Genomic DNA, 288,358 nt, shown 5'->3' with positions numbered 1-288,358 from the left:
ATATTGTAAATTGGCATTATAGGGTCATGATTAAGAAACTGAATTCTGAATGTTGAAACACCAGTTTCATATCTCTAGTCCAATACTCAGCGGTGGCATAACCTGAGGCAACGTTGTTGCTATTTCTTAATTTCCAAGCCCTTACTGTTTTCACGTGCAAGTTGGGAGCAATAATAGTATATTATTAATATTAATATTTGCACATTTACCTCCTGATGTTTTGAGATTTTAAATGAGATAATGCATATAAAACAGGACAGTACCTGGCACAGAGAAAGTCAATTGTAACTATTTATTTCCATTTTTGTGGTAGTGATGGATATAAAAGTTGATGTTTTATACAGCATGTATTTGCCTTTGTTTTCTGTACAGTTCTGCCAAGCAGATAACCTTAAACAGGAAATATTTCAATTATTCTCAATCCAGCACACACAAAAATTAACATTAATAACAAATTACATGTTTATAATAAGAATTATAAAGATCCAAAGGAGAAAAATATCATGGATTTTAACGTTAGAAATAGAGTTGGAGAAAAAGCTAATATCTTTATTTTATCTAAATTTTTATTTAGAAAGGATATTCATAACAGTTTTTTTGTTTTGTTTTGTTTTGTTGTTTTTTTTTGTGATGCCTTTGCATGAAGTACAGGTTAAGGAGCTCAGGTGCTTAGAAATTTTAGATACACAAGGCTACAAGAAGCTCTGAGCATAATTAAGGTAGAACCTGCTCAGTGAAGCACGTAATGAGAAAAGAAAAAAAGATTTTGCGGTTACAACTCGTGTATGACTTCTTTTCTTACTTTCTGTGTGTAGTGCATTAACATCTCATCACTTGCCTGTCTCTCACAAAGTCAGAGAAAGCGATAGATCCCACAGTGAACATCAGAGATAAACTTTATAAAAACTGCTCAATCGAACTACGCTTTAAAAAAAAATTTTCCTGTCCCGATGTCTTAATGGTCCTGGTGATTTACTTCCCAAGATGTCCACTTCATATTGTTTTTGCTGGGTGATCGGAATAGAGAACCCTTTCACTGTTGTTTGCTTCAGTTGAGTTGAGATGGAATGGTTCCAGTTGTGTAAACAGCTCTTGGTGATCTTCCAGCCTTCTTTCCAGTGCCCCATGGAGATGCAGTTGATTAAGCAGGGCACGGTGTGGGCAGGTGCTACACACAATCCCCTCACAGTTCTACCATCCCCTTGTGGGTTTTAAGTCTGATTCTACTCCTGGTTTTTTCATGAGTTCAGACAACTAATCATAATTTACTCTGAGGTGATTTGGGTCATGTACACAAATTGCAGATAAAATTAAGTTAATAGAGTCCTTTTATTGTGTGCTTGGCCAAAGCCAGTTCTCCTGAGAGGAAAGACTAATTGACTAGTCATCTCATGCATTATATGCTCAGATAGAGGGGCCTGAAGATAAGAGCAGTAGAATAACTAACAGTATCCAATTACACAGAGGATCAGGCTCTCCTTCTGCCTGAAATTTATCAACTGCAGCAGTTTTTATATCTGATGGAATTGTCTTTATTTCTTTGTTTTTCAATGGGAGGACACTGGAGATAAAAATGAAGAGGGTTTCCATGTCAGAAGTATTTCCCATGTCACTTACACTTTGAGATTTTCATTCATGAATAACTGCTTATATAAATTTTATAGAGTAACCACATCTTCTAAAGATATCTATACATGTACTTTTAAGAAAAGAACATTTCAAAATTTAATCAATATTTGATAGACTATTTTGAAGAAACTAATTACTAATCTATTTTAAATCTATCCATATATTGGAGAAAATGTGTTAATATGTGTGATATGAATAGTATTATGAACATGACTAACAACAAAAGAGCAGTCAAAATTATTTGGGGAACTTATTAATATTAACTAAACAATTTCACATATATTTAACACATTGTAGAATACAGGGTTAGAAAAACCTAAATATATACGTTTTTTGGTCACTATATTTATGAATTTCATCCCATTTCTTTCCTTTGCTAGAACTATTATATTTTCTTAGTTTATTTTGTTTACTTTTCTGCCATGCTGTAATTATATTTTTTAAAGGAAATATGAAATCATAAAGTACAGTAAAATGAATATCGTGGAATTTACTGCATAAGTATGTATGGTCTAGGAGATATTTTAGTATACTCACATTGAAAGTAGAGTTCTAACGCCTGCTTTTTGTGAGGATGGGAGTACTTCATTCTCTGGTTACACATTAAAATTATTTAGAGAAATGACCAAACTTCCACTTCAGATCAACTAGTCAATTTCTAAAGAATGAGTTCCAGATAAGATTATATTTAAAAACTCTTTAAATTTTTTAAATGTACAGGCAGATTTGAGACCCATAGCTCTTTGGAAATTAAGACATGTTTACTACATGCTAGACATGGTATTAGGCATACTTCAAATTTTGCTTTATTTACCTTTATGGCTATCACACACACAAAAAAAATTAATCAAGTTTAAGTTCTCAAAATTTAATTTTATGATTGCTTTATAAAAATCTTTCAAAACAAGATACTTTTGACTCATGAACTTCAGTAACATAAAGATTTTTGTAAAAAAATATGTATGTTGTAAACTGTAAGATAGAGAAAACTACTTAAAAAAATATAAGACTTTATTTGTATTTGTGTGCATGGCCACAAGACTTATTGTAAGACAAATTTATTATACATGCCACTCAGGTCAAGAAATAGAAATCTGTCATCCACATCCAAAGTTTTTATTACTATAGAAAAAAAAAATTTTGTTTAAATGAGATTTACATGTCCAAAATTTACATTAAATTTTCTTACTTTTAAAAGTTGTATTTGAAGAAATTTATCTTAATTTCTTTTGGATGAATTGTGCAATTCTCTCAATAATTTTACAAGACAGAATTATTTAGAAAAGAGTTATGGACTATGATAATTTTAAAAGACAAAGAAGCATTTACCTTTCTCTTCTTTCACACAATATTCAGATTAGACCTACTGTTATAATTCATTAAGTAATCTTCTACAATTATACAATAGCTAAGGCCATACTTGGCTATTCATTGTTAATATATCAAATATTGAATTAAAATTTTAAAGTGTATTAGGTTTCCCCAACAATATTGTAATACATAGCAATTTAAAGATGGTATCTTTATTCTTTTTTTAATGTGATACGTACATCTTTTCTACAAAGATAATAAAAAAGTCATGTAAATTTTTCCTATATCCATAAAATAAGTATAATTTGATTGTATTTTTTGTTTATATATTAGATATAATGTTATTACTAGCATAAAGAAAATTAATTTTAACTAAGATTGCTTACAGATATATAAAACACTATTATATATTCTAATAGCACTCTTATATAATACATATTATAAATACTATATATTGCAAAATACATATTATATATTAAATATGATATACAGAATAGAAAATATATTCTCAGAACACACATGTGTATATATGTTGTATGTGTCTGTGTATATATATGTGTGTGTGTATTAGTTTTAAAATTGGGTTTTTAAATCAATTGGTAAGTACACAAATAAACTTCAGACACGAGTGTGTTTATAAGTGAATACAATCACATTACTTTAAACCTTCCTCTTACTACCGCGGCCTGTTCAAGTTGTTTAGCCTTATTAAAATGCCAGACTTAGCTTTTCTTTTTTCCTACTCTTAAATGAGGTAATTTCTGTGTGTTGGGAGTGAATCAGGACCTTTGGATACTGTTGACAAAATTCTCTATTTTCCCCACCCTAATAAAAGATTTATATTTCCTTTTCATTTTACGGCTAGAATTTGGAGCACAGAACAAGAGAAAATGTCAGATTTTCCATTGTCTATAATTCTCTTGACCAGGAGCAGAAGGGAATATTGTCAAATAGTTTTTTGTTTTTTTTTTTAAAGAAAGGGGGTCAATTTGTCTTAGACGTTTTCTTAGAAATTCAGAGTTAGAATTTCAGTCCTGTATAAATATCCCATACAGATCCTGAACTCCAGCTCCAGCCTTTCTCTAGGACATATTATAGGAGTTTTCACATGGAACGTGTGACAAGTCTTTTTTAGGAAGTTATTTCAACACAAATCTTTCTGAATTTATAAGACAAAAGTAAGACTTTATTGTCGCTTCTGGGAGAACTAGAGGAGTAGATTTTGCCAATGGTAATTTCCTATCACTTGTGTTAGATGATATATTTCTTTGGGGAGTCAAGTTATTCTCTATTTCTGAATAAATCAGCACAATGTAAGTGACTAATAGAAATAATACACTATCATTTAGAAACCTGGCTCTATAATAAGTTTCTATGGATTTCAGTACCTATCATTTAGGTTATAAAAGTGTTTTAGCATTAAATATATACTTCATTTCCTCATGAGGGAATAGTGACAAAAGAGTGTATTATGCGAACAGAACATGGAATTTTTGATAGGCTGTACTTTTTCTTCATTATTTCTGTTCGGTCTCAGCAATAGCAATGAGCTTTTTAAATAAAAACCTTGACTTCAATGGGTTTGGCTATGGAGAATAAAGTAAATATCAAGGGTGTCTTCTGGCAATCAAATAAAACACTCCAGTAAAATAATCACTTTTTCATTTCCCCATTATAAAAATATCTGACTGTCTGTAGATATTTTTATACCCATCAGAGACCAATTTCTATTTTAAAAAAGCTTTTAGTGCTTTAAAAACTATTTCCATTCAGTTCTTAAGAGTATTTGGGGTTGACAGGAGATGGTATGTAGAATTGACCTTTGAAAGGGATCAGTTTTCTTTTTAACAACCCAGGAACCTTTAACAATAACAACAACAACAACAACAACAAAACATGTTATTCAGTATTTTTTACAGCCCAGCACATGCTTGAATGACCCTTGACCAAACAAACTATTAGAATTGACATAGCAAGGAAAACATATTTTTAAAAAGAGGCTGTTATCAATAAGCAAATAATTTTGATTTAAAGAAAATATATTCTGAATAGTAAGAGTTTCTATGAAACAAACAATAGTTGTGTCTTCCTGCATGGAAAAAAACAAACGAAACAAAAAAAGAAACTTACTGTTTTGTTTGGTTCAGGACTTTTTCTACTTACTTGTTTATACATCCATAGAAATCTAGAAATAAAGTAAATCTTATAAGATCATGTTAATAAACCATCAGTTTGTAGTCCTAAGTCAAAAAGAAATAATAATGCATTTTTCAATATTTTGAAAATAAAATTGATATGAATTGCAGGAGTTGAAAAATAAATGTAAACATATACATACACAATATATACACAACACACACACACACACACACACACACACACACACACACATATATGTATAGGGGTACCAAAAGGAAAAGAGAGACAGCAAGGATTTGAAAACCTATTTGAAGAAATAATGACAGAAAACTTCCTTTGCCTGGTGAAGGAAATAGACATACAAGCCTAGAAAGCACAGTGTGTCCCAAACAAGACGAACCCAAAGAGGCCCACACCAAGACACATCATAATTAAAATGCCACAGCTTAAAGACAAACAAAGAATTTTAAAAGCAGCAAGTGAAAAGCAGATAGTTTCCTACAAGGGAGCTCCCACAAGACTGTCAGCTGATTTCTCAACAGATACTTTGCAGGCAAGAAGGGATTGGCACAAATTATTTAAAATGGTGAAAAGTAAGGACCTACAACTAAGCTTACTCTACCCAGCAAAGCTATCATTAAGAATCAAAGGACAGATAAAGAACTTCCCAGAAAGATAAAAGCTATTAAGAAAAGAGTTAATCAATACCAAACCAGTATTACAAGGAATCTTAGAGGGACTTATTTAAAATGAATATATATATATATATATATATATATATATATATATATATGAATAATAAATTGGTAATAACTACATACCTATCAACAATTACTTTAAATGTACATGGATTAAATGCTCCAATCAAAAGATAGGGTGAATGGATAAAAAAGGAAGACCCTTACATACAAAAGACTCCCTTCAGATTGAAAGACACACACAGACTGAAAGTAAAGCGATGGAAAAGATATTTAATGAAAAGGGAAATTAAAAAAAAAAAAAAAAGAAAAAGCTGGGTTAACAATTAGATATTCATAAGCACAGGATAGATAAATAGATAAATGATAGAAAGAAATAATAAAAGAAAGGAAGGAAGGAAGGAAGGAAGGAAGGAAGGAAGGAAGGAAGGAAGGAAGGAAGGAAGGAAGGAAGGAGAAAGAAAAAAAGATAGATGATAGACAGGTAGAACCTTGATTTAAACCTTGCAACTTCCACTGAACTTTACTCAAAAGGGATCGTAGATTTAAATGTAAAACTATAAAATGTCAAGAATAAAGCATAGGAGAAAATCTTTGGAACCTAAAGGTTTGATGGAGAGTTCTTAGACATGACAGAATGAAAAAAAAAAATGTTTAAAGAAATTGGTTAATAGAAAACCATCAAAAACAAAACTTACACTCTGAAAATTCTATTAAGAGAGTGAAAAGACTGGTTACACACTGGGAGAAAAAAATCTTCAAACCAGATATTTGACAAAAGACTCACATCTAGAATATACAAAGAACAGTCGAAATTCAACATTAAAAGAAGCAAACCTCCATTTGGAGAATGAACAAAAGATATGAGGAGACATTTCACCAACTAAACACACACACACACACACACACACACACAAATATATCAAATATATGACACATGAATAGGAAAAGATATCAAACATCACTGACCACAAGAAAGACACAAATTAAAGCCATGAAGCAGTATCACTACATACTTATTAGAATAGATAAAATGAAAAATTAGCAACAATTCCAAATGCTAGTGAGGACCTGGGGAAACCTGATTTCTCATATGTTGCTAGTGAGAATGTAAAATGATACAGTTATACTGGAAAATAGTTTGACAGTGTCCTTAACTAAATATACACTAACCACATGATCCAGCAATTGTCTTCCTGAGCATTGATCCCAGAGAAACGAAAACTTACGTTCACAAAGAAACCTGTACGGGATTGCTCATAGCAGCTTTATTTTCAGTTCTTTTTTTGTTTTGTTTTGTTTTTCAGCTTTATTGACGTATAACTGACAAATAAAATTATAAGATATTTTAAGTATAAAACAGCTTTATTTGTAATAGTTAAAAACTAGAAACAACTCAGATGTCTTTCAACAGGGAAATTGTTAACCATTGTGGTACATCCATACCATGGAATTCTATTCAGCAATGAAAAGGCTAAATATTGTATACACAACAACTCAGATGGATATCAAGGGTGTAATGCTGAGTGACCAAAATGTCACAATTTACTCCATTATGTAACATTCTTGAAATGACAAAACAATAGAAATAGAAAACTGATTAGTAGTTGATAAAGATTACAGATGGTGGAAAGATTGAAGCGTAATTATAAAGGGATAGTTCAAAGAAGTTCTTTGTAGTGATGCGATATTTATGTATCTTGATTGTGATGGCCAGCTACACATGTGATAGAATGACTTAGAACTATACACATATATTGTACCAATGTCAAGTCCTGGTTTTGATACTGTATTATAATCACGTAAGATGGAAACATGGAGACACTATGTTTTGTACATTTGTTCCATTTGGTTTCTTTTGATTAGATGCAGAGTAAATGAATGCATTTTCTGCTTGAATACTAGAAGAAAAGAAGAGGAAGAACAGACAAGGAGAAAGAACAGAAGAAAAGAGGGTGAGAAAAAGAAGGAGAAACCACCAAAATAATAAAGGATAAACATGAAGCCTATAAAAAATAGCTTTATCAGGGATGAGATTATAATAACATATTTGAAACATTTGAGCGCTTGAAGTTCAGCATATCACGAAGGCTTACGTACTATAAATATAAGCAAATTTTGCAACTCTTTCTGTCTTCCATACATCTAATTTAAAAATATACAAGTTATTAGCAACTCACTGCCCTGTGAGCTAAGTGTAAGCATTCATGTTTTTAAATAACCTTTTTTTCCAGAACAAAGATTCCTTTTCTAGTGAGTGTAATTTTTCTTCAACTTGTTCAAATGACTAACAGTATTATGTAGTAAATAACTGCTGCCCAAATAGTTGCTACAAAATAAATGCATAAATTAATCTAAAATATGCAGTGTCAACTCTAGCTTGCGATTTAGCAGCACATTATGTTGGGACATCTTTATTTTGTTTAGGCTTCTTTTGTTTTCAGGATGAACTGTAACTAACTTCTGGAAGAATGATTAAGAATTGTACTTTATCATAATGTACAGCATAGGGAATATAGTCAATAATATTACGATATCATGGTGCAGTGTCCGATGGTTGCTTAACTTATCATGGTGATTACTTCTTTAGGTATATAAATGTTGAATAATGATAGTTTACCCTTGAAACTAATTTAATATTGCATGTTAGCTTATATTTTAATAAAACTCTTAGAAAATAAAGAAAATTTAGATATCAGTGTCATTTGAGGTCATGGTAAAATTATCTTTGTTGTCATATTGTTACTTCTCAGTTCTTTCTCTGCAAGTTGAATAATTATTTCTATACAATTATATCATAGATCTGTGGATGATACTATCCTAGCATTGATTTAATATTTTACATTAAACCATATCTGAACTATTACTGCCTTATAACTGAGGTGCACCTTACAAGTAATTCTACAATATTAAAAGCCTACAAAAATCAGTTACTATATGTCATTTTTATGAGGGTGAACCACTGAAGAAATTTCTTCCCGTAAGCTAACTACAATTTATATTTACTTATTGGATAAGATTCTTTCCCTAGATATCTTACTTTGCAATGTTAAAATTGTTATTCATCATCTAAGAAAATATTTTATTGTAGGTTGACTGAGCTCTGTGCTTGGATATGGTGGTGAGTGACCTTTTCTATGAGCCTTTGTAACTAAGGAAAAAAATAACTGAGTATATAATCAGTCCCATTAGACCCTCATTTCCAAATTAGCCTTCTGGAACTCTAACTTCTGCTTAGAGATTTTAAAATTTCAGTTTGATAATTTTGGCTGACATTCTATATGAGTTTTACAAAAGAAATGCATAGTTCTAAATGCCTTCTTTGGAGACCACCAAGCTAGAGTTTGCTTACAACTTAGTCCCAATAGAAGTAAATAACTCTGTGTTAAGATTTGTAGTTTCTTTTGGAGCTCACAGCTCTCATATGTTTCTGGTTTATGTAACCACCCATGTCATTAGAAATAGTAAAACAGAAGGTTAAAATACCCAGAAGTGATGAGAATTATAGTCATAATAGAATCATGATATTTTTAGGAACATGTCAAAATTCAAATGGCAAATGCAGAATTTTAATAAGGTAAACCTCACTGAGTGGTACTATGACTATCACAGCAAATCAGACTCTTTTCAAAATGTTTACATTAACTTTTCATTGCTATCAAATTTTGTATTGCTATCTAAAATTTTGCATTAAATTTGGAAATGTATTCTGTTCTACATTTCACAGTAGATTTGTCTGCATAAATGGAAACAGTAGGTGGATAGAGAGTAGTGAGTTTATTTCTTTGATACTTTCTTGTTTCTGCCTGTGGTTTAGCTTATTTGAAACCCATCAAATATCACATATACAATTAGATCTGACAAACATCTCTCCTTCTTTCCTACAGGAAGATTATTTCTGTCCTTGCTAATGTGTCACTTTAATCATCACTAGAGCAAGAGAATTTTGAATAATTTCCTTTTTTCTTGGGGGGGTTCTCTGTTGCGGGTAAAAATTACTGTATGAAATATTTAGTAAGAGATATTAGAATCACCTTTGTATTTCAAATAAATATTTAAGAAAAGATTTTCCTCTCGTAAATCTAAAAATGACTAGTTTAATTTATTCCTATATTATATTATTTATTTAAGAATTTGCAGCTTGAATAAGGACTCAAAATCCATCCCAAATTTTATACATTGACAAAAACCAATACTCTAAAATAGTCTTTGACCCTTTGAATAGGAAGAGACATATGGGATCACTTAATGCAAACCTCTGAATTTTCAAGCAAATAAATTCATTCCCAGACAGGTTAGATGATTTTAAACGGCTTGCATAAAGTGATAGTGAGATATGGAAGAGGGAAACCTAGAATCCAGGTCTCAGGACTCCATTCCAGTGTTTCCACTTTACCATGTTACTTCGGATAATTGTACTAAATTTGAAATGCAGGTAATACTTGACCGATACAAGGCATAAAGGATATGCTGTGACTCCTTTCCTCCTTCAACTACGTCCAACATGTAACAGTGACATAAACTCCCTAGTAGTACTTGATACTATCTTAGCCCTGACATTACATTAATTTATGGTATAGAGTCCCAGAGTTACAGTGTCATTCTCTCTAATCTCAGTATTATCACAGCACCTTGTACAACTATCCCATTTCTCATCTAATGGTAGAAATCATGGGCCAAAGTTTTCTATGGTTTTGGAAATGAGAGCTCAAAGATAGACTTCTCTCACTTGCTTTTTAGATACAGTCGAATAATTTTACAACATTGCAGTCGCCCTACTTTTATAAAATGCAACTCCATTTCATTTCTACCACACCACACCTTTTTAAAATGACTACTGAAGTAAATACCTATTTAGAGTATGGAAAATAGAATAGATAACATTTTTACCAAGGTTTACCACAAAACTTTTTAAAAGCTGCCTAAGATCACTGCAAGTATCTAATTGCAGATTGCTATTTCCCAGCAACAGTTAATGGGTACCTGTTTAGACAGGAGCAGGGCATAATTATTTGTCCCCTGAGGACAATGTGAAAAGAGCCTGGATAGATCTATTAAGGCTGTCACCAGATTTGTGCAACACATTTGATTAATGGGAAGAAAGGTTGCTGGTTATTGGTAGAACAATGGGAAAACAAAGGAGTGTAGGTTGAGCTTTAACTTATGGTTGGCAACAAGGGTTCTTGTTTTAAGACCACTACGCACCTCCAATACAAAGATACTGCCATTCTTTGCTACCCTATTTCTTTTCACTACTATAATTTTCAGCCATTGAAGACTGACTTTAAAAGGACTTATGCATAAGCAGAATTATTTCCTCACGTTAAATCTGAAGAAGAAAATGGTGTTTAAATACAAAATAACAAAGAAATAAATATGACATTTATACAAGTAAGTGTCTTTAGTACAAAATATTTTTATATTTTTAGGTGATATTATAGTTGACTTTGTACTAGAAAATAACAGAGCTGTGTTTGGGTTTCTCATTATCAATGATTTCGAGCTATAATACATGCTAACCTAAAAGTAGGAATTGGAGACAGACATTAGCAAGTCATGTAAACTTAGCCATTTCTGTGTAACATACATCACATTTCATACCTTTAGAGCTTATGGAGAGGGATTGGTCTCCCTTTGACAGAGTTACTTGCTTTCATGAATTCTCAATTCACTCAGTCAAATAATGTTTATACATGACTTACAAAAGCCAAGTACTGTGCCAAGAAAGTAACAACTCTGTATTTCTAGTCTTAACTTTTGTCCTGATCTTCAATTGAAAAATGTCAAGACATTTACTTTTTAATACCCTATTACCCTCCTTCCTAATTGCTGGTTTTTGTAATGATGCTACCCTTACCTTACTTCTAGCCACCCAGACTTAACTTTTAAGTCTTCTGTAATTTTTGGCCGTCTTTCTTCCACCATAGTCACTCAGTCGGAAAGTGCCATTGTTTTTCCCCTCAAAATAATTCTGTTCCATTAGGATGACCATACTCTAGACTTCATTTCTAGACCTCCTCATTGACCTCCTTATCGCTATTCTCATCTTGTTTGGTTTATCTTATACACTACAGCCGAATGAGTCTTCTTCAGGCACTCTGGAATCATGTTTCGCACAAATAAATTCAATAATTTCATAATACCTACAATTTTTCTTTGCTTGGAGAAAAACAATTTTGATAGCTTCACATGAATTCCTCAAAAAAAAATTTTAGACTGGCATCCAACATTCTCCCTATTTTGGCTCCAGTCCTATCTCATCAAGTATAACTTACGTTACTCCCCTAAGCAAACCTTTGGATCCACCTATATAATCAACCTTCAGAATTGTAACCTTGCCAGCCACCATACTGATTTTGGATGCCTGGATTTGTTCCTTTGTTTTGGAAAGTTTTCAACTCTTTTCCAACTATGTACATCTGACCTACCTTGTAGTGTCTATTTATAGGCTTATGACAATTATGTCATTATTAAAAGGGCTGTTTGTGTTCACACCCACACACTCCAGTCAGGGGAATCTAAGGTAGGCTGAAGTGACAAAAGATCCACAAAAGTAAAATATCTTTGAAAGGTGAAGCTTCATTCTATCTCATGCTGCATGTCCAGAGCAGAATGGCTGGGAGTTTGAATCTGTTTCTTTTGTTCTTAGTGACAGTTAGGCTGATAGAGTCTCAGTCCTCTGCTATGTGGCAGTGGGGAGGGGATATAGAAAATAGGAAACTGCTTTTAAAGTCTTACACTCTTCATGTAGCCATGCCTGACTTCAGAGGGTGCAGGGAAATAAATCCTACCATGACTTTGGAACTAGGAAAACTGAAAATTTTGACAACAACACTAGTGAATATAATATGCCTTAACCCAGAGGGCTCCATCTTGACCACGGAAATAATTATATCTGTTTTAAAGGGTTGTTTTGAATTTTAAATGCAGTTATACATTATACAAAGTGCTTGGTAAGAGTCTGGCACCATGTATTGTTAAATGAATGTTAGCTATATTTAGTTTCTGTGAAGCCTTCTTACAAAATTTAACCCAGTGGCTATCTTGGCCTGTTTCCCCCCCAGAGAACACAAGTTAACAGAATGAGTTTGGTACAGGTAGTTTATTTGGGGAAATGATCCCAGAGAACGAGAGTAAAGAAGTAGGAGATGGGAAATGAAAGGAGAAAAGCAATCAAATCAAAGGTGTGTTGGCAAGCTTGTCACCATGTTGGCAATGGAGGCTGAGTCCCACAGGGTCCTAAGAATCACCCACTTCAGGGACAGAAGAGGAGAGCTTTCATCCACAGGCTTTCCTGCTCCACTGAGCAAGGATTTCCTCATGGGGAATTAAGTCCTTTACACTTTCAGGTTCATGTATGTGACGTGACCAGTGGGATCTCACAGACCTGATCAAAGAAGCTACAGAATAGAAAGCAAAAGATGCAGAAAGCAGCTGAGGGAGCAAGTATGGGAAAAGGGGAATGGGCAGAGACTGAGAAAATTGGAGATGGAGCAGTAGAGGCCTCCAATACACTTGGACAACTTATATTGGTCGTATCCTAAAATGTAGTTTCATTTTTCAGATTTATAATCATGTTAATCAAGCTTATAGAGACTGTTTATAATACAAAACAGCAGTTTTATTCATTATAATAAAAAATTAAATTGTCATGTTGTAGGGGACATTTGCTCTCTTTGGCTACACTCACTTTCATCCTGGTTTTGGTTAAAGCAACTCAATTTTCCTTTGGAGAATGAGACCCCCTAAAAAGTTATTTGGATGAGACAGAGCCAAACCATTGTTCCATAACTGGACACATGGCCCAAGACAGACAAAGGTGTTTTCAACCCTGGGAGTTTTTTCCTGAAACTATCAGGAAAGATGTGCTAGCTGGCAGGATGTAAGCTGCTGCTGTCGTAGGACATTTTTGCAACCACAAGGGGAAAGCTGCCTGAGACGGAGCCAATACAGATAAAAGCAGAGTGTAGGTGTAGAGAGATCAAGTCCCAGGTCCTGACGACTTCTTTTGGGCGATCTCCTTCACCCAGATTTACAGCTACTCGACCTGCCTCAATGTTTTTGCTTCCATGAATCCATTAATTCCTTTTCTCCTTGAGCCAATTTCAATTACATGTCATTCATTTGTAGCAGAAGGCATTCTGGCTAGCCGTCCAGCATGCTTGCCTCATCAGACCAGTGTACTTTTCTGTCATGCTGCATGGAAAGCCAAATTAAAATAAAAATAATCCTGATGATTCTGGAATCAGAATAATGGGAATCAGCTGTGTGAGTCCCATGTGTAAGGACACCTGGCTTGACGCATCCCTCTCTACCGGTCATGTCTTTGATCTGGACACCCTACACTTGGGGCAATGCTCCTTCAGACATTACGAATTTCTGTCCCCTCAGGGTTTATTTTCCTTGTTTATGGCTAACTGCCTCTTTTTGTATCCCCATACTGTATCTTCGAAAAAGAGAATCTTTAGGATTAACTAAATACATTCATGCAAACCCTGACTCCTCAAAGATATTGATTAGAGTTTAGAGATTAGTTTGTTTACTATTTCAGATGTCTAACCACATGAATGTTATGTGGATTTTTATTTATTTATTTATTTTTTTAAGATTAACAATCAGCAGACCATCTTCTTTCCCTTATCTCCAGTTTATCTTTTTGGACTAGAGACTTTGTAGTCAGGTAGATCTGGGTTAAAACCTTGGAACTGTCCCTGGAATCTCTGGAAGGACGCTTAAGCTTCAGTTTCCCAGTCATAAAATGGGAATACAATGATATCTTAGGACATTTCCTTTTAGGTGCCTGAAAATTAAAATGCATACATGTAAAATTGCTTTCAAAGAGGCTGAAATACAGTAAACAATCAGAAAATGCTATTTCTGTAATTATTATTACTAGGAATTCCTTTAATGTGTCCCTATATTGAAAACTCCCTAAGTGGACCAAGATTTGATTTTAGTTTTTTCCTGAGGGGATAAAGATTCAAATACTTAAGAAGGGTTATTTGAACCAATACTTTATAATCATTTAAAATTATTCTATCTTTGAATCATTAATATTTTCTGAATTAACTCAGGTAAGTACAATAAGTGGGTGTTAGTAAATTCACACCTAAATTTAATATGTAAGTCTTAAATTGGAGAAGGTGCTTTCGAAAATGGAAATAATCTATGCATTAAAATGTATTATCATAAACTTGGTGCTATTGTTGACTGAGAAATTTGCATCGAATCAAATGGAAATATAAAGAAACATCAGGGTTATAATGATTATCGCTTAGCAGCTATCCTTAATAGCTGGGGATAAAGTGAGATGTTCAAAGTACCAGGAAGAAAAGGGACATGCTAGTGTTTTGGGAAGGGACACTCCACAGGAAGTAGTGACATTACTTAATGTAACACCATAGAAGTATGAAGAAATCAGCACCTGAGAAGAAAAAATTATGACATTTTATCAAGATAATTACAGAAATTTTCCTTTGTCAAAAGTAATTTCAAAAAATTCACAAACAATGTGTGAAGCAAAGGACTCCTATTTTGTCTAACAGGAGAGTACTTGCAGCTAGGATGTGACGAAGAAGATGATAGTAAATAGGAGGCAAAGAATCAGTGATCAAAATCTTCACACCGCTTCACTCATCAGAAGCGAGATAAAGGACTTTAGAAAATGTTAGAAAATGAGCAATTTGCCAAGTCTGTGGAATGTTCGTTTTCATATACCACTAAATACTTACTGTTTTCATCTATTTGGGCTGCTATAGTGAAATACCATATGCTGGGTTGCTTATAAACAAAAAACATTTATTTCTAAACGCTGTGGAAGCTGGGAAATTTAAGATCAAGGTGCAGGCAGATTCGGCATCTGCTAAAGGCCTCCTTCCTGGTTCACTGATGACCATCTTTTTAGCTTTGTTCTCACATGCCAGAGACAGCTACGGAGCTCTCTGGGGCCTCTTTTATGAGGGCACTATTCCCATTTATGAGGGCTCTGCCTTCCTGACCAAATCATCACCCAAAGGCCCCACCTCCAAATACCATCGCTTTAGGAGTTAAGTTTCAACGTATATGAATTTGAGAGTGGGAGGAGACACGTATTCAGTCTATAGAACTTATTTTATGGTTGCTATATATTTTCCCTAAGGTATACTTCTTTTCTGATTATCTCAGGTAAGAGAAAAAAAAGAAGAAAAAAAAAAGATTTGTTAGCCTTGCCTGTCTTGTATTTCAAATAGTTCTGAAAAATTGACAAGGATAAATGAAAATGAATTATAAAGGATTCTTTGGTTGGAAGTAACAGAAACTAATTCAGGCTAACTTAAGTCACTCAAGACTTTACTGGAGTGTAAACAGGCTGAACAAGAGGCTTCCTAAACATCAAAACCATGGAAGCTCTCGTGATTTAAAAGCCTATGTCATCAGGCCACCACCCTCTGAACAAATCTTCTCCAGTGTTTTCTTTTCCTGAGTCACTCTGCTCAAGAATCAAATTCCAAAGAGTCTAATTGACTTTGCTTTAGACATATAACAAACTTGTGGCCAGGAAAAAGGAGAGTGTTTTGCTTCATAATCTCAAGACTGGATCTAACTAAGATGAAAAAGTTTGAACATGAATACTGGATAGACAAAAAACAAAAAAACAAACAAACCCTGAGAGAAGCTGACTATAGCCGTTAAGAGCATTTTAGCCATTTACCCAGAAAACTCAGAAAATAGATGATTGATCCTGGTGCTACATTTTTAATTGTTTTATGTGAAAATTAAAATCTCTCAAATTGTTCTTACTATTTCTCTAGACATATATATATATATATATATATATATATATATATATATATATATATGTCTAGAGAAATAGTATATATATATATATATATATATATATATATATATATATATATGGAAAAAGTATTCAAAGAACAATATCGATGTACCCATTTGTAAAATAAAAAGTCCATTTTAAAATGAACATTCATAACTTTTAATAAAACACAGCAAGCGTCACTCTGAGTTTTAACTGTCAAGTCTGTGAGATGAGAGTTTGGAACTAAATAATCTTCAACTCCTACATTCCTTAATTTTATGAAGATAAAGACCCACTGCAAGTCAGTGTCAAATATAAAAATATTTTTCAGAGATGTTTAGAAACTGAAATTCACCCTCTGATACTTTGGGTTGTGATCCAGAGTGGCTTGATTAGGGAAATAGGTCAGGATGTGGAATGTCCTCCCTGAAATTAGGAGTAACTCCCTGATGTACATCCTGTGTTCTGATCAACTGAGTAGCCTGCTGACTTCATAAGGTCAAAATTGTGAACTTTCTGGAGTAAGTACAGTTAGATATCTTGAAATTAGTGAATATAAAAATGATCGAAGTTATCTGATCTTAGCTATTGTTTACCCCTTGCTGGAGATTCCCATTCCTTACTTTAAAAAAAATATGAATGAAAAATATGAATAACATGGACATACATGAAATTAAAATATAGACATTAACAACAGGTAGCTTCTTATTATATTTCCCAGCAGATATTAAACAAGCAAGCATTTTTGATAGGAACATTTTCCCACGCATGTTTGCATGATGTCAGGTCCTATAAGTGAAAATACAATAGGGAATTTAATGCATGATAATTATGGTTTAATAGAGGAAGTCTTTAGTTTCTATGAGTCTAATCCTTTTAAGGAAGACGAAATTTCCAACTAAACTACAGTGATTTTAAAAAATAAATTCACAATAGGAATACACTTTTTAATACAATTAATAAAATTTTAAGTATCATTTTATTGGTATTATTGGGTGACATTCTTACCAGAAGTCTAATACTAATTTCCTTGGCCTGTATAGTTTGAAGTTTACAAACTTTCCAAAGCACAATAGGGACCACAGGGAAGGAAAGTGTGAAGGAAGAGGGAGAGGCAAAGTGAAAGGTCAAGTAGAGAGAAGAAAAAATAAAAGCATATAATTTAAAAGTCGGTGATTCATTGTACTTAATTCTATCTTCTCTATTGTATTCAAAGCAAATGAATACATTTTTAAATTAGCTATTTATAGTTTGTAATGAAATAATGCAGAATGTGTTAAACTATACAATGAGTAAATACTATCCAATCACCATGGAGGTGTTTTAATCAATCAATGTTATTATTCATTTATTATTGGGTACGTTCAATTTGACACTGTTATTCAACACTGCATTAGTCAATTCTTTCTTAAATTTGCAGTCTACTTACTATGCTTATGTATTTTTTTACTTGCTTAATCATTTTTTATTGTTATACAGGTGCAATAACCACCTCATAACTTTGGGAAAATAGGGAAGAAAAAGAAGTTGAAATTCATCACTATAGTGTCTTGTGATACTATAATAGTTTACTTCCCTCTGACTTGTTCTCAGCATGTATGTGTAGCTCATAATTTAACATGTGAATTTTTTGGAATGGTACTCTCTCACTTAATAGTATGTAAAAACATTTTCATGTCATAAAAATAGAAATAAGGCCCATAATATTTAGTGGTAATATAATATTCTGTCATGTATCAGACCTCACAAACTTCATTTAGCCACCACAAATTTTTAATTTTATAAAGCCAATTTCCATTTTCTTTGTATAAAAATTAATATTGTAGTGAAAGATACATCAGTATTTTTCCCATAATTCCTCAGGATAGATACAACACTTTTGGATCCACTTGGTAAAGAACATGAATATTTTTATATCTCTTGCTTCACATTAGCAAATGGCTTTCTGAAAAGCCTGTGGGATTACCCCCCACCAACAATATGGAAATGCATTTTCCTTTGACAATCCAATCAATGAAACAGTTGATACTTCACAGTTGTTTTAGTGAGCATTGCTTCGGATATTTCTGAGGAACACTTCACTCCCCATATTTTCACTATTTGTTACTAATCGTTTGCTCTTTTTTGTGTACCATGGTTTTATGATTACTCCCATTTATTCATGGAGTCCTTTGGCTGATTTGGGGGCACTTAAAGATTCACGAACGAGGCAAACAATTGTCTCAAATCATTAGTTGACTATCTCAATGATATTCTCAGTCTCTATCAATATTCATATAGATTTATGTTGTCATAAATATGCAGTGGAGGGTACAAATGATAATTCCATTTCAATTGCAATCATTGGACATCAATAATTATATAAAAATGTGGACCACATATGTGAGTATAGTTCTTTACATTTGGTCTCATATTTTAATTTATATCAAATAAAGAAAGTTTCACACAACTGGAACATGAGGTAGGCAGAAGAGTGTGCATATGTTGTGGTATTTAACTTCAAAGGAGACAGATTTGTAAGAGGAAACATGGGGTCTGTCAGTGATAAAGTTCAGGATCTTCAGTAGGCAACAGGGACACTACTGATTGTCTGACAATGAGGACAACGGGTTCCACTCCCCTTTAAGAGACACAGAAGTGTGCTGTTGTAGCTAGGGGGTGCAGGTTACATTGTGGCGTTGTTCAGGAAAGGGTGTGTTAGGTGGCAAGTTATCTGAAGGAAAATGTAACATTTAGTCATCACTCACTCTAAGTTGTTATTTTATTAACATAGCATGCAACAACTTGTTTTAACAATGTGTTTTTAATGGTGTCATACAGTCTCTGCTGGCATGTCATTCTGTACCCAAAAAATACAGAAGGATCTTATATTGCTAAAGGTGAATCATGAGTATTTAGTTGTAAAATAATTTCAGGTATGCAAGGTGTGGCCCTGAGTTGATCCCATCCCCTGAAAGTCTTAGCTTACCCCCTCTCACATTATGTATATCTGAGAAAAATCTGTTTATGCACTCTTAGTTATGGATTATCTTGCTTCATTTAATATTATAACATTTAGGTTTACCTCTGCTCATTAATTGCATTGGCTACTGTATCCATCCAGGATACCCAGACACAAATTATTTCAATAAAGTTTCCTAGAATAGTTATAGAAGTTCTTTGGGGATTTTCACATTAGAAAACAGTTTAATATCCTTTCCTTCTAGCATTATAAAACGATATAATTAAAGAGCCTAAACAAATTCTGACCTAATGTTGAACTTAATGAAGAAACATGTCTAGAAACACACCTAACAAAATATTCTAAAGTCTAACTAGATAATGCCTTGTAACTAGTTTACACACACACACACACACACACACACACACACACACACACACAAACTACTGTTGTTACTAGTAATTTTAAAATATTTCCATTTGCGTATGAAGAACTTTAAAATATTTTCATTCAACTACTGGAAAATATAAATCATTTTTATGGCATGAGAATTATACCTTTTCCTATTTTATCCTCTTGATATTCTTTTTTCTCTATATTTTGTTTTATGGTTGAATATTTGACCCTGTTTATCTTTTCTGTGTTTTAAAAATTAAGCAGTTAATTGATCTAATTATCCATAAACTATAAGCCTTTTATAAGTATTAAACGGATAGAAACGTAAATCATCCAAGTGGTTTGACTAGAAGAATCTTCCAAATTTCTCTGTGTCTAGCATCCCTCCCTGAAAGTGAAACTCCCACTATTGATTGAAACAGTGTCACAATTAAAAGCCTATTTTTAAAATGCATATACCTTTAAGTTGGATCAATTTTTAAGACATTAAGGTAACAGTTTATCAAAGACTAATTCTACAACTCATTTCACAAAACCCTGAAGGACTGAGGAAAATACTTTTAATTGGAAAGATATGAAGAAAGCATCACAGGACTCCATATCATGCTAAGAGACACTCATGAGCTGAAGGTATTTGGAGAGTTGAAGTCAGCAAGTGGTCACTGATCACAGTGGTGCAGAGAGGGGTGATGCAAAGATAAAGTGGGAGCAAGAAAATGTCTGCTTCTTTCATTGTTTTCTAAGTTATCTATGCATGTTTATTATTCCACTCATCTCTTCAGCTTTACTATAATCCTGCAGGTAGTCTGAAGAGGTGTCTTCATACAGTAAATGTAAAATGCTATTATTCATGAATAAAGAGGGCACCAGTAAATCCTCAGAAAGAACGTTTGAATTTGTAGGTAGAAGTATGTTGTCTTTGCACTTAATGGCATGTATTACCCATGGTCAACTGGATTTAAAGTTATACTTATGGCTGAAGAATATTTTTTAATGTAAATGTATTGAATAGTTTTTATAGCAAGTAAACATCTCACTGTTAATCAATATCGAATTTCATAAAGATTTGTTCTATAACAGAAGGAAATTTTTGATTAACAGATCTCTTCTCTCTCATTGATGACTCTAATATGTTGCTATGTTTTGACAAACATTTGAATGCCCATGATTATTGTTATTTGGTATATCTAAACAATGAACAGGCTTGCTATGTGCTTTGAAGAGCTTATATAGAAGAGAAGACATACAGGTAATCAAAAGATTTCAGGTACAATTCAGTAAATATTGCAATGCATAGGATGACATGGAAGTATAGAGAAGTCTTTCAGGAAGATGAGATACTTAATTAGGAGTAAAGCAGGCAAAGAATGGGAGTGGTAGGGAAGCCACATGTGGACTAAAAAGAGTTTCAGGAAGAGACAGAATAAAAAGGACAATCACATAAACATAATGATGGATAATTAGTGGCAGTTCAGTAATACCGAAATATAAAAGTTGAACAGGGGTACTTAGGGTAGATGAATCTGAATTCAGTGGCTAAATCACGAAGGTATTACTCTCTTTCCCCCGAAACAAGACCTACCCAGGCAATCAACTCTAATGCATCTTTTAGAGCAAACATTAATATGTGACCTGCTCTTATATTACATAAGACCCAGGCTTATATTATAGTAAAATAAGACCAGGTCTTATATTAATTTTTGCTCCAAAAGACACATTAGAGTTGATTGTCCAGTTAGGTCTTTTTTTCGGGGAAACACAGTATATGTCATATCAACATAATCAAGTACTAGCAATAGTTATGAACAACATGGTCTTATTTACATTTTATATATGACACTTTGGGATAGTGTGAGAAATGAACTTGGGGAAGTATTTGCAGGGAAAAGAACGGAAGTTAGGAAACCAGAGAAGTGAAATCATCCACAGGAGAAAGATAAGGGGCCTGAACTAAGCAAGCAGTATTAGGGATAGAGAGTAAAGAGACAGATTTATAAAATATGTGTAGTATGAGTATGATTCAAAGAACCCAGTAACCAATTGGATGGCAACAGATGAGAGAGTTGAAGGAATCCACAGTGATTGCTGAACTATTTTTGCAATTGGATGGTGAAAATACCATCCATAGCAGGGGATACTGGACTAGGCATGACATATTGCATGTCAACTTCAAATACAGATAATATAAGGCAGTGGATTTTGTGAGTCTGGAATTTAGGGTTCCTAAGTATTAATAGCTGCTTCTCTCTTCCATCATTAAGAATTATAAGCCTTTTTCTGAGCTGGTCCTCGTCAACATTTTCCTGGCTGCCCTTCTTCTTATGGTTTTGTGGTTGCACTGTAATGTCTGTGAGGACAGAAAATGTCTCATTCATGTGTCTTCCAACAATTAGCACAATTTTATGTTCTTTTTGGTACTCAAAAAAGGTATTAAATCACTCCTTTCATTTGCTAGACATTGAGGTTACCAAGATGGAAAACAGACACAGTCACTGCCCTCAAAATGGCACACAGCATCACTGTACAAACAAGCAAACACATAATTATGGCTCTTGATACCTGTGATGTTGGATGGGGCTACAAAAACAGGGAAGAAGTAGCCATTGAATTGGTTTTGCAGTGGGTAGGGGTGGGAGGGGACTTTTGAGATGAGTTTATCAGCCAAGGACCAATAGGGCTGCCACTTCCACTGCAAAATGTAAAGCCTGAATGAGTAAGCTAGTTCATTCCTCCATACAGTATAGTGACTCAAAGAAGACAGAAGCATATTATTTTTCTCCCCACATTAGCAGCTACTGCTGGCACTATGGCCCAATTCCACAGCATCAGATGTGCGCTCCAATTCCTTTAAATTTTGCTCCCCAATCCTCTAGGTCTTGCCCTACTCAGCATGGGCAAAGCATACTCACTAGCACCTTGCCCCTATACTGACCCAAACAGAAAGTAGGGCAGACAATTTTGTTTTACAAGGTATTACACTGAAAGTGTACACACAAATTCTGCTCATAACCCCTACACAAATTTATTCTCAAGACTAAAATAAGATAGAAGAGAGGCAGAAAAACAAGTTTCTAGCTAGGCTGCCGTGCTTCTGAAGAATCATGGGAGTTTTATTATTAAAAAAATAAAGGGAGAATTGATAACGGGGAGTTATATTACCTTGTCTGCCATAATCACTTAATCCCATTATCATCATACCCAACAGAGCAATTATTATCAGGTATCATATCTCATCCATGATCCCAAATTGTTCATCCTATTCTCTGACCTAGTAATTTTATTCTTGTAGTTCAGTTTCACTAGTACTTCCCACAACTGCAGGTTTTCAGATTATCCATGACCTTGAGCTCACCTTTTTATTTTCACTAACCATTAGCTTCCTCTTCTCTTTTCTTTGTCCAGCTTAGAATTCTGTGATCTGTTTAATATAATCACAACATTGAAAATAATCTTAGTGTTCTTATGCTCTTCTAATTGTATCATAATAATATAACAAAAATCCAACTGCTCCTGAACTCAATTATCCACCTCCTCTGAGCCTCCATGTTAGCTTTTAAATGTTTCTAGAGGAAAACAAAAATAGACACTGAGATGATTGACTTCACTTTAAATTCATGATCATAAATGACATGCAAGTAAACAATACCAGCAAGAGACCACCCATATTCTCTTTGTAAGCGTTTACATTCCCATGCTCCAAGGTGAATAGGTTATACTGCTCCCCTCAAACCTCTTGCACCTTCAGGGACATCGCCACGAACAATTTCAAGGGCTTCATTCACAATTAAAATGATTTCTCCAACCTGGAACATTCTGCTTCCTCATGCAACCTCGTGACTGATGGCCTCATACTTCAAAGAGAAATTCCTTCATCTTTTCTATCACACGTGAACCTGTTGCTTTTTCCAAGAAAAAACATCCCTTCATCTATCAAAGGAAAGTCCAGACCATGTATTTTTACTCTAGAATCCATCCCCTGGAAACTTCTCAAGAGATGTGTGAAAATACTTCCTATAATCTTTAAATCCATCCTTTCTAATGAGCTATTACAATTGGCATATTCTGTCAGCTCTAGTACATACTATCTTCCTTTCCATCTGTATCATCCTCTAGATAGTGCTCACTTTTCTTGCTCCCCTTCTCAAAAAAAAAAAAAAAAAATCCCTTAAAAATTGTTTATGTATCTTGATTCACATAACAACCTCTTTAACACATGCAACAACTTTTCATCTGTTCTTTCACACAACCCAGTTTAGCTTCAATCTCTATAACTCAACTGCAGTCTCAGCCTCGAATGACCTCTGTACCATACTGACAAATTCAAAAGACATTATTTGGTTTCCATCCCACTTGATTCTTGGGGATATATAACAGTTTGGCCTTTTGCTCTTTCTAGAAATTATCCTTTCCTCTCATATCACGCTCTTCAGATTTGCCTCCAACGCCCCAGGATGCTTATTTGCTGGCTTCCTCTCCTTTTCTTAAATTACACGTATTGGAGTTCCTCAAAGTGCAGTCATGACCTCCTCCCATGTCTATTTACATTCTCTACCTGGGAGATGATTCTATTCCCGTAGCTTTAAATCATAGCTACATGCTGGTAACTTACAATTTTATTTCTCTAATGAAGACCTCACTTGAGAGATCCAAATTTACATAGCTAACTGTCCCTTTGATACTTTGAAGTTGGGTACCTTAAGGGAAATTCACAGTGAAATTATCCAAAACAAAACTCTTGATTAGACCTCAATCTGATTCTTCCCTGGTCTTCCTTAACTTAGTAAATGGTGTTATAGACCACCTATTTACAGTATCCCCAAAACGGAGAGCTGTTTTTGATTTATTGTTTCTTTTACAACCATGTACCTACCTCCTCTTTTATTCCCATGTTTATGGCATTATAAGGAGTTTTAGCATCTACCTTCATAACAAATTTTGTATCTATATATTTCTATCTTTGCTGCCACAAATTGAGCTCCAGTCATTTCCATCTCTTGCTTAGATTATCTTTAATTACTTTCAAACTGATTTCTTATTTCTGTTTTCTAGCCTCCCATTCATTCCACATAAAGCATTTAGAATATCCACTAACAATATAAATCAGATCATACTGTCCCTATGAACCTCCATTGGCTTCCATAATGCACTTGGAGAAAATGCCAATTCCCTATTATGAACCACACAGTTTGTGTGATGTATCTTAGCTTTCTTACAACCCCATCCCATGCCCCTCCTTCTCAGTTACTGCACCCAAACACACTAGCCTACCATCAGTTCCTAGCAGTAGGTAGAGGCCCTCCTTCATCAGGGCTTATGTGCTGCTGTTCTCTCTACATTTCTGTCTGCCTAGATGGTTTGTCCCTAAATTATTCATGACTATCTTTTTCTTACCATATAGTTATAAGCTCAATTAACAGGAAGCTCTTCCCTGACCATCCTATCAAATATAGACCATCAGATGCCCAGATATTCTCTCACAGGATGCAGTAACTTTCCTTTCAAGCACTGTATGAAACTATATAATTATATGATTGTTTTACCTCTGTTATTTGTTCTGTCTTCCACATTACAGTGTAAGCACCATGAATTTGATGTTTTTCTACTCTCTGCTATCTATTTTGTTCTATCTTGATAGTCCCAGAGTGAGAACCATCATTGGCACAGAGTTTCAGTAAGTATCGAATGAATGTATTTTTATAAATAAGAGTTCACTAAGTGTAGAAAGGGAACAAAGTTCACATTGTAAAAGTAAGCAGTTGTGGAAAGAACACCAAATATCCTAAGAACTGCAGGCAGTTTGGTATGTCTGTAGTGAATATTGGGTACAAATCAATGAAGGGCAAAAAGTCAAATCATTAGGAACAAAGCACATCATGCTAAATATTTGAAATAGTTTCTTCTAGTTAGTGACATTGGCTTTTATTTTCAGCTAGTTAACTTTAGAAGCAATGTCAAAGATGGAAAGGGAAAATGGGCCACAGACAGGAAGAACAGTTAAGGTATCATTACTATATTTCCAATACAATAAGAAAGGGTGAGAAACTAAACTAGGGGAGGAGCAGTTGGGCTACAGAGAATGTGACATTTCATGTAACAGGTAATAAAGAGAAAAGGCAGGATTTTGTGACCATTTGGTATGAGAGAGGAGAAAGCAGAAGACTCAAAGATGATTATCAGTTGTCTGATATTGGTGACTGGTGGTGTCACTAGTATAAGTAGGGAATATAATGGGAGTAGATTTCATGGCAAAGTTTCATTTATGTATAAGATGCTATTTCCAAAGTTAACACAGTCTGATTTACTTGGATATCTAGGCCAAGTAAACAAACGTGATGTGTGAACTGAACTTCCTTCAGGCTTCATATTACTATGCTCTGACTCTTGTTCTGTGACCTGTGTTTAAAGTAGCAAGGAAAGAAAGGATCATTTTGCAGATTCTGACAAACTGGATGTAATCTTGGGTAAACATTGGAAACTACATTCCTTTATCTTGCTTTTCTCATCTTACTTTTTTTTTCTCAAAATATTTTTTAAAAAAGTATCCTACTAAGCCATGAAAGACACGAAGGAAACAAATGCATACAACTAAGTGAAAGAAGCCCTGAAAAGGCTTACACGTTATGATTCCAACTTTCTGGAAAATGCAGCACTTTGGAGACAGGAAAATAACCAGTAGGTGCCAAGAGTTAGGTGGGAGAAAGGAATGAATAGGCAGAGCACAGAGGATTTTGGGGGACAGTGAATCTATTTTGTATGGTACTATAATGCTGGATACATGTCATTATGTATTTGTCAAATCCATAAAATATACTCCACCAAGAGTGAGTGTAATATAAGCTATGGACTTTGGTTAATAATGAATGTCAGTGTAGATTCATCAATTGTAACAAATGCACAACTCTGATCCCAGGTGTTGATAGTCAGAAAAGTTGTGCATGTGTAGGGCACAGAGGATATTTGGGGACTCTACTTTCTGCTCAGTTTTGTTGTGAACCTAAAACTGCTCTAGAAAATAAAGTTCATTAATTTAAAAAAAATAATGCTTATGCCCGCTCAAGCTTTAATTAGATGATGCATTTCTTAGAAGGTATGTATTTTGTATTAAACAGTAAAAGAGTTGGTGAGACACTCAGCCATACTTGAAAACTGCTTTCCTAGCCATCTTTTAGCTTTTCACATCTTAGGTGAAGCTATAACCACAAAGGAGGTGGGGGGAAATATAATGCAAATTGCTTTTGGCTCCAACTACCAATGTACAACTCCTATAACCTCAGCCACAACACAATACTACTAAACCTAGGTAGCCTCAAATCAAAACAACTTCCATTTCCACTCTATGCTTAAGCCCAAGCTGCAGGATCTTTCCCCTTCTCTGCGATGGAAGCCTACATCAGCCTTTGCGTCACCCATAGGTACATGAGACAGCATTACATCATTAAATCACAAGTCACGAAACCTTAGAAATTACTTTTGCCTCTGGCTTTATAGTCAATTACAAAAGTTATATAAAAAACTTATCATAACGCCAAGAGAGAGTTAACTAAGTTCAGTAGGCCTTGAAACCAAATGAATGAATCTATTTTTTCTTTATATAATACCTTGGAGAATTCAATTTTTATTTAACTTACTGAAGCCTTTTTTTTTTTTTTTGTTTCTGGGTGTCATTTCAGAGAAAAACTTTTCTTAGGAAGAGACGAGCATCTTGACTCTTAAGGACCTAATAGGGAAAATTATATTTTTGATTGCAGTTTCTGTCAGTTATGAAGTTGTTTCTGGATTCTCCCTAAAATCACAGATTAACACATGTTCACTCATATAAGCACATTTAATAATTTTAAATATAGAAAACTGGTAAATTTGCAAATACTTTTCAAAGTCCTCTTAAAGGTATGATGTTTTCAAGGGACAGGGTTGAGGGTGGTTGAAGCAGGAATTTAGAAGAGGCATATTACTAACACCTTACATTAGTGTAGTTTATTTGTTAAAATTAATGGGTCCCTATTGGTGCATTATTATTAACTAAAGGCCATACATTATTCAGATTACCTTGGTTTTTACGTAATATCCTTTTTTATTCCAAGATCCCATCCATGATACCACATTACTTTTAATCCTCACGTCTCCTTAGGTTCCTCTTGGCTGTGACAGTTTCTCCGAGTTTCCTCATTTTTGATGACCTTGACAATTATGAAGGTTATTAGCCAGATATTTTGCAGAGTGTGCTAGTTGATATTTGCCTGATGTACTGATGTATTTCTCATGATTATGTTGGGGTTATGAGTTTTGAGGAGGAAGATCACCGAGGTAAAGTGTCATTCTCATTACATCATTCAGTAGGTTTTTTGTTGTTGTTGCTTTTTTTTTAAGAAAATATTGTTTTAGTCATCCCTTTAAAGTGCTATCTCTACCACTTAAAGCTTGTCATTAAAACTTTGTTTAAATTAAAATTGTTTGGGGTGACAATGGTTAGTAACGTTACAATAGATTTCAAGTATACCGTTCTGTAATGCATCATCTATATATCACGACGTGCATTCACCCAGAGTCAGTTCTTCCACCCCCACGTATTTGATCCCCTTTACCCTCTTCTACTATGCCCCTGCCCCCTTATCCTCTGGTAACCACTGGACTATTATCTGTGTCTATGAGTTTTTGTTTCTTTATTTGTTTGTCTTACTTTTTGTTGCTGTCCGTTTTATGTCCCACAGGTCAGTGAAGTCATGTGGTTCTCAACTTTTTCTGTTCAGTAGGCTTTTAAGATTTATCCAAGTTGAAAACATGTAGCTCTCCAGTTCATATATATTTAACTTTTATTATATTTGTATATCAATATTCCAAAATGTATTTATTGTACCATTGATGGATAGTGAGATTATTTCCAGTGTTTCAAAATTGCAAACAATGCTTCAATATCTCTGTGTACAATTGTGAATCTCCCAACAAATATGTGTAAAAATCCGATTTGCTGGATCATAAAGTATATGCACTGTTATCTGTGCTACCTTTTCCTTCAGAGTGATTGTATAAATTTATGCTCTGAAAAACAATCATATGTAAGGACATCCTCTAATCTCCATACTTAGCATCATTTGGTTTTGTAAGGTTTTAAAATTATTAGCATGTTAATGGATGTGTCTGCTTAGGAGTGAAATTCCAGGGCACAGGGAATGCTAATCTTCAAATTTACCAGGAATTATCAGATTGTTTCCCATAGTGATTGTAATAATACACTTGCCCATTTTTATTTTATTAGCATTTCCACATATTCTTACCAAACTTGGTATTTTCAGACTTAATTTGCACTAACTGGCAGAGCCATATCTACTAAGACATATCTCCTTGTGGTTTTAATTTTTATTTCCATAATTACTAATGAGGTTTTAATATATCTTCATGTACTTGTGTGTCATTTATTTTTCACCAATAAGGAGATCTTTACATTTTGCAATGGTACATTTACATTATCCATTGAAGAAAATGGTTCACATTTTCCAGTGAGAAAAACTAAAGGACACGAAGTTCCTGGAGGCCCCTTTAAAGCTTTTGTAAAATTACGAGGAAAATTTTCACAGCTCTGTTAAGTGAAATATTTCCAAATGCATTCCTGCTCTTACTTGTTGAACGTTACAACTCATCTGAACGAAGTGCAATTCAAAGTGCCTTGACTAATCTTAACTTTGCTATGTTTAAAATATACTATTGGAGAAGCTTTCCCCACACTGATACCACAAATTAGAAATGTGAAGAAGGCTCCTACATAAAGTTTTGATGACTGAAACCAAAATGGCATAGCACAAATAAATGTTATTTATAACATAAATAAAGTTCACACTGAATCTTTCACATTATTGTGGGAACAAATAATGAATATATTGATTAATATCTACTCCAATTTTACTAGGTTTATCCATATTTTCTACATCTTAGATTTTTGTGTCATTTCTATTATGTTACCAACTCTAGTTTCCAGAAGATTTACTTTATCTTTCATTCTTCCAATCTTACCTAATTGTTTCAAATTATGATATAGCCAAAGGCACGGTAACAAGTCTATACAGTATATACATGTTTTGTTATTCTGTGAGAAATGCTTTAATTATAACTTTGGGGAAAAGAAATCTTTCTAAGGGAAGACATAATAAAAATAATCTATAGCTTTTAAAATAATATTTCTGTTTTGCTCATTTATCTCATAAAAGTAAAACATTATATAGAAGAAAGATAATTACTCATGTTAAATCAGTTCATCATTTTTTAGTTCTAGTTTGTTTAAAGATTAACTGTGTCCTAAGTAAAACAAATGTTTAAGCTTTATGAGTGTACTGAAGATGGGAAACCGAAGGTTACAGTAATTTCAACTTGATTTAATGTGAAGCAAATACAAGCAATGAGGGATTTCTACCAGTAGTAAGAAAATATTTTTTTTTTTTTTTTAAAGTCAGGGATTATAGTTGATTAAAGCTTTTAGGATATTTTCTTTCTTGGTGCTATTTCTTGAAAAAAGGCATACAGCTATCTGATATTGACAACATAATGTTATGCTTGAAGCCTACAACTAAATTTCCATTTGTTCTTCCTCAATCACTATTGTGTAAGGGGTCCTTCCTCCCTCCCTCCCTCCCTCCCTCTCTCCCTCCCTCCCTCCCTCCATTCCTCCCTCTCACCCTCCCTTCCTCTCTTTCTCTTTCTCTCTCTCTCTTTCTTTCTTATTGTATATCACAATGTAGGCACTGAATCTCTATTCTTGCCTCAGCAGATCTACGTGTTCCTTAGTCATTCTCATTCTATGTTATCCAGTGATCCTCTTTTTGACTTCATACCATTCCGTAATACAAACTTGCGCTTCTGAATCATAATGACTTTGTGTCACCGTTTTATATTTTTTCCAAAGTTCACACTTTAGGTTCAGAGTCTCCATCTGACACATATACATTTTCAACATACTTGTAAATTATAAATTGCTGCTACCATTCTCAAAAAGGAAGGTTTTTCTCTCAGTGCTTCACTTGAGTAACACAATAGATTGTATGGATCACCCAGGATTTCTCCTGGGGAAAAAAATAATAATAATTTAGGTTTGAATTTTACCTGAAATGTATTCCTCCTCTCCCATCATTGTATGTTACTTCCTATTTCAGATTGCCAAATAATATCTCCCTGGACTATTCCAACCTAGAGTTTTGACATTTATTTTATAGCCATCCACACGTGGCTTGCACCAAAGTAAAGAATGTTTTTATAAACATAAACAGATAAACATAAAATTATCACAAAGAATGGAAAAAAATATGCATTAAGAATATTTGATAATTAAACAAGTGATCTACTACTTTAAGCTTATCCTACCCTTATAACTTATTGATTGCTTCCTGAAAGCAATACTTATACACAACATTAGTGTTATGACTATGCTTACAATTTCTGACAATCAAGTTCGCGAACTCAGAAAAGCGCTACAAACCTAACTGCTGAATATCACTAGGGTCTCCTTCAAAGTACTCCCCTTGAGAAGCAATGCACGGACACCGGCGCTTAGTCAACACTTCAAAGCAATTTTGGAACTCGTTTACTGGAATGGCCATTAGTGCTGTCATCTTTTTACCCTTCATGTCCTGAATATCATAAAAATATCTTCCTTTCAATATTTCCTTTATCTCTGGGTAAAGAAATAAGTCATTGGGGGCCAGATCAGGTGAGTAGGGAGTGTATTCCCATGCAGTTATTTGTTTAATGGCTAAAAACTCCCTTAGAGACAGTGCTGTGAGAGATGGTGCATTGTTGTGATGCAAGAGACATGAATTGTGGCAAAAAGTTCAGGTCGTCTAACTTTTTCATGCAGCTATTTCAGCACTTACAAATAGTCAACTAGGTTAACTGTTTGTCCAGTTGGTACAAATTCGTAATGAAAATCCCTCTGATAGCAAAAAAATTTAGCAACATCATTGCAATAAGTTCACAAACTTAATTGCCAGACTTTGTATTGCCAGTATGAGATTGCAAAGATGTGAGTTACAAAATAAGAACTGAAATGGCAAAGCCTTCAGTGGAGGATACATTCACGATAAAGCCATTTCATACTATTTCAAAAAAATGCATTCCTGAAAAAAGCTACAAATCAAGTACTAAAAACATTCTAGACTTATGTTGCATTTGGAAGACTCTATTTTTAGTTAGTTTTTTAGAAAAGGATTACAAAATCCATTAACTATGAGTTCATGTAAAACTGGTGACATTTGAATAATGCCAGTGGATTGTACCAATTTCCATTTCCTGGTTGAATCTTGTAGTAGAGTATTGCAAAATGTTACCATGGTGGAAAACTGGATGAAGAATGGACTAGATTTCTCTGTATTATTTTTTGCAACTGCACGTAAATATAAAATTATCTGGAAATAAAAAGCCATTAACTTACCTCCTTCTTTAGACCCAATTTTCAATTATATACCTCTAGTATTTTGTGCCTGTTCTTTATCTTGAGTACTTTACTCAAAATTTGTAAGTTGACTGGTTTAAGTCAAATTAAATGCAATTGATTGTCACAGGTTTACTTTTAAAAAAATACCTAATTATCTTCATTTTATCTCATTATATTGATTTAATAATACTGTTTTTAACACGAGTGACATTTTTATTTTTCTATATTCGGTTCATTTTGTGAGAACTCAAAAGAAAGCACTAAAAATTTAAATATTTAAATCATTAAATCAACCAATCAAGTGGTCTGATAGAGATGATGACACTGTCAAAAGGAGTTCTTTTATTTCAGAACTCATCACTGGGAAATAACTTGAAATTTTACAAATCTGCTCAGAACAGTCTGAATTTGGTATATGAAAGTCAGTGAGAGGTGTTAATGTGCCATTGCAAAACCGTGGGGTTTGGGAAGCCACAGATGAAAATACGGGGCAAATACTGTGTAATGGCATAAAGTCTAAAAAGGGGTTGGACCTTACAAAATCTTCATTGTACAAAAGAAACTCATAATCCAAGAAGTTCTTAATAAGGATAAATTGTTTTAATGTTTAGAGATTAAAGAAATTAAAATGTCCCTATACCAAAATGCCAATATTTAACCACCCACCTGTCCCATTTCCCTTACCTGCTACGTGCCACTCTTCTCACACTGGCTTCCTTATCTGCAACAGCACTACTTGTTACTCACGGAGAAAACAGATGTCCCACATAAAATGTTCCCTACATAGTCATCATTTCCATCTTGTGGCACACTATTAAAAGTGCCTCTCATTATCTAAGCTAATTCCTCTACTTGTGCTTCAAAATTATGAACTCAAATTCTTCTGAAAATTTTTCTATTAATGTTATTTTCTCTTTCACCCATGTCATCTATCTAACCCTCTCAATTGATTCCTCATCCTCAGCTGATGTCTGTACAGATCTCTTCCATAAAAACAAACAAACAAACAAACAAACAAACAAACACTTTCTTTGACCATATATCCTCTTATAAACATTACCTTCTTTTGCTTTCTGAGAAATAGCCATAAAATCGCAATGCTTTAGGCATATGGTAAAATTCGCAGACTTACAGTCTTTTTTAATAGTGTCCACTCATTAGTTATTTAGATTTGCTTTCAGAAAAAAAAAATGAAATTTTAAGTGATGAATAAGACAGGAACACTCCGTCTTTCATTTATGAAATACCTTATCCTAACACGTTTAGTAGGATACTCAAATTCTGCTGTCAAGAATAATTTTCATACACCCAAAGAACTCACAACAATAAGTAAAAGTGAAAAAGAAGTTTTATATATATATATATATATATATATATATATAATTATATATATGCATATAATTATATACATAAAATATATTAATCACATATAAAATATATATGATTAATCTATATATATATATATATATATATATATATATATATTTATATATGTGTGTATATATATATATATATATATATATATATATATATATATATATATATGATTTTTTCTCAATTGGAACTGAATTTCCATGATCCCAGACAGGCAATTATTTTTTTTCCTTTTCTAGAGAAGGAAAAATAATGCTGTCTGCCACCATTATTCATTTCCTCCTCCTTCGTATGCTCATTGGTGGTACCAAGCAGCAGATAGACCCAAGCAGTTACGGTCTATCTGTCTAAGACCTTGCTTAGGTTAATGACGTACACACCTATGTCAGCTCCTGTCAAGCTCAGCTCATTCCCGGAGCTGAGAGATTTCTTAGGAATCAGTGTTTATCTGAGACCCCAAGGCTGCAGGTCAGCACTGGTCAGGGAGCCTCTGCTCAAAGATCTCTGATAGAGAACCAGGCAGCGGCACCAAGGGACACGTCCCCTTCCCCTTATTTTTCAGACTTTGTTTTGCCAAGCTGTACATTCTAAAAAAGAGAATTAAAGTGAATACTATTTACCTCATAAGTTCTTAGAACTGTCAAAATCATTTCTTAAAAGGAACTATTATATATTTTTTAACATGATTTCTCTGAAAATAAAGTTCACATTGCATATGTATGTCTCTCTACACATTATTAAGAAAAAAACGTTTTTAAGTTGATTAGCTTTTCAAGCATTTTTCTAACCTTTTCTTAATCTTTTGTAGGCTGAAGCCACATAGATGCAGCCCTCAATCAACTGCTCACATGTTTGCCAGTGACCAATCCCAGTGCCTGGTCATTAGCAATAGGATCACTGATCTCTGTACAATCTCTTATCTCCCAGTGGTTCCTACTTCCCAGTATCTGCCTTTTATGCCTCAGCAGCCCTGAAGGAAAGCATTCTGGTGAGCAGTATGAAATGAACCTACTCTGGTTCATCTCAGGAAAGGTTTGGGCTTATATCTCTTTGTGCTTATCCAACACTTTACCAAAGTTTCCAGATTTCTCTGCTTTATCACAATCTTGAGGATATTCCCAGGACCATTACAGATAAAAGTTAGCTACGAAATTTTACATCTTGGCAGTCGGCCCTTCAGGGTTCTCTCAGCAACCGCATCCACCTTACTTCTAGAAGCCTGACAAATTTCAATTGCAGCTTTTAATTTTTTCCTGAAGCATTTAATAAAGTTGTAGATGGCACTTCCCTTTACCTCTAAAAACTTCAGCTTGTAATATCTAAGAACAACATTCTCTTACATTTACTAATGGACAATTGTCAAATTAAGGAAATAGAACATTGATAAAATAATATCATCTAAACTACTTTCTTCATTCAGTTTTTTGACAGATGTCCCAATAATATCATTTATGACATTTTCCCCTGAACTGACCCAGTTCAGTCTTTTACATTGCCTTCAGTTGCTATATCATTTTAGTCTCCTTGAATCTGGAAGAGGTCTGCAACCTTTCTTGGCCTTTCACAACCACAATTTGTGAAGTACAGGCCTGCTGTTTTGTAGAAGTTTTTATCACTGTTTTCTTTATTTTTATTGATGATATCTCTTTCTCTACATGAGCCATAAGCACTGGTAAAACTACTCCCACACCCCATCTAAAATGATTATAAATATCATTCCCTTCTTTCCTTTTCACATCAATATCAATAACTGAATAAAATTTGTGAGGGTGGAGGTTGCACAGGGTGGGGAGGACCACTCTCCCTAGGTAAACACAATGTGGAAGCCGGATTTAATCTAGTTTCAGAGCATTTATCTAATAACCCTCTGGACTGTGCATTTGTACCTGATTGTCCAACTTAATCACACATGTACACACTTTCTTGTTGCCTCCTGGTAATAATTTAGAAGTGATGCAACTTCAGTGACACGAGTTTCCTATGTTAACAGAACTGAATCATGGCCCACATGTGGGAGGATATCGTCCCATGTTACCCAAGCATAGATGCCAAGCTTTTCCTACCCACACTGCCATCACTCTTCTAGGCGTAAAGTCCATCATCTTTTGTTAGAAGTTCTTATAAATTCCCTGAGATGTTAGAATGACAGGACAATTCAGGTCAGGGTCAGCCAAGTGTTGGAGCATGGGAGGTTGTTCTGCTGGATGATGTAATAGTGCTTTGAAATCATGAGCTCACACCCAGCAACAATTAGTCTTGCAGAGGTTACAGGCAATGCAGGTATGGGCCTGGCTTCTCTGTGATTTCTCTGGTATTAAAGTGTGAGGGACAATATCTGATGCCAACCTGTTCTTTGCAATGCCCACTGCACCCCTCTTTTGTCTCTAGCACTCCTCCCTTGAGGTCATGTTCCCATTTCTCCTTTTCTTTCCTGTCCTAGCCCAAGTAATCTCCAATTATCTCCGAGGCACTAGGTGGAGTGAATTAATCTTCTTCATTTTCTTTATAGTGTGACTTTTTACAAACTTTATTTCCTGCTTTCTTCTATATTTCCTTTTGATAACACAGAATCTTATTTTTTAAGAAAAAGAGTAATTTTCTTTATTTCTTCTGCCACTTTTCCCTCAGCTAATGTGAAGGCCCTGATAGATTTGAAAAAAAAAGATCATCTGTGATAAAATAAGGAAAGAAAAAGGGCAAAGACTGAAATCTCAATATCTTATCTTGGTACATAAGAAACTCAGTAAAAATTGATACCAGAGGAATTTATTGCTGGTTTTAATGGGGGGGGGGGGGTGAAAAAAGCTGAATGATGATTTGGAGATAGTAACTCTTAGATATTTAGGGAACTTACAGTATTATTATTTTTAAACGGACTATCTACTTCAGATATATTAATGATTAATTTGGATTTGCAGAGGTTGAGTTCTTAATACTCATAATATACCAAGATGGATAATCCTAGCAGCCATTTTGAGATGTTTCTGGAGTTTAGGAGAGATGTTGGCTTGGAAATATGTTTGGAAAAAAATCTATACAAAGGTGATAATGATAGACAATGGAGTAAATATTTTAACACAGTAAGCAGGTTGGAGAGGAAAGAAGAAAGAGCCAAGGATAGGAGCTTCGGAGTATCTACATTTAGGGCAGGGAAAGCAAAAAAAAAAAAAAAGCCTTTGAAGACACAAATGAAAAGAGGTACAGTGAGAGAATGAGAAAAGATTTATAAGAATAACAACCAATATATCAAGGAAGGAGCACTCCTAAAAGAGGACAAGGTGTAAAATATAACAGGAACTGAGCTCAAAGTGTTTGAGGGCTGGGACCAACGCACATTATGAGAGGGAAACTGGTGTTCTTGTTCAGTTTGTGGCAATGCACAACAGGAGATGAAAAGAAAGCTGAGTGGAGAGGAGAAAATTCAAGAGGCAAATAGAGATTACTCCTTTGTGCCCTTTGACATTGAGAGGAAGGACAGTGGTTTAATGACTACATGAGGAAGTAGAAGGTTTGAGGAAAGCATTTTGATGTATGGTCCAATTAAACATGGTACATAAGCAGTGAGCAAACAGCCAAGGTGGAGAAGTCTGAACACCATGGAAGGAGTGTGTTCATTAATGAATTAAATTCAAACTAAATGAGCAAGGGGGGACTCATCACATTAATAACACTTTAATCTTAACAGGAAAAACTAGAAAAAATAGACATTGAAGAGAAGAACAGAGATATTAAAACATTTCACATTGGATGACCTCAATTTCTGCAGTGCAGGAAATGAGATATGTTGTCTGCTTTAGCAAGGGTAGGGCATATTTATGGAAGATAAAATGACCTGAAACATTGTTCGTAATTCAATCAATGATCAACATTGAGGACCCTTGAAGGATTGATTCATGCATGCAATGGACCCAAAGAGCTGCCCGAAATTAACAACACAAAAAATACAGTGTAGAGATACCCAAGGTTTTCATTTTGGTAAAGTGTGATGAAAATAAGGGATTCTTAAGATTCAAGCAATGCCACTGTTGAAATAGCTGATCATAATAGAGGCATGTGCTCCTGTAAGGGCTCTAAAAAGCTTAGTGAAAGAGAAGCTGCATGAGACACAGAGGAGCCACATAAGAGAATGGAAGGAGTGAGCAATATGGAAAGAAAGAAGGCATTGATAAGATGAAGAGATACAGACGGATAGTCAAAGCTCTTTTGCTGTGCAATGACCTGGAAGTGATGGTGGGAAGAGCAATATATATTGACTGGATATCGATAATGACCTACAGAAACAGAAGATAGTTTGGTTTTTTCATTCAAGATAATTAGGCCTTATTTGAAACAGTAATGAGAAGTTATTTTTTGTTTGTTTGTTTTGTTTTGTTTTAAGGAGATGCATACTGGAGATTGCTTACATTTAAAATCAGGTTCAAAGGATGGGGTAGAAAGTTAAGTAGTTGTCTGGCAAAGTAGGTAGTTGGAAAAAAAATGATGAATAAGAATAAGGGATTTAGAAATGGGCTGGATAAGGCATATTAATGAAGTAGAAGGGAAAATTCTAAATATGTTAAATATGTAAAACTTTGTAATTGGAAGAGTTCATATATTTAATCATGTTCAGTGTTCCATTTGAAATGCTAGTAGGATAAAACAGGACTACAAAATTTTACTGACTTCATTTTGATTTTTTTCATCAGAATATTAAAAATATACTCATATTAAAGTTAAACACATATTACTAAACAATATTATGTACATTTAGAGTTTAGCAAGACTTTTATTAAAAATAATTATTTTATTAAAAATAATGACCATTTTTTTGGATAAGATCCAATGGGGTAGATCCTATTCTTATTGAATATTCTTGTTGAATGTGGAAAATATTTTATATGATTTTATTCAAAATATTGTTATTTGGAGGGCATTTTAAAAACTAGCAATGAATTAAGTATATTTAATAATGCAGTTTAAGTATCTTTGAAGTGTTTTGCATACTCTGAGAGTGAAGTGGCAAAATCTTTCTAAGACAAATGGATTATCTCATAACTAATGTGTTTTTTAAAAGACTGTTTTCTTCTGAAGGCTAAGATTATATGCGATTTCAAGATTTCTGAAATATAGTGATACATACTTTCTTTTTATTAAACATAGAACAGTTCTATTCTACAACTGAACATATCCTCTTTCTTATAGTGAATAATTCTTGGATAAGAGAAGAAATAAATATAATGGAAGGAAGAAATGCAGTTTTCAAATAAAAGTTGAGGTTTTATTTTACTGAGGAAGTAAATTGAAATGAAAAACTTTGAAAGAAGTCCAGGGATTCCTCTTTTTTACTTTATGGAAAACTTCAGAACATATTGTGACCAATATGCTGTGTTAGGTAAGGCTTTGTGTAAACTGGACAACCCAGTTGCCTCTTGGATTAGCAACATTGTAAACAAATAGGTCACAAGACACTGACTAGGGTTAATTTGTTGTTTGCCTCTTAACCTAGAGCAACGAGTTGCAAAGTAGGCATATGACTTCTCTCTTTATCCTTCTCATAATTCTCCCATCTCCACTTTCATTACAAAAAATAAAACAAAAAACGGAAACATGAAAATGGCAGTTTTTCACGTGGCAAATAATAAGAAAAATAGAAAAGGCAAAAATGAAAAATCAGAAGAATAAAGAATCACTAGACCCTTTTGTAAAACAATTTTCCGAAACACGTGGATGATCAAAGAAAGAATAGACTAAAGAAACTGCATGGAGAAAAAACAAAATTTCAACTCGGCATCTTGGAAGGCATCAGCACAGGTTATCTAATGATATTTCCAGATCTTACATTGGAACTAAATATTAGACTACTGTATACCAAAAGATTTTTATCAAGTCATACATGTCTCTCCATAGATAGAGATAGATAGATACATAGATAGATCGATTGATTGATTTCTAGTTTGTTCCATTTTTCAATCAAAATACTGCTTAGTTGACGACAAACACCTGATCAAGAAATTCAAATAAAGTCATCATTCAGAAAATTGATATTTAGTGTAGAACAATCGCTGAATGATTATTTCTTTCTTTCCCTCTTTTTTATCTGGATATGTTGAAATTATTTAGCTACAACTTTGTAGTATGCAGGATTTGTATTGACTTTTCATGGGCAAATATTTGACAAAAAAAAAAAAAAAAAAGAAAAGAAATCCCAAAATATTAATCAGCATGACAAACATATAGAAAACTCAAAGGCACCTAAGAAAGTAGTCACAGTTTTGTGTGAAAATACATGTTGCTGTCCTACATCAAATTTATAAAAATTATAGCACAATATTGTGCCCATGATCAGTTTTATACATTATAATAACAGATACTAGAAAATAATGTTTTCCTGTGTCTCTGTGACAAGTTGATTAGTATGAAAACTAATGAGGAAGACAAGAACAATTTTTTAATTTATAAATTATTTGATTTGTGTATTTATTGTCAATGTTAATCTTTGTTTTTAATGTGATTTGACTTGGAGAAATACATTATTGATTACAAGCAAATAAGAGATTTTTGAATTATTGTGCAAAAAATTTGAGAGAAATTGCACTTTCAAGTGAGGTCTTAATTTAAAAATTTCTTTACAGCAAAATGGTAAATGGAACTTTAATTTATGAAACCCATCATGTATTTGTTTTCTACTAAAAGAATACACAGGTTTTATCTGGAGGCTTTACATTATATATATTCATATATAGTACATATGTTTCAAGTTAAATGTCATAGAGACAATATTTCAAAGATAGTTATGTGGATATTTTTATTGTGTTCAAACATTTTCAGCCCTAAACCTTGTAGTTCATAGACAAAAACGTTTTCAATTGTAAAGAAATATTTTCCAGCAGGATGAATACGTCGCAATAAAAGATATAAATACACAGGATAAAAAGAGTTGATTCACTCGATATCATTTTTCACAAATATAAAATGTAGAAAAGTATCCCAATTATTGTTTTTATGATTCTATTTGATTTTTATTTGAAAGAGCACAAAGGTCATTGTGTTTAATGCACATGCCTTATAAGGAACCACAAGGTTTTTTCATTTGCCATCAGTTATCCACTGATGTCTAGATAAATCTTTACAGTACCATAAATTTCCACAATGTAAACTCAGTAAAAGGCTACATGGCATGTACTTTGAAAACATCTGCCCCTGCCACTTATATTTCTATACCAAAAAGGAGATCATGTTTAACCTTCACTTTAAACAATACTAATTAATTTGATGCAAATCCTTGGTTTAGGATACAGAGTTTTCTTGGATATGAACAACAGCAACAACAACAAAAAAATCAGTACTTCGGGCTTTCAATGTTGAAATTGGAAAACTTCCTTTCCCTTCATTGTAACCATGTCATCAAAGCAAATTATGAGTTCAGATCCTTTTTTGATACCACAACTACCACAAAACCTGCAAAGAGTCTATTTGGGGTCCTCCCACAACCATAAAAATTAAAGACATATTTGCTATCATTTATGCTTTAATTCTACATCTAAGTGAAGAGAGGTCACCAAGTATACAATAAGCGTATCATTTAATAAGAATGAAAATTAGTTTTCTATAATTATGGATACTGAGTTGTCTCTGGGTTGAAGCTAAAAAAAAACCCTCCAAGTTATTACAATTTTCACCTGTGACATGAAGTTGCCATTTTGACTTGTGAAACCTAAAAGAAAAGGATGGAATGGCTATACCTAGGTTTTTTAAACTGAACTCTAGAGCTTACTTTAAAAAAAAAGAAAAAAAAATTTTTATAGTTAGTATATTGTCATATAAATTCAAGCTGGCAAAGAACATTTACAGCAGAGAGAGTGAATAAAACATATGAAACACGTGGAATTTTAAATTTTAAATTTCAGACAATACTGTAGAGATATGTATTGATATTGCATTGGTAGAAAACTACAGGAATTTAATGGGGAGGGGCTAAACAAGAATTATGACAATTTAATGATAAATTGGTGAAAGAGAAACCATAGATGTAATTTAAGAAAAATTTCTATTGTTTTTAAATCAAAATCAGTACAATGTGGAAGCTTTATAGTCCTATTGTACAGTTTTATATTTGTATTGTATTTGTATAGTATAGTAAGTAAAACTTTCAAGGCAATATAGTTAGTGCCTTTTTAAAGATATTATATTTACAGTGTGAAATCATAAAATCAATTTTTGCTTGTTTAAAAATGTATACTAACATCAAAGGTTTAAAATATGACAATGCAACATGCTTAAGAAAATTCAAGGCACAAACTAGAGTGAGAAATACATTTTGATGTAGCATAACTATATTGATTGCTGGTGTTTGTGCCTTTAGTAGCACTTCCGTTTTTTACAATTTTGTAATTCACAATGCAGATGATAATTTCACAGTTATAAATTTCAGACAAAGTCAAAATAAAATTATTTAAAAAATGTAAATATTAAAATGTGTTTAATAATAGGTGTGTGTGTATTAAATTATATAAGCCATTGAATATAGTAGGCTTTGTAGTACTCGACTTCTACTCCCTTCTACTTACTGGTTCTACAAGTTATAGAAAATCTTTTAAAAAATTATTCAAAAGAGAATACTCAAGTAAACGTAAGTTAAAAATTAAAGGTGAGTATAACCTAGAGAGCAAAATGTGTTCCACTTAATCCTCCTTCTTTTCAGAGTCTCCTTCTAAGATGTATATTATATTTACATATATTTCCTTGCATAGCTTTAGTATTGCAAGGAGAACTATTACAAACAACCATGTTGTTTGTAGTAAAAGTATAGATTAGCCATATTTCTGTATTAGTACTTATAGATCTTCTAAATTCTTCTGAACGGCTACTTATTATTTCCCTAACTGATACATTAAAATTTACATCATCGTTCACTTAGAAATGGATCTTTCATTTGTTTTCAGTTTTTCTTTTATGGCTTTAATGCTGAAATGAAAATCCTGGAACACACATATCATTGTAACTTATTAGAGTATATTAATAGGATAAAGTTTTAGAAATAAAATAGTTGACTTAAAAATAAACTTGATTAGTGACATCTGCAATTTAGATTTATTCAATTCATGGTCTGAAAGTTTATGCCATTGATAGATTTTTGAAATAATCACAACTGAAAGAGAAAATACCTAGTTCCTATCAATATTGATGTTATAGACTGAATGTTTGTATCCTCTTCCAAAATTTGTATATCTTAGACCCAAACTCCAGGCTGGCTGTATTTGGAGATGGGGCCTCTAAGGCAGTAATTAGGGTTAAACAAGGTCATATGGATGAGGTCTATTCCTATAGGGTTGGTGTCCTTATAAGAGGAGACACCGGAGAACTAGCTCACTCTCTCTCTCCTCATACACACATCGAGAAAAGGCCATAATGAGGACACAGTGAGAAGGCAGCTGCCTACAAGCCAGGAAGAGTGGCTTTACTAGAAACCAACAACGCTGACACCTTAATCTCAGACTTAGTCTAGCTTCCTGAACTGTGAAAAAATAGATTTCAGTTGTTTAAGCCACCCAGTCTGTGTGTATTATTCTGGCAGCTCAAGCAGCCTAAGGCAATTGATATCACAATTTTTCTGTCGATTAGGTAGAATAAATACCTAAATAAAAATTGCTGATAGTCATCCAGAAAAACTTTTAAACTTTCAGTCTTGATAGATATAACTAGTTAATAGCCAATTCAATGGATTTTTTTAAAAGTAAAGCTATAAATATACACATAACAAAGACATAAAGGGTAGAAAACAGATTCATATTTCAGGAAATGTAATTCACAACATATGTTTCATTTTTTTCTTAGAACACATTTGTCTTTAGAAAAATTCTCATATTCAAAGTAAAACTGTTTATAAAAACTAAGAAATGAGGAACTTTTCAAAATATGAAAATAAAACCATTGTATAAAGGAAGAATTATTAAATATATATGTGTCTATAATCAATCACCATTTCATCGAATGTCTATTCATAAGCAACTTACTATTTCAGCATCTGTATGGGATAGAAGTCATTGCTTACATAACATCTAACATTTTAGAAGTAAATTTCATGTATCTATTCATGATATACTTACTCTTCTACCTACCCAAAATTAAAAGTCATACACAATGAGCAAGATGAGAGAATGATTATCATTGATACTCTACAGATTCGGAAACTCAGGCTCAGAGAAGTTACGAAATGAATCCAAGATCTCAAAACCAATGAGTTAATAGCACAAAGATACGAATCAAGATTTCATGAGTATCACAGCTTCTGTCCTTTCACACGCAATTCACTCTTTTCTTCATACACCTTCCAATATGTTTTGAACAAACTCTAACGAGCATCCATTCTACATTAGCACTGTGTGAGAAAATGCATGAGGGAAAACCACATGGTGCAAGATCAGAGAAGCAAATGGATAGTGTATGCAGGGTAATACATGCTCTGATAGAGCAGGCCCAGGGAATCTGGAAATAGGCTGCAGACTCAGTCTGGAGAATGTCAATGAAAGATCCCAGAGAGGGTGGTGCTTGGACTAGCATTAAAAGAAGTCTTGAAAATTACCCAGATCGACAAGGGAATGAGCATTCTAAGACAATCCTTGTCAGACTTCAATTTCTAGTAACATGAAAGATGGAGGCTTGTTTACTGCTCCAAGGCCCTCTCCATGAGGCTATACATATACAAATTAATATGTGTGTACATTAATTACAGTGATATACTTGCATTTATATTCATTCCTATATCTATAATCATATTGATATTTACACATATTACATATTTGCTTTTAAATTCATTTCTATATCTATAGTTTTTGAAATTCTTGAGTTCATATACCACTTCCAATTACATCACATAGGGCTCACTATAGCTTTCTCCATTTCCATAATTGTAACTTCTTTGAGAGTAGGGAAGCTGGGTCCAATTAGTATCCTTACTTTATTAACATATTTGATTCACCTCTATACTAACCTGTCATCATTACCATAGCCACCAATCCCTGCATGGACACCATGCTCACAAACTCTTACACTAGGATAAATACCATCTTAATCCCATTGAGTTTCTAAAATCCCACACTGATTCACCTCACATATTGACATCTTCCCACCTTAGTCGGGCTCAGAAACATCCACAGGGATGCTCTCAGCTCTAATTGGGCTGTGATGTTCCCGAGCAGGATGCGTCATTCCCTCCACAGGAAAGACTCATTCTGGTTTGGCTCTTAACATCCCTCACCAGGCTATGCCTACAGGTGAGCTGATACCTTACGTACAGTGCTCTGCTGCACCTAAAGGCCATAGGGCTGAATTGTTCTGGAAGAAAAAGAGGAAGAGGAAGGAAAAAGGAGAAAAAGGGAAGAGGAAAAGTCACAAATAACAAATCACAGCTTGCTCATTTCCCACTGGAAAATCAAGAGCAGCAATTCTTAAAAAGGAAATGCCACAGATTCTGTGGTTTGAAAAGCTTAGCCAATATATAATTTTGTATTTGGAATAGGAAACAAATATATTGTTTCATAATACAAACTACTCAAAATGAGGCTGAACAAAAATCTTCTTGGATAAGGACAGGATCTAGTGGTGAGGATGAAAAGAAGTGAGATGTTTGTATTTATCAAAATGAATAATGGGTTTAAACATACTGCCATTAAGGAGAGACATCTTGGCTTTTAGGGACGATATGGTAGTCCCCCCTTATGCCACATTTCAAGACCCCGTGGATGCCTGAAACCTCAGATAATACTGAAAAAAAATACACACACACACACACACAAACATACACACACACATTCGCATACCGGTGTTGCCAAAAAATATGTACACGACTTTTATCGGTATGTAGAGTATTACAATTATTTTTTGAATTTTTATTGGAGAATATTAGGGAACAGTGTGCCCCTCCAGAACACATCAGCTCCAAGTCAAGTCACTGTTCTTCAATCTAGTTTGGAGGGTGCAGCCCAGCTCCAAGACGAGTCGCTATCCTCAATCTAGTTGCCTAGTTGAGGGGTGCACAGCCCACCATCCCATGTGGGAATCGAACCAGCAACCTTGTTGTGCTCCAACCAACTGAGCCATCCGGCTGCCCACCTGTAGCTCAGCTGCAGCTTGTTGTCTTCAATCTAGTTGTGGAGGACACAGCTCACTGGCCCATCTGGGAATCGAACCGGCAACCCTGTTGTTAAGAGCTCATGCTCTAACCAACTGAGCCAACCAGCCGCCCCTTGAGTTTTACAATGTTAATACAGTTTTTTCCTTTCTTAAAATGTGTATACATTTTTGGCACCATCTGTGTATGTGTGCCACACACACATATACATATATATGTTATGCATATACATATATACACATATATACATATACATACATATACATATATACATATATATATATATATATATATATATATATATATATATATATATAATGTTTTTTTTCCTATACATATATACCTATGATAAAGTTTGATTTATAAATTAGGCACAGTGAGAGATTAACAATAATCAATAATAAAATAGAACAATAATAACAATATAATAGTTATGTAACTGTAGTCTCTCTCCCTTTCTCTCTCTCTCTCTTTCTGTCCCAAAATATCTAATTGTACTGTACTCACCATTCTTCTTGTGATGATGTCAGATGCTACAAAGCCAAAGTGACCAGATAAAGTGAGGTGAATGATGAAGGCATTGTGACACAGACTTAGGCTACCATTGAACTGCTGATGATACTTAACAAGCATTTCACAGCTTCTCTTTGGAATATCTGAATTGCCAGCATCACTACACTTGCACTTTGGGGCCGTTATTAAGTAAAATAAGGGTTACTTGAACATAGCTCTGTCAGATGATTGGATAACCAAGATGGCTGTCAAGTGACTAATGGGGTGGGGAGGGTATGCAGCATGGAGACACTGGACAAAGGGATGATTCAAGCTACCTGGGAGACAGCACGAGATTTCATCACAATATTCAGAATGGCACACAATTTAAAACCTATGAATTGTTTATGTTTGGAATTTTCTATTTAGTATTTTCAGACTGCATTTGACTTTGGGTAACTGAAACCTTAGATAAGGGGGGAACTATTGTACCTGTTTAACTGGCTTTATTCAACTCAATATTTATTAGCATTGTAGGGTGAAAGATAGTTAGATGACCTTTAAATAATTCAACACCAGGAAATCCTGAATTCCCTTAAATTCTTACTCATTTTATATATTTATATATAATGGTTTAAAATCATTATATATGATTAAAATCTATATGTGTAATTTTAATATCATTATCTATATAAACTTTGTATCATTATAGATGTTTAGTATCATTATATGTAATGTTTAATATATATATTATGTTTAATATAAAACTTACTTTACAATAAATGTATTACAGCACTTACACAAAAATTTATGAATGGCTAATTAGAAAATCATTGTCTTGTTATTGTTTTCTTATTTTCTCAAATGTGTTTAAAATATTCAAATAAATCAGAAATGACCAGAGTGTAAAGCTTTAGTGCCTTCATTATTAAAATAGATGTTATTTTAGAGTAGCATAGTGTGGGGGTTTACTCCACATACTAGTTATAACATCCTTCCTCTTTTTGCACATGGCTATTACCACATGTAAAAAAAACAAAAGTACAACAAAAAGGCCACACGATAATGTTCTACTCAAATTAAGAAATAATTGGGGAAAAATATCTCTAGGAGCTACAATGTCTTTTGAACAACCAATTTCAATAATTTACCTAAAGGAAATCAGAACATATACACACTTTTAGCTAAAGCAATAAAGATACTATGCTACAAATAGTTAAAACAACAAAAGACACCTGATGTTCAACAATACAGGATTGGATGAATAATTATTTTATAGCCATAAAATGGGATATTATGTCATTTGAAAAACAATTTGAGGTAGATATTGATTGGGGAATAATTGTTTATATGCTTTTGAGTGAAAACCTGGTATATACCAGTATACATGAGCATAACTTCATATTAAAAATAAATTAACATTTACATGCATATATATATATATATATGTATATGTACATGTATATATAAATATATAATGTATATGTAATGGTGCACATGCACATAAACAAAGCTCTGATTGGGTATAGATGAAATAGAAGGAAATACCATTATGTACTTGAAGTTACCACTGGTTTTATTTTTATTTTTTGTTGTTTTCCCCTCAAATCATTCTTGTTTGTTTGATTGTTTGTTTATTTTTTGTCATTCCTTCAACAAATATTTAGTCTCTCTCCTTCTAGGCTCAAAGAGAAAATTTAATTTCTTTCCTTTAAATATTGTATACAAATACCCTAATATTCTTTCTAGCTGAGTTCACATGTCTTATCTCTTCTATTTATAATTACCTAAAATATATCCTGGAAGACCACAAATTATATCCTGAGTGATTAAAATTAAATAGCACAAAGCAAATCTTTGTAATATTACTTTTAAAAATAAGAAAATTTAGGGAACTAATAAAAGAAGAAACTTTATCTCTGAGCATATATAAAAATTCTTTGTCCAAGACATTGTGGCTATATTAGCTTGAGCTGTGGGTGCACAGTAGATGATTTAGAAAATCAATACCTCCCTTAAAACCTAAAAAGTAAAATTTCTATATCCCGATGTCCAGCATTAAAAATAAAAATCCAATTAGTAGAAAAATGTTATTCCACCAAGACTGTTCCAGTTGAAACACTGTGAACTAGACTGACACCATCTATTTCTTCACTACTTTCTGTGATCAAGTAGATTAATGTGAGATATTAATGTAATAATTACAAATTAAGAGAATGATTGCAAACTACAGGAAAATAGTTTTTCATTTTAATGTTTCTTGTAAGAACAAAGAATTTCAAAACTAGCAGCTACTGTATTATTTAATTTCTATAAATTGGTTTAAGTGTTTGTGTTATAAATAGTAACACATTTTTGAGAGGCGTTACAGATGCTGGAATAACTTACAAGCCATGGAGTGTGACTTCATGAAAAGCAACTATATCCTCTTTATGTTCGATTCAGAGTATTAAGTGGCCTAAACAGCCCAAGATAATATTGATATTGTTTACAGTCTTATTGTGCTCTAAATTTGGAAAACAGTTAATAAATATCAGTGGATATTTAAAGAATTATTTCTTTTAGTGTATATTATATTCCTTTGAATTTTTACTAAAATATACATTCTCCTGAATCACTACTTTTGGATTATGATAAGACCAACATTGCTATGACTTCTCTACTTCATGGACTATAACCACAAAATTTTCTGTTAGGGTGTTTTGTATCTCTCTAACATAAACCCAGGAAGTTTATTTGTGAAACGTTATCCTCCCTCCAAGAGTAATATTAGGATGCCATCCTGTTGTGCTATTCTCTGTAATGCAGCTCAACCACTGTAAGCTTTTACAACTTACCTTCCATCTAAATAGGATACAAGGGCTTTTCCGACTTCCCTTTTCTATCACCTAGGATAGTTTGACTTATGCAGATTCAGGTACAAATGCAGGTATTGCTGCTGCAACTAGTGATGATGACCAAGTCTCCCCCTCTGCAACACTGCATATGCAAAGTGGAGATGAGTCGGTCCAGTTCCATTGCTGCTACGATGTTAAAAAGTATTGCTTTGTCTTGTGCACCTGAAACTAATAAAATAAAATAAAATAAAATAAATTGTTTGAAATACAAAAAAAAAAAAAAGGAGACAGATGCCTTAGGGTCATTTGCCCTTCGAATTATAAAAACACAGACACTCTTGTTCTACATTTATTGGTTGGAGGGATCTTTTTTATTATGCTGTGGTTGAAAATGTGAATTTGTGCATTTAGTAAGATGTGAGTGAGTCTGTACGAGAACCAGTCAAATAAAACAGTAGTCTGTGGTATAATGAGGGGGGCTGTCATATTAATTGCTAGTTATAGGTAGACACTGATTACTGTTAACATAAAATAACAAATTTCATTTCATTCATGTTCTTGTTATACTGAAACAAAAACCAAAGCAAGCAGAACTATTTTAGAAAATTTATATTATAAGGTCCAAAGCCCAAATAAGAGCCTAAAATCTATCGTGTGTATGTTAGGAGACAATTTAAGGGATAATTCAGTTGTAGAAAGCAAAGTCAAAACTCAAAAATATTGAAGCACTTTACTTATGCAGTCTTGTAGTAGAGATGGCTGTCAATTGAAATCTGTGTTCTTTCATGTACCGTATAGCGTTATCCCTGGACCGTACCGTCCAGCCCTTTTAACCTAGAAGAGGATATGGATAGTTTGCCCTAATGAACACAAGCAGGAATGACGTGTGCTATTTATGGGCCAAACATTTAAGAAGTGCATGTCATCTCCACTTCTTTTGTTTCCTCCTACCAGCTGGATGCACAGAACTCCAGGCTTTAGGGATAAAGGAGCCACAAGAATGAAGCCTGTTTCTCCAAATGTCCCCATGGAATAAAGTTGCCCACAGACAAGGAACAACTGCATCAGACTTATTGGTATATGGATGACAATTAATTGTATTAAGGAATGGGAATTTGGGTATTATTTAAGAAATTATCATTACTTTAATAATACAGCTCTCTAAAATATTCAAATAATGATTTTGGGCAGGGGAAAAGGTGCAGTACAAAAAAAGTAGGAGAAGGGTAGGCTTAGATGCAATTGGGTTGTTGTTAATGTGTGAACTGAATGATACGTATTAAACAACGATATAGCTAATACAGGACTAGTGGTTAAAATATGCATATTCTGGTTCCACATCTATTACTGTTAATTTAGTCAACTTTGTGGTTACTTTATGCAACTTTTCTGGACCGTTTTCCTTACTTGCAAAACAAAAAATTCCACAAGATGAACTCTGTCACTACTTTCAGCTATAACATAGGGGAACATATTTCCCCTAATACAAGAAGTGATGTATTTTAAATTACACAGAAAACTAGTATTCAACCAAGAAGAATTGTGCCATAAAGAACACAGACTGGGAATCACTTACCAGGATGACAGGGTTTGCTCTACTTCTAGATGGCTGCAGGTATTTAGAAAAGTTATTTAAATTTTCTGGACTTCAGTTCTCTCACTTATAAAGTAAAAATAAAAGTAAAATTATCTCTGGATTTCTTTTAAGCTCTAATAGCAATTCTATAAACAGTCTAATTTGCATGATTTTTATGGAAATGCAAAGCAATAGCACTAGTGTGCTTCTGTTAAGTAAAGGACATAGCTTTCTTTTTCAAGTGCTATCAAAAAGTTAGGCAAAAATCTGTTGACCCATAAATAATTTTTAAGTGACCTCGACATTTCCCCAGCCCTTTCCTTACCTATCACTGTAGTATAAGGAAACTCTCCTTGAACAGAATGGCAGAGGCAGCAGAAGTGCAAATTTATAGTTAGCTCCTAGCCCGTAGACCACATTCCTCATAGATGATGTACCCCCCGTGCAGGCACTCCCCTGGACTGTGCAATGCCGTCCTTTCTGAGGGCAGAGCAGAGGGTTGCTTAATTCCATGAGTAGTCAAGGGTAGGAAGATGGACATTTTCTCAAATCAAGCTTTGAAAGCATCCATGAATTCTGTCCCTATCTTTATAACAGCTCTGATCTTCCATATACAGAAAAGTAAATCACCTGAATTCATCTTTAAAAAGGTCAGTGGAAAAGGAAAAAAAAAAGAAAATGGCAGGTTAGTTTAACCTTTAACCATTAGTAAGCACACAGATGTTTGTGTGTGTGTGTGTGTGTGTGTGTGTGTGTGTGTGCATATGAGAGAGACATTTTATTAATACATGCATTGCACTAGAAAAGTTACTTTCTACCTATCTCCAAACACCCACCTTAGGAAATATTTTTCCATTAAATAAATTTAAAATTTAAATACAAAATTCCAATTTTATCTTTAGCTACTTAGAAAAGAGCTTTGTTTAAATATAATGTCAACTCGATGTCAAAAGTATAAACACAAGGAAACATTTAGCTTTTTTAGGGGGAGAAAGTGGTAGAAAAATAAATTTGAGAGATACTTTTCTTTTTAGTTTTAAGGGTATGTATTCTACAAACTAGAATACATATTAGGATAATTGGACTAGTAAAGTACACATTGTAAGAACGGAGAGTTAAATTTGATTGGGTATACTAAACCTCACTGAAACCTTTAGCAGTTTTATTATCTGCAATGATTATTATGTTTGCCTCTATCGCTTGCCTTCAGAAAAAAAAAAAAAAAAATTGCTTCATGGCCATTAACCTACCTGTAATAAATTCGAGTGGCATAAAATAATCTAGGTTGAAACTCTATAATTAAAGGATGTGGCTTTTATAAAAGGAGGATTTGACACTTAGTCAATGTTATTAATTCTTTACTTTTCTGTGCTTTTTATAACATCGATTGCTAAGTTTATTTTCATATAGCTTTTTCCTCCTGCTTGCTCCTAAAGATACCCATAACATTATTTGACATTTTGCATGACACATCTTATTTGTCCATATGTGTTTGTAAATATGTTTCACAGGAGTGACCATGATATGAGAAATCGAGCTATTTCATTCTCAGCTATCTGTTTCATATCCACGTATATTTGAAGAGCATTAAGCTGATAAATTTCATTGGTGACCACCAAACAAGAGCATCTTAACAATCATCGCAGATACCATGACGTAGGGTGCAAGGACACAGAGTTTGGTCCCAGACAAAACAATATTCAAATCCTGGTCAGTATGTGAACTTCTGCCCATGATCTATCTTCTCAAGGTTTCATTTTCTCAGCTCTAAAGTGAGGGTATGTTAGAGTCTTGACCTTTAAAGTGATGCAGCTTCTACTTCAAACAATGGAATGTTATCTGAATTTTCATTTTACCTCCTTTTGCATTTTAGTTTTCATTTTAATCATATTTTTTTCTGAGTTGATTTTTACTCATGTTTTCCTCTTTCCATAACATGGACATCAACTGTCCAGAATGAAATTGCCTGGTTGAACAATGGACAGTTTAGATAGGGATTCATCATTCCTTCTCTTATTGCTCAATGGGATCCGTGATAATTTTGTCTGTAACTCTGCTTGGGTCATGATATTAGAGTGCAGTTCTGCTTGAAATAATCTGAGGCCAAGGCTCTCTGGAGTCCTCCACTGCTTTCCTACCTGACCCCCTGATATATATGAATGATGCAGTTTGTTGCTCTGACTTCTTCACTATTCTAACCCAGTTCTCTGTTGAATTATTTGTCCTACAGTTTGTGCACCATGATTCTCTATAATTGAGTCCTAGTCCCACTGACCTGAACCAACTGATTGTATCATGGGTTTAAGTGATCACTCTGTTTGGATTAAAGAATCAGAGAGTTCTTTTCATTCTCTGTCAACACCATTTCAAAAGATGTCTTTCAACTTTTGTCTGTTCATCAGGCAAAAGTGAAACACTACTTTTAAAATCTGTAGTTTTCTTTAGATGTTACACAAGTCCATGTATGTCTATTATCTTTTTAATTCCTTTTACCAATAAGATGATGCAGATAAGGCAGATGTTACTGTTATCCTAATTTTATACACAAGAAAGCTAAAACCCAGAGAGGTTAAATGGGTTGTCCAAAGTTACACAGTATACAAAGTACAGAACTGAGATATAATCTTAGACTCTTTGATTCAGAAATCATTATGTTTTTCCATAATCATATGACTGATTTAAACCATTCATAAAGTGTGAATCACAATGAAGGAAGACAGTGAACCAATAAACATTTTTTGTTTGTTTGTTTCTCTTTAGGGAAATGAATGTGGCCAAAAATAGCAATGATAGATTGAACATAAATTTATAAATAGAACTTTGCCTACAGAGAAAAAAAGAAACGGATCCTGAAAGTCTGTCATCCACATGTATTTTTTTAATTGAGGTGTTTCTAGGCTGACTTGTTGATACAGCCCAGAAACCAAAATGTCACTAAAAGAGTGAATTGTTAGGTACATAGTCACAATGCATGGTGTGCAGATCTGATTTAGAACATCTAAGATATATTAGCATTTGTTAATTAAAGAATATAACACTTGGATCTTGAGGTCCAAGATAGAGAATTAGGTAAATGCTATGCCTGCTGCCTCCCAGGGTCACTCCAAAATTACAAATAAATTATAGAACAGTCAACCTCTAGAATCATCTGCACTGGGCTTTGGTACAAGACCTGAAAGTGCATTAAGTTTGTGAAAACCACCGGCCATACCTCCTGACTCCCTGGGACCCTGCTTTACCCGGCTAGGGCTGCATTGCCAAGGGCACTTTCAACATCTATCTGCTCAATGATCCTGGCCCATGCACCTAAGGAGGCTCTTTCAACAGCTGAGCCTTACTGGCAGCTGGCAGGTGGCAATAGGCCTAGGGGGCCCTGGACCTTTTGCTAAGGTGCTGTAGGCCCACTACTGGTGGTAGCCGGCCTCGTTTCACAATGAGGCCAACCACACATATCTCTAGGTCCAGCACAGGAAGCAGCTTTGTGGCTCTTACCAGGTAGCCCCAGGCTGGTCACAGGCAAGGCTGAAATTGGCCTGCATGGGAGGCTCTCCTAAGAGACACCAGAAACAGCACATTCATAGGCCAGCTTCAGAACACAACAGAGCACCACCTGGTTAGTCCCAAAAGAGGAACACCCAAAGGGTGTTCTCAACAAGCACAAAAGACCATGGGGGTGAATCCCCTCTGAGGGGTCAGCACCCACACAGCAGCTCATACACCACACCGTGGGTGTAGCCAATGCTCACAGTCAGTCAGTCAGCCTGGGAGGCAATGCCACACCCTGATACGCCCAAAGTAATCAAGGCTCAACTACAACAGAACACTCACAAGACACTCAAGGGAAATCCTGAAACACATGCACAGGAGACCAAGGAGATTGCGCCATTGGGCCACACAGGACACCTACTACATAAAACTACCCGGCAAAGACTGAGAGACATAGGAGAGTTACCTAATACATAGAAGCAATCACAGAAAAGCAGGTATAATGAGGAAACAAAGAAACATGTCCCAAAGAAAAGAACAGGAGAAACCTCCAAAAATAGAACTAAATGAAACAGTGGCAACCAACCTACCAGAGACAGTTTAAAACACTGGTTATAAGAATGCTTAAAGAACTCAGTGAGAATTTCAACAAAGAGATAGCAAGTGTAAAGAAGGACAGAAACCATAAAAAAGAACCAGTCAGAAATAAAGAATACGATAACTGAAATGAAGATTAGTACAATAGAAGGAATCAACAACAGATTAGGTGAAGCAGAGGATCAAATCAGTGAATTAGATGACAAGGTAGCAGAAAATACCCAATCAGAACAACAAAAAGAAAAAGAATTAAAAAACAAACAAACAGATAGTTTAAGGGCCTATTGGTACAGCCACTGTGAAAAACGGTATGGAATTTCCGCAAAAAATTAAAAATAGAACCACCTTCTGACCCAGCAATACCACTCCTGGGTATTTATCCCCAAAAAATCCAAAACACTAATTTGAAAAAATATATACACACCTGTGTTTACTGCAGTGCTATTCATAATAGCCAAAATAAGGAAATAACTGAAATATCCATCAAAAGATGATTGGATAAACAAACTGTGGTACATTTATACAATGGAGTATTATTCGATCATAAAAAAGAATGAAACCTTACCATTGATAACAACATGGATAGACCTAGAGGATATTATGCTAAGTGAAATAACTCAGACTGAGAAAGACAAATACCATATGATCTCGTTTATTTGTGGAATCTAAAGAACAGAATACACAAACAAATCAGAAATAGAGTCATAGACTTGAGAACGAACTAATGAATGCTAGATGGGAGGAGGGCTTAGGGGATGGATGAAAAAGATGAAAGGATTAGAACACACTATTCTGTAGTTATAAAATAGTCATAGAGCTGTGAAGTGCAGTATGGGGAACATAGTCAATAATGTTGTAAAACTGTTTATGGTGTCAGATGGGTGCTGGACTTGACAGGAGGTAACTTCATATTTTGTATGGATGCCTGGCCATTGCACTGTACACCTGAAACTAACATAAAATAATGCCAAATGTCAACTAAAATTAAAAATAAACACATATGGTCATAGGATGGAAAGTACAGCATAGGGAATATAATCAGTGGTATTAAAATAACTGTATGATGTCAGATGGGTAATAAACTTGAGGTTATCATTTTGTGATGGGTGTAAATGTCTAATCATCAAGTTGTTTTAAAACTAATAATAAATAAATAAATAAATAATAAATAAACAAATACAATTAATTAGAAAAAAGAATATTATGCCTGAAAGAAGACGATAACACAAAGTAAATTTAAAAAAACAAAAGTACTGACTTTTTATTATAAAAGAAGAAAACAAATATATTGGGTAGGTGGTTACTGATAATTCATTAATTATGTATCAGTAACATACTTAAGCCTTTTTTATTTGAAATTTCTTATTGACAAAATTGGAATAATATTAATGAAAAAATTCCTATGAGCCAATTGTGGGTGACTTTAAGTGTGGTTTTATTTTTGTATAAATAATTTAACACTCAAAGTACTTTGCAGTAACTTGTATTTACTTTTCTTTCACAAATTTCCTTTGACATGATTAGACCATATTGCTAGGCATAATACTTTGCATGCAAAATTATAGAATTATTCAACTATCTCATCAGTATCACTCTCTCTCTAAGGATAAGCACATAATTTGGTGATACGCACATCAATGTAAGACTTCTACAGTCTGGAACAGCTTTCCTGTGAGTGCACGGCTGTGTGTGGGTGCATGTGTTACGATTCCGTACACTTCTATTAGGAATCTCATTTAAAAATAGATAGTTTAATCTAATTATCTGACTACTTTAACTAGATATAGTGAATCTATGAAATAAGTTTAACTCACACATAATTACTATATGATAGAGAATAACTATAGAATTGGTAATGTATGGCTGAGCAAACCCAAATGTCCTCCATCCTACATTCATGTACTATTAACTTTTACCAGGTATCAATTAAGTAATTGAACTACAAAAATGAATAAAATATGACCAGTGTCCACTCTGAACTCTAATTCATTGAGGGCATTATTAGAGAAGCCAACATAACCATTTCTGCTATTCAGTTATGGGAACCTCTTCATACCCCAAAGGACTCCTAGATTTTTCATTTTCTTTTATTCTTTTTCTTTTTTTCTTTTCTCTCTGCCTCCAGAGAACAATGTTCATTCCTTTTCTCTGGCAGCTGCCACTCCAAACTCTTTCCCCGAGGCTCCTCCAGCACCCAAGCCTGGGTATACAGAGAGTGTGGCCTTCCTAAGCCGCACACCCCTTGCTTGCTACCACCTGATACGAACATGCCCATATTCTATATAACAGTTCTAAAATTAACTGTGATTAAGAAGCAGCAAGGAGATTTTACAAAGTAAGTGCATAGATAATTCTAGAACCTATATCTTCTACTTCTCAATTTCAAATGTGTTTCAGAATCACTTGGGAAGTACACTAAAAGCACATGTTATGAGGTCCACCCAGGAACTATTGTATCAAATCAATTTTAATTGGGACCTTAAAATTCCCATATTTCAAACAAGCCCACTGAGTGATAAAAATTTCTTTAAAATCTCGTAATATAGTCCTGAATTTCAAATGGTAAACACAATTCTAGGACACTGGTCTCCAAAGTAGGTAAACAATCCTGCTTTGTTCATGATACATATACAATACCCCAACTTTTATGTATATTAATTTTTATCTAAAAAAACTCAACAAAGTATTTCCTGTTAAAGTTCAGATTGAAGATTATACTAAGAATACAAACACAAATGAAATACAGAGGAAAAAAAAAGAGGCAGAGCTGACATATCTTCCCCAAGCATAAACTTTTGAACTATGCATCGTGAAGTAAAATCAATGAGGATCTCATCAGATATGCCAAAAATATCATATGAAAATATCCAAAAATTTCAAGACTATTTGAAATATGGAGTCACATCAAAGATAGTTAATGGTATTCTTTAATAAAAAAGCAAAAATACTTTTTACTCTGAAATATTGTTTAATGATTTTCTTCCTAATTCCTAGTCTATGTATGAATGTTTTATAATGTGAATGCTTTAGTACCATAGTCAATGTACATCATTTATAAATAAATAAATATACATGTGTTGAGATAATTCCCATAATTTTTCCTCAAAGAGATGTATAGTCAGAAAAGTCTAGAGACTGAGTCTAGAAACCTCTTCTTTTATCCAATTAAAGGACACATTTCTTCACAGAACCTCCACTTTTTATGCAGGAAACTCAATCAAAGAAGAACAATTAAATGCCCTTTTATTTCAAATGAGCGATTTGTGTTTCTTTGGGACTCCTACCCAGGTGGCACTGTTTGGGCACTGAGCCATGCCCTGAAATGACTTCCTCTTTTCTACACAAATCTGTAAATGGCAAAATAATTATCTAACTAATGATTATTATTAAACCATACAATGCTATGAGTGCTACAATCGATGGCTAAAAATGGTGAGACCATAGAACACCAGTAGTAAATGATAATAGTCATTTCACAACGGCTTTATGGCAAGCACTGTACTAAAAGTTCATTAAAAGCAGTTAATATTTCCACGTACTCACTTAAAGGAAGAAACACCAATATCAAAAAAACTAATTTCTGGTCAGAGTCATAACAGGCTTCACAAGAGATAACCTTTATACCAGTTCTTGGGGTGTTTATAAAGGGGTGTTTGCTTAGGCAGTGGTTGACAAAGGACATTCTAGGGCAAAGAAATGCCACAACGAAAGGGTCTCAAATATTGTTTCCTAGGAGTTAGAACACTCTAATTCATCTGTCCTCTATTTTACTGGCTAAGTCTTACACTTCTTTATAATATTGACTTTTCTCCATTTATCAGTCTTCCTTATGTATTGAATTAAGTGTCCCAGAACACATACCTTAATTTCTCATTTAATTATTTGTCTGTAATCTCCCAACATTATTTTCACTAGACTATAAGACTGTGAGAGCAAGGACCATATCTCCCTCACTCATTTTTATCTTTCCAGCTTCTAGGAGTATGTAAACATATAGTAGGTATCGAATAAATATTTGATGTATGAATGACTGATATATTAGCCTGGCTTGATAACAGGCATATGCAACTATCACCTAGTGGTATCTAGACAGAGTAAAAATAAATACTAGTTTGGCCTGAGTTCTGAAGGTCTCTAAGTAAATAGAACTCACAGCACTGTAGCTAAATGAGTGTAGACAACTGGAAGAGAATAAAAAGGCACATATCAGATCAAATAAATTGGTCCTAAATCTAAGATACGACAGATTTCTCTCTCTGTGATAGAAGCAGGCAATCTCTTGATGCTTCTAAGTCTTACTGTCCTTATTCCCAGTATGCGAATAACAATGCCTCCTATTTCATAGGTCTTTTCAGAGGTAGAGATAGCATGAAACTAATGCAGCTTTTGTTCAAGGCCTGTGATTTGCACAGGTACCTTTTGAAGCCCTAGTTAATAAGTGCAGGACAATTAAGAGTAGTAATTATTTACTATTAAAGAAACTCTGAAATGTCCTGAAAAGTTATAGCTTTTATATGCAGCAGAATTTGTATACATAGTAGAATTTCCTGCAAATTTAACAATAGCTCTAAATGTTTATACAACTTGGCTATAACAAGTTATAAAACTGAAAGGACCTTTCCTAAATTAACAGTGATAAAATACAAATTTTAAATTACCTTGATTGAGAAAAGAGTGATTTTGTTTCCTATCTTTTCTGTAGGAAAAAAATATTATAAAATTATTGTTATATGAACAGGCCAAAAAACAATCACAGAAAAATGCATAATGTACATAGTCTGACCAGTCCTTACAGTGCTTAATTTGAGATATATATGTAGCAATAACCACTTAAATCATTATAAAAGTGTTAAATTAATTGTTAAATTAAAAATAATTTAGTAAAGGAACAATCATTTCACTCTCACCAGATTAAAATTAAACTACATCGTCCTCTGTCATTTGTTTCGTCCTTTTCCTAACAAATGCTAGAGAGGTCACCCTAAGTACAATAAATAAAATAGTGCAAATATTTTATTATAAAATGGATACAACTTAAGCATGTTTGCTAATGATGACTAATGTTGGAATGTGAAAAATGGTCCTGTTGCTATCAATCCAAACACTGAATTAATAGTTATACTCTAAAGAATGAATCACATTTGTTAGAGGAAGAAAATGCCAACTAACAAAAACAATATGTGTGTTCTACTACTCTTCCCATTTGATGTTTCACAAAATAAAATGGTACCTACCCAAACCACAATATCAGGTTATGTATCCAATTGGATTTTGTTTATTTGAATCAATATACGGGACTGTGCACGTTTATGGGTTTATATTACCACAGCCACAGATGGTAGCCACTGAATGCATGCTATTTTACATAGATGCATATGTTTTCAATGACGCTAAACTTAATAATTTATATATTTTTTATATAGCCCTTGAGACTGAAAGGCAGCCAACGAGAGCCACATCTAGAAATGTTGCTGATGTAAACTAAATTAAGTCTAGCATAATATTGTGCAAACAAAATTAAAATTAAAAATAAAAACACATGGATCAAATGCAGTTTTAGTACTAATCAAATACTGTGGGTCACAAAGGTTAAAGACATCGTGCACTTATAGTAAGTGATTAAAGGGAGAATAGCTTCTGTTTAATGCCCGTGAATACTATCCCCTCTAGTCTTCTTAATGGATTGCACAGCACTAAAGAGAAGAACATCCTTTGTCCATCTCTGAAGAAATACAGACTGTGGCAGAAGCAGAGGAACCATCAATACACTAAATAATTAGAAAATAGTTCCCTGGAGAGACAGAATTTAAGGAATGACTATTTAAAAAATAAACACATGCTCTAGAATTACAATAGCAACAGAAATCCTTACCTGAAACTTATGGAAAGCATTTTTTTTTCTAGCAGTTAATATTTAGCTTATCTGGTAATATATAAATGAAATGAAAAATGTCATATTGGAATTGAGCAAGGGAATTTCAACTATTAAAGCTGAGTATCTCTTTGGGTGTTTTCAGCATTTGTAGAAATTATTCAGATGTCTGGTAAAGTCTTTTTGCATGTTACTATTGCAAATGAAAACAATTTTTAATTATATATTGTTTATAAACTAAGCACATTGTGTTTATTAGTTAAGTGCTTACTGATAAAATAGGTTGCAAGATAGACAATGGGCATATCTGGTGTGACCGACATATGGCTTTTTTTTTTTTAATCAGTACTATGCGTTGTTTAACATCTGGGAAAATTGATCTTGTAATAATATGGGTATTAAAACCCCTAAATGCATTCTACTATGTTTTGTTATAAACAGATAATTTATAACTTCTAGGATAAGTCTGTAACATATAAAACAGTTACTTTAATATTTGATAAATAAGTCTATGATTCTTTTTAAGGCACTGTACACACAATCATGCATGGTTTCATTTAACAGACATTGTGCCTGAAATGCAATCATGTGGTATAAAACTGCTATAAATAGGTGGAAATGAAAAACATCTAAAAATAAATAATGAATAACGCATGTTTTGAAAACAAGCATATACATATAAATTAGATTTTGGAAGAAAACCTTGTTACCAAAGCTAAAGTTTTAATATCCAAAAAGTTACCTGTGACAAATCATTGAATAAAGGTTATTCCAACTGTATGAAATTTTTATGTTAACAGGAGGAATATTTTTCACATGTTTAATTACACAAACGCATGCACACACACACAATTCATAAACACCTTTTTTTTTTTAAATCTAAGGCTATATCAAAGCTGAAAAGTGGTAAAGGTCACGCAGGTACCATCTTTCTCTGAAGAACCGATTAGCCCTGAAGTCTGCTTCAGGAACAATACTAGTTTAATAGGCACACACTATTGTTCTGTGGCTGGGGGTTTTCCAGAAAACACAATTTTTTGCTGTTGAAGTGCTTCAATGTTAAGAATCCAAGTATCATATGAAAGAAAATGCTCAGGCTTTCTATCTTCAATTAAAATTATTGACTGTATGAATTCTCTCTGAAAAGAAGTCAGCAAAGAAAAAGACAGGGAAAATTGGGAACTCAACCTGGAAAAGGTCTTCAACAGAGACCATGTTTCTCCGAAAATAAGACCTAGATGGACCATGTACTCTTTTGGAGCAAAAATTAAGATAAGAACTGGTATTATATTATATTATTATATTATATTATACTGGTATTATATTATATTATATTATATTATATTATATTATATTATATTATATTATATGATTATATGATTATATTATATGATTATATGTTAACATAAGACCGGGTCTTATATTAATTTTTGTTCCAAAAAAAGCATTAGAGCAGATGGTCCGGCTAGGTCTTATTTTGGGGGAAACACGGGACTAGCAAGCTGCAGAGGAGAATTAAATAGAAACAGAGTTCACAAATGTTTATAATTAGGTCCAATTGCTTTATATATTTTCACTCATTTTCAAGAACTAATATTAGAAGCTCATTTTTTCAGAAATTCCTAAAACTTGCTTTTAAGTCTCCTGGTTAAACAGCATTGATGATTTCTGAAAAAATACTGTGTGAAATACTGAGTTGAGACCGTAGAGAATCAGGATATCAATCCCCTACTTAATCTTTCACAGCACCATGAACTTTGCTTCCCAACACTTATCACAGTTCCAATTTTACATTTATTTGAGTTAATTTGATAGTATCTGTCTCTCAACTCAACCATAAGTCGAGAGACCCTTTTTAGTCACCATTTATGTCTAGCATCTGTAGTTTGTCTGACTCACAATGGGCATTCAATATAATATTTGATAAATGAATGAATACATAAATAAAAGTGGAGTTGACTATACCAAATCCTTTGTCCTAATCCTACTGAAGACTATAGTAAGCAATAAGTCTAATAGCTCTTCAGATCTTATATTGACTCATATCTTACAGTATTTGCAGATCAAACAAATTAGATGGAGTAATGCTTGGCATAAGTTGGCATAGCAGCTTTTGACTTTTTGCCCTCTGTTGTTCTAGAATAGAGAAAACAGTTTCCACTCTAAATATTGTCTCCTTAAAAATGATCTTTAATCCTACTGAATGTTTATTTTTATATCTATTATGAATGTGCTTATTAACTCTTTGAACTAGTTACTAAGGTAAAAGAAAGTATACTCCATGATATAATTTTCTTCATGTCATAGTCATTTACCTAGAATCTTTCATTATTGTACCGTTCCTATGTGAATTCCTAATGATCCTAAAATGTTTATGACATATGGATGATTTCCAATTAACTTTGGCATGTCAAATGATTGTGATTTGAGAAATTCACTAAGAACATTAAATAAAAAAGGAGTAAGCCTATCTTCCATAGTTAAAATAGTTTAAAAATAACTTTTCATTTAAAAAATCATTTGTGTTATGGTAACATAATGAATAACCAATGTTTTGATAGGAAAAAGACAAGAATAATTAACAGATTATCTTCCCAGGTATGGAAATGTATGTTTTGTTATATAAAGGGAGGTTTGTAATGATATCACTTAATTAGGGTCTGCTAAAAGAGGCTGTGCTATGTAATAGAATAAACACAAAGTGGATCCTAGTCCAGGATCTCCCAATTAGCTAATGGTGTGACCTTGGGCAAAATACTCTGACCCACAGTTTATTCATCTGTAAATAAGAAGGTTGGATCAATAAATTCTAAACCTAAAGTTCCACAATTCCCTCTGGTAGCCTCAGGGATTATCATTCCAGTTCTGATGTAACTGCAAATTTTTGAATGGAGAATTTTAATACACTGTAAGTTGTGTGCCAGGTTTAATAATAACCAAGACAAAGACTGAGAATTGTAGCAAAAAGTAGTTTTTAGTTGCTGTGTTTTTTTTTAAATATTTTAGTTGACTTTGATGAGAATTAAATATGTAGGCACCGCATGTAAAATGTTTAGAGCTCAAGAGCTCAAAAACGGATTGATCATTTATTACCAAAAAATCTTAATATATTGAATCGAACAGTTTGAGTATTAGAATTTGACTTGCTAGTAGTTTGACATAAACTTTTATTTGGGAGAAAAAAAGGAATGAATCATTAGAACGCATTTCAAATGCAAGGTGGGGATGAGAGGCATAAGATGGAAAGAAAGAGAGATGAAGAGTACTAATTCTTTTGTTCTTAAAAGCTTTTAGATAATTGGTTGGTGACAAACAGATGTTGGCGACAAACATCTAATCAGCATGTTGCTTTGTGATAAGTTCGTCTCTGCCTGCTTCTTCTACCTCATCGTTTCAGAAGCATCCTCCTGATTCACCCCGTCTAACTAGGATCTTCCCAGGAGACCAGATTGTGTATGTAAACTGTGATGACTATAATTTGCACAAAGCTTTAGTACTATTGTGCCAGTTGTGGTTGTATGTGTGTGTATTATACTTCAAGTCTATACTTTTATACACTACAGAAATAAGTGGTCTTCTCACAGATTCAGTTTCGCCATCAGTCGTATCAGCAGATATTTTTGAGTTTGTTCTGTTAAAGAGATTTCATGCTTAGACTACTCTATACTATACTAATTTTGACCAATATGTTTTGTTGTTACTACTTATTAAATTGAAAATTTGACAGTATGCAGTGTTGATCTGGGGTTAAATGAGACTGACGGGTTGTAAATAAGTCTGATGGAGTTAAATAAGTCTAGTGGAGTCTAAAAGAGCTAATTGTCCTTGCTTACAGTCAATTGGGATATTCACATATCTCATACTTGTCTTTCCTCAGAGGTACCAATCGCTACAAAATTCCTCTCTTCCAATTAACATATCTAGATTATTTGTAATGGTGTGTAGAGTTTCTTTGCTGTTTAAAGCTATATATAAATGTGTGTCAGAGAAGAATATAGCTTATAAGTGCCTTGGCTTACTTTCTTTGCCACCAACTTTCTCTTCTCACATTTCCCAGTGGCAGTGTCAGGTGAGACCTGATGGAATAGGTGAGAGTAAGGGAAGCTTATTATCTTCTCAAAGTTACACCTGCTGCTTCTCCAGGATCAGATTTGCATTTCTTTGTATTTTGTATAAAAGATATGTTGAACTTATATTTTGGAAAATGCCAAATGACCATGCAGCAAAATCAAAATTAGGCCTACCATGGGGCCAAATCCAAATCTCACCATTATAGAATAACTAGAAAGCGAGAAAAAAGGAAAACATTATTTTAAAATTATTTTCCAAAAGTTTTTGTGGCTTATTATATTATTATTTTTTTTTAGTTTGGCATTAAAATGCACTAATTTCTTAGCACTGTCCATATCTTCTTTGTCCATATAGTCACGCTATTGCAAATTTTCAGTATCATGGGGACTATAAAATATGATGTTTGCTTGTTGCTCTGATGATCGTAATACAATGACTAAATCACGCAAGGAGAGTCACAACTTGTGTTTATACATCTGTATGTTAAATTTTAAAAACTAATCAATGTTTTACAATTGGTGTAGTTACTTAGTAAATGTAACTATGGAAATCAAATGTTTATGATATTTTGTAATTGATACAGTTACTGAGATTTATTTTATAAATTAGTGTGGGCAAGTTTGAAAATTGAATCTGAGTAAATTAGGATTCATTTAGCATGATATTTAAATAAAGGAAAATTGAATTTTGGGAGACACATTCTAACTGTCTTCTGAGGTCAGTAAAGAAACAAAATATTTTCATCTAACTCTGTCAATAGGCACTGTAGATAGTGATGCTATGACTAATTCATTAAACTATTTTTCTTTCTACAGTAAATAACCAAGATAAAGACCTATCTCCATATTAGCTCCAGAACTTGAAGACAGGTAAAGATAAAATTTCACTGAGGGTCACTCAGAGGAACTAGGTCGTGAGAAAAGGAGGGACCGCCATTTCCTCCGTTTTCGGTCTCTGTGCCTTTTGCAGGCCTCCCAACAGCGCTATGTTGGGACAGAGCATCAGGAGGTTCACAACCTCTGTGGTCTGTAGAAGCCACTATGAGGAGGTCCCAGGGAAGAATTTGCCATTTTCAGTGGAAAACAAGTGGAGGTTGCTAGTTATGATGACTCTGTACTTTGGATCTGGATTTGCCGCACCTTTCTTTATAGTAAAATACGAGCTGCTTAAAAAATAAGGATGTTTTGCTTAATCCATGAAACAGATATGAAGAGGAGCATTTTGAGAGGCGCAGTCACTTTGAAAAATGGATCAAACTGTTGAACTCAACATACTAGAAATGTTTGTAAATTTATGGCATGAATCCTTAGTCCCTCCTCTGTAAAATACAAAATGTGATAATGAAAAAAAAATTTCACTGCGGCAAAACACAAATAATTTTGAATGATTAAAGAAAATACTTGCTGGATATTTTCACAAAATTAACACGATTGCCCTAACTTTTATTTTTATTTGTATTTGCATGTATCTGCTGCTTCACAACATCACTTAAAAATTCTTAATCCTTGGATCTAGCTATGTGATAACAGATCAATGCAATTGGCATGCAAGATAAAAATAAACAACTTTCTGAATTTCCACCTGGATCTGCACTTTCATTTCATATACTTTGTTCAACATTTTCCTGAAGTAGAACAATTAGAGTCTTCACAGCAGGTAACATAAGAAACATTTGTACTCTGAAAGAATACCATTTTGATTTATTTTACAGCTGGTTTCAGCAAACTACTTTCTTTGCAAGCATTGGATGGTGTTAAGTATATGTTGTCTGTAAAGTATTAAGACATTTGTTGAAGCATCCTTTTCAACATGAGAGCTGCTATGATACCATGTTGGTACATCTTATATAAATAAATGCCAAGGCAGTGATAAAACCTCTCCTCTTTTATACAGTTAGGCTGACGGAGAAAGATGAAAACACCTCATTAGCTTTCTACTCATGGCTGGTATTTCTGTTACATGTCACTTTAACCACTTTATAAACATATACCTAAAGATAAAGAGTATGGGAAAAAAACACTTTAAGATTGTGATTTCTCAATTAATCATCACCATCACAGTGTCTGCTCTATTGTCTATGACAATTGTTTAACAGTTACTCAATTTCCACACTATAAATATTGTTAATTTTGTGAGATCAAGAAATCTGTTGGTAAACACGAAAAGCAGAAACAATGTATTTGACATGATGACAATCTATTAATCATGGAATCATTGATCCTGCAAAAGTTCAGATGCACCAAAAAAATAGAAGTGGATATTTGGAAAACAGCATGTTTGAGCCCAATGCTGAGTCTACAGCTGAACTTCAATGCAAAGTGTTGTACATAGTCTTTCCCTTCTCCATTCCAGGCCAGGGTCTAGTCTGACCTACATTCCAGGGAGGAAATGCCACTGAGATGATCTTTTGGATATTTTCTCTCAAATTAGTGATATTAGTTTAAGCATGTGAGTATCTCACTTTAATCTTTAGAGACATAGACTTTAATCTAAAGAGACATAGCTAAGAGCCTGGAGAAACTGCGAGAAAGGCCAAGATGTCACAGCATGATACTCCGCATTGATTACTGCAGAGGAGACTCCCGGAGCTGTGGCTACATGGGCAGAGAAGGCAGATCTCACAGTGTTTCCCAGAAGCAGTGAGAGTTCAGGTGAGCCTGAGACAGTCATGAAATTATACTGGGCCAGATAAAATCAAAAGATCACTAGTTGCCCCAACCGAGGATTTGACTGAAGACGCCAACAGGGCAAGCTTCACTCACATAAATGGGTAAGGCATACGGTGTGGAGGACAGAAGACGAAGACATCGCATTCCGGGACTTTGGTACTTCCCTGCTGCTGGGAGGCTACACAAGTACCAGGCCATGATTTTAGGGCAAGAAGTCAAGGGAGGGACAAATTGTCCAGAGTTTGATCAATTTCATCCAAAAGAGAGGGAACAGAACTTAAAAGGAAAGTTTAAATGATTGATTTTAGCTAAGGTAATTGAAGAGGAAGGAAAGGGGAAAAGAAGGTGAAAGAGATGGGACAGAGAAAAAAACATAAAAGGAAACTTTTTGTTTTAATTTCCTTGGTTACTAATGTTACAATTCATTAGAAAATTTCAAAATACCTTTGAGTTTATTTCAGGGTCTAGAAAGTATCAAGAAAAATAGGTAATAGTGTGTTGGAGTTATTCTCCTGGGCTAAGGAAAGACTAAAACCAGGAATGTTGATAGGAGAAAGGGATGCAAGAAGGTCAATTTCTAAGACTAGTGGAAGAAAATATTGAGTGAGACTAGAAAACTAGCCCTGGTTCCAACGATCTCCTTATTTCCAAAAGCCTCTATTCAGGACTCTCAGCCTCCTCTTAGCCTCATATTGTACAAGAAGCCTCTTCTCCCTGATTATATTCATACTCAACAGTATAGAAGGAGCCAGTATCCACACCCACCATTACTAGGAGTCCTTTCATCATCCTACATTGAAAGAACTAACTATACCATCTCCATAGAAATATATTAATAGTAAGTTTCGGTTGTATTGCAGTAGCTTAGATCAGGGTGCTCTTCCTAGGAAAAATTAATTACTAAGCCTAACCAAATCACTAAATAACCTTGAAGGCTATTTTTAAATGATCAACAGTCTATTCTTACCATATTAGATCAATAGCTGCTGTTTGAAAGGTCTATTCATTCCAGTGCTGGGGAGTAATAACTCAGTCAGTTTCAAACGCCTTCAGCGAGTTGGAAAATCACTGCCCTAAGATGACTAAAGTGGAAAAAGTCAGTTCAGTAATCGTCTATTCTAGTCTACCAAGTCTCTTGTCTGCCAGTGCCAAATATGGATGTATTTGCTTAAAAAGCTTAAAGGTTTTAAAAAGTGCTATTTATTATGAATGTCTTATACAAAAAGAAGGATTTATTTTTAAAGCAACTTTCTCTATTTATTCCAGCTTACTAGAATGTGTAATTTTCAGCTATGCTCACACCAGAATCTTCTCCTAATCCTATGGATCGTTCCCTAAGTGCAGGTCCTTATTACCCTAGAATATTATTGTAATAATCACAGACAAGGGCATCTTGCTTCTAACTTGTCTCCCTTCTAACACATGCTATTGGCAGGCCAGCTTTCTTAAAGTGAGGAGCCCTGATATCACTACTGTGTTCAAAATTGGGTCTTTTGTTGGTCCTCATTTCAGGAAAATTGGATGTTTTTATATTCCCTTTAACACAGTGCCCTCAATCCCACATCAGGACTTTGTTCACATGCTTTTCTCATGAAATAGCCTCACTATGCAACCTCTCACATTCATACTCCCACATTTTCCGGGCACTTATATTCTGTCTATCCTGCGGGACCTTGTTTACAGCTATTGTAACTATAGTCCTTTTATACACTTAACTTTATAATCTCTTCTGCACAAACTTAGGTCATGTCTTTTTACTCTGAACTGCAATAAAACATTGTGTTTAGTCTTTTTTGAAATATCCCTTTCTATCTTCTAAACATATGGCAAAACTACAATTCTGGTTTAATCTAATACTTTGTTTAATGAGCCATGAACACTCACAGCTGAGCACATAACATTGTTATATGAATACATTCATATTTCCAAAATAAATTAGGATAAAAAGATACAATCATGCTGATTTTCTTACTAGCACACCCCTCCTCTTCTGGATGTCTAATGGATACTTCTGTTCCCTCCTCATTACACTCCAATCTTCACATCAGCTACTGCTCTCAATCCTACATTACTAAGAAAAGAGAGACAATAAGAAGATAACTTCCACAAGTGCACACCAAAGCTTTGACTCAATGACTTGCTTGTCAGTGCACATAACTTTGCCTTCCCTCATTTTACCACAGGTAAACTGTCCTTGCTCTTATTAAGAGTAACCTTTCAACTTAGATACTGGGTCTCATCCTCTCTTACTTATGCAAGAATATCATTCCAGAAGTTCTCTCCTAGTTCTCCAGAATCATACATCTTTCTATCTCTGTAATATAATCCTCATAAGTCTAAAAACATAATGTAATTGTTTCTATGGAAAAAAAGACAAACCGTCTGGGTTTCTGTAGAATAATGGCAACCACCTCCATCAGAATTTCTCTCTATAGCCTCTAAAAACCCATATAGAACAAGAAGGGACACTCATTAAACCACTCTAACTCATGCCTAGCACTGAACTAGGAGACAGAAACTACCAGAATCCTTAACTCACATATGAGTAAGGAAATAAATATCTGAAAATGTGTAGGGCCAAATCTTGAACTGACACTGGAGCTAAGAGTGAGGAGGAGACTGAACAGAAACAAGGAGAGGGTGGTGGGGCCGAGCAAGGGCAGAAACATAAAATGACCCACAAAAGAATGAGTGTCACACTTAATACCGAGAAGAGGTCACAGCACAGACTGCTGGGGAATTATAAAGAAGAGACTTAGAAGTATATAGTATCAAAGCTAGTAGTTTTGGAAAAGTACAGTTTCTGGGGGAGAGGGAGGCATTCCTTGGGAGATTGATGCTGGTGGGAAAGAATGGAATAAATGGTGAAAACTAAGCACCCTATGGAAACAAAAGAGAATTGCAAAATCAAAAGACTTACCAATCCTCTCTTCCCCTGAAATGAAAGGAGCCATCTGTGAATAAAACTGCCTGTTACTGTACCAAAATCAGAGGATATCCTAGAACTAAGAAACTGAAATTTAACAATCCACACACCCAAATGCTCAGAAAAAATTACCTGTAATTCCCGGTCCAGAAAAATCTGTTCTTTCGAAAGGAACAGAAATTAGCAAAAAACATCCATATGTAACTCAGTGAAAAAAAAGCAGAAAAGGAGAATCAAAACATTTCAGCTAATGAAAATCAATCCCATTCAAAACAAATAGTATCAAAAAGAAAAAAAAAAAAAGGTAAAACAAAAGAAAACCAAACAATATAAAGAAAAAATTTTAAAAAATATATAACATTATATATACAGTGCATAGAGAATACAATAATATGACTGAGTTATGTCTAAATAAACTAGTCATGTTGAATGTAATTGGCTTAATCCATCTATTAAAAGATAAACATTTTCAAACTGGCTCACAAAGTAAAAGTCATTATAGGCTGAATTAATGAGATAAGCCTTAATAATGCTATTCAGAAAGCTGAAAATAAAAGCATGGGCAAAGACATATCAAGAGATGTAAATAATAAGAAACCATGGACTGGAGAGGTAGGATCCAAATTGGCGGAGTAGATAAATTCTGTGCTTGCCTTCTCCTGTGACCACATTAAAATTATAACCAAATTATAAAGCAATCAACCTGGAGAACCATCTGAAGTCTATCTGAACAAAAATTTTATAACTAAGGATATAAAGAAAAGCCACACTGAGATTGGTAGGTGGGGTGGAGACACAGAATGGGCAGCCCCACCCTTTCGTGTGGCAGTTGAAAATAAGGAGGGATATCTCAGCTGTGGAGGTCCCCTCCAGAGGAGCAAAAGACCTCAGCCTCACACCAAGCTCCCCATCCCAGGACTGGTGCCACAAAGAGGAAACTCGCACAATATCTGGCTGGGAAACACTGGGGATTCCGTCCATTCAGGTGGGATGGAAGGCTGAGGGAATACCAGGCATTTTCATAAAGGACCCCCACACAAACTTGGTTGCAGGTACTCACCCTGGGCTCTGGTGAATGGACAGTGACTTGGGAGCATCAGAGAAATATATGGAGAGAATAAGTTGTGTGGTTTCAGGGCCAGGACTGGAGGGATAGTCACCATTTTCTCAGTGTGGAAGCCTCCTGCTTTGTAGCCGGCAGGCAGGCACCTCTTCCCTGAGTTGAGCCCCGCCCCACACACAAATCTAAATCTTCATTGGCCTAGTGAACTTACTTGCTGCACCTGCTTGCCCCACCCAATTTGCTAAATGCCTCAGGCAATTTCTCAGCACAAAGCTGGCCCAGCCTGCCTTGCACTCTTTCTTGGACAAGTCTTGAGAGGTCCGTGGGCTCTAGGTGGGCGGCAGCTGGCCTCAGTGTGCTCTGAGACTTTTGCTGAGTAGCTTCAGGCTCAGCACTGGCACCAAACCAAAATCTACATTAACCTGGTAAAAATTCATCCCACCCTGGTCGCTCCCTGAGACTCCTCCTCACACAATTGGCCTGCCACACAAGGCTTTATCAATGGCTGAGTATTAAGGGAGCTGGCAGGCAGCAGCAGGCCTTGGGGTGTCCTGGCCCAGTACCGGGGGCAGCCATCCTTAGTTCACAGTGTGGCCTCTCCCATATGCCTCCAGGTCCAGCACAGGCAGCAACCAACCATGGATTACTTTGTAGATCCTACCAGGTAGATCCCAGCTGGTCACAGACAGTGGCTGACCTGGGCCTGCACCAGAGCCCCTCCCAAGAGGTCCTAGAACCAATATACCTGGAGGTCGGCTTCAGAACACAGCACAGCAAAACCCAAGTAGCCCTATAAGCAGCACCCCCAAAAGGCGGTCTAAGCAGGCACCAGAATTCACTGGGGCAAATCCCACTTCGTGGGATAAGCCTGCACCACAGCCTACCCCAAACACCACAGCCAGTCAGCCTGACGGTCAATCCCACCCGCTGATGTGCCAACAGCAATCAAGGCTTTACTATAAAAAGACAGCACTTAGAACCCACACAAGGGAGATTCATGGAGAACCGGGTGCAGGTAACCAGAGAGACTGTGCCACTGGGTCCCAGAGGGCACCTACTACAGAAGGCCACCCAGCCAAAACTGGGAGACATAGCAGATCTACCCAATACATAGAAACAAACACAAAGAGGCAGCCAAAATGGGAAAACAAAGAAATACGTCCCAAATAAAACAACAGTATTAAACTCCAGAAAAAGAACTCAACAAAATGCAGGCAGGCAACCTATCAAATACAGAGCTCAAAACAGTGGTTATAGGGATGCTCAAGGAACATAGTGTGAACATTAAGAAACTAACTTTATAATGTAGAAAAGTGATAAAAAAGACAGAAAACCACTAAAAATATGAGCCTACCGCCACTCTCGGTGCAATAGAAATCAAGTGTATGAAAAAGATAAGGTTAAAGAAGAATTAAGTAACATAATCTAGAGAATAGACCTATGAAAATATATGGAATAACAGAAAAATTGACTTCATTTCAAGTGCACAAAAAAATAGTCATGAAACTTGACCATATATTTGCTCCCTCACATTCCCCAAATTTCTGTAGAGATATTACAAACAACATTTTCATACAGGGATACAATAGGTTCAGAAAATAATACAATTTAAAACTAAACAATAACGTCAATAATCCTATTTCTTTTTCCTGGAAATAAAAAATAAAACTGTGAATTCAGGCAAAAAAAGAGGAATTGAGAAATAAAATTGTAAAATTCCTGAAAAATGATGATAGTTAAAACACTACACATCAGACATTATTGGCTAAAATTAGTGACAATCAGAAGAAAAGGTATTTATATTAATAAAAATCAGAGTGAAATGATTGAATTAAATTCCCAAAACGAAAGTAAAAGATAAAAGAAAACGCTAAAAATAGCAGGAAGGAAATAATTAATGCATTACAAAAAGTTAATCAATTTTAAAATATAAAACACTAAAACAAATTAATAAATGACTAAACTGTTTTTGAAAAAATCAAAATAATTTCTAGCTTACCTAATCAAAACATAAAATAATGAAAAATAAACATAACAGAAAATTAGAACTAGTTAGAGTCATTGAAATAAAATGATTAAAAATTAAGTTATTGTTTACTCAACTCTAAGCAAATAAATTTGTAAACCAGATGAAATAGATAACATTCTCGGAAAATACATTTTACTATATTTATCTCAGTAGAGATAAAAAGGTTAAATTTCTATAGAAGAAAAAAGTTATTAAAGAGTTCCACTAAATTTTCATAGACCAGACAATAACAATTATATGATAATATTCATGAATAATACAAAATAATCCATGATAAAAGTAAGGAAACAATAAAATAACTCAAATAATTATCAGAATATAAAATTGATGTATAGTAACCAATAGATTCTACATCTATAAACAATATCTACTTAGAAGGTATAATGAAAGATAAACCTCATTTATAATATGAGCAATAAAGTAAAATATTTAAGAATAATATTATTATAAAATTTAAGAAACCTATATAAAAAGAGCTTTGAGACATTACGGAAAAATACAGAAATAAACCTAAACCAATGGAATGATGCTCTTTATTACTGGTTTGGTAGAATGAAGATTAGAAGATGTGGTATATATACACAATGGCATACTATTCTGCCATAAGAAACGATGAAACAGTGCCATTTCTGGCAACATGGACGGATTTGAGATTATTATGCTAAGTGAAATAAGTCAGACAGAAAAAGTCGAGAACCATACGATTTCACTGATATGTGGGATATAAAACTGAAAACAACAAAGGAACACGGTAAACAAATGAAGAAACAAAACCTCATCGACACAGACAATAGTTTAGTGGTTACCAGAGGGTAAGGGGGCAGGGGTTTGGCAGATGAGGATAAAGGGATCAAATATACGGTGGTGGAAGGAGAACTGACTATGGGTGGTGAACACAAAATGTGATATATAGATGATGTAATACAGAATTGTACACCTGAAACCTAGGTAACTTTGCTAACTATAAACTTTAATAAAGTTTAACAATAAACTTTAATTAAAAAAAAAAAAAAGATTATAAAGTAAATTCTCCTAATTTTCACGGCTATTTTTTATATGAATTCTAGAATCAATTTGTTTACCTCCAGGGGGAAAAAAAAAAGATTAACTATGAATCATATTATGCGGGCTTGTCACCTTTTACTTAACTATTGACTTTCCAAAATTCACATAAATGGTTGGTATAGTTGTTGTTTATTTTTATTGCTGTACAACCTTCCATTGTGTGAGTTGTCCACCATATATTATTTATTCTATTGATAAGGATAGTCTGCATGGTTTCCAAAGTGAGACCATTACAAATAATTTTGCCATGAACATTATTGTACATTTATTTTGATGACTACATCTATATATTTTTATTGGGCTCTATCTATACATCGAACTGCTGGTAATATGGTATAGGTATATATAGCATTCAGCGGATGATGATAAAGAGTTTTCCAAAGTGGTTGCACAAATTTATACTTCCACTCACCCACAGGGTATGAGAGTTCTGACCCTTCCATCCTTAGCAACTACTGGCATTTTGTCATTTTCAGTTTAGTCATTCTGGTGAGTATGTAGTGGAATCACATTGTGCTGTTAATTTGCATTTCCTTGATGACCATAGAAGTTATTGGCCCTTTGAATACCCTCTTTTATAAAGACTCTACTCAAGTCTTTAAGCCATTTTACTACTGGTTTGTCTGTCTTTTTCTCATTAGTTTGAATAAGTTCTTTACATATTCTGGATATGAGAGTCTGGGATATATGGATTGCATATATCTTCTCTCAACCTTGGACTTTTAATTTATTAATGGTGTATTGATGGCCAGGAAGTTTTTACCTAATACAGTCCAGTTAATCAAGTTGTTCCTCTATGGTTAACAATTGTGTGTACTGTTCAGCCCATCTTTGTCTACTCCAAGCGTGAAAATGTTCTCCCATGTTCTCTGCTAAGAGATTTACTGTTTTACCTTTCATTTTCAGATCTGAAATACACCTGTAATTATTGTTGTGTAGGTGTGAAGTAGGGTTCTAATTGCTTTTATTTTAATGCCGAATCTCCAAAATTTGTAGAACCTGTTGGTTCATTTTTATGTTTAAAATGTTAATGAAAGCATTCTATTTGGGGGGATATTGTAAAAGAAAATATGCTAAATTTTCTCAATATTTACTTAAGTATTATATTATAATAATTACTTATTATCTTTGTCTCATAATTTGAATACCATCTTTGATTTTATATAGGATATGTTTTGGGGAGAACATTTTGGGGGTACAAATTTTTTACCTCAGCAGTTCTTGGTTACCTTAGGACCATCAGTGAGTCACTAGCAATCTATGTCCTAATAGGGTCATAATTGAAAGGAAGACATAAAGGAATGCAATGAAATAAAGAGTCAACTTCCAGCTTGAAGATTTCCAAGTAGACTTCTTAAATCTCCTAGCAGGGTTTCAAAAGTCAAGCCTTTGTATTTGCACAAAAAATTTAGGTTTGTTTTCAAGTTTGCAAATCCTGAGTACTAAAATACATGGCACTAATAAGAGATAACAAAGAGAATAGATTAAAAACCAGATTATCCCTACTCAGGAGCTATATGAAATTTGACTAGTCTGGGAAGTTGATGTTGAAAAATTCATATGATGAAGTCCTAGTACTTCTAGTACTTCATTCAGGATGTGACTGTATTTGGAGATAGTGCCTTTGCTGAAGCAATTAAGGTAAAATAAGGTCATATGGGTGGGCCCTACTCCCATATGAGAGATGCCTTATAAGAAGAGGAGATAAAGATATACACGTACACAGAGAGAAAAGACGATGTGAAGACACTGGAAGAAGATGGCCATCTACCAGCCAAGGACACAAGGGGAGAGTCCTTAAAAGAAACTAACCCTGCCAACACATCAATCTCAGATGTCTAACCTCCAGAACTATGAGAAAATAAATTTCTGTTGTTTTTCTGTTGTTTATGCTACCCATTGTGTGGTACTTGTTGTGGCAGCCCTAGCAAACTAATATTATCTTCTTTCAACTACTAGATTGATTTAAGCCCTTTCTAAATACTAACATTTGAGAGAAAGTGAAAAATTGCAGAACTCTGGAATTTAATGTTATTAGAATTTTAAATAATTGAGGAATCACTAATTCACTGAGTTTACCTGCAAACAGCTAAGTTCAATTTTCTGCTTTCAGGTAGAAATATGGGCTGATGTTGCTTATTTAACCATTATCTCTCAACCCCACAATCTGCCTTGGGTCTGGAAATCGGAAAATTATATTTCGTACTACTTTACCATCTGGCTCTTGGTTAGATTTAGTCAACAGAAGACATTTGCAGATCAATACTAAAGAGCAACAGAAAATGCTGTATGCTTTTGGCTCTCTGAATGAAGCAGATGATGGTAGTTTCTGGTAGTTTCTGGTAGTTGCAGGTAGAAAGGTAACAAGGTCAGGTGTTTCTAACTGCAGCACTGCAGAGAGATACTTTTCACTAGCCCATCCCCAAAGAATCACATTTTGGTAAACCAATATGCACTGGGACATCATGCCCAATGCAGCAGGTAAGTAAGATACAATTTGATCTATTTCAGCAGCAACTTGCTCAAGTAAAGGTGCAAATTAGGAAATGGCCCACTGGCCCACTTCATACATAAGTGGACCCAATAAATGGAAAAGTGTGTGATTTAAGTCACTTTAAGTTTCTTTTTAAGTAAAATGATAATAAGGATGTTACTCATAATAATTATTATAACTGGATTAAGGATTTAGCAAACTGGCCTGTTTTAAACCTTTAACATTCACTTCATTACTAAGTTATTTAAACCATAGTTACTTGAAAGTCATTCTCTTGATCAGCAGAGGTTATTTCCCACTAAACCCATCTCATCTCCATTTTGCTGTTTTAGGAAAACATAGTTGGTATTTTTTTGTGGTATCATGAAATTAATTATATCTGCAAATCATAGGATGTAACATTTATTATATCCTCATTTCTGAATAAAATAGGGAGAAAGCAGAGAAAAAAATATGCACAGAATGAAAATCAGCATTCTAACTGCTTTATCTTATATTTTACTTTTTAAAATGGAAAATTTAACATCATCCACAGTTAAAGAAATCATAGAGGCACAGATACAGTAGGAAAGGAAATCATGAATTTTCTTCTGTTTATGGAAACTGATGGTTTAAATCTGTCCAAAACAAACCTCACTATTTAGGAAAGAAATTCTATCTAATGCATTTATTTAGAAGGTATTTTTATAATATCTGTAAGAATTTGTGGGATATTTTGGATAATCTTCCCCTGTTTTTAGGAATACTGATTTCGTTGTGGCTAAGCAGCTGCGTATGACCTTGAACAAAGCAGAAGTCTTGGAATGCCTTCCTGCTGTCTGCATGGACCTGTTCTTTTCAGTTACTACACAAAGGAATAGTTGAATTCCACTTGGAATATAGGTATGCTTGAGTTTCAGGAAATAATAGAGTACTGTTGATTAGTTGTGAACTAGAACAAATAAGCCACAAGAGGGCATATTTTTCTTGGTTTCATCACCCTCATACAAATAAGGTTTGCCTTAATTAAGTATCATAGGAATCCCTCCCTTCCCCCATTTTCTTAGAAGAATACATTATGTCTAAAGTGTGCTCGAAGGGTGGGGTGATGGTGGTATGCGGTATTAAGAAAAGCAAACTTTAAAATGGTACTTTTTAAATATGATGTATAGGAAAGCTGTTTATTTTTCTTTAAGATAATTCCTTGGGGATTGTTTGTTGCTATAAGAACATTGTTTTTTGTTTTCGTATTTTTTAAAGTCACTACTGGACTTTAAACTCACCATTCTGCAACAGCTATGTGGACTTCTATATCAGGCACCGAAAGCCATTCCAACCTCGAAAGAACGTTCATAGACAAGGAGGTTTTCTTTTCTGAGGTCTCAGGACTTAGGCCAAAGGGGTTGGGTTGTGTTTTTATTTTTATTTTGAAGTGCATTCCTGCTGAATTTAATTATTCACCACACCCCAACCCAGCTAAGTAAATATAACCTTAAGATTCTAGCTTGGAAAGGTTTTGAAAAATATCTGATTTTTTTTTTTTCCAAGAAAAGTTTCTATAGTAGGGTGCTGTATTGTAAATGGCATCGAGGCAAGAGGCAGAAGAAGCGGGGTGATCACGCCATCTCTTGACTTTGGTTTCATCATGCATAACATGAGGGCTCGAAGGTCTCTGAGGCTTCTCCTAACTTTGTATGTTTATGATTATTTATGATGTTATCAGAGTTTAAAACTCAAAGACATTAAGCAAAGTTCTGACAGTTTTACATTTCGATTTACTAACCATAAACTATTTTCTGTTTTTATTTGATGATGAGAAACAGATCGGTTTAGTTGTGAGAGTTCTATGCATGTGTAGTTAATATTGAAATAAAGATAAAAGTCAGGTGTGTTCTTTTCAACCACTAAACATGTTCTAATGATCTTAATATGTAATTACCTAATTATCCGGTGATGAGTGGATTGCCATAATCAAATGAAACAGATGGGAAAAAAAAAATATCTGAAGTTTGTAAGGGGAAAATACCTGATAAAAGATTAGGTGAGCTGCTTTCAACTCATGCCATCACTTTCCAATTAGACATAAACTAACATATAACATTTATCTATTGGTACTGATATATTAATGTGTGAGAAAACATTTATAAAGTAGTATTGATTATAATGCATGACCAAGGTATAACTAGTTTTATATAGGTGAACACTAAATGGCTTGGTTTTAGTGTTGTGGCTCCATTTTCCATTTTCCATGTACCTGTGCATGGAACTTTGCAATCTCTTCTATCTAACCTTTCTTCCCCTTTAAATTTACCAAATTACCACACACACCACCACCACCACCCCCCCCTTTTTTTTTTTTTGAATAGCAGACTACAAGGAGAAATATGATAATAGGACTATAGATTTTGTTGGAAAAGAACTACAGGCCAGTGCCTTCTGCTGCAAGTACAGCCAAATCCTCTGAGATCCTGCTAGATTTAAATTGTGGGCCCAGTAATTATCTTTCTCCTGTCTGCAGAGCAGAGGTAGCTATATGTGGAGTTGGGAAAGCCTAGAATATACCCATTCTACTCTTGCACATCTGTGGGGACAGAGCCAGGAGTGCAGTTTCCAGGTTCTTGGTCTCATTGGAAAGGTGCTGGCTCAGGTAGTAAATGTCCATCCACTGTGATTGGATGGCCATCAGCTGTGGCTAGTTGGCCGTCAGCTGTAACCAGTGAGCCATTGTCCACTAATATAACTGCCATGGCTATGCTAGCAGAAAAATGGGGGCTAGCAAGAAGATGGTGGCTGAGCTAGCAAGAGTGGATTGCAGTTAGCATGGCGGATTGCAGTTAGCAAGTGAGGTTGGTTGGCAGAGAAGCAGATGGGGGGTTGTGGATTATGTGGCTCCTGTCTCCTGTGTCTCCAACCCAGCCGCCAGTGATACTATAGTGGTATGACTCCCCTATCTATGGCTCCGTGGGTGTTCCTTTTTGGCCTCACCATGTCCTGTGTTCTTATGTGGGGAGCGGGAGCAGAGACCCCGCGTGACACCCTGCATGACACCCTGCATGACAACATCCCTGCTGACTTCCCAACATGGATTGATGATTCTTGAAATTCTACAATTAGAACTTAATTCTTTGGCTTCATTTAGTATTTTAATATGATCCTTTGAGAAATAGTGTATTTCACATGATCTAACACGTAACTACTACCATATAGTAAGAATAACCTACTCAGATTCTATATGTGAGCCCTAAGGGAGATGGGTAAGGGGTGGTATGTCACAGGGGAAGCGACTGGATCCTCAAGACAAGTTTACTTATTCAACACATTTTTCCAAGCACCTGGAAAGTTCTTTGTTTTCTTTTTTCCTTTTCTTTCTTCTTTTTCTTCTTCGTTTTCTCCCCCTCAAACTGAAAAAGGTATAGCAGTATTAGGTAGTTCTAACTGATTATATACACATCTCTTTCAGTGTAATTAAAGATCACTTGTTGAATCTCGACTAGTCACCCTTGGAGATAAGCTAAACTGTATAATACAGCTTACATTTTAACAAAACTTAATGTAAAACAGACTTCCCACGGGATGTTATTGTAAGGACTCAGACAAGATACTAGTCCGACAGGACACATTACCGATTTGCTTTTGATGACAGTAAATCTCAAATTCTTAGGACGGTAAAAACCATGCTGGTGGGATCCTGAATAGTTAGTAGAAAATTCAAAATAAATTCAGTGACTGATTATCATCATCATAGTCACTGTTTTCATTAACTCGTTTAACACAAAACTACTTCTTAAACACCTAACATATGCAAGACACTCATACAAGTACCCTGAGGATTACAAAGCCGTGGACACGACTGAGGCCATTCATTACAACTTTGTGCTGTGCAATTGATTCTGCCTGCTGTGTGCTCAGAGTAATTAAAAGGAAGAAAAGCACAGAACCCAGTTTCCAGATGTTGTCTCCTCACGGTATGTTCAGGATGCCCTAGGAAAGACATCTGTGAAGTCAGGGTACTTCAAGCTATATCAGTTCAATACATATTCAAAAACATTGTTTTGGGGTTTGGAGAAACAAAGACACAAAATAGCCAAACTCTTGTATGGGATACAGACACATACAAAACGATATGATATAACATGAAAAGCACTTATAATAGTGCATTGGGAAAATAGGAGGGCATGATCGATTCTATAGGAGCTCTGTGGAAAAGGTTAAAATTTTAGCAAAAGTGTGGGGACAGCGCCAGGAGTACAGTTTCCAGGCTCTCGGCCTCATGTGGAAAGGTGCTGGCTCAGGTAGTAAATGGCCATCAACTGTGATTGGATGGCCATCAGCTGTGGCTAGTTGGCTGTGAGCTGTAACCAGTGAGTCATTGGGCACTAATATAACTGACGTGGCTACGCTAGCAGCAGATTGTGGCTGGCAAGCACGGATTGCAGTTAGCATGCTGGATTGCCGTTAGCTCGGCAGATTGAGGATGGAGGATTACAGCTAGTAAGTGGTGTTGGTTGGTTGGCAGAAGAAGCAGTTGGCAGGTTGCGGATCCTATGGCTCCTCCTTCCTGTGTCTCCAACCCAGCCAGCAGAGAGAATATAGTGGTATGATTCCCCCATCTATGGCTCCGTGGGTGTTCCTTTTTGGCCTCACCATATCCTGTGTTCTTATGCGGGGAGTGGAAGCTGAGACCCCCATGACACCCTAATGCATGACAAAAAGGGAGATGTTTGGTTTGAGTATACTGGGCTAGGAATTACACAGGAGGGAAAAAGGGAAAACCCAAAGTTAACCACAATTCTAGTTAAACAATAATCTGGGCAGTAAACTGACAAAATGATTAGAAAATTAGTAAGTAGAGAGTTAAGAAAAAAATATTCATCATGGACCCACCATGGGCAAAACCCTAAGTGATGCAGTGACAAAAGAGGTATTTTTTCACACTGAGCTTGCAATTTGGATTGAGGGGCAATGCCATTAACAAATAAAAGAATATAAAAATAAGGAAATGCAATAAACACACCAAGGGTATGGTTGATTACAAAATGAGTGGTATAGTCTTGACTATAAAGCATTCAGGAAAAAAAAAAGTTGCCATAGGTGAAATAGTCTATAGGGACTTAAGTTTCCCTGTATCCAAAGAGGAAAATTATGGGGCTGGTTGGTTGACAGTCAAAACCAAGGTTATAGAGATGGGGCAGCATGAGACACAGGGAAAAAACCTTGGTCCGAGTTAGAAAACTTGAGTCTCTCCTAAGCCTGGCTCTGCCACCAACCATCTGTAACTTAAAATGACTCATTCAGCTTCTGTGGCCCTCAGCCTTCTACTGCTGAGAGGAGGCTGAATGAAGAGTCTCCCTCCCACCCCCTTTCCACTTCTTCCATTGTTGCCATTGTCTGCTCACTATTCCCAAACCAAAACACCCCTTGTCATCCCCCAAGGGAGCTTTGGGACCTTACAAGCTATGCTCTTAAATCAAGCAGAGAAATGCAGGTCTCCGTGGCTACTTTTTTTTTTCTTCCTATGGCTCTATCTCAAGTCAGCTTTATATCTGGCACTAGTAAGTGCAAGGTGTGTGTCTATAGATCTAGAGTTCCAATCACAGGATTTACCATGCAGCTAACAAGGCTCAAGCTTCAGGAATCATCACTTGCACAAGCCCTTTCCATGTCCCACAGGGAAGCCAGCCAATAAATTCCCATAGTCATATGTTTTGTCAAAATCTGTAGAATTATGCTATTTCTGCATTATTAAAAAAAAAAAAATCTCACCTCCAAACTGTGTTAAGTTCCAGGCTCCTCTAAATGTGGATCCCCTCCAGGTCCCCATATACTTCCATGTTTTCTGTTGTATGACCAAGATGTGTACAAATCTACAAAGAAAACCTCCTTAAATAGAAATAGGTGACATATCCCTATTGAGCTGCTTTGAGGTACAGGGAAAGGAGACTTACATCTTCGTGTTTTGATTTTGGGTTTTTATTTTTTTTTTTTTTATTGTCTTCATCTTGGTCTATCCTGTGTATGTCACTCATCCTCAGGCCTGGTCTTTCAAGGCCAGAATCAGTGGATTGAGGTTTCACATACTGGAACACAGGTACTCTTTTGAGACTTAGAATTTTTATGACAAAGTTTGTCCTATTTCTTCCGCAGGAGGTCCTTAGAGACTTCATGGTATAGAATAAAACAGCTCCTAAGTCACGTCTCAGACGTGCAGGCTCAGACGTCAGAGGTCGTTTTACAGAGTGCCCTGTCCGGAAAAACATCCCTTAGCGCGGCGGGAGCTACATTTAATCCACGCTGCTGACAGCCCGCACGCCGGCAGGGATGGACGTCTGCCGCTGGGGAGGATTGGCGTGCGCAGAGGGCGGGGGGGCCGAGGGCTAGGGGAGGAGATCGGAAGGGGAGAGGTAATCCCCGGCGTTTTGAGCATCCCCGTTTTAGAAAGACTGAGTCTCTCCCAGGACAGCTGCTGCGGTCACACCACAAACTTAAAAGCCGTCCTTCTGCTCGGAGCGTGCCTTTCCTCACCACCCTCGCCTTCCCAAAGCTCCAACTGGTGCCTGGCCCTCCGTCGGTCCCGGCAGGCGCTCTGGGGCCAGCAGCGCCCCCTGCCTCTCGGCCTGGCCTCTGCGGCCGCAGCCTCCGCGCTCCACCAGGGCCGCCGGCGGCTCCGCGGCTCAGCCAGGGCAGCGGCTCAGAGGAGCTCGCGCCTTGGCCGGGAGTCACCGCCTCGCAAGTCCACATCCTGCATCCCCGTCCTCTCTCTCTGAAGGGACATCAGGCAAAGAGAGAGGGCGAGAAAAGGTCGTGGCAGGTAAGGCGGGTTTCGGGTCACCTGCTACTCCAGTGGGAGGGCGCGCTAGGGGCCGCGGTATTAAGCAGGGGTGACTGTATTTGGGGTTGGCTGTGGGTCCAAAGTGAGGATGCTGATCGGCCGGGACACGGAGAAAGCACTGAGAGCGGACAGGGAATGGGCGCGCGGGAGAGCCGTCGGCGAATCCGTGAGCTGAGGAGCGGACGGCCTTTGCGCGCCGCGCCTGGGACAGCGTGGCGGCGGGGCGGAGTCCCACCTCGCGGCCGCGGCGGGCGCCTCCTCAGCTTCAGCTCCTTGGGCGGCCAGCACCGCGCAAACTTTTCCTCCCCACACGCGCCCAGAAACTTCTCCTTTGCTTCCTTGCTCCTTCGCCCGCCAAGGAGGCAGGGAGCGCGTTTGAACTTGCCTGGTGGCTTCGGCCGGCTGCAGGTTCATTTGGAGACGCGTTGGTGGGGACCGTCTGGGGAGGACTAGAGCAGGGCATTTTCTCCTTTTTCCACTGGGCTGGAGGAGACGGGGAGACGGTGGTGATTGTTTTTGTTGTGGTGCTTTTGGGGAGGGATGGACGACGCCTTTTTCCTTGGGAGGGAGTCGCGATGCTCGGTGGGTCGGATGGAAGCGTGCATCCTTCTGAACCCAGAGGGAAAAGTTGGAGTCAGACCCCCGCCACAAAGCCGGCTGTCTGGGAAATGTGGTTGCGGCAAAAACACTCTTGCTAGAGCGGGACAGCCCTGGGTAGCCCTCAGCTGGACTCGCCCGAGAAAGGCCGCGTTTTAACTCCGACTGGAAATTTCACCCAGTGAATGTACGCCCCCAACCCCGGGACTTCGCTCCTGGCTCCCTACAGGCACTCCCCGAGTTGACCCGATAATGGGCTGCCCGGGCCGCGCCCGGGCCGTTTCCAGCACTGGCGGATTCCCCTTGTTCGTGACAGGCGTCCAGCCCCTTCAGCTGAAGTACTCTGCTTCAGTCCCAGCGCGGAGGGGACTTGACAGGAGGAGGAGACACCGCGCTCCCGCCTGCAGGAAGGTATCCAGGGGACTGGTCAGGAGCCGCACGCCCAACAGCTGGGACCGCTGAGGTCCCGGACTCCGTGTTACGGACATCAGAGATTTAAATGGGCGAACTTTTAGCTGTTTAGTGCAGCCGTAATCAAAAGCAAGAGTCCCTACAAGGACTCTTCTTTTTCCAACCCCCCTCCCCACCCCATTCCTCCTTGGCTTCTCAGTGCTGTTTGCACAAGCAAAAGAAGAGATCTGGGGTGGGGGTGAGGGGAGGGATTTAAAGTCTCATGTTTAGCAGGAAAGGATTCTCCTGTTGACAGTGAGTTTGTGTGTTTGTGTATGTGTGCTTGAGGGCGTTGGGGGGGGGGATCCCTAACGGGGAGGAAAAGGCTGAGGGGTGGTAGAGGAGATGGGACCCTCCTGGGTCGCGTGCTGCTGTTGTGTAACCGTGGCAACCGCCAGGGCAAGAGCGGTCACAGCCTTCCGGGTTCTGCACGTGGAAAGAACAAATGTGAAGGATGGGGAAGGGAGAGAGCCACTGTCATCACTCCAGTGATGCCTTTGCTTTCCCCGCTGCTCCGAGGCCAGACAGCAAGGAGGATGAGCAGCGAGGGTCGGGTTTGGAGTGCGCAGCCCCAGGCGGAAGATGCTTTAACTCTGTCCAGCCTTGGAATCGCTTTGGCTTGTCCCAGCAGCTAAAGTTGGCCCGAGGAGCCATCGCTGACAGACTACAAAGTGATGGCCCAGGTCATGGAGATGGGAAAAGACCTTGGCCCTTGGAAGAGAAAGGCCAGGAAATACAGGAAGGTGATGTGGAAAGAGATAAGAATAGGGTCAAGAGGTAGCTGAGCTACAATAAAACGGTACTGATCTGGACTGGCAACATTTCAAGTGGAATTTGCCCATTTGTGAAATGGAAAATTGGTGGAGAAGGAAAGGGACATTTATCAAGCACATATTGCATCCCAGGCGCTTTGCACATTATCACCATTAATATTACCACTAATACTACAGAAAGTGTCATTATTCTCCTTTTTTTCTTTTTGATGAAAAAAGCAGCGATACAGAGTTAGAAATGGGAGGTGTCCCATTTGGCTTTTGCAATCTTAAGAAAGAATCATAATTCTTAAAAATGGTATTGATGGTTAGGAGAATAGACAAAGCAGTTATTCTCATTTTAGAGATGAGCATGATGAGATGTAAAGGTGTTAATTGATGTGTCCAAATATAAGCTAGTGAGGGGCAGAGAAAAGACTGGAACTGTATTACCTGGATGTGGGTCACCTTTCAGGGACTTCAGGCAGCTTTCTATGACCGCACTTAAAGGAAGGACCTTTATAATATCTGCATATTATAGTTTACAGGGGGAGAACACCTAAGAATTTAAATGGATCCATAGTTGAGGATAGGTATGGGCCTCATCAAGTCTGCAGGCCAAGAATCATGCGCATATTAATCTATATTTATAAATGTCTTATTGTATCTTATAAGAATTATTAGTGGCTTAAATAATGTTTGTAAAGGAAAAATGAAAACAAAATAAATGTGTTTTGTCAAATAGTAACCCCATGCTGCGTTGAGAAAATTTCCTGAGATTAATGAAGTTTTCCTTAGTCTACTTATTTGCCTCCATGACCCAAATACCGAAAAACTTCATATTTCAGCACCACTGATTTACCTTTGTAAGAGTCTGTTGCCAATTCATTTAGGGGGAGTAATGATTTGACTTCTGTTACCTTCCTGCTGACTTTCTGAGAGGGAGGTCAAGGGAAAATGTCTGGCAATGTAAAATGTTTTGGAGTTATCAGGCAACCAGAATTAACACAAACTAAGGGTGAAAGGTACAGAAATAATTATGTGGTCTTTCTTTTGCCTTCTTGCAGAATTGCCTTTATAGGTACTTCTTAAAGAATTTGTTTTATATTTTTGCCTGTGAAAAATGCACAAAGATGAACTAAAATTTTAATCTTTTTGTATGTGTGTGTTTGTATGTTTGGTGGGGGAGGGCTGGTAGGGTTGGAGTGGGAATTATTTTTAGTGGCACGGAAGGTCTAGAATATAAACAATTACAAAGGCAGAGGAAGCACATGCACTGTTTCCAATGACAGGCTAACAGATCAACTATAGATCTGAACTTGAGTCACTGAGCTGAATTACTCTTACTTTTTTTCTTTTCTAAAAGCAGGAAATATATTGTTTGGGATTGCAGTTAAATTAAGATAAGATGTTTAATAGTGCCCATTTATTATCCTCCATATTATATTTTCATTCCATTGCATGGGCATTTATTAACTATCAACAGATTTATCACAGACCTCAAAGTGTCTTTGAAGATATCTTCTAGAATTGGAAGGTGTTTCTGTAGCCTGGAGTTTGTTTATGCTTGTACAAAGTTACTTGGTTAATGGTCATCCCCATTTTTATGAAGTAATTGGAATACCAACTTCTCAGTCTCAAGGGGGAACACATTCCAATTGGTTCTGTTTTAATGAATGTTAGTATGTCTTCAGATTGCATGTTATAGTTCGTTATTTTGGGAAAAAACAATGTGACTCTGAATTTTACTATTCTGTTTGGGAGATATAGTGCTTTGATGACATATGTTCATTGGAAAGCATTCTTGTCAGTTAATAAATGATTTATTTAATAAATAAGAGAAACCATAGCACTATTTTGAAAAGTTATTATTCTTTCCATAAATACCTGGAGCTATAGAGATTACTCAAATAAAGTAATAAGTATTTCAACACTCAATAACATATTCCATGAAAGTAAAAAGAAATATTCACATTTGTGAAATAAGTAGTAACAACAATAATAATAATGATTGACCACGGGCAAAATTTGTTAGTCACATTCATTGTTACCTCAACGCTTGGTTTAAAAAACTATTACCTTACTCCCAGCAACCTTAGTCCAAATCTCTTTTTATTTTTATATTTTCATTATGTCTTTCTAGCTGGTATTCTAATTTTCAGTCAGTTGTTTTCTTCTTTACTTTTTTCGTTTATGATTCCTGACTAGATCATAACCTTGAAGGATTCCTGACTAGATCATAACCTAGAACCTTGAAGGAAGGAATTTGTCTTCTCTAAAGTTTTATACCTTCAGATGAGTATATGCTAAACATATCCTAGAAATTTAACACATATTGAAGTCTAATTAATTATCTAAGTAGTTAATAGAATGATTTTGAACTTATTTATTACCTATAAAAGGTCAGATTAAAGATCTTTGGTTTTATACTTTACTTTCTCTGAGATTTTAGGAAGGAGAGTTTTCTTCTATATCTGAGTTTTACCCTTTCATAGAAAAAAGTGGTGAGATGCTGAGTATTTTATCATAACGTATCACATACAGGAGCGCTGTAATGATCATGTGAAATAGAGTATATTACAATACTTAATAAAAAGTTGCATGCTACAAAAAGTTATTATTTTGTTTTTTAATTTCTTGAAGATCCAATTAACAAATGAGAATCTCTATCATATATGTCCACATTGTTCACCTTGACTAGATAATACCTACCCAAATAATAATTAGGAAGAAGGATATAGTGTAAGCAAAATTCTTTATAAACAAGAAATACACTGATACGCAACTGCAACATCTTTGAGATTATTTTGAAATTTCAATAATATTGAGATATACTTAAATTATTACATATTTATAACATAAATGATAAAAACAGATAAACAGTGCATCAAAAACCTGGAATACATAATGAAATATACTGTTTCACACTTAAATTTGAAATGGTTTCAGTGATTTTATCTTCATTAATATTTGATCATTTATCTCTGTTAATAATATTTAATAATTTCCGATAATCATCAGCTAGGATATCTTTAACCAGCTTGCTGATCTTTCACTGGTAAATTTAGTTTGCATGTCCTTTTGCAAAGCTTAATAACCTACAAATATTACCCTTCCATAGAAATGTATAAAATAAACTGAGAATTAAGTGACCAAGGGTTTATAGAAAAGTTCTCATCTTTCTGAATATGAATCTATCGTCCCTTTAAAGATATGTCTTCTGCTTCAAAAATTAGGACTTTATGTTTGTGTGTTCCATAGTGTTCCAGTTTTCAAAAAACTTCAGCATTTTATATTTTTAAAACTGGTGGTTAATGTGTTCTCTTAGTGAGTTTTACTAGCAAATTACAGGCAAAATGGAAACATTTGCTATATTTTCTAATTAGAATTAAGCTCATTAACTGGGACCCTTACTATCGAAACCAAAATCAATAAAATAAGCAAAAATGTCTTCATTATTGAGTATCTTAAGAGAAATATAGTCCTATTGCTTTTATGGAAATAAAATAGTATAGCTATATGAAGGTAACATTATTAATCTACCATCAGATAAATGTTGAATTTATTTTTCCATTATTAATTATAAATTTTACTAAGTCTCCTCTTTAGCCAATCTTTTGCATATCTTAAATGGATTTTAAAGATTGTAGTATCATATGTTAAGGATTTTGGTGCCTGTATTACTGGTCCCTAATCAATGAGTCAAACATATGTAGTTTCAATCATATTATAATAACAGAAATTAGACTAATAGGATTACTCAATAGAAATATTGTCTGGAGTTGCCTTAGTAAAGAGAGAAATAATATAATGCATACATTTATTATTAGTCTGTATAGACTGCTTATAAACAATGTCCGGAAAAGAAGTAACCCTCTTAAGTGGCTTAAGTAGGCCCATTAGAAGCCTTTTATTCAACATACGGTATTGACAGCTGGGTCCATGCCTAATGGTGTCTAAATAATCTAGTTTTCTTTGATGGGATGTATAAAATCAGGTGTTTTTTTTGTTTTGTTTTGTTTTTTATCTTTATTGTAAAGACCAGTTCATACATATGAAATTCAGGCATTCTTGGGTTTTGGTATTTGTTATTGTTGTTACTTTCAGATAAATATTTGCTCTTCACATCTGAAATGATTGTTCTATGAAAGAAAGAAGTGTTTACTCAGGTGAAAAATGAATACTATTCTTATTTGGAGGAACACTTTCAATTTTGCTGAAGTGTGTGTGTGTGTGTGTGTGTGTGTGTGTGTGTGTGTTGTAGATCTTTTATTTTTGTAGTAATAATTTTCATTACAGATCTAGTTCATGATTATTACTAAAAATCTAGAAAATGCAGACAAGCATACAGTAGAAAGTGTTAGTAAAAATTTATCCATAAAGCTACTACACACAAGGGTATATGTTAATTCTTAGCTTAAACATGATTTTAGTTCCTAATACCACTCTCTGATGAAAAGGAATCAGGGATCTTTGGAGAAAGGGCTTGATTCTAGGACTGAGGTAGGAACTATACAAAGTGAGCCTGGATCATTTCGTAGTGCCAAAAAAATAAAGACCTGCTCAACACACACACACACACACACACACACACACACACACACACACTACCACAACAACCACCACTACCATCAACACATACACACAATGATAGTGGTATATCAAACAGATGGGGAACCACTGAAAGAGCTCCCTGGCCATAGCTGGAACAATTTGAACCACAAAAAATAGTAGCATTGATTATGATCCAAAGTATAAAATAAATATTCATAAGACCATGCTAATATAAATAAATGATTGAATATGACAATAAATGGGGAGATTAGACAAATCTCCCATACAGTAGAATTTAAAATAATATGTAGATACTCTGCCCTCAAGCAAGAGGAGCATAACTCCCTCCTTTTGATGTGGGAGATAAGAATGGTTACTTTCTCCAAAAAGTACATCATGGAAAGTGGGGAAAGAATACAGTGGATAAGCCTGGGAATCACCATCTCAGCCAGGTCGTCAAAGTCAACATCAACAATTATAAAACACATTGATAGTATGTGCCCTTGATAATGATGGGATGAAAATGACACTTTACCTCTGCAATGTCTCTCCCCAAAACCCATAACCCCAATAACTAAGAGAAAAGTATCGAACAAATTCCGATAGAGGGGCAGTCTACAATATACATGACGATGACTCCTCAAACCTTTCAAGATCATCAAATAAAGGAAAGTCTGAGTAATTGTCCAAGGTAAGAGGAAGCCAAAGAAATACGACTAAATGTAATGTGGTATCCTGGATGGGATCCATGAAAAGAAAAATAACGTTGGATCAACTAAGGAAATCAGAATAAACTACGGACTATAGTTAATAATAATGTATCAATATTGGGTCATGATTTGTAACAAATGTCCATACTAATGTAAAAATGTAAAACTAACAGGAGAAACTGGGTGTGGGTTATATGGGAACTCTGTGCTATCTTCTCAATGTTTTTATAAATCTAAAACTGTTCTAAAAATAAAGTCTATTTTTAAAATTATATATTTCAAAGCATATAGATTAACTGGTGAGAAGCTATATAAACGGGGAACATTTCTCTGGTCAGCAAGGTTAATATCATTCGATTAAATGCTTTATTCCCCTAATTCTGCTATTTTGTCTTTTTTTTTTTTTACCGTTGATGCTAAATGTAATAGATCATATCATAATAAACAAATATTTTGAATTAACTTTTTCTCATAATTACTTATTTTCTAAATAAAATGTATTATTTGTATTACTAAAAAGTTCCAGATCACCATTATTATAGGTTCTCATGCAAAGAAAGCTGTGTACTAGTCATGTCCTATAAATCCATCTTAAATATTGAAAGAGAAGGCTAACACATTTTTTCTACTTCTTTCTTTACTAGTTTATTGATATTGACAAGCTCTATCATCAGTGCCAGATGTCTTCAGGTCTAGATGATGGTTATGCTTCCAAAATTCTTGCCAAAATGACTCGATGACTATTCTTTTTTCCTCTCTTTGAATCTCGAGGATGTCTATTACATTAAATAATCTTTAACATAAATATTATTCCCTATCAAATATTATATGTATAATACACATATCATTACTATTTTGGAAATTATAAGCATACCTAGGAGCCCCAAATTCCTAGAAGCTGAGACTTAACATGTGTTCCAGGCAGTGTAAGGTAGGCAGGGAAGATGGACTGCCAGTTCCCTTTCTACCTATATGCTGACGTCTTATTTTTATTGCCTCATATTCATAATTATTTAGCAATTACTTGATTCTGTGCTATACAGTTAACTACAGTTTCTTCTGAATTTGTGTTCCACTGTGGTAGTTGTTGAGAAGTTTAGGCATGCTTTTTTCCCCCCCCTCTGTTTTTAGTTTATATGAATCATAGCATTAAAAACACAATTTCAAGAACTTGTTTGGGAAAAGTCATGGAACCTAATCCCAGCATTTGTGACTAAAAGTCCTCTTTTTTGGTGATGCCCTACTGAATTTCCTGAAACAATGAAAATGTCTTTAAAAGACTCATCAAAATGACTAATACGATCTGGACTCTCATTGGAATCTTGGATTCAGGGTTTTCATTTTTGTTACATAAAATAATTTAATAACTTTTTTTAAAAAGAGACCCTGCCTGCAGTAATTTAACTCAATCAAAAAGAGGCATGAAAAAATGTAATATTCTGACCAAAAACTTTAAAAATATATACCTTGTTTGCATAATAGGAATATGGGCAATTCCACATTTTTGCATTTTTTTACTTCCTGTCAATATGTTTTCAAGTAATTGATGTCTAGTGAATTTGTAATTATAAGCAGAGTGCTATTTTTTTAAAATGTCTTTGTTAATGAAAATAATCATCCCAAATCTTATCAATTTTGAGGTTTGAATTTCCATATGAGGAAAATTTCTTTAAATAGTCCAATTGTGTACTTATTAATTTTATCTTTGACATATATTCTGATTCAAAATTCACTCTTTTGGTCACATTAGCTTCTGTCGTATATTTCCATATCATAATGTAGTTACTGTGTTATAAGTTGCTCCAGAGCAGGTTATTAGAAGGTTAAGTAGCCCGATGATTCTGTCTGCAAAAGTATTTGCATGATGAAATAGTGTAAGGTGAGTTATTTGTAATTTTTAAATGGGAAGTTAATACAAATCAAGATTATCATATCAACTTTTGAAGTTAAGACTTATCACCTGTGAAGTAGCTGTTCAAAAGCATTTTTACTGGATATACAGACGAGAGAATAACATTTCCCTTTCTTTGGCTTGATTCACATTTCACAGAGCCATGGGGATTGTTGTCTCAGACTAAACTCTGATGAGGTTTGGCAGAGAGTGTTCATTGTTCAGGTTTTAAAAAAGGGCAAGTTTTTGGCAGGAGTCACTTGCATAGAGAAGGAATGCTGTGCTTACACATGTGCACTCAATAAACCCTTCAGAAAGCTTGAGCTAAGATATTACGGATTCCTCACTCTGTCCTACCCCCTGTCTCTGGATGTTGATTGTTTAGAATCCTTCTTTTGTTATGTCACTATCCATAGGCCTTTTCATATTTCAGGAAATGATACTTTTCATTCATATTTGAAAAGTTATTCAAGTACAGTGAGAAGTCATATCCTGTTAACTTTCACTTGAGATTTATTTAAAAAATAGCAATTTCATTTAATCTGCTTTCTCCTAATATTTATAAGTCACACAGCCATCATATGCATGACAGCCAACAATCATACTTTTTATATATCTGTAACCCTTGGTTATTTCTGAAATCAGAAAATGAAGATTTAGAGGTTCCCTTTTTTCCCTTATGGTATACAAACAGTGTTGAAAAGTGTTTTTCTTTGAGTAGATAATGTATTAGGACGAACACAAACAAAAAGTCTTACAAATTCCCCAAATCAAGACAAAGGACAAACCAGTGTCAACCACATGGGCCAGCAATCTCTGTCTTCTTTCCTCATGGAGCTTTGGCTTATCCTTTCACTTGGAATTTTTCTGTCTTTTATTGCCATCCCCTCACCTCTCCTGGCCCCCAAAGGATGCGTACTCCTCTTGCCACCCTCACATATGTTCATTAAATCCTGCTTGGAAAAGTGCTTTGCATTCAAATTCTCCTTACCTATCGTTAAGATCTTTTCCAGTCCCCAATAACTGTTACCTTTTCTCCTAGTATTATGAGACTAAGTTTCTCAAGGATAATGACCTAGCAAATGGTTGCTACTGCAACATTTTTATTCATATTCTCATAACATATGCCCAAGTATTGTACATAATAAATAATCTCTAGTGCTTTAATTGAAATGAATCCATTTGGAGTCCCAATACCTCTGTGTTTTCCTCTTGTGACTGCTTTGGATATGTAATTGATCACAAAGTTTATTTCACACGTATATTTCTTCCTCATAAAGATTATTTCACACATATTTATATTACTCTTGATGCCTTTCTATCTCTAATTCCCTTTTAATCTTTTATTTAATTCAAGAAGCATTCATTCAGTGCCTGCTTTGTGCTGGGCACTATAAAAGTCACTGAGGAAATACAGATGAAAAAACATGGTTGCTATCCTAAAGTAGACAAGTATAAAAGAATCCATTATCATCATGGGTCAAGTCAATCTCTTTGTGTTATTAAATCTAATGAACACAAGGTTCTATTCATAGTCTTGGTCTTTTCTCCCACAGCAGTTTGTTTCATTATGTCATCTTCTTCCCTAAACTCTACTTTTATCTCTGTGGAGATTATGCCCAGCGTGTTATTTCCAACCCTGACTTCTCTTTCAGGGCCCTGTTATTTACGACACCATGACAACACCTGCAGATTACTCATCATTGCTCAATAAACTTATAAGGAGGTCAGTCTGTAGCTGAAAGCCTTAGAGTCTTTGATTAGTATAATTTTAAACTGGGGTCCTTAAAATGTGGGAGAGCATGTGGTGCAATGCTTAAGACTATGCCCTGTGAAAGCAGCAGGCTGGGTTCTGATCCTAGCCCTGTCAACTCTTGGCTGTGTGATTCAGACAAATTGCTTGACCTTTCTACATCTGTTTCCCATCTGTTAACTAGGGTGGGAGGGTTCATTAAAGTACTAACTTCATATGGTTAGTGTGAGGAATGAATGGGTTAACACAGTAAACGCAAATCCTGTACAGCATATTACACTTTCTGTGTGAGTATCTTTTCTGTATCCTTACACAGATTATGCCTTTTGCACATAGAACAGATTCTCATTCTGTCATGCAGGGTCTCAGCTCCCGCTCCCTGCACTAGAACACAGGATATGGTGAGGCCAAAGAGGAACAACAACGGAGCCATAGATAGAGGAGTCATACCATTCATTATATTCTCGCTGGTGGCTGGTCGAGACACAAAAGCAAACATCCACCAGTACCCCAACGAGGGGTCTTCCTGCACCCCTGTCTCGCTGGCGGCCAGGTGAGACACAGGAAGTAGGATCAAAATGATCCACAATCCGCTTGCTAACCGCACTTGCTAGCTGCAACCCGCTGTCCGCTTCTCTGCCAACCAACCAACCCCCTAGTGTAGCCACTGCAGTTATATTAGTGGCTAATGGCTAACTGGTAACAGCTGATGGCCAACTAGTTACACCTGATGGCTAAGCCAGCACCTTTCCACGTGAGGCCGAGAGCCTGGAAACTGCTCTCTGGGACTCTGTCCCTGCACATGCCATTTTCACACTGTTCTATGGCCTTCTTTTTCTTTCTCTGCTGAGTTCTGTTCATCTCATTCAAAGAACAGTCCTTTGGTGACCTCACTCAGTTATATTACTGGATAAGAGAATGCCATTTTAGGACTATTAACACCTCCGTTTTTTTGCACAGAAGTGTTTTTAAACAGACATAATTTGGGGAACACTGCAGCAGACCGTGATAGAGGGATGTGATGGAGAATCCAGAGCAAAGGAACTCTTCATACAGAAGAAGCAACTATAGGGGCTAAGCAGCAAGTAATACAATCCTTAGGTGACCCATTTAAATTTCCAGCCTTATTTCTGGGCATCCCACCGTTATCCTTTAGCTAACTACTACTGAATTCGTAACATTGCATGATTCGTCGTTGAAGTGTCCTCATCTCCAAATACAGATTTGTTCACAACCTCCCCAACCCTGTCATTTTTTTTTTTTTTTTATCAACGCATAAACTTTTTTCCCCTTAACCCTCCAACTGGGCCCTGCTGTCATTGTGATTCCCTTACCCACAGCTTATACCTCCACTGTTTGATCACTATCTTGCCCTTGTACCTCTCTTAATCACGCCATTGCCCTTGGAACCTCTCATTAAATGCTCTCACTATTCTTCAGTTTCGGAATATTCTATTTCAGTTCCCTTTTTACAAAAGTGTAGGGAAATGAGATGACCTAATTCTCTGTCTACCACTCGAGGATCTGGAAACATGCCCAGCAACATTCTCTTGCAGGACAGTCTCATGCCCGGGGACTAGACTTTTTCTAGACGATAGACCAATGCTGACCTTTTCCCACCTGAGCAGTTTAACTACTAAGAGAGCCTAAAGTCCTTACTCCCTAAAATTTAGGCTTCAGGGGACTTTGCAGAAACTGCAATAGGGTTCCTGGGGAATCAAATTATCTAAGGGAAGCTAAGCTCTCGTCTCTGAAGGAGGAAGTGTAGGAAGAGCCCAGAGATCAATGAGTAACTCCTGCATCTAGGTGTGAGCAACTGAATATGCAAAGAGCATCTGTATCCCGTGTTGCCCCATCTTCTTGGAAGGTCTCTGGAATATAACTAACTAATAGAAGCAGCAAGTATGTTAATCAATGATATTTTCCAGAAATTGAACTTAAAGGTCACTTTAGCTTCTGAGCAAGTGGAAGTGAAACTGAAGACTGTTCAAGTTATTTTATGGGAAAATGCTTTTCTAATGTCTTTCTTGGTAATGTTTCAGATTAGTCTTTTCCCATAATTGTCATTTTCGCTTATGAATACTCATCAATGTACTTTGTAGTAATTTATAAATTACATATCAATATTAATTATATATTTTATACATATGTTAATAATAATGTATAAAACCCTCTTTCTATTTCACAAAACATGCTATTTTTTTGGAGGTAAGATAAATAAGATTGACTTAAAATATTTTCTAAATAATCATAAACCCTGTCACTCTACAGTGTTCATCCTAGGAATATTAAATATTTTCATGGTTGCCAACAAATTGATGTAAATAGGTGTCAAATGTTTCATTTTTCTTTTCATATGCAGAGGGAAAATAGATTGTGTGTGTGTGTGCCTTTAACATGTTTCACATTGAAAAATTCTTAAACATAATTTTTAAAATTTCTATTAAATTTATTGGGGTGACAATGGGTAATAAAATTATCTATAATACATCATCTATATATTGCATGTGTGCTCACTACCCAGAGTCAGTTCTCCTGCTACCATTATATATTTTTCCCCCTTTTCCACCCCCCCTTACCCTCTGGTAACCACTAAACTGTTATGTGTGTGTATGAATTTTTATTTCTTCGTTTGTCTTGCTCATTTGTTGCCTTCAGTTTTAAATCCCACATATGCGTGAAGTCATATGGTTCTCGACTTTCTCTATCTTACTATTTCACTCAGCGTGATAACATCAACATCCATCCATGTTGTTTCAAATGGCAGTATTTTATCTTATCTTATGGCCGAGGAATATTCCATTGTGTATATGTACCACATCTTCTTTATCCAATCATCTATCAAAGGACACTTTGGCTGTTTCCATGTCTTGGCCACCGTGAATAATACTGCAATGAACGTAGGGGTACGTATATCTTTGTGGATAAATGTTTTATGGATAAAATATTTTTTGTGCAGATACCCAGAAGTGGGATTTCTGGGTCATATGGTAATTCTATTCTTCATTTTTTGAGGAAACTCCATACTGTTTTCCATAGTGGCTGTACCAATTTACATTCCCTCCAGCAGTATATGCGGTTCCTTCTTCTCCACAACCTCTTTAACACTTACTATTTGTCTTGTTGATGATAGCCATTCTAACAAGTGTTAGGTGCTATCTCATTGTGGTTTTGATTTGCATTTCCCTAATAGCTAGTGAAGTTGAGCATTTTTTCATATATCAGTTGGCCATTTGTATGTCTTCTTGGGAGAAGTGTCTGTTCAGGTCCTCTGCCCATTTTAAAATTGGATTGTTTGTTTTTTGGTTGCTGAGTTGTAGGAGTTTTTTATATATTTTGGATATACCCCCTTACTGAAGGTGTTGTTTGCTAATATCTTCTCCTGTTTGGTTGGTTGCCTCTTTGTTTTGTTGATCGTTTCTTTTGCTCTGCAGAAGCTTTTTGGAACAAAACAATAGAAGAAAACAGTTTTAAAGACTAGAACCATGAGCCAATTTAGTTTTTGTTTTCATAAATTCACTCTTATTCTTACCAGTTTTTTTTATTACTGTAGTGAATAAATATTTATAAATATGCTGGCTTCTCTCATGTTGGGATTTTAAGTAAAAGAGATGATTTATATTACTTTTCTGACGATTTTGCTGACGATTTTTCAAATAATTACTTCTAGTTGTCATCATGGGGACCAGCCAGGCTAGTAGTGGATTTTCTGAGTAGTTCTTGGATCATTAAGATAAGGGTGATCTCTGTCAAGGTAACAATTCTTGTTTCAGGTTGTAGCCCAGGATTGAAGACAGGTAGGGCTTATGGGAAAATCCTGGGGCTGTCATGTATATTCTTATTTAGATTTCCTATAATTCTGGGGTTGTATCTGAATGCTCCTTATCTAACTCTTGTCACACCTTCTCCTTTCTCTTTCTTTTTCGAATTGCACTTTTCCCATAGTTCTGTTCGTTTTACAGATTTTCCTCACTGATCCATTCACTTTACTCTTTGCAGTTTTTATTTAAATGGGAAAGACACATAACCTCGGTGTGTTTCAGTCACTGACCTCTCTCCTGGTCTTGATCACTCTGGCAGTGCTTTGTCCAGTAGGCACTAGTCGAAGGCAATTCATCATCTACTTAACAAGCAATTTAAGTTCTTATTGTGGAAGAGGAGGACATTTTTCTCTACCCATCTTTCGACTGGTCTAATAATTAAACAAGACAGATTAACCAGAGAAAATTACCAAATTTATTTACATATATACATATGGGAACTCTACATACATGAGAGAATCAGAGACCCTACCTACATGACAGGTTCAGAGACAGAAAGTTAAAATGAGGTACATATGGCATCCTGAGCTAAGGAATGAGGTAAGAGCCTGGAGCTTCATTGGGGGAGAGGGCAATTCACAAGATGATAAGAAGAGCCAGTGTACAGTAATTAGAAGTTTGCTCTGCCATATAGATAGGTCATAAAAAGTTATTTCTGGTAATAAATCTTTTTATGGACAAGGCCTCCAATTTACATTTTTTAAGGGAGAGGTACTGGTTCTATTGAAGTTTTAACACAATGCACCATGTTTGTTTGTTCGTGTTTTTGATTTGTTTAAGTCTAGTCTTGGAAATAATTAGGGTGTAAGTTTGATATACTGTTAGTCTCAGGATATCTATTTGGAAATACCTGTAATTAAGAAATAATAAATAGTAAAATAATTTTTGTTTAGTTATCTTATAGACTTATGGTATCTCAGAATAAAAACAAAACAAAACAAAACAAACAAAAAACAGAAAACAAAAAACCTGAAAGACTGTCTAGTCTAATTTCTTTATTTTACAGAGAGGATTGAGGATGAAGCAATGTGAATTCTCTCTCCTCTCACGCTTTACCTTTCCCCCTCTGTTCTCCCTTCCCTCCCTCAGTCCTTAAGTTCCTTCCTTAAACGTGAGAGAACATCTTCTGTCTACTAAGATGGGTGCTGAATATTTGAATAGAAATGGCCCTAGTCTTGACTGATTCATAATCCATGTCTAAGTGACAACTCCTAGTCACAAAATGATGACCATTTCTGAAAGAACAAATTAATATTCTTACCTGATAACCAAAGACTCATGGTATTAGTGTCTAACTGCACCCCTTCCCCTCAAAAAATGCTAAGTAATGGATAGATTAGGTGGACAAAGATGGGTCCTTTTCTACATTTTTAAAGTAAGAAAGATGGTACAAAATGCTGTCAAACTATTCAACTATAGTGTAGACTTTTATCCAAAATAAATGCCTTCATCAAAAATATTCATATTAACAGTGCACAATGAGGCTATTGGTTTATTGTTTTTAGCTCTTTGTCTGTAGGAGGCATAGACTTATCTAAAATGTTGCCATTTTCCATTTATCATCTGGGTGTGAACAAAGAAAAAGAGATAACATTTTTTATACAATATCATGCTTTCTTGATGTGGTCACCTTTAATAATAGAAACCAAAAGAAACATTTCCCAAAGTATTCATCATAATTCTACCAGGAAGCAGATGTGCATGCCTATTTTTCTCTTAATCATGTATTTATTTATTACATTACATCTTTCAGTAGTGATTATTTTCCTGTAGAGGGAAATTCCATCCTTCCTGGAATAATAATTCCCCAAATTTTTATATGTATTTTTTTAAGCTGGTGAGTTGATGTGAAAATATATTTTCCTTTTATATGTATATTGGCCTTTTGATTATATCTGTATACAAGTAGAACTTGAGTGCTTATAAATCTTCCTGAGGATATTTCTGGGTTATCATAAAAACAAATTGAGGGAATTTTAGGGGGAAAATAATGATATTCCTACTAAAATATAAACAAATGGATTGCCAACAATAGTATCCGCTTCTTAGAAAATTGTATCATCAAAATGATATCATTATATAATCTAAAACTGAATATAATAATTCAACTTCCTATCATTTTAGCTTTTTCATTTATTTTCTTCACTCCTGCTGAAATGATTTATGTCTCCACCAGAACATCTCCACCCTTGACTGTCCTCCATATTACTGGGGACTTGTGGTTTCACTTGTCCATGTTCCAGCCTTGATTTCCAGACCAGGCATTTTATACAAAAATTGTCAGCCAATTATAACATCTCATATGCTGATGCTTTGATGTAGTTTCTTATGTAGTGATATATAATATGGCTTGAATTATTTTGTCTCAGTGTGGGTTGCTATTCATCTGTGTCAAATGTAATGCCTACTGATTCAGTAGCCACCCATGTTGGTGGATCTTTCTCTAGGCCAATTCATTTGTGTTGGCTTCAGGTCATTGTTTAGCCATCTCTTGGCAAAGATGGTAATTTATACTCACCACACCTGTCATTCAGACAATGGTATGATGCGTTGCCTTGGCCATAGTTTGTTATACCCTCCAGTACAAACACTCTAACTCATTTCCTTATCTACCTTTATATCTTCCTGGCTTTGAAACACAAAATATATAAAATAAAACAGGGTTTATAAAAATTTCATTTCCTTTACTGAACTTTTTAGCCCCTTTATGTTTATTATCATCATCCAACTAGTAATCTGAATGCAAGGTAGAACATCTGTTTTGGGCCTCATCAACCTGGATTCCCATCCTGACTCTGTCACTTATTGGCTTGTAGCTTTGGACACCTTATTTTGTCTCTCTGTTTTAGTTTCCACATCTATAAAATGTGGTAATAACATTTAATGGGTTACTGTAGGGATTAAATAAGTCAATATGAGTTCACAACTTAGAATAGTGTCTGTTCCTTAGTTATCCTTGCGTAAGTGTTAGATGCTATTATTATCATTTCCCTTTGCTAGGTATTTCCACTTAGTTCAGCAAGTTTTCTTAAATTCCCCACCTTTCTATTCTCACTGCCAACACCATGATTCAAACCTTCATGATCTTTTGCCTGAATTATTTTAATAGTTTTCTGTTAAATAGTTTCTAGTTTAATAACTCATATCCTTCTTCTCATTGAATCATAAACCCTAACTAACTGAGGATGTTGCATTCCAAAACCTTTATCTTGGTTAGGAATACTGTATTTGCAAGATCAAGGTCTTATAGAAAAATATATAATTTAAGCAAGACTAAAAATGACAGTAAGTACTATGTGTGTTTGTATGGGTATGTATATGTGTGTATGTGTGTGAAATCTTGCAGTAAATAAAAGTGAAAGCAACCTTATTCTAACCCAATTAGATAATCCAATTATCTAACCCAATTATCTAGCCCAATTATATAATCATGGTTGTTAAACCTGCTGATACTAACCATTTTCTTGGCACCTTTTTCGAATGATACAAAAACTACTGAAGCATGTAATATGCTCAGGTATATACTTATATAACTTTATATTATGGAGACTAACTGTCCTTTTGATATTTGTGAAGCAGTTTTCATTCCCTTCATATAAATGTATATGCACATACACAAAAACACATGCATGCGCACGCACACACACACACATACACACACGTGCATTTTTCTCTACCACAACTTCTCTTCATAAATTAAAATTCCTTACATCACACACTTATTCCTATTTTATATGAGAGGGATCAGAATTAATTGATGCTCTTTTTTTGTTCAAAGGTGATGACCTGAAGTGAACTTAAATGTGAATTTTTAAAAATTGAAATACATATGCATCAACTTGTTGAAAAATAAAAAGTAGTGAAACCATTGAGGGTAAGGCATGATTTGCTCCTGGTAATATGATCCCCTCATTATCAACTGTGCTCAAATGCCACTGCTGTCATCCACTGCCTGCCCTTTGTGATGGCAGAAGCCAGTTGACATGCCTTAAGTTGGCATGATCTGGCTGTAATCTAACTTTGCTGCTTAGATCAGACTTATCTTAGACACATGAAACTATGACATCACCTCTTTTCTCATGCCATATCTTATGCGTCTCTTGAAGCATTACTCACTCTCCAATTCAAGCTTAAGTGACATCCCTACTATGAAATTTTGATTGATTCCACTCTACTCCCCTTCCATCTCAATCAAGAAATAATTTTAAACTATTTAGTTCATATGCATATCTCTTTTATAGCACTTACCTTCTGCCTAAATTGTAGCTATTTGTATGTAGGTTTTCTTTAAGTACACTGTTATCTCCTTGAGTAAAGGATCACATTTTATTGACCAGCTGCAGACAAAATATACTAGAGTGTAATCTTATACAGATTCTAAATTCTAAAGTCAGTATTTAAAGTTGAATTGCATACTGTCAATATCATCCTGAAAAGTCACTAAAGTAATAATAAAATGTATTAGAGCATTTATGTGCCACATTAGGGGCTGATATTCAGTCTTTCAATAATATATAACACTGAAAGTTTTTCCTCTGCGTTGGATTAAGTCACTGTTTCCTCACTTCAGCACAGATGAAGTAATTGGCTTGTATTTAGAGCTGTGTTGTATGAAGAAATCCATGCATCTTTAAAGACGAAAATCAAAGACAGCTTGGTGAAATGCTCAGACTATGAGAACTGAGAATGACTAAGGGGACTTATTTTCCTTAAAATTATTTATTAAAAGCTAAGTAGTCCAAAAATGCTGTCTCCTTGGTTTTCACGAAATTTGGTTGCCCATATTCACAAGAGTTTGGGTAGATACATAGGCAGGTAGCAAGGTAGGGAGATGATCGATAGATACAGATTTAGGTACAAAATGTACTAGTTTTGGGGACTATATCAAACTTTAAAACTTCTGTGAAACAAAGAAACAACAAAGCAATAATGCAGCCTTTGGAATGGGAGAACATAATTGCAAATCACGTGTCTGAGAAGGGTTACTATCCATAATATATAAAAAAAAACTCCTACAACCCAATGACAACAATAAAACAAACAAACAAACAAAATAACCCAACCTGGTTGAAAAAAAAAGCAAAGGACTTGAACAGACATGTCTTCAAAGAAGATATATAACTGGTCAAAAAGCACATGAAAAAGATGCTTAACATCATGATTCATTAGAGAAATGCAAATCAAAACCACAATGAGCTATCACTTTATACCAATTAAAATGGCTACCGTGCAAAGTTATAAAATACAAGGGTTGATGAGGATGTAGAGAAACTGGAACTCTTGTACACTGCTGGTGGGAATGTAAAATTACCCAGCTGCTTAGGAAAGCAGTTTGGAATTTTCATTAAAAAATTAAAAATACAATTACTACATGATTCAGCAATCCTACTTTTGCATATGTAGTAGTTCCCCTTTATCCACAGTGTCAGTTACCTGAGGTTAACTGTGGTCCAACAATATTAAATGGAAAATTCTAGAAATAAAAATTTCTTAAGTTTTAAATGACGTGCCATTCTGAGTAGCGAGATAAAATCTTGTGCCATCCTGCTCCATATCTCCTGGGATGTGAAGCAGCCTGTGTATATGCTACTCACCCATGAATCATTTAGTAGTTCTCAATTATCAGATCAACTGCTAAGGTATTGGTGTTTGTGTTTTACATAATAATGGCCCCAAAGTGCAAGTGTAGTGATGCTGACATTTCGATATGCCAAAGAGAAATTGTAAACTGCTTCCTTTAAGTGAGAAGGTATGTGTGTATAGTAAAATACATATGAGATATCACAATTAAGTTCACAAACTTGCTATCCTGAGCTTACATTGGCAGCACTGTACAAACAGCTCAGTAAGGTTTCATAACCTTCGTATATCAGTGTCTCACAGCTGTATTCGTGTCGACAGTGTGGCCATGTCTTGCTGAGTGGCGTTCATTATTGTTGTTGCGTGTTTTTGTGTGCTGTCACGAGAATGTCTGCCCTTGAATTAGAGCAATGAAAAAACATTAAATTTCTTGTTAAAGTTGGCAGGAGTGGAAATGAAGTCAGGGATGTGTTAGTCCAAATCTATGGGGATAATGTCATGAAGAAAACGGCAGTGTACAAATGGATTAAATATTTTTCTGAGGAGAGAGAATGTGTCACTGATGAAGAGAGGTCAGGGTGGCCAGTAACAAGAGTAACTGACGAAAACATTGCAAAAATATGTCGAATTGTGTGTCAATATCATTGACTGACTGTGAGAAGCATAGCAGACCAAGTAAACATCGATAGAGAAACAGTTAGGAAAATCTTAACTGAAGATCTTGGCATGAGAAAGGTGTGCAAAACTGGTCCCAAAGGAGCTCACAGATGAACAAAAGCAAAGGAGAGTCAAAGTTTGCCAAGACCTTTGGGAGAGGCAAGATGATGTTTTGGGCCATGTTATCACTGGTGATGAAACATGGGTGTACCAATATGACCCTAAACAAAGCGTCAAAGTGCACAATGGAAGTCAGCCAATTCTGCATGACCAAACAAGTTCCGTTAGTTCAAATCAAGAATCAAAACGATGTTGCTAACCTTTGTTGATATCAGAGGGATTATTCATTATGAATTTGTACCAACTGGACAAACAGTTGACAAAGTTAACTATTTGGAAGTGCTGCAAGGGCTGCGTGAAAAAGTTAGACGATCTGAACTTTTCGCCAACAATTCTTGGCTCTTGCATCATGACAATGCACCAGGGCACACTGCACTGTCTGTGAGGGAGTTTTTAACCAATAAAGAAGTAACTGTATTGGAACAACCTCCCTGTTCACCTGACCTGGCCCCCAATGACTTCTTTCTTTACTGGAAGATAAAGGAAATATTGAAAGGAAGACATTTTGATGACATTCAGAACATCAAGGGTAATACAACGACAGCTCTAATGGCCATTCCAGAAAAAGAGTTCCAAAATTGCTTTGAAGGGTAGACATAGCTTCCCAAGGTGAGTACTTTGAAGGTGACCACAGAAATATTCAGCAATGAGGTATGTGCACTTTTTCTAGGATGAGCTCACAAACTTAATTGTCATATCTTGAATATAGGTTTCGGTACTAGGGAATCCACTGGGTGTCTTGGAAGGGGGGAATACTATATATTTCAAAGACTTGAAAAAGCATCTTGAGATATTTGCACACCCATGTTCATTGTAGCATTATTCTTAATAACCAAGAGGTGGGAACAACCTAACTGTCCATCATTGAGTAAGTGGTATGTATGTACAATGGAAAATTATTAAGTCTTAAAAAAGAACGCAATCCTGTCACATGCTACAATATGGATAAACCTTGAAGACATTATAGTAAGTGAAATGATTCTATCACAAAAAAAGAAAAATACTGTATGATTCCACTTACATGAGGTATCTAAAGTAGTCAAACTCATAGAAACAGAAAGTAGAGTGGTGGTTTCAGGCTGGAGAGAGAGGGAAATGGGGAATTATTCCGTGTGTTTAGAGTTTCCGTTTGTAAGATGAAAACATTCTGGAGATAAGAATTCACAACAATGTGGATATGCATGAGAATACTGAGTTAATGTACATTAAAAAGTTGTTAAGATGGTAAATTTCATGTAACGTGTATTACCAAAATTAAAAATGATTTAAAAAAATAGTAGTTTAAATGACCAGTTTAAATCTAGGATGATTGGCAATATATGATGTAGTGGTCGTACAAATTATTGTTCAAGAAAGTCTTCAATATAGAAGCACTGTTAAAAGAGTAGACCTTTACTTAGTAGATAGACTTTCATTCAAATGCTCTGCTGCTGACTGGTTATATGACCTGAAATGGTAGTTTCTCTGACCATAAATTTCATCAAAAGCTAATTTGGATTAAAAAATAATATCTACCTACAGGAGCTTGAAATGACATGTGTGTGGTTTAGCACATGTTAAGCACTCAAAAATGGTTGGTTATTGTTACTATCATTATTGATGGTTCTATTTGAAAATAAATATTTATAACTTATAATGCAAGTTTAAGTCTGCTTTGTTAGAACAGGCATCTGTGACTTTACTTAATTCACTTCATATTTGGAAGATAGGCAGGAATTACTTTTTATTTTGAAAGGGAATTTAGACATGAAATGCTTGATTATTTACTTGAATCAGTATTGGAACGCTTGGCTGGTTGAAGGCAATTCTGGGAATGAGAAGAAGGGCGCCTCTCAGAATGATTGAAGCTGGATTTCTGAATTGGGTCTTTCAGAAATAAGGGGCTTCTCTGCCCATTTTCCATGAATTTTCATTTTTCATAGTAAATTGCCCTGGATCAGATACATTTTAAGTAACATCTCTCATTTTTCATTCCTTAAAAAAATGCAGCTTAGATCATTTTAATCTTTCTCAGTCTTATGTACTTTTTTTGGACATTTGATTCTTTCTTATTTCGTTTCCTGTCATGTTTACCATTTTTATAGCCTTTGTTTTTTTAGATTCCATTTCTTATTTTTCAAATAAAATAAATACTCTCATGAATTTTGGTAAAGTTAGCATTATTTTACTGTTTACTCCCTCACCAAGTGTTCTTTGCTTTGTAAGAATTTTCTGACTGAATTACCATGATTCTGTTGTGTGGTGCGTGATATTATTTTCTACTTTTTACAGGTAAGGAAACTGAGGCACAGAGAGATTAAATAGTTTGCCCAAGTTCCCTCCCACCAAGTTGTGAAGAAACAACGTGGACCCCAGGCAGTTTGATTCCAGAGCTCAGGCTGTCAACTGCTACACAATATTAGCTTGCTTTCTTGGAGAAGGACTTTCAGAGGCTGCCTTTTCTTTTTCTTTCTTTTATTCTCTATACGTTTTACATGTCTGCGCATTTCTCTTAGGAATTTTCCTCTCCCTTTCAAAACGTAAATTAACATTTTAAAATACACTGCTTTTCCCTGTCCTATTCCTCCCCTTTAGTACCACATCTGTCCTTCCAGTTCATTAGCTCACTGCTTGGGATGTCCTCGGCCTCTAAACCTCTGCCCTGTGACAGTCAGTCGCTGACTCAGTTCCTTTACTTCTTCCAAAGAGTCTGAACATTTTAAATGTTATTTTTCTTTCAGTCAGTTCCAAAATGATGTTTGCTTCTGCTAAGTGTATTTTCCTTCAACTACTGGAACCTCCTGTTTTGCAGATTGCTCCTTGGTGCATTTAGGAGGAAGTTGCCAAGTTTCTTTTTGTCCATAAGCTTGTTTTTCAGTTCCTGGAGACTTGACAGAGCTCCCACCCTTTTTCTACATTCTTCTTCCTCAGTTTTGCCTCACTCTCCTAGTACACCTCTGCCATATTGTTTTCTCTCCACCCGCCTTCCACTTCAGAATATCTTCTTCCTCTGAATGCTTAAATCTACCTGAACCTTCCTTTGTCTTTTTTTCCTTATGGCAAGAGTTATATTTTAATCAACTATGTATGATATGTCATTCTGTGAATTCAAATGGCTATACGTTCTGGAAACTTAAGCAACTAAGTGTTTTTCTTGCTATATTTTACCTGATCTATTTCATCTGCTTTTTTCATTCCTCTTATATAATAATTGTACTTTAATGACTCCTAAAAAAGTCATGATGAAGATGTGGCTTTACACAACAATCACTGTTATGGGAGCTCTGTTTCTTGGTGCTGCGATTGAGGGCATGCATCATGTAAGAAATCCAGGGCAGTAGAAAGAAAGATCACAGGGCATGTAGTCAAATGATGCCAGTGTTTGCTCTTGGTGGTTTTTCTTTTCAACTTGACGCTGGCTTCTCAGTAACAACTCTGATTCTCAGCTTTGTTATTTGTAAAATGGAGGATTAATAACACATACCACCAAAGGTGCGGTTCAAATGAGATAAAAAGCACATGTGTTTTAGAAATGGCAACAGCTACCTGACAGATACAGATTATTATTATATAATGACTCTCAAAGCACAGAGATGAAAGTTTGTCAAGCACACAAAAACTTAAATGAAAACAAACGGAAAATAGGACTAGAGCAGTATGCAAATTTCATTTATTCAGTTTTCAATTGAGCATCAAGAGTTTTCTTAAAATACTGAAATCTGCATTTTTATCTTTTATTTAATAAAAGAAAACTTCTGGGTAGCCTTGTCGATATTTGAGTGTGTGAAGCAGGTGGGTAACAGACCTGTTTTGCTAACCCAAATACCATAATCCCAAAATAATCTGTGCGTGGGTAGCTCACAGTTTCTTCCTGTGATAGGATGGGTATGCCAGTGTGATTGATAGGAAAACACGTACGGCCCACGTGGACGTGCAGCGGCCTGTGTGCTTATTGGTCACCTTCCACCTGAGAATCCTCTGCTTCCGTCTGTGAGGAGCCATCTCACTCCCACAGGAATGGTGATGTCAAGATTTTATATCTATCTACGTGTCTAATTCTGTACGTGATTCATTTACCTTTTGACCTTTAAAAATACCACATTGTACACCAACACGTAGAGTCATTGGAGACAATATTTAAAGGAGTCATTATCCCATTTTAGTCTCTTCTGGAAACTGCTGAATTACTTTACTGTGTCAGGTCATTACTTAATGAAGACCATTGGATGAGTAAAATTTGGAGAGTAAAGCTAAATTTTTCAGTGCTTTTGAAAATAGAGCTTGAATTATTAATATTCCAATATTTCTTTATTCTCTTCATTGTGTTGTCTTCTTGAATTATAGTAACCATCTGCATGGTTAAGTTTCTTATATCTTATACATGCAGCCTGATATCAGCTGTTTTCTGGGACAGTAACTTGTCTTCATAACCCACAGATATATCACTGTGTGTTTATACTTTCCTTTTTAATTTTAGGATTGCCTTCTTTTCTGCCTATTCCAGTTTTCTCCGTGCACCTCTCCTCCTGGTATGTGGTTGAATAATAATGTTTTTCCCCTGGATTATTTATGTCTTCTGCCTGTTTGTAGATAGCTATTTTGCCCATCAACTTGTTGCTCAGCCAAGCTGGGCTTGTTCAATGCTTTAATCTTTCATCACAAATCATTTTTCTCTACATCTTAATCATTCTTCCATCATGTCTCTGAACTCCTTCCAGCTTATCTGAACCTTTTGGATAATGAGATGCCTGGGTCTGAACACCAGGTGCAGTCCCACCAGTCCTGTCGAGGAGGGCCCACGGCCTCCACTGCTGCTAGGATGCATTGTGTTCCTCTGGGTACTCATGAGAGAGGTGATGCCTGGCTCTGCAGGCCACATCTCGCTCATTCTTTTGCAACTCTCTTCTGACTTATCCTTTTTCCACAGTAAAAATTCTTTTCTCTCTCTCTCTGTCTCTCTTTCTCTCTCTCTCACTCTCACTTTCTGCCTCTCTAGCTCTTATTAGAACTCTGTCTCTGTTCTTTCCTGTTTGAATTCTACTCTTCCTGCCTGACTCCTGATATAATTTATCTGTGTCTTTCCCTATTTCTCTTTTTTCTTGACCTAACTCAACATCTTCCCAGTTCCACTATTTCATACTTGGTGCTAATAGCAATCTCTGCCACTCTGATTGCAAGTGCATCCATCTCTTCATCATATCAACTTCATTCCCACCTCCATGGGAAAAGGTACACATTTCCCTTACATTTATCTAATGTCTTATCTTTTCCTTTTTTAAAAAAATCAAATTGATAAGTTAGTTTGGGATTCTGCTAAGCTTGAAAATTTAATTTTATCACAATTGATCAGAGAATTGAGCTATCAGTTATTTTCATACTACTACTTGCAACTTAACAAAATAATATTTAGTTCAGTTTTTATTGACAAATTATATGTATATATTGGGAAAAGATATTATACCTTTGAAATAGTTACAATGTAAATTATAGCTTACGTTTCTTAAATACTAGTTTGTCCTTTCTTTCTTCCTTCAGATCATTCCTTCCTGTGTTTCTTGCTTTCTTCCTCCAATCACATAATATTTACTGAAATCCTATCATTTGCAGGATAGTGTGAGGGAGAGAATACAGAACCTGTGTTGTAGACACTGCTCTAAGAATGATTAACTCTGCAGCTATGTCAAATCACTTACATTCTGTCATTTGTGTTCTTGTACATAACAAGTGGAGTTCAGAAATATGATGGTTAAGTAAGAATGAGACAGCATTTCATTTACAAATTATAGGAATAGTGAGAGATAGATCCCAAATAAAGTTTTGGATCAGAGTGAGGAGGACCTTGAAAACTCGAAAAGTTGTGTATAAAACAACAAAAAAGCTCCCCATTGACTGCTAAAGAATTTTATCAAAACACCTTCAGGGTATAAATATGGTTTGTGTGTATGAATGGAGAATTGAAGTGAGGGAGTGTGTAAAAGGAACTAGGAAAATATAATAGTCCAATGAATTACATAATAAAGATAGATAAGCATTAACGTTTAGAGGAACATTTGAGTCTGATACTATGGATTTGGGAACCAACTTTAAAAATGGTGGCTGTCAAAAGTAGTTGGATTGATTGTTACCACTTGGGGTGTTTTCATGGTTAATCTAGTTTCCTGACGACCCCTCTGTGATTTGCTGAAATGGAATATTTGGAGATGGGGAGTATGGAAACTATATTTGTTAAATTCCCTTCAGTTGATTCATATGCTTATAATTGGTTACAAATTTTTCAGAAGAGACAGCAGTCATTGTCAACATATGTGAACTTTATGGTCTAGTGTGAGTAGGAAAAGAAGGGATAGCCAAAGCGGGTTGGAATTCTGAGCCCTTCTGCTTAGTGGAATAGCAAAACTTTTGAGTACCGCTGCAAATATCAGGATGCCTTGGGTGACTAAAGTGAAAAGTTGAGGACAGAATATTGTTGGGGAAAAGAAACTACACCTCTGGCCAGCAGAGATTTTGTTTTATTTGTTTCCTCGAAATAATAGTGGTGAACGTATAGTTATAAATTGATGTTTTTCATTTACTTATAAGTCTTGGGAATTAAAAAAATAAAGATTAAATGGCAGATTATATAAGGGCATAGTGCAAAAGACCCAGGCATAAGAATATCAGCGTGAGCACTTTAGATAATATGTGTATACAGGGTTTGGGCAATGGTCAAATAGTGGAGATAAGACACATAAATTGTATAGTGGGGAGCTGTTTAGGTATCCAAATTAACTTATTTATAGAAGCATCTTTTTAAGAACTTAGTCTCACTTGGAGAAATTAGTTAAAAATCTTTCTGTTAATATTTTGAAAATAACCAGAATCTTTCATTCAAATTATTTTCATTTATACTACACCAGTATTTTAACATTAATATCAAATTGTTACCTTGTTTGATATTTACATTATTGATTTACTTACTGCCACATTTTTAGCATTGTCTGTCATTATTCATCCAAGAAAATAAGCCTGAATCTTTATTCTTATAAAATGAAGAAATAGAGTCAAAACCCAGATTTTTATTTATTTTTTATTTATTTAATCTAACTACAGATGTAGGCTTGTGTTAGGGATAATGACACTTTCTATATTTCAAAGTGGCATTAATCCCTGAAGCATTTCAGCCTCTATGCACAGTAATTTACTGTGTTTATCTTTATAAAGAGTAAAGTAAACTATTAATGCAAACTCGCTTCCATTTGGGAACTGTTGTGCTAAGTGTTAATGGCATCATTATTTCAAAATGTGTTAGAATCCTTACTTTTGGTGACAGGTTTCTTGTGGGAATTTCAATGAAATATTTGTGGTGCATTAGATATTTACATGGCATAACTACATTTTTGTTAATATCTATTATGCTAATGCTTTTCTTGGTTGAAAGGTTGGTCATTTTACAAAAGTTGGTCAATTTCTTCACCTTTGCATGCTATCTTTTCATATGTATCCTCCATACTAAAGTAACATAGATGTGATAGCTTTGGAGGAAAATATAAACAACACATATGGGGATAGAGTTTGCTTATAAGTTGTTAAGCATCTTAATACTTTTGAATATTTAATTAGAATGTTGTCAAGACCATAAGCCTTGAAAAGAGACTGTTTTTTTTCAAGAGAGAATTCTGGAACTTCATAGTCTTGAAAATCGATTTATTCCTTCAGATTAGTAGTAGAATCAATGTCTAGCATTATATGAAATTGTAAAAGTTAGAGGCTATTTTATTATATTAAGAATTACTTATGGCATAATATAAGATATAAATATATTAACACCTTATTTTGTCTACATGTAACATTTCTAAGCATATGTATATATATGTTACATGTAGACAAAATAAGGTATATATATATATATATATATACACACATATATATACACACACATATATATATATATATATATATATATATATATATATAATAGGTCATAAAAACTACCGATCTAAAGAAGAAATATCAAAATAATTGAATAAATCCAGATAAATTTGGACTTAAAAGCATATCAGGTAAAAAATAAAGGGACTTGTATAAGTGTAATGATTCACATTGTTTATTCATATTTTCAACAACTCAGCATTAAATTGTTAAGATGCCTCAGATTTCTAATGAAAAATCAATGACTGCTTACTTGTTCTATGAGAGATGCAAACATCACAATATTAGACTTTTACTAATTTGCATTCTGTTGAAGAGCTAATCTACATTATAAATAAATAAATATATAAAATAAAATAAAGCATTCATATCTGTACATAGGATACACCTACAGGGTAAATAGGCTATGATTATTTTATTATAATTTTTCAAATAGTAAATCTGTTTCACAGTCACTAACTATATAAATGAAACATTCACAAAATATCTTTAATTAACACCATCAGTAGGATCTACTCACTGATTTGCCTTTAACTAAAGATTTGTGTACTCTTGCAGGTTACTCCCTTGTTGAAAATACATTAAGTTTCAGTATTACTAAGTGTTGTTAGGAGTTTAATATGTACCTGGAAAAGCAAATTACTGATTGACCCATCAGGTCTTAAAACTAAGACCATTACCTCATAAGCACTTAATTCTAATGGACAAGTTAAATAGCCTCCCAGTGATTTTGTGCACAGTAAGAAATGTATTATGTTAAACATTATTATCTTTTAACAACGTATTTTTAAATTACAAGAGAAAACAGAAGTATTTATATCATTCTAAAGTATTTACGGGTGAACTGATATCTTCATTTCACTTTGAAAAACTTTTTTTTTTTTAAATAGATGTATTTGGCTGGATGGATAGATGTGTGATAAAGTATATACAGAACAATGTTAATTGTAGCATCCGGGTATAGGTATATGGGTGTTTGCTGTACGCTTTATCTTTTATGGATATTTGAAACATTTTGTAATACAATTTTGGGGAAAAAACATTTGCAACCTAAGAAAGGCTACTACATCATTTTGAAAACAATGTGATAAAGCATGAAGGTAGATGCCAATAACATGACACAATTCCCAGTAAGTATAAAGATAAGCATGCTATGTTTTGAAATGAGAAGTATATATTTTAAGTAAATGGGAACGTTAGCTAAATTCATTTCAGATTTATGCAGTTTTTTGAAGAAAGATTTTACTCTAGATTTTGTGTTTAAACCTAATTATTTTTTATGGTTGTCTATTATTTAGTGCTAACCTGAAGTTATCACCTTGTGTTGTATTCTCGTCAATGGGCTTATTCACGTTTATGGTTCTCTCTGCTACATTTACAAAGTGCACTTTATACTGCCCTTCTAGTTCCCTATAAACTAGAAACAATCTGTACTACTGTATTTCAAATTATTGCCATCCCGACCATTACTTCATTTGCAATAAAAAGCACAAATAAACTGAGCAAGTGTAGTTCATAGGTACTCATTTCCAAAGTGTTAATAAGTAAATGTCTGGTCAGCCTCAGCATAGAGGAAGTGGCAGACCCCCCACATGGTGGGATTTGTCTGAGGTTTGTTGGAATACCAAGGGTGTACCTCCCTGTCCATTAGCCCTTCCAGGTTTTGTTCATCTTATAAAAATAAAATTTTTAAGGGGTGTATGAAAAGGTAAATGTTATCAGCTACTATGACTTATTAATATTTGAGCTTAATTAATGTATATGGTAGAGAGTCTTAAGAAAATGGAGCATAGAGAGAGTTTGGAACTTAGAGAATCTCTGATGTCTGTAACATCTGAACATTTCTCAGTTCAGTAGGCACAGAAGGGATAGCAGCTGGAAGGCTAGGCAGTCAGGCGCATCCAGTAAGGAAGGCACAGTGTGCTGCAATAGGACAAGAGAAAGGTCTGGGTTGAGCTGATAGAAAGAGAACAGATAAGTCTGCATGATACCGTGTTTCCCCGAACATAAGACCTAGCTGGACAATCAGCTCTAATGCGTCTTTTGGAGCAAAGATTAATATAAGACCCGGTCTTATTTTACTATAAGACCGAGTATAATATAATTAATATCATATCATATCATATATCATATCATATCATATCGTACCGGGTATTACTATAAGACCGGGTCTGGAATTATATACTATAATATAAGCCCGGGTCTTATATTAATTTTTGCTCCAAAAGATGCATTAGAGCCGATTGTCCGGCTAGGTCTAACTATTGGCGAAACAGGGTAGCTCTTTTAATAAAGAACTATAAACTTTCTGGAACTGATTTTGAAAAAACTTTATTACTGTTTGTTGAGAACATCACACTCTTTTTGTCTGTGTTTGCTGTGTTTTGTTTTAACTTGAGATTGGAAAGGATTTCCAGAAATTATTTGTATATGTGTAAACGTTGAGAAGTTTACATAGTTTTATTGAAGATTCCCAAGTGAAGAATGAATGAAGGAAAGAAGACAGACTATGCAGGAGCAAAAAAAGGAATGAGAAAATGAACAAACTTCATGAATGGCAACACTTTATTTTCTCCATTCAATTTTTATATAGGAGTTCTGTGGCAGTTCCTTTTTTATGTAGTTTGACTTGCCTTTTACTATCAGTAATGTGAGATAACCTCCCTAATTGCATAGGGGTGTGTGTGTGTGTGTGTGTGTGTGTGTGTTTTCTGTGTTGCAGGTAACAGTGCTATGTAAACATATATGTTACTTAGCATTTAAAGAAAGTTCAAGGTGATATTAAGCTTTTAAATATTATAACTGGGTTAAATTATTTCTAAAACTTTAGAAACGTTTTTGTGAAGTATCATTTTGTTTATCCCACATTTGCAATGAAAGAAATTGACAGGAAACACAGAATAACACCATCACCACAGGAAGAAGTGAGTGTGAAGTAAGTCAGCCTTGGACTCTTTCCAGTGGGGATTAATTATGGTACTACAATAAAGACATTGTTATACCAGGCTTTTTCCTACCTGGTGAACACACTAAAACTACAGCAACATATAAGAGCTTCAATGACTATAATTTTCTGGCTATAAATCTAGCAAAAGCTGGAAAATATGGAAGAGTAAACACAGTATCAAAATGAAGCTTGGAGATTAAGCAGTAAATTGATTAGTAAATTGCATACACAAATTCTCCTTCAGATATGATTTGGTGGGTGATCTTCCATGCAGTAATACCTTTTCAGATTTTCTAGAAAAGCACTTAGAATGGAAGTTTCCAAAGTTTATTGGTTCATAGTACCTTAACAGCTCAGTAATAGTTTCTCAGCACCACTTAGTTCAACAAACAAGAACTGTGTTTATTAAATAGTTACAGCCAAATAACTTATTAGTTACAGCCAAACAATAAGTATTTATGTCCTGATAACCTAAAGTGAAAGAAAAATAGAACAGATATTTTTATTTTATTCTTAAATAACCACAGGTACTTATTAATGGGCGTGTGTGTGTGTGTGTGTGTGGGGGGGTGCCTGTGCGCACATGTTGGGAACTGCACAACTTCTCAAATCTTGGAAATGGATTGAATGCTACCAATTTTATTACCTGTTTCACATGAATTTTTGGCAGGTAATTGCTTTTTATCACATCACCTACTGAAAATTCAGCTTCACACATCTGTGATGTCCTTGATAGGAATGTTGCACTCTCTAATGCTGAAACTGTGAAATACCTTAACTAATAGTTTGTATTGTGTCTGACAGATGTTGAATGTTGTTGTATTTACCTGGAAATTTTAAAATATCCCACAGCAAGCCCTGTGAGTTCACTTAGCATTGCAGGGTGCCTTGCCACACAGTTATGAAATCACACATTTAAACTATTAGCTGCTAATGTGAATCATAGCCCCTGAATTTCAAAGTTGAAAAATCAGGAAGCCTCCACTATAATGAAAGTGAATGGAAAGCACTGTAAAACAACTGTAAAAGGCTCACATCTTGTTCTTCAGTCTGTGTTTTCTAGTTTTCTCAGTCCATTTATGACAAATATTTCTCAGTATTCACACTATAATTTTCTGTGGCTTTAGAAATTTGATGTTAGCAAACAGTAGAAAATGGTACCATCTTCATTGCTTAAGATGTTACTTGTATACTTTTTAAGAAAACAGTATTATCAGTGTCTATTAGGACTTTTTAAATTTTGTCATGGCATTTTACGAGTTGGACTAAATGTTTTTTTCAAAGTTTCTAACTTTTTCTAACTTTTTCAGTCAGAAGAGCTAGTTACTTTTTAAACAGCTCACATGAAATGTACTGAAAGCAGATGATCTATCTTCTTGTGTATCTTCTCATGTATCTTAACTGCAAATAAGTCTGGGGATTTGAATTATTAGGTTGGTGCACAAGTAATTGCGATTTGAAAGGTTAAAAATAATTGCAAAAAACGCAGTTACTTTTGCACCATCCTGATAATTTTCCATGTTATCTCATTTTTGCATTTCAGTAACTCAGTTAACTATGTAAACATGATTTTTTTAAAAAAGAAAAGTTTCTTATAGAAATATATATTGACTTTCAGCTAAGGAACTCAGTGGATCTTATCTGGATTATTGAAGGAATTAAATATGAGAATTTTAAAACTAGGTGACATACGTTTTCTGCACAATAAACTATGAGAGGTATCAGTGTCCCCAAGAGAAGGCTCAGAACAGAAAACTGAAGCAACAAAGTGAATTGTCAAGAACATAAATCAATGTTTAAGTGAAAAGAAAAACAGAAAGCTAATAGCATAGAGCTCTTCTTATATATCTCAGGCAGGGCTAATGATGGTTATTAATGGTGATACCTAGTTCCTGTTACTGACAGTCTTGAGATTTTGATTTCAAATTTTGAGTTTTCAGTTTTTTTCCCATCTCTTTATTTTTAATCCGAATTTCCTACCACTGACTTTCTTGATAAACTTCCCATACCTTTAAATAGATTAAGTCATCATAATTTCTGGCTGTGGTGACAAATTATCTGGCATTAGTAGCAGGGACAATTTGTTTAATTTTTATATTTATTATCTACTGGACAGTAGGTATTTGAGGGAATGAAACTCAGAACTAGTGCTGGGAGGGCTGGTTTGTCTGGGACCTTGTGAATTCTCTCAGCTGAGAGACTCCCAAAACTCAATAAGGAGACACAGCAGGGAGTTAGTCTTATGAATGAATGGAAACTGTAGGGAGGTAATGGAAAGGGCACTTCACCTATGATATATGAACAGGACTGACTGATTATTTCATATCCAACTGTAAAAGCAGAAAGCAATAAATTAGCTAATAATTGTGGTCTGCAATATCTAAGGAAGGGAAATATGAGGAGACAAAAATAATATGTCAGTCATAAGCTACTAAAAGACAAAATAATTTGATTTTTATCATTTCATGAATGTTATCACCTAAATGTCACAAACAGATGTGTGTGTGTGCCTGTGTGTGTACACGTGTTTCCAGATTTTGCCTTTAAATTAATTGTGGCATTATAGTTTTCATGATTGGCATTGAATTGCTTTCTAGCTAGGTAGCTAGTAGCAGGTGTACAGACAGAGGTATATTTAGATAGTTATAGATAGGGATGATTAGAAAGATGGACTGAAACTCTATCCCAATGACTGGAACTGTGAGGAAATGATGTTAACATTGTGGTTTGCAGCACCACGAACCCCATCCCTGGAGGAATGAACGGCATTTTCTTGGTTCACTTACTTCAGCCTAATTGCTATACCAAAGTGCCTTCATTTGGACTTTCTCTTCCTGAGTCTCTCTCCTTGAATTGTCCCTATAAATTTGCAACTCCCCTGAACATCCACACAGATTTATTTGCAACTTCCTTCTATAGCCAGCTTCAAAAGTTGGCTGCTGTGTTATCAGAAGTATCTGGAGATTTTTCTAGGTATTTCTCCATAAATATATACTTATAAATATATGAGAAAATTGGTTCTTTGTCCCTACTCCATTTCGTTTATCTATGATAACTGCCAATATGCTAGTATTTTTTTTTAATATAACAAATTTCTTTTTACCAATATAATGGCTTGTTGTCATAAATGTAGAATTAAGTAAAGGATTTTAAAATAGTACGATACTTGAAATGTGATTGTGTGTGTATACATATATTTATAATGAAACTATAAAGTATTACACAAATATAAGCTCAATTGAGTTATTCATTTATACCAACTGTTTTTTCTTTTCGTATATATATTTTGAATCTCTCAAAGTTTTGTATTCATGTCATCCAAACTAACTTATTTTGCAAATACATTATAATTTTCCCCCAAAATAGATAATTCTTCCAACAAGATTTTTTTTCTTTTTTGTTATTAAACACATTTCATCATCTTGTTCAGTGAGAAGGGTTTCTCCTGATAATTTTCTGATCCTTTTATGGGAGTTCTTCCCTTTGAGTTAGTTGTATTTTCAGTACTCCAAGTTTCCAACAAGGCAGCTTTTGTAATGCCAAGTTCCTTAATTTGTCATACCGTTCTTAAATACCTCTAGTACTAAAAATAAAACAATAGAATAAAAATATGTCAATATCCTCTGATTGTATTATTGTTTGATTTAAGGATTGAACTTTTGTCTATAACCTTCAAAAACAATGAAACATTAAAGGCAACTCTGATATGTTCTTTAGACCATCACATCTGTGTCAATACTGCATAATTATATTTGGCTCCATTCATTCATGTACTCATTATTTCATTCACTCCATGTAAGAAATTGAACGTATCTTATGTGCCAAGGGTTATGTCACACTAGGAAATAAAATAAGTGATAAAAAGTAAAAGTATCCTCATAATTTCTATACTGAAATGGAACCATTTCAGGAAGAGGTTAAAAATTTGGGAGTTAGATTGTTGTGATGCTGTCATTTATATTCAACAATTCAGAGCCTTGAAACACTCTTTTTTTTAAATTAATTTATTTTATTTAAATTTATTGGTGTGACAATTGTTAGTAAAATTGCATAGATTTCAGGTGTACAATTCTGTATTACATCATCTATAAATCCCATTGTGTGTTCACCACCCAGAGTCAGTTCTCTTTCCAACACCATATATTTGATCCCCCTTACCCTCATCTCCCAACCCCCACCCCGCTTAACCTCTGGTAACCACTAAATGATTGTCTATGTCTATGAGTTTTTGTTTCTCATTTGTTTGTCTTGTTATTTTGTTGTTTTTGGTTTATATACCACATATCAGTGAAATCATATGGTTCTCTGCTTTTTCTGTCTGACTTATTTCGCTTAGCATCATACTCTCAAGATCCATCCATGTTGTCACAAATGTTCCTATATCCTCTTTTCTTACCACCGAACAGTATTCCATTGTGTATATATACCACAACTTCTTTAACCATTCATCTATCGAAGGGCATTTTGGTTGTTTCCATGTCTTGGCCACCATGAACAAAGCTGCAATGAACATTGGAGCATACGTGTCTTTATGTATAAATGTTTTCAGATTTTTTGGGTAGATACCCAAGAGAGGGATTGCTGGGTCATATGAGGTTTCAAGGATTATATTTTTCCTCCTTGCCTTATAAAGGAAGAAATTAAACCAAACTAAACACTAATAAAAGCCAAGCTAGGATTGTGTATATTGTCTAGGTGCTCCAAGATTTCCCTCCAAAACTTATTTGTTCTCCTTAGAAAAGTTTAGTGGCCACTAAAGCGATGCTGATTTCCAATGACAATTTCTCCCATCTTTGAAATGTTAATTAGTGGATCGACATAAAGTAGAAATCCATTACTATGGATTCCTAAACAAATCTTGTGAGATATTAATGATATCTGCTTTATGTTGATCAAATATTCAAAGCAGTGGTGAGGTGCACAGGACAGATAAGAATAAATGCAGCTTTAATTTTGAGCTTTAGACTGACTTCAAAGTGTCAGATATTGTAGGCTAGTTCTTTAAAAAAATTAAAAAAAAAATATTCTTCATATAAATGCTTGGAAACCTTGCTTAAAGATCCTCACAGAAATTCTGGTGGTTGTGTAAATTGTTCATTTTTCTGTCATGTAAAGTATAAGGCCATATATATATATATATATATATATATATATATATATATATATATGGGAATTCTATCTCTATCTCACATCAAAATAGATTTTCTACATCTGAGGACGAGGATGAAAGGTGCAGATTCCCACATGTTACCTAAGTTTCAATTAAATGTAAAAAGTGTTACTAGATTCAGTTATTAGAAAACTTTTAAATTTGTTTGAAACAACTTAATTGTTGGTTCAATTAAAGGAGGTTGATCTATTCAATCTCCTTTTTCATTTAAAATTTTATTAAACCTGAATAGAGACCACGTATTTCTAATGGGAATTTTGTATCCAAATAGAGAAGTGCTGAAAATAAAATGCACAGCTGATTTTGAAGACTTAGTATGAAAAAAAATAAAGTATCTGATTAATATTTTTTCTATTGATTACATGTTAAAATGATGATATTTTAATATAGTGGATTAAATAAAATCTAAATATTGTTTCATCTGTTACTTTTTACTGTTATTATGTGGCTGCAGAATTTTTTTTAAGTTACATATGTCTCACATTATATTTTAGTTAGACAGCAATAGTATATATTTTAGAACTGGATTGTACTCATATGCATTCTGCTTTTATCTTATTTTTTATCTCTAACCATCTCGAAATAACTATAATAATGAAATTATTAACATTTACTGTAGAGGTTATATTTCAGGCACTCTGTTAATTACTGTGCCCATTTAGTCTGATGATATATGTGTGCTCAGAGCATCTCATTTTTATACCCAGTTGCATGTAGCATCATGATAGGTATGTAGTAGGTGCTCATTATCATTCTTGAGAATGATTAATTTTTAAAATAATCTTTTTGGAAATAATTTTTGCCTAATGGGTAAAGGTATGAAATACAAGGTTATTGAAAAGAGGAGAAAACTTTTAGCAAACTGTCTGAAGCAGACTTGATTTTGATGTTATTTTTCCCAAGTAAGGTGTCAATCTCTTAACATTTGGCATTCCCAGAGAATTCATGATATAGCTCAAGAGAAAAATATTTAGTAAAAAATGTATAAGATGGGTGGTATTTATTTTGAGAAACCATTACTCAGCCAAAAAGAGAAAAGGTTATTACATTCACATCATATTGCTTGTCTGGGAATCTTTCTAGAGAGAAAGCAAAAGGAGTCATAAAATTAAAGAAAATATTGACAGGGTTTTCAGACATTAAGAAATGTCTTCCCCCTTTCCTTTTCCTATGAAGAACCTCTTTCTGGAATCTCTGAAACCAAACAAATATCAAAAGCCTTTATTCTTCTTTTTAAAACTTCTCTGTGTCCTGTTATGTAAGATCTATGATGAATGCAAATTGGGGAAAACACCTTATTAGCAGGGAGAACGATAAAATAAAAATAAGACCCCCATGAGATTCCTATTTCCCTGTTGTAGTCTGTCTTTTATCAATAAATTATAACATCTTCAGAAAGTTTTTATTATAGAGTTTTAAATAAGGTAGTAATTTCATGTCGAGAGAAATAAATTTTGACTTTTAAAACAATAAAATTCATATGGAATTTACTCTAGCTAATAGGGAAGTTGAAGATAAAAAAGCACTTTCTCAACATTTTACTAGGTGTTTTTTATTAAAAAATCTGTTAGATTGGTAAAGTAATGACTCCTTAAATTTTAAGTAAACAACTGAATAATTTAAAAATTGGAGGCGAAACAGCCAACAAATTATCTTTCTTTTAGTGATGTTGGTAGTATTGTAGCTTAGAAATTCTTACATACCAAAACCAACTAAAATTTGTTGCCAACTTCCATACAATGCACATAAACATATTTTTTTCTTTTCAATATTTTGGGGGGCTCTTAAATTTAAATTATTTATTAAAACTGTTTAAATGCATATTTTAAAACTCTTTTTCTGTTCTTTTTCTTTGAGTGCAAAGTGCATCCCACACATCATAAATTAATACTGAAAAGTCCAAATTTACCCCAATAGGGTCTCTCAGTGACGACTTTATAAACTCAGTCCTTGTTTATTCTGTGTGTGGCCACTTTGGTTATTAGTAGGGGTTACACTGACTGCCTTTTCCCAGATTTATGAGACTTGGCAAAAACCTTGAGAAAACAGAGCCCCGCTTCTCTTGATAGGAAACATTATTAGATACTAAATAAACATTAATTTAGGTAAACTGGTGCTACAATACGCCTTTATTTAGATTTCATGTTGCTGGGTGAAAGGAGACATCGTGGGGGGGTTGCTTCATGGACCACAAAGAAGGAACATTTAAGTGCTAGCTATGACTTTGTCCTTAGAACACCTTCATGTTCATTCATGAAGGGCAGTGCTCGTCTCCCAGGGAGGCATGCATCATGTCCTTCTCCCAGTGGAGAAAGATCAAGAGAACCCTCAATCTTTTTAAAATTAGCACAGCATCCCTGAAAGGAAAATGATTAATTTTCTCTGGATTACAACAGACGCTTTGAGAAATAGGCATGCCGTGCAGTTACTTAACACATAGTTTTCAAATAACTTATTAAGTCTTGATAACATTGAAGTTTATGAAGAGGTTGAAGCATCATTAAAAGAATAACTTGAACCTGTCTCTTGTGAACAAGTTAATGTCCTGTAAAAGAAAGGGGGGGGCAATAATTTGTGTGCTAGATTAAACGTTATAGACATGCAGCAACTAGGCACAATGTGTCACACTAAATTGGATCTTGAGTTGGACAAACCAACTATAAAGAACAGTTTGGGGACAATCCTGGAAATTTTAATACGGACTGGATATTTTAAAAAGAGAAAATTTATTGGCAAAATGGAGATATTAACAATTAAATTGCAACTAGGTTACATAATCCATATTTGTTATAATCTCATTGTGATAAAATATATTTATAAGTATGCATAGAAAAATATGGAAAGATGAACAAGATTTTAACAGTGACGATTTCTGAGTAGAGTGTGGATAGAAATATGATGCTTTTATTTTCTTCCTTTTGCCTTCCTGAGGTTTAACTATGTAGAGTGCAAACATACTACTTTTGTAATAATCTATTATTGATGAAATAACTAAACAGCAGTAAAATTGACCTTGCTGTTGACGCTAAGATATTGTGTATTGTGAAAAAATATAAAGAACCCCTATTCTTTAGTCAGTGCAGTAGGTAATGTCTTTATTTTATTGTATAGAATCCCATAGGTTTTTTGAATAATATCAAATTGGTTTTCCTGATACCAAAGTAGTTGGTACAAAGAACAACACTCAAACTTTGCTAGGAATTTCAAATCTCTTCTCTACAAAACAACCCAAAACAGACCTTTTCTTTTTTGAGAATTCTAAATGCATTTTGAATTTTGTCACTTTTAGGGTAACAAAAACCAAAATCATTGCTCTAAATAAGAGTTTTTCAAAGTGTTTTCACTTCCATCCCTAGTCATGTTATGCATTCATTCATGCAGTTTAGACCATTCCTTCAGGAAAACTTCTTGAAACTTGGATTAAATAGATTTGGCTCTTAATAGGGATCTTAATGGTGATAATCAGAAACTGTTAATAATGTGTTTGTGTCTTGCAAGTTGCAGACTATTGATTATAGGGTATAAATGAATGACAGAGTGAGGAAGTAAGAACTCAACTATAACGGGTTGGATCGAATTGTGTGCTGATGTTTGATGTGACTATGATGGAGAATACCTTCACCTTTGTTTTAAATGTAAGTGATGTTGCACACATTGAAACAGTAAGACACCTTAAAGACCACCTGCACTCGTGCTTTCATTCAAAGATGAGGAAACTATAATTTACAAAGATGGAGTCATTTGCCAAGAGTAACACTTTTTATTGGCAGATTTTAAATTAGAACTTAACTTACACGATTTCTAATACTATGCATTTTCGCTCTGACACACTAAAAAGTTTTCTGTATTGGAGGGAGAGGAGAAAATGCCGAAGTGTGATTTACTAAATCAATATGCAATCCAGAAAATCATATTGAAATTAGAAATGAAAGCATGATACTAAACTGATTTCTTTTGGGTGACCAAATAGCTCCCTTTAAAAATTCAAGAAAGAAACCTTCAACACATTCGTTGATTTCCATTGGTGCTACGAGTTTCCTCTAGCCCATTATATAATATACAGCATTAAATAATACCATTTAAGGAATTAGTCCTCCTGTTCAGAAATATGGAACTCTTGTAAGAATTGTAAGTCCAAGAAGTTACTTATTACTCATCTCAGGATTGATTATGGGTTGGCTGATTATATTTTCACTATAATTGGATTTCAAAAAGAAACCACTCTTTGCTGTGTTCTGCAAAAACTCGTTTTGCATTTCTCTTTTCAATATTCATGTCAACTGGGATATTACGGTTTTTAGCCATTTCATGAAAATACATTTGGACACTTACAATCTCACCTGCTATATCTAGAAAGGCTCAATGCTAGGTATAAAAAGAGAGGCCCAAGGCTACTTGACTTCAAAATGAAAATCATTCTAGTTACATTGAAGGAAACAAGACGTTGTTCTAATACTATAAGCCAGTAAGTACAAAGCTTCAAATGAGAATTAAGTCATTGCTTTGAAGGCAGTAATTCCGTTTAAAAGAGTATAAATGTTTTCAATGTTCAGAAGCTACTTAATGCCACTTAAATAAGTTGTCTTATTTAGATGGCAACTTCCGCATCCCAGCTTTTTGTCTTTTCCATTTTTCTCCATAGCACTTACCACATTCTAACACATTATATAATTTCCTTTGTTTTTGTTTGTTTTCTGTTCCTTCTTCTGAAATCCAAGCTTTTTGAAGAGAAATCCCTTCTTTTGTATTCACTCAGTATCTGCAATGCCTGGAAAGGTGCTTGACACTTAGAACAAGCTCAATAAATATTTCTTGAATGAGTAAATCAATTAGTAGTCATCGAGTAGTGGTTCAATTATTGTTTTAAATCAGATAAAATAGAATATTTTTCTCCTGATGTTAACAAGTATTATATATAAAAGATGCAATCATCTGTTAATAAATCATCTTATAAACTTAATTTACTAATATGTTAGCAAAAATTTTTCATATATGTACATTTAAAAATTATGGGGCACTTATTAATACTAGCTTGTAGTCATCTGTTAACTGCTTAGTAATTGATTACAGCCTACAACAAAATTATTTAATTTCACCTGTTTTGATAATTCTTCCTTGTCCTGGTATGCTGATAGTTTACAGAGTTTTGACCTTTACCTGGGGGTGTAAAAAGGAGTGATTCAGTTTATTTTTTGTTGTGTTGTGGGAATGATTTCTTATTCTGTAAAAGTACTGTAAATTATAGTGTTTACCATTTGTCTTACTTTTGATTAAGAAAATAGAATGTACATCTTAGCATAACCACAGAAAGGAGATGATTCTATAGCAGTTCATGAATTCTAAGATGGGTATTTTTTTCCTATTTTAAGATCTCTGATAACAGGACGCGTCTTATACTCAAAAGCATGCCATAGTTTGGCAGCATTTTTTCCTTAGTGAGACCTAACATAATGCGTATTGTAATAGCTTCTTAGGTTAGATTACATGAGGTATAATAAATAATAGTGGTTGAATTTTTTAAAAATGTTTTCACAATATGTTTAAAATCTTCATTCTTAAAAAAAAAACACAGCATTTATCTATAGACTCTGTGAGAAAGGCAGAAATATTGTCTGGTTACATTGATTTTAGGTTCTAAGCCTTAAATTTAAAGCATTTGCTCATATAAAATGGTATTTTTATTGGGAAAAGCACATAGAATAAATATCTGTTTGAATAACAGTTGATATTTTTATGTATTGCGTAACTCTTAATACCATTTATGTCCAATAGTCAGATCTCGCTTTTTGACATATGCATATAATGAAAACGTTAATGTGTTCAGTTGAGAATATTATTACTATAGTGTTTTTTATGACAATATCAGAATAATGTACTTATGATAAGAGTATAATTGATAAATACTGTGAGCAAATATCCATTTTTAAAATGCAGTTCTGATCATTTTGCTAATGGCTTCTCAGGTTGACAAAAACAGTCAATCTAACATTAGATATCATGTCTAACTTTTTAAGAAATAAAATTCCAGTTATGTAGATCAACAATTTTCCTTCTGTTTTTCATTTTACAATTGCTTAATGTCCTTTAACACAGAAATATACCATGTTTGAGCACATGATTTTCTAGTGTTTCTATAACTGCCACTGGTGTAGTACTAAATTCATTTCATTTACAAGTTTAGGTCGAAACATACAATAATATCAAAAAAGTAAATGTATTGCCTTTTGTCACAAATAAATTTATTACAAATTCCTTTAACATTCTTGTTTATATTTATCTGTTCCTTTCCAACAAAAGCCACCCTCACTATTTAAAGATGCCCCTTTATTTTCTTTGCTACAAGTGTCCAACCATTTCAGATATGATTGGAGATTATATAATAATTTTAAAATGAATTACTGTATTTTAATTTGCATCCCATAGATATTTTTGTGAGAAAAGCAAAAATATTGTCACAATGCAAGCACAACAGGTATCTTGTTATGTTGATGTCATGTTGTTGTAGCTTTAAGTTTAAAGCATTGGAAAAATAACGTGTTTTCGTTTTTCAAAGCTTTATAGAAATGCAGTTTATTTGAATAATAGTTTTTCACATTTTGTGAATCCTTATTGAAACTTCTCATGGGGCTTTTTTCCTACCTGTCTTGAACTTCTTGAATAATTGTGTCTGTGATACACTGTGTTTTCTTGAGTAAACCTGACATTTTAAATCCTTCAAACATTTTGACAAAATCATGTTCAAACACTGCGGGCAGAATCTAAAAATAAAGGTTAGCACTTTTGTTGCTGACAAAGTTTTCTTTCAGACTGTCTGTATGGCTGTTTACTTTGGGGAAATTGGAGGCACTGCAACACGACTAGATCTGCCATATGGGGCTTTAGATTTAAAAGAGATCTTAATGTTCCAATAGTTCTAGCTTCCTCATTTTAAAGAAAAGGGCAGTAAAAACTAGAGAGGTCAATCTTACTCTGTTTAGGTTGCTATAGCAAAATACCACCAACTGGGTAGTTTACAAACAACAAAAATGTGTTGCTCACAGTTCTGGAGGATGGAAGTGGTTGCTTTTTTGAGTGAGAGCCTTCTTCCTGCTTCATAGATGACACCTTCTCACTGGGTCCTCACATGAAGGGTCCAGGGATCTCTTGGGTGTCTCTTTTCATAAGGCACTGAGCTTATTCATGGGGGTTCCACGCTCCTGACTTAAGCACCTCTCCAATGCCTACCAACCAATGCCATCACCTTTGGGGGTTAAGGATTTCAACATTAAACTTTTGGGGGACACAAACATTCAAACGATAGCAAGGTCACATAAATTATCGTAGGAGAAAAAGCTTTGGTGGCAGAACCTAGTCTTGAATTAATGTCAGGAATCCATGATGATACTGGTTTCTTGGGACTGATAGTCAAATGTTTGGTTATACCATGATGTTTTCCATTAAAGACCATTCCATCATTACAAAAAGATGTACTGATTGCTGTTAAAAGAATAGCAAATTCTAAGAGGGTGAAAATAAAATTTCCTGAGTTTACCCTTTGTGTGGGGACTATGCTGATTACACTATGTTTTAAAGTAATGGAGTTATTCAAAGAATGTGAGTGTTACCATACAGTCTCTCTCTCTCTCTCTCTCTCTCTCTCTCGTAATGTTATCCCAGATTAACTCATAGAGCAGTTTCATGGTGCACTTTTCACATGCATTTGTCATGTTTACAGATAAAACATGCATTGTCTTTCAGCCATGAAATGAAGTCATGTGTTATATTTGCCCATTCTTTCTTTTTAAATTTCTAATAAATTCTAAGTTGATTATCATTATCAGATTTTTGATCCACTTTTTAACACTTCATTAACTAGTACTTCCGCAGTAGCATTATCTTTGTAGTTACTGTTATAGAACATGTCTGTGAAATTCCATAGCAAAAATAAAGAAAGAAAGAAGGAATAGCATCTCTGTGCTGAAAGTAAGATAGAAACATAGTAGGCTGTTGATTAAGTACTGCTGAAATATGTTTGGCCAAGAGAGCTGGAACTGTACAAAGAAGAAAGAAAATCTAATCTGCTAATTCTTAACCTCTGATCACATAAAAGAGATATTAAAACTTGACTTCTTAATAATTTTAGAGTAAATATCATTCTTTTTCTGCATTGTTTTAAAAATTATTTTATTATGAAATGTATTATAAATAATAGAGGAGAGAAAGCCTATCAATGGTTTTATATCTGTAGGTTTTAAACCAATATTTAAAATCAGTTTTAAGGCAGTAAAAATGAACATTCATTGTTTTCCTGTTACATGAAGACACCCAAATGTAGTTCTCAAAGAAAACAGTGCTGTGTTTCTCTGTTTCACAGAAGGATTGATGTAATCAAGGGTTCAGGGTGGGGAAGTGGCTCTGTTATGCTCTCAAATACTTTCCGTCTCGTTGCCCTGAGTGTTGCCCTCAGCTGCAGTTTTCCCGCAGCTGCCTTTCAAGCACCTTGTCCATGTTCTAGCCTGTTTGAATAGGGAATGAAAAGAAAGGGAGGCAAGCAGTTTATTTTAAAGAAGTGTCAAGTGCATCATACACATCACTTTGAATTAGTGAGGCTATATGGACCCTGTCTCACCAGCTGTGAGAGGGGATGGGAAATGTAGCTTCTCCCATGTGCCTTTCTCAAATTCAGGGCTGATCCATTTCTGTTCCTAACATGAAGTAGGGATGTTGGTACTGGGGACAATTAATATTTTCTGCCGGACCCATGTGACCATTCCCATCATAAAACAGAAAATTTTAAAAAATAAACTTCTCAAGGAAAACACAATTCGTAATGTTAGAAGCTAATTTTTATATTTCATTATGATTTCATTACAAATTTTCAATCAAACCATACTTTACTAAAAACCACAGTAGTTGTTTTGTGGGTATACATGTAAATCATAACCATGACTGTGGTTATCTTGTCTGAAATGTGATTTATTCTTTACGGTGAATTATAAACCCACTAGATGATTTTTGAAAAATAATTTACGTAAAAATTTGTTTTAAAATAAAATCACCCTGTTAATGCCTAACATCTTATGGGAATAGATACTATTGGCATGAATTAAACAATGGTTCCACTGTACCAGACATCTTGAGAGTGTGATTTTTTTTTTATCCACACCTAAATGTTTTTTGGGTTTTTTTTGGTATTCATAAAGCATAATCTATGATTTTTCTAATTCCTTATAATAATTATTCAATTTTGTCAAGTTCTTCATCACAAATTTACATGTGATCTCCAGGTTATGAAAGAATATCATTTATTTTTCTTAGAAAATTTATAGCACCTTTCATCCCCCAAATTCAGTGTATACTACGACAGAACAGATATTTTTATTATGTTTTCCCTTTATAATTGTTTCTTATCTATCTAATAAATAATTATTAGGCTTCTAGTTTGAGCCTATTCAGCTTCTATGGGCCATTTGAGGTAGATTTAAAATAATATACATTTTCTATATTTAGCACACTTCAGTATTTTTGGAGAGGTAAGAAGTGCCTGCAATTCAGGCCACATACAAGATAATTTACTGTAAGTTAATGTGGCAGAGAAAAAATGTGCCATTTATCCTGATAGAGAGTGAATGTTTTGACCTGGAATTTATTCAGAAATGCTGTTTGGATGAGATTGGATCCGGGAGGGCAGGCCGTTATGCACAGGGAGAAGACAATGGACACGTGACTCGGATGGTATGTGTTTCATTGACCAACTTGACTGAAACATGGAATGCACATTGAGGAACAGAGAGAGGAAGTGATTTATGTAAAGAAGGAACTGGCATACCAAGCTAGAGAGTTTATCTTTTAAATTAGAGATGACATTTTGAAAGCAAACACTTTAAGAAAACAAATCTGGAAACATCAGGCACTCCCAGGGTTGGAGTCTACAGGCAGAAACCAGAATATCAATTGTAGTAACTCAAGCATGCAGTCCTCGCAAGTTGGGGCTCCATTAGTAGCCTTGAAAATGAAAATGCTAGAGATAAAATAACATGTACATTATTAAAAGGCATCATTGACACTGATGACAACCTTATTGGGTCTTTAAAAAACAGATAACCCCTCACTTTTCCCCCTGGAATACATATTATTTCTCTATTTGAGAAAGATAAATTAGAATAGATCTGAAAGTAGGCTTTTTGTTGCCTGGCTGCACTAGATAAGATCCAATGACAGTGATCCTCGAAAAAGCAAAATTGAATTAAATAAAAAAAGTTAATCTCTTTCAAGGAATAGGTTCATATACGTTGTCTATTAATCATTTTAAGAATATTTCCATGCACTTTACTGGAACTACATAATATCACTGTTAGGTTGATGACATATCAACACACTAAATTTACATAACAGAATTCTCACACTCTGAGTGGTTAATTAAATTCCTGGAGACAAAATGTCCTGTATGAGGCAAAGCGGGACTTTAGTCAGGTCTTTAGTCCCTTAACTCAAGTGCTCTTTCTGCTATAACATGATTCATCCTTGCTCATGATCTCTGCATCCTTTATAAACTAATAACTGGAGAAGCTGATGTATACTTAAAAAGTCAGATTTTAATACTTAAAGTTGTGTGACAAACTATTGTAAATAGAAACGTATTGAAAATGTCCTCTTCCAGTTGATGCAAATTCATTTTTAACAGCAATAAGGCACAATTTGCCTTCTGATGGTAATGATTTTACCTTTTTTATGGTATTTCAAGTAAAAATATATTGTCGACAATTGTATAATTTAATTGCTATAAACTTAACTAATCTTTAAATACTGTTTGTAGATTATAATTTTTCCTACAGTATATGAATTTACAAATTTGCACTGCATAGATGATATATATATTCTTCTTTTAAATGAATCAAATGCAATATTTGAAAAATCAAAATTGCATGTCTACTTAATACTGATACTTATCACAGTTCTTGGCAGTCAGCCCTTTTTGAGTGAACAAAGAAAATAATATGCAAAGTAACGTTTAAAAAGAAAACTCTTAATTTTATTAGAGTAATGCAATAGGAGAGTTTTCTTGAAGAAATGTCTGAAAAACTGATTTTTTCAAGTGCCCTGGATAAGAAGATATCTTTTTTCATTGTTTTATGATCAAGATTTTTTCAGTTTTATTGAGATATAATTTATGTACATTAGTGTACAAGTTTAAGTTGTACAATGGCCAACAACTTTTTGCTCTTCTTTGACATTCCAGAAGATGCATGCATGCAGTATTACAATTGAACTTCACATTCTTTCTTGCCCAAGACAGCAATAATCTTTACATCTCTGTTTTTTTCTTTAAGTGGCTTGCATATTTTACCACTTAGACATTGCTCTTCTATTCCTTTTTAATCTGGATGTGCATTTACTTGGGAAAAGGTTTGTGCTGTCACTGTTCTTGGAATGTGGGAATTATAAAGACAGGATGAGTGCTTCATGAATTCTTAAATATATGCTTACTTTCTGTTAATGTTCAATTTTATGCTTCTTCTGGGGAAAAAAATCAACAGTTGACAGAGGGAGAGAAAGGGGAAGTATAAGGAGGCAGTAAGAAAGAATCACATTAAAATATAATTGTCTTATTATAAAAGTTTCTTTACTGAGACTATGGGGCTATTGGGGGGGGGGGAACTTAGAATTTCCCAAATGGCTAATGAGCATTTGCTCACTTCCAAATGATGGATATCAACAGGATTCTTTGGCAGACCACACCCAGCTGGGGTAATGGGACTATCCTAATTTGTAATAAAGAGTAATCACAATTGCCATTGTTTGTTTTATGCATACTATGTGGATTGGGATTTTAATATATTATTTCAAATTGTGTAACATAAAAAAAAGTTTCCATTATTTCCTAAATTTGGAAGAAATGCTTGTCCAGGAAGTGGTAAAACTGGAATTCATACCCCAAATCACCTGACTCCAAATTTCAAATTCTTCACTATGGCCCCTCTCTACATAGAGGAGTTTCCTGTAACTTTCTTAAGTGAGGTTAGAGAAAAATGTGATTCTGAAAATCCTTGAAAAAAAGAATCTAAAAATGCCAAGAATGCGCCTAACCCACTCAGTCATTTCTTATATTTTTCTTTGGGTAAGAATCTTTGTAGCGTCCATGGGTCATTCTAGTTTGATTCCCAGCATTTCCATATGTTTCTGGTACTTTTGAGGCTACACAAGTTTGTCGTGTCTTCGTGATCTCATACACAGGGATATAATACAGAGATTTTAGCTACCTCATCATCATACACCGTCAGGCTGATAATTGAAAAAAGAGATCGACTACTTTCATTTATTTAACAAATCTATGGCTCATCTCCGATGCTGTTAGGCTTGGGGGATACACTGTTGAATGTGATCGATGTCCTTGCCTTTGTGTGGCTTAAGAAAAGTATATGTGTCCATAGATGGAGATCACATTTGTTCTGGAAGGTACAAATGCAAATCTTATGAGATGTTGGCAATGATCTAAATATTATTTGGGACAGTTTTTTAAACTGTGATTTTACTGTACTATAACAGTTTATTGTTTGAATACTCTGTAAAAGTGCAACGGTTATAATTAAAGCTAAAGTTTTTTATGTGTATAAATTCTTTTGACTCTTATAATATCCAAATAAGCTTTCAGAGGTAACTTTAGGTTGGCTTACTCTCAATCTGTTTCCAAATATTAATCTCAGTTCTAAAAGTTCCTTCATAGACTTTTTGTTCAAACATATTTAGTAACCTCAAATTGAATATTCTAAAATAAAAACATTTCTTTTTCACTCTTCCTTTATTTTTATTTTCTAACAATTTCCATATCCAATAAAGCAATTAAATGTGTTATTTTGTTTAGGATTTCATTTTGGCAGTGCATAGGCGCTCAACAAATTGGAAGTTCAGAGAAAATAATGTATTATTATTACTGTAATAGGGATCTTATCTAATTGTGCATTGAAAAAAATTACATTATGGAACGAATGTTAGGAACTTTAATGCCAAATTACACAAACACATTTGTAAGCGTGATAGAAGAACATGGGAGTTTCCAGGTTTCCTTTTAAATTTCATATTCACTTAATATCTTTGGAAAAATAGTTGCTATCACAGTCCATGCAAAAATGGAAGACCTTTAAGCTAACATGTTTTGAGAGCTAGCTATGTGCCAGACAAGGAACTAAGTGCTTTCCCTGAGTTATTTTATTCTCACAACCATCATATATGATAAGAACTGATAATCCTGTTTTATAGATGAAGAAACTGGATTTAGAGAAATTAAGTGAATTCTCTCAGGGCGTAAAGCTGATAAGTAGTAAAACAGGGATTACAATCCAAACCATCTCATAGCCAGGGCCTGAGCTCTTCCTAGGCTATTACCCCTGGGAGATTCAAGAATTTTATCCCAGTTGCCATAACACATGGTAAAAATAAATGAGTTCAATTATTGAGGATTTTGAGAGATTTTATCTAAGGTGAATTCTGTATTTTAAAATCCAGACTACAGTGCTAGTTTTACTCTTGAGTCAACTTCAGAGGTCATATACAATATGATATGACATTTTCTCTAAGAGACAAATACGTGAAAAATAAAAATGGAGAAATGTCCATCTGCAGCAGTGTGCTCAACTCAGAAATCCCCTGCTTATCTTAAGTGAGGCAGAGAGATTTGGGATGGCCGTTTCCATCCAGTTTTTTGGATATAACTGAGGATATAAAGATGGGATTAAACACAACTCAGAAACTGATTAAATTTACACAATGTTGTATGTCAATTATATCTCAAAAAGGATGAAAAAAATGATACTAGTAGATAGCAAACTAGATAAGGGTGATGATGAGGGTGGAAGGGGAAATTGGATAGCTACATATTCAGCACATGGCTTCAACAGAGTAATTGTGCACCCCCCCTGAAAAAAAGGGCAGGCTATGTTTACATAAGGAAGACCAGAAGGGTGTTTAGAAATATGGGGCTGCCTGATAAAGAAGGTAAAATTTCTGGTACATACATACTTTATCAGTCTCATTTCATACATCAGCATCCCGATCGATTTTTTTACACAGACATATTATTCATGCACTGTGTGGTGGCAGATTCCTTTTTAAATACAAATGTGAGTCCAGGAATTACTGTCTTGAATGTATTAAGAGTATATAAATAAAAGGGGTTAATTCAGCTCTACCCATGAGCTCTTTCACACAGTCTCCACTGTGCTTCTATACTGCATATCTAATGTGTCTTACAGTGTGTCTGAAAGAAAGTGCCATAAAATCATACTTTAAAATATAATATCTTCATATGACAATATGTATAAATAAAGTTTAAAACTTGTATTAATTATAAAACCACATTTAATTATTTTACAATAATGCTATTTGGTATTATACAACATATCATATTTATTTTTAGTTTTATTAGTTTCTGATGAACATGAATCGAGATATGCATTTTTAGAATAGTAAAGCTCATGTTATATAAACATTAAATACTTGTGCAAATATGTATATGAGTAATTATTAAATATAGAGGGAATTTTTAACATGTACTTTTAATATTCCATCGGAGGGCTAGCAGGTACATTAAAATGTTCTAAGAGGTACAATAGCTCTTCAAATCTGGGGAGAGACAGCCTCAAATGTTTGTACGTTATAAATACAGCAATTATGAAAACTGATAATTTTTTAAAGTAATGCTTGGCACGTTTACAGGTCTGGAATGGTTTAAATGTAGTTGAACATTGTTTTTTACTTACTAATAAACTAGATTGAATATTAACATAACATTTAATTTTACCCTGCTTTTAGTCATGAGCTATTGCTTCCCTGTTTTCGGGGTTAACCTGTTTCCCCAAAAATAAGACCTAGCCAGACCATTAGCTCCAATGTGTCTTTTGGAGCAAAAATTAATATAAGACCTGTTCTTATTTTACTACAATATAAGACTGGGTATAATGTAATATAATAGAATATAATAGAATAACGGGTCTTATATTAATTTTTGCTCCAAAAGACGTATTACAGCTGATGATCCAGCTAGGTATTATTTTTTGGGAAACACGGTATTATAACCAATAAACTAAAAATTATTTTCGAGCTCCTGCTATATACCAAACAAAGTTTTGTGATATTATTAAAGATAATCATAGGATGTTAATAATAAAGTTAGATCAACCATGTTTTCCAAATTGGTATGAATTTAAAAACTACTTTGTAATAAAATGGCAATTTTATTGCAAATAAAAATATAAAAATACTTGTAAAAATGATCTTGAATAAAATATAACTTTTTAAATGTGATTATTTTTTCATGTGGGGAAATTATTTTAATTAATTCTTTAAATAATCCTACGCGTATATTAAAGGATGTCAGCAACATTTAAAAGTGTATAAACTTCTTAAGTGTCATCATATTTAGGCAGAGCAATTTGTTTAAAGAAAATAAAAAACAAAGAACTTTAATAAGAGTTAACGAAAGATCTTTATATCCATTTTAAAAATAAAGGGGGAGAGGTGGGAATGGAAAGTAGTACCACACTGAATTAAATAGGATAGCTGGATAGAGGCATAATAATTAAAAAAGTGTATGTGTATATATAAAATGTGTTAATATCCATTACAAAGGATATATAGAATTATAGATGTGTCATTGCTTTACTTTAAATATATCCTTCAATTCCACATAGCCCAGAAGGTTATTTAAATTCCCTATTTTTCCTCTTTAAGGCTAGTATCCTATCTGGAAAAGACACCAAGAGAAGTCTAATGCTTTTAATCTTTTTAATACAAGATAAAATTTTAATGTCAAGTATTAGATATATTCACCAATGTGTATTCTGTTTTTATTTTAAGGTTTTATATGAAGTTATTATTTTGGGGGGTATTTAGTTATTTCCCATTCTTGAAAAATTGCATGTTTCAATTACATGAGTAGCATTGGAAGCACTCCTTATACAATTATGTCTCATCCTTCATAACAAAATTGTAACTATTTCTGATCGTCTTCTCTTAAGACATAGAAATGGAGTCTATTTATTTGCTTGAATGTTCATTGGTTTGTTTGGGTGAGCTCTTGTAATTATCTTCCTCATTTGCATTCATACTCTTGCAGGTTATACAATATTTTTCTGAAACTTCTTTATTTTATGGAGCATATGTAGGCATATGTCCAGGTCATTATTAAATGCCTTTAAAACCATAATTTGCCTTTGTACTTAAAATAATTTTAAAAGACAATTAAAACAAATTGAATACAATAATTTTAAAATGGCTAATACTCATTGATCACTCACTATGTAATGGGTATGGTGTAGTGCTTTACATCATGGTGTTTAAAGCCTTAAACAAATGAGTTAAGTAACTTTCCCACTGATAAACGGGAGGCAAGTGAGAGACCTGGGCTTTGTGCCTCAGTGCTCAATTATCATGCTACTCTGCTTCTGACATGTACTGGAGGAATTACAGAAGATGTAACTGGAGACATTTAGAAAAGTATGGAGAAGTAATATAGCAATGCAGTCAAAGAAGGGTACCAAAATGAAAACTATAACGTCGGTGTTTTTTTTTTTACAAAAGTTATAACTTCATTTTAAAAATTATTTTTAGTGTTTTAATAACAGAACTAAACCAAATGTGAGAACTTTAACTGGGTTGGGGTCTTGGGGACTCTTGAATTTCTGGTAGTAGCTAGTAGATCATCTATGGCATAATTCAAAGAGCTCTGTTATGCATAATTGTCTTCCAGAGATCTAGCCCTTTTCTGGTCTAGCAGCCCCTACAACAGCATGGTCAAATTCATTTTGTAATAGTCACCTAAGAAAGACACAATTAAAAATATAAATGGTGAAATTAGCAGTAGTTATTATATAACCAAAAATTAGTCTTGTTTAGCTGATAAAAATTTGTTTCCAATGCCACTGAAATAAAATGAATAAAATGAAACAGTATCTTTGTCACCATCACACTCAAGTTTAAGAGGAAAGAAAAATGGAAAAAATTAAGGTTAATCTGTTTAGTTTTGCTTTCAGAAGTATAGAATAGGTGAATTTTGCCTTATAAACTCTTTCAATCAATGCCTATATTTTCTTACCAGGAAAAATAGGGGGAAAAAAAATTATCCACTATTTTGTTCTGTGCTTGCTTAATGTTTATGTCCCAGAACTAAGGTTACTATTGTTATTATTACGTAGTAATTACTACTTTTACTACTCTAGGACACATATTCTAGTCTATGGACCTGCACATCAGCAAGAGATGCAAAATTATTAATAATAATAATCATAGTAATCATAAGAATAATAAGTTAAATTGTCAGAAGTTAGCAAAATTTAAATTTCAGTTTCTGGGTTGCATGCCTTTCAAGTGTTCACTTGCTACATGAGGCTCATGGTTACCATGTACACCGGGATACAGAGCATTGCCCTCATTGCAAATGTTTTATTAGGCAGTGCCAGGAGAGAGACTGGGGGGAGAGCCCATAGTCATGGCCACTAGGTTGAGAGCCTTACTCCACCTGCAAAGCATTCCCTGGACAATGTGGACCCTAGGAATGTGTCTCACCTGCCCCCGCGCCTCCATGGAGCCCCTCTCACCTGTACTGTGTTGCAGAGTTCCGTATATGTGGTCACACGACACTGTGTTTGATCCTGGCAGAGAGACCTTAGCAAGTGATGTACTTTCTCTTGGCTTCGGTTTCCTCATCTGCCAAGATCAAAACTGTTGAGTGAAAAGACACACACACACAAAAAAAGGAAGAAAAAAGAAATGCAAATAGATTGGAATAATCACATATGAAGCATCCTGAACCAAGATGAAAACCATTACTAGATGTCATTATCACTAGAAATATAAACAACAATCTAAGTGCTGGACAATTTTTTTAATTTGTTGAAAACAGCGGCCTTATTAACAGTCATTAGTTGTTGAATTCAATATGCTAAAAATAAATAAGATAGCATTAATAATTTTTACATTTAATTAAATTCAATTGTTATTTATTTAATTTTTTGTAGCTGAGTTGGGTCAAATATCATGAAATTCAAATCTGATATGAAGATTGGGTTCCTAAATTCTACATAAGACACTAAATTCCTTTCACACACTGCCTACTCTTAATCCAGATAGGATTATATTTATGAAGTGAATTATTTAAACTCTTCTGCTTATACAGATGGAATGCCTCACCTTGCTAGAAATGTTTATTTCCCTAAGGTGTTTCATTAAATAGTGAAAAAATTAAACAAATAGTGTTAATAGGTTTAGCATATCTTTTTCCTTTAAAAACATAAGGCTACATAGGCGTCATTTAACCTATTATGTTTTTTTTATCTCAAAAGTACATACGTTCCTGGAGAACTTATGTGAATATGAAGTTCGAGGTCACATTTTTCCTGCTATACACTGTTTTTTAAATTCGTTTGCTGTTAAATATTGGAGTTACTGGGAGATTTGATTGAATTTCTTTGTCTGTTTATGAGTTTTAAAGAGAATCCTTATATTGTTCTATATCATACGTGTGTCTTAAAAACATGATTTTATTAATTCATCATTATTTGCTGATTCTCAATAGTTATAGCTTTAAGATTCTAAAATCCAGTGTGTACCCATATTATAACTTAGAGTTACTGTAGGAACTTATTTAAATACTATTTTCTATACGTAAGTGATTTTGTATAATAGGTTGATAATCAGTTTTACAAATGGCAACTAATAACCTCCGTATATTGTTTTTGAGGAGATGATGAAGTCCCTAAATCATAGTCCTATAAAGTTTCCAAGGGCACAGTTATTTCTTCTGATACAGAAACCATGGGGTCACTAAGTTATAGTTTGATGTACACTATTTTGTATATTTTATCACTGAAGAGTCAATTTTTTAAAAAAAATTTAAATTCATTTATTGCCCACATTAGTAGAAATGTTAGATAGATATTATAAAATCTGGGAAAACTTTTGTTGGACATATAACTCAATGTTTAAATTAATAACTAAATGTGTATTTCAGAAAAGAAAGTTAAAATCTTTGGATATTTACCAAAACATCACTCAGCTTTGATAATAATGACGTTCCTAAGAGACATAAGGAATAAAATAAATTAGAGTGAGAAACCCTTCAATAATAGACACATACTCAATTGTTATTTTATTATTCAAGAAAATATAATTGTTTTGCCTTCTTAATTTCAGTAAACCCTAATCTGCTTCATTCAACATTTTACATATAAACAAACAAAAAACAACTCTTTAAACAGTAGGCAGCACATAGATTCGTGCTGGAGGGTGTAAAGTTTTAAAAAACAATCAGGTTAAATAATACACAGTTCTATTTTGAATAGAAAAGGCAGACATTAAAATTTGACAAATTTTCTAAAATTTAAAAAATATTTGTATAGAACATAAATATTCTATAATTCTCAAAAAGCATATCAGAATACCAAAGGGTGAGGAATAAGAAAATCTTGGTCATGAAAAGGTGCATGGATTAAAATGCTCTCTACAGTGTGAGAATTTGAAAAGGAAAATCTTAAATCTTTGGATTGTGGATTAATTAAATTGAAAGAGAGACCAACTATTACTATGTTGGTGGTAAGTTCTCTCACTCACAAATTTTAATTATCAGTGCTCTGCTTTGAATACTAAATTTACATGATTTTTGAGATAAGGAGAATGATTAGTAATAAAATCATTTACAATTGTGTTTTATTTTTATTTTTTTGTAAATGTTAGTTATTTGAGCAGTTGGGACCTTAGGGACTATTGATTTGTTTAGGACCTCTTTACAATATAAATATTGATTTGTTGTTACTGTTATGTTCAGGAAAAAAAATGGAGTCCATGATATTAAATCTAGTAGGTTGCACATGTATGCTCTGAAATTTCACTATTACATTATTTTCTATTGAGATGGTTTCATTAGGGGTAAGATCTTGAATAATTTCATCTGGCTGTAAGTAGAAAGCTGTGAGGCATGCAAACAAACAACATGTAACAGTGGTGTTTTGTTGATTGGGTATTTACACAACAATACACATTCAGTGTATTTTGGAAATATAGATGTTGTGTTTAAACCACTACAAAATTAAAATTTATCTTTACTGATAAAGGGTTACTGACACCTGATTACTGATGATGTTCGTATTTAGTTTAGTATACTGTAAAATATCACTGGCTGTTATAAGGATGTGAGGAAGTAGATTAACATTTAATTAAATGTAAGTATCTTTATGATATCTGAAAAATCAGATGTCTTCCAGACTCCATGGGAATATATCAATTGATGAGGAATTCAGGACATGTGAAAGTAATGAAATCCATTAATGGACAGTTAAAATTTTTCAACCAAAAATTGCTGCCCTATAAATTCTACTCAGTGGTGACAGTACTGTACACTTGAGCAGTGATTGCATATCCGTGACTGTACTAAAGAGGTAGGATATTATGTATATTAGAAAACACACAAAGAGACATTTAGAAAGGATGAGATCAAATAAATGCATATGGACATTTTTGCATTCCAAACTGATCCCAGTGGGTGATGCAATTTGCATTCTGCTTTGACATCATTGCCCTTGATCAGTGGAATATAAAATTACCTTCTGCTAACGTGAAGCTTCTCTTTGTTTGCCTACATTTTCCCTTTGGCTCTCAAGTTTCTTCCATAATTTCTATTTGGTTTCTTGTCCATATTTGTATCATGAAGTAGTAATGTTCCTAATAATTCAGTCTTGTGTATCCTACAGGAAAACCATTTAATCAAACAATTACTTAGAAGTATGAGCTGCAATTTATTAGACAAAATTGAGTTTATAACAGGTACTAGCACTTTTAATTTGGGGGTGGTCATAGCACTTCGTTTCTCCTGAGTTCAAAAATATTCTCAGGTGAGCCCATGAACACCATAAAGGTATGAAGAATGAATAGTTCTTTATAAGTTAAAAATAAATCAAGGATATGTTTCTCCCTTTCCCAACTTAAACACACACACACACACACACACACACACACACACACACACACACACAGGAAAGAACCCTAAATTTAATTGTTCAAGGTTTTCATGTGAGAAGCCTATTGTGTATTTTAATTCTTCTTCTATGCATAAAATCTACTTTTTCACTATGATTATTATACATTATCTTGCCTTAATGCCTTTTAGAGCAAATGGATATAAATATATGGGGCAAATCAGTGAAGTTTGCATATAAAATTTTATATCCCTTGCTCTTCAGATAATATTTTTGACAAGTTATCATCCATTTAATAAGTTCTGGACTCTTTGTATTCCTTTGGGAAATGGCACAAGGTCTTTTTGAGTGTTAGATTATGCATTTGGATCTCTGATTTAGTGGAACAGTGTAAAAGTCTCTCATAATCAGAGCACTCCCTATTGGCTTCACATCTGAAGATCCCCAAGAGTGCTGTTTGTCCCAGTGAACATCTGGAATAGATTACATGCACTTAATTGGCTCCAGGTCGAGCTTTTTACAGACAGTAGCATGCAGTATAACCTATGCAATTCACCAAATCCACCCACTTTAGGTTAAATCACACCTACTTCTCTCTATAATTCCTCCCAGATGCAGGACACACACACACACACACACACACACACACACACACACACACACGCGTGCATACAGAAAACACACACACGTACTGGAAGACAGCAAAATATCAATAGATTAGTGGAGAGGTTGGCAATACATTTAACCCATGAGTTATCGCAATTAAAAGATTAACTATTGAATTCAAAGGATTGTTGGGAAGAAAAACAAAGAATCAGGAGCAGCAGATTTTAGAGAGTGACTGTTTTATAGTAGAAAAATATTTAAAGTTTTAAAAAAGTTCCAGCAGGTTCGGGGTTTTTGTTTTATTTTGTCCCTCACCCTTAGCATATGTTTTAGCACGTGTAGGTACTTAACTGAATGTCATAGTAGAAAGGAAAGCAATGCTTTGATTTTTGACTTATTTAACAATATTAATGAGTTGGGTTACAAGGAACAGTATAACTACTGTTCATTGAAAACCAAAACATCAATCTTCTTAACTTATAGTGTTGGAGGCACAGGGCATGTCATAGCGATTAATGACCAGTTGGAGGAGTAGATATCTCAATACATAGCCAAGGGCCATTAACCCCAACTGGCCATTAATTTCCAGGAAATGTCCTGTACTGAGGTCATTATTGCTAATAAAATGCACACATGGAAAGTTTCCTCTCTTTTTTCCTCTGTACATAAACATACATCCACATTATATACATTGTTACACATCATGTAAAAAAGTAATATTTCACATAGCTAGAGGTTCAGAAAACTAAGCCTAATGAGAAATGTAGTATAGACTTATTCTCTACATTCAGTTTACCTTTCACTTTTTTTTCAGAGGGTATAGGTAGGTGGAAGAATACATGATTGTAGGTCAAGGCTGTGGATCTGCTGCAGTCAGACACCCATGTTCTGTTAATATGTGGATATAGGGGAAAGTGAAAGGGACAGGCAAATGGGATTAGAGAAACGTGATGCATGTGGATGGAAGCAGCACATGTGACCTATTACCAAAGCAGTGTGGGATAACAGCATGGTTTGCGTCATAATACATTAGGTACTAGAACAGGCCTGAGGCACATTTAAGAGTTAAGTCAAGGTTCCTCTTTGGTGTCTTCTCTTTCCCACCCTACTGGATTATGCTACACTCTCTGCCTTTGCCTCATAGCATCCTAACCAAATCTGTCCTGCTTCTTGCTTTTCAGGAACCTTTAACTAGGTTTCACTCTTTCCTTGAACTGTCACTTTGCTTTCCATGCTTCTTTATCTGTCTTCCATGAAACTATCCTTGTCTTCCTTAAAACAACGTGATACTCCTTTGAGCTGTCTTCCATAACATTGCCTTAAATATCTCAATTTTAGTAATTATTTCATGGTACTTTAATTATGTGTATATAATCAATTGCTCCTTTCTGAAAAAAAAAAAAATCTTACCTTTTTTTTTTCACTTCAATAAATGTATGGTGTTTAGCTATGGTGTTAATGACTATTAAGAATATATGAACGCACACACACACACACACATATATATTATGCACTTATATATGCATAATATATGTATGTATAAGTATATATGAATGCATATATATAATATAAATATATATTTGTATATATTCTTATTTGCATACAAGCAGTATGTTTAAGGAGAAACTGAAAGTCAAAGAATGCCTCTGTTTTACTGGTATAAAAGTCAAAATGAAAAGTTACAAGGATGCATGTTTAAGAGATTAATTCAAAATTTACATAATTTAAATTTAATCCTGTTAAATTTTTCAGTAGGTCAGATACAGTGACTGTTTTGTGGCAATAGCATAAACATTTTGTCCTCCTAGATTTAAAATAATGCAATTCTTTGTTTTTTAAGTGTTTGCTTTAAATGTTATATCAATAAGGACTTTATTAGTGTTTTATATTAAAATATATGTTACTGAAATTTTAAAAACAAATTTTCATAAAGGGATCTTTATGGTCAGAAATACATTCTTGTTTTTTTATTAAATTATATCTTATTAGTTGAAACCATCAAGAAATATCATGTGTAAATAAAATATGTGATAACGTAGCATATTTAGTACAATATTCTTAAATGAATATGTAAATCAACTCTATTATTTGCATTTATAGTAACCTTCTAAATCAAAGAATTAAATATGCATAGATTACACACAAGACAATAGTTTGGTATTTCCTATAGGTATCTTTGAAGGTAATTAAAGTAACAGAAATAGAATTTATTAAGCATTCGTGATCAACATTTCATGAAAAAAAACGTAAAGTTTGTTGTCTATCTTTCAAATGTTCATCATGTATAAAAGTAAATTAATACATCCCTACATTTTATTTTATTTTATTTCCCTTTCCCAGATTGATTTTAACGTCTGAGATTTAAGATACTTGGAACCTTGATATAAAAAGTCTATGACACATTTTAGTAAAGAGTTGATCTTCCATAAGAAAACATCACTTGCTAGACCTTCTCTTTAAACTATCTAGACAGAAAGTATTTATTTTGATACTAAATAATTAGAAAGTTGCTTAAAATACAATCCTTTTTTTTTATATGGCCAAAGCTGTCACCAAAGAAGTACAGAAATTACTGGGATGGAAGCTATAGCTGGTATTCCATGTGGATTCCTCCCTGGAAGTAGGAATAGCAAATCCTTTCTGTGGGCATTTCTTAGAAAAATAGCAGTAACTTTGTGGTGAAGGAAGAGAAGGTGAAGGGCTGCATCAAGAGTTGAAGATCACTTGATTCTGCCTTAATGAAAAGCACCCAAAGACTTTGGGGTTTAGAAGGTCAATTTTAGCTGAAGTACAGAATAAAAAATGTTTTAATCTATTTATTGTTTTCCAAGTGATCCTTGGGAGACTTATTTAACTCGTACTTCATTTTCCTCATATGTGAAGTAATTATCTATCTTTCTTGGCTGCCATTGGCATTAACAAAAAATAAAAGGAAGCATAATACAATTTTTAAGCATCTATTTGAGCAAAACTCAATTTGAATTAGATGGCACCAAACTGGAAGAGGTTAGGAGAACTCCATCATCAAGAGTCAGGGGAAATACTTATATAAGGAAGGTGGGGAAGCAAATAAAGGAACTTATTTGATTGGCTATAGCTTAAAGGCTGTTTGTGATTGGTCATCTTTAGTGTTTTGAGTTCATAACTTTGAAGTATTCACAGGCTTAGATTTTGGCCATCATGTCATTAGAGCCACATCAGTCTAATGGCCTCCTTATTTAATTAATAGCATTATGCCATTTAATTTATGTAAAGCACTTTTTTTAAGTATCATATATAGAGATGCTCAATGAATATAACTTGTAATTATTATTATCAAGGTTAATTTGAAATATGTGAGTTTTGATTTACTCCAGATCTTAACAAAGACAATCAAGGCAGCTTATTTATGTCAACCTAGTTAATAACTTCCTCCTTCCTCTTATAATCCCTTTTATTTTACAGTTTGTTTTTCTATTCAGTGTTGCCCTGTGTAGGACAATCTAAAATGACCTGACCATATCCAATTTTCCCAAATTTAGGTAGACTATTACAATATCTTTTTAAGTCAGAAGCAAGAGAAGAATGCCCTTGAAATGCCAGATTTTATTTGTTTTTGCTTGGGAATCTTTTTTCTTTTTTTCTTTTTCTTTTTTTTTTTGCCGGGGCTGAGGGGTGTGACAATGGGGAAAAGAGTAGGCTTCTACCAGTATTTTTATCTGACCAAAGAATTCATCAAGTTAGAGAAATAATCGGTTCCCTCTACAGTTGCATTAAAAGAAAAAAAAAGCTTGAGGAGAGGAAGGAAGAAATGCTGACTAACACAAATCGTTGATTTTAAGTTAGGTGCTCATCTCCACAACTGAGTAAAGCCAGAGCTGAATTTTAGACTCATTTCTGACTCATTTCCCTAGCAATAATTTGTAAGATCAAAATGGGAGAAGGAGCAGTTAGTTTTTAAAATCTGTATACATTCATAAATTTATAATTTTGTAAGTCTAGGAAAATCTTCAAACTGCAATATTAATAGTTCCTTTCTTATTTTTAGATTAAATTACCACTGTGTCAAAGAGAACATTGTTTTCATCATGAATGCTAATAAAGATGAGCGACCGAAGCCCAGAAGCTACTATTTTTACCTTTTTCATGCCTTGATGGTGTTAAGCATGACCATGCTGTTTCTTCCGGTCATTGGAACTTCTAAGCAAAATATTCCACGACTCAAGCTAACCTACAAAGGTAAATATGTAAATGTTTTTCAGATTGTCTTTTTGATTATTGTATTTATTTTATTTAGAAATGCATATTGGTTTCATGGAAATGTTTTTAGTATTGGCATCAGTTAATAAAATTATTATTAGAGAACACAAAGCTGCATTGTTATTTTTGTGAGGAAAATAGGTGCCAAAACTGTTCACATACATACACTTTTCACCCCGTTATTCACAATAATCAACTACTGATTAGCAAAATTAGGAAATTTTGGTCTGCAAGTTGTAATCAATTTTGCGTTTAAACCAATCCATAAAAATAAAAAATAAAACGTTAATCCCATATAGTTGCCACTAATTACTTTATCACTCAAGGGGATTTTTAAAACATATTTTTATTAAAAATATAGTTAGTATATAATATTATATTAGTTTCAGGTGTACACGATAGTTATTCAAAATTTATATACCTGAGGAAGTGAACACCATGATAAGTCCAGCAACCCTCTGAATCTGTACCACGCTATCACAATAATATTGAGTATATTCCCTATGCTGTACATTACATGTGACTTAATTGTTTTATACTGAAAATTTGGACTACTTCTTGCCCTTCACCTCCCCCCCATTTAAAATTTTTCAGTTACAGTTGACCTTCAATATTCTGTATTAATTATTATTCTGTATTTTAGAAATACAGAAATACAGAAAATTAATTATTCTGTATTAATTTCAGGTGTTCAGCATAGTGGTTAGACATTTATATAATTTAAGAAGTGATTCCCTGACAAGTCTAGAACCCACCTGGCACTATACATAGTTATTACCATAATATTGCCTATATTCCCTGTGCGTTACTTTACATCTCCATGATTATTTTGTAACTACCAATTTGTACTTCTTAATCCCTTCACCTTTTTCACATATCCCCTCAACACCCCACCCATCTGGCAACCAGATGAGTCTTTCTGTTTTGTTTGTTTATTTTGTTCTTTAGATTCTACATATAAGGAAAATCACATTGCATCTCTCTTTCTCTGCCTGACACACTCCACTCAGCACAATACCCTCCAAGTCCATCCATGCCACCAAAGATGACAAAAACCCATTCCCTTTCTTGGCTGAGCAATATTCCACTATATATATATATATATATATATATATCACCTCCTCTTTACCCATTCTTCTGTCGACAGACCACCAAGCCTGCCTCCGCTTCTTGGCCGTTGTAAACAATGCTGCAATAAACATATGGATACACACATTCCCTCAAAGTAGCATTTTGGGTTTCTTCAGATAAATACCCAGAAGTGCGATTACTGGGTGCTTCTTTGTCTGTTGTTATAGCCTTTGTTTTAAAGTCTATTTTGTCTGTTATAAGTATTGCTACCCGAGCTTCTTTTTTTTTAAATTTCCATTTTCATGAAATAACTTTTTCCATCCCTTTACTTTTGGTCTGTGTGTGTCTCTCAACCTGAAGTGAGACTCTTGTAGGCAGCATATGTAAGGGTCTTGTTTTCTTATCCATCCAGCCACGCTATGTTTTTGATTAGAGCATTTAATCCACTTACATGAAAGCAATTATTGATAGATTTGTAGTTAATGCCGTTTTATTATTTATATTTTTTATTTTTTCCCCCATCTTAAAGAAGTCCCTGTAACATTCCTTGTCATACTGGTTTGGTGGTGATGAACTCCTTTCTGGATAGAATACCTTTAATTGTAGGTTCTTGCTTTTCATCACTTTGAATATATTGTGCCAATCCGTTTTGGGCTGCAAAATTTCTGTTGCGAAATCAGTGACAGTCTTATAGAGGCTGCCTTCTAAGTAACGGGTTGCCTTTCTCTTGCTTCTTTTAGGATTCTTTGTCTTTAAGCTTTGCCATTTTAATTATAATGTATCTAGGTGTGGGCCTGTTTGGGTTCATCCTGTTTGGGACTCTGCACTTCCTGGGCTTGTATGTCTATTTTTTTCATCAGGTTAGGAAAGTTTTTATTTATTATTCAAATAGGTTCCCAAGCCCTTGCGCTCTCTCTTCTCCTCTGGTACCCCTATGATGTGAATGTTGTTATGCTTGATGTCCTAGCAGTCTCCTAAACTATCCTCGTTTTTTTTTTTATTCCTTTTTCTTTTTGCTGTTCCTATTGGGTGTTTTCTGCAACCTTGTCTTCTAAATCTCTGGTTTGATCCTTTGCTTCATCTAGTCTTCTGGTGATTCCTTCTAGTGCATTCTTCATTTCAGTTATTGTATTCTTCACTTCTGACTGGTTCTTTTTTATGGTCTCTATTGCCTTTTTTATGCTTGCTATCTCTTTGTTGAAGTTCACACTAAGTTCCTTGAGCATCCTTATAACCACTGTTTTGAACTCTGTATCTGGTAGGTTGCTTGCCTCCATTTTGTTGAGTTCTTTTTTCTGGAGTTTAATCCTGTTCTTTCATTTGGGACACATTTCTTTGTTTTCTCATTTTGGTTGCCTCTCTGTTTGTTTCTATGTATTAGGTAGATCTGCTGTCTCCCAGTCTTGCCAAGTGGACTTATGTAGGGCCCTGTGGGGCCCAGTGGCACAGTCTCCCTGGTCACCTGAGCTGGGTGCTCCAGGAGTGTCCCTTGTATGGGTCGTGTGTGCTCTCCTATTGAGCCTCCATTGCTGTCGGCATGTCAGTGATGGGTTTGACCCTCAGGCTGACTGGCTGTGGGGTTTGGCCAGATCCATATCTTATAGGCTACTGTGCAGGGGGCTTACCCCATGGAGTGGGATTTCCCCAGCAGGCTCTGGTTCCTGTCGAGACTGCCCTTTGTGTGTGCTGTTTGTGGGAATAATTGGGCAGTACTCTGCTGTGGTCTGAAGCCAACCTCCAAGTATGTTGGTTCTGGAGACTCTTGTCAGAGGCTTGAGTCCAGCCACTGTCTGTGACTGAGGGGTTGGGGATTACCTGGTAGGAGCTACAAAGCTATCCACAGTTGGTAGCTGCCTCTGCTGGACCTGGAGGCATGTGGGAGAGGCCATGCTGTGAATGAAAGACGGCTGCCAGTAGTACCGGGCTGCCACTTGCTCCACAAAAAGCCAGGATACCCCGAGGCCTGCCGTCACCTGCCAGCTCACTTAAGGTTCAGCCACTGATAAAGCCTCGTATGGTCTTCAAGGTGGACGCGGCAACGTCTCAGTGAGTCAGAAGAGTGGAGCAGTGGAGCTCACCAGGCCAATCTGATTCAGGTTTGGCCTGTGGGGACGGGCTCATCACAGGAAATGTGGCGCCTGCCTGCTGGCTGCATGGGGGAAGGGCTCCACACAGGGCAAATGGGATGGCCTGTCCAGTCCTCGCCCTGAAGTTACACAACTCTGTCTGTCCCCATTTGTCTCTGGTGCTCACAGAGTAACCATCCCTACGCCAGAGCACAGGGGGAGTGCCTGTGTGGGCCCTTTAATAGCGTGTCTGGGTTTCCTGCAGCCTTCCATCCCACCTGGATGATCGGAGTCCTCACTGTTTTTCACAGCCAGAAGTTGTGGGGGCTCTTCTTCCCGACATCAGTACTTTGGGCTGGGGAGCCTGGTGTGGGGACTGGTGTCCCTCTCTCATTCATGGGGAACTTCTGTGGCTGAGATATCCCTCGCAATTTTCATCTGCCACATGGAAGGTTGAGGCCCGCCTGTTTTGTGTCTCTGCATGCCTTACCAGTCTTACGTGGCTTTTCTTTATGTCCTTGGTTATAAAACTTCTGTCCAGCTAGATGTCAAGTGGTTCTCCTGGTTGATTGTTCTCTAATTTAGTTGTTATTTTGATGTGTTCAAAGGATGAGGCAAACATAGCCTTTATCTATTCCACCATCTTGGATCTCCTCTGAAGAGGATTTTTTTTTTAAAACAGTAAAGTATCTTCAAAATGATTAACACAGTAAAATACTTTGACATCTCAAACAAATACATGTTTTAGTATTTTAAAAAGGCAATGTGAAAGGCTTAACTATAGAGGTGAAAAAACTACCCTGTTTCCCTGAAAATAAGACCTAGCCAGACCATCAGCTCTGATGCGTCTTTTGGAGCAAAAATTAATATATGACCCGGTCTTATTTTACTATACTATAAGACTGGGTTTATCTAACATTATATTATATAAGACTGGGGAAACATGATATTTAAGAAATGAAATCTGCTATTTGTTTGTAAGTGTTAAAAATAATATAAAGGCAAAGCTATGAGTTATATTTAATCATCTTGTGTATATGTATGTATAATATGTATTTGTACGTACGTGTATGTATGTATAATATATATATATATATATATGTGTGTGTGTATGTGTAATATCTTAGAGAGAGAGAGAGAGAGAGAGAGCCATTTTTGCACTCAAATATTTATTTCTTTTGTTTTCTTTTCTATGATATACGCTTGGCTTCTTTAATACTTAAATAATGAGAGGGAGGTGGGAGAATCAGACTTCTTTATTCTGAACTTGGCAGGTAAAAATTATGCTAGCAGTTTTGATATCCTCGATCTTCAAGACAACATATTTTCAGCTCAAATTGAATATCAATAATACAAGCTAATTTGATGTCAAATGTAAGTGGAAGTGGAACTAACATATTATACTTACTACACATTTTCTGTGTTGATGTTTGTTTGGAATTTATATCTCATGAATTAAAGAGTTAAGGCCACATACTATTTTTGAGCTTTTATATTTTCTACAATTTCTAGAACAGAGAAAACTAATTTACAATTTAAAGAAATCAGAACATTGGCTTTGTCTGTTGAAGGGAAGATTGACTGGAAAGGGATGAGAGAGGAAACTTTCTGAGATTATGGAAATGTTCTCTGTCCTGATAGAAATGTGGATCACCCAAGTATATGTATTTTTCACAACCCGTAATATTGCATGTCATATTTGTTTATTTTCCTGTATTCAAAATTACCTTAAGAAAAGAACAGAAAACAAATATTAAAAATCAAACAAAAAATATAGAGAGTTTGAAAATAAAGAGATTAAAGGAATAATAAGGAATGTTATCTTGTTTCTATGACATAGTGAATAACAAGAATATTGCATTGGTAAGGGTGAACAATGCAAAATAAATCAGACTTGCAAATAAACTTTAATAATAGTTAATAATCAGTAAACCTAGATTCATTTTGAGTAAAGCATTGATATCAGTACTGTGTGAATTATGTCATTTCATCCTCATCAACACCCTGTGAGGCGTGAATTTTTATAGCATTCCCTTCTTATGTATGAGGATACTGAAGTGCTAAGAAATGGAGATATTTTTCCAAGGTCTCAAATTAGTTCATGGCTCAGCTCCTGAGTCAGTTCAGTGCTGCATAGAACCTAGGAACCTAATCCTTATTCTTAGACCCTAGATTTAAGTAGTTCTCCCCTGAGGCATTTACCTACCAGAGTGAATTTTAAAGTTTACAGAAGCATCTTGCTGATGTTTGACTAACTGATGTTGATTTTCAATTGTCAAATTTAAATGGAGTTGAAAGACCACATGCTCTGTTTAAGATCACTTGGTGGCCAAAAGAGATTTACAGATTTCTGGGATTTTATGGCCTTTGATCAATTTATGGAAAAAAAAAAAAAAAGAAAAGTAGATTGTCACTGTGATTATTTGTATTCATAATCAAAATTTCATTCAATTGTAAAATATTAAATCAAGTGTGGTAAGCTGATCATTTGAAAATAACAGTTCAATCCTTAAAATAGAAAATCATGTTAATTCCTTATAGCTGCTACTGATTAGTTTATCCGTGTGTGTGTGTGTGTGTGTGTGTGTGTGTGTGTGTGTGTGTGTGTGGTATTGTGTGAATATATATTTTGGACTTGTAGCCAATCCTATAAAAGTTCAAAATCTTGTTTTATTTATCTCCCCATAAAGTCTCACTGCTCTCGGCATCTAGTGCTTTTATAAAAGGAGAACTGTTACAGGTGTTGGATTAAACACAGTAAGAGCTATTCTTTTCAGGGCTCATATTCAGTATAGTGTTGAAATGCTACATTTTTTAAGTTTTTATCTACAAGTAGGTTGTCTACATATCAAAGACTGGTAAGTAGTAGCAGGGTAGGAATTATGGAAATGTCCTCCCAGCCTACCCTCAATAGACAAACACACACATGCTCATGCACATGCGTGCCCATGAAGGCATATCCAACATTTCTACTGGCTCTCCATGGCTGCTACTAGCCATTCATTTCCATAGGTATGCTAATAATAGAGGAGTCATTTTGGCTAGGAGAATTACTGACAACCCTTAGGGAAGACTCCTTTTTCTACTATAAAGAATGTGGGGTCCTCTCTTTGGAAATCATCAGTTCAGTAAGTACTATGAAGTCTACCTATCCCATCTACTTTCAAGAATTTCAACTGTTTCCTTATTCACTTCTTTTGTACCATATCTGAGAGTTTAGAAGGGAAGTAGTTGAAATCCTGACACATTACTTTTGAAAAGTGGTCTATTTCTGAATAAACAAAGTTATGGCATAAAAATTACTGCTACTTGAGGGTTTGGTGAGGAAAACTGTTTGCATTTTGACTTTTGAGGTAATAATCACAACTCTCCCTTGGCATTTTCTATCTTTCTTTCTTGTGTGACTCTAATGAATTGAGATCAGCTAGTACCACCCATTGCTTAGGTAGTTTTGAGAGAGTCTTATAAAAGTTTGTGCTTGGGTACTGAAACAGTGCCAAAATGTGAAGTAAGAAAAATCAGCCAAGATGAAAAATCAATTTTATTTTCAAAGAAACTAATTTTTATGGTCACAAAATCAGCTTTGTTTTTCTGCTTTTCACAATTCATACTTCCTTAGGTGTTAACCAAAGATACAGCCAGTACAGTATCAGAAGAGTTAGCTACTTTGAACAGCTGCAAGATTATTTTGAGGGATTTCTTAAAGGCCAACAGAAATGTAATAACCATTTTATCCAAAGAATGTTCTTTGATAAAGACTTAGCTTTGAACCTTTAAATCCACAGGAGCTTGTTTTGTTCTATTGTTGTATAAAGAGATTTCTATTCAGTTGCATATTTTGAATTCTTGCACATTTATTCATGTTAAATCTGTTTCTTGAGTAACAAGTAAGGAACCTTAGAGATCAGGATGTTTTATATTTCTGGATTTTCAGGATGCTCTATATTGCTGGATATGTATGTATGTATGTATGTATGTATGTATGTATGTATGTATAGCCATATATATATATTCCTACAAGGTGCGCTTCTCACAGTAACTTGTAAAGTTTATACTACAGATGTAGTAACAAAAATTTTTGAGATACGACCTACTTCAATCTTGTAATAGTGTTAACCTTTTCTATCTCACAATCATCAGGAAGGAACTCACATAGGTTAAAGATATTTATATGCAGGAATCATTAGTATCTGTAATGTTATTTGTTTGGAAAACTCCAGAATATAAGATAGGTGATATAGCTAAAGAGAAAATGGACAAAAACTTTGCAAAGGTAAGAGAAAATGGAAGTTAACCAATTTGCAAAGATTCATCTTTAAAATTAATTATACTTTCTTCTGTTTTCTTTTTTATATCTTCTCTTTAGCCTTTCTTTTTCTTTCCTATTTTAGATTTTAGTATTAACTTACATTTGATTGGCTCATTATAGCTATAGATATAGATATAATTATAAACCTGCCGTGTGTGTGTGTATGTGTGTGTAGTTTGTTTTCTTACTACAGCCTTTTGAGCATAGCACAATGAGAATTCAGCTATCAATTACATTCGAATATTTTCCCAAAAAAAACTTTTGCTGTCTCAAAGAATCACAGTAAAGCTACAAAAACACCAGCTAGTCAGCATGGAACCTATGCATATGAGACATCAGGAAGGAAAAACCCACATGTACTATTTAATATATATTCACCCATTCCCCAAATATGTATTGCGCAACTACTGTGTACCTGACACTGTCTTGGTGAGGGAAAAGTCACTGTCTTCTTTGAATTTCTTTGCCAGATAGGGAGACTAATACTGAACAAGTAAACAAATAAACAATATCATTTTAAATAGTGGGAAGTTCTATGGAAATTACAAAGCAAGAGAGTGTCTGGGTGCAGGTACCCTACTTAGACTTTATCATGTCTAAGTTTTATGACTCCCTGAAAACCATTTTATGTGCATTTTATAGATAAGAAATCTGAGGCTCAGAGCTTTAAGGCCTGCCCCCAAACCAAGATGCTATTAAGTGGCAGAACTATGTAGTGTATTTACATCTCTCTAGTTCAAGGCTCATGCTCTTGCCACCTTGTACCCTTGAGGGAAACTTTATATATTCAGGGACATAGTTATCAGTATATTTTTAAAAAATACAAAGTTCAACTATTTTTGCTTTGGCAATATGCTTTTTTCAATAGTTACCAATAGTACTAATTCTTTTTTGCTCCTCTAAAACTTTCATGTATATGCATAGAAAGGAAAAACTTGAAATCATATTTAATTTTTGTTTTTGCTACTGTATAATGAAACATTAATATATTTGATACAGTGGTTCTTTGTTTAGTTGGAAGTTTTTGAGAAATGAGTGGGTAAGTCTATATACTTTTTCTTTATTTAAAAATTACTCTATTTATCTGTGAAATCTGGCATGTGTCTCAATTAGAAATTCATGGCTATTTGAATCATCTAACTCATTGATTTGATTTGACTAATCTAATATTAGTTTGATTATCTCAATTAGGTATGATGTAGCAGTGGAAGGAAGCAGGTTTTGAAGTCAAACTGCTAGGTATTAACTGCTCTTACTAACTGTGAGGTATTTGGAGTTTTATTTTCTGTGCTGCAATTTTCTTGTTCATAACAGAGTAAATCTAACAGTAAATCTAAATGCATTCATTGACTTATTTCTTTTTACTTTATTTTATTTATTTTTATAACAGTTTTTTTTATTAGTTTCAGGTGCACAAAACCATGCAATAGACAGTTATCATTTATATCCCTCCCACAGTGACATCCCCCCTCCCCCATCCACTACCCCTCTGACATTGCACACAGCCATTACATTTCCACTGTCTCTATTCCTAATGCTGTGCTCCGCTTCTTGTAAATAAATATATATATATATATATATATATATATATATATATATATATATATATATATATATAAAATTGTAGTTGACATTCATTATTGTTCAGCTTCAGCGTCAGGTGTACAGTGCAGTGGTCAGGCATCTACATCATCAGTTTGGGGAATGCAATCAATAATGTTGTAAATATTTTGTAGGGTATCTGATGGACACTTGTCTTGTTAGGGAGACCACCTCAGGGATGATGTAGATGCCTGGTCACTGCACTGTACACCTATTGCTAATTTATTTATTTCTGATAAGGTTGTTGTGAAGGTACATTGATCCATGTAAAGCACCTAAAACAGTGTTTGACATAGTAAGCATTTAATATGCTGTCAATATTTTTTTTTATGCAATGTCATTATCTTGCTAGATGTTAATGGTTGTTACAAGACTGAAGGTTTCCCTATGTAAACAAGTTTGAAAAATATTGCATAATTTCCTCTTGGGAATTTGCAACATATATTACAATTACTTCTGTTTACTCCCAAGGCATTTTCTACTACAGTTAGTTTCTCTTAATCAAATAACCATCCACAAATTGTGAGTTTATTCAAGGTACTTTCAGTATTTTTACCTTTGTTGTCTTCCAGTTGTTAACAAGCTCTTACATTTAAAAAGTCATCATTGTTGACCTTGATTAAAGTTGTGTCTTTGAGTACTTGGTAGCCCTCAGAGTGGGTAAAAATAAATCATAAAATCATTCAGAAGTTCAGACTACATGATGCTATCTAACGTGGGCATTTTGTGTGGTCAAATTCATGGGAAAGAAAATGGCTTGCTCTGAAAACCTCCCCCTAAAGTACTTAATGAAGAAGCATTATCAATCTCATAGTGCAAATTCCCATATTTTATATATATCAAGCCATTGATGATTTAATTTTGGTGAATGTAGTATGTTTGAATGGACTCACTTGTTTTCCCAGGCATATTTTCTCTTAAACTGAAGCTGTGCAGTTGGGCTTCCATTTGTTTGAGAGTTCAAAAATAATTTCATTTTGCATGTAATAGTCAACTGTCTACAGTTTATAACAATAGCTTCTGAATGTTCACTATGTTTCTGGACTCATTCTGGCAACAAGGGGCCTATCAGTAAATAGAAGAGGAAAAATTTCCTGTCATCACATAGTTTACATTCTGGTATAGAAGGGCAGATCATACATAAGTATATTACATAGCAAGATCGAAGATAAGTACTATGGAGAAAAATGAATCACGAAAGTTAGCTAGAGAGTGGTGGAGGGTGTATTAGTGAAATGTGGTGGTCAGGGAAGAGATCACTGACAGAGTGATGTTTTCACAAATACTTAAAGAACAGTTGCGAGTCATGCAGATAATTGGGAAAGGAATATATAATGTGGGTGCCAAAAAAATGTATACACATCACTTGTATTCATTTTTTGTTATTGGTATATATTAAGTATTACAATTTTAATACAGTTTTTTCCTTTCTTAAAATGTGTATGCTTTTTGGCACCTTCTGTATATATGCAAAAGGAACAGCAAGTACAAAGGTCCTGAGGTGAAAAGATGTCCAGCATGTTCAAGGATCCTAAAGAAAACAGTATGGCTGAACAGCAGTGGGATGTCAGAAAGGAGAAGATTGTTTAAATCAGAGAGTTAGTAAGAGGGAAGAAGGATTAGTCCTTCCACTGTTGCCATTGTTAAAAGACTCACTTTTAGTCTAAGTCTTCTGGGAATCCACTGGAGAATTTTGAGCGCAGAGGTGACATGATCTGACTCTCATTGTAGAAACTTTAGTTCCTATGTTGTGAATGCACTGAAAGGGAGATATCTGAGAAATAGGGAACCAGGTTTGAGGCTATGGCAGTAATCCAGGTGAGAAATGATCATCTATGGACCAGACTGGTTGCAGTGGAGGGAGGAGAAGAGGATATGAAGGTAAAGCCAACAGTATTTGTTCATGGATTGATTGGATATGAAATAAGAGAGAAGTCAAATCTGACTCCATGATATATATATATATTTTTTTTTTGGTCTAAGGATGGAGTTACTATTAATTGAGCTGATGAAGACTGTGAAAGAAGTAAGTTTGGGGAGATCAAGTGGACATAATTTTTTGAGGAGGCTATTAGATACCTAAGTGAGATGTCAAGAAGGCATTTGAGTATATAATTTCTGGAGTGTATGGGAGCTATCAATTGGAGATATGATTTTGGCAGTTAGCCTATAGACATTTTTACATCCATGAGACTCTGTGAGATGACTAAGGGATGTAGAGGAATTTGGAGGATTGAGTTCTGGAATACTCTCAAGTCAGGAAATTAGAGAAAGGAGGAATGAACATCAAAGTCACCTGAAAAGAAATGCCCAGATTTATAGGAGAAAAATCACGAGTTGTAGTATAGAGGAAGCTAAATGAAGAAAGTAAATGGAAAGGGATTATCAGCAGTGTCATATTCAGCTAATGTGTTATGAAAGATGCCAAGTAAAAATGAACATTAGATTTAACAACAAAAGTTCATTGTTGTGTATGAGAACAGTATCTCTGAGTGTGGGAGCCATAGCACAATTACGATGGATTCTTACAGGCTAAGGGACTGGAGACAATTATAGATAATTTTTTCAAGGACTTTTCCTGTAATGGAGATATGGACAGTGGTAGCTGGAAGGACAGTGTATCAAGAGACTTGTTTTCCTCTTGTGCTAAATAACAACATATTTATATGCTAATTGACATAATCTAAAAAAATAAATAATTGGTGATTTAGAAGAGATATGAGATGAAAGAAACTATTAATGAGACTTCATTTGTTTCTCTATAAACAGGATACTTTTAGAACATATGTAAATAAAAGTGGCTTATTTTGCATAGTAAACTGTTATCTGGTTCATTATCAGTGTAAACTTTTGTCTAGATAGAAAGAGAGGGTAAACAGATATAAAATATGTTTAAGGAGGGATGTGTTCAGTGATATAGGCTGTAAGTACTATATGTTTAGAAAATTGACATAAAAGGATTTGGAAATAAACCCAAAGAAGATTAAATAATCACTCCAGGATCACATAAATAAATAATTTAAAAAATTTATCCAAATCTCCTGCTTTTCAGTTCAATAGTGTTTATACTACAACTTACCTGTATCCAATCCTATTAGTTAATAATAATACCTATTTAAGTGTATGTGGAACACTGTTCTAGACATTATTAATCTGTGGAGGTTCACAGAGTGGTGGAAGTTACACAGTAATATGAGGTGATATGTGATGTCATATTGACATACAAATACCATACAAAAAGAATTCCTCGAATTAAGGAGCTACATAAAAATCACTGAGGTTTGTAGTGGTCAGTGGTGCTGCCCTAGCAGGGTAAAGAGAGCTATATCGTGGGACACTTTGGTTGTGTCTTTGGTTATGCATTAACGTGCAAGGGACTTTAGAAGTGTCATAGCTTAAGTCAAGTCAATATTTTCTGAGATTAAACCCAGTCAACTATTTTTTTGTTTGGTTAAAAAAAGTTTTCTTTGAGCAGATCTTTTATGTAGTTGGTTTACTATTCTATAAATTATTGAGGAGATAAAAATTTTTATATGAAACTGCTTGTTTTATGACTTCACTTACCTAAACTTTGGCTCTAATTCCTTGGGTCTTATTAAAGGAATTTTTACAGTGAGATTCTTTCAATACATGTGTAAAAATATAAATTTATGGACATTTTTAAAATGAATGTTGCTGAGTCTTTTTAGCACAAAATTTGACAAATGGCTCTCTGTTTGAGAACTGGTAATATACATTTTGTATTTTTGTAAGAGTCCTTTAACCATGTTGATTTAATCCTATTAATTCAAAAGACACATAAATTAGAACTAAAGTGCTTTTTACTTATAAAGAAAGATACTCATAAAGAGGCTTATTTGACTAAAGCCACAGTGAGCCAGACACCATAGAGAAAATAAGAAAAATATTTCGGTAATCCCGATGGAATGGTGAAGTGCAAGAAGTAATAGAAGTGAACTTGTCTGTGGGTATATTCCATAAATGTAAGTAGAGTTGTTTTGAAAACGAATATTGTTTTTCTAAGTAATAGTAAATATTAAAATATAAATTACAGCTGTAGTGGCTGATGGGTTTTAGAGTTAGAAGACCTAGATAGGTTTCAGCTTTTTCTTGGCCTGTACTGTTCATGCTCCATTAGAGTGATTATTTGTTCTTTCTGAGTCTAGGTTTTCTCATCTGGAAATTAGTGATAATTCTGGTTCTCCTTGAGGATCAAATTAAATAATATAGGGAAGGTTCCTTGGATATTATAAAGCACAAAATGGATGTTATAATGGGCTTCAAAGGGAGACCAAACATAATACATTATCGAATTAATTGAAGCAAGATATGAAGAGAATTGGTCTTTAAAAATATAATTATATTTAGGTATCATGGATGGAATTTCCACGCCAGATAACAGGAACTTTACTTGAAAATCAATAATTTATCATAATTTGTCACCTTTGCATCTTCCTTCCAGGTTAATGCATATTAAATGAATGTACTTCCTTTCTTTGTCAGGGGAAGCTAAGGGGGTGAAGTTTATATATCATTGGTTTAAACTAAGCAGGTCATTTATCACTTATAGCAATTACGTTATAACTTAATTAAGTTAGGGTTATATGGATTTGACCAATGTAGAATTGTAAAGGAAAAGAAAATAATTTGGCCATCTTGCATAAATTAATACATGTCATCATTTAAAGGTTTGAGAAAAACTCTAGTGTGAAGAAGGAAGGGGTCCAGTTCTTCAGTGCATTGGGCCACAATGCACTGTTTCAAGGACCAGTAATATCCACATAACCTGGGAACTTGTTAGAAATGCAGCATCTCAGCACTACCCCCCCAGATTTCTAAATGAGCATTGTATTTTCACAAGAATTCCAGCTGATTTAAATGCATGTTAAATCCTGAGGAGCACTGCTCTAGAGTGTTTTGTTTCAGACCTGCTCCCCTCCCCACTGCACACATGAACATTTGGAGATCACAACAGGAACTTCTTATGATTGCAAAGCATAAGAGCCACAATTGGATCTCCAAATGGCAAGCACATTAACCTCTCTAAATTATTAATAAGCCTGTAATAAATCCTGATTTAGATGGAAGGTAGATAAACTAATGCAAACAAGAATCACTAGTTTGAAAAATCATTAGTTAAATGTGCATTAGATTTATGTGCAAGAAGTGGTGGTGGATTACGGCAATGGTTTAGACGTTATTCTTATCTGCAAGGGTTTTTAGTCTTTTTAAGGGACAAAATAACTGCAAAAAGATTCATACCTTGGGATTAGAGTAAATAAAAGCAAACATTTCAAAGAATTTCAGAGGTGGTTGGGTATGAAATTGAGCTTTGAACATTGGAGCTAACTTACTTAGGGTTTACTAAGTGAAGTATATGCTGGCATTGGGTGATTTTGATCATGAAATTGACCTAACTTAATTGTGATTTAGGGGAAAAAAACAGAATAGGCAGCATTATGTGGTAGGGATTGCCTGAGAGGGGCACACAGAAGAGCAAAGTTGTATAGGAGCCTGTCACAGTTATTTAGAGAAGTAGTAATATGGATCTTAGCCTGGCTGACAGTGGAGATACATATTTGAGGAGAATAGGAAATTTGATAGAATCTACAAGGCTTTAAATTTAGCTGGATGTTGGTGTTAGGGAAATGAAATAGACTTAGAGGTACCAATAATTTAAATAAGGGGAAAAAAGAGTAAGGGGATATGGAAAAGCAACTAAAAATGATTCTGACATTTTGAGCCTGGGGACTAGGTCATGTCATTAAAGCCAATAGGATGAGTTGGCTGTGTGGAAAACAATACAAGCCAATAGGATGAGATTGCTGTGTGGAAAACAATACAAGCCAATAGGATGAGATTGCCGTGTGGAAAACAATACAAGCAGGCTATTGGAAATTCTGAACTGTGACTTGGGAGAAGCAATGGGATTTAGGTTTGTCTGTTTTGAAGTCATCAGTAGAAATAACAATTTATGAGAGAAAAACAATTTATGGGAAACATTATTGAATTGCTTTTGCCCTATGAATACTGCCTGAATTTCAGGAGAACATTGTTTTATGATGTACTTTTAATCTCCCTCTGGGAAGTCTATGTGTGTATTCTGATGCAAACTCTCCGGACACCTATACCAAGAGAAAACCTAGAGAAAAGTTCTACAGATAACTGACATCCTTTTGTTCTGAATGAAAAGCCAAATTGAAGTTTTCCTGAATCAATGGAAATTAAATTTTAGGTCAGACATCACATTGAGTGGCCCGCATGATAAGTGAAAACAAACAAATAAACAAAACCAAGACATATTCAGGACAATTATTTTAAATTTCATAGTAGCAAGAGGAAGTGATTTAAATAACTGCCAGGAAACATAGAAGACACATTTAAAGGCTTGGGATATGGATAACATCGGACTTCTCAAACGTGACTTTGGAAGTTGGCAGATAGTGTACAAATGCCTTAGCATTGTGGGGTTGAGTGCTGTTCAACCTACAATTGTATAGTTGGCCCAATTATCAATAAAAGTAAATTAGAAACATTTTCACACATGGAACGTTTCCAGAATTTAAATCTCAGTCAACCTTTCTTAGGAAACTTCTGGAGATGTGTTCACTAAAATAAGACATGGATTCCAGGAAAGATGGAATTCATAATAGAAGAGAGGTAGAAGGAAGTTTGAGATAGCTGTTCCTCAGGTCAGATAACAGCCAATCCAGACTGTAAGAAGAGGAAAAAGACAGGCACTAAAAAGGGCCTTTCCATCACCAGGAGAAAAACAAAAAACACTCACACGGAATTTCATTTGAAGATTTTAGGGAGGCATTTTTCAGAAAGTATAGAAACATTTGACCAGGATCTTATAGAAAACTAAGCAAATGTAACAATTGGGAAATTACTAATAAAAGCAATATTTTGTTTTCAAGAAAGTGTAATCAGAGAACACTACTTTTCTAAGTAGGGAAGAATATTTACTTCGCAATAGTAATGGAATCATTGAATACAGGTTTCATAAAAATTACATATTTTAATATTAGGAGCTTGGTTGGAGGGAAAGTTGGAATAAAAAAATCTAAAATTCTTAACTTATGTAAACAGGAATTCAATAGAAATGTCTAAAAATGACATTTTAAAAGTTAGTAATATATACATGAATAGAAAATAAACTAGTAAATGTGTTAACTGGGGGCTAGATTGGGGGACAGAGAAGAAGACAGGAGACAGATGGGCTTATGTATGCCTTTTAACATTACCTTTTCATGTGCATGTGCTTAATTTTGATTAATATAATGAATTTTTTAAAGTAATATTTTTTTAAAATACAGAGGGTACCAAAGAAATGTATAGACATTTTAAGAAAGGAAAAAATGTATTAAAATTTTAGTAATCAATATATACCAATAACAAGAGATGAATATAAGTCTCGTTTGACTTTTGCAATTACAAGAGGAGCTCAAAGTGGTTACCATCAGCGTCCAGACATTTCTGATTATGGTGAACTATTGCTTGAGCAAAATTGACCAAAGTGTCCATTTGTATACGTTTTTTTGGCACCTCTGGTAGTAGTTACCTTTTAAGTTATTCTCATAACTCTTTGCTCTATGCGTTAGTTTGTGGGGATTTTAGCTTGAGGGATTATTCACTGTCACGTTTGTGTTGCTTTTTAGAATCAGTAGTAGGTGGTGGATTAAGGTGATTTTCTGAGTCTTTTTAAAAATTAAATTCACATATTTGATTGAAAATAAACCTACATTCATTTGTGACATGGTATTTTGATTTTAAATATTCCTTGAAATTTGAAAAAGGGAGAAATTCTCAATACTTTGAAGGGAGTTAAGGAAATAATTGTTAAAGTAGAATCAATCTTCTCCTGAATTATCCTCTCAGCTATTTCTGAGAAGGTGTATTCTATTACGGCATTGTTCTTCTGGAAATGTACTAGGTATTTATAATGCTAACCTCTTTTTATAGGTCGAAAGGAAAAATTACTGTAGCAAAGCTTTTGAGAATTCAAAAGGAGTCATTCTTACTCAAAGTAAGAATTTAAAAGGTCTCATAATCATAAATTATGAATCTCATCTGTGATGGATTATAGAAAGCATCTACTATTGAAAACTAGCCAAATAAGAACAAACCTGTGATTTAAAAGCATGGATGTAGATGGAAATGTGACAGTTTAAAATTGCCCACTCCTACTCCATATCCTGTCCTGGCAAGAACACAGCTCTGATGATATAACAGCCTTTATTTGTTTCTAATTTATGTTTCCCTATGTGGTATCATCTGATTTATTATTGACAGAGATAATGATCTGTCTAAGACCTAAAAAACTGAATCGTCTCCAACATTCCATTGCAGAAGAGTAAATGAGAATTTTACTTATTTATTTATTTATTTTCTGATTGGGACTTGCATTTACAGGAAGAAAACAAGGTTGGACTTCTCACCTAAGGAAGTATAATGATAATATAACATAGACATATAATTTTGAAGTAGTCTTTTGTAGGGATTTTAGGTTTAACTAACATTTCTTTATGCACTTGATAATGTTTGAGCAGTTGGCTCTGGAGACTAAATATATATATAAATAGAGATTAATTGGTATTTTTGATAGGTGGAGGTAACCAGAATCATTTTATATGATCTCAAGCATCAGAAAACTAATTGGAAGTCATGTGGGGCCAATGTAAGATGAATTAACTTTCAAAGGTTGAATCCAAGAGAGATCCCATGCTTTGCCTTGTACCAAAAGCTGAAGACACAAAAACAAGTCCACAGAGAGCCAAAGGGGCTGAGTGAGCCATAGCACTGGAGACTAATTTTCATTTTGGAGTGAACAGTTTGCTCCTTTTACTTAATTCCTGATCCAAACTGAGAACAGGCTATTTTGGGGGGAACTGGGGGTGGAGGATGCTTTGATAGCCAAAACATTTCTGAAAACTATGGGAAGAAGGAATTCCATAGATGGAATCTTTGAATACTAACAGGCAGTATGGAAGCCTTGGGAATTCAAAGCTCAAGAAGGAAAAGCTGAATTTATGGTGAAGGCAGGAATAGAAATTCCTTTACTTCTTTTTAAAATTAGTTTCAGGTGTACAAAACAATGTACTAGTTAGACATTTACATGCCTCACAAAGTGATAACCCCCTCCTCCAATCTACTGCCCCTTTGACATTGTATTTAGGTGTTACAATGCCATTGACTCTATTCCCTATGCTGTACTCCGTATACCTGTACTGTATAGATATATATTAAATTATAGTTGACATTCAGTATTTTTCAGCTTCAGCTTCAGATGTATAGCGCAGTGGTCAGGCATCTACACCACCCATGAAGTGGTCTTCCTAATAATACAAGTGCCCACCTGACACCCTACAAAATCTTTACAACATTATTGATTGTATTCCCCAAACTGTCTATTTTAGCTTTATAGAGAACACACTGGAGACGTTACTGTATTCAAGAAACCTCAGCACCGCCGTACTGATACAATGGCTATTTCCTTGATGAAAAAGAGGAGTGGCTGGGACAAGAACTTATGCTGAATATCCTGAGATGGCAGGGAAAGGCAACTGGGTTTTGATCTGGACCCACATTAACTTGTCAGCTTTCTCTGCTGACGAATTCTACTCCTTAGATTGGAGTAGATTGGAAATTCACTTTCCTGAAAGGTGATTTTCTTTTTACCTCATAAAGTTCTGCCTTTAATAACTTTGATTTTCTTCTTTAAACACACACACACACACACACACACACACACACACACACACACACAAACATACACAAACAAAAAAAAAAAAGCAAACTCTTCTCTTTCACTGTTTTTTAAAGGTTACTGGAAGACTTTTTTTCTTTTTTTTTTAACTATGTAGACTTCTATGAGAGAAACTCTCAACTCCACCCAGTTCAGGATATCTGGCAATAAATGCAGCATTTCAAGAGTAGGGGATTTCATTCATTTAAAAGTCAAACATTGAGGAAGTCTTTGTTGCTCAATCCTAAATTTATTAGATTCAATGTGACTAACCACTCCCTTCCTTTCTGGGGTGAAGAGGAAGAATGTAGACCATGAGATCAAATGTTTCTTCGGGCTGAAAACAATTGTATTAAAGGGACACTAAAAGGGAGATACAAAGAATACTCTTTGGAAGAAATGTTTATTTCCAACAGGAGCAGGGATTATGGGATCCTTAGCTTTCCCCTCACGTGGAGGGGCATCTGGCTGTGCTTGAGGACATTCGTGGTTCCTGTGCTTGGTCTCCAAGAGCAAATGGGTTTCGTGAAGCCCACTTAATTCTTCTGAACTTCACCGAATTAGCACCATGTGAGGCAAACAGGAGAAGCTCTTCCTTTAGCCCTAATTGCTTTATACTGTATATTTGTTTTTCCCACGGATTAGAGACTACCTACTCCAAAGAACAGAGCAATGACCAGGAACAGATAGGTGAATGACAGTTTGCTAAATATTTAACATGTCTTCAGTTTTAACCAAGTTAAACATAAGGTTCTAATGCCGTAGAGCTCCAGTGTTGGAAGGAGCTTAGCGATCACTTGGTTTTTCTACCCACACGTATTGGTGAGGGAACTGAAATAGCATTATTTGGCTTGCTAAAGGAAATACCGATAGGAAGGTCTTTCCATTTTACCCTGAAAGATATGTAACAGCAGTCTACTACTTTAAGTACTATTATCCTTTGTCACGAGTATATTTTCATTTTCATTGTGGGTGAGCATTTCCTCTCCACTAGGCTGTGCAATCCATGAGAGTGGAATTGTTATCAGTCTTTGCAGCATGGTCAGAGTACCTGGTGATCTTAGATGAGTCAATTGTTTGCCTTTAAAAGTGAAGTTTTATGAGGGTAGTGACTCACTTTCTTGTGCTAGAAATGAGAAATTATTCTAAATAAGTTTATTAACTATATGTGAGAAACATACAATTTTCCCTGTGACTTTTGGTAAGACACCAAGAGTTGCTGATGAAGACTCAGGGCATACTACAGAAAAAATGTCCACACACATACAAACACATGCAGATATCACACTGCGCATAGGGTTTTGGACCCTCAGGATCATCCTGTTGCTCTGTAGTAGTTTATTGATCATGGGTCCTGAACTCCATGTCTGTGTCATCACTCAATTAAAATCCATCACATGCATAATTTCCATATTGAAACCAGTGCAATAAATAAGTGATCATATCTTTGTTTCATTTATTTCAAAAAGAGTCAGCATGTAGATTTCCCGAAAGAGTGTATTGCTAGAAGAAGAGTGAGGATTTGAGAGTCTGGGCGATTGAGTGAGATGACAAACTGAGAAGAAGATCTTAGGACAAAGAGTTAGAAGAAGTGATCATGGTGGATTAGGTCACAGGTTTAGGTAGACAGAACAACGAATGCATTTAGGACCTGGAGATAAATGCTGCTGTCATCTGAGGAAATGTGGGGCTGGTTAAGGAAGTGCAGAGCCGGCCTCCACTGAAACGAGTCTGAGAAGCAACACACCTACCCACTACCCAATCCGGAAAAAAAGGGTTCCCATTCATAAAGGTTAAAAGTATGGACAGCCTTAAAAATACATGCCTGACAGTTGCCAGTTTAGGAGAAAAAAATAAAGTCCTGAAATATATTGCCAGATTATTAGTGTTTTAACTTTCATGAGTTTTCAGTTTGCAGAGCCAGCATCCATTGCTGATTGCTGAAATCCTGGGAGTGTATTCGCTTTAGGTGTTAAGATGCAGGCTATGGACTTAACCTTTTTTTCCCCCTTGGCTTTAGTTGATGATCCCGTGGAAACAAAAATGACTTTGCTTAGTTTGGCAGAAATGCAAGAAAGATAAGCTGCTTGGGGAAGAGGGAACCTGTTCCAATCCCTGTCCCAAGGTCTTTTCAAAATATGTGCGTCAGCCTGAGAAATTTTCATATGTAATGCTTAAGTCTAATTATTTTGTTTGGCTACAAAGGGTTGGCGAAGCATGCTTTAATCGTTTTGATGCTAACATTGTCACAAGGCAGCATTAAATCATTTTGAAATGATAATACTTCAGGTTATTCACTATTTTTGCAGCTGCTTTTCCTTGTCACATTTGTTTGAAACTAATAGAATCGGTTATGATGAAAGAAAATAAAGCAAAAGACTACGTCAACTTTATATTTCTTCCCTTCACTGTGTAAGTAGAAACACAAAATGACATGGGAAATTCTTAAATATCTTCCTCTTCTGATTGACATTACCATAATTCAGAACTCACCATCTTTTCAAAACTTTCTGGGTAGTTTCCCTTCCTCCACCTTTTCTGCTTCTCATCCATCATGAACACTGCAGCTAGACTTATTCTTCTAACATACAGTTGTAGTTTTTGTCACTTTTCTGCATAAAATATCTCAGTGGCTTCCAGTTACTTACACAGTATCCAAACCCCCCAGCCTGCCATCTTAGGCCCTGATTCTCTGGGGCTGCCTTTATGTCCAGCCTAACGGCTCACTCTCCCCACACATTCTCTGTGTGCCAGCATACTGAACTATTTCAATTCCACAAGTGTTTATGAAGTACTTACTTTGTCTCAGACTCTGAGCTTGGTGTTGGGTATTCAACGATACATATGATCATTGAACAAAAACCATGATATGGTTTTTGCTTTGAAAGAGCTCACACTCCACAATAGGAGAAATATTAAAAACACGGTGTATGAGTGCAACATACAATGATATATGCCCTTGTACATTCTAGTATTCTTCTGCCTTCAGTAAACTTTTCTTTATATCGTTCTTGTAAAGCTTCTATCTATCTTTCAAGACTGTTCTCAAATATCACCTCCTTTTGTAAGGTGATTGGAAAATGTTGATGTTTGTATATACTTCTATTAGAATTAATTTCACTTATGTTTTATTTCGTGGACATATCTATTTGCACATTGATCTGCGAGCCCCTTGGAGGCAGGACTCAGTCATCCCACAAACTTAGCAACACGCTCAATACCTAAAAGTACTAGATGCTTATAAATAGCTGTGGATTGAATAGCTTTATAATAGTCCAATATTCTAAAAAAAATAGAGATGTTCTAATCTCCATCAGCCATGTTTAATGGAAGATGAGATAGTATTTTTCTTAAATACAACATATTTGGCCCAAATGGAGTTTAATAATCATGTTCAAAATAACAGTTCATATTTTTTGAACATTTCCTATCTTCAAGGCATTTTCTAAGAATTTTATATAAATCACCTCCTTTACATCATGACAATTATATGAATTGGGAAATATTACTTCCTTTTTATAGGTTTTGTATAGAGTTTAAAAAATACGTCATCATCATCATTACAGCTGATAGTTACGGGGCACTTACTATGCACCAGGCACTATTCTAATGCTTCATAGATTAACTCATTTATTCCTCACACCTACTCGATTTCTTACATAGTTTCTATTATTATCCCCATTTTATAGGTGAGAAAACTAAGGTAAAGAGAAATGAATGTTTTTGTCCTAGATCACATAGCCAGAGTTGTGAGGATAGGCTATGATGATCCGGGTGGTCTGGACCTAAAGCTGCCTCTCTTACTCATTGGGCTAAGCCATGTTCCATTTTGTAATTAATATTGCAAAACATGGTTCAAAATAGTTGATTATTACCACTGGACACTGAAATAATAAGTATTTATATCATGTAACCTACTTTCTTCTCTAAATTGGGTCAATATATACTCTTGGAAATTCCCTTACATACTTTCCATGTTGTCCACTTAATTCTTTATTAAACAAGGGGAAATCCCATGGAAGACACAGAATTGCCTGATTGAATACAAGTTTGTGTGAAATGTTTTCTCTTGTTAATGCTTTGGATCATACCTGTCTTATCTATTCTGTCTGTTCCATTCTTCTTTCCTGAGTTCTACTTACAACTAGTATGGATTTTTTTTTTTCTTGATATTAGACCTGCAAAAATAGACTTACTGCATTTGGAGATGCTAAAATATATTATTCCAATGTGTTTCTAGTCTGAAAACCTATTAAAGTTATATTTAGCTTAATAGAAAAATAATTAGTATAGAGTTCATACTTCATCCAGTGTACACAAAGCATGATTCATAAATATTAATAAGACATTTATCTTTGGTAAAGCTATACTCACTTGAGAATTCAGATAGCATCATATCTTCTTCAGCATACAGCCTTTGGGTTTGTCAAAACTAAGACAAACTGAGACTAAGGAAAACAACATTTAACCATTGTAAATTAGAAAAAACGAGTGAAGAGAATTCTCAAAAATTTGAAATAAGAATAAAGCCCACAGTTGATGGATGGAATGTAAGGCTTTCAATTTCAGGGACCAAAATCTCCATTTTAGACAGGTTGAGACTGCTATGATACATTTTAGAAGTATCTTGATGCCTATTTCTGAGATATTATCTATTTTTATCTTATCAATTTATAATGAATTACTTGAAAATAATGATTAAGGTTTAATGTCCAGTAACATATAATGGAGTTTTTGAAAAAGTGATTAATGATGTTATTATCTTATTGGTATGTAACTCTAGAGTTGTGAAAATGAGAGGGTATAAATACTTGAGGTAAAATCTGTTGAAAGATTTAGGTTCCTATAAACCCAGACCTAAACTTAAATAAGAGTCTGTCCATATCACATATGAATAAGATAAAGAATGAAGACCTATAGACAAGTCTTAAAGAGAAACGGAGAGTGGGACTGAGGTTAGATTATCAGCTTTATCATTACATAATTTTGTGACTTTAGAGCATGTGGTTCACCTTGATGGAATTAAACCTTCATTTGTAAAATCATAAATTTGTATTAATTGACTTTCAAAGTTCCTCCCGCTTTACAATTCTGATTCCATTACTGGTTCAGGATCACATCTCTTTCACAATCCGTGTCTTTGAATTGGGCTTTAGTTTACATCTTCCTGATAAATATGAAATAGGTACAGTGTAATCCTCCAAACATTGGCATCAATCTAAATACTACCTAAAGTAGGAGGAGAGAGAATGCTATGAGATTTACCACACACTTAGCTTGAGGCTTACTTTGCATATATTGATTAATTTAATCAGTTTGCAAATATCACTGTAGTTAAAGTAGTTAATTTGTAACTTGAGGTGAACACAGGGTTGTAAAATATTTCACGTTTAATTTCTTTGTATTAACATGTTTTTATATACATTTTAATATCATGCATTTTTCATGCGTTAAGATATTGTATCAATAAAATCAAATATAGTAAATTACATCTATTTCTAAATGAGAAAGTGCTAAAAACTGCATATATATATAAACTGGAGCTTTCATGCATTTACAAAGTGGGACAATGTATATGTATTGAGGTAAATGAATATCTTGGTTATTAAGAATGTTTTTCTTTTATTCCATTGTTCTTTTACTTTCCCATAGACTTGCTGCTTTCAAATAGCTGCATTCCCTTTTTGGGTTCATCAGAAGGACTGGATTTCCAAACCATTCTGTTAGATGAAGAGAGGAGCCGGCTGCTCCTGGGAACCAAGGATCACATCTTCCTGCTCAGTCTGGTCGACTTAAACAAAAATTTTAAGAAGGTCAGTTTATTTATATATATTTGACTGGATGCATTTATTTTGTGCCCTTCTCTGTTTCTGTTTTGTTTTAAATGACTCAATGTCCAAAGCAGTATAGTTCAATTACATGTCAAAAAGAATATATTGCCTCTGACAGAAGTGTTAGGTTGTATAAAGGGGGAGGGGTGGTAAATGAGGATTTAAGTACATATACGTGTTCTTTGTTAAGAGTGAATGAGTATAATACTATAACCTTTGAAAATATGAATGAAAGGCTTGGAAGAAGGAAATGGATTGTTTACATCATTCAAGAGGAATGCAAAGCTCCTGACTGAAAAGCTGGCAAATGAGTTCTCATCAAGTGTTAACATTTGCGTGCATAGCAATTATTGTAAACTTAATTTTTTTGTTAACTTTCAAACAACAAGCACACTTTAAATTGATAGTGTGACTATGGTAGTATTTTAACACCACACTGTTTCTCCACACTCTCATTTTATATCTAAACAGATTTCTCCTATGGCCCAATTACACTCCAACAGTGGAGATTAATAATGCCCCAACTATGGGCTCATTAAAAACAAATTCCCTTTTCTTAAAATGAAATATACACAAAACACAAAAGGCACTTGCTGCTGTATCCCACATTTTGAACAGCACCGTGATACCCAAAGGAAAGGGTGCAACACTTTAGGACTTACTACTAGCTAGTACTTTAGCAAGTATCTGTTTCTATGCAAGCAAATATAGACACGAAGACCGGAAGGGACTAAATGACTAATGAGAAGACATACTATATGACCTATTCTGCATCTATGAGGCGTCTGTGATTGTGTTTCTTCTTCTTTTCCATTTGTATCCCAAAATAAATACTAGGAGTCATTGCAAGGTTTCAGGTCAATAGTTCCCATTATTGAGTTAGTAGAGACTTCTCCCCATTCAAAGAGTTCTTTATAGGTCATCTTAGGACAGTGAAGCTTCATATAGTATTCATCTACAATGACCACTTTAACTTTGTAATTTTGAGATGTTTTTAATAGCTAAATATCAGTTGCTTAATTATTTGAATGTTATCAACACTGAGTGCTTTAGTCTACATAGGAGAAATGTTTATCTCCATATATATTAATATTGCTTAATTAATGTCTGCGTGAGAAACAATTGTTTTTGCTTTTGAATCATTTTAACTTTTAATTTTTTTCACACATTTTTGATCGAGATCCACCAAAGGCAAAGGGGTTATTTATTTTTTATGAATGCTCAGACTTGATAAAGTAATAATAGTCTTTGAATGCAAATGCATATGTGCGCATTTCTTATAATCTATGTTTCTAGAATAAAAGTGAGGGTTAAAATACTGTCAGTAGTTGTTCCTGACTTGTTTTAATCCAAACATACTTACAAAATCATTGTTATCTTTTTAAAAAAGTTATTATTCTATAGCCTGGATATTGTTTACAGTAAAGTGAAATAAGCATTTGATTATGTGCTAGAATTGAAAAGCTTACCTTTACTCTGCCATTATTGCTCCCTTTCATTTATTTTTAAAGTTTATTTTTTTCTTTGGGATTCTTTTTGAGGACTCATACTCCTAGGAGAGCCTTTTGATGGTATCAACTAAATCTCAGCCATCAGTAAATATCTTAGCAGGGGATGAATCTTTTTATAAAAGAGTCCAAAGAAAATCTTAGTCAACTTTGCTCTTTTGCTTTAAGGGATGCTACATAGCTAACAGCATTTTTCCAAATATGTCTCGGTTTAAGTATAATAGTAAAAAGCAATTCATACTTTTAAGGAAATTTGTTTTTGTGCTGTTTTCTGCCTTCAGGGATTGGAAGAAAAAGTCCATTTATCTGAACGGAGTGTATTAGATCATTGCTTAAAATAAATTCTGATAGCACAGCTTCTGTCTGTTACTATTTTAAGCAAATTTCTCTTTGGCCATATTCCGTGTTTGAAATCTGCTAATATTTAATAAAATAAATATTTACGAAATATTGATTTCCCTTATGATGTTATTGAAATAAATGGTTATTTATACACATTATAAAATTAGGGTCTGTACTTGAGATTTCCTGCCTAACTGATATTATTTTATGTCTGTATTACATGTATAATTCATAAAGGGGTTATGTACGTAAAGGTATGAATTTATGTTTGTGTAGGTATCCACCTTTTGAAATTTATATAAATCACTCCAGTGTGAAAAGGTACTCCACAGCAGCAAGTAAGTGTCAAGATGTAGTACTTTAGCAGTGTTTAGACCTACGTGGTTTGAATTGGCTCCGTGCCCCTCGGCAAAAATCCAGACTCCTCTGTGGAAGAAACCACACATGTTGGGACTCTGTGGGGCTGAAGGATGTCCTTTGTATTCCTTGGAGTGAAAGCAATATACAACACATAATTGAGTTATGAGTGACTGGTTGGGATTTTTTTTTCCCCCTCTAGGAAATTAAAAAAAAAAAAAAAAGAAAAATTCTATAGAACTTGTTCAATTGAAGTACTGAAATTTAGGATATATGTTTACTTAAAGTTTTTGTTGAAACAAGACTATGCCTATTGAAAAATAGCCATTATCATTTCATATTGGCCACAAGCCTTTAATAGGGAATGACCAGAAATTATAGCAAAATCATGCACAAAACTAATTCAGTAATAAATAGTTCATAATACCCTTCTTATTATCTTTACTCTGTTCAGAATCAATTTTAAGTCTACAATGAATGGTGCAGGTATATGCTCAGTAACTTTGATGCGTAAATGACTGTAGAGGAAGAAAGTTAAAACCAGACTTATTAGGGCATTTTCACAATCCAGAAAGTAAGTAAAAATTAAGTAGACTGAGGTTTTTTGTTTTGTTTTGTTTTGTTTGTTTTTAACTTTGACATTTATAAATACACATAAGAGGGATAATAACATTCTAATTATTTTATTTGTTGTTTGTTTGTTTTTGAGGGGAAGGACTGTTTCTACAGGGACATAATAGACTTAAGGGCAAGTTTAAGCACACATCATGGGGGATGTGATACCTCATAGTTTAAGAGGCTTTTCAAAATTTGCTTCATAAAGCCTCTCTCTAGTTAAGAAATGCCCTGTGGATTCCTCTCTGGGACAAGTTTGGGACATTTATGCACACTGATTTGACATTCTCTTCCCTGAACACTAGACCAAAATGGAGCGTTCAGAAGCAGCCATTCCAAGGGAAAGACGTGGATCTGGAACTGCATTTATCACTCCTGACTGTTTTGTTGTAGGTTGAGTTCCCTCAGAAACCAACTATGAGGTGAAGATTAGCTTATAGGATATTTGTAAGGTAGTATTCTTGGGATCAACATGTGTGAGAGGGTCGCTAAGGAAGTAGTATTAGACAAAGGGAGAGCTGAGCCGTGATGCAATTCCAACAAAAGCCTCAGCTGACAGGCCAAGCTGATAAGGTGGAAAACATTTCAATATTTTCCTCTAGTGTAAATGATAATACCATTATTTAGCTGGGTTAATCTTATAAAAGAGAATCTCCATTTTCTTCCTATCTAATCCATTCACCATGACCATCAATGTTATCTCTTAAAAAAATAAAAATTTTATATTTCTTCCTGGTTTATACACTTCTGGCAGTTCCTGATTTCTGAGGAACTTGAATAAACTCCAGATTTCTGCTGGCTTCCAAAGCTCTTCTCAACACATTCCCCCCCTCCCATGTTTTTATCCACTGTTTATATTGTTCCCTCACTCACATTTTATGGAGATGATAATATCATCTGCTTGATGATGTTATCAAGGACCCAGTTCTTTCTGTCTCTCTGTCTGCCACTCTAGGTGTTGGCCTTATCCTTAGGTTGCCAGCAAGATGGCTACAACAGTTTCATCGATCACATGCTAACAATGAAATGTAAAGAGGTAAAAGACCATAACTTATTATGTCTCTGTCTTAGGAGCAAGGGAACCTTTCCTAGAACCCTCCCACACAGTTAATTGGCCAGAAACATGTAAATTCTGATTCTTAAACTCAAAAGAGGAGTGAAGTAACTACAATTTGCTTACACCTGTCAACTACCTTCAGTGGCAGAGATGTTCAGAAATCAATCACATTGATCACTTACAGGGAAGGAATAGAAAACAAGCTTTCTGAAAAATGTAATTAGGGGACCAATCTTTTTTTTTTTTCATTAACTTTGGTTACCTGAGACAAACATAAATTTTTCTCAGCCAATGGGAAAAAAACAACAAAAAAAAAGTATATTGTCTATTTGGAGAGAATTATCAAGATTAGGTAATTCTATAAGTAAATTTTCTGTAAGGATTCATTTTTCTTTCAGGAGATAGACTTGGGAAGTATTCATTTCAAGTAAAAATCCTTGAAATAATTTATTTTTCTCCACCTCACTTTGTAAAAGTTGACAAATCTGCTAATCTTTACAGATACTTCTCTTGTTTATGTAAGAGTTTATTTACCTCTGTAAAAGTTTTCTGTGATTTTTAAAATTTTAATCTAAGCTTTATGAAATCTAGTGTGCAGCAGATCTCTTAAAATTTGCTGATACTCTCCCTCCAATATTGTTGTTGGGGAGTGACATTGTCAAGAGGGAGTAGATTGCAATTTGACTAAAATAATTAAAGACTATATTATTATTCTAGTTCTAATATTTAGCATTATACACTAAATATTTAAATTCTAGTTCTATTATTTAGCATTATCCACTAAATATTTAATATACAGAGAATATATTTTTAAATTAAATAACTAAACATAATTTAAGCATTATTGACTACATTTCCTAGCAGAATCATATCTAAAATAATGCTGCTTTGATTCATTTGGATTTGTCATTGTCTGGGGTTGGAACCAATTATATGCATTTGTAGAATAAAAACTTGAGATACTTTTTTAGTGACTGAACTTTGAAATTTTTTTTTCTTGTTCTACTTTAGTCAGTGGTTTTTTTTTTTGTTTTTTTTCTTCTTTTTTTTTCATTAAAAATCATGATTATCTTCTGTTGGCACTTAGACTATTGTGATACAAGGTCTGACAATTAAGTTCACAAACTTATTGCAATGATGTTGCTAACATTTTTTTGCTATCAGAGGGATTATTCATTATGAGTTTGTACCAACTGGACAAACAGTTAACCAACTTTACTACTATGTGGAAGTGCTGAAAAGGCTGTGTAAAAAAGTTAGACGACCTGAACTTTTCGCCAATAATTCATGGATCTTGCATTGGCATTGTCTGACGACGATGCACCAGCTCACACAGCACTGTGTGTGAGGGAGTTTTTAGCCAGTAAACAAATAACTGTATTGGAACACCCTCCCTACTCACCTGATCTGGACCCCAATGACTTTCTTTACCTGAAGGTAAAGGAAATATTGAAAGGAAGACATTTTTATGACATTCAAGACATCAAGGGTAATATGATGACAGCTCTGATGGTCATTCCAGAAAGAGTTCCAAAATTACTTTGAAGGGTAGACTAGGCACTGGTGTCAGTTCATAGCTTCCCAAGGGGAGTATTTCGAAGGTGACCATAGTGATATTCAGCAATGAGGTATGTAGCACTTTCTCTAGGATGAGTTTGCGAAGTTAATTGTCCGACCTCATAGAATATAAAACTCAGGTCTTGTCATTGCTCATGCCCTAGTTAGGGAGACAAGGCATAACAGAGTGAAATGACTTAGAAGACAAGTCAGAAAATCTTTAGAGATCCAAAATAATGAGACAGATCACATGTCATAGGAATTCAGGGATGGGGAAAAATCACATATTTTGCATGGGATATGAACTAGTTCACGGTGGATGGGTAAAATTTGGATTGTTGTTAATTAGCTGGTTAATTAAAAATGGCTTGCATTTGGATTTGAAACTTGAGGTTTATTGTTTCCTTTTTCAGTTAGGGTGAGGGTCAACATGTTTGAGAAATGGAGTAGAACAGAGTTGTTTCTCCCCTCCATGTGTATATTTTTCCTAGTTTAAGTTAAAATAGATTCCCCTACCCTTGCCTTTAACATTCTACCCCCTCTCTAGAGTTAGAGAGAGGACATATAAAAATGATTTCAGTAGTCCTTGAGAAAGGTGTTCAACTGTGGATGGACATTTGCATCCATTTGTCATTCATTTATAAGTGATACATTAGGAACCTGTTCAGGATAGACATCATAGTAATGAAAGTGTTTGACATTTGTGCAATATGGTTTAAGGACCTATGATTTCTAAACAAATGATTCTAAACTACATGTTATCTGTCACTGTGACTGCAAATGAACATTCTGTACCTCAACCAGCTCTATGGAATCCTAGAAATAATTCATATGAAATCAAGAGTCCTTTCTATGTAAACTTCGGGAGTAATATATACAAGCTGAAAGTCTCTCCCTTTCTCTTTCTCTCTCTCTTTTTAATGGATTCGTAGTTGACATTAAATAAAAAAAAGCACAGTACTCTCTGTTTGGTTATGTTACTTAGTTGAGCTTCTGAGTTAATGAATTGTTGGGATCCTTCCATATGGAAATGTTACTCATTTTGGAAGCAGTTCAAAGCGTGCATGGATGTAGTGAATTTCTAAAACAGGATGTAAGCAAACAGGTCACAAAGGGAATGATTTATTAAACTAAGCGCTGCTTTTGTATCTGTTTTAGTCAAGCATTTATTTCTTGTTTTTCTTTCTTTTTTCTTCTTTATCCCTGTTTTTTTATTTTTTTTTTCAAGTGGTCTATAGAGGCAGAAAAGTGGATCAGTGAGAAATAAACTTACTCTGAGACTATGATTATTATTTATTTCACCTATTAGTCTAATAGCAACCAGTATGTCAACTCATAGAGTATAATAATAAGCAACTTTATTTTACTTTCCACACTCCCTTTCAATCTACTGTGTGGGACCAGTTCTGGACTTGTTCGTTAACTCCAGCAGGCCCCTTGGCTTTCGAGGTCAGTTTTAGGTAGTACAGATCATTGTTATCCAGCAATTAAAAGTTCCCATCTAATGTGATAAAACTTCCAACATGACCTAAAATCGAACCTCTGCTCCCTCTACCTATCCCCGATTGGGCATGCCATGGGAGAGAGTAGGGAGATGTTCTGAGGCTTCTTCTCTCTTGTCCCTACCTAGCACGCTTCCTCTTCCCTAAGCTTGTTAAACACCGTATATGACATCTCTGGCATCCAATCAAGAGAAAGGAAGAGGAGAAATGTCTACTGTCCTTGTCAGAGGGACCTCTCAACTTTTTGGTCTTGTCAGACATTTAATGGTGACTTTTCTTTCATAGGCACTTTTATGAGTTTTTGGAATTCCCTCTTTCTGAAATTCTTTCCCTTGCTGTTTTCTGGATTAGCATGACTGCCTTTCTCCTTGGATTGGTATGTTCTCACTCTGTATCCTGTGACAGATTGCAGTTCCTCCAGGTGTTAACTTCTGAAGTCTTTTCTCAACATTCTTGAACAGGACCTAACATAACCTCATGCCATCCCATTTTTGAGCGACCGTGGCTGCCATCTGTTCCATGGGAAGCCATCGTGTGGAGTTTCCTGCACACACTCTAGAAGTTCAGGCTGATATGCATGAAGCCATTGAGCCTGTCCTCTGTTTTCCCTGCAGCTTGTCAGTCTCTCTCTCACCTTTTAGACATTAGTCCGCCATGTCCCATGAACTGTAAGTTCAACAGCAAGTGCAAATGGAGAATGTTAATATTCTTATTAACATTATTCACCTTCTGGATATCAACAGCCTCAGTCAAAATGTTTGCTGTTCTACATCTTGTTTCCTGTGCTTTTCAATAGTATTTCTGTTAGGCTCCAGCAAGGTTAAGCTAAAATCAAGAATCTAGATCTGTATTGATTCATTTTTAAATAATCTTCAAAATTAATCTTTAAATAGTTTAGTATCATGTTAAGATGATACTTAATCATCTTTATTCCTTTTTATTTGATTAATCTGTTTCTCTTGAAACTGATATGTGTCAAAATTAAATATTGCATATAAAATGATCAAAGAATTGCAATGTTAGCTAAATAGAACTGAAGGGCTTTAACTGGGCCCCAACAAAAACCTATTAGGTAACCTTATAGTGTTGAAGGCAAAAACAGCATAATACTTAAATTTTTCTGTTTAAAGTTATTTACATTTGTTTTTAATGTAAAAAATCATCAGTGTGTTTCTGGGGTTAAAAAAAGGAAGTTTTATTATGTTTTTTAAAATGAGAAAGCAATGTACTGAAGCAATATATACATCATACAACCTATTGTACTCATTTTTATGGAATAATTTTTATGGAGACAATTTAATTTCATCTTGCAAAAATTTAGGTCCCCGTATTTGCTTAAGAACTTTACTCTGAGAAGATAAATAAGTTCTGGGGGTCTAATGTACAGCACGGTGACTGTAGCTAACAATACTGTATTATGTACTTGAAAGTTGCCGAGATAGTTCATCTTAAATGTTCTCACCACACACACACAAAGGTAACTATGTGAGGTGATAGATGTGTTAACTAACCTTATTGTGGTAATAATTTTGCAACATATAAGTGTATCAAATAATCAGGTTGCACACCTTTAACTTATACAGTGTTATATGTCAATTGTATCTCAATAAAGCTGGAAAAAATGCAACATTAAAGTATTTTTCTTGTATCTCTTTTCTCCTATACTGAAAAATCTTGGTTCTTAATAATGTCAAAAAAATGATTTATTTGCTATATCTTACAATGTACATAAAATGGTTTTGAAACATTAAAACCAGTAAAAAAAAAAAAGTCAGAATTATTTAAAAGGAAACAGTGGATAAACTTAAAGATGAAATATTTAAGCCAGAAGTAGGATATTTTAAGAGGAATGACTTTTTTTTAAAGCAGAATGTTAATAAAACAATTTTATGTTTACAAATATGATCTTTTTTTTCTTCTACCTAGCACTGGTGATTTTTGTATTATTTTTCTCCTTATTGAACACGAACAGTAGGTCTATAATTACAGCAGTTAGTCAGATTACTTGAAATTCACCAAACCGTGCCTCTATTTTAAAACACTTTTATTAGGAAAATAAAATAAATGAGTTTATAATTTTAAATATAATAATTTTAAGTGGATTATTTAAATGCCCTTTTTGTGTAGCATGAAAAGGACTTTGTTAATAGTTTTCCTTTTCTCATGGAAGTCTAAAACAAGAGGGTTTTCATACACGAGGATCCTGTACTTGCTGGGTTTATATGAGTATAAGCAGAAATGCTTTTATAAATCAGAATGACCTTCTGACTCTAGCTCATTAACTTGCTTCATGGCTGAATAAGATATTCCCATCTAATGCTTTTACCCTGCAAGGCTATTATTTAGGGGGAAAGGCTCAGAATAAATAATTTCTCATTTAAAATCCTGTTATTGATAAAAGAACATTGCCTTGCTTTTTATTCTTAGTTCATACTTGAAATTAAGAAAATATAAACACTTGGAAGCCATGTGGACATCCCAATAAATTAACGTTTTGTATAAGGCACCCTGCTTAGTTTCATGGTGATTAATCTGTTCTTACTGCCTGCGGAACACATGCTGTCTAGTAATCACAGAGGTAAAACAATTGCCTCGTTCATGGATGTGCTGGCTCCCCAGCCCGGGTGCTGATGTGCAGGTCCCATCTGGTCACTGTAATGGGATGTCAGGATGTTGTTAGACGGCTCACACTCCTGCCAGAACTCTGACAAGAACTCTTTCTCTGTCTCCATTTTAAGGGATTCTCTGCAGATCACTTTGTTATAATTATGGAGTGCTTATTGTACATGTGATACTGTGCCAGGTGCTAAAGAGGATAGGAAGAAGAAGCGATGTCCCTTGTCACTCAAGAAAAGAGGCCAGTAAACCTCAATGAGTTATATGCTCTTTTAACAAGATAATGGAGCCTCTGACCTGTATGCCTTATGAAATTTTGAAATCTAGACACCAGCATAATTGTACCACAGATTCAAAATTACTAATTCATTTGTGGATTCCTTAAATTTTCGTTTAATTTTTACGATGCAATAGCATTTCTCTCACTTTCTTACAGTACATATTTATTGAAGCCCTGCTATGTTCCTAGCACTTGTCTAGAAGCTGGGAATATAATGGAGAATACCTTTAAATTGGGGAGTGGGGTGATGGAGAAGAAAAAAAGGAAATAAATAAAATATCACTTAATGCTGTGTTATTTTAAAAACCATGTTATTCTTGGCAAACTACTTGAGATTGGTCTTCAGAGAAGGCTTTTCTGGGGAGATGATATTAACATGGACACTTAACTTTTAAGAAGGCACCATCCAGAGGAGGTCAGATATATTCCAGGTAGAAAACATTCATTCTGAGGATAACACTGATGTAATATTTGAAAGCACAACATTAGTTTTTAACAAGTGTATTAGAATTCTGAGATGGTTGGTGGATGAAAACTAAATGTGAAAGAAGCATTGAACTGAGTTCTAAGGGGAAAAAAAGGAAAAAATAAAATAAAGAAGGGAGAGACTATTCTCACTCAAGACTTCCGGAAGGAAGCTACATGGGCAGATCAGACCAAAAAATTTGAGAGTTTAAACTTCTCATCTGTAACAATTTGTGCCCCAGCCAGTTTTAATTATATAGGCTTTCCCTTTGGTGTTCCTCTCCTTATTTTTCAATACTTCGTTCTTTGATTTCAGATATCTTTCCTCTCTGTCCATGGAACCCAAAGTAGTCATTGCTCCTTTGATTCAAATACTTGTGCCATACAACATTTAGAGCAAAGTTTATCCAACTTCTTTGCAACTGTTCAAAACTCGAATCCTGTTCTTTGATAGAGATGGCCTCTTGCATTTTTATTTTTTAGGGCTCTGAATTTTTTGTCTTTAATTAGGTTTTATGAACAAGTTGTAACTTCCTCTTGTGTACTCCAGTCAGTCGTTTTGGCATCTCTGAATTAGGCCAAAGGGCATTTGACTGACCTTGGACTTACTAACTTGAGTCAATCAAATTGCTTCTCCAAAGTTGAAACAAGGAGCAGATATAATTAGAATTTCCTTAGGATGTTGTTATAAGGCCTTATCACTATTTGAATGTTTCTTGATTAAAATTAAATAATTAAAAATGAATTGCCTGACACTTTCATCTTACCAAATGATAACTTAAGGAATTATATAAATTAGGAATGAAACAATAATTTTTAGGGACATTGCAAAATTTAATTTGTGAGTTCCTCCTACCTATTTGTATTCAAAGTGAAATAAAAATGCTTCAACAAACAAACAAACAAAAACATTTTGGATTTAGATAAAAATAAGCAAATTAAATCAATAGATGATAACTAGATCAAAGGTGGTGTTTTTAAATGAATGCAGTTCCCACTATATTTTCATCAGAAAATAAATATTAAATCTCTTTTGCAAAAATGTGTTTAAAATATAACTATAGCAAATGAATACATGTAAAATGATTGGGAAACAATTTTCATTTCATTAGAATGAACTCTTTTCATACTGGTAATCTGTATTCTATAACTAAAATAAAAAAAATATACATATATATTTGTACTCTGATTCTTTAAAAAAAAAATAAAAATGGACTGCTTCACAAATTTGTGTGTCATCTTTGCTCAGGCCAGGCTAATTTTCTCTGTATGGTTCCAGTATTATTATATGTGCTGCTGAAGAGAACACTATATATACATATACATTTAGAGGTTAATATTTGATTCTTCCCAGTATCACATACAAAAATTAATCCTTTGGAAATAATCAATTTCAATTGTGAAATAATATGAAAACAGCATCAACATACTAACAAGATTAAAATTACAGAATGTGGGGACTGACTTATCAGACATACTTGTTTTAAAACATTAACCCCATAAATGATCACTTCCAAGTGGAGAAATCTTACAAATTTATTTACTTTTGTTTCCCACAGTACTTTTCTGTTATCAACTTGATTAGCACTCACATCAAAACCAATTTACAACCCTTTAATTATTTAACAGTGGTTAAAACCCTGGATAATTATATTGAGAGGGATTCTTGGGCTCATATGGATCTACAGAGAAGATCTGTTTGATTTATATGTCTGTCCTGCGTGTAGGAGGAGAGAGCAGCAGTAAGCTTTCTGCATATTTGAGATCCTTGATCTCTAAGCTCCAAGGTCCCAACAAGTAATCCCCACCAAAACGATAGCCTTAAAACGTGTATCTGGTACATCATACATTAGTTAAGAACTAGTGTTCCGTGGGAATATTTCAGGACAATTAAATACGGCAATTATGCAAGTGGCATCTCTGCTTCTGGTATTCCCTCCTTTGATAAGTGAAAGGAAAATATCTGTGGGTCAGTGTCTAAGGGAGTGGTGCAGCTGTATCAATCTTCAGGAAGGGGGTATGTGTCTTGTTTTGTCCTGCGTAATGTAAACTTTTAATGAGGCATGATACTGCATGTGCAAAGCTCTCAGTCCAGGAAAACTGTGTGTGTCATTTTATTGCTCATGAATTCCGAGAGAAGTGAGAATATTGATAATCACTGCCTTAAAACTGTACACATTACCCAATGACCAAGAGAATTTCTTATAGACACCATGGACATTGTATTTTCAGGTGAGAGGTGTGATTTCTGTCTGGGAGTCAGGCAGTCTCAAAGGTTACTGACTGGGCTACTGAAATAATATCAGGACTTTAGGTATTTCTTGGGCATTGTGTAAACCGTGCTGAAACCTGAGACCCTATGTGAAATGTGTTATTTTATACCCAGAGTTGACATGTCTATATCTTCCTCTATGTAACTGCATGTCTCTGTCTTTCTCTATTACTGTTTCGCCCCTTTATTTATCGAAAAACAAATGTTACTTGAACATATTTCTTCAAACCTTATAGAAATATGAAAGTGTATCATTTTTGTTTTTTTTGCTTTCTTTTGTTTTTAGATTGAATTATGGAAAATTCTGTTTCTTTACATTCTTTACTAACAAGGAATCAAAAGGAATATTTAAAAAAAAAATAAACCCTTTATTCTAATGACTAGGTGCAAGTAAGAGAAAATCCTGCCATAAATCATAACTAAAATTATATCTTTTAAATATTGGCACAACTACAATGATTTTTTTTTTTTTTCTTTTTAAGTAAATGTTTAGAGTCTGGAAGATAATCAGATATCTGCTAGGTTGTTATTATTAAGGTAATTCTATTTGTGACTTCTAGATTCTTGACAGCATTGTGTCAAAATAAGCCAATATATAATCCCAACTAATCTTTATTTTTAAGGCTTGAATGTTACCTTAAGAAGTAAAATTATCTTTGTGATACTATTTTAGAGTCCTGCGCAATAATAATAATAATAATGATCCAAGGATAATTTCTATTTTTAACAGGTTCTAGACTTTATGGATTGAAAGTAAATGAAGAAAAATGAGATAACATTTCAAAAAAAAATAAAAAAAATAGAAAGCCTGCTTTGTAAACAGAAAAGAGAAGATTTATTAAAATTGGTTTCTGGAGTCGATCACATTATGTAACATTTACCCACTGTTCAAATCCTGATTCGCTGAAGTGTGTAATTTTAGTTTTATTGCTTCATTAACTAGGATGACACAAATCAATTTACAATTACATGACTTACCATCAATAATTGAAAATGTACAAGAAAACAATTAAAACATCTTTCAGAGACTTATATTCCTTTGCAAAGAGAAAAAAAGAAAACTCTACAATTACTATTTTAATGACGAGTCCTTAAGACAAAATTATAATTGAAACTTCAAATTATTACATTACAGTTGAAATTATTAAGAGAAAATAATTTAAAACAATAGCTCAGAAGTTGGGACAGCTACACACTTTGTTTACTACTCTGCTGTTGAGGGCTCCGAGAGGGGCTCTATCCTCTGTGCTCTCTTCTCACTTCAGAGCTGTCTCCCTGACTCAAATCTTAGTGTGTCAGTGCCACACCTTCCTAGGCATACAGAAAACCCTTCATAATAATGTGCCTAGTGAACAAATGATTAATGAACAGCAGTTACTCTGTGCCAACGTTGGAAATTTCATTTAGATTTCAAAATGGTATCAAGATTGCTTCCACATTTTGTCTATTTTTAACTAACTACCTCTCTTTTGAATCCCCCATATATGTATTCAAAATAAATTTTAGAAACATTATTTATCTCATAATTTACTTTAACTCAATCATCCAACACACAGGTTTAAAGTAAAAAAATACGATGCTGTAATGACCTTTATCTTCTTTAAGTCTCATTTACTTAATAAGAAGGAGTTCTATATTCTCGTTTTCTCTTTTTTTCTCTAGTGTTAATACCAATAAGATATTCAGGTTTCAACAAATCTATAAATATTTGTTCTAAATTTATTTCTGAAATGTGATTAAATCTGACCATCTTTTTAAACAACAAAACAAATAACAGGATCTGGCATATCGAAAGGATTCAAAGAAATGTTAATCTAGATTAGAGGTAGAAGAAAATGAACTAAATATTAAACCAACTGATAGATCATGGACATGCATTCTTTGTACAATTTAATTTCATTCCAATGATACAAAGTTGCCCTTTGTAAGATCACTTATAATATTCATTAATCAACAAGTATACCTGAAGCTAACCTGAATAATAATGAATGTCAATTACAATTTATATATATATTTACAAGAAGTGGAGTACCGCATTAGGAATACAGGCAGTGGAAATTTAATGGCTCTGTGCAATGTCAGAGGGTTAGTAGATGGAGGGAGGGAGGTTATCACTGTGTGAGGGGTATAAATGATAAATGTTTAACTAGTACATTGTTTTGTACACCTGAAACTAATAAAAAATAAATAAATAAAATAAAATACAAAACGAACAATCAAACAAAAAAACAAGTATACAGTTGCAGTTTGCAAGATGAAAGAATTCTAAAGATTGGTTGCCCCATGTGAATGTACTTAATACTGAACTGTATGTTTATAATGGCAAAGGTGGAAAATTTTATTATTTACATTTTACCACAATTGAAAAAGAAAAAAGAATCGGCCAGAAAAAAATGTGCGAGGATACCTTGAGCTCATAAGCTCAAATATGAAGCCAAAATTTCATAAATTCACAATGGAATTTTTAAGGAGAAATAAAGAACACTTAGTTCAGTATTTTTGCTACCAGTGCTTAAAAAAACAACACACAAACAATAAAAACAACTTGAAGAAACTTCCAAATTTCCTGCCAGGTGCAGTTTTTATTTACTATTCATTTATTCATTTATTTAGGACTTCGTGATTCTAGGTTAATGACAGACTATTGTCAATTGGCCTATGCATGCTCTATTTTGGCATATTTATTTATTGACATTATATAATTGTTTTTAATTATGTATTAAACACCGGAAAATGCCCCATCCAGAACAAAAGCTAAGATCTGGTAAATAATCTACTTCTTAACACCAATTTACCCCTTTTCTTTTTCCTAATCTTGAGTAACCATCTTTCTGAATCCTGTTGATCACTCTCTTGCTTTTCTTTTTACATGTCTATTGCATTTACATATGCACCTAAAAAGTGTCTGGTTTATTTTAGTTGTTTATTTTTAACATTATTCTAAGAGGATCATGCTGTTTGTAATTGTAGGGAATATGCTTTTTTCATCTAATAATGAATTGTTCAGATCCATCCATATTGCTTTTCATTGCTATAGTCCATTCATGTTTTACTGCTGGCTACTATTTAAGGTTGCGTGAAAGTATAATTGCACTGATTTAAACCATGTCTGAATAAATAGCATCTTTGGGTCCTTATTGTAAACCACATCAAAGTTAGCTTGTCATTTGAGCTTGCTGCTGTTTCAGCCACCCTGCCTATGTACACCTTTGGATTGTAGGTTGTTAAAATGTATGCAAAAATGAACAACCTTGCTTCATTGAAAGTTCTCAATAATTTCATTGTATTTATCTAATTAGAGAATTTGTGTGCTATTCTCTGTTCTTTATTATTCAGACATAAAACCCTAAAATTTCACTGTGAAGATAATATCATGTAAACATCGGCAACTTCTAAATCATTTGTTAATTCCAGGTTTAACAAGTCTTTTTCAGTGTATTCCCTCAGGATATTTTCCTTTTCCTCACCTATTAAAACATTTTCTGTTAACATTGGTGAGAACCATAATAAAAGTTTGTGAGGAACTCTTGGAACATTATAAGCAACTCAGAGCTTGCTTTTCTTGTTTCTTCTTGCCTATAGCTTAACAGAGGGCATTTCTTTCTGTAAACTAATGGAGTAATGTAGCTGAACCCTATTTTGCAAAAACTTCCAGACAGAATTCCTAAATTTTGTTAGTTTTTACTTTCTGACAAATTCAAGACTGTTAAAGCATGATTAAAAGCTATCAACCAAGGAATTTGCTGCCCTTGTCCTTAATTATTTGCCCAAATAATATTTATTGTGCAGTGGTTGAAACCCCTCCCCTCTACACACACACACACACACACACACACACACACACACACACACACACACAAGTTCAGGAGACGGACATTGGGTCATATTTTGGCTCTGCTGTGAACTAGCTTCATGGTCCTTGACATGTTATTTAATGGCAATATGAGTGAATTTTCTGACTTGAAAATGGGGAGAGTAAATACAGCTAACTCATAGGGTCATTGTGAGATAAAATAAGGTAATGCATACAAAATGCTTAACTAAGTCATAGATGCTTCTGAGCTCCGTGAATGTTAAATATTGTCAGCAGATTCACACTGGTCTTTGACTTGGAGTGATAACTTACGCTTGTGAGGAAGAGCTCTTTCCCACACCTCATTGCACATGTTTACAATGCACTACCACTCTAAGTAAACATAGAAACACAGAATAAAATAGAATCTCTTACTTAAGTAAATGCTAATCTGAAATTTTATTGACATCACAATAAGAATTTATATCTTTCCCAACATAATTTACCTATTGTTAAATGGATTTAAAAATAAATAAGGTTACCGAATGAAAATGGATAATTGTGTACAGTTTTTCTTAGAAAATTTTTTTGGTGACTTTGGAAAATACTTAAATCTCAAAATTCTTACATCATACCTAACAATATGTTCTTGGCTTGATATCCACTCTTCAACCTCACATGCTCACTTCCCTAATGAGAATTGTAGGGTGTTTTAGATATTCAGATTCTAACACACCTTTAAATGTTTTACAGATTTATTGGCCTGCTTCAAAGGAACGGGTGGAATTATGTAAATTAGCTGGGAAAGATGCCAATGTAAGTATGAGACTTAAAAATATCTTTGTTAAACTGGTACTGATATGATAATATACATTTATATTGGATTTTATTGAATGAATGGCATTAGTGTACTAATGTTTAAGATTACACTAACTTATTCTGTGACAAGATTATGGTATAAAATATTTCTACCTTGTCAAAAGGAATAGCATCATTCTCAAAAATTTAGAATTACTATACTTTCTATAGTGTTAATTCTGAATATTACTATTTTTTTACAAAAAAAATCTCAGAGTACATTTAAAATATTCAAAAATAAACTATCAGCAAATATTGTATTTCTAGGGTTGTGTACTTTTCATTTACATGCATGTATTTTGTGACTGTACACAAGACCATAGTTATTTTAGCATTGTGAACATACAATTGTTATTTAATTTGGGTTGAAATTAAACTTACAACATCTAGAAGGATTCTTTCAAAAGCTGACGTTACAGAGGTGTTAAGAAGGATTGGTTGAAAATGAATGGCCCACATTCTGGAATCAGAACTAGAAATAATTTGCTTTCAAATGTACTTAAGCCTAATTATATGGAATAACTTATAAAGGATAAATAGTGGGGTTCTAATATAAACATGTAGTTTAAGCTGCCTTAAGGACCAGAGACAACCTTTCGATAGGTGTGACTAACCTAATTGCCGTTGGGGTGTCCTGTCTGGATTGCTTTGGCATTATCCAAGCTGTCCTGCGTGCTCCCCCAAATTGTGTTGCCTGTTTTATCTCCAGCAATGACTGCAGCGTGCTGTGGCTCAGCCTGCCTCTTCTCCTCATCCAAGTGCTCTGATTCAGGCCAGATGCTCTGTGTGTTGCCCTGACATTTTGCACTGTGGTGATAGGGAGAACTGCTTTTTTCCCCAAATAAATCACTTCCTGAATGTAACTCAAGATGATAAAAGGTTCTAACTTTGGGTAGAAACGTGGACGGATGTCTTGAGGCTGCTTTTGCAGCATCCCGTGGTGTTGCCTCTAACCACAATACCCAGGAGGGTTAAACAGAGCACAGCCTCTATATTTAATAGCAAATATTGCATGTTTTATGAAAGCGCAATTAGATTTAAAAGTTCTCATTTTATTAATATGATAAAACTACATGATGCTTAATGAATCAGAAGACTAAGAACCTGATTTGTTCACTCATTTGTTCAGTCATTTATTCAACTAATAGTTATTAAGAGCCTAAATATTTGTACAAATATGTGTACAAAACTGATACAGTATCTGTTCACCAGGAGCTTTCAATCTAATGAGGGATACATATATTACTCCCATGATGACTTATACACAGGGTACTACAAAACAAAATAATTAAAACAAACTTTTGATTATGTCTGATTTTGTATTCAGTTAGTGTTAAATGTGATCTTTTCAGGCATTTATCTTAGTAGAGATACATCGGGGAGTGTTAGCATCAAATGCAACAAAAACCAGTTTTAACATTTATTTTATGAGGAATGGAAGAGATTAAACTATTGTAGAATACATTCTTCTTTTTCCCATGTCTCTAATCTCTTTACCCTGTTCAATATTCCATCTCTGAGCAGGTGCTCAGCTCTGCAGAAGCGTCAGTATTTTTTTGAAATCGTGGGGAAGAAGATGTTTTAGCTATGAGTGTTTTCAAAATTATTTTGTTGATTAACAGTAGAAGCATGTCATAAACAGTATGAACACTGTAATATTTTGTGTTTCACTAGTACTGAGTGTGTGATATGGAGGCAAGTAGGAAAATAATGTTTTAAATTTACTCCAAAAAACTAATGTCAAGTTTCCCATGGAGTAGATGAAGGACAAACACTCAAGGTCAAACAGTCAGTAGAGGTTTTTAATCGTGACAGTGTTCTCATTTCAGTATGTTCACTAATTCTAGTTATATAGTAACTCAGTTGCCTGTATTGTTAAGTTAAAGCAAAGTGTGATAAACCTTTCTGGAGGTGGCATCCTAGAGCCAATAGGACCCTGTAAATGGAACCTATTCTTCCAATTCAGTTGTGTTTGGGAACTAGTAATAACCTCTAATCTTTAAACTAACCACCTACTGCTACCCAGGATTAGAGATTTGGGGAGCTTTTCTCTTTTTACTGAAGTCTGTAAAGTTTGATGTTGAACCATGAAGGCATAATACAAATATTTGTCTCCTTTTTAATTTGCCCCTTTAAAATAATATTATATTTTAGAGTTACTAAGAATAGCTAACACTTTTATAGCATTTACCCTGTTCCAGGAGCTGTTTTTAATAATTCATATTTATAATCTCGTTTTATCCATATGACAATACTATATGATATATTCATTATTATTATTATTATTTCTCATTTTCCAGATGCAAAGAATGAGGCTATAAAAATTAAATGACTTACTCAATATCATAGGTCTTGTAAATAGGGAAGCCAGGAATTGAATCCAGAAGTCTTGTCCTCACAATATGTGCTCTTATACATCACTATGAGCTATACCTAAAGGTCTGAACTTTACAAATAAGGTCTGCAATCTGTATCCCTCAAAGCATTTCTCTCTTCAGTGTCAGCATAGTGTAGATCCTCCTCAGTCAGTGTTGCAGAGATTTTGGCTGACAGAAAACGGAGACAAATGTGTGTGGTTTTATTGACATTTTTTACTGCCTTTGGCACTACCCTCTCTTTTCCCTTCTCTCTAGTAATTTTTACCTACTTCCCAAGAGTGTGTTTAGGATTAACAAGTGTTTGGAAAGGCTGTCCCTTTACACAAAGGTACTATATAACTGAAAAATAGTGAATTATTTACCATAATGAAAGTTAGCTAATTGGGGTTGGGAGGGAGTGGAAGATGAGGAAACAAAAGAGAACTATTCCACTTTCTTGAACACAGTGCCCAGTTTAATCCATGCAAGGAAAGAGATGACAGGAAGCTATTTGGTAGAATTTTTTGCTAAGAATGTTTTTCAAAAGAAAGTCACTAAAGACATGTGTTTAGTCCTGGCTATGAAGAGTGTGGTAAGCAGGTCGGTCCAGGCTGAAGGGTGCACAGCGTGTGGGTAGCCGGTGCTGTTTGTCCGCTTAACTGCTGAGGCTCATGACCTATCAATAGAGACATTACACAGAGTTGAAGGATCTTGCTTCTCTACAGTTCTGTGATTACATTTTTTTCAGACTGTCTAAAAGTAAAACAAAGTGTTCTCTGTAGAAAATTTGCAAATTATATAGAAATCGTCTGTAAATATTTCCTCCTCCATGAACATTACCCAGAGATAGCTGGTGACATTTTGATGTTTACTCTTCTATCTTATCTATTTAGTATTTTTCAGAATGAAATCATTGTATACATAGTCCCTTAAAACACTTTTTTTCCCACTTCACAGACTGCCATGAGCATTTTCCCATGTCATTAAATTCCTTTTTATAACACTACTTTTAATAGCTACACTGCATTCCTCTATATATTATTTCATCAATCCCCTATTGGTAGAAGTTTGGTATAAGTCCAGCTTTTACTATTGTAAATGATGCTGCACGTGATAAACCTTATATATAAATATTGTGAACATCTTTGACTACAGAGTAGAATTACTGGTGAAAGGATATAAATTTGTTTTATACACATTGCAAAATGGCTCTCCAGAGCTTATGCCTCTTACACATTAACCAGCAGTGATGCTTATGAGAAGGTATATTTCCCTATACCCTTGCTAATATTGGACACAACATAGAGTTAATATGTAATACTAAAACATAAATTAAAAAAATATATATATATAATATTTTCCAACGAAATAAAATGTTTTTTTGTGTATCAGCTTGAAAGTTTTTCATTAATATGAAAACTAAATATTTTATGTAGTTGTAAAATGACTATTTTTTGGAATGACAAATTTGTTCATTTTTAGATTCAACATGGTTCCTTTCCCTTACTGATTATTTTCAGAGATTTACAGATTATATATAATTATATATGTATGTAATATTAAATACATTATCTCTTTTGATCCACTTATGTAAAAATGAATATTTCCCAGTTATCCTGTTTGATATAGACTCTTAAATATTTAAGTAAGCGTATCTCTCATTTTTAAAAAAATGTTTTTCATTGCTCTTCTACCACAATTAGGTTTAGCTCTGTAGAAATCTCCACTGTTAGATCTTCCACTTTTAAGAGAGAAATGTGATATTTGTTTTTTCATGTGTTTATTATGAAATGTTAAAATATTTTCAGCACTTTTGATCTAAACAGATATCTGTGCAGACTGGATTCTGAGGTCTGCTAGTCAAACCTAACATGCAGTACAATGATAGGCATGTGATGAATGATCAAAAATATTTAATGATCTATAATGTTCTGAAAAGCATACTGAAATAAAAATGGATCAGATTCCTAAATCATGAGTGTCTTTCCATATATGACCTAAATAAATTAAAATTAGCAATTACAATTCAGTTATCAGAAATACATGTAAAGCTCTATTGGATTTAATTGTACTATACACAAGTCCAGAGAATTACAAGTACTTCTCTTTTGTTAATACGAGATACCTAGGGAGAGACTAAAATTCCAAGTGTTAACATATAAACTAATATATACTTGTCTTTTCTCCAAAAACTAACTCAGTTTTATATTTGTTTTAGTTATATAGATGTATGCATATATGTGAGAAGAAATACTGAAACAAATAATATCACTTGAGAGAATTTTTAAAAGTTGATACTAGTTTTTAATCCTCTCTCCGTCTCTCTGTCTCTAATAGTGAGGGTGGGGAGTAGTTACAAAGAATAAAGGAAAGAAAAATAAAATCTTTTTCCGAAGATGAATATATTACTCAATGAATTGAACTGTTTGGTCAGATGCAACAACCCTTGTCATTGTGGGCAGTAGGTGACAAATTAGCCAGCTTTCAGGGAAAGTTAAAAAGCTGCTTCTAAGGTTAACTTTCTTCATGCCTCACAGAATTATGCTCCCATTAATAGCCATGCAAGTCGCTATGTGAATTAAATCAAGTTAATTATTGCTCATGCTATTTAAGTAAAACATGAAATCTTTGTACGTAGAAAGCAAACAGCACAGAATCTTTGAGGTAAAAAATAAAAATAAATAAATACATACATACATACATACATACATAAATAAATAAATAAATAAGTTACACAGTAAAAGGAAAATCATTGTAAAGTTTTTGCCTCACTTCACCAGTTTGGCTGAAATGTCTACCCCAGGCCACATTTGAAGTAAAAGATCTTATCTTTTAGGATGGCTGTGTCTTTCCTTCAGGCAACCAGTGCCTTTTCATTGCCCCTAGGCTGCTTAGAGTATGACCCTTTATCAACTTCACTGCAGAAAAGTTTGAGCAGAAGTGACTTTTTTGTAAACTGTATCAGATAATTTAGGACTCATCTATACATTCATATAGTCCATGCCAGCCCGAGCTGAGAGAAGAGAGGGATTTCATAAATAAACCCTTGGTAATATTGTACCAAGTCAGAAGCTAGTGTAATAGGTTACTTTCCCTGGCTGGCTGCATTTTAATAAAGTACTCCTAGAAAAGTTAAAGCATGCGAAATGCTTTAGGTATGATTCAGTGCCTTTTCTTTATAATCACTAAACTTGTATCTCGTGTGTGTATGAAACTTCATCCTAGACCTTGCTGGCCTTTTTAAACAGTGCTGTGTCTCTCAGAGTCCTTAATCTTTCTGACTCCGTAATTTATAATCTGGAAAGGGAGTTGTTTTATTTCTTTATACAAATATTTAGTTCAGAAACTTGTAAAATTAATGTCTTTCTTATTAACCTTGGACTACTATAACAAAATACCATAAACAAGGTGGCGTAAACAACAGACATTTATTTCTCATTGTTCTGAAGGCTGGGAAGGCCAAACTGCCGGCTAATTTTGTTCCTGGTGAAAATTCTCTTCTTGGCTTGCAGGTGGCCATCGTCCTGTGGTATCTTCACATGACCGAGTGAGAGAGCAGGTGCCCCAGTCTCTTCTTAATCCCACCAGGAGGATCCCATTCTCCTGCCTCTTAAACTGATTACCTCCCAAAAGCCACATCTCCCAGGACCATCACACTGGAGAGTTGGGGTTTCAACCTGTGAATTTGGGGAGCACACAAATACTCAGTCCATAGCAATTACCCTTAAATTATATGACTATTTGGTAAAACTGAGCTTTTAAAAAAATGATGAAATGACTGGCAGTAGGTCTAGCCCACCTCACTTCAATCATATAATTCTATTCTTTCCCTCCCCGTGTACTGTTTCTTGTGTAGATCCCACCCGTGCATAAATCTCTTCATTGGGGAAAGACCAGGAAATGAAAGTCCCTTCACTGAGCATCAGTGAGCAAAATAAAAGGGAATATTAAAACCTCTTACCATTGCAATGAAGCCATCATTTCAAACTTATCTCGTGACCATGTACAGTTTTAGACTTTACCCTTGGTGTTTCTCACACTACCGTCTCCATTATTTGTTCAAAACCATTAGCATGGCATATTTACTCTGCATTAGGTTTTCTTCTGAGATTGTGGAACGTGATGTTAAAGACCATGAAGCTAGTTCCCTACGGTGCCTTTGTGCAAATAGAAAAAAGTTCTCTTCATCAGACACCTCGGCACAAGAGAACTGACATAATACGATTTTATTACACAATACTATCTGCCAGAAAATATTCTTAGTGAATATAAGACGTTCCTTTTTAAGGAGTCTACATATAATAACTATATGAAAACATATACTAAACATATGAAAATATTCAGGATAATGAAGACGTCTGTAGTGTGATTTGCACATCCTTAGATAAGACTGTGGGTTGTTTGTTTGTTTGTTTTGTGTACAACCTAAGCAACCACATGCAGTGGCCCTGCTCCTATTAGAGAAGCTGATAAACAGGCAGAAGTGTAAAAATCTCTTCAGTGATTGGACTTAGTTTAAAAAAATATTCATGGGAAACACAGAAGATATTCTGGGAATAAGCAGGAATTAATCTGACTCTTAGTCTCTGTAACACTGAAAATAAATGGAAATAAAGTGATAAGAATTCCATCCAATTGTAATGGAGCACATATATAGGAATAAACACCTGTGTTCAGTGTTTTGTTCGGTATAGCTGAGACAGTTGGTGTTGCAAACAGTAGAATCTATATGGGATAGATAATATGGGAACATCAGAACATGAAGGGTTTTGTTCTCTGGGTAATTCTTGGAAGAAAGTATGGATACCTCATTAACATTCTGTGTATATTCAATCTCTAGGCCCCATTGAGTACTAGTACAGAGATGTGCATTCTAGCACTCTGATTCATTCAAAACTTTTAAAATTTCAAAAAGCTTCAAAGTCCAGTTTCTAATTTGTTTTGCCTCCTTTGCTAAGTCAGATGTTTAAACATTTCTTGTAAATCTTTTTTTTTTCTTTTTTTTTGATGACATCTACTTTGAAGACAGGTGGCATGGATGATAATCTTTTAAAAACTTGAATTGTGTGCTAATAATGCTTTTATTTTTTTTTTATGCCCAATAGACAGAATGTGCAAATTTTGTTCGAGTACTTCAGCCTTATAATAAAACTCACATTTACGTTTGTGGAACTGGAGCATTTCATCCCATATGTGGATATATTGATCTTGGACTCTACAAGGAGGTAATATGATAAAATCACATGAAAACAATTTATTGTAATACCTTGTTACTGAATGCTTATGGCATTAGACAGGCATATTTGAATATAAAGATGGAATCATATATGAACTGTATAAGAACTCACGTTCCCAACCACTTTAAGGGTTACCATTTTGATTATACACTTTACCTAATTAAAATTTTTTCTATTAAAAGTTTTTTTTTAATGAGATGATCAAAATTAATAGTGCAAAATGTTGAAAGTGCTTGTTTTCTATGGGCTCTATGTATGTCTTCATTTTCTCTTGAGGTTCCTTTATACTAGATCTGTATGGTATGTTGCTGTTGGTAAAAATATATTTCCCATAAAACCTTGCAATGGAATTATATCTTATAAGTAATTTCATTTTTTGTATCCAACAAATTTAGCCTGTTACTTATGTTTACAATAGCGAATGTTAAGTACAAGAAAATTTAATGATTTCTCTTTTTAAAATTGTACAGATAGTCATATTAGCACATTGAACTCATGTGCTAGAACAAATTACCATAGTGGAGATAAAGGATATATTCATTAGGAGTAATGTATCCCTGCTATCAATGAGCATTTCAGTAAATGAGAAACATGCAGATTTTAGTAATTAGTTAATAGTTTAATAGGTTAGAGTGGTTTCTATGTGTCATGGACTATTCCAGTCACTTGGATTGTTTCTTTGGAATTTCACAACACTCTTAATGAAGCTGGTACCTTTATAACTCCAATTTACAAGTTAGTAAAAATTGTCTCAGTGAAATTAAATAACATGCCTAAGATCACTCAGCTAATAAATGGTCTAGCAAGGAACTGAACCGAAGCAGTCTGTCTCTAGAGCAAGCATGCACAACTGCATTTTAGATCATGTGGTCTTAAGTGTATCTTTGTATGAGTTGATGGGTTGCACTATCATCCTTATGTTTATGTATATACTTATTTGAATAACTGCCCATATTTGCAGGATGATTGGCTGCGTGTTTGAACTTCAAGTCTGGGTTTATGGAACAGGTTTCTTTACATTGGGTTAATGGAGTCATGCAGAAATGAAACCCACAACTGTAGCTGGGTAAATTTTCCTCTCTAATCGACTTGTCTAACCAGCCCAGATTCAACTATTTGAAAATAAGGCAACCCTGATAGTGAATTCTCTGAAGCAGTAGGAGACTTCACAACTTGAATCCATCATTCTTTGTTGCTTGTGTAATGTTCTCTTGCCTAGCTTTGATGAAGGGTAATATATAATAGTAGCTCACAGCATTATGGTGTAATTACATGAGATAGACCCACAGTTTGGATGTGTTCTGAGGCCTGGGGCTAAAGGCCAAACTCACAACCTGCTGAAGGGTGAAAATAGTGTTTTTTTAGCTCCTAAAAGTCACAAGTGCTAAAAAGGAATTTAGATGGAGCTAATTACTTAGCTTGGGACTGTCAAGAAGCCCCGAGGCAGTCAAATTTACAAGTTCTGTGAGTAAGAGAATTATGAGTGAGCAGGGGTATTGAGCCTTGTGAGTTTGCTGCTGGTCCGGGGTACAGGTAATTGTATTCAGCCCTGCTTGAAGATTATTAACGTTTTAAATGAATTATTAGTCCCAGGAATTTACTGTCCTTCCAGAGGGAGTTTAGAAGGCCCTTGTTTTCAAACAGATAATGTTGCTGTAGTGTGGTAGGGAAGAGGGAACAGCAATAAATATTAGGGACGGAGGAGAGAAGTATGGGAAGTCCCCTTTCTGGGGACTCCTGTTCAGTGTAGCTGGGGCAATGGGAAGAAGCATAAAAAAGCTAAAATGAATCCCAGATTTCTGTCTTTGGCAGTGAGTTGGAGAGAGATGTTATTTATTGAGGTGAGAATAGTAACATTGTGGGGAGCATGGTGAGTTAGTTTTGTATGTTTTGCATTTGAGAAATATTCAGGAGGTCATGCCAAGTGGGTAGTTGGATCCGGATTTCAGGACGGAAGTCAGGGCTGTTGTCAACAACTAATCATTTGAGCATGAGGAGCCAGAGTGAGAATTACGGCCCCAGTCATTTACCAGCTCCGTGCTCTTCTGTACACGGCATATGCTTTCCAAGCTGCTGTTTATTCAGCAAAACAATGATGATAATACTAACTACCTCACACTTATTTTGAGGCTAAAATGAGAAAATGGTAGTATAGGCTTTGGCATAGCACTTGCTTCATTCCTGTCACTTAATATTTAGCGATGGTAGGCAACAGGAACCCATAAAGGTAAAGAGGCAAGGATTTCAAAAGTGTGTGTGTGTGTGTGTGTGTGTGTGTGTGTGTATATACACATATAAATTGTGTATAAAAATAACGTCTGCAATGTATATATACTATGTGTGTATATATACATATATACATATATGTATATGTGTGTATATATACATATATATGAATATATACATATAATTGTTAAATAATTAGGTTCAAAGTATTGATATGTTCTTATGTTCTTCCCCCTGGAATCTCCCCTGTGCTACTGCAAACTCACATCTTTAACTAGGGATGATATTAATAATAACTTTGCCTAGTTGTGATGAGTAAAAGTCTCCTACAACTCTCCTTATCACTTTATTTCAACAATATTTCTCTGTGTGCAGCTTAGATAGATATGTTTTGCATATTTAATTAGGCTTAAGGAATGCAATGGGAAAAACCTTGTAAAATTGAAGTGTCATGTAATTCAGTCAGTTTATCTGAGGCAGTCCACTTAATCAGCTATTACATTTTACATCATTTTCCTGTTGGTGTCCTTGACTCTGGCTCAAGGAAACTTGCTTTCCTGCTATCTTCTTTCTCCAGGAGATTAGAAGGGAGACCTTGTCCTCAGCCTCCACAAATACCAATTTTATGGACTTATCTTGGGAATTTAATGAAATGTTGCCTTTGAGAACAGAAGTCTATACAGTTATGGGGTTCATCCAGTACTTTGCATCAACTCTGACATTCTCTCAGATAGTTTCTTGGTTTTGTTTTTTAGCTTTTTACTATGATCTTCTGGCACACCATGATTCAGCTTACTTTTCCCCTTTACATTAACTCCATTATAGGCTTTGGAGTCAACAGTTCAGTTTGATCTGTGGAGAATAATGTTCCTTTAATGATATTTAAACATCCTGAAGAGCCACTGTCTACAGATATTTGTTTTCCTGACTTATCTCTAGTCGCATCCACAGTTGGGAAGAATATCCTAAATGTGTTCTCGCTGGACTTTTTACATGCCTGGGCTCCACTGTCATAACTTGTCATTAGCTCACCTGTTCTAATTAAACAGACATCAGCATGATCATGTTACATGGTCATGGCGAGTCTAGTATAAGTTGATTTCAACACAATTTTCAAGTTCACGAGTTTGAAATGTTGGGACTAGATTAGTTAAAAGCACAAAATTTGGAGACAGCCCTGAGTTCCAGCTACTGTTTTTCGTCTTACTAACTATGCAATAATGAACAAGGTACTAAACCCCTTCGATCCTCAATATTCCTCTTGTAAAGCTGGAGTTCTTAAAGTAGCTAGATCGTTAGGTTCATGGTGAAGATTGAACCTTCAGAGTTCATGAAGTTCCTGGCCTATGGTCAGTGCCTATTAACTGTTAGGTACCATTACTATTAGTATTAAAGTGCATTTACTGAGAACTATGAAATAGCAATTGTTAACCATGCTATTTAAATTGCTATTACTTTTTTTTTTTTTTTTAAAGCAGTGGTTACGGTCCGTTCTGTTCATAAGAAAAAGAGCTGATGTAATACAACAGATGATCCAATTCCCTCTATCCCTTTTTGCTTCATTGCTTGATTTCTAGATAAGTAGCACTGAATGGTCCTTTTTTATTATATGTATGTGTGCTCTGATAGAACTCTGTAGATGTGTCATCTAGAGAAAATGCCTGAAATGCTGAATTTCTCTAACTAGTGCATCGGCAGGGTGAGTCATCAGCTGTTTTGCTGGATGGTCGTGTTGTCAATGTTATAAAATACTCAAGCTCATGGGGCCATATTCATTATACATTCATATTTTTCTTGGAAAGTCCAACTTAAAATGTTATTTTTTCCTGAATATTAAAAGCCTGCCAGTGTCACTCTGTCTGTGGTCATTATTGTAAAAATAGATGTTGCAGCCAATAAAACTATGTGGTTTTTAATGTGTACAGTGTTTTCATAAAAGTGAAAATACAACAAGATTTTTTTTTCCCCACATGTATCAACACCTCTGAAAATGAACTGCCTACCTTAGAACACTTTTATGTCATTGAAATTACAAAATATCACATAGCTTAAGTAACTTGGAAAAGTTACAGATGCTTAGGTAAATAGACCATAACAGCTATGAAAAGTAATTATTGTAGTAAATTTATTTCTTAGATGAAGAAATTGGCTTATTAAGGCTCAATAAATTAGTTAGGCTTAAGACATATATGTTTGATGGTGATATTGATAATGATAGTGATCCAGACTAAATTAAATGACAAACATACTCCTAATTCTGATCGAAAATTTAATTCAGTATTATCATTACTACTTCGGGCAAATGGAAACCAAAACATGGGAATTGAGTCTTGATGGAAATGGTGTTTGCGAAAAAGGTAAAGGGCACAGCATGATGCTCATGCTGGATGCTCAAAAATCAATTTGCGTGGAATTAGTGAATTAGAATTTAGTTCTTATCTCGTATGTTCTTGCTGACTCTGGTATTTTAAGAAATCTCATTTGTGTTAATATTTCTCATAACAGGAAGTTATATTCAAACTAGACACAAACAACTTGGAGTCTGGCAGACTGAAATGTCCTTTTGATCCTCAGCAGCCTTTTGCTTCAGTAATGACAGGTAAGATCAATGACGGGTACTTCTTGTTTTAGGTGTTTTTCTAAAAAGGTATGTGTAAATTAAACTACTTTTTTTTTTTTTTTTTTTTTTTTAATCGAGTGAAAGATTATTTTGGAATCTCCCACTGGCTGTTTGGTTACAGTATTTTAGTACCCAATCTTTCTATACTTAGCATCCTTATCAATAAAGGGAGACCTCAGCCAACCTTAATGTCTGCAGTTACTTTTTAAAATGAACTTCTGGTTGAATTCTTTTGAATGCAGATGACACACACTCACTTGTTCTATAATTTTACATTTAGATGGCTCAGATTTCCTTATACTAAGATATGTCCCTATTTCGTTCACTGTGGAAGTTAAATTTAGCATTTTCTTTAAACATTAATATGTTGAAGATTTAAGTGGAAGTATTAACAAGACATAAGTGGATAGATTGATAAAACAAATGAATCAAACTATAAAGTACAAGTAATAGAATGTTATAAACCTTTTCCCCCAATTTCACCATAACCTGATTATTTTAGTGGAAATGAGAAATTTTTTTCTAGCACATTCAGGCTTCTCTTGTTCTTTATATATCTTAAATTCTCTTATAAAATGAGGCTCCTGTTTAAAGAAGGCAGTTCTGTGTGGTTTGAAGTCTGTTCTGAGGAATGTCTGCACAACCATAAGGACTCCTTTTGTCTTGGTTTGGTTCATGACTTTAGTCTTTTTTTATTTAACTTGTCTATCAAACGTTTGAATAGACTATAAGAATGAAGCACCATGACGTTTTAATTTTCACTTAGTGAGACCCACTGATCTTCCTTTGAAGTGAAAGCGTGTGCTTTTGTGTTTTGAAAATCGTGACTAATGTACAGTCATTATTCTCAATAAAATGAGATAGATGATTTGTGATTCTGATCTGCCAAGTAGGGTGGACACACCTTTGATAAAAAACAATAGATTGTAGGCACTGGTAACCCCTCTTTGGAATCCCTAAGTCTAAGTAGTTTAAATACGACGGAGTCAGCTTTAAAGCCTGGATATACAGAACCCATTTTGGAGTTGAAACATACAATTTTTTTCCTGACAAAGTGTTCAAAAGGTCTACAAATTTATGTTTCAAATTAGTCATGTGTTTCCTTTACTCCTGCCAAACCTTTTTTCATAATGTCTTTGTTGATGTTGTTACTTTTGCACTTCTATGTTTTAAAATTTTCCCTAAAATTAAATTTTGCCATTTACCATATACTTTAGGCGAATGCTTTAAGAGATGGCACCAGTGCCATATCCACATTTACTTCACATAACTGGATTTCTCTCTTTTGTGTTTCAGTTTTTTCTCCTTTGAATGTTCACTATTGTCATTATTTAGGTTGCTTGTCTCAGGTCGTTCAGTAAGAGGTTTATTGAGATGGATTTTATTGAGATGGATATAATCAGAGGGTTAAGAAAGTATCTGAATCATGTATACAAAGGCAGAATTTGAAAGATGTTTCTGAGGAAAACTGGAAAACTGGATTTCAGTGATAAAGCAATGTCTTTAGGTTGTTCTTCTATTTAGGCATAAAACAAACAAACAAACAAAAACCTAAACTAAAATAAATGCTCTGTAGAGAATAGCCATTTTTGTTTATTTGTTTGTTTTAATTTTTGTCCATTAAGTGTAGCCCATAATAGTTGACTATGAAGATTTCTTGAAATAGACGCTTAGCTCTCTGAAGGGCAACACATTCTACCGTAGGAACAGCATTTTTTTCTGCCACCGCCCTCCACCCCAATAATGCATTAATAAGCATTAGGGAATATTGACCCCCATCCCCTCTTTTTTACCCTCAATCCTTTTCTCTACCTCTCCTCCCCATCTTCCCTTCTCCCTTCTGTCCTTTCCTCCTCTCCTCTCCTTCATCTTCTTTTCCTCCTTCCTCTATCTGTCTTCCCACCCACCTGTCCCTTCGCAGCCTCTTTCTCTCTTTCTTGCACCTTCCTCTTCCTCCTCTTTCTCTTCCTCTTCCTCTTCCTCCCTGCCCCCCACCCCGGTAAAACATGGCTAGGCACTTTACATAAATAACAGGACAAAGAATTTTGGTATGCTGTAATGGCAACATCTTCCCTTTTTCAGGAATTCCTGTTTATCAGAACTATTAGAGAACATGACTAGCTACAAGGAATGCAACATGTTATAATTACAAAGAATGACTTCAGTGCTGAAAGCTCCCTTTCAGCAGAGATTAGGTAAAGAAAAGTTGTGGCCATTGAGGCTGTGCTGGTTAAGTAAATACTAATTATACAATCCATTCCTCATTATGGCATTTGCTTTTTAATATTTGTGTGTGTGTGTGTGTGTGTTACTACAAAGAGGAACTCCTAATTATGATATATCCTTGAATTGTTAGTGAGGAGAAGGAAAAGAAGAAGAATTCGTTCGTAAGAGAAGCCAATGCATGTGTAGTTATTAATTCAGAAGCCTTTGGCCCCTTTCATATTCAAGTATCTAGAATCAGCTTACCAAAGTTCATTGCATTATCTTTTCTTCAACTAAGCAAATTTTTCAATATCTGAAGGTGAAATTTATGAATTATAACATCAGTACACTCTGGTGTTAAGCAATAAACATCTTTGGTTTCATGCTGTGAAATTAGTATATTGTAAATAGTTTCTGCTGGTAAACTCTTAGAAGTCCTGTGTATTCTTTTCTCCCACCCAGATGAGTACCTCTATGCTGGAACAGCTTCTGATTTCCTTGGCAAAGATACTGCATTCACGCGGTCTCTTGGGTCTACTCAAGACCATCATTACATCAGAACTGACATTTCAGAGCACTACTGGCTCAATGGTGAGTGACTTTCTCACTTTTCATTGTTTTGCTTTTGCTTTTGGGAAGATAAGAAACTCATTATTATTTATTTGGATGTGTTATGAGAGAAGTGATTTAGCTCAACATTATAAAGTAGATTTGAAAATGCTCACCAAGTTAGACGTACCTCCAGCGCCTGTTGTGTATATAATAATAGCTGACATATATTGAGTGTGCGCTGTTGTCCTTGACAAGTCTATGCTCTAATTGATTATTTTAAAAATATTCACAATGACATATGAGGTACATATTTTTCTTATGAACTTTTTAAAGAGAAGTAAACTGAGGTAGAGAGAAGTTGAGTAATTTGGTCAAGGTCTTACAACTTGTCTCTTGCAGAGCTGGTGTTCAAGTCAGCAATTGTTTCCTTCAGTCTGCTTTTTGATGACTAAGCCAAATATTCTCTAGGAGCGAAGGGAAAGGGGTTAGACTATAATGCTAACTTCCTTTGTTTACAGATAATTTATGTGTGGATTAATAATTTTAAGCATATTGATATTGAAATTAGTTTGTCTAATTACATTTTTGTTTAGGGGTCATACAGTATTCCGAGTTTTAAAATCAAAACAAAACAAAAACGAAACCTAAATTTATGTATGTATGTATGTATGTATGTATTTTAATTCAAGTTTATTGGGGTGATCATTGTTAGTAAAGTTACATGAGTTTCAGGTTTATTTAATTCAAAGAACAATGCAACGCTTTTCATTTTCCCTACTGCGTACAACAGTTAAGGTTTTATCATGATTTTCTAAAGTTTTCTAATTAACAGGACTTTATTCTACTGCCTGACAGAGTAACATAACACTGCTGTTTAAACAGACAGACAGCATTTCTCATTCCCACTGTAAATATTGGGTTTTAGAGGAGAAGGCAGGGCAGAGATATCCTACAGGCTATCTTTCTATCTCTCCGTAAATGACAACATAAACAAAAGGGGGAAACACTTGAAAAACATTTCTTTAGTCAAAATATCCAGATACATTTGTTTACACAACAATGTGATCTTCATTGACCAAAAGAGAACCCTAATAGAGAGAACAAATTTAGAATATCTCCAAATAAGTGATTATTTGTTATTTCTTACACTAATGCAAGATAGGACTATCTTCTTGAGCTTTGTGCGGTTTTATGGAAATAATTGATCTGAGAAGGACTCCAGACATTGTAATGTTGGAAAACCATTATCTGCTTAGGTAATAAGATATACTTTTCAAATTAAATTTATTGAGGTGACATTGGTTAGTAAAATTGCATAGATTTCAAATGTACAATTCTATAATATATCATCTATATATTGCATTGTGTTCACCACCCAGTCTGTTCTCCTTCCATCACCATATATTTGACGCCATTTACCTTTTTCTGCCACTCCCTTTCCCCCTTACCCTCTGGTAGCCACTAAACTATTGTCTGTGTCTATGAGTTTGTGTTTTTTGTCTTGTTCATATGTTGCTTTCAGTTTTATATCCCACACAGGAATGAAGTCATATGATTTGCCACCTTTTATGTCTGAATTATTTAATTTAGCATGATAATATCAAGATCCATCCATGTTGTTGCAAATAGCAGTTCATCTTTTCTATGGCTGAGTAGTATTCCATTGTATATATATTCCACATCTTTTTTATCCAATTATCTATAAAAGGACAATTTGGTTGTTTGCCATGACTTGGCCACCATAAATAATGCTACAGTGAACATAAAGGTACATACTGTGTTTCCCCAAAAATAAGACCTAGCCGGACCATCAGCTCTAATGCATCTTTTGGAGCAAAAATTAATGTAAGACCCAGTCTTATTTCAATATAAGACCAGGTCTTTAGAATAGAATAGAATAGAATAGAATAGAATAGAATAGAATAGAATAGAATAGAATAGAATAGAATACCGGGTCTTATAGATAATAAGACCTTCTCTTATGTCAATTTTTGCTCCAAAAGACTCATTAGAGCTGATGGACTGGCTAGGTCTTATTTTCGGGGAAACACAGATTTTTTTTTTTTTTTTTAAGATTTTTATTTAAAAATATGGCTACATACAGCATTATATCAATTTCAGGTGTACACCATAGTTATTCAACATTTATATACACAAAGAGATGATCACCATGATAAGTCCAGCAACCATCTGACAATGTACCATTCTATCACATTGTTATTGACTATATTCCCTATGCTGTATATTAAATTGCCATGACTTATTTGTTTTATATCTAGAAATTCGAACCACTTATTTTTCCTCACCTTCCTCCCTTTAAAAATTTTTAATTGCAGTTAACATTCAATATTATTTTATAGTAATTTCAGGTATACAGCACAGTGGTGAGACATTTAGATAATTTAAGTAACGATGCCCCTGATTATTCTAGTACCCACCTGGCACTATACAGCTATTACCATATCATTGACTATGTTCCCAATGCTTTAGTTTACATCCCCATGACATTTTTGTAACTACCAATTTGTACTTCTTCATCCCTTCACCTTTTTCACCCTTTCCCCCCATGCCCCTCCCATTTATCACCCCGATAAATCTAGTACCCATCTGAAACTATATATACTTATTGCAATATTATTGCCTATATTCCCTACGCTATCACCTACATCCCCTTACCTACTTTGTAACAACCAATTTGTACTACTTAATCCTTTCCCATTTTTCACCCATGCCCCCAACACCCCTCCCATTGGCAACCATTAAAATGTTCTCTTTATCTATGAGTGTGTTTCTGTTTTTATTTTATTCTTTAGATTCCACATATAAGCAAAATCACATTGCATCTGTATTTTTCTGTCTGACACTCCACTCAGCACAGTACTCCCCAGGTCCATCCATGCTGCAGCAGATGGCAAGATGCCAGTCCCATCCCTGGCTGAGCAATATTTCCTTATATATGTACCACCTCCTTCCTCTTTATCCATTCTTCCATCAACCGACACCCAGGCTGCCTCCACATCTTGGTCATTGTAAACAATGCTACAATGAACATATGGATGCATGCATCTTCCCGAAATAGCATTTTGGGTTTCTTTGGATAAGTACCCAGAGTGGGATTACTGTGTCCTTCTTTGTCTCTTCTTATAGCCTTTGTTTGAAAGTCTATTTTGCCTGTTATAAGAGTTGCTACCCAGCTTTTTTTTTTCTTTTCCTGTTTTCATTTTCATGAAATAAATGTTTCTATCCCTTTACTTTCAGTTTGTGTGTGCCTTTCAATCTGAAGTGAGTCTCTTATAGGCAGCATATGTAAGGGTCTTGTTTTCTTATCGATTCAGCCACCCTGTGTTTTTGATTGGACCATTTTATCCATTTACATTTAAAGTAATTGTTGATAGATATTTAGTTAATTGCCATTTTATTATTCATATTTTTAATCTTTTTTTTTTTTTTTTTTGTCTTAAAGAAGTCCCTCTAACATTTCTTGTAATACTGGTTTGGTAGAGATGAACTATTAGCTTTTTCTTGTCTGGGAAGCTCTTTATCTGTTCTTTGATTTTAAATGATGTCTTTGCTGGGTAGAGTAGTCTTGGTTGTAAATCCTTGCTTTTTTATCCCTTTGAATATTTCCTGCCAATCTCTTCTGGACTGCAAAATTTCTGTTGAGAAATCAGTGGACAATTTTATGGGGACTTCCTTATAAGTTACTACTCGCCTTTGTCTTGCTGCTTTTATCATTCTCTCTTTGTATTTAACCTTTGCATTTTAATTATAATGTGTCTTGGTGTGGGTCTGTTTGGGTTCATCTTGTTTGGGACGCTCTGCACTTCCTGTGCTTATATGTCTATTTTCTTCACCAGATTAGGAAAATTTTCAGTAATTATTTCTTCAAATAGGTTCACAATACTTTGCTTTCCCTCTTCTCCTTCTAGTACCCTTATGATGCGATTATTGTTAATGCTTGATGTTGTCCCAGAGGTCTCTTAAACTATTCTCATTTTCTTGGATTCTTTTTTCTTTTTACTGTCTTGATTGGGTGTTTTCTACAACCTTGTCTTTCAAATTGCTGATTCAACCCTCTGCTTCATCTAGTGTGTTGGTGATTCCTTCTAGGGCATTCTTCATTTCAGTTATTGTATTCTTCACTTCTGAGTGGTTCTTTTTCATGGTTTCTATGTTTTGTTTTGTTTGTTTGTTTGTTTGTTTGTTTGTTTTTTGCTTGCTTGCTATCTCTTTGTTGAAGTTCTCACTAAGTTCCTTGAGCATCCTTATAATCAGTGTTTTGAATTCTGTCTCTGGTAGGTTGTTTACCTCCATTTTGTTTAGTTCTTTATCTGGAGTTTTCTCCTGCCCTTCATTTGGGATGTATTTCTTGGTTGTCTGTCTGTGTTTGTTTTTACCATGTTTCCCCAAAACTTAGACCTAGCCAGACAATCAGCTCTAATGTGTCTCTTGGAACAAAAAATATATATTATATTATACCCGATCTTATATTAATTTTTGCTCCAAAAGGTGCATTAAAACTGATTGTCACATAAAACACAGTATGTATTATGTAGATCTGCCACATCTCCCATTCTTGCTGGGCGGCCTTATGTAGTAGGTGCCTTGTGGGGCCCCATGGCACAGTCTCCCTGGTCATGTGTGCTGGGTGCTCCATAAGTGTCCCTTGTGTGGGTTGTGTGTGCCCTGCAATTATATTTGAGCCTTGGTTAGTATTAGTACATCAATGGGTAGGATTGTCCCTAAGGCTGCATGACTGTGGGGGTTGACCACGTCCACTGCTTATGGGTTGCTGTACATGGGGTTTAACATAAGGAGGGAGATTCGCCCCACTGAGCTCTGGGGCCTGTTGAGACTGCTCTTTGGGTGTGCCACTTGTAGGGCTAGTTGGGTGGTACTGTCCTGTGGTCTGAAGCCAATCTCCAAGTATGTTGGTTCTGGCACCTTTTGGGAGGGGCTCTGGTGCAGGCCACTGTGTAACCAGCTGGGTACGACCTGCTAGGAACAACACAGCGATCTGCGGTTGGTCACTGCCTGTGCTGGACTTGGAGTCTCATCAGAGAGGACATAGTTTGAATGGATGACAGCTGCCACCTGTACTGGGTCTGGGTAGCTCCACAAAGAGCCATTACTTGTACACTTTGAGGCCTGCTCCCAGCTGCAAATTTCCTTAAGGTTCAGCCGCTGATAAAACCTTATGCATTATGGAGTTGGGTGTGGTGGAATCTGAGTGAGTCACAAGGGTGGAGTAAGCAGAGCTCACCAGACCAATTCAGATTCAGATTTGGCCTGTGGGACCGGGCTCAATACAGGAAAGATGGTGCATGCCCACTGGCTGCATGGGAGAAGGACCCCACACAGGGAAAATGGCACCTGTCCTTCCAATCTTTATCCTGCAGCCATGCAACTCAGTCTTTCCCTGTATGTCTCTGATGCCCCCGAGTCACTGTCCTTCCACTGGAGCTCAGTGTGAGTGTCTGCAAATGAGTCGATGCAAGCTCTTTAAGAGGTTGTGTGGGTTTCCCGCAGCCTTCCATCCCACCTGTAGGGTTGGAATCCCCACTTTTTTTCACAACCAGATGTTGTGGAGGCTCCTCTTCCTAATACCAGTACTACTGGCTGGTGAGCCTCCTGTGAGGCTGGGGTCCCTTGTTCTTTCGTGGGGAAACTCTGTGGCCAAGATATTCCTCCCAATTGTCATCTGCCAGACGGTTTGAGACCTACCTGTTTCGCATCTCAGCCCCTCCTACCAGTCTCAAAGTGGCTTCTTTTCTATACCCTTAGTTATAAAACTTCTGTTCAGCTAGACTTCAGATGGTTCTCCATGTTGATTGTTCTATAATTTAGTTTTAATTTTGATGTATTCAGTATTTATCTACTCTGTCATCTTGGATCCCACTCCTTACATATTTTTACAGATGTTTTCAGATTTTGGGGGTAGATACCCAGAAGAGGGATTACTGGGTTATATGGTAATTCTATTCTTTTTTTTTGAGGAACTTTTGTGCTGTTTTCCATAATGGCTGTACCATTTTACATTCCCACCAGCAGTGTATGAGGGTTGCTTTTTCTCCATAGTCTCTCCGACAAATGTTATGACTTATCTTGTTGATAATAGCCACTCTGACAAGTGTGAGGTGATATCTCAGTGTGGTTTTCATTTGCATTTCCCTACTAGCTTGTTAGGTTGAGCATCTTTTCATACATTTGTTGGCCATTTGTATGTCTTCTTCGGAGATGTGTCTGTTCAGATCCTCTGCCCAATTTTTAATTGGATTGTTTTATTATTGTTGAGTTATATGAGTTCCTTATATATTTTGGATATTAACCACTTATTGGAGGCATTGTTTGCAAATATTTTCTCTCATTTGGTTAGTTGCCTCATTGTTTTGTTGCTGGTTTCGTTTGCTGTCCAGAAGCTTTTTAGTTTGATATAGTCCCATTCATTTATTTTCGCTTTTACTTCCCTTGTCTCTGAGGTCAAATTCATAAAATCCTCTCTGAACCCAAGATCCATAAGTTTACTATCTATGCTTTCTTCTGTACAGTTTATCACTTCAGATCTTGTTAGGTCTTTGATCCATTTTGAGTTAATTTTGGTATATGGTGACAGCACTCTATTTTCAATCTTTTGCACATGGCTTTCTAATTCTCCCAGCACCATTTATTAAAAAGGCTTTCTTTTCTCTAATGTATGTTTTTGGCTCCTTTGTTGAAAATGATCTGCCCATATGTATGTGGGTTTATTTCTGGGTTTTCAATTCTATTCTGTTGGTCTGTGTCTGTTTTTCTGCCAATACCCTGCTGTTTTGATTATTGTCACCATGTAGTATAGACTGAAGTCAGGGAGTGTGATACCTTCTTGTTCTTTTTCTCTTAGAAAAAAATATTTGGCTGTTCGGTATCTTTTGTGATTCCATACTTATGGTTTTAAAATGAAGTGCAGATTGTATTTCCCAGTCTTAGGATTGAAGATATAGTCATCTTGCCATTTAAAAGATTATTCTATTTTTTTCTTAACTGTCACATGTCAATAAAAAGGTCTGAAGCATCGTTAAAACAATAAATGTAGGAAATATTTATGAAACTATTATTTGCCTAGTATGCTGTTGTTTGGGCCACATGAAAAGAATTACAAAGTAGGAAAACTTTGAGTTGGTTTAACATTCTCTTGATAAACAACTTTTTAGGTCTTATGGAATACTGAATGCTACTCTATACACTAGGCTTGTAAAGATTGTACAGGAGGGCTGCTGACTTCATGGATGACAAATTTCTGGAGTATAAGAAGAGAGTGGGAGATGAGGCTGGAAAGCTACAAATACTATCCTGAAACCAATAGGAATTATGTGTGGTTTAACTCTTTTTTTTTTTTTTTTTCAGGTATAATTGACACATAGCATATTAGTTACAGATATACAACATGATGATTCTATATTTGTATATATTACAAAATGTCACCACAATAAGTGTAGTTAACATCCATCACCATACATAACTACACATTTTTTTCTTACGTTGAGAACTTTTAAGATTTACTCTCTTAGCAACATTTATATATGCAATACTGTATTATTAACTATAGTCACCATGCTGTACCAAGATGTAATTATTTTATAACTGAAAGGTTGTACTTTTTGATCCCCTTCACCCATTCCCTAATCATAATTAGAAAATCAGATTTTTTTTAATAAACATAACTGACAGTAGCATGAATGGAAGACTAAAGGAGAATGAGGACAGAGAGAAGAGGCCATTGCACAAAAACAGGAAATTTAGGATAGAACAGGAACAAAGGTAGTGTCAGTGGAGGTGGACATAAATATATACAGGAATGCTTATTTGAAATGAAAGATATTTTTTGGGGAATAGAAGAATTTGAGGAAGAATTCAAGGGAAGATTTTAGATACTGGGAAAAATTTGCAAGTAAAGAAGTCAGTAGAAAGAAATTGAATGTAGGAGAAAGTATACACAGCAGAAGAAGTCTCAATTTATTGAATGCAGGCAAATAATTGAGAATTAGGAGAACATTTTTGGTTCTAGGATATTCATGGCAGATTGTTTAGTGGTTAATGACAGGGGAACCATATAACCTGGTTTATCTTGGAGATTTCTAGTTTACCTCTGTTCTTCTTTAACTCTCAAAAGTGTCCCAGTTTAAACAAACATTATAGCTCTGTTTCCGTGGAACTTAATTGCCCAAGTTGAAATATTGACTTTCACTTATTTGTGGCCTTGGTCAAAACTTTCTGTTCATCCAAATTCTTTGTCTAAAAATTTGGCATAATAGTAATATTCACAGGGTGTTGTCAGTATTAAATTAGATCATGTAGGGAGGTCTGATGGAAACCATTTTAAGAGCAATTAAGCGTTAATATTATCACCACCATTGTCATTATTCTTGAAGGTGAGAGTGGTAGGGGATGCGACGAAAGCCTTGAATGCTCTGATTCTCTGACATACATTTATCATTTTTAACTGTTGACCATCTTTCCTTTTCTCTCTCTGCAGTTCATAATTCTGTCAGTTCATCCATTCTACAAGTTTCAACTGTTTCTTGTGTTCTGGCACTTCCTAAAACTATATTTCCAGCCTTTTCCTGTAACTAAGTGCTCTTAAAAAGTATTTATTTTGGATGTCTTACATTTTCCTCTTAGATTAGAAGAAAGAAAGTGGTTGTTTAATATGGGAATAAAGATATCTAAGCCTTTGCCTTGATTGTACCATTAAAGTGCTTTGAGATTTTTACAAGTTATTTAGTGATCCTTTGATTGAGTTTCTTCAAATATATGCAGACTTAAATAAATATTGAGATATATAAAAGACTAATTGTATCTAAAAATCCAATGGGTCTAACTTATCTTATTTTCTCTTTCTAACCTGTCCTTCAGTACCAGCTTCCTGATTTTTATCTATTTTAACCTTCTTAACTCATCGACCCAGTTACCTTGAAGTTAGTTATCTTTGATTTCTTCCTCTCCTTCACCCCTTTTATCTAATCTATCTTTAAGGGTCTTTACATCCTCTAGAATATCTATTGACCTTGTTATTTCCATGACCACCATCTTCCTGTAGGTCTCCATTACCTTCTCTCTGGTTTGTCGCTGCAATTTTATTGTTTGTTAAATCATTTCCCTATCTCTGGTCTCTTCTGCTTCAAATTTATTTTACATAGCAGCCATCCTGGTGACTGTATTAAGTACTTTTAAAGTATTGTCTTATTTACTGGTATTATCTTGAGAAATTACTATTTCCACTTTACAGTTTGGGATAGAATAGAAGTCAGATAAATAGTACATAGTTAGATAGCTATTAAAAGTCAAATTGAAATTTGGGTATGTATATCTAGTTTTAGACCCTTTATTCTTTCCCTTGTGTGATACAGTCCATCAGCCTAATTCTGCTCTTTTGACTACACATCTCTTGCTCTTACAGTCTCACTACAAACAGGGTCCACATCTCCATGTCATGCTGGGCAACAGCGAACTGAGGATGTGGGTTTGGTTGCAGAGACCAGGGAAGATAGAGAAAGTGTGGTTAGGAAAGTTACGTGGAAGACATAGGTGGTCTAGCTGGAGTCAGTGTGAGTGCGAACATCAGGACAGATGTCTGCTGAAGGACAGGCAGGCCAGAATTAGATGAGCACAATGCTTCAAAAGACCCAGTTAGTTAGGAGCTTCTGGATCCATGGACTCTAGGGCAGAGCAAGGGAGAAATTATAGAAACTATATGAGATTTTTATGACAAGGAAATAACTGACATACTAAGGGAAAAGAAAGACTGTATGCCACAAAATTCAATAACCTAGTAGAAATAGATGATTCCTTCTCCTGGACTGAATCGTGAAGAACTAGAAAATCTAAATTGACCTATCAACAGTAAGAAAATTGAAACGGTCATCCTAAAGCTCCCCAAAAGCAAATGTCAAGAACCAGATGACTTGAGTAGTGAATTCTAACAAACATTCAAAGATATTTTAATACCTGTCCTCAAACTCTTCCAAAAATTGAAGAAGAGGCAATACTTCCTAACTCATTTTATGAGGCTAACGTTACCCTGATATCAAAACCTGGTAAGAATAACACAAAAAAAGAAAAGTACAGATGAGTGTCTCTAATGAATACAGACACAGAAATCCTAAATAAAATACTAGCAAATCGAATACAACAATGCATTAAAAAGATTATTCATCATGACCAAGTGGGGTTCATCCCAGGGACACAAGGATGTTTCAACATATGCAGATCCATCAATGTGATACATCACATAAACAAAATAAAGGAGAAAAATCATATGATTATATCAATTGATGCAGAAAAAGCATTTGACAAAGATGCAGCATCAATTTATGATTAAAACACGTAATAAATAGGTATAAAAGGAAAGTACCTCAACATAACAAAGGCCATATACAACATACCCTCAACTAATATCATACTTAATGGTGAAAACCAGAAAGGTTTCCTCTAAAATCAGGAACAAGACAGGGATGCCCCCTCTCATCATTGTTACTTAACATAGTATTGGAAATCCTAGCCAGAACAAGCAGGAAAGAGAAAGAAGTAAAAGGCACACAAATTGGGGCTAAAGAAGTTAAATTGTCTCTTTTTGCAGATGACATGATTCTTTATATAGAGCACCCCAAAGACTCTACCAAAAGAACTATTAGAAACAATAAACAAATACAGTAAAGTTGCAGGATACAAAATCCATTGTATTCCTATATACCAACAATGAAATTTCAGGAAAAGAAATGAAAGAAACCATTCCTTTTGCAATTGCAATGTAAAGAATAAAATACCTATGAATAAACTTAACTAAGGATGTGAAGGACCTATACCCTGAAAACTGTAAGACATTGAAAAAGAAAAAAAATTGAAGAAGACACAAAGAAATTCAAAGATATTCTGTGTTCATGGATTGGAAGAATCAACGTAGTTAAAATGACCATATTATCCAAAGCAATATACAGATTTAATGCTATCTCCATCAAAATCCCAATGGCATTTTTTCAAGAAATAGAACAACAACAAAAAAAAATCATCAGATTTGTATGGAATTACAAAAGACCCCTAATAGCCAAAGCAATCCTAAGAGAAAAGAACAAGGCTGCTGGAGGTATCACACTCCCTGACTTCAATCTCTACTACAAGGTAACAATAATCAAAACAGCATGGTCTTGGCAGAAAAACACAGACCAATGGAACAGAATTGAAAACCCAGAAATAAACCCACATGTATATGGGCAGATAATTTTTGACAAAGGGGCCAAAAACATACACTGGAAAAAAGAAAGCCTCTTCATAAATGGTGCTGGGAAAATTGGAAAGCCACGTGCAAAAGAATGAAACTGGACTGCTATCTGTCACCATGTACCAAAATTAATTCAAAATAGATCAAAGACCTAAGCATAAGATCTAAAGCAAGAAATTGCATAGAAGAATGCCTAGATAGTAAACTTATGGAACTTGGGTTCAGAGAGGATTTTATGAATTTGACCTCGGAGGCAAGGGAAGTAAAAGCAAAAATAAATGAATGGGACTATATCAAACTAAAAAGCTTCTGCACAGCAAAAGAAACAAAACAAAGTGGCAAACAACTGAATGTGGAAGGTATTTTCAAACGACACCTCTGATAAGGAGCTAATATCCAAAATATATAAGGAACTCATAGAACTTAACAGCAAAAAAACAAACAATCCAGTTAAAACGTGAGCAGAGGACCTGAACAGACACTTCTCCCAAGAAGACATACAAACGGCAAACAGATATGTGAAAAGATGCTCAACTTCACTAACTGTTAGAGAAATGCAGATCATGACCACAATGAGATACCAGTTCACACCTATTAGAATGGTGTGGGGACAGAGCCAGGAGTGCGGTTTCCAGGCTCTCGGCCTCACGTAGAAAGGTGCTGGCTCAGGTAGTAAATGGCCATCAACTGTGATTGGATGGCCATCAGCTGTGGCTCCTTGGCCGTCAGCTGTAACCAGTGAGCCATTGGCCACTAATATAACTACTGTGGCTACGCTAGCAGAAAAATGGGGGCTAGCAAGAAGATGGTGGCTGAGCTAACAAGAGCGGGTTGCAGAGAGGCGGATGACGCCAGAGAGGATATAGTGATATGACTCCCCTACTTATGGCTCCGTGGGTGTTCCTTTTTGTCCTCACCATATCCTGTGTTCTCTTGTGGGGAGCAGGAACAGAGACCCCGCTGGACGCCCCCCACAACAAATGGCTATCATCAAGAAACCAAGTAATAACAAGTGTTGGAGAGGCTGTGGAGAAAAAAGCAACCCTTGTACGCTGCTGGTAGGAATGTAAATTGGTATAGACACTTTGGAAAACAGTATGGAGATTCCTCAAAGAATTAAAAATAGAATTACCATACAACCCAGCAAATCCACTTCTGGGTATCTATCTCAAAAATCTGAAAACCTTTATCCATAAAGATATATGTTCATTGCAGCATTTATTCACTGTGGCCAATACATGAAAACAACCAAGGTCTCCATTCATAGATGATTGACTAAAGAAGATGTGGTACATATAGACAATGGAGTATTACTCGGCCATAAGAAAAGATAAAATACTGCCATTTGCGACAACATGGATGGATGGATCTGGAGATTATCATGCTAAGTGAAATAAGTCAGACAGAGAAAGTTGAGAACCATATGGCTTCACTTATATGGGATATATAAAACTGAAAGCAAATGAACAAAACAAACATAAAATCTTAAACACAGATAACAGTTTAGTCGTTACCAGACATAAGGGTCGGTAAGGGTGGTGGTAGAAGAGGGAAACGGGGTCAAATATATGGTAAAGGAAGGAGAACTGACTCTGGGTGGTGAACACATGATGCAATATTTAGATGATATATTACAGAAATGTACACTTGAAACGTATATAATTTTACTAACCGGTGTCACTCCAATAAACTTAATTTTAAAAAAAAATTTAACTTGCTTAGGGAGCATTTCTGTCCTCCATTCTGAGAAGTGGACATTTTTCAAATATAGTCAACTTAGGGTCCAAATACAGAGGTCAGTTTGGTCATCAGGCTAGTGTCAGGAATATAGGAAGGTAAAGTACAGTGATTGTTAGAGGAATTGTGGTGATTATTCAGAACGGAAGTTATCTTAATCATCGTATTCAACCTCATATTCCATAAATTGAGACTCAGTATGAAGAAGAGGTATGTCTAGGTCTCCTAACCACCAGGCCCACCCTTCCATTACAATACCAAACACCTGAAAAGAGTAGCATGTCATGTCTTCTGGAAGCTAGAATCCCATTTTGGTGACAGGTATGGGGATAAAGTTTCAGTTTCTTCTTTAGCACTGGACCTGACATAGTACAGTTATTGACACAGCCTACTTGGTCTATAGTTGCACTATCCAATATGGTAGACACAGCCATATATAACTACTTAGGTTTAAATTAATTAAATTTAAATAAATTTAAAATATGTGTTTTTTTTTGGTCATACTAGTCATATGTAAAGTGCTTAACATCCACATGGGCTGGCTTTACCATATTGGACAGCACAGATATAAGACATTTCCATCATCACAGAAGTTTCTATTGAGCAGCACTGATCTAAAGTGTATTTGTTTATTTATGATGTCCAATAGCCCAGAATAACATAATGCAATGTATGTATAAATTGTTTTTATTATTCATTTAGAACATAGATGTAAAACTCACTCCTCGGTTTCATAAAATTGTTGCCGGATGGAAAGAACTGAAAGATATTTGATATTTCAAGTAATGGGGTCGATATCTAATTTGTTTCTCATATATTATTACCTCATTGTATTATTTATTTTTAGTTAGACAATTTGAGAATGTTTTTCTGTTCAATTTTGCTTTCCGTACTTTCATTTTCAATTTGAAATCCTTCTTTTTACATTTCTGTGATCAACTAAACTTTTATAAAAGTAAATTGATATTATGTGTATATTAAGTGAAATAGAAAAATTAAGTTATAATTGAGTATTTAACTGTTATGATGCAGGTTTTAAATAATTAGCCTTTTTAAAAATATGGTACTACATCTCTTATAAGTCCATTTTTATATCTGAACAACTTTGAGAATTTAAAATCCTTGATGCTTGGGTGTATGCCATATTTTGTTTTTTGCTCTGCCTAGAATTAACCAGAGTGAAATCAGGTAATATATTAGTCCAAGGATCCTTGTTATAATCTCTCTAGGACTTTTTCTAATCCAGTTCCGAGAGACTGAAGAAGTATGAATCCCGATTCCTCCTTTGAGAAACTAATCCACGTATTAAATACCTCATCTGGATGATGAAAGATTGCAAAAGTGAAATACTATGGGCAGTTCTAGATGAAGACAGATGATTCCACACTTTTCTTTATCAGCTTAATCTTAGGAGTGTATAAATAAGAATATACGAATAAGTTCCAGTGGTTACTCAAACACCTTGGCATTTTTGAGTTTATGGAAAATGAAAACAAATGATGATGCCTCAGATACATATTTTTTTTTTGGTTTTCTTTCCCTGAATAAATAAGAACTTTTGTTTTGACATTTTTTTTTTTTCCGTTTTAACACATGGAGGCAGTTTTCATTTGAAATTTCTCTTGTAGTGCTCTGTTGTCTATAAATTCTCCTTCCACATAAAAAGGTAACACTTTTCAAAGTAGTAGGAAAAAGATATTACAAGAAGTAAAGCAAAGTAAGGAGCTCACTATGTATTAAGTCATAATATAGGTGAGCTCATCTGGGTGAAAAGAGGTTCATAGGAAGAAATGAAAGTGTTGTGTGGTGCAGGCCCCGTGGATTTATGCTGTTTTCGTTTGGCACTGACTCTTGGTGTCATGCTACAAGTTCATTTGTGAAAATGCACAAGCACAACAAACTCCATCCCTGTTAGGACATGTGTTTCAAACGCCAAAGGGGAAAAATGTGGTATAATAAAGCCCAGGTGTCTATTGGTATAATTTTAAATGATTTAATTCAACTAGGATGCATGTCGTACACTGATTAAATGATACCTATTTTTACTCAAAATTGGCAGCAAATCAGGAAAGAGTTTCTATCATAACATACTAACATCAATGTTCTAAGACAGGACCTCAATTGAAACTGCAAGAAATAAACTCTCTATTTTTGAAACATACACACACACACACACACATATACATATATATACATATATACATATATATATATATACACACACACACACACACACACACACATATATATACACATATATATACATATATACAAACATATATGTATGTATATATATATTTAATTCATACATATGCTTATTTTGAAAATCACAGTGTAGAGTACTATTTGATACTAACTTTTTTCATAATTAGATTTCTTTATGTAGTAACCATTTGGCTTAAACACTTCCACCATTTGATTTTCTCCAAACAATAATTTTATCCAAAAAATAAGTACTCCAAAATAATTTTCTTTAGTACTGGAAAAAGAATTAACATTTAAAAGAGATTCCAGTAAAACAGTCACTGAATAAACACAAGAAAATCATCTATATTATATGTTAGTTGAAAGTTAAAATAAATATAACTTGGAAAAGTATCTGCTGTTTTTCCCCATGGATGTCATAATGAAATTCCTGAAATGTGGATTTGTGTCAGACTACCTTTTGACCATATTAAATGACAATAATGTGTTTCCCCGAAAATAAGACCTAGCCAGACCATCAGCTCTAATGCGTCTTTTTGAGCAAAAATTAATATAAGACCCGGTCTTATAGTAAAATTATAAAAGTACAATTATATTGTAATATAGTAAAATTAATATAAAATCTGGTCTTATAGTAAAACAAGACAGGATCTTATATTAATTTTTGCTCCAAAAGACGCATTAGAGCTGATGGTCCGGCTAGGTCTTATTTTCGGGGAAACAGGGTATGTGGCGCACCTGGATAATGTTTTGCATAGCCAGAGTGGTTTGTTCTGTGTATTTCTACTGTGGATAATATGAATTATCATATTTATTTGTTCTATTATACCGTGTACATTCTGCTCTGTTGTAGAATTCTGTTTCTCTTGATGAATTCTGTAAACAAGTGGAAAACAGTTGACTCATTTAACTACTTTTTCCATCTGAGTGTCTGAGGAAAGCTTTACGAGTAACTCTCTTCACACTGAAATTCCTTTTACCTATATCTTGTTTCAAATCACTGATATATCATTTTCTCTCTTGAGAAAAAAGATTGTGCAAATTTTGTACCACTATGTCATTTTTAAAATTATAAATTCAACTCAATCATTAAGCAGTTCTGGTAAAATATTGACATTACAAGGGTCATCATGTTGTATGCATAACTTCTACTTAAATTGTATTTAAGTGCTATGAAAATTCTACTTATGTTAATCCCCATTTTAAGCTTACATATTTGTTAAGTAAAATAAGCCTATAATATTCCTATAATTTCTGTGTAATTTCATTTATATCCCTTTTCTGCCGTGCTCTAATTATTTAAAATTTCGTATTTTATCAGTGCTAACTCTGCATATCCATCCATGTATTTGCATTCTTGACCTTGGGTTACTGAGTCCTATCTATAGCCTTTTTCCCACATATGAAATGGTAGTCTTATGTCAGTGACTCTTAATCTTAGATGCTTATAAGAATCACCTATAAAGGTTTTATTTATTTTTATATTTCTATGTTTTAAATATACACATGCCAAGCAACTGGTATTTCCATGCAGGTCAGTAATATTTAGTTGAGACATCTCTAATTTCAAAAATGGTCTATAGATTATTATCCATTCCTGGTCTATATTTATGGGAGTCCACAGTTGGTTGTCTTTTTCCCTATACATTGTTGAAATCTCATTTTAAGTCATTGGAAACAGATAGACTGGGCCTTCTTCTTGGCCAAATCTCGTCCATATGTTAATATTTCCTTAATCTAAATTGAAATTGATTTGAAGTGAAGAGTCAGTTCTTACTTGTTTTTATATTCTTTGATCCTACCAGTTTTTCTTCTACGTGCCTTGAATATAGTAGTAATTAAATATATGCTTTGTTTTCATGAGTTTGCTAAAATCCTAAGGCCACATCTATAGGAAAATTTATTTCCACAGAATTTTCTTTCTAAGAAAACAATATATTGAAATAAAAAAAATAAAAGTGTTTCTTTGTGACTATGAAAAAATTTTGCTTTGCTCAGAAGTTCAAAACCAAGTGTTTGTGATTTATCAACAATTTAAAAGAGGGGCTGGAGGGGGAAAATAAACTTAAAACCTTGAGTGAAATTGTTAATGGAACTTCCTCATTTATGATTAATTAGAAAAGAAAATTTTAAATGTCCTACATGGTTTTCTTAAATTTAACTTTTATGTAATCTAGGATCACAACCAAGTAAGATTATCGGGATTATAAGAATCCACTGGCGTTCTAGAGCTCAAGGAAAAACAGGGAAATAATGAACCCAAGGGGAGAAAGTTCATGCACATAGTTCCCTTTCTCTTTTCATCTTAAGGCTTCTCATTTAAGGAGAGATTGAGTGGGAGATCAGGGCTGGCCCAGAGAGGGTGGGATGATAAAGACTGAACTACCCATCACTCGGAATCAAACATTAATTTCTGTCTGTTTAAGGTGACTGTGAAGCCTTGTTTACTGGACTATTGACCAAAGGCTCTGCATTTGCAGGGAATGATTTTCAGTACTCCTGGGGTACACAGGCATCATCAGGTCTCTGAGCAGAACTCTAGAAAAGGCACCATTGATCTTTCTTTTTCTCCTCTCACCCCCACCTTGGGGTGGTGGGGGGAGAAACGGGAGATTGCCTTTTGTCTTGCCTTGTTTCCTGCTTCTACTTCTTAAACAGTGCTCTATGCTTCCTTCTTATGTTCTCTATTTAGTAGAAGTCCTTCCTTCATTTCTTAATAATCACTCTCTTTTTCTGTAGTTTTTGCTTTAATCAAAAAAGATTATTTCTGAAACTAGTATAACCCAAATTACAGATCTGTTACCTAGTTAATTCACAGTTATATACAACCAGGATATAATGACCCAATGCTTTTTAAACAAGGAATTAGTAACTCAGATTGACTTATCATTGATACAGTACAAAGGGTTAAGTGTATTGCCAATATTTTTTCATATAACGTGTATTATGGACATCTTTCCTTGGCAGTATATTTAGAACGATTTAATTTTTAACAACTACCTATCATTCTAACGATTGTATGGATATGGTGATTTTTTTTTATCATTTTCTTGTTTGTGGTCATAATAATAATAATGATTATTATCCCAATTATCATCTTAATTATAAACAACATTTACTGAACCCTTATTTTGTGTCAGATACTAAGTGCTTTACAAATGTTAATTAATGTCTCATGTTAGTTTTGAGAAAATTGAGGCATGGGAAATATAAATAATTTGCCTAAGGTCACCTTTTCAGCAAGTGGCAGACACATGATATAAACCTGGAGAGAATGTCTCCAGAGCCTACATTGATGTTGACCCACACACTATTGTTTCGTTTCTTTAATTTTTCCCCTTTGGCAATTACACAGAATGCAGCAAGTGACTTAATAAAATATCAGAATTTGGGATGTGTTTATAGTTTTTCTTAAGCTTTTCCATAATAGACGTTGTGGCTTAAAAGCAGTGATTCTATCATATTAAAGGAGAATATAAAATGTCCAGGTTTGAAAGGACTTTCAAAGGAATATAATCAAGTTGCAACAATTGTGCGTAGCAGTCAGTCATATTCTCATCTGCTCTCGGGAGTTTCTAGAGAACTTGTTCAGGAGCTCTTCATGCTTATACATGTTTCTACATGTGTCATGTTTATTTTGTGTGTATGTCTCATTTCTCACATTCCACTCATTTTTGTTTTCTGCTAATTGTTTTATATATAAAAGATGTCATTACTAGTGTGGTTAAATTATTTCAGTATTTTAATTTAAAGCTTCTTTTCTTTCAAACAGGAGCAAAATTTATTGGAACTTTCCCCATACCAGACACCTATAATCCAGATGATGATAAAATATATTTCTTCTTTCGTGAATCATCTCAAGAAGGCAGTACTTCCGATAAGACGATCCTTTCTCGAGTTGGAAGAGTTTGTAAGGCAAGATATATTTATTTTACTTAGGTATATATGTATGTGTGCGAATGATTAACCATGTAATGTGGTAGGATATATTCATACTACTTCACATGTATAATTTTTGAGATCCAAAAGGAAAAAATAAAAAAAAAAGATTCAGTATATTACAGTTTGTTTTTCCAGTGCCTGAGCTTTTGCCCAGGTATGAGTTAGATCTCTTAGGCAGCTCGCTCCTTTTACTGATGGGTTATTCCTTTGCTATTTATTGAGATTCCAGTAATATCTCTGCATTGTGTTATTCAATTAGGTTAAAATGATCTTATACATTAATCTTATTTTGAAATAGAAAGCAACTTAATGCAATCACTAGAGTAATTTGAACCCTTAACAGAATCTATCTTGTATTTTTATTGAAAAACACATCTAAAATTATGGATCTTTACGTGGATCAAATAAGCTGAAAATATAGTTGTAGTATTACTATAATAAATACCTGTAGAGCATTAATATAGATTAGGTTCTAAGAGAAAATGGGACAAAGAGAAAAAAAACAACACACAAATAAACCAAAATGCAAGCGTTTATTTTGAAGGATATTGCAATTCGTTTTTTAATATAACCATTTTATGTAAATTATGGGAAATCATGAACTCTGAGATACTTCCATTTTGTGCCATCAAAGCTTTCGTTTAAGTGAATACAAGCTTGATATTAATAGAATAATAATGCTTCTGGGATTATGCTTTTGACTTCAGTGTATTTTTTTTTTAGTGGGATTTATCTTCACTGAAATAACTTTTCTTAACTAGACAGAGATCTTCAGCATAAATTCAGTTATTAAGAGGAATTGCTGTTAAGTTAATAAATACTCTCAGTGGGAAGCTTTCTTTATTCTTGTACAAACATTTCATTTTCTTCTATTTGAGCCTATCACTGTTTTTTGTCTCAATTTGTGCCTTCAGGCTTTTGCATACTTCCAGGGACAGAAATACAAACCATCATTGCACTTAAAAGTGCTAATGAAAACATGACTTTTGAATAAGGCTAACTTGTGAGCACAGATCTTTCTTTACTTAGCGCCCTAGCTGGTGATGTCTCCCGCTGATCCTTTCGCCCTCAGGGAACAGTTTCTCTAAAAAGCACACTTCTGTCAGAGTCCAGGAATTCACCGTCATTTCTCTTGAATCCTCTGGCCTAGAGATGAATGGCTGTTGCTTGGAGTAGTCCTAGTGTGTCAGTGTACTGAAGGACGCCTTCTAACAACAGAATCCTGACCCTGACAGGCTCTGCTGTGGATTGACATCCTTTGTATAAATTAGCTACGTTAACTATGTCCTGAGAGACTTACAATCAATTAAATGCATTTCAAGAGTCACTTTCTAATGAACTTATGTAGCAAATGTGTGTTTTGTGAACCAGTGCAATACTTTCTTCTCGATAGGTTCATTCAGGTTATAGAAATTCGTTTATAACAAAGTATTGTATTTACCTTACTATCAATTCACTGAAAATTAATCTTAGAGGTGGAGAAATATATTAAAGAAAAATTTAGTTGCCTTCATCTATAGATTTCTGTGTTAAAAATATAGTGTAGACTTTAAGTTATCAGCCATGGGATATTTTATTTAAATTATGAACAAATTCCTATAGAAATGAAAAGATGGGATTCTAGTAGTTGAGTCTTCCCACTACAAAACCTCTGGGGCCACACAGGAAGATTTTGTCATTCTATTGTTTCTGGATAAAAAGCTAACAAATTGTGAGATCAAATAAGGACATGTGATGGATGAATTTTCTTTTCAAAAAGGTACAATAGAGGTTCTTCTCACTTTAGTGTACCTCTTTACTCAATCACTGTTTTAAGTGAGGACCACCTTTAGAATTTCCCACTACATGTATGACATTGATGAAACTTTTCGTTCTAAACGCTTTCTTTGTAATTTCTTAATTGCAGCACACCCTGCCCATTTTTTAACTTTATTTAATCATTTAGAATTAAAGTGTGTAAAAGTGAGCACTTCTAAGTGGAGATATGACTAGAGATTAAAATTAGTTTTTAAAATGTCATGTCCTGCCAAAAAACAAAACAAAATTAATAATAATAATAATAATAATAATAATAAAACTACTCAGCATTATCATTGTTACTGTCACACTTTTTTTTTTTTTAATAGAAAAACATCGGGGACATTATTTGGAACATGTTATTCCTCTCTGTTGTTTCTTTTTTTTTTTTTACCCCCATTGGGTTATTATAAGACAAATAATAACAGGATGTATCATTGCTGTGAAACAAAATTGAGTTCAATAGGTATAAGTAAAGATCTAAGAAGAAAGATCATGTCAGAGATTAGAGTTAACTGTATACACCTGAGTTTACAAAGCTTTTCAGAAAGTAACATAGGAGTTCTTTATATTATTTTTTCCACTGGAATATCCTCACGGACCCTGTTTATTTGGAAATATTCAGGTGTTGTTGTTCTTGCTGTTAATTGTTGTTTATTTGTTTTCATTTTTAACTGATAACTTCAATTCAGTGAAAAACTATTGACAATCTTAGAGCTCCCTAACTTTTCAGCTCCTAAACTAAAATAAAAGTTGTTTTATTGACTTGTCAAAGACATTACTATTAGACTAAGTAGTGTACAGTGATTGGTGGGGAGGAGGTTTTAAAAATAAGTAAAACTTACACAAAAATGACTAAAGAATTGTTTACAGAATAATGAGAATCTTTTTTTTTAATTTTTGTAGCCCATTCATTCATTATTTCATTATTTCAGCAACAACAATAAAATGTAAGTTCTGTGCAAAACGCAGTACACTAGACACTGGGAAATAAGTAAGCTGTTGTCCCTTTTCTTTAAAACCTCATAGTATATTGAGGGTAATAGAGATACAAAAAGATAACCCCAACATAATCTGTAGAGGCAGAAGGAGCTGAGAACTCTCCGCACATTCAATGAAGCTCAAAAATTGAGTCCTATGGGGGAGGAGGATAGGCATTTAGGACAACATTGTCACAGAGTATATTTTGTTTCCAGAACACTGAAATCTTAAGTGGACCTCAGGCGTGTGTATGGGGAGCAATGTCATTTGAAATTGGGGTGGTAAGTTAGAAGATAAGAAATCTTTCCGTGTTCAGGTGTTTTAAATTCTATTCTGTAGACAGTGAGAAATTATAAATGTGTTTAGGCAGAGACATGACTTGATAAATAGATATACTTAGCAATAATTTGAGGAATTCATCTGTGTTGAGAACTATTTGTGCCTGGGAGACCTGGGAGGTGGTTCCCTAAAAAGAGTAGGAATGAAGATATATGGGTGAGTTCAAGAGGTATTTTTAAGATAGAATCTATGTGTGGATTCCTAACAGGTCCTTAATGCATTACCAGTCTTTTATGAATTGCTTAATGGGTACTCGTGCTGTCCAATAGAACTTTCTGGGGGTGGTGAGAATGTTCTCTGTCTGCACTCTCCTACACAGTAGCCATCTGGCTGTTAGTGTTGACATATGACTAGTATGTTATGACTGAGGAATTTTCTAATGTTACCTAATTAATTTTAATTTAAATAGTCTCATGTGGCTAGTGGGTACAATATAAATAGAGACTACCAAAGCATTCATTTACTTAACACATTTAATGGTAACTGATCTTGTGTATGACACTATATGTAGCACTGTGCTAAGCAGTCGTTTTATCGAAGGTAAAAACAAAAGACATACTTGTCCTCACTGAACTTACACCTTGTAGATGATATATGCATTAAAGAAGAAAACACACATTTATATATATATATATATATATATATATATATATATATATATATATAATTGGAAAGTGTGATACATGCTATAATGGAAAAAATCACAGGGTGCAATGAGGAAACATCAGAGAGCATTCAATTGGTTTTGGACGGTATCTCTGACAAAGTGGCTTTTGAACCAGAGGTTAAAAATGATTAGGAAAATGTAGGGCAAAGGTGGCAGGGATACGGAAGAGGATTCCAGGCAGAAGGAAAGCACAGGTGAATCTCAGGTGTGGGGCAAAGCATTTAAGGAATTAAAAGAGGTTCACTGTGACTGGAGTAAAATGAGTGAATGGAAAAAGTAGCACGGTACTGATGGTTTTCTCTTTAAAAACGTACATGAAATTTCATCAGTCTTTAGAAACCTTACCTTTCTTGTTTATAATTAGGACTTACTGATATTGTAGATATTGATTCCACCGTATACATGCGAGGCTGCAACAAATTTCTGTCCTGTTAGGTTCTCGATGCATTTTAATTCGCCCTTATACCTATCTCAGAGACTTTGATATTTGCCCTGTAGACAGGGACTCCTATATTCTTAGTAGTTGTGGTTTCCAGAAGATAAGAGATCAAGAAAATGTGCAAAGACACACACTCTGATATTTGAGACAAGAGACAAACAATTTATGGACATAGATTTTATATTTGCATATGTTGACCTTGATGTGGCTCTGGGATATGCTGCTGTAATGTCTAGTTGAAAAACATGAACCAGAGTCTCAATAGTGTCTGAACTCATGAATTTGGAAATTACCTGTACATTGGGGTTTCTTGAAGTCAAGAAAGTGTCTGAAATTACCCAGAAAAATTTGTAGTGCCAGATCAAAGAGAAAGGAGAAAATCCTGAGACAATGACATTTAAGAATGGGTAGAGGGAAATGTCTACAAAGGCAATTGAGGAGAAATAGTTTGATAGCTAGTTGGAGAACTGAGCAAAATGTTGTCAGAAGTTAGGCAAAAAAGAAAAGTGTTTCAAGAAAAAAAGCAGTTGTCAGTAATGTCACACTCCAAAAGGAAGTCAGGTAAGATTATGATTAAAAATCTTGTATTAGATTTGGCAATAAGGATGGTAACTTTTGCCCAAATGGTACTAATATTCAACTTAAAATCATACAGACACACACACACACACACACACACACACACACACACGTCATCCATGCACACTTCTGGAGCCAGATCAACTAACTGCTTAGGTGTGGTGGAGTGTGTGTATTGTGGGGGTTAGAGACAGGTTAGTTACCAAAGGCTGCTGGAAAGAGATGGTATTTTATTACTTTTAAAAGTTGAAATTACTATTACTGTGCCCTGATTTTTAGCAATATTTGTACTTTGAGGATAGACCTTATTTCTGGACATAATGAAAATAATTTGGAGACACATCTAATGAAAATTGTGTGAACAATTTGAACAAGGACAATTTTGGACAAGCAGTATGCACAAGGAGAGACAATCAATAGTAAAGAAACTGATTTAGAAGTTATTTTCTTAACTCAGTATGCTTATCATTGTACATGGCATAACACATGTACTGATTAATTATTTTTCAGTAGTGTCATTACTTTTCAGTCAGACAACTTACTCAGTTTTCTCACATTGAAAATAAGGTGCTTAGCCCAGAATGATTTCTAAAGTTTTGCTGCGAACAGCCAGTATGTTCAAGCACTAAATGGTGCACCTTACATTCTGGACTGCTCTCATAGATGGTAAATTACACAGATCTTCTTCGTAAGTTAATAAATGCTGATTTTTATGAACAGGTGAAACAGCATGAAATAAACCTGAAAAGATTTGTGTCCATTACTTTGCAAGTTACTCCTTTCAAATACTATTATTTATGTCTATGTGATGTCTATTACCGTGTGTGTGTGTGTGTGTGTGTGTGTGTGTGTCCTTTCAAGAACCACCCTGTCAGTTAATGTGTAGAAATTCCAGTCACTTCAGTGAGGCTTGCTTACAACTTTCCGCCTCAAGGCTGTTTTGCATTATTTTTGGATTCTATCCGTTTTTGGAAGTGCTGTCCATTAGCTTACTTATGCTAGCCCACTGCGGATTCCAGCTGTAGGTTATGCCAGTTCTTTTTTTTTTTTCTTTCTTTCTTTTTGTTCTGCAGTATTTCCTTTGTCCATGCCAGGAATTTAGTTTGGATAGCCTTTTCACATAACTTGCCTGGGGTGGGGTGGGGTGGGGGGCTAATTAATAACTCTGCTTCAATTCCACTTGCAGTGTCTATTTTGATATATGGTCCTATTTGGACAATTACTGCCTTTGAAGATTTGTGTTTGGGGGCTGATGACACTTTCCGTATTTATTGATCTCTGCCAGGTTGTGGGGTTTTTTGTGCTTACTTTCAGCGTGTCACTTACAACCTAAATGAGAGATTTAGAGCCCACGAGTTACAGATGTGCTTTTGCTCCACTTCCATCTGTTTTCCTGTCAAATTCCTAGGCAAGGGTTTATAGGGTTGGCCTTAGACTTTTTTTTTTTTTTTAAATTTAATGAACTCCGATCCTACCTTAAAAAGACTGTCTAATATGCCTAGATTTACCTAACATTTATCTGTTAAATCTTAGAAACTGAATTTTTAACCATTGTATGTTACCTAAGTCTGGCATTTCTAATAATCTTTACAAGTTTTTGTAGTTAGAAAAACATGTTCTCTATTTCGACTCTCCAATGACAAATCAAAAGCAGTCATCTCTAAACACTAGAGTTCTCTTTAAGACACAAATATTTTGCCTTCAAATCCTCTACTGAACTTATCGTTTAAAAACCACTGTGTTCAATGCCTGCCATACAAGTTTTTTTCTTTGCTTTTTCTTCTGTCCTTTGCCTGAAATGTTTGAGTTTGTTTCTTCTACTATTGAGGTATTTAAAGATTATTAGTAGATGAATAGAAGACACATTGTTTTCTGGTTTTGCTTTTATATTTTGGTGGTCAGAAAAACACTTACATGACACATAGTTATAGCATATTGCAAAAGAAGACACATCGGCTGAAAAGGAAAGTGCAACATAGGAAAGGAAAGTGCTCTCATTTGATTCAGTGGGTATAATTCACTAGCTTCCATTAATTTATTTAATGTATTAAAATATCCTCATTTAAGCTCTTCCTCTTCATATAGCATTGTACTTTAATATATATGGAATCCCTTCTAACAATGCTCTTGATTTCTTACTCCAGATTTTCCTTTTCGTTACTCTTACAACATGATAAAATATATTTTTTTCTTTTTTATAAATTAAGTTTATTGGGATGACAATAGTTAGTAAAATTACACAGGTTGCAAGTGTAAAACTTTATAATATATCATCTGTATATTACATAGTGTGCTCACCCCCAAGAGTCAGTTCTCCTTCCATCACCATATATTAGACCTCCTTTACCCTCTTCTACCATCCCCCTCTCCCTTTACCCTTTGGTAACTACTTAAACTGTTGTCTGCATCTATGAGTTTTTGTTTTTTTATTTGTTTGTCTTGTTCCTTTGTTGTTTTCAGTTTTATATCCCACATATCAGTGAAGTCATGTGGGTCTCGACTTTTTCTGTCTGACTTATTTCGCTTAGCATAATAATCTCAAGATCCATCCATGCTGTTGCAAATGGCACTATTTCATCTTTTCTTATGGCAGAATAGTATTCTGTTGTGTATATGTACCACATCTTCTTTATCCAATCATCTATTGCAGGACACTTGAGTTGTTTCCATGTCTTAGCCACTGTAAATAAAGCTGCAGTGAACATCAGAGTACATATCTTTATCAATAAATGTTTTCAGATTTTTTGGGGGTAGATACTCAGGAGAGGGATTGCTGAGTCATATGGTAATTCTACTTGTAATTTTTTGAGGAACCTCCACACTGCCTTCCATTAGCAGCTGCACCAATCTACATTCCCACCAGTGCTGTATGACGGTTACTTTTTCTCCACAGCCTTTCCAACACTTGTCACTATTTGTCTTGTTGATGATAGCCATTCTAACTGGTGTGAGGTGATATTCTGGTTTTGATTTGCATTTCCCTAATAGCTAGTGAAGTTGAGTATTCTTTCATATATCTGTTGGCCATTTGTATGTCTTCTTGGAAAAAGTTTCTGTTCATGTCCTCTGCCCATTTTTAAATTTTTATTTTATTTTATTGGATTTTTTGTATTTTTGTTGTTAAGTTGTATGAAGTCCTTACATATTTTGGATGTTAGCCCCTTATCAGAAGTGTTGTTGCAAATATCTTCTCCCATTTGGTTGGTTGTCTCTTTGTTTTGTTGGTGGTTTCTTATGCTGTGCAGAAGCTTTTCAGTTTGATGTAGTCCCATTCATTTATTTTAGCTTTTACTTCCCTTGACTTTGAGGTCAAATTCATAAAATCTTCTTTGAACCCAAGGTCCATAAGTTTAGTACCTATGCTTTCTTGATAATAATTTCAAGGTTCTAAATAGGCCATCCTGTGTTTGGATTATCCTTAGTATTATTATTTACTTCTATAACCCCATATAGACCATCTGAATGAAGTTTACAAAGATTCTAAAAATCTGTCCATAGAATTAACTCCGTGAAGATTAAGGCCGCACAGAGAAAAATAGATTGGACAATTGCGCTGAAATGTCAATTGCTATGATTAGCTCTTCAGTATTTCCTGGTACGATGGGTATTTCGGCCATTTGAAGGCATATCTCAATACAAGACTATTTAAAACCTTCAAGGTACAGCTGTTATTATAAATGACATATTAGATAAAGAATATGAATAATGTATCGAAATATAACAGGCATTACATTGAAACCCCAAGAGTATTAAATTGTCCTAGTCTTATTGGTTAAATTTGTAACAAGGGTCAACCGTGTGTTTGCTTCACTGTGACAGTTACAGTTAGGGAAGAACATTTCATTTAGATTACTGTAGTATTTTGGTCACACTTCAAAAGAAGGTGGTAGTGTTTAAGTTAAAATATCTGAGATTAAATGTTATTGGGTAAAACTGTGGAGAGGATTCACAAAAGATTCATAGATTACGAATTTTAAAGTGTTTCAGGGAATTCCATTATCTTGCCTGCACAAAGATATAGAAAAGCAGCATTAAGCAAAATAACTAAATTTTAAGCAAAGGAGAATTTATGACCTCCAGCATCAAATTGTTTTTTTTTGTTTGTTTGTTTTTCTTAAGTGCTTAAGGTATGTTATTCTCAATGGTTATTGATTTGAAAAGCCTGGCGTCCTTCAACTTAAACTCATCAATGTGGGTACAGATTTCTGAATGCACATCCATATTTTAATAGAATACAACATGTTCACAAATGTCTTGGAGATTTCATTGATTTATAAAATCTTCAAGATTTCAGAGCATAGGAACTGATAGTCAATCATTACGTTTTCCATGAGCTTCTGTTTCTCAACGCATAGGTGAAATGACAACATTTATAAAGTGCTGAGAGATCCTCAAAGAGAATGGTATATGTAGATAAAATCATGTTTAACAGATGAACCCAGCATAGTGACCTGGAGGTCAAAAGACACACTCAATAAAAGTTCATGTGTGACAGCTTGTAGCTACTCTACATGTCTGTGTAAGATTTATAAGGACTTAAATTTTCTGGGAAATTAGAAGGAAAATGGAATCACCAGTAACCTGCCTGGTGACTGATGTACCCATTAGTAGTTACTATGATTCGGAGATTATAGTTGTTCTTAACATGCAGCCATCACCCCGATCTAATGGCTCTGAACTACTATATTTCAAAGCTGCTGAAAGATTTTAAATTATATTTCATTTCATCTTTACGTTTTTTTCTGTTTTTTTTAATCACATTAAAATGTAAAATACTGCAAACATATAAAAAGCTACAGAGAATAAGAAAACAGGTTACCCTCTGCACTCACCACCCAGACTGAACACATGTGTTCGGGCTTGTTTACATTTAATTTCTTTGTTACTTTCATCTGCATCTTTGTGTAGAGGATGTCAAGGCTTTTGGCAAAGAAGCTGTGATAAATAGAGTGGAGACAAATAGGAGTGACCGGTGACTAAAAGCTGCTGATTCTGACAACTCAATAATAAATCTATTGTGTTAGTGAGAGGTTGAGTTCTTTAGACCTTCACAAAAATAAGCAAGGAGGTGACACTTTAGTACAAAAGTGGTTACCTCCCTTTCAGCCCTCTTATGGGCTTAAAGTTCTCAGGGGGGATTGTGTAGATTTGCAAACAAATCCGGGGACTGAGAGCTGGTCAACAAAGTCAGCCAACTGACACTTCCCTCCAGGAGAAATACAACCCCTTGTGAATTGAACTTTGCCATCCAGGTCATGCTTCTGGATGTCTGTAAGAGTTACTATCCAGTCATTAAATGCTTATGATCCATCCCTGAGAGCTATTATCCCAGAAAGTATACTTGTTTCCTTGCTGACAGCAGGTGGCTTTCATCTTTGACCTGGATTTTTTTTTTTTTTTTTAATCTTTTTATTCCTTGAGGGGCCAGGGAATGCTGCTAGATGCGTAGGCAAGAACATTTAAAGAATATTTTGTTCAAAGGATTGCAATTCCCATTTGTCGGTTTAAAAAATATGCAGGTATGGTATAAATCCCTTTTCTGTCCAACAAATTTGGAGTTAGTAGAATAGTTAGAATTTTGTCATGGCTTGCCTTAAATATGGATGATAATTGCAACTAGAAAGGGGGACAATGTTTGAAAATTGACATTTCTTGTCACTTTTACCTAATAAAATATTAAAAAGGGAATGTGACTGCTCATTTTTATGATGAAGTAGTGATGTGTACACCTGTTAAAGGAAGGTCGTCAAGCCAGTATTTGATGTATCTATTCCTTTAGAAAAATAATTTGAGCAACTACTCTGTGCTAGGGGTAAAACAGTAAACCAAATGCATTCCCTGGCATTATATTCATGATAGCTGATATGTTTCTTTATGTATATCGAGTCAACACTTTTTAATATTTATTTTTGACTCTCAAAATATACAATATAGGCAATCAAAGTTTAATAAAAATCAAATTATGTAATAAAATACATTGAAATAAAAACGTTTTAGCTAGAGCTCTGCTTAGTACGACTAGGACTCTGTAAAAAATCTCTTTCTTTTTGAGTAATTCCAGATAACATATTTTTTCACTGGAATCCTACACAAAATTTACCATTACATTAAGAGAAGCATCAATATTTCACCCTTTATATTAACTTCTGGATTTATATTTATTAAATAGCTGAGGATATAAGCACTACAAATAAAAGTCATATCTAGATAAATCTGCCTTCACATCTGCAGACATCTGAAGTCATCCAATAATTAACTGATATATTAATTATTTTTATTATTGAGCAATGATACTCAAATAATATAAGCATTATGTACAAAATACAATTTTAAGAGCAATTGTAGACATGTTTGTTTCTAGAAGGTTATTGCATAACATATATTATGAATTCATTTCTGCAAACTCTTAATTCATTTATTTGTCAATTATCAAATATTTTAGCAATTCTTTATTGTGTAGTAAATAACATACAGATGCTTTGCCTGGTATTAAAGCCTTCCTCGATCTTATCCCAATTTACTTTTATAACATTTTCCTCCATTTCAATTTATCCCAGTCTTCATCTAAACTAAATTTGTCCTGGTCCTCCATACATGTTCTGAATTCTTCCACCTCTTGTCCTTTTTCACGTAGTTTCCAGCACCTAGAATGTTTCCTGAACCAATCTTTGCATGTCTGAACCCATCTATCATTTTAAAGACAGTGTTAAACTCTTCAATGAATCCTTTCCTCAATTTCCTATTACAAAGAAATTTCAGAGGAGATTCAAATTCTTTGGTATATATCCATACTTTTTTTATACTTTTCTAAAGATTTTTATCAATTGTATCTTATGTTTTTAGTCACTAATTATTTAACATGTATTTATCAAACATCTGACAAGCCAGGTGATAAAGACATATCTGGAGTATATATTGGGTAAAAAGAATGAGAAAGTGCATTTTCTGGTGAGAATTAAAAATCATTACAATATCAACTAGGTGTTATTTTGCTTTTTATTATCACCATGTGCCTGCAATTCTAAACAATAACGGTGCCAAAATACTACTGCCAGAAAAGTGTTTTGTTTGTCTAAATTCTAAACAATCACTGTGGTTACCACTGTGTTTGTGCTATGTATATGTATACATATATGTATAGTCAGTCTCCAACACACATGAACTTAGCTACACACATGTTCCAAGAGTAAGTTGACAATTATTTGGAATCATTTCAAATTTAAAACTGTGAGACATAGTACAAACTGTGAGGTGTGATTTTTTTTAAAGTATAAATTTTAGTTCATATCTGAAATATTTTATTCCATTTGAATGTCTTTAAATTTCAAAATTATTCTTTTTAAACTATGTGTTATACACCTAAAGAGCAACTCAAGAGAAATAATAACTTATTCATACAGAGCTATTACTGAAAATAATTCTGTTGTTTAGGTGAGAGAGAGCTAGAACATGATTCACCCTGGGTGTCGGGGTGCATCCTTTTTGTTAGTACTAAGGCTGTAAAACTAGCTGTGGTCTCGAGGACCTTCCTTGTCTTCTCAGCTCTCTCCCAAATCTAAGAAGTTTCTGAGATTTGCTCTGTTACTATCATTATATCATGTTAAAAATTGGATTTCCATGTTACCCATGTTAATACTAAAATGGAACACTCTCTTTTTCTCCCTTCCCCTCCCTCTTTCTTCAAGAATAACAACTATTTATATAACTTTTTAATCTCCCATTTGAAGTAGTCATTTAGATGTATTTCTCTAATTTAATTTTCAGAAATAAAAGAAACACCAGGAAGACAGTTCCTAAATATTCAGACTTGAAATTTGACTGGGAACTTTTTGTTAACTTTACACAACATAGATTGCATGAAATATAAAATTATTTATAGAGTTTATATTTAAAGGTAAATACATTAACGGAAACAGTGGCTCCAAAAGTAATTGTTGAAAGTCAAAATTAAGTACATAATATATTTCTACCATAAAACAATCTCTTTTTTATTATAAGCACAGCATATTTAGTTGAGTCAAACAAAAATCATTAATTTATCTATTTTGAGTTAATTTTGGTATTATAGAAATATATACTTGAAACATATAATTTTGCTAACCAATGTCACTCCAATAAATTTAACAAACATTTTTTAAAAATCATATTAATTTAGTGTTCATAGGGACATATTAAATTAAAAATAAGAACTATATATTTTTATGTTGACTTATTTAATAGCATAACCCTGTTGTGTTGGATGACAGAGAAACACTTAAAGACAGGTGAGAGGCAATAGTAAAAGTTGACAAAAGCAGGCTTACAATGAATTCTGAATAAAGTTTTTCAATGACTATCAAGTAGAGAAAAAGAGAACTATTACAGTAGTCTATGTAAGGAGAGAGAAGAAAACACAACAACAACGAAAGGAAACACAAGAGATCTTTGCCAGGAGACTCAAGAAATTAAAGGGAAATTCAAATCCAAACTAGGAATGCTAAATACCCACAAGAAGCACATTATCTGACCAGGAGAAAATAAAGGGAAGGTTGAAAGGGAAGATTTTCAGTATGTTGAAATCTATACAGAAGAAAAAAATTATGACAGGAGCCTCTGAAGAAGATTCCTATGAATAACATCCTGTAAATCTAGAAAATGAGGTGAAAGCTACCCTGAATGTATTGGGAAGAAATAAATCAGGATTAGATGGGATATCAACAGAATATTTCAAGCCACCGAGATGGAATCTGTCAAAATTCTAACAAGAATATGTCAACAAATATGGAAAACAAAACAATGACCTACAGATTAGTAAGTTCAATATACATCCCAATTTTCAAGAAAAGAGATGCCAAAAAGTACAGTAACTGTAAAACTATTGCTCTAATTTCCTACGCAAGTAAAGTGATGCTCAAGGTGATGCAACAAAGGTATTTAACTTATATGGATCAAGAAACACTGGATGTTAAGGCTGGATTCAGAAAAGGAAGCAGCAATGGAGATCGAATTGTGAATGTGTGTTGGATACAGGAGTGCTCCAAAGGATTTCAGAAGGTTAGTTTATATTTTATAGGATGCAGTAAAGCCTTTGATTACATGGGTAATGAAAAGCTACAGTTTGCTCTGAAAGAAATGAGCGTGCCTCAGCACTTGATTGAACTGACATATAACCTGTATTGTGGACAGGAAGTCCCTGTTGGGACAGAACATTGAGAGACTGAATGGTTTTCTATAGACAAAGGTGTCAGACAGGGGTACATTTTATCTCCCTATTTGTTTAATCTGTACTCAGAATATATTATTTGAAAAACTGGGTTATACTCAGGGGAAGAATTGGATATTGGAAGAAATATCTGTAATTTAAGATACACAGATAATACCATCTTACCAGACAGAAACTAGCAATGATTTGAAACAACTTCTGATGAAAGTGAAAGAAAAAAATGCCAAAGTGGGGTTACATTTAAACATCAAGAGGACAAAATCATGATTCCAGAAGAAATACACAACTTTAACATAGGCAATGGAGACATTTAAATTGTTAAAGTTTGCTTACCTCAGTTCAGTTATCAATTCAAATGGAAACTGCAGCCAAGAAACCAAGAGAAGACTGAGACTCGGAAGGTCAGCAATGGAAGAATTAGGGCAGATCATCAAGAGCAAAGATGTGTCATTAGAGACCAAGGCTAAGGCCACCCACACCCTTGTATTTCCAGTTACTATGTATGGATGCAAAGATTGGATGAAGAAGGCTGATTGGAAAATAAAATGATTCATTTGAAACATGGTGTTGGAGGAGAGCTCTATGGATATCCTGGTCCTCCAGAAAGACAAAAATGTGGGTCCTTAAACAAATTAAGCCTGAAACATCACTGGAGGCAAAAACAACAAAATGGAAGTGTCCTACCTTGGGCACGTCATGACAAGGCAGGGTTCTTTGAAAAAGATAACAATGTTTGGAAAAATACAGCACAGCAGGAAAAGAGGAAGACCAAATAGGAGATGGATTGAATCCATAAAAGAAGCCATAGGCGAGTCTACAGGAGCTGATCAGGGCTGTTGAGGACAGGACGTTGTGGGCGTCAGTCATTCATAGGGTCACACAGTATCAGAGCTGACTCAGTATAGCATAACTCTGTTTATTCTATTTAGTTGATTTAAATGCTTATGTTTTTCTTAATATCTAAAGAACATTTTAAGGAAATGTTTCAGAGTAAAATAAAACATGGAAAAACAAAATTGCTTTTATATGTACATCATAAAGTACATGTTTATGTTGCCTGGGTGATTAATTATTAATAGGGCACTAAATTTGGAAAAGACTATTTTTAAGTCTATACCAAGGCATATTTCTAAAGATGAAAATATTGACTTAAATCATATGCATGATATACAAGTCAGGGCTAGCATTTGTTGAAACGCAAATTACCTGGCCTTATGCTAAGCACTTTACACAAATTTTTCCATTTAGTCATCAAAACAACCATATTTGAAAGCATTAATCATATTTTATAGATAAGAAAACAGAAACTTGGAAAAGTAAATAGCTTTTGAGAGATCCTGGAGCAAAAATTGGGAGAGATGGGAGTTGGTTCCAAGACTGTCTTAGTTGCTGTAGCCTGACATTCATCTGCTCATTCAGTAGAGCTGTGCTGCTTACATTGCATTCATTTAACCATGAGAAAAGCATTTAATATTGAGGGACAAAACTGCCTTTTCCCTCATTTGAAAGTACAAAGACTTACATATGTAGGCTTTCTGTATTTGTAAACAAGGACATTAGTAAGACACTGTCTATAATAACCACCAGTTTTAGTTGGTGACAGAATCTTGATGGTAAATCCCTATCTTTATTTCCTTCCCTCTTCGCCCACCCAGAATGATGTAGGAGGACAACGCAGCCTGATAAACAAATGGACAACTTTTCTGAAGGCCAGATTGATTTGCTCAATTCCTGGAAGTGATGGGGCAGATACTCATTTTGATGAGCTTCGTAAGTCACATGTTCCATTTTTACTAAAAAAGTCTTACTGCCTAATTAAGTAAGTCAGCATTTATTTTATTTTAGCCTCAAATGCCTGATTATACCAGGGGTGCTAAAAAATGTATACATATTTTAAGAGATGTTATCTATGTATCACTTTTTGAAGTTGAATTGAATTATGTATGTAGCAACGTATGCAGTTCGCTCAAAAGATGGCATTAATCAAATGAATGCCAGCGTCATTCATTGTGTTACAATTTTAATACAGTTTTTTCCTTTCTTAAAATGTGTGTACATTTTTTGGCACCCTCTGTATAGACCAGTACAGCTTGCAGGAGTGGTTCTTACTAAATATGCACAAACAAAGAACACGAGGTGCAGTAGGTCAAGTGCCCATGGTTATGAAGCAATTCCTCTTTTTGTAAGTACCCTCCGAGTAAGCGGGAAACAAGACTATAGTGAGAGACAGAAAGATTCTAGCTCTGGGACTACAATGTCCATCCATTGTCCTTGCAGTCTTTCTCTTTGGAAGGGAGCAAGACCTTGGGTTCCTTATTCTGTGGATGCCCTCTACTGGAAAGCATAGAAGATTTGGTGAATTCAGTCCCCTTTTGTCAATAAAAAGAATACTCAGAGAAGCATTAGACAGCTTCTTCTTTTTCATTTCCCCTTATTACTCCTCTCAAAGCTGATTCTAGAAACAACATTTTCAGTTTCGTATAAAGTTAGTAGCATCATTCGCTTTTACCTTCTTTAACTTGTTTTTGTCGGAAATGTGAAAATGGTTATATCATTGATGAATTTGTCAGTATTGCATTTTACATTATTAAAGTATATATTCAATATTTATGGATGATCTCTAATGCTGTGTATAAGCATGCTTCCATCTTAAATAATCTTTTAAAATATTATTTACATGTACTTTAGTATCAATACTGCATAATTACACAAGTAATTAACTTGTATAGCTATGTTCATACTGTTACCAAATAGATAATTGAATTGAACTAGTAATATGTTGACACAATTACAGAACAAACTTTTTTACATTGGCAGATAAAAATAACCTATGTTTTTAGTTTCTATTCTATGTGAAATTACATATTCCTTATTGGAAATCGTCATGGAGATTATGAAGCAAGCCATTCCATGTATAGGTGATTGAAGTAAACACCTAAGAGGTTAAATGTCCAGCTCAATGTCATATAGTAAGAAAACCAGTCCTCTACCCTTAATTTCTTATGTAGTAATACAATGACTATCACTGTTATCTTCATTTTATATAGAGTCTCAGAAATATTGTGTTACTAAAGCAAAAGCAAATATATAAACTGAAAAATAAAAATGTAGTGAATCATTATTTTTTTCCCATTAATAGAAGATATTTACTTACTCCCCACAAGAGATGAAAGAAATCCTGTAGTATATGGAGTCTTTACCACAACTAGGTAAGTTTAAAAAACAAAAACATGTTTGTAATTCTTCCAGGGAATTGATATATATATATATATATATATATATATATATATATATATATATATGAAAATACAGTTATGTGTTCTTTGTCCCTTTTGTGTGAAAAAAATAAACTAAAAATTTTTTTCATGTAGTGTTTCCTAGAAATCTTTTAATATCAGTACATAAAAAAGTTTCTTTGTTCTTTTGACACCAGCAAAATTACACTGGTTAACTAAATGTAGTTGACACTGGTTAACTAAATTATGGTCATTGATATAGGGGATACTATATCAATCACCACAATTTAGTTAACCAGTCCCCCATACATAGATATTTCCATTGTTTCCAATCCTTTGCTGGTACATATAATACTTCAGTGACTAACCTTGTACATATGCCACTCCCTGTATCAGCAGACATACCTTTAAGCTAAATTTTCAGATGGATTACTGTGTACAAAGACATATGCATATACTAACCATAATAAAGCTATTAAGCTTCATGACATAGAGGTAGCACTAAATAAATATATGTCTTAGTCTTTGGCTAAGCTGTAATCATGAGATGGGACACTCTTGACTTACAAAATGTCATCATATGCTATCTTATTTATACTGCCTCATTACCCTACACAGATGGGTGTTTGGCTGTTGCTATCACCATATCATCACTGTTCTACTAATATAGGCAAAGAATGTTTGTATACTTGCCACAAAAAGAGGAGCCAATTGGTAGTAAAAATGGGACTAGAATTAAAGGTGTTTTCCTAATTTTTATCCCTGTATTCTTTTCTTCCTTGTGCATAATACTGTCCTGTAATTGTCATTGAATCTCTGTGACTTCCTTAAAAGTCTTCCTAGCATCTGTGAAACTTTTTCAAGTACTATATGGACTGTACTTAATTTTATTTAATATTAATTTTATTTCTTTAAGTAACTTACATTTAACAATGTTCAAAGTGCATTTTTATTCCTCTTACATATTATTGATGACAATACATTCTTTGAAATACCTTTTACTTTTTCCATAGCTCTGCTATCAATTTTATCAGCGTTATATTGATACTAGTATTGGAGGAATTGGCAGCATTGGTATTGGTATTAGAGAAATAGTCTTATTGTCTCTTTTGATTAAATTATTAAAATACTTTTGTAGGCAAATTATAATTCCTTTTCTGTGTCATTACCCTCATTTATGTATACATGATATTTTATGTATAACTCAAATGTACTATTGGCTCAGAATATATCAGAAGACAAAATACTGTTGGTTCATTATAAGACATAGAATGTGAATATTTAAATGTGAGAATAAAGAAGATACACTAAGAAGCTGCTGTTTGGGGCTCCATGTTTTCTAATTTATGTCTGAACTAAAAAGGTGCAGGAAGAGCAAGTGCCTGTACTTAGTCAAGTTAAGTATCTCAGCCCTAGTCCTCTTGGCATCTTTCCAGTCACAGAACTGCCTTTGAAGTCACTGTGTGTTCTACACACAAGGCATAGATATGTGCCAGGGAGATGTAGCCCCAAGATAGTTCTTTTTTTCTCCTCCCAAGTTTCTGCCCACCCAGAGTGTGAAGTTACAAGTCAGGTCTTTGTTCTTGGTGTACTTTATTATCGTATTTTTAATGTTGCCTTGAAGACTGAGGTAATGTCGGAATGCATGTCACAGCCTTTGTACAATGAGAAGATGTAGTTAATCTGCAGCAATAGCAATGCCGTTAAGCCAGCTACACCGTTCCTTTAAAATATCATACGCAGAGGAGGTGATTTTAATGGGAACATCACCTCCCATAGCAGATAGTTTTCTCCCAGCTGTCTGTTTACCATCAGCTCCCAGTGTTTTCCATTAATGGCATTCCAAGAATATTAATGATTGACTTACTCCTGCTAGAGAATCCTTAGCTCATTTATGTACTACTGAGATGATATGTCTCTTAGATCATAAGGGGTGATCTTGGTTCTAAGAACAAGAATAATGGAAAGTTTTAGACTCAGAGAAAGCATCTTTTAATTCTCAGAAATAAAACAAAAACAGAACATCTGATCACTATGTTAACAGTTTTCATCATTAGTTTGCAAATATTTGCCAAATTCCCATAGAGTTTTTCTTCCTCTTAATTATATGTGCTCCAATCCTATGTAATTCAGAATAATTTTAAGCATCGGATAAGTGACATACATGAACTCAGATTCAAGAAGGAGCAAAAAATTTTGTTTCAAAAATCTTAAATTAACAATAATCATATGAAGAAATTAATAGCCAGTATTTATGTATATTCACTCATGTTAAGAAAACAGACACATGAGATTTTCTGGTCAAGATGATGGAGTACACAAATACTGTGCTTAGCTCCACTCACGACCATATCAAACATACAATTAAAGTGCAGAACAACCATCATTGAGACTAGTCTGAAGTCTAACTGAGCAGAAGTCCTACAACTAACGATATATAGAAGAAGCCACGTCAAGACTGTTAGAAGGGGCAGAGATGCAGAACAGGCTGGTCCCACATCCACATGTAGCAGTTAAAAATTACAAGGGATATCTCAGCTACTGAGGTCTCACCTGAAGAGCAAGAGATCCCAGCCCCACACCACACTCCCCAGCCCAGGGTTCCAGTGCTGGGAAGAGAATTCCCCTTAACTTCTGGCTGTGAAAAACAGCAGAGATTGTGGCTGGATGACACAAAGGGCTTCTGGAGTCCCAACCATTCCTCTTAAAAGGCCCATGCATGGACTTACTGATATACTCACTCATTGAGCTCCAGATAGGTCAGCAACTGGAAAGGCACCATGGACATATGGGGAGAAACTGAATTGTCTGAATTCAGGGCAAGGGGTAGGTTTCTTCCAGACAGAAGTGCTGGCAGAAGGCATTACTCCTTTGTTACGTCCTCCCCACTCCCACAGTGCAGACTGTGATAAGCACCATATCTGAATCTCCATCAACATAGCTGACACCATTTGCCCCACCCTAGTGATTCCCTGACACCCTGTACTACCTAACTTTTAGGCACACCCAAGCCACTTCCAGTGGCTTTTCCATAAAACGACCTTTCTTGCTTTGAAATTTGCTAAAATCTTTCAAAGTTTCATAAACACCAAACAAGCAGCATCTGGTCTCAGCATGCCCCATACCTCTTGCTAATCAACCCCAAGCCAAGCACTAGTGGCAGCTGGCCTCAATTCACTGCTTAGCCTCTCCCAGGTGCCTCCAAGACCAGCACAGGTGGCAGCCATCTGTGGATTGCTTTGTGGCTCATTCGAGGTGGCCCCAGGCAGAGCACAGGCTGCAGCTGAACCTGGCCTGCAGTGACACCCTTCCCAGGAGGTTCAGACCAAGCCCAATCACCACTCTGCTGCCTCCACAGACAACTTACCCAAAGGGCTGGCTGGGCAGATGCCAGAGCCCTGCTAAAATGAATCCTCCTGCTTAGAGTCAACCCCTGCACAATAGCTCTCCACTGTAGTTATGGACAGTCCTTACAATCAATTGGCCTGAGGGTCAATCCTTCCCATTGATGTGCAAACAACAACCAAGGCTCAACTGCAACAGGAGGGAACATACAACCCATACAAGGGCTACACCTGGAGTACCCTGCTCAGGTGACCAGAAAGACTGTGCCCCTGGGCCCCACGGGACACCTACTACTTAAGACCAATATACTAAGACTGGGAGACATAGCAACCCGATATAATACATAGAAACAAACACAGGGAGGCAGCCAAAATGGGGGGAAAAAAGAAACATGTCCCAAATAAAAGAAAAGAACAAAGCTCCAGAAAAATAACTAAACAAAATGGAGACAAGCATCTACCAGATGCAGAATTCCAAACACTGGTTATAAAGATGCTCAGTGATCTCAATGAGAACTTCACTAAAGAGATAAGAAGCATAAAAATGGAGACAGAAACCATTAACAGGAACCATTCAGAAATGAAGAATACAATAATTGAAATAAAGACTACATTAGAGAGAATCAACAGTAGATTAGAGGAAACAGAAAATTCAACTGGCGATTTAGAAGATGAGGTAGCAGAAAACCCCAATCAGAACAGCAAAAATGAAATAATAATTTAAAAAAAAGAATGAGGATAGTTTAAGGAGCCTATGGGGGAACATCCAATGCACCATTTACATCATAGGGGTACCAGAAGGAGAGAGAATAAGGAATTGAAAACCTGTTTGAAGATATAATGATGGAAAACTTCCCTAACCTTGTGAAGGAAATAGATATACAAGCCCAAGAAGCACAAAGAGTTCCAAACAAGATAAACTTGAGAAGCCTACACCAAGACACATTATAATGAAAATGCCAAAGGTTAAATACAAAGAGAGAATCTTAAAAGCAGCAACAGAAAAGCAGTTTGTTATCTACAAGGGAGCTCCCATAAAACTGTCAGCTGATTTCTGAACAGAAACTTTGCAGGCCAGAAGGGATTGGCAGAAAATATTCAAAGTGATGAAAATCCAGGACCAACAACCAAGATTACTCAAAAACTATTGGGTGGAATTGAAGGACAGATAAAGAGCTTCCCAGGCAAGAAAAAGCTAAAGGAATTCATCACCACCGTTATTGCAAGGAATGTTAGAGGGACTTCTTGAAGAGGAAGGAGAAAGAGATAAAAAATATGAACAATAAAATGGCAAAAACTACATGTCTATCAACAATTACTTTAAATATAAATGGATTAAATGCTCCCATCAAAATATATAGGACATAGGGTGGTTGAAAGGATAAGAAAGCAAGACCCTTACATATGCTGCCTGCAACAGACTCACTTCACACACAAAAATCTTCTCCCATTCCGAAATACATAAGGAACTCATGAAACTCAACAATAAAAACATAAACAACACAATTGAAAAATGGGCAGAGGACCTGAATAGACATGTCTCCAAAGAGGACATAAAAATAGCTTAGAGACATATGAAAAATGCTCAACATCACTAATCATCAGAAAAATGCAAATAAAAACCACAACGAGATATCACCTCACACCAGTTAGAATGGCTGTCATCAACAAGACAAATAATAACAAATGTTGGAGAAGCTACAGAGAAAAAGCAACCCTCATACAGTGTTGGTGGGAATGTAGATTGGTGCAGCCGCTATGGAAGGCAGTGTGGAGGTTCCTCAAAAAATTAAGAGTAGAATTACCATCTGACCCAGCAATCCCTCTCCTTGGTATCTACCAAAAAACTCTGAACACATTTATCCATAAAGATATATGTGCTCCGATGTTCATTGTAGCTTTATTTACAGTGGTAAGACATGGGAACAACCAGTGTCCCTCAATAGATGATTGGATAAAGAAGATGTATATACACACAATGGAATACTATTCTGGCATAAGAAAAGATGAAATAATGCCATTTGCAACGACATGGATGATGTTGACATTATTATGCTAAGCTTTGTAAATCAGACGGAAAAAGTTGAGAACCATATGATTTCACTGATATGTGGTATATAAATCTGAAAACAACAAAACAGCAAAGGAACAAGACAAAGAAATGAATAAACAAAAACTTAGACACAGACAATAGTTTAGTGGTTACCAGAGGGTAAGGGGGGAAGAGGTGGCAGATGAGAGTAAAAAAAGGATCAAATATATGGTGATGGAAGGAGAACTTACTCTGGGTGGTGAACACACAATGTGATATATAAATGATGTGGAATTGCACACCTGAAGCCTATAAACTTTAGTAACAATTGTCACCCCAATAAACTTTAATTTAAAAAAAAAAATAGAAGAAAGAAAGGTACACACAGACTGAAAGTAAAGGGATGATAAAAGATATTTCATGAAAATGGAGCTAAAAACAAAAAGCTAGAGTAGCAATCTTATACCAGACAAAATAGACTTTAAAATAAAGGCTATAGCAAGAGACAAAGGAGGTCCCAGTAATCCCACTTCTGGGTTTTTATCTGAAGAAACCCAAAAAAGCTACTTCGAAGGATGTATGCATCCATATGTTCCTTGCAGCATTATTTACAATAACCAACATATGGAAGCAACCTGGGTGTCTATCAATGGATGAATGGATAAAGAAGAGGTGGTACATATATACAAAGGACTATTACTCAGCCATAATAAAGAATGAAATCTTGCCATCTGCAGCAACATGGATACCCTTAGAGGGTATTATGCTGAGTTGAGTAAGTCAGACAGAGAAAGACAAATGCCATATGATTTCACTTATATATGGATTCTAAAGAACAAGATCAATGGACAAAACAGAAATCAACTCATAGATACAGAGAACATTTTGATCGTTGCTAGATGGGAGTGGAATGGGGGTGGGTGAAAAAAAGGGAAGGGATTAAGAAGTACAAATTAGTAGTTACAAATTAGTCATGGAGATGTAGGGTATAGAGTAAGGAATATGTGTAGTCAATAATATTGTAATAACTGTGTGGTGTCAGATGGGTACTAGATTTATCACTGTGATCACCTCGTAAGTTATGTAACTGCCCAATCACTATGTTGTACACCTGAAACTATTATAATATTGTATGACAACTGTGATTGAAAAAGTAAAAAAAAAATATTAAGAAACAAACACATGAATTAACTATTATTAAATACCTAAAATTCCTTTTCTTAAAAATGTAGATAAAGCACCTTTTTATTTTGCAAGTTCTTTAGAAGAAAACTTACCAGAGAGCCCTGTGGGTACCCATATGTATGCTGTTTAGCTTACTGTAATTACCTGTAATGTAACTTTTATCATACTTTGTTCAAGATTACTTGACTATAAGCTCCTTGAGAACATGCCCACATATTGTCTTCAGCACCTTTATATTTGTCTTCAATAAATGCCAATGAATGAACCAGTGAGTGGATGATTGAATCACGGTGCTTTCTTTCAGCTCCATCTTCAAAGGCTCTGCTGTTTGTGTGTATAGCATGGCTGACATCAGAGCAGTTTTTAATGGCCCATATGCTCATAAGGAAAGTGCAGACCACCGCTGGGTGCAGTATGATGGAAGAATCCCTTATCCCCGACCTGGCACAGTAAGTATCCAACTTATGAATTAAATGATTTTCTCAAGCCTATTTTCTCTTCCTAAATCTATTATAATAAACTATGCAACTCCCCACAGTAACATGTACTGTGGTTTTTAAAATAACTATTATTTATTTACAGTGATGTATTAGCCTTCCCATCCTTTAGTGGAGTGCCATATTTTTCTTTTGAGTAAGAATGTTAAATGCTACAGGACACAATGGACTCTATCGAATGTGAACACAATGCTGATAATATAGTGCTTATCCTGAAAAAGTCTACAGAATCATCGAAATGATTTAGTATATAGAATGATACATATTTTAGGTTAGATGGAAATGCCAAAGTATTTATTTATTATTGAGTATTTTTTCCTCACATACAGCACTATATGTAACTAGATTTCCCAACTTCTGCTTTATTTATTTATTTATTTATTTATTTAAAAGATTTTATTGGGGAAGGGGAACAGGACTTTATTGGGGAACAGTGTGTACTTCCAGGATTTTTTCCAAGTCAAGTTGTTGTCCTTTCAGTCTTAGTTGTGGAGGATGCTGTTCAGCTTCAAGTTGTTGTCCTTTCAGTCTTAGTTGTGGAGGGCGCAGCTCAGCTCCAGGTCCAGTTGCCATTGCTAGTTGCAGGGGGCGCAGCCCACCATCCCTTGTGGGAGTCGAACCGGCAACTTTGTGGTTGAGAGGATGCGCTCCCACCAACTGAGCCATCCGGGAGTTCAGCGACAGCTCAGTTCAAGGTGCCATGTTCAATCTTAGTTGCAGGGGGCGCAGCCCACCATCCCTTGCGGGACTCAAGGAGTTGAACTGGCAAACTTATGGTTGAGAGCCAACTGGCCCATGTGGGAATTGAACCAGCAGCCTTCGGCATTAGGAGCATGGAGCTCCAATTGCCTGAACCACTGGGCCGGCCCCCACAACTTACGCTTTAAAAAGACTACATCAGTTATAAAGTTTCCTTTCTTGTTATGCATTTGTCTTTTCTTTGTTATGTTGTACTTTGGAATAATATGAGTATTTTAGATTGGGAAAAGATCTAGAGAATCCCGTGTCCAAAATTTCATTTAAATAGTATAAATCGTATTTAAAGCACAGATGAAACAAGTAAGAAATGTTTTCTAGTGTTTATGCATCTGTTTTTAAAAAAAACAAAACAAAACTTTGCAGTTTAAAATCCATATGTGCATTATAAATAGAAGGCTTCTGTTTTGTTGATGTGATTAAAACCCTTTTAAGTTATTTAAATATTTTAGGATTGGTTATTGAACCAATATTATTTTGAACAAATTGAATATTACAAATTGAAGTAATATAAAGGAAAAATGCCTTTTTTAAAATTTAGGATTCACTATGAATATTTCTACCAAGAAATCTAAAATGATCATTAAAATCTCTGAGAAAAATTGACTTAACTTGTCTAATTCTACTAAGTTTTGTCTTTTTATATTTTTGGTCTTAAAGGGGATACAGGTGATAAGCAGGCTTTCTGAATTCTCTTTTCATCTTCCTGTTATACAACCTAATCAAATTTGGGAAGCACACTTTATAGCCATGTCTATTTCCCCTTCATTATCCCTCAATATAAATATGTTTCAGGGATGTTTCTGGACTGATATGAAGATAATCACAACTTTTGTGGCAATAATTTTTTTTTGGCAAATATCATGATTTTTAGGATTCACTTTTTTATTTTTGTTTGAATGTCAAAGCTGTACTTGGTTGTTTCATTTTTATACTTTAACAGTAACATAGGGTGTAGGTATTCTTAGGGTGTGCAGGTACTCTTCTAAAAGTTTCACAAACCTTAATTTTCATATGACTCTGTGAAGCAAGTGGTATTATTATTAATGCCATTTTGCAGGTGAGGAATCTGAGGCACCGATAGGTGACGTGACCTGCCCAGTGTCACAAAACTAGTGAGTGGTGCAGTTGAATTGTAAACCCAGACACACTCAGGTGGCAGAGTCCAAGCTCTTGGTCCTTGTACTATGATACTTTATTACAACTTTTGATGTTAAAGTATATTTATTTTCCCCTTCCATGGAAGGTCTTTTACCGAGTATACATTACACACACACACAGATATAATGATTATATCATATATATTTGGGGGAGTGGTTGAGGAGGATGGCGAAAATTCAGAGGGAACTCTAGCTGGGGTTAAGTATCATAGACTATCACATTTTGAACTGTTTCTACATAAATTTGTTTTAAAAAATCAACACTGTGACCATGCAGGCCATTTAAAAAGTATTTTCAATTATCTGGATGTTACAGAAGAAAGAATTTGAGACAAACCATCCACATTAATTGCAGAAAATAACTTGCATACATACACACCGCAGTTGATTATTTTACTGCTAGGAAATTTGAATTAATTTCCAAAATGGTCATGTGCTGAGGCATCCGGATTGCATTACATTCTAGTTATAGTGTCGGTTAGAGGTGCTGTAAAGGTAGTGGTTGTCACCACTCCCCTGCTCTTGCCTGAAAGAGCTGTGAATGCTATGTGAAGCTTAAAGACTATGCACATGTAACGTGGCTCTCCTCAAACGTACACAACCACTTCTATAAAATGTCCATAGGTGATCTTCCCTTCCCAAATAGTAAACACATATGTCAGTGAGGAGGGCTTTTTTATCAATGAGAAAATAAGTACCACATTATGGTAAACAGACCAGTCTTTTGCTGTCGAAATACAATTTACATTGTAGATATTTTTTCTAAGAGTTCAACATTATCTAGGAAGTAGGCTGTATCCACACTACCAAAGAAATACTTAACATTAAAAAAAAAAAAAGTAACAATTTAGAAAAGGAAAAATATTATCAGGCATAAGAAAGGGCCATTTAACAGAGTTATGCCTTATCTTTAATAAACATCTATATTTCTCATCTAATTCCTATGCTTTTTAAAAATGTGTAAATATATTTGCATCTGAAGCTGAGCTTTGAGAATAATGCCTTATAAATAATCTTTTATCCATAGCCCATTCTCAGGCCACTATTGGTAGTGGAGACAGAAAAATAAAGTCTCCCTCAGGAAGACTCCAGTAGAACACTCTCTTTGATCAGGTAGATTATGTCCTTTTTATAGAATTTGGATTAAAAAAAAAATCCTAGTTACTGTCAAAAGTTTTATATATATATATACATATATATATATATATATATACACATATATATATATATATATACATATATATTGCTTTATATATATATTGCTTTTTATATGTATTGCTTTATATATATATTGCTTTATAATATGTATATTGCTTTATATATATATATGCATGTATATATATATATATATATATATATATATATATATATATATGTATTGCTTTATAGTTTTGGTTAATTCTTTCTTGTTGTTCTGAACTAAACTCAGATTATGTTAGCTAGTTTTACATGGGGAGTAACCATATAAGCCTGTCTAAATAATTTATTTATGTAAAACAAAAGATACTGAGGTATTTTAAAACTACTTTTTATTGGCTAACCTTTCTAATTGGTTCTGTGTAAGAATAATGATGACCAGTCCTCCTGAAAGCTTTGTAGGCAGTATCTAGCCTAGAAAGCTATAGTATCCAGAGGATATTAATTATTTCTAAGTCACTAGTTACTTTTATATTCTCTTTGAAATTACTATGACCAAATTTGAAAATGTCTAAAATCATAAATAAATGTGTAACTTTTTTGCTTCACTACTTTAGTTCTTTTTTAATATTTACTTTTTATTCGCATACAATTCAATTAGTCATATTTTCCACATCACATTTTATATTTGGAGGGCTGATATTGAAGTTAGGAACATCGTATATTTGATGTGAAAATCTGTTACACAAATGTGCTTTTTATAAACTAACTTTACCATTTTAAATAACTCTGTGTTCATAAAATCATTGAAATTATATTTCCCAGTGCATCAAGTAACTGCACTTGTAAAATTTGAGAATCTAAACCAGAATGGATGTTAGAGACCTCCCAATTCACCCTCCATTTATAGGAGTAAACTGAGGCCCAGAATAATTAAATAACTTTCCAAACATTATATTGCCAATCACAGCAGAATGAAGAGGAATGTTGGAGTTTTCTGACCAGTCTTCTCTCCTTCATTCTTTAATATTCTCTAACATGCACCTGTTCCCTAAATTAACCTGACTGATATACTGCCTAATGCTCTATCTAAAATTAACTGCATTTATTTTTACAAAATCTCCTACATTCTCTTTTAAGTGTATTTTTTTTAAAGCAGCCTAAGTTCAGTAATTTTTGTTTAAGTGAAGCTATGAGTCTTCTTATTTTCTACAAACTTCCAGTTCAGAAATTTTAGTCAAAAGCCATTATTGAACGCGTGTCATGATCCAGACACAGTGGTAAAGCCTTATATGTTATGTCAGTACATCCTTACAACATAATAATGTAGATATTTTATGGAAAAAAAACAGCCCAGTGAGCGTATGCTTATGCTCCTGGTCTCATAGCTTGTCAAGTGGTGAGACTGGAACTAAATTTAGACCTACTTAACTGCAAATCAGATGCTGTTAACCTCCGTGTCTTTCTCCCTTCAAAGTAAAAAAAAGCAAACAATGGAACTGAACCTGACATTGTTTCCCCAGTGATCGATCTGTTCTCTGCACGAATAATAACGAAGAAGCTTTGAAGCCTTATTGCACTTATCATTCCTTTTTCTTGTAATTCCAGGTAACACATTGTACTTTAATAAAAGCATTGCCGAATAACTGGCTTTCTATGAAATGTAAGAATCTTTACTGAAAGCCACTTTACACTCAGGTTAAAAAGCTTAAGTGGATTCTTTTAAAAACCACCTTTGCTTTTACATTTTCTGCATTCATACTGCTCTGAAGGCTGAGTTTAGGTTCTTCCAGGAGTGCCTTTTGTTGACGTTACCAGTCAGACAAATAAACACTTTAGTGCACCATAGCTACTTTAATTTTTATTTTAGTTTTGACATAATTATGTACTTCCTGTGACCAATCAAACCTATACTCCTAGACTTACAATGATATTACCACCCTGTAATGTTAATAAGTCTGGAAACTCAAGGATGCACTAGGATACCTTTCCAGAATTCCATTACTTCAAGGAATTTTTCTGCCCTCTGCTGTCCAAATAGCATGTCTGAACAAACTACATTTTGTTCAGATAGACTTTTACATCATACTGAACTGAGAGTCTTGGTAATAAGAAATTCCAAGTGAAATGAAATACAGCAGAATCCACCATACACTGAGTGGTAGAGGTCAGATATGGAAACCAAACTGACTTCAGGCCAAAACTGACAAGCTGCTAGGAAAAAAGATCTGGGGAAGATTTTTAAAGGCAGGAGATTTTATTTTTTATATTTGATGTATTATAAAAGATTTACTCTGTAATTTCATTCTATTGATAAATAATTTTTAGGATTTGTGCATAAATAAAAATATTAATGATTCAGTTTTTAAAGCATTCTCTTATCAAAAAAATGAGAAGAAATACTTTTTAAAAAATTTTTGTTGTGGTAGCATTTAACATGAGCTCTAACATCTTTACAGACTTTTTTTAACTGCACAATACAGTATTGTCATCTATGGGAATAATGTACACTAGCTCTCTAGAACTTGTTATCTTGTGTAACTGAAATTTTATACCTATTGATTAGTAACTTTCTGTTTTCTACTCCTCCCAGACTCTAGCAATAATCACAAATCTCTTCTTTACCTCCATGAGTTTGACTACTTTAGATACCTCATATAAGTGGGATCATACTGTAATTGTTTCTTGTGACTAACTTATTTCACTTAGCATATAGTGTCTTCCAGGTCCATCTATGATGTCACATATTACACAATTTCCTGCCTTTTCAAGGCTGTATAATATTCCATTGTATGCATATACCACTTTCTTTTTTATCCAGTCTTCCATTGATGGACATTTAGACTGATTCCACATTCAATATGAAGGTTCCCCGAAAGACTAGAACTAGAACTACCATATGGTCAATCAATCCACTTCTGGGTGTTTATCCAAAAGAATTAAAATCAGGATCTGGAAGAGAGATTAGCACTCCCATGTCCATTGCAGCACTATTCACAATAGCCAAAATGTAGAAAGTACCTGTTTTTGAAGTTCATTTATTCAGAAATATATCTTTTGCTACTCTTGAATCATTTTGCCAGTGTTGCATATATTATATATATATATATATATATACACATATATAATTTCTAAACCTCTAATTTTGTAAAGATAGCAATTTATTTTTAAATTCCACACCCCCCCCCCAAATAGTTACTGGTTTTACTGTTAAACAAACTTTAATTTTAAAGGTCAAAACTTGCATATGAATTTCCCAACTAAGGGTCCATTTTTGGTAGGAAACAAAATGAGACATTTAGAAGAATTGTTTTTTAATTTTATACCTTGATTTAATTGACTTTACTTTGTGTACTTTGGTGGATGATAGATTGTAATTTCACTAATAGCTTACACACCAAAACCTTATTTTAGTGAGAAACAAAGAAGGAAAATCAGTATATCCTATAAAAACTTTAGTGAGAATTGTTAAATCTCAAATAGTCCATAGAAGGGTCTGCAATTGTATTTAAGGAATTCAGATCTTTAGAAAATTTTAAAGTCCTTTTTTGTAATTCATATTCATATATTAATCAATTAGCTGTTTGATTTAACCAGCCCACTGCAAAAGCAATCTTAAGTGATTTTTCAACTACCACTAAATGTAAAATAATGCGATAGCTTCCTCTCTGTAAGAAGCCCTACCATGCACAACTCACGCGGGTTTTTCTCTAGAGAGACTCAAAGGTAAACCAAAACAGTTTCCTTCCTTTACACTAGGGCCCTTTTAGTCCCTTTGCTATAGGATAAAATCTGAGATACAGTTCACATGCCATAAAATTTACCTTTTTCAGATGTACAACTTAGTGTTTTTTCAGTATATTCACAATGTGCAACTATCATCACTATCATTCTAGAACATTTCCATCACCCCGAAAAGAAACTCTATACTTATTAGTAGTCATTCCCCATTTCCCTGTCCTCCCAGCTGCTGAAAACCACTAATATTTCTTCTGTGTCTATGGATTTGCCTATTCTGGACATTTCAAATAAACAATCATATATATATAACATCTTCCAAACTCAGGATGTGGATGTATGATAGTCCTTATTTATTTCCCACAAGACTTTCTTTTTTTTAATTGGACTTTCTAACATAGTAAAAGACATTGAGAAATTGCAAAATTCTTTTGATTCCAGGTCCACTGGAAAGTTCATCATACTAAATATGCTACTGTGGACCTTCTCTGGGTCCTGGCATAATTTTTCTAGAAAGACATTTTTTTACTTTAACATATCAAGCCATCACGGTCTTAACTGAGAGTGGTTTATTATTTTGCTTCAACAAAGCAAACCATGGAAGGATTGCGTCACAGAATAATGATGTTTAATGTCAGCAACTTGATCTACCTAGCAGACTGGATATCTGTAATGATGCTTAACCTAAAACTGGAATGATTGCTGAGAAATTCCAACTTTCATCTTGGAAAGAGCAGGCATTTGAGATGACCATGTAATCCACAAGTTCCAAAAGTTTTTAGGGAACCCGTTTTATCTTCTTGGTCTACCTAAAATAGTTGGCTTTTGAGCTGATGATTCTCAGAATTTTATGTCTTCATTAATCTCCTAAATTAGATCTGGTTTGTAAAGTAGTCCGGCCCCATTAAATAAGAATTTTCTAGACTATATTGTAGATAAGAGGTGCTTTGAGGTTGATTTACAAACATAGGTGTACCTGCCCTAAAATAAATATGTCATTTAAAAATAGTATCCTAAACTTGCTTTTCATTTGTACATGTTAGACTGATAGTCTTACCAAAGGGGACTGAAAAATAATGGAAGAATTTCCTCACAGTGTCTCATGCTAATCTTCTCATTTATGCAACTGAGGAATATGACTAACATTTTTGTTGTTGTTATTTGTTTTCTTTTATTCTGTTTTAAGTAAGGCTTTCCTAATTAATTTAAAATCTGAGAAAAACTTCTCAGAAATCTCATTTTATGCATCACTGGTTCATATACAAATTCCCCTCATATACAAATTCACAGTTTTATTTTCTCCTCAACATTTGTTGGCTTCCACTTATTGGATAACAAACTATTACTTTGTGACTGCTTCTCCAAATTACTGAGTGTATCTTTAATTCTATTCATTTTAGGTTTCTCATTCTAGAAGGGAGAAGCAGAGGCAGAACTAGATTCCGGGCCTCTAGATTCCAAATTCCTAAAACTAATTCTACCGAAGAGGGTATATGACAAAACTTTAGTTTCCCTTTAACTTTATATATAGGTTGTGTTTCTCTGAAATGATGAGAGATATCTGATTTCTAACATAAATCAATATTTCCCACTGGCTTTTAGCTTTCTTTTCCATAGGGCCAACGTTCACTCTTAAAATGAGTTTCTCCAAATCCCACGCTGCTTATTTTGTTCAATAATGTTTTCCTTTTTTTAGTACAGAAATTCCCTCTAAGAGAAATGGAAACTTTAAAAAAGAGAGAAAAAAATTTACCTCTGTGTTTGTACCCCCAGCCTTTCTATCTCTGATATTGAATATGAGTTCTTTCCTTGCCCACAGTTGTAAACTGACTCTTAGATGAATAAGCAGGGGGATAGGATGGCACTTATTAAATTTGCATTTTTTTACTTTATAAATAAAAATCGGACTTTCTTTGCATAGTTAGTTTATTTTTCCCAGTTTGCTAGAAATGAAAGCCTGGTTCAGTCTTTCCTTGTGCCAATTCTTCCCTCACGTTAGTCATTTTTCTGATTTGTTTAAAAGGAAACTGCAACCTGTAGAGAATAGCCTAAAGCAGCAGGGGAAGAAAACTTTTAACAGCTGTCTGGTGCTGGGCCAAGGGGCAAAGTTCTCCCATTGGATAAAATCCATTTTTCTCCTCTTATCCACCCTTCCCACTGCAGTAGTAAAGTCTGCATACAAACACGTAGATTTGTCAAGCATAACATGATCACACCTAGACAGCCATGGCCGCCAGCCATGGGAGATAGGCCCTGGACCAGGGCTTGTTGCTATAGGGCTTACCCTTTCATCTCAGGGTTTGTCTCGGCAGGTCTCATTTCTCTTCTGCTCTTGTGCTGGTATTATTTCCATCAAGATAATGACATTTAAAATTTTTGGTAACTGTTCTCTTTCTCTCCCCCCTCAAATTTTAAACCATCTTAGAGTTTCTCAAAACAGGTGGAACACAGATAAGTTCCTTGATTTATTTCCAACAGTCATAGGAGCTAAATTCATGGAAGTTAGGCAAATGTTAGAAAGCTGGAGGCAGAAATAAATAGCCATCTACAGTACATTCAGGTGGACTGTTATTTTGTAGAAATTAAAAGTACAGCCATGCGGAGAAAAATTCACTAGATTTTTCATACCAGGGATATAATATAGCTGCAATAGGAAAATTTTGTAGGATTTTTATTTAATTAAAGTATATTAGGTTGACAATGGTTGGTAAAGTTACATAGGTTTCAAGAGTACAATTCTATAATATATCGTCTATATATTATATTGTGTTCTCACCACCCAGAGTCAGTTCTCCTTCCATCACCATATAGTTGATCCCCTTTACCGTCATCTACCACCCTCTCCCCCCTTATCCTCTGGTAACCACTAAACTATTGTCTGTGTCCATCAGTTTTTGTTTCTTTTTTTTGTTAGTCTTGTTCCTTTGTTGCTTTCAGTTTTATATACCACATATCAGTGAAAGCATATGGTTCTCGACTTTTCCTGTCTGACTTATTTTGCTTAGCATAATAATCTCAAGATCCATCCATGTTGTCACAAATGACACTATTTCATCTTTTCTTATGACAGAGTAGTAGTCCATTGTATATATATACTACATCTTATTTATCCAATCATCTATCGAAGGACACTTTGGTTGTTTCCATGTCTTGGCCACGGTAAATAAAGCTGCAGTGAACATCAGAGAACATAGATCTTTACAGATAAATGTTCTCAGATTTTTTTGGTAGATACCCAGGAGAGAGATTGCTGGTTCATATGGTAATTCTATTCTTAATTTTTTGAGGAACCTCCACACTGCCTTCCATAGAGGCTGCACCAGTCTGCATTACCACCAACAGTGTATGAGGGTTCCTTTTTCTCCACGGCCTTTGCAACACTTGTTATTATTTGTCTTTTGATGATAATCATTCTAACTGGTGTGAGTGATACCTGAAAATCACAATGCAATATCACTTCTAGGATTTTTTTTGAAGGAAAATAATTGAATATCATCACTAGCTTTAGATGGAGCATTTTCCCACACTTTCTCTTTTCTCCTTTATGGAATTTTTCTTTCCTATTTCACTCTTACCTGCATGCATTGCTTGGCATTTCACGTTATTTTTAGATCTGTGTGCTACATAGCTATATGATATCAAAGGAAAATTCCTCTGGTTTTTAATGTACTACAATAACACTATTTGATTCAAATGGTACTATCTTAAACCACAGGGAGTAATTCTACCAAATCACTTTCATTTGTGAAAGCATAGAGGCCTGATCCTGAGAGATCATGCACGGCAACCTAGAGGAAAAAGATCCTATGCAAACACGGGAAGCATGCCATGAGGAAAAGCTGCCATAAGAAAACAGACATATTCAAAGATTATTTTATAATAGTCAATAGAAACCAGGTTTTCCTTCTTTTTCTTATTAGATTTTATCATACTTAAACCTTTTTTGTCAGTAGCGAGCAATGAGGGAAATGGTCGTATCTGTTTCTTTGCTAACTGTTCCTATCTTCATTCATCTATACTTTCTCACATTAAAATTTCGAATTATTTGAAAATTCGATACCATAACCTGTGGCTTGAATGTCATGATATTATTTCTTTTGAAATTTTGGCTACTGCATAACTGCAGCTGCAAAGTCAAAAGAGATTTTTTTTCCCCTTAAGTTGGAGGGCTGTTTCAAAAATGTAATGCCGGCAAAATCCTGCTTTTGCTTTGATTTTAATGATAGACCAACCAGATTGTACCACAGGCATTATAAGCTGTAAACCCACTATGAATCGCCTTTGACTGAGCCTCAAACATGCAGCCTGTAATTGGGCAAGAGCTTTGAATCATTTGAGCTCCATATCCATTTTGAGTCACAGCTTAATCTATTTAATATAGGGTTCCTTCCATTATAGAGTTGACAGATTCCACTTGACTGAAGCCTAAGTGCTAGAAACAATGACTAAAGACACAGACTTAGATCTTTATCCCAATATCCAGTTAAGAGTATGCTAATTACCAAATGGCTAATATTCTAGGTCATTTCTAACCTCTTTAGTGCAGACCTGGGACAAATGAATAGATGTCAAGAAAAGATCCATTTCTTAAGACCAGACATGCAAGATTTGGGGGAAAGATAAAGATATTTTCAAATTAAAGTAATTTAGAAAACCATTAACAGATTTTTATTTTATACAACTTTTTTGATATTTCTTCTGATTTAGTCAGTCATTGTGCATGTATTGGTATAAAATTGGGTCAGGGTCACATACTGTGACTTTAAAGATACCGTAGTATCTTTAGTTCCCTGAGAATGACCCTCTTTGAGTGCGTTGACTAAGAAGTACGGTATGTTTTGGAGTCTTCACTGGATTCTAAATACGGCCTAGTCAGAATTGTTCAGTTCAGTGGAGATTATTTCCAACTTGTTTAAAAACTGAAATATGGAAAACAGCACTTTCTTACAGACTTTCCTCAGTGTTACTCATTTCCTTCTCTATGCCTGCATCATGTTGCCCAAGTTTTCCATTCCAAAAGAATGTAATTAGCCCATTAAGGACTCAAATGTGACAACAGAATTATTCTGCCGTAACTTCCTAAATTCCAGTATGTTGAAATCATAAAACATATTTAGGATATACGAGTGAAGATATGTACTAAAAAAGTCATAAAATAACTCTGTTCATATGCTTTGGATAAAGTCATCAAATTCATTTAATTTGTACTAATATGAGTTTTTTACTTTGTCCACCAGGGGGCAGGGTATGTTAACTATTGAATTAGAGGACAGTAAAAGGCACACGAGGTGTTTTTAAACAAAAGTGAGAAAGTTTCACAGATCTTTTAGGGGAAGAGCTGTTGAATGGTTTACAATATAATTTTCACATCAACTATAATTATGGTTTTAATTTAAAACTGAAATCTTAAAAGAAATAGAAAATAATAGTTTCTCATATATTCCCATCTTTATAGATTACTTTCTTCATAATTATTTCAACTCAAATGTCATGAATCTTTGCAGTAAACAATAATCTTCATAAGAAATGAACTTCTGTAGAAACTTTAGATAATAGGGACACATAGATATAATTTAGGATATTTTTGATAGTGAAAACTGGGTTCAAATATACCTGAGGAAAATTGCACTTATTTACAAGTACATGTGATTGCATATTGATCCTGCTGACCATTCCTTTAATATTATCAATGATAAGCCTTAACAACAACTTTACTAGAAGTAAGTGTAAATTTCTAAGTGCATGAATAATACTCCTCTCATTTCTTTTCAGTGTCCAAGCAAAACCTATGACCCCCTGATCAAATCAACCCGAGATTTTCCAGATGAGGTCATCAGTTTCATCAGGAGGCACCCTGTGATGTATAAATCAGTATATCCAGTTGCGGGAGGACCAACATTCAAGCGAATCAATGTCGATTACAGACTGACACAGATTGTCGTGGATCATGTTGTCGCAGAAGATGGCCAGTATGATGTAATGTTTCTTGGGACAGGTACCTAGAACTGGATTATGCTTTCTTTCAAAGGCATTTTTTATGATTAGACAAATAAGACAAAAATATTTATTGTCAAAACAACATAAGTAATTATTAGCTAATGTCTAGTCAGTAAGTTTTTGTTGTTGTGTTCAAATGTCTCAATCTTTATAGGAAAACAACCCTTCACCCCTTTCCACACACACACACACACACCTGACTCTTTTTCTCATTCGTTGTTTTTTGGGGTTTTAAGTACTTAGGGATTTTTGAGGTACCCTTCCTGGGGAATTCCCCAGATCAAGATACATGCATCTTTTTCTAGGCAGGTTACTTATTAGTCATTATTTCTTAAAATTGCATAACATGTGCTTTTAATTGACAATCCTAAATATCTCCCAGCCTTCGTGAGTGTTCTTTGAGATTTCAAAATATATTTGTATATTTTGACTGCAATGGGCCTGCTATAGATGAGGTGCTTAATACATATTTGTTGAATGACTATGGACTAAAATTAAACAAATAGGGTAAAGCAATGTTTCTTTATTTTCAAACTTCACATTTCCCTTTCCCTACAGAGATCTTTGGAAAGTCTTACCCCAAAGGATCTCTTCACCCACTCTTGAGAATCAGTGACTTAAGATGACTTAAGATGGCTTTTCAAAAAAGTTAAGCATTGCTTTGTAAAGCTCTTTCAGTAGAAACTTCTTGGACTTTATTTTTCTCTTCCTTAAATTTTGTAGATTAGGTATCACTTTCATCATTGGAACCTATTTTGTTATTTTTTTCCTGCCAACTCAATAATTACAAAATTATGAAAAAAAATTTTTCAGAAAGAAAACTATTGCTTATTTAGTGTATCTCAAGAAGAAGAAACGTATTATCTAATAATATCATGTGAATTCCAATGGCAGTAGATATGTATCATTAAAACAAAAGCACTGCGTCTTACGTATGTAATTTAATGGATCAAGCATTGCATGAAGATAGAAATAATAGGTTTTCAAAGAATGAATATTTTTATTGGGATAGTTTTTTAGGAGTGCAGATCAACTTTAGAATAATTTTATCTTATAAACTATATTAATTCTACAGAAATAAGGTTTATTAGAAAGCGTGTGTGTAATAGGGTCCAAGCAAGAGCTTTCGAGAAACTGATCAAACTTGGTTATGTTGCAGATGGCAATTCTGAGGCCCAGAAAAGAAGTTATGTTCCCAAGGCTACAGAGGTTACTACTGATGCATCAAAACGTGAAATAATTAGGTTGTCACTGATTCCAATGAGTTTGCCACTTAATTTGCATGATCCACCCAACGCTGATTCCTAGATCTTGAACATTTCAGTGTTATAAATGCCACTCAGCCACTAGGTGGTACTGCCTAACTTTTACTGAAAAAATTACAAGGATACTAAGATAGACAGCTAGGTATTGAATTATGACATTTGGAAAAATGTATATTTAACATTTTTCAAAGATCCTAGCATCATTTAAAAACAGAGATGAACACTCCAGACTATTTTGTGCAAACAGGATTATTACCATCCATGTTAATATGCTCCCATCCCGGTGCTCAGACATTCAAAAGCATCTGTTTTTATTATCATTTCAACCAATATTTAAATGAGACATATATAAGTCTTTTGTTGAATCTACTCCAAGCATGTGTCTTTTAATATTTTCTTTATAAACCTGTGTTTTTTAATGAGATAAAAAGCTGTAATATTTCAGAAGAGGAGAATCCTATACATTAAGCTTCAGTTCTGGCATGATTTAATCTGATTTCTTGAAAGGCATTTAAAGAAAATCTAGGGGAATGATGTAAAGGTTCTTAGGAATATGCTTACAACTAAACATTGAAGTAGAAACAGTAGGATAAAACGGGTAATGCATTTTTTTCAGACATTGGAACAGTCCTAAAAGTTGTCAGCATTTCAAAGGAGAAATGGAACATGGAAGAGGTAGTACTGGAGGAGTTGCAGATATTCAAGGTAAACCTCAGTCAAGAGTTCTGGGGAAAGAGATGGGGAAATTGAGCAGCCCTTGATATACAACACATTTATTTTAATACATCAACTCTTTTCCTGGAGAAGTCTTTGCAAATAACTCCTTTATTTTCCTTTTCCTTAAGCAATGGAAAAAAGTTTTAAAAGCAACTAAGCATAGGGCTCACCTTTCCCTGTAGAATACCACTGAATTCAGGGCTCATGGGGCTGCCCCTCATTATTGCATTCTCTGAGCATATGGTCAGACAAATTGCCACAGTAGATGAAAGTCTGGGGTCTCTTTTACTATCCAGATGCTTTTCTACTTTATAAATTTTACTTTTCAATTTTTCCCCAATTGAATTTGAGAAAACTGGAAGAGTATATAAATCACGTGTCCCTGTTTTTCTGTAAGGAATATTTTTTAAAACAAAGGTTGTATGATAGTAAGTCTTCATGTATGCTAAACTCCCCTCATCCCCCCAAAGAGTTAGTAGATCTAAAATAATAGTTCTCCAGATTTGAGCAATGTCTTCGACTTTTAAAAATACGTTTGAATTGTGGCATTCTTTGTAGATCCTCAGTGGTACTCAATTTAAAAATATTATCTGAAAATAACATTAGAAATACAATTGTATTTCTTGAAGAGCTTCTAAAAATATGTTGTGCTTTTTGTAACATTTTTGTTGAAACAGTTTATTAAATGGACTGTTTCCCTGTAAACCACTGTTGCCTTAAAAGAGAGTAGAGCCCTCATGTTAATTAACATGCTGGGTTCCACAGAATCCTGTTTACACTGTGAGGATAATAGTGGTCAAGGAGTTAACAAGAACAAGACCTGCTATCTGGCGTCTACCAAAAACAAAATTGTGAGTGGTTCCTAAGGGAGACTCCAGCTGATGTCAAATATAAGTGTGAACCCAGAGGCCAAAAAGTAAAGTCCCCACAACTCACGCAGGCACATTAGAATAAGTCTCACTCAGTGGTTGTTTGTGGTCAAGAGGAATTCTTTGGATTCCACTGCTAAGATTAAATAATGAACCTGTTTTCTTAATCTATACCAAAGTTATTGGCTAGAATTTTCTCACTTAAAAAAAAAAAAAATAGCACATGGTGACAAGTAGCAGTCTAGTTTCATTCTTTTTCATGTGGCTTTCTAATTCTCCCAGCACCATTTAAAGAAGAGGCTGTCTTTTCTCCATCGTATGTTTTTGGCTTCTTTGTCAAAAATTATCTGTCCATATTTATGTGGGTTTATTTCTGGGTTCTCAGTTCTATTCCATTGGTCTGTGTGTCTGTTTTTTCTGCCAATACCATGCTGTTTTGATTATTGTTTCCCTGTAGTACAAGCTGAAGTCAGGGAGTGTGATACCTCCAGCATTGTTCTTTTTTCTTAGGATTGCTTTGGCTATTCGAGGTCTTTTGTGGTTCCACACAAATCTGATGATTTTTTGTTCTATTTCTTTAAAAAAATGCAGGGTAAACAGGGTCAAATATATGGTGATAGAAGGAGAACTGACTCTGGGTAGTGAACACACAATGTGAGATATAGATAATATATTACAGAATTGTACACCTGAAATCTATATAACTTTACTAACAATTGTCACCCCAATACACTTTAATTTAAAAACAAATAATTTTAAAAAATTCCTTCACATATATTTTCTTAAATTTTTGTTGTCTGTTAATATTTGTAAATATTGACTGGCGAGAAATGAATGATAAACAGATGATAGATAGATAGATAGATAGATAGATAGATAGATAGATAGATAGATACATTTTAAAACATTTTAGTTAAAAAGCTTTTGTGTTCATGTTTCTGATTTTATATTACATACACATAGCCATACTTTCTACAAATAAAACTGGCCGCAGTTTATATCAAGAAACCACGCCCATCAGCATCTTGCTTGCAGCGTGCTGTAAAGAACGTGGTCATCCACAAGGAGCATTATAACTCCTCAGAACGCTGCTCCTTGAACAAGTTTTTGAACTACTGATCTAAGTAAGAGCAGAAAGAGGTAATAAATAATTATGGAGATGTTCTTGTCAACACTAGTTTGAATTATATGGAAGCAGTTAAGATAAGCAGATTTAGAAGAAGGAGAAAACTTGTAAGTAACTAGGAACAGTTTTCAGTGTAGTGTTTCTCATAAATTTAGATGATTTTCTTTTAATAAGATACTTTAAAATAACTATTTTGATCATTTCATTAAGGTAGAATCGCTACACATTGGAGGGAAATAGCAAACGTTAAGATATTTTCCTCCCCTCTATATCAGAGTCTTGAAGTTTACTTCAGTGATCTTTAGTACACGATAACATACTGACTGCTATAAAAGACTGTTAATGATTAATAACATTTAACTTCTATTTTCAGCACTCATCAATCATCTTGAACATGGAGTTGTCTCTGAAGCAGGTACTTTTCTAATTTTTGTGTAAAAATTAACCACAAAAGCAACAGGTTGCTTGAGTCAAAGTTCATTTTAAGGGAAAACCCAATGAAATTGGAAGTTAAAAATGAATGTCAATAATATAAAAGGCTTAGATTATGTGTTTCTTTTATAACTGATTAAAGCCTATTATTTCAGCCTTGCCTTAGGAGAAATGAAACCAAATTTCATTAATTGAATAATATATTCTCCCCTTCCCTTGGCTCTTGAAAATGGAGCTCACTTTTCTAGTCCCATGAGGATGTCTTTCTGTCAAGGCCGTAAGTAATTCATGTAGAAGACCAACCCTAATCATTAAAAATGGTTTTTAATCAGGGAGTCTAGGAATTAGATTATGAACTCTGTGGTGGCAAATAGCCCAAGAGTTAACCTCCAACCTACCCTTAATATTTGACTCCCAGAATTAATTTCCCCAACAGCAAAGTTAGAAAAATAATATGGAAGCTGCATGCAAAATTCTGGGTGGAGAGCTTGAACATTACAAGTGTGAAGTAGATGGTAGCTAGTAATAACAACACTAATATTTATTATGATTTCAAAGTTCTTGGATATGGTACTCCAAGTCCCAACTGATTCAAGAATTCAGACTTGCACTCCCGTTTCTATATGTACTTTCTAAAATTTAAGAAAGTCATGTGATAATATGTTTAACATTAAGGTGTTGCTAAAAGTATCTTAGACTACTATGCCTTGTATGGTACAGGGATTATTAGGGAAAAGAACTCAAAATGAATCTGGGGAGATAAGGCAGAGCAAGATTAGGTACATCTTTGTATGTCCTCCTAAGAAGTTTAACAATTTTATCTAAGGACAATAAAATCGTTACAGATTTTAAACAGGGAAATGTTGTGATAAGATTTTCCTTTTAGAAAGGTCAGTCTGGTGTGGCAGTGTGGAAGATGGATTGAGCCTCAGGTTAGAGGTGGGGGTTGCTGGCAAACAAAGCTGAAGCTGACAAGTAATCCAGGAAAGAAATGATAAGGACCAAAACAAAGGCAGTGGCAGAGAAGAGGGAGAAGAGGCAATAGATTAGAAAGTTCTATATGAGAGAATGGAAAAGATATGGTGACAGACTGAATGGGACAGAAAGATTCAATGTCAACTCCAGCTCTCCAGCTTTGTGTCTTGGGTGGCTGGGAGGGAGCCTCTTACCAAGTTTGGGTAACAGGAGTAGATTTAGGGGAATCCGTGTGTCTACATTTATGTTGTTTTCAAGATACCTCTAAGTCTATACAATAAGAAGGGTTCAGCAATGAGAATAAAAAAGAGACCCCGCATTTAATGAAAAGAAAGGAAATCATCAAAGAAAACAAAAGATGGGCAGAAATAAGGAAGAAGAACCAGAGAAAGTGAAGGGGGTTTCAAATCCTTAGTGTGAAACACTGTAGAAAATTTCAGTAAAAACAAATACCAAACAATGTACATTGCATTTAACCACCGGGAAGTCTTAACTGACAGTTTAATGGGTGGTACATGTATAAGACAAATTTCTGTAGGTTGAGTACATGTACTTGTATGTTATTTGTGCCAATATCTATTTTCCTCATTTTTCCCCCTCCATTTAAAGTTACACTAGAGTTGACCGTGAGTTCTGTGAAGGCACAAACTATGGCTTATTTACTCGTATCATCCCTCCAACCCCACTCAATACATACACTCAAATGAATACAAGTAGGGAGCAGTGCATTATTCTGAGGACTTATTTTCCAAATGTAATTAATTCTATTTGCTAGGTTTTTCAGTATCCTGCAGCCTTTCATTTGTGATGTGGCATGCCTCAAGTCTCCTTAATATTTTCTTCACAATGATACCAAATGCTTTCTCTCCCACTTAAAACCCACTTTCCGTTAAGGGTCAGTAAATACTTTGTTAGCAAATGAAACGTTTAGTTAAAACCTCAGGAAAGTTTTACAAATGTCTTTCTAGTCGTCTCTCTTTTAAGAAACCATGTAAGGGGAAGACCATCAGTATTGCCTATAGCATCTGTGCGTGATATAATCTACAAAAGAGTATTTTCAACTATTGGGAAAGAATTTGACATTTTATTCCTCAGTCTAACAGCTGGTTTTTGACCTTGTTAAATCACTGCCAAGGTTACTCTAGTTCTATAGGATGCTGTCCATTTCAGTATCAACATCTTCAAACCACCGTCTTACCAGGGGTGGAAGTGATTGACTTATCTTACTCTTTGTTATGTGTCTGTACAAATGTTTATTATGGGCAGGGCACCTGAGGAGACAGATTTAGATTTGTGATGTGGTATTCAAGAAAGGGAAGTTCTTAAGACTAGTCTGAAAGATGCTTCTAATTCTATTTGTTTTGCCTGCTTTGCAGCAACAATTGTACATTGGTTCCCAAGATGGATTGGTCCAGCTCTCCTTGCACAGATGTGACACTTATGGGAAAGCTTGTGCAGACTGTTGTCTTGCCAGAGACCCTTACTGTGCGTGGGATGGAAACGCATGCTCTAGATACACCCCCACTTCAAAAAGGTAAGAGGCACACAGTTAATATGACACCTTCCTTTCTACACAATGAATATTTCACACAAATACTTTGCCTTATAATTTAAATTAAAGAGAAAATATATAAAAAACATGGTATATAGTAGGAATATTAAAATTAAAATATTGTTTTATAGTTTTGCATAAAACCAAATTTTGAAGGGGAATAAAAAGAATGTTCTGAAATTCTGAAATGTGGAACTTTTAAAAATTCTGATAAATTGTTTGCATTCTGTTCCTTCATCTATATTAAACACTAATAAAAGTTTGGTGTTTTTTACTACTTTATCCTTTCTACAGTCCTCCCTTTTTCCCTTCTTATTTATAAATATGTATGTACTCACTGTTTTGCATATAATGTATAGTTACATGTGTTTGTAAAAATGTAGATTATATACAGCCCAACATATCCAGTGACTTGGTACAATTTCTCTTTTATAGTAGTAACTCTAACTTGCCCAATTCCGGCCGCTCAGCTATACTTAAACATCAAACTGTGCCCTGCTGCTTGTAGTTCATTGTTTTATGTGCTCTTAAAAACAATGTTATTTTGTGTCAGTAATTCCCAGCTAGGAATTTATGCTACACACACATGGGCAAAAGCACCACAAAGTTATAGGTTCAAAGATGTTCACTTCAGCACTGTTTTCAGTAGCAAAATTAATGGAAGCAACCTGACTGCCCATCAATATGACTTATACTGGCTAAATATATTATAATTATTATTTTTTTAAATGTGGATTATAGTAACTCTTTTCTAAAGTATTGTTCAAAGTATATTTTCCTCTAGGTGAAAGAATCAGCAAATTGTATACAGTATTTTTTTTTAAATCTTTAAGTCTTTATTAACAAAATAAGGTAATGGGGGAGTGTGTGTTAGTCCCACTACTACCTATGCACTTTTTCTTTTTGAAATTTTAACAATTTGTCAAAGTGCAAATTTTAGGGATCACAGAGTGAATGTGTAGTACAGCAACAGATACTGCTTAAAATTAGGAGGCATTTAATTCCCTGAAATCTCTGAATTAAATGTGAGTGGGGATTATTATAAATTGAAAGTAAAAAGTCACCAACATTTTGTTCGTTTTTGGCCAACATATGCTTATCACAGTGAGTATTTGGGGAATGCTTTTCTGTTCTACAAGCTGAAAAACAAGAATGCTTATTAGTTGGTAATGAACCTTCAGTTTGATGAATTGACCCTGTTCCTTAAGAAGTCAAGATTTAAAAACATTCTTGACCTGTGTACCTTATACCATCATAATTCTTTCTCCTTGTATTTCACAAGACTGTTTCTATGATCTTGCAGACATGCCACTGTGATGTTTTCCCTTACCTAACATAATGTCCATGTGAGCCCCCAAAAATGTGTATGATAGATAATTTCTTATACAGCGTTGTCATCCGGTCAGCATTGCCCTCAAGGGATACCCTAGATACTGTAGAAGGTTTACTGTGACTTCTGTGCTCTCAGAACTGGGAACATAAAATAGTCAAAGCAAGTGAAGACATACTGCAATTGTGTAATACATGTTTAATTCAGATGTAGCAGATTTTTTTTTATACAATAGTTACTATTCTCTCTTAAGGAAAATATGAAACAATAATGCAGGAAACCATTTATTATTATTATTATTATTATTATTATTACTACTACTATCAAAAAACAATGTGAAATATGTATCAGCAGATAGGAGTAACATCTAGCCATTCACACCATATCAAACCTATACTTTTATTTCAAGTGATAATATGTAACTTACTGCTTAATCAAATGTATGTAATACTGAATCTTCATACGATAAGGTGTACTTTCCTACCCACTAACTAAAGCTCGTTTATATCTTATTACTTTCCTAATGACTGATGGAGAAAAGAGGGTAGAGATGGTTACCCGCATTTGATGTATATAAAAATCTGGATTATATTTATAGTTAACCTATTCTATTGTCAAAAGTCAGAGAAAAAGAACAAACTGTAGTGGTTAAATAAAATTCAGATCATTTTAATTGGAAAACAGAATTCATTCTATTAGGACTCTACTACTACTGGTATTTGAATTAATGTTCGAGTGGTTAGGATGTTGATGTGCACTTAAGTGGAGCAGTAAGGCAAGCATAGCTCTGCTTCTGCCACTGTTATTAGTATTAGACGGAAATTTTGTATATTCCAGGTTTCATGCTTGAAGTTCTAAACAGTTTAATCCCTTCTCCATAGGCGAGCTAGACGCCAAGATGTCAAGTATGGAGACCCAATCACCCAGTGCTGGGACATAGAAGACAGTAAGTATAGGCTTAATATGCTTTTCTCCCATTTAAAATTTTAAGCCTAGTCTCTGTATGTCTTTTTACTATATGACTTAAACCATCTATTGTAGAGGAAGATCTCATTTTGTGGAATGCTTATGTTCTGGGAAAGCAATAGGCGATTTTACAAAGCAACATTCAGCCTATGTGCCTAAGTGAATGATCCTTTGTTATTCGTTTCACTTGTCTTATATATAATATATATATACATATATAATATATACTTAATATATTTATATATATATTAATATATAATTTATATAAATATATATATATACTTATATATAATTAATATAAAATATATATTTCTTTTTTACTGCCTTATCCTATCCATCCCTATAAAGTTTAAAACCTACCATTAGAAATAAAGCAGGATATAGTCCACAACATATGGACATTTACAGAAAATTCAAAGAGACCCTCCCAAAAAAAGTCTGATCAAAGTGTGAGCACTTATGAGAAAGAAGTTTTAGGTAAACTATGCATTATTTGTATTCACTTGCTAATTCAGGTATTCATTTAATCAGTAAATATGAATTAGTGACTTTCACGTGCAGAAACTTGTCTCAGGTATACTCCTTAGAGCGCTTACAATTCTTTGGGGAGGCACAGTTAGTGATATGGGCACAGTTAGTCATGAGGCACAGTTAGTGATATGGCAGTTTAGCGAAAAGAGAGATTACCAGAGGCTATGTGGTTCAGAGAAAAATCTCATAGAAAAGTGAGAGTCTGAGTGTGAGAAGCACAGAGTGAAGAATAGAGAGGTTTGTAAGTGTGGAAACAGAAAAAATTCTATGAAATTACATATTCCAGGGCTTTAGTTACTTTCCACTGTTAAGCTCTGCCATCAGTTTGAAAAATATAAGTGCACTCACACACACACACCACACACACATCACACACACACACACACACACACATACACACATGCACACACACAACACATAGCTGGAGGAAGAAAATAACTACCTTACTTTAATCACATTGTTAGGAACTATCCAGTATGAATAAACAACCCAAATTTCACAGTCTGTAACTGATGGTTCAGCAGTGTTTTCATAATTTAAAAATGGAACAGTTATTTACAATTTATAATTTCATTCTTCTGGAAAATAAGCTGCGGTCTAGAATCCTATTTTGACGTCTCATTCTTATGTGGAGGTGATTTACTGTCATGTCCAGGGGTGTATTTGGCACTCATCACTGTGTGCAATGTGTGTGGTTTTCACATATCCATATGAGATGTATCAGCAACTGTTATAGGTATTGACAATATATCAATATCTTCAAAAAAGATATCAACAAAAATGAAAATCTGCGCATTCATGGAACTTATATGCAAGCGTACACTAGCGGAGAGAACAGGCACTAAACATAATAACAAGTAAAAATATGCGATGTCAGATAATAATAAATGTTATAAGGAGATATAAAACACAGTTGCTGCCTAAGGCACTCACAATTATTGCATCTACTTTACTGTAGCCCATTCTTGCTGGAACCCATTGCACACAGACTTTTCTATTCGTCACCATCACTTTACCCAGTTCATTTTTTGTCAAGGTCCTCCTTGCCAAATCCAATGGCCAATTTCGGTTCCCATTTTTACTTAATCTCTACCTCCTTCTTCCTTGAAACACTTTCTTTAATTGACTTCCATGCAGTGATGTGCTGGGCCAAGTTCTCATGATTGCTGATTATTTAGGAATTTTGCGAGCTGCTTTTAACTCACTGGTAGTTTGAATTAGCCACGATGGGTGTTTTTGCACCAGGAAAATCAGCAGGCCCTACAAATCAGGGTCTTTTGTTTTCAGAGATGGTGTCCCAACACACCTATGCTTCACGATGCGACATCCTTTTAGTTTTCCTCTCACCTTCCAGGTTGCTCCTTCTGAGTGTTCTTAGCTTCCTTTTTCATCCCACCATCTAAATATCTAATCTCTGCTTATTTACTCCTTAATACTATCAATTTCAACACTATCGTACTCCCAAATTCATAGTCCACTTCTGAATCCTCTCCTGTGTGTAAGTCTTGTATGCTTACATGCCTACTCCAGAGCCCTTCTTAGATATCTAATAAGCATCTCAAATTATATCTGAGAAATAATTATTGTTCTTTCTCCAAAGCTTAATTGTTCTGTAGAATTTACCATATTCATAAATAACACCACCATTCACCCAACTGCTTAGGTCAAAAGGAAGCCAGGAGTCATCTTTTGATTCTTGTCTTCCTTTCACCTCCTATCACCAACCTCTCTGTGGCCACAACAGCTCCTTCTCATCACCTTCATGGATGCCGGCCCAACCGAATCTACCTACCGTACCTCTCCAGTAGCTGCGGGCCGGGTCGCCCTGCTTCCATGCGTGCTTCCCTGCAGTCTTTATCCCACTCAGTAGTCAGAGTAACCTTTTTAAAAACTTCAGTCAGATCCTGTTATTCCCTTACTCAAAATCTTTCACTACCTTCTTAGAACAGTTAGTAAAGAACCCATAGCCTTTACCGTGGCCAAGAAGACTCTTGTTCTTGCCTTCCTTCTTTCCTTCCTTCCTTCCTTCCTTCCTTCCTTCCTTCCTTCCTTCCTTCCTTCCTTCCTTCCTTCCTTCCTTCCTTCTGTTATTACTTTCTTATATACTGTGATACTGCATAATTACTAATGATATAAACCAGAAATGCATGTAGATGAACTGTAATTAATAATGTTAAACACATCTGATATTGCTAAAGTGACTAATACTTGATTTCAGTGCTATGTCATATATTTGTTATAAAGAAGTATTCCAGATATATCATTACAGTCAAAATTTTTTACTGTAATCTGGAAGATTAAAATATTATCTTCAAAATTATTTTACACTTAATGAGGAGATAGTCTACTATTTTAAAACATTTAAAATAATTTTTGCACCTTTAAAACTGATAGTAATAGAATATTATATGATGTGTGTAAATGTGTATATTATACATGCATATACACGTACCTACATATATTTTTAAATAAAAAAATAGGAAATTTGAAACTTAGAAATGAAACGCAGATTAGTGGAAGCAACAATAAAATTTATTTCCAGTCAAACTGATGCAGTGATGACTTGATGTCAGTGAGTCCCTGTTTTTACTGATTTGAAAAAGGATTTCATGCAGGTCAGCTCACTATTTCACTTCTCTAGTTGATTTTACAAATATATCTTTCCCTAAATTGACAAATACTTGGGTTGAATCAGTCTAATTGAGTTTCCCCTGAGCCTTTGCCCCTCACCTAACAATCAACCTGCATTTTCCCTGCTTTGTCCGTGACTCTGTTTGCTCAGGAAAATGGAATCTGTTACTATGAAATGATGTGTGTCTGTCTTCCCGATCAGCACTGGTGATCTTTCTGTGCATTAGAAATTCAGTAACTGTGAAAATTGTAGTTATAGTCTGTTGAATTGGCAGAGATAGTGGATAGATTACAGGTTTCAAATGGAATCCACACATTTTGTAGGTTAGACTAGACAGGCAGATCATAATGGTGACAGCATGCTTTACTTCACCATTGTTGATGAAACACAAATAAGCTCAACAGAAGTTGCTTGAAAAGAAGCCTAACTATTGGGTATATATGCATTTGTGCCTTTTGCTGATAATTTTGTGTGCTTAGATTTAGGATTCACTTAAGTCCCTTAAGCCTTGCTCTGGTTTATGCCTAAAATGCTAAGTAGGCCCATCTGCAGAATTGAGACATCTGAATATATGATGAAAAAGTACATGTTTGGGCCAAGCTGTGCAGCTGTCATTTTTTATTTGATCAAATTTGAGCTACAGATCTTAGATCACACATGGGACACAGCCTTTGGCTACTCTGGATGGAATGTATTTCAGATGGTGCAGTTGATTTACGAGAATAAGGTGTCTGAGACACTGCTCCTTGAGCATCCCACTAACTATCCTATAGCAAATGCATGTTGGGCTAAAGTATCCCTCTTTGAATAAAAGAACACACTTCTGTAGATAATATAGATAAGGTCCTGATTATGAGTATTGAAGCATGTAGCTTACTACCATCACTATAAAATTTAATCAAGTCTAGATCACTGTACTTACTTTTCTGATATCAAAATTTCTCAGTGTTTTGTGGCCAGTTCTGTGGACAATTTATGATAGAATATCTCTTTAAAGGTGGAGTAAATTGCTCTTCCAGAACTATCTACAAAATTGGTTATATTTTATACAAGTTAAAAGATGTTAAAGCATTAAAATATATTAATGGTTTATTCTATTCAGCTCAGAGAAAGAGACTCAATGTTTAGACTTAGATCTTGTGACTTCTCATTTTAAAAAACCAATTGCAAATAATTGCTATATTGATGAGAGTGAAAATTGCAGTGCTGGAATAGAGTTTTAAAAATCAATCCATTAGATAATATTTGACTTTTAGGTAACAATATTATAACATGAATTTCCTTTCTCTTTAATAATGTCTATGAATTTTTCCCCATGGCATCTGTTCTAAATCAGTCTATTTTCCCATTGCTTTTAAAATCAGGTCAAGGTTAATCTCCTATTCCATGTTTGCTTTCCAGGCATTAGTCATGAAGCTGCTGATGAAAAGGTGATTTTTGGCATTGAATTTAATTCAACTTTTCTGGAATGTATACCTAAATCCCAACAAGCATCTATTAAGTGGTATATTCAGCGGTCAGGAGATGAACAACGAGAGGAGGTAAGTTACAGCCATCATAGAATCCTCACCTTGAGGGAAATAGTATAAAACTTAAATCAAGTTTTGGTTTAAGAGATGTTCCACTTTTAGAGCCATATGGTGCTCTCATCACTATTTGATAAAAAGGAAAATAACAGCTTAAACTAACACCAAAGGTAACAATACCTTTGAGATAAGAGTAGGCAAACTTTAATGCAAATGTGTTAATAAAATAAATTTAAAAGCAGATTAACTGTTTAAAAATAAATCTATAGGATATTTTTCAGATTTTTATTTCCCATAGATTGTCTCTATATTTTAGAACTTCCTGATCAAGAACAAGAACACATCTCCCCCCACCATAGCACGGTGACTAAGTTTTAGCTCAACTTGTGTTCAATTTAGATCATAAAATGAAAAATGTCAAGTATATATAAAAAAATAAATGAAATATCTAACTTTATCATATCTTATGAACAGTTGGATAAGTATCTGGACATATGTACCTTTTCACTCTTATGTATTTAAATTAACAGAGGGAAAAGAAATATGGATGTTCCCTTTATCTTTTGACTTTTCTGTTTCTGGCTTTCTAACACATATGTGTGATTGAAACATATCACAGATTTTGCGAGGTACATAGATATTAATATAATGGGATGAGTTTGAGTAATCTGAAAAATCCCATATTAATATTAATTGAATGTTATGAAACAAAGGTTAATTGGCAGAATTTTTATTTTCCTACTTCAGGACCTAAGAGAAACCACTGATACTCAATTTTAGTTCTGAAATTCCCAATATTAAACTAAGGACACTTAATGAGTAATGGAATTAACATAGGATTCAGATTTAGATGTCTTGCATCAAATAGTAGTCCAAGGACACTTAATGAGTAAGGGAATGAACATGGGATTCAGAATTAGATGCCTTGAGTTGAATCATAGTCTTCTGTCCTTGGGTAATATCATTGAGCCACTGTGGGCCAGAATTTCATAATTGTGAACAAAATAAATTCAAAAGTTATTGAGAAAATACATATAAGAATGTAAATTTCAAAGCAGAAAAGTACTCACAGGTATAAAATACACATATAAAATTGCTTATTCTCCCTATCAAGGAGGATGTATAAAATAGGAAATAGCACTGATCATGTGCTCAGCTAGACTGCTGAGGATTTATGGGCCGATTGTAACTTCTCTGATGTTCAGTTTCTCTGTCATATTAAGGAGATGGACCAAATGTTTTCTAAAACACCAGCCTCCTTGATAAGTCTACAAACATTTAAAATATTTTATGTAATTATTTAAATATTAATATAAAACAGTGGTTCTCAATGTTAGGTAATTTTGCTCTCAGAGCGTTCACATTTGGCAACTTTTTGGTGGTCACAACTGGGTGGGTGGGTAGAGGGTCCTACTGGCATCTAGTGGGTAGAGGTCAGGGACGATGCTAAACATCTTACAATGCACAATCCCTCACAATAAAGAATCATTCGACCCAATTTCAGTAGTGCTGAGGTTAAGATACCTTGGAGTAGAAGAACCACATTTTATCATAATAAATTGGTTTAAGGATACATGCCACCATTATATTAAAAAGTTATATCATTCTTTTCATCGATGATCTTCAATGAAGTCTTCAATTTATTCTATCCAAATTATGACACTCAACATACTTAATACCCAGGGATTAACTTCATTCATTATTATGTCAAATTTCTCCAATAAAACTTGATTTTTCATTATTACTGATATCCATAAATTCTAAGATTATGGCATATCCACATTTATACTAAATGTTTATTTTTAAGGGTCCTGTTTTACCAATATATATTAAAATGTATTTGACATACAAGTTTACTGTCTTTCAACACATGAAGCATTGACATTTTATCCAAGAAATATTAGCATATTATTTGATTTTTTTATAACATGCAGATTATCTTTTCGATACATTGCAACACTTTATTCTTAAATGTCCCAAACCAGCATTTTAAATCTTATAGTTAATAAAGCTTGATAATTTATTTTCAGTTACATATAATTCTTGAATAATGATTTTTCCTCCATGGTAAATTTAATCTGACTTTTTAAAAAAAACATGTTACTCTGCTTGGGGTAATCTCCCAATGATAGATACATATATTTGCCTCGGCATGTTTGCATTCACATATTTTATATTCCTGAAAATGCTATGCATTACTTTAGTTTACCTTTTAACAGTATATTATACAGTCATAGTGGTACCGTGCTCCATGAATTTCAATGGAGTGGAGATAGTGTACTTATTGAATTTCACTTAAAAGTATCTTAGCTCTAATATTTCAACTGGTATTTTCATGTATCTTTGTAAATAGGTAGTTACACATTATCCAGGATATGCAATCCTGCTTCCTGAGCTGAGGAAAAGGGCCAAATCCAAACTAGGTTTGAAGTATTTTTCCCAGCAGGATACGTGGTGCTCCTTACTAAGGAGGTCACAGCTTGGAATCTTTCATCCACTCAGAAAAAAGCCTGAGGGAGGGTCCAGATCTCCTGTGGCACAGAGGCTGTCACCAGATTATTCTCTGCCAGGGGGAGAACATTTCCTTAGTGAGCTGTTTCACAGTTGGGTGCTGTTGGAAGGTCATGAGTCAGTTATCTGCTGACTTTCCTATAAAGTTGTGCTTGAAATTGATGATGTTTATGCTGTAACTAGTGAGTTAATCGGCATTCCCCAAGCTTCTGCTGAACTCTTGAGATCTGAATGAGTAAAAGAAGCAATACCTCATGACATTTACGGTAGAAATTTTTTTCTGTGGATTTCAAAAATAATTTAAAGGCATTTTCAAATATTTGCATTTTTCTCTTTGTAGATCTAGTTTTGTTTTTGTTCTTTTTATTATAAAAGTAATATAAATGGTTTTGAAAGTATGATAAGATGCACAGAACTGTGAGGCCTCTAAGCATAGATAAGCACAAATACCATTTTGATGTCTACCCCAGCCTTTTTCCCACTAACCATTACATTATGAATGTTTTCCATCCTCATTCAATTTTTTTTATTAGTCTCAGGTGTACAAAATAGTGTAATAGTTAGACATTTACACCCCTCTCAAAGTGATAACTCCCCTGCCCCAATTTACTATCCCTCTGACATTGTATATAGTTGTAACAATTCCATTGACTCTATTCCTTATGCTTTTCTCCACATCCTGTGACTCTCTCTCTCTCTCTCTCTCTCTCTCTCTCTCTATATATATATATATATATATATATATATATATATATATAAAATTATAGTTGACATTCAGTATTATTCAGCTTCAGCTTCAGGTGTACAGTGCAGTGGTCAGACATCTACACCGTCCATGAAGTGGTCTCCCTAATAACCAAGTGCCCATCTGAGACCCTACAAAGTCATTACAACATTGATTATATTCCCTAAACTGTCTTCCATATCCCTGTATCAATATCGTGGTTACTAATTTGCACTTTCTAATCCTCTCACCTTCTCCCCCATCCCCACCCCCATTGTCATTCAATGTTAATACCATGCTTTCCCTGTCTCCCACTTCCACTCTTCTGAAGCCACAGTCATCAATGAATTTTCCATGTTTTATTTAAGTAGCTCTTACTTTCTCCTAAAAAAAATGTAGTCAATTTCCCTATATCAAAATCTTTCGCCACTTTTCTAACTAGGACAAATACTTTGAAAAAAAATAAGTGAGTTAAAGGCTTTAATTATCTTTATGGCTTGGGAGAAACAAATGTATTATTGCTAATTTCCCACCAAAATCACCATATTATTGCCTTTCCTGAACTCCTGAGGCAAAATTGTATATTATAATTTAAGAAAATCATTATTTTGACATGGAAAATTATCACGGTGTGTTAATGTCTATTTCTTTGAGTATTACTGGGTGTGAACTTATACTCTCATGTTTCTTGTCTACTGGTTTCAACTGTAATTGGTGAATTGCCTTACCTGTCATTTGCTTAATTTACATCAATGTATGTATTTAAAATTATTTTAACAAACCTTTATATTTTACATATATTAATATTTTGTACATATAAGTTTTTATTATATTCTATATCTCTAAGACTTTTTGTGTGTTCCTACCGTACAAAAATTTTATAATTTATATAACCAAATCTATTGATTTATATCTACATGATCTCTATTATTATGCTTAGAAATTCATTCTCCAATGAAACAAAATATATTTTTTCTAGGTATATTATGACTTTATTTTTACAGTTATACTTCACATTTACTCAAATATATTAAATTAATCTAGGAGCTAGTCATGTATAAATTAGATTTTTTTCTTTTACATAATGAGCCGGTTGTCTCAGCACTATTTTTAAATAAATCTTCCTTCTGTGTTTGTTGAAGAAACGAGATATTCTTGAAGCCCTAGTCACTTCTATGACATGTGCAATGCTTTAGCTATGGAAGAGCAGACAGGTGAATTATCTGCACAGGAATTGCCATTAGGCTGCTATTATCAGAGAATGAGGTCCTTGACCTTTACCTGCTGCTTAGTACCTAAATGTCCTTTGTCCCTTTCCATGTTACTCTTCTCATTTTAAATGAATTGCCCTTCACTGAAGATCTACATTTAATAATGCCAAATATATTATCCTTGTTCACATTAGGCAAATGGATAGTCGACCCCAGTTCAAGCATGGTTTTGATTTGTAAGGTTGAGCAGTTTTTACTTATCATTTCTAGAGCGGAGAAAATGCCAAGAGTTTAAATTAGTGGCCAGAGATTACATTATCTCTTTGTGGAGGAGCTGAATCTTCTAAATTGACTGTGCTGACATTTCATTGTGGAGATACCGTCTGCATAATGCGTCCTATTTCAGCATGGAATGAAAACATTACAAAGAATGAGAATGTAAAGTAGGCAAATATTACTCAACCACTTAATTTCTGGGCCACAGATTCCTATCTCTAGATTGCAAAAATCCTATGAAAATATGTCAATTCAAAACATATTTTGTTATAGATAGCATTTAATTAAAGGCATATTTTTGAAATTTTAGAAAGGAAAAAAAAGCACTTAAATGATCTGACAGACATTAGATAAATCCACAAAGCCTAAAATTTATTAAAGCAAGTTTTATGTCTATAGGTCAACAACCAAAGAAAAATTAAGCATTCGGTGGAAGAAAGGAAAGGTGAAGGATCACAGTGGAGTAATGAAATGCCAGGTGTCCATGAAACTCTTCCTCCTGTGGGGACAGAGGTAGACTGGGAAAGAGGGACAGGAACCAGACTTCAGAGGAAAGCAACATAAACAGAATAGAAGAGAATAGCAAAAATAATGACAAAGTGTGGCATATGTGTGAAATCAAAGTCATAATTTCTTCCTGTCAGAAGATTAAAGAACAATGAAAAGTAGTGAGTCAGAGCTGTGACAATCTTTAAAGCCACATGAAACAGTTTAAACATTAGCAAGAATACCGTTATGCAAAGGAAATCTACGGATGTACTGGAAATGAAGTTACCCTCTTTGATTGTCGTGCTAATAACCATAGGCCTTTTTCTATTAAGAGAATTACAGAAATAAAGGTTTCAGAACATCACCTCGCTAGCAAACTGACAGTAGTCCATAATGTTGCTAATAGTACTTCACACTTTAACCTTCAAAGAGCTTCACTTTTACCACCCCCCAAAAAAAACACACACACAAAAACACACCATATGCTATGTCATCAACTTGATAAATGAGAGACAAAGCAGGGAAGATAAATGAGTCATCATAGGAAGCCTAACGGATAAGGACCAGAACCTACACTACAGAGTCAGTGTTTTATGTTCTATGATGTATTTACATTAAAAACAAATAATAATAATTTCTATAGTAAAATCCTTTAAAGGAAAAAAAATATATCCAGTGTGTTAAATTTCAGATTGATGTTCCTGTTTCAGATTGGCCTTTTAGAATCCTACCAATTCAAACACATATTTATTTTAGGCATGAAACTCCTATGGTTACTACAAATGTAAGTGAATTCAAGGTTAGTTTGTGTTACAATAGAATTTAAAAATGTCTGATCCTTTAGAATAAAACCCTTGAAAAAAAAAAAAAAAAAGGACTGCACACCCAACTCACCAAATGGGCCAAGTTAGGGAAACAAACAAACAAAACCCGATGGTGGGGATTCAGTGTAGAGCAAAGGCAGGGCTGGAGACCATTCGGCCTCATTAACCAGGAATCCGAGCTGTGACCTGCCTTTGGCCTCACGTGGTACCCCGCCAGCTGTGCTTCTCTGGCACAGAGGGTGGTTGGCCATGTACTTTTTAGTTAACTGGGCTGGTAGCCAGAGATGTTTCTTTTCCTTTTCTCATATTTCCAGAATTGAGGGATTTTTCCTACATATTTTTCACATAAAGATGCAGAGTTTCGTCCACCCACTGTGAATAAATTTAATTTAGCCGTCTTTATGCCTCCTTGATTTCCATCAACCAAAAGTCTCCAATACAGGGGCAGATGTATACACTGGGAAACCTTCCAGACGGCTTTGTTGTTGTTGTGAGCCACTTAACAATACTCCACATTAAACAGGGCTCTTGTGTCGGTAAATATGCCTTTCGTTTGACTGAAGATAGGTTCCCTATTCACACCACCAGACTGGGGGCCAGGCAAGCTTACACGTTTGAATTGCCTTTCAGTAGTGTTGTTTCAAAGGGTAAAGTGCATCACATTTCAGGAGAGGTTCCTTTTGTTCATGGAGTGTTCTCACACTTGAAATCACATTACTGTGCTATAGTATATCAAGGTATGGCAAATATTTCCACAAATGACATAGTCTAAAGTATCATGTACATAGCACACACAGTATCAAAATTCAATCCAGGCTCAAAAGAGAAATTCAGCTTTCAGTGTTGCTAACCTTCTGACTATGGCCTGCTCACTTACAGCTCTAACACCCAAAAGGCTGTTTCCAGGCCTTTTCGTTTGCCTTTTAACAAGTCACCACTTACAGTTTCCATGTGCTAATCAGATCATTTATTTGGTGATATTTAAAAAAAACAGAGTAAATGCCTTTGGAATCATTGTTCTATTCTACGTTACAGGTAGGACACGAATTAGTATCTGAAATCTCTGTAAAGGTGGTCAGTTGGTAGTTTCCAGTTTTCATTAATTTTTACAGTTTTCCTTTCTTATCTGTAGACTGGGTGGGGGGGAAACTAACTTTATACTGTATTCTAAATGTTCAGTTAGATGTAATAAGATGCAAACATGCATCTTTGGGAGCTATTACTTTAGTTGAATTTTTTTCACTGTCTTGAACTATGGCTGATTATGTTATGCTTGATGACAGAGAGATGGGGAATGTATCTCTTAGGTTCCTATAAGTAAAACTCTGTAGGCTGTTATCATTTGCTCATAGCCCTCTCTGTTTTTCATTTATTACCTACATTTTTCCAATTCTGCAGTTGAAATCCGATGAAAGGATCATCAAAACAGAATATGGGCTACTGATTCGAAGTTTGCAGAAGAAGGACTCTGGGATGTATTACTGCAAAGCGCAGGAGCACACTTTCATCCACACCATAGTGAAGCTGACTTTGAATGTCATTGAGAATGAACAGATGGAAAATACCCAGAGGGCAGAGCATGAGGAAGGGCAGGTCAAGGATCTGTTGGCTGAGTCACGGTTGAGATACAAAGACTACATCCAAATCCTTAGCAGCCCAAACTTCAGCCTCGACCAGTACTGCGAACAGATGTGGCACAGAGAGAAGCGGAGACAGCGAAACAAGGGCAGCCCAAAGTGGAAGCACATGCAGGAAATGAAGAAGAAACGAAACCGAAGACATCACGGGGATGAGCTTCCTAGAGCTGTGGCCACGTAGTTTTCTATTTAATTTAAAGAAAAAAATTATTTTCACTGCGAAAATACTGTCTTCTGTTCTGTACATCCCTTATACTAACTCATAAGAGTTTTCCATGGAGTTTTGCTAGGGCACAAGAAAAATAATCTGAGTAAGACTATGTATGGTAGATATGGCATAGTGAAGGCAAATAGTTCATCTGAACCCATTTTCCAAGAACTAACCTTGTACCTGCAATGTGTCAGAATTATCCTCAACACAGGAACTTAACATTTGTAAATGTTTTATGTTGTCAGGTTTTGAATTTATGATGCCATGTAAATAAGTGAGCTAAGCAAGTATCATGTTTGATATTGTACTGAGGTGCTTTGTTTTCCTTGCATGGCCATTAAGCATGGAGTTTATCATGCTGTTGTGTTATATGTTCTTACGAACAGATATATCATTCCATTCTAGAACTGGCTGCCTTGTGGTAGGAATCGGAGGGAAGACACAAATCCAGACTGCTCACATTATCAACAGGAACTTTCCCAGTCAGCCATTCACTCTTGGTGCATGGTTTAGGAATTTGGAGAAGTGCATTATTTCTTTCAGACCACAGGGGTTTTTTAGTGTGGGACAGCACTGATTTACTGAAGGGTATAAATGCTCCTCTGAGGATTCCTTGTGACTTGTCAAGAGGAACAGGTTCACAGAGAGCGGTGGGTGCTCAGTTAGTTATGTGTTTTTAGATTATATGCTGAGATTTACATGGACAGAATGCTTGATAAATATTTTAGTATGATGGGGAGAACATTTTAATAAAATAAGGGAAACATCATGATGTCTACTGCATCCTAATGGGAAGACATACAGATGGGATCTGTTAGGAGACAGAAGGAAAGACAGCCATAAATTCTGGCTTTTGGGGAAACTCATATCCCTATAAAAAGAAAGAGCAGTCACAAATAGAGTGAGGGAAATGTAATGTAGCTTATTCACCAGAGTATATGTAGCTGCCAATTTATAATCCATCTGTTAAAAAATTCTAGATTATAACAAACTGCTAGCAAAGTCTGAGGAAAAGTAAATTTTCTAAAGGATCTTGGGAAGAATGAACACAAATTTATTTACAACCAATGGGATTTCAGTATGCACTTTCTCTCTTCAAAAAAAATAATAATAATCATACTCTATAAATTATTTCCATTTACTGCCTTTGTTCTCTCCAGAATATTGGGTCATTGGATTTTATTTGCGTGAATAAAAAACAATATATACATATAGAGAGATAGAATTAAGTAGACAACAGTGGTGGGGGAGCAGGGAGGTATATTTGTTGAATAACAGAACAAATGCAAAAATTTTGACAACGGGAAGGGTTAAATTAACTCTTTGACATCTTTTTTTCTCACAACCTTTTTGCATTTCTGAGATTATAGGCTGTAACTCAAGTAGCATTGATTTAGTAATTTAATAATAAATAAGCCTAATGCATGTAAAGAAAACAAACAGCATAAACATTTTTTATACTTTGTTAGCACTTTGAAATATTTACAATTTGACTTTACCTCTGAATATGCATGGTATGGTTCCTGCCTGTTTGAGCAGGACTCACCTTTCCTTTTTAAACACAACTCTTAGCCTTCTTCTGTTTTGCCTTTTCACGCCCTTTTTAGTGTGAAATGAAAAATTAGTCACTTCCTCACATGGAAGGCAGCTTTTCAGAAAACTAAATAGCAGACATTTCTCATTTCTCATGCATTCTACGTGTCTTGAAAGAAAAGCCTCTGAGAACCCGTGTGATTAGTACAGAGTTCAATATCATGTCCGTAGCTGGCTTTATGTTCAAAACATTCTATCTTACATTTCACTTTATTTACATCGCTTACCTATCTCAAAGTAGTCACACTGATAGATGAGGTTAAGTATCCCTTTTTGATATGAAACTCATAAATATTTGTAGATGTTTCAATATAAGGAAAACTTAAGGATTTAAAAAGAAAAAGCAAACCAGAACAAATGACTCTTTTAAAAAATAATGCATAATAATAGTTGTAGTAAGATCAGACCACTAATTGAATATTGTAACAAGAGTATTTGTAACTACTGATTTGCTGGGTTAAAATGTTCCAGGAATTCATAACAAGTTCAAAGCAAATAAGTGGGAGCATGTTTTATTTTTCAAAGATTTCCAAATATTTGTATATCAGACGGTAATGATCAAGTTAAGGATGATGGCTTTGAGAAAATTACGTGGAGCTTAAATGTTAGGATGGATTTGTGAATATAAATTTGGTTTTCATCCAAATATGAGTGTCCAAGCCATTTTTAAATTACTTCCTATCATATTCAGACAAAATTTGGGGAACCTATTTTACTCTACAGCTAATAATCTGGCTGCTTTGGATCTAAAACTATTAATTTATGATAATTAAATATATATTTGAAACATTGTTAGTAAAATAAAATGTCATATGATAAAAAACAACATATGGAGAAAGATTTACATGTATTTATAAAGATAGAGGACATCTAGGCTATGTTTATTTTTTTTAACCCTTTAATTACCTAGAACACTTAGAGGAACAGTATGAATGTATTAAATCTAGAGATGAGAGACACAATATGCGCTTCCTCACAACTGAAGAGTTTATCAAATTCTGAAATAATGAAAAATAAAATTATAGGTAATAGTTTCAGATACATTTGCCTAGAAATCAGCTCTCTATGGAGAAGTCTTAAAATGTATATGTTTATTCTTGAATTGATAGTTTTCTCCCCTGTTTTGAGTACATATGTCTTTGACTGGCATAGTCTCATCTGCATTTCATTTCAGCTATTTATGCTGCTAAATGCAATCCTGCCTGTCTGCATTCATTCACATTCAATTTATTGGGAATTTTAGTAGCTTGTTTAGAAATGGATAGTTAAGTAATTAATTTATATAGAACCCTTTACCATCCCCTCCCATGCCACCCCCATCCCCAGAGAGCTGAAAATGCTACATTCACATTGTTGAATAAAACATTTTTGGAAATCAACCAAATTAACAGAAGGAATGATAGTCATAAAGAAATTTAGGAATTTGCGAAAGCCACAACAATAGTAGAAGAATTATAATTCACACAAAATCTCATCAATCTGTTGGCTCAGTAATATTCATTTACAATATGCTGCATGCAGAATTGCCTTACTTTTGATTTTCACCTTTGGTCTGTATTTTGGTTCTTCATATTCTATCAAGTTTTGTTCCTGCTGAATGGTATAGATTAAACAAAAAAAAACAAAAAAATGTTTGCACTGGCCAGTGCCTCTTTCTTGAAACACTATCAAAATTAAAATTTTAAGGACAATTTAATACCATCTAGATGTCCACAAAATATTAAAAACATAAACACATATTAATTTAAATGTTTTAAACTTAAAGACTTATTTCATATATATCATCAATAAAAATGAAAATCAAAACTGAAATAGCTTCCCTTTAGAATGTTACACTTTTCTTAGACAACATGTTGGAATTGAATTGTCTTATTCAGAATGGGTAGTTTAGAAAAAAGATATTTAAAGTGTTTTTATAGAAATATATATTTTTGTCACAGAAAATGACCACAATATTTAAATAATTTCACTAACATATGAGATTTAAAAATAAGATCTAAAATACCAAGATGCTACACATTGACAGTGCAAAGACAAGAACATGTACATGACTTATACCTCTCATTTAAATATTCTGTAGTATAAAGTATTTATAATCAGTTTGAGATAGATGATTTTGGGGGAAAGGGCAAAAATCTGTCAGTTAATTGTGTAATTTAATTCTGGAATTGTAAGTGGTTAGCTATCAATTTTGAATTAACAGTTTTGCTATTTTAAAAGAACTGTAGTCTTGTAATCTAAAATAATTGAAATTTGTTAAATGTATATTTTGATTGTACTATAATAAAACACAAACATTAGTATTCTATGGTTATAAACAGAATATTGGCTTGTGTGCAAGTTTTGTTTTCAAACCCTAAACACAGTAACTAAATTTCATATATAGAATTGCACTAAATCAAATACCAAAGAAAATATTTCCTGACAATTTTCAGTAGATATATTTTGCACTGTAAGTTTGCAGTAATTTCCAAAGAAAAGAGAATGTCTCTAATACAATTGTATAGTTAAGCTTTACTGTGATATAAATTTACACTTTGGTGGACTGAGATGACATTATTACCACAAGTAACTACTTTTAAGACTTCCAATTATTATTTTACAAGTGAGATTTTAAAATACTCATCTATATATTTAGCTGTATGAGTATAATTAGGAAAGGAGTAAACTGAGGGATTTTTTTTTTTTTTTTTTTTTTTTTTTTTTTGCTTTATGAAGACAGTTCTTGAATTCCTTTTTGAGGAAATTGTATCTCTCTTGTCAATTTGATACACACACGAAGGATACTTAGTATCAGCCAACAGATGATATTATTATAACACCGCCCCAACCTTGACAGTGAAATAATTTGTACAGATACTGCATAGAGAAATGCGAAGTTTTCTCAGTGCTCTGACAGGCTTCAAAATGAGAGTTTACAGTAATGCATAATCTTTAAAAGAAAAAATTGCATAGGGCATTCTTAGGTCCTACTAGATCATGCCCAAGCTGTCATTTTAAATAAAATACAACACAGTATTAATAATTGAGGAAATTCCAATTGTATTTATTTGAATATAAAAAGACACATGGGTGATTCTCAGGACAAAACATAGAAGAGTTTAACATTGAAGTTGAGAGTCTAAAGCATCTATGACTACCAAACTTCTTATTTGCATTAGTGTGACTTGACTAGTCCAGGAAACACTTGCCCTAGAAGGTGAAGCTGCAAATACTGCTGCTACAGGACAGAAAGAGTTTGTCCACCTGACACTGAAGAGCTTGTCCACCTGGCAAAGCCAAACACTAAACAATGAGAATTACAGTAGAGAAAGATTGGCTATTTTACTATGAGTGGCACCAGCCATGAGAACAGGATGCTAACGCTCAAAAGGCAGAACTCCAGATTCAGAGATTGGAGAGAGTTTTTTGAGGCTGTAGGGGGAACAGGTATGTGCAAGCACTGGTGGGCAAGTTTTGACTGGAGGACCTTGGAGCTCGGCCATTTATGGTAAAGGGGCTTACCACACAGGGCAGGATTCACCCCAGGAGGCTCTTGTGCCTGCTGAGACCGCCCTTTGGGTAAGCCACTTTGGGTATGCTAATTTGGCTGGTGCTCTTCTGTGGTCTGAAGCCAACCTTCAAGTATGTTGGTTCTGGAGCCTCTTGGGAGAGGCTCCGTTGCAGGCCCAGGTCAGCCACTGACTGTGACCAGTCGGGCTACCTGGTAGGAGTTATGAATTAATCCATGGTTGTTTGCTGCTTGTGCTGAACCTGAAGGCATGTGGGAGAGGCCACGCTGTGAACGAACGACGCTTGCCACCCATACCGGGCCTGGAGTAGCTTTGCAAAAAGCCGGGAAACACCGAGGCCTCCTGCTGCCCACTACCAGTTCCCAGGTCCAGTAAGGTTCAGTGGTCAGTAAGCCTCCTGCAGTAGGGAATTGGCTGTGGCAGGGTCTCAGTGAGTCAGCAGGGCAGAGCTGCAGAGCACACAGGGCCAATGAGATTCAGATTTGGCCTGTGGGGGCTGGCTCAACACAGGAAAGATGGCACCTGCCTGCTGGCTGCATGGGAGGAGGTCTTCACACAGCAAAAATGCCGACTGTCCTCCAGGCCTCCAAGGCCACACACTGCAGTCTGCCCCATGAATGCCTCTGACGCCTCCTGAGTCACGGCCCCTCTGGAGAGCCCAGGTAAGTGTACGTGAGCGAGTCTGTGTGGGGGCTCTCTAAGAGGATGTCTGTGTTTCCTGAAGCCTTCTGTCTCACCCTGATGGTCAGAATCCCCCGTTTTTTTACAGCCAGATATTATGGAGGCTCCTCTTCCCTACACTAGTACTTCTGGCTGGGGAGCCTGGTGTGAGGCTGGGGTTTCTTGCGCCTTCAGGAGGAACCTCTGTGGCTGAGATATCCCTCCCAATTTCCGTCCACCACGGGTAGGTTTAGGGCCAGTCCGTGTCATGCCTCCATCCCTCCTACCAGTCTCCACGCAGCTTCTTTGTTATATCCTTAGTTATAAAACTGGTGTTCAGCTAGACATCAGATGGTTCTCCGGGTTGATTGTTCTATGATTTAGGTGTAATTTTGGTGTGTTTGTGGGATGAGACAAGCACAGAGTGTATCTACCCCACCATCTCGTATTGTTTCCAGAAGTTTAAGTGAAACAACAACAAAAAAAAGAGTTGCGTGCGTCAACATAGAAAAATCTCAGAAACACAATGTTGAAGGAAGGGAATTAAAGGATGCAGGAATGCAAACAGAATTATACTGAGTATATCAAGTTTAAAGAGGCAAATTATGCTGCTTGTGGGTACATACATTCATATGCAAGTAGAAAACATATAAAAAACAGTTCTGGGAAAGTTAAACACCACATGCAAAATATATTTCCTCTTAGAAATAAGAGAATGAGGACATAGGAGCTACAACTGTTTCAATCATGTTTTGTTTATTTTTTTAATCTAAATTCAATATTATATTTATTTTACATATAGTTATAGGAACTAGTATATTTAAATGTTAATATTTGACCAAGTTGGGCATTGGATTTCCACTTAAACATATTACTGTCAACATAATTTTGTGTGCTTGACTTATTTCATAATAAAAAAAGCAAATTAAGGAGCTAAATCTCAATAAAAACAAATTACTCAATAATAAATTCTAAAGAGAGAGAGAAAGAAAAAGAGTGGGAAAGAGAGACGAGAATAACATAGAAATATTAGATATTCAGCCATCAT

The 288,358-nt window shown here is 34.6% G+C and overlaps 1 protein-coding gene and 1 non-coding gene across 2 annotated transcripts; one reads left to right on the top strand and one right to left on the bottom strand.

Moving 5' to 3' along the window:
* Positions 1-83,399: 83,399 nt before the first annotated feature.
* SEMA3D (semaphorin 3D) lies at positions 83,400-281,647 on the top strand. Its single transcript, XM_019753571.2, has 18 exons — positions 83,400-83,774; positions 146,260-146,450; positions 170,920-171,080; positions 188,216-188,278; positions 195,783-195,902; positions 200,646-200,739; positions 203,428-203,556; positions 222,486-222,628; positions 238,315-238,429; positions 239,799-239,868; positions 246,761-246,905; positions 259,517-259,739; positions 261,623-261,711; positions 264,092-264,133; positions 266,502-266,659; positions 268,889-268,953; positions 273,538-273,677; positions 281,096-281,647. The coding sequence occupies exons 2-18, from the start codon at positions 146,300-146,302 to the stop codon at positions 281,513-281,515; spliced, it is 2,328 nt and encodes a 775-aa protein (XP_019609130.1). The 5' UTR covers positions 83,400-83,774; positions 146,260-146,299; the 3' UTR covers positions 281,516-281,647.
* Positions 182,602-182,706, bottom strand: LOC141567063 (U6 spliceosomal RNA). Its single transcript, XR_012489459.1, has one exon. It is a non-coding gene; the product is annotated as a U6 spliceosomal RNA (small nuclear RNA).
* Positions 281,648-288,358: the final 6,711 nt, after the last annotated feature.

The sequence above is a fragment of the Rhinolophus sinicus genome, linkage group LG09 (assembly GCF_036562045.2).
Source record: "Rhinolophus sinicus isolate RSC01 linkage group LG09, ASM3656204v1, whole genome shotgun sequence".
NCBI classification, from domain to species: Eukaryota; Metazoa; Chordata; class Mammalia; order Chiroptera; family Rhinolophidae; genus Rhinolophus; species Rhinolophus sinicus.
The sequence above is the reverse complement of the archived record's forward strand: the minus strand, read 5'-3'. Positions and strand labels throughout refer to the sequence as shown.

Coding starts and splice junctions, on each gene's coding strand:
- SEMA3D (XM_019753571.2), top strand. CDS start 146,300: ATGAATGCTAATAAAGATGAGCGACCGAAGCCCAGAAGCTACTATTTT. Junction 200,740..203,427: donor TTTTGCTTCAGTAATGACAG/GTAAGATCAATG, acceptor TCTCCCACCCAG/ATGAGTACCTCTATGCTGGA. Junction 203,557..222,485: donor AGAGCACTACTGGCTCAATG/GTGAGTGACTTT, acceptor TCTTTCAAACAG/GAGCAAAATTTATTGGAACT.